The sequence below is a fragment of the Parasteatoda tepidariorum genome, chromosome 2 (genome assembly GCF_982258835.1).
Source record: "Parasteatoda tepidariorum strain Cologne lab strain chromosome 2, Ptep-v5.0, whole genome shotgun sequence".
Taxonomy (NCBI): Eukaryota; Metazoa; Arthropoda; class Arachnida; order Araneae; family Theridiidae; genus Parasteatoda; species Parasteatoda tepidariorum.
In genome coordinates this window covers 17,865,662-18,126,770 of record NC_141756.1, presented here as the reverse complement: position 1 = coordinate 18,126,770, position 261,109 = coordinate 17,865,662, and the positions used below count along the sequence as shown (strand labels likewise).

Sequence of the window (261,109 nt, the reverse complement as noted above, 5' to 3'; positions counted from 1 at the left end):
TTTCTTTCAAAAATGGGACGTGAGACAAATTACAGTATGAAACACTTGGTTTGCGCTAAAATAGCGTTGTGAAAGTGTGAAAGCGCCGATTTCGAATCAAGTGACGCAGATCACTGATTTGAATCCTGTGATTTTGATTTGTGTATCAAGTCAAGGGATTCAAATCAGTCAAACAATTCAGATCAGTGGTGCGAATCAAGTGATTCAAATCATGTGATTCGGAATATTATTAAGAAAAAAGTAATTCGGATCACTATCCGAAGCCATTGATTTCAGATCAGTGATTAAAATCATGCAATTCGGATTAGTATTCGAATCAAGAGATTCAAATCATGAGATTCGAATCCCTCATTCTTAATGAGTGAATTAGATCACTATTCAAGTCAAGTGATTTCAGATCAGTGATACAAATGATGCGATTTGGATCACAATTTGAATGAAGTGATTCGGATCACTATTCGAATGAAGCGAGTTCAGATAATTGATACTAATTATGTGATTCCGATCACTGATTCGAATCAAGTGACTCAACCCAGCGATTTGGATTCGATTATATTCGAATCAAGTAAATTAGATTACTGATTCGAATGATGTGATTCTGATCAATGATTCGAAATAAGTTATTCAAATCCTGTGATTCGGATCACTGATTCGAACCATGCGATTCAGATCACTATTCGAATCAAGTGATCCAAATCAGTGTTTCTAATCACGTTATTCAGATTTCTGATTCAAACCATACGATTAGGGTCGATGATTCGAATCCCTGATTCTTATCAAGTTATTCGGATCATTGATTCGAATAAGGCGATTTGGATCACTACTTGAATCAAGTGATTAAGATCAGTCATTCGAATGAAGTGATTCGGATCACTATTCGAATGAAGCGAGTTCAGATAATTGATACAAATTATGTGATTCCGATCATTGATTCGAATCACGTGACTCAAACCAGCGATTCGGATTCGATTATATTCGAATCAAGTAAATTAGATTACTGATTCGAATGATGTGATTCTGATCAATGATTCGAAATAAGTTATTCAAATCCTGTGATTCGGATCACTGATTCGAACCATGCGATTCAGATCACTATTCGAATCAAGTGATCCAAATCAGTGTTTCTAATCATGTTATTCAGATTTCTGATTCAAACCATACGATTAGGGTCGATGATTCGAATCCCTGATTCATATCAAGTTATTCGGATCATTGATTCGAATAAGGCGATTTGGATCACTACTTGAATCAAGTGATTAAGATCAGTCATTCGAATGAAGTGATTCGGATCACTATTCGAATGAAGCGAGTTCAGATAATTGATACAAATTATGTGATTCCGATAACTGATTCGAATCAAGTGACTCAAACCAGCGATTTGGATTCGATTATATTCGAATCAAGTAAATTAGATTACTGATTCGAATCATGTGATTCTGATCAATGATTCGAAATAAGTTATTCAAATCCTGTGATTCGGATCACTGATTCGAACCATGCGATTCAGATCACTATTCGAATCAAGTGATCCAAATCAGTGTTTCTAATCATGTTATTCAGATTTCTGATTCAAACCATACGATTAGGGTCGATGATTCGAATCCCTGATTCTTATCAAGTTATTCGGATCATTGATTCGAATAAGGCGATTTGGATCACTACTTGAATCAAGTGATTAAGATCAGTCATTCGAATGAAGTGATTCGGATCACTATTCGAATGAAGCGAGTTCAGATAATTGATACAAATTATGTGATTCCGATCACTGATTCGAATCACGTGACTCAAACCAGCGATTTGGATTCGATTATATTCGAATCAAGTAAATTAGATTACTGATTCGAATGATGTGATTCTGATCAATGATTCGAAATAAGTTATTCAAATCCTGTGATTCGGATCACTGATTCGAACCATGCGATTCAGATCACTATTCGAATCAAGTGATCCAAATCAGTGTTTCTAATCATGTTATTCAGATTTCTGATTCAAACCATACGATTAGGGTCGATGATTCGAATCCCTGATTCATATCAAGTTATTCGGATCATTGATTCGAATAAGGCGATTTGGATCACTACTTGAATCAAGTGATTAAGATCAGTCATTCGAATGAAGTGATTCGGATCACTATTCGAATGAAGCGAGTTCAGATAATTGATACAAATTATGTGATTCCGATAACTGATTCGAATCAAGTGACTCAAACCAGCGATTTGGATTCGATTATATTCGAATCAAGTAAATTAGATTACTGATTCGAATGATGTGATTCTGATCAATGATTCGAAATAAGTTATTCAAATCCTGTGATTCGGATCACTGATTCGAACCATGCGATTCAGATCACTATTCGAATCAAGTGATCCAAATCAGTGTTTCTAATCATGTTATTCAGATTTCTGATTCAAACCATACGATTAGGGTCGATGATTCGAATCCCTGATTCTTATCAAGTTATTCGGATCATTGATTCGAATAAGGCGATTTGGATCACTACTTGAATCAAGTGATTAAGATCAGTCATTCGAATCATGTGTTTCGGATCACTGCTTTAAATGTCTGATTCTTGTAAAGTTATTCGATTTATGCGTTTCGGATCACAATTCGAATCAATTGATTCATATCCTGTGATTAGAATCAATGATTCAAATCACCGATTCTTTTAAAAGTGATTCGGATTACTGATTCGATTCATGCGTTTTGGTTCACTATTTGAATCAAGTGATTCAGATCAGTGATTCGAATACTGCGATTTGGATCACTATTTGAATCAAGTGCTTAAGATCAGTAATTCGAATTAATGATTCAAATCATGTGTTTCGGATCATTGCTTCAAATGTCTGATTCTTGTAAAGTGATTTGATTCATGCGCTTCGGATTACAATTCGAATCAATGGTTCAAATCACCGATTCTTATGAAGTGATTCGGATCATTGATTCGATTCATGCGTTTGGGTTCACAATTTGAATCAAGTGATTCGGGATTTATATTAAGTGACTCAGATCAGTGATTCGAATCAAGTGATTCAGATCTCAATTCGAATAGAGTATTTTAGATCACTAATTTTAATAACATGATAATGCGAATCACTTGATTCGAATGGAATGCTCACAACACTATTCACTTAGATTCTAAGTAAAGTTGACTTACCTAACACTATATTTCCCTTTATCATATGTCGATAGAAAAAAAATTATTAAATTTTTTATTAATGAATTCTTTCAAGTAAAAAAATATACTTATACCTTTCCAATAATTGTTTTATATATGTTTTTAAAGGGCTGGGATAGCCTGGTTGGCAGAACACCGGACTCACGTTCGTGAGAACGGAAATTCGAATTCAGCCAACATGAAGGACTTTTTTACCCCGACAGATTTAACGTGCACCAGCCACCATTTACTACACTGGGTGTCTTCGACTGGCTGGATTCGAACTCCTGTTCTCAAAACTAATTATACGCCTGGGATTACTGAATTGGACACTGATCATTCTCTGGTTCAAGTAAAAATTACGATCTCTAGATAAATGAATGGGTCTGCCCTATAAACGGGTGTGGCGTGTTTGTGGCAGAAGTCGAATTCTTTACCATAGATGGCACCACTGGAAAAACAAGAACAATCGCACCTCCTCTGCCTTAATAGGCGACGACAACAACAACATATGTGGTTAAATGCTATAAATACTTTTAAATCTGGAATTATTTTTCTTCCCTTTTTTGAAGTGACTACAGATTTCTTACTTAGGATAGATTGAGAAAACTATCAGTACCAGAAAAAAACTAACGGGTGTGTTGCTCATACATTTTTTGTCTGATTATTATATATAATCACTAACACTTCTTTTGGTACATATGAGAAAACCACATTACTCGGTATACTTGACTTGTATTATCTACACTAACTTTTTCTCAAAAAGTTACGGGATAATGCACAGTATCAACTTACACTGTTGTTTTTCAAAGGTAAAGGGCCATTGTTTGGTATTATATATTTAGATATACTTTTAAGATTATGATTCATTGTCTGATCTTTGCTAACATATATTAAAAGGGAAATTCCTACATAAAAGCTTTAGAGTAATAATAATTAAAAAGAAAATAAATGGTTTAACTAAAATTGATGTAAGTACAGAACGCAAAAAAAAAAAAAAAAAAACGGACTACCCAGAATAACTTTTGATCTAGTTATCGGGTTCTTCACGCTCTAAGACTTAATAGTATTATACATAACCTATATACAATAACAAATTCGTCATAATAAAATCAAGAAAAAAAATATGAGAAGTTTTAAAAAGATAAAAAAAATATGAAAACGTTTTTTTTTCTATAAGTTAACAGTGAAAAACTTCCATTTGTATACCATATCACTAAGCGATTCTATTGGTTTTTTTAAAAATTTCCTCATTTTTTTTCTAGTGTCCCAAAAACATTTCAAACCTCGTTATTGTTCCTTCACACTTACATATTGATATATACCACCTTATATGCATAATTTTTTACAAAAAGAATTAAAAATGTATATTAAGGGTGGTCATTTATAGTCTGATATTAAGAAAATATATTTAGTTCTAATATATTTTCCCTCATCATCGTGTATTAAGAATTAGAAATTACTGTAACAAAATTTTAAAGGGAAAAAAAAAAAAAGAGAGAACAAGAAACTTCTTAGTTTTTAATTAGAGTTATTTAATAAATAACTCAAACTATCTTAATTGTTAGAAATCTAAACAATCTTGTAGCTTTTGATTAAAGATATTGCAATTTAAAATGTTCGAGCTGATAAATCATTTAGATCAAAAGTTAAACTTTTTAGTAGTGTAGATCATCAATGTTGAAAAAAAAAAAAAAGAAACTTTGATGCTTATGAATTATAACAAGTAACAACAATTTTGATTTAAAAAGAAAAAAAACTTTGTTACATTCACTCTTAGCTCAAAAACAAATGATAAAAGTTTTAAAAAATATTAAAAGTATTTTTAGCACTGTCTCTCCTACACCAAAGAGTCAGTATCTGTACTGAAAATAAATAGCTTTAGTCTCAAGAGTCAACCCCGAGTACTATGCAGCACACAACAGCCCACTTTCAGGCAACGGTCTATGGGTTGGGAATGTTGATTTAGATAATCAGTTAAATAATAATAACTTTTTATTGAGAAAAAGTGAAAATTAAACTAACATAGCACTGAGGAATAAATTTTTTATTTTCAATAACCAAAAACATAAATAATCATTTTTATAATATAACACTTTCCAATAATTTAGAACTTTATTTAGCATTACTAATTAATAATTCAAATATTTAGCAACAAGTTCTAATAATAATATAAAAACAAGTAATATAGTCTTAACAAGGTATAGAAAAACATACAAGATGTAGAAAAAATAGAAGACGCAAGGAAAATATAGCTGCTACAAATATGTTTAAATTCATACATAATTATATATTTGCCAAAAATATTTACGCTGGTAAAAAAGTGTAAATTAATAGACCCATTGCTAATGTAATAACATTTCACAATTAAATCAGTTGTGCGTAAAGTACTTTGGCATCGGCTAGGATCAACCCAAGGACACTTGTCTGCGGTATGTTTTATACACTAAGGAAAAAGCTACACATTAAAGTGTGTCTAACGTTTTAAATCTTTCAGTAGTTATGTAAAAAAGGGTCACCTACCATCATTAAACAGTAAGTGAAAATTTATAACTGAATTGATATTCTCTGTTGCCTTAATGCACCAAAAATTGCAGTAATTAAACTACACACGCTTTAAATTAAAAATATATATACATATATATACATTTCGTTGGAAGTACTTAAAAGTTACTATCTCTTACAATGAAATTCTGTACAAAATTTTATATTTGTAACTTAATATCTCTCAGCGTCATCGAAGCTTTGATTGGCTCAATAAGATAGCAGAATTGAATCTTATGAATAATTTGAATATTCAGTGGACAAAATGGATGGATTGTTACTGAGATACAAATGTTTTTCAATGAAAATTAAACTTTTTTTCCCCATAGAAATTGCAAATAAATAAATAAAAGAAAAATAAAAAAATTATTCTAACAATTTCAGGGGTGAGTAATATTCTTCACTCTTTTGATAGATATTAGGGGAAATAGGTGCCAGGTGCATTTCATTATAATTCGATTGAGAGACTTGTGCATCTAGAAAACTCATTTCTCACTATCAGTCTCATTATTCTTTTTAAATTTTTTAACAGCTGAGTGAGCACCAGCAACTACTGCACTGCCAGCTGTGATGGCAGCTTGTGAACTTGCAGACCAGCCAGCAGCTCCAGCACTTTTTAAAAGCGCAAAAGCACTCCCAGATGCACTTGATTCTTGTGAAGTATGTCCACTATCAGCTTCATTATTTTTCCTCAATATTTTCATAGCTGAGTGAGCACCAGCAACTACAGCACTGCCAGCTACAATAGCAGCTTGTGAACTTGCAGCCAATCCAGCACTTTTTAAAAGTGTTAAAGCACTCCCAGATGCACTTGATTCTTGTGAAGTATGTCCACTATCAGCTTCATTATTTTTCCTCAATATTTTCACAGCTGAGTGAGCACCAGCAACTACAGCACTGCCAGCTGCAATAGCAGCTTGTGAACTTGCAGCCAATCCAGCACTTTTCAAAAGTGTTAAAGCATTCCCAGATACACTTGATTCTTCTGAAGTATGTCCGCTATCAATTTCATCATTTTTCTTCAATTTTTTCACAACTGAGTGAGCACCAGCAACTACAGCACTGGCAGCTATGCCAGCAGCTTGAGAGCTTGCAGCCAATCCAGCAGCACCAGCACTTCGTAAAAGTGCATAAGTACTCTTAGATGCACTTGATTCTAATGAAGTATGTTGACTATCAGTTTCATCATTTGTCATAAATTTTTTCACAATTGAGTTAGTACCAGTAAGTACAGCATTGGTAGCCATGCCAGCAGCTTGTGAACTTGCAGCTAATCCAGCAGAACCAGCACTTTGTAAACGTGCAAAAGTACTCTTAGATACCCTTGATTCTTCTGAAGTATGTTGACTATTAGTTTCATCATTTGTCATAAATTTTTTCACAGCCGAGTGAGTACCAACAACACTGGCACTGCCAGCTATGGCTGCAGCTTTTGTAGTAGCAGCCAATCCAACAGCTCCAGCACTTTGTAGAAGTGCAAAACCACTCCCAGATGCTATAGTGCCACCAAGATATGCACTCTGAAAACTAGCAGCCCAGGAACCTGCTGCAACACCACCAGCAGTAAAACCAATAGCAGGAAGAGCTAAGGCAGTGCCACCAACAACAACAGCAGATACGGCAGTAGTTTTTAAGGTGAACCCTAAAAATATAATTTTATATATAAACTGAACTAAATGTGGGATTTAATGATACTAGCTCCAAGTAGGACTTGCAGCATTATATAACCTGAATTAGACAATTCCTGAATTAGATTAGACAGAAATAGATGATTTCTTTATCGAAAGATTTACTATTTAGGGATAAAAATTAATATTTAAGTCAGATAAATTGCTTACAAATGGCGAGATAAGTCAGATCATAAGAGAACTAAGGATCATGGGCCTTGTGTTTACCTTAAGATGGCAAACCTCTAAAGAGATTTTTATGCATAAAATTTTTTTGACTGAACTAGTTTTATATAATTTATAAACTGTCAAGATTTTATTAAATGAAAATTATTTAGAAAACTAAACTATAAGTTCACTTAACTCTGTTACATCCGGATGTTACAAATATTTGGCCACAATTCGGTACTTGACCTTTTTGCTGAATATTTGGTTTGCTGAACGTTTGGCCAAGTATTCTGCCAAATATTTTGCAAAGTATTTATTGTCAATTTTTTTTTGGGGGGGGGGGAATGTGTATAGATTCAATAAATAACAATCTAAAATTGTTTTTTTTTTACACTATACATATACATTATTAGAAATAGTTTCTAAACGTATTTGTTAAGTTCTAAATCTTATCAGTTTATGATCTGAAAAACAGATGGAAATTTGAAGTTTTGAAACTAAGTTACTTTATACTGAACCACGCGTTAGTAAATGTACTTCTGATCTTTTTAAAATTATATCAAGACAAGTCAATTATGTCGTTTTTTCAATACTTTCTTTTTAAGAATTGAGAACTTTTATTTTCGTTTTTGCTATTTTATTGTCACTTTTTCCTAGTGCAGAAAAACAGATAACCTATGACACAGAAAACTGTGATTCTAAACGTTAAAGTTATACTTCAAAACTAAGCACAAATTTTTTTTTCTCCTGTTTCTTTTTTTGCATTTTTTTATATTAACTTTTCATTTTATTAGTATTTTTTATACAACACAAAATATTTAAAGAGTGTTTCAAATGAACGTTATTCATGGACACTTTTTTTCTAAAAATATGGCAATGTGAATAAATGAAATTGATTCAAATTAAATTGATTAGATTTTTAGCGTTACATTTTTTATTTAAACATTAAGATTTTTAAAAACGATTTTTGTTTTAGTTTCTATTCAACTTTTGCTTTTTTAAAATTTTTTTTTTTCAATAGAGTTTTTTATTATGATGTGGAAATTAAAATGGTTTTTATTAGACTCTATTATTTTTCTTCACTTTTACTTGAAATTAGAGTAATTGAAAAACTGAGATGTTTAGCTTTTAAATTTTTTTCTCTCCAAAATTAAGATGGATTATTATTTTTTTGACTTTGTTTTTGTTAATAATTTTTTTAATGGGAAATATTTTAATAGCGTGGAAATTTTAAAAGCCTTTATGATAGACTTTATCCCTTTTAACGTTTTATGGGTATTTTTTCCCAGAATTAATTTTACCATTGAAGTTTTGTCTTAAGAATTAAAATACATTTTTTTTCACTTCTCTTTTTTTCAATTTTGCAGTTTTTTTTAAAAAATCGCTGTTAGTTTTTTATTTATCTCAAATATTTCTAATTATCTTAATATATAATTATTTTTATTACTTTAAATGTTTCTATTACATACCTGCCAACATTGAAGAAATAACATAACAGAGATTCTACTAGCAATATTTTTTGGGCTACATTTACAGTTTTGATATACATCATATATTAACATATAATTGAAAAAGAGAAAAGTAAAATTGGAAATAATATAACCATTTACACTTATCGCAGGTAAAACATAATATAGCTATACAGTATTTTATATTAATTAGCTTTATTGTACAGAATTTTTGCATATTTCTATTTTGAACATAAGTAGCTAGTAGTTGATTTGGCTTTGCACAGGAAATTTTTATAAAAGTTCTGTTCATACCAGAAAAATTACTTTTAGTCAAAAGCAAGCTTTCAAGCTTTTCATAAAAAAGTGAAGAGTGAAATTCAGCTCATATTTTTTTTTTTTTACTTTAGAGAAAATTATCATGCACTTTGTGTTGCTATGCAAAATTCCCTAACATAACAACTGTAATAAAATTTTGAACTGTCTTTCATATAGTTCATTTTCTAGTTGCCTAATTGACATCCACAATGAATGATACTGAAAACAGAATACATTTTTGTTCTGACCCCAGTGGCAGAATTTTATCGAGCTTTCTGCGTCAAAATTCTCTAGCACTAATATCTTTCTGCAAAACACTTTCAATAATAACAAAGATGTATGTTACTTATTTAAGGTAACAAAAACGCTGTGTTTACAAAAACAAAAAAACAATGTAATTTTTTTAATATGTTAATTGAATAGGTAATACTTTTTGATTCAAATATTATGGGCGATATTCTCGCATTTTTCTGGAGGAGAGGGGTGCACTAATTATTTCCTTTTTCGCATTTTGTAAGTCATCATCACATTAAAAAAAAATTAAATATCATGAAATCCGTAGCAGTAATTACTGTAAAACAGATCGACGAGGAAATCGCGAGAATTAGTCTCTTCAGAAAGAAGTTACTCAAATGCATGTTTCGTTTTAGGATTTGACTGTTGCAATAAACAATATCGTATAAAAAATATTGGGTTTCAAAAAAAATAAATAAGTGAAAATTAAAAGCAATAACTGACAAAAAAAATAATAAAAAGTAAATGATCAAAAGCATGATTCCAACTTCCCGTATCGCCTGAAATATATCGGGATATCTAAAAGCTACGTGAAAATCAATGTAAATAACTGCTAAAAATACAATTAAAATAGATTTACTATATTAGCATAAATTGAGCACTTCAAAAAGTAATTATTTAAATGAGCGATTCAAATTTTAAGTGTAAATTTCTGCAAAAAGCGAAGCAAATTATTTTACTTCCAAAAAGAAAAATCTTTCTGCAAGAACTCTATTAAGTTCTGCGACAATGTCGCCGCGATTCTGCCACGGGGGTTCTTACGATTGGTAACAATACAGTGCAAACAAACAAACTTATTGCTGTTAGTAAATAACATACTTGTTATCAGAGAAAAAATTATTCACTGCATAAACAACTCCCAGCAGCATTCACATTAGATCTTGTTTGGTCAGCATAGCAGCGCACAAGAACTACGAAACTGGCCAAATTTGTTGAGGAATAGAAGTATTTTTGCTATTAGAGGATATTTAATCTTTAAAAAAAAAATTTTTTTTTAAATTTCTCCAGAAAATAAGCAGAAATTTGAGTAAACAGGAGATAAGTGTAAAATATAGGAGTCTTCGTTAAAAAACAGGAATTTTGGCAGGTATGCATTGTGCCCCATATAAATAACATAGCTATGTTTTGGTTATTTTTCAATAAGGACTAAACTTATTTTTCTATAAAAAATAATCATTAATGCTTTTTTTTTTTAAATGCTGCTATTTGTCAGATTTTTTTAACCTAATATTCGGTATCTAGCCGTTCAGCCAAATCACTATTTGTTACATCGCTAGTTAAATATATACTCTATTCTATAATTTGATGACATGTTGGAAGGACAACAATTTACAAGATTTGTATTTATTTATAACCAATCTATTATATATAATTCTCTTACGTGGCTCCCAAATTTTGGCTGTATTTCTTTTCTGCCGGTGGCAACGTTTGCTTTGTTTTGTTTACGTTTTGAAAACACCAAAGCAGTCTGCCTTTTAATGATGTGTTTCTGATCTAATCTATTATACATAATTCTCTTACGTGGCTCCCAAATTTTGGCTGAAGTAATTTGTACAACTAAATAAGATTCTTTTCACAACACTTAAATATTTACTTTATTTTCTTCATATATCAGTCGGCAAGGAATTCTGTTAGGTTAAAAAACATTTTTCTAAAAAAATAACGAATTCTGAAAGAAATAAAAATAAACAACTTAAAAAATAAAAATGCTGTTGCCAGCCATAGAATTTTTTGAAAGTTAACTTAGCAACATAAATCAAAATGACATAGAAGCGCAACTATATCAAAATTATGACACCTGAGAGCTTGACGTAACAAATCCTTCAGTTCTATAAGTGTTGTATCGCCAAATGCCCTAATTAACAATTGTGTTTTTAAAGAAATTCTATAAAAAGTTTTAAATAAGCAACCTACTTCTACAACTGCTTCTTGAAAAACTTGGCTCATTGATTAAAAATATTGTTTAAATTTTACGATACTAACTTTACTTCTACTTTCATTATTGCTATGACCCTCTTTAATTACATTTTACAACTTCAAGCTAAATTTGAGGACTTTAAGTTGTTTTGTGGTTGAATACTGACATTTAGAAATGTGTACATAAAAAAAATAATATTTAGAGGTTAAGAGTTGCCTCAGAAAAATTTGAATTGTTGACATTGAATTTAACAATGGAAACAATTTAACAATTTTTTCTATGACTATACTCATTTTCTTTGTTTTTTATGCATTTTATATTTAAAAAACTTATAGTTGTTCTGCTTCTGAACACTGATGAAAACACAAAATGATGGGCTTCATCAACAATCAAAAATATCTACATTTATTTTACAAATTCCATATTATTAGGGTGGCGCCCTTCAGAGAATTAAAAATACAAAATTATCTTCATCAAAGCCGATGCTTTACATCCGGCGTTCAGTGGCAGACTACTATTTCATATTGTTTTACAACACATGGCTTTAGCCCTCTGGTGGGAAAGACTTTAAAACAAAACTTACAACAGTTACTTTTCTCAACAACTGAAATTTAGGATAGTGTGATTAAGAAAAATATGAGAACTGCTTGCATTTTCAAATTAATATTGAAATGTACAGGTTTAGAATTTTTTACAGTGAAAAGTTTTCGGAAAAGTATGCAAAAGCTGGTATTCAAAAAAATATGCAAAAGCTAGACATTAAGAACGTATCCAATGAGCGAGCAAGGCGAGCATTGGATTGCGAAGCAATCCGAAATGAACTGCGAAAGCAGTTCCGGGGATTGGCGAGCGCCAGGGAGCAGGGGGCGAAGCCTCCTAGTATTTATAAATTTCTATAATGAAAACTCTTCTCATTGACCACGCTGAAGTAAGTCATATTATGAAGAATTATTATTTAAATTGTTTCATAAACAACTAAACACATAAAAGCAATCATTTATAATATACATACTTAACTTTAAATAAATAGTAATATATCATAAAAATTTAGTTTATACAGTGATTCTTACAAAAAAAAAAAATCAAAACTGAAAATGCTATCACATTTAAATATGAGGAAATTAACTCCTTGTAATGAATAAAAACATTCAGCCAAAAAGCAAGCTAATCAGATATTACACCAATAAAAGAGGTTTTCAACTAGCTTCTTCCATGTTGTTACGTAAAGCTAGTGCACATTGTTTGAAATTTTTTAAAATCCGTTTACAAGTTTTTTAATCCGTTTACAACAGACATTTTTGCGAAAAAGGAAAGGTCTACAGAACTGTTAGGTCTGAGCAAAAATAAAATGAAGAGGAATGTGATACAAACTAGAAAAATATGAATTCAATGAACTCTTTTAAAAGAAATGTACAAAGGTTATGATATTTCGCTATCTTTTTGAAGATTGAATACGCCCAGGATTCTCTAAATTAAAAATCGAGGTTTTGTTAATCTTACTTCAATCATAGAGAATTTAGGATGTTTTACGTTTATTGAGCGGTAACAGCAAAAGGAATAATGATTTGAGTAACTTCTTCCAGACTTATGTTAACCATTGACTCACTGTCAATGGGGAAAAAAAAGTTTTTTTTTTTTTTTTCAAAGCATAAAAATGTGTGGCTGCAGTTTTAGGAGTGATTTTGGTGAATTAAAAAAAAGAAACAAAACTTCAGTCACTATATCAATATTGGAAGGAATGGTTCAATTTGGTGTTAAAGCAGTCTTAATGGGTGCTGAAATAACATGGGGTCTATGGAACAGCAAACAAGACTCCATTATAAAGGAATGGTTGCAGTAATGGGACATCATATTAAAAAGCGTATACTGTATATATAATAATAATTGTAAATTTTACTGAGTAAATTTACAGTGGAACCCGCTTAAAAAGTTCCCTTTTAAGAAGTTTTCCCGCATAAGAAGTTATTTTTTAAAAAAACCAATTACCATAATGTTAAATTTACTTTTATAAGAAGTTTTTTTCCTGTTTAAGAAGTTTCCACTCCTAATTTCAATTTTTTAAAATTTTATTTAAAATGTCTTATTTAGTTTTAACTTGCCCTTACAAACACATGTATGGGTACTGACCACTGACCTTCATCACTCCTTTGTTACAAAGAAAGGTGACTTATCAGGAACAGGTGTGAGCAAAGGAATGTGAACCTTTAGATGAACTATGAAACTGATAAGAATGTAGGGAATAGCTTTGTCATTGTGTCCACCTTAAATGAATAGCCTGGTGAGTCACGAACTTCACTGCTGTCCACACCCATTCAATAACTGAAGAGAAAGATACATCTAAACATTTAGCATCATTTCGGTGAAAATTTTCTTAGTGTAGGCGCTTATGTTATCTTAAAAATCATCGTAAAAAGTTTGATTTTTGTGGAAAATGTCCTGTAAAGGCATTAAGCGTAAAGCTCTATCTATTGATGACAAAGTAAAAATTTTAAAAGCTGTTGACAGCTATCCTCAATTAACACTAGTTCAAATAGCAAAAAATTTAGATCTTCCTGTTACTACGTTAAATGGCATTATTGCTAAGAAAGACATCATCTTAAACTCTTCTTGTTCCGGTGCATCCCAGAAAGTAAAAAAAGTGAAGAAAGGAAAATACGAAAATATTGAAGAGAAACTGATGATATGGTTTAAACAAGCAAGATCCGCCAACATACCTGTCAACGGAACTCTTCTTAGAGGAAAAGCATTAGAGATTGCGGAGAAATTGAATGTTGATTTTACGCCTTCCAATGGATGGATTGATCGGATGAAAAAAAGAGCTGGTCTAGTTTATAAAACAATTAAAGGAGATTGTAACAGCGTTGATTTACAAGAAGCTGAAGAATGGAAAGCTAAATTACCTGAAATTATTTCAGGGTATCAACCAAAGAACATTTTTAACATGGATGAATGTGGACTGTTTTTCAATCTTTTACCAGATAAAACTTTTGCCTTTAAAGGTGAACCCTGTCATGGCGGAAAAAACAGTAAAGAACGTTTGACAATTTTAGTTGGGGCCAGTATGAATGGTATAGAAAAATTACCGATTTTAGTTATCGGTAAATCGAAAAAACCAAGATGCTTTCGAAATGTTAAGTCACTGCCTTGTGATTATGACAGTAATCAAAAATCCTGGATGACAATTAAAATTTTTGAAACGTATTTGAAAAAATTAGACAGTAAGATGCGAAAAGAAAAACGAAACATCATAATCTTCGTAGACAACTGCGCTGCTCATTCCAAGGAGAATAAGTACACTAACATCAAGTTGCAGTTCTTACCACCAAATTCTACTTCTGTTCTACAACCAATGGATCAGGGAGTTATTAAGGTATTTAAGCAGCATTATAAAATGCGACTTGTGAAACGGATGCTGGAAGGACTTGAAAATACTGGAGACCTAAAAAAAGTCAATATGTTAGAAGCGATTGAGTTAATTGTATCAGCATGGGAATTAATAACACCATCTGCCATTGCTAACTGTTTTCGGAAAGCTGGATTCTCTGACGGAGATACAACTGAAGAATATCTCTTAGAAGCTGAATATGAAATATCAGATGAAGACGAAGAAACAAACGTAAATTTTGTTAACGATTGGAAGTCATTCAAAAATAAACTTAATTTCACAGCATCGTTTGAAGAATATGTATCCGTTGACGACGAAATTTTACCTTGTGATATGCTGACATTAGAGGATATTTGTGATGTTACAAATGATACAGAAGAATTCAGTGAAACTGAAGAAGATATTGCTAAACCACCTAGCTTTTCTGATGCCAGGAAAGGGCTGGATACTTTTAGGAAATTTATTTACACTGTTGAAAATGTAACCCCGGAAATGTTTAAATTTTTACAGCAGTTGGACAATTTTTACTTAAAGGTAGGTGAGAAAAGACAAAAACAAACCACTTTACACGATTTTTTCTCACAGAAATCTAGTCAATTATTGTAACAACGTATATTACATTGTAAGAAACAAAAAATAAAGTAGGTTACTTTGTTTTTATTTATTAGCAATTTTTTTTCTAAATGAATATTAAAATTCAATATTTATTTCATTAGGCTGAGAATTTAATATAAGTTACACAATTTCAAATTTTTTAGTTTTTTATTAATGTGTTTTTAAGTTTCACCGTTTAATAAGTTTTCCCGTTTAATAAGTCGTTTCTTTCCACTCCCTTGAAAAACTTCTTAAACGGGTTCTACTGTATATTGTAAATTAACATGTACAACAAAGAACAGAAGGACAAAAAATAAACACAGACTATTGTTAAGTTCTACACCTCCATCTACAAAATTAGATTTGAATTTGCATACCTAAACAAAGAAGAATAAATTAACTAAACTTCATAATTAACTGAAACATGTAATAATTAAAATCTGTGGAAAATATCCAAGCTGATCGTAACGAGTTAAGTAAGTTAAAAGCTGATGTTTCAGTTTTTTCTCCTTCCAGATTTTGTATAATTTTTTTTTTTTTAAAATTAAAAGGGTAAAAATTTTACAACATGTTGTTTCCATAGCATCTAATTTTGGAATACTAAAAAAGAAAAAAAAAACTTTTTTTTTTCTTCCAAAATTGCATATAAAAATTTTAATGAAGTGGAATGAAAAAAATTTATAAAAATATTAAATTGTAGTAACTTGTGGCAAAAATATCATGCCAATCAATGAAGCCAAAAATATAAGTTGAATTTGTAACATTGAGTTAAAAACATTAGATTTTGTTTCTTGCTCAACTGTACCTCCTGGGCAAGTAGAAATTGTACTAAAAACCACCCCACACATGCTGGCAAAAAAGCAGAATAAACTGTGATCAAAATCGGTGGACCTATTTTTGAGTTAAAAAAGTACACATAGATTTTCTATTTTATATATATAGAGAGATGTTCAAATCAATACTTACATCCTACATCTTCCCAGGTTATGCTTTCACCATCCTGAAACAAATAGAATTTTAAATAAAAATAACAAAAAAGAATGATTTGTTTGGATCATAATTCAATGCACATTGTAATTTCGTAAGTTGTTATGTTGTTTAAAATTAAACACAGTAATGTATATTAAAAGTACGCACTAATCCAATTCAAGAAGTCATAAAAAACTTCCCAATTACAGAAGCCTAGGGATGCTAACTTTCAAATTATCTATCCATAATCATAAGCACATAAAACATTAACAAAATTAAAGTTAGAGTAATTTCAATTTGATTTTAGATACCCTCTTGATAGTTAAGGGGGAAAAAATACTTTTAACAGATTACTACAAATATGCTCAAAAATCACAATTTTTATAGCTTAACTGTAATCTTGACTAAAAAACCATGATAATTACAAACAAATCGTAACAGTTGGTACCACTGGATCTCAAAGTACACTGATAAAAAAAATTAAAGGAAGAAAATTTTTTAAAAGAAAAAAATAATAAGTAATGCCTATATGCAAAAAAGGTATCAGATGACAGCCAAGCTAGCACTTTGCTGACATCTCTGCCTGTGACGTCGTAAGGCATAGGCCCGTTTGTGTAGAGGTAACTCATATGCTAGTCTAAGCTTGTAACATATGGGCATTTTGAAACATCATAGCTTAGCCCAATCCTTGTTTATTGAATTTCTTTGTTAGTATAGCTAGTTGTCATTGCTTAGACCAGTGGTGCGCAAACTTTTTTCGACTGCGACCCCTTTTTGGAGAGAGAAAATTTTTGGCGACCCCTAGAGAAAAATGTTCACAAATACGATGTATATTTCGCGCATTTCTTTCGTTTCATCGAATAAAAACATCATCATATTTGACTCATATTAATTTTATTTATGATTTTAAGAAAATACTTTTTGTATAACACAAAAATCAGTAATTGCCCTTTAATGAGATGTATGTGGCTGCAAGTTTCTAATTATCTTATCGATGTTTGGACGTATGTTGCTAATTGCAATTCCCATATCATCCTCAGGGTTTAAGCGCGAGTGGTATTTAGTTTTTATTGAAACTAGTTTGCTAAATCCAGTTTCACATAAATACGTTGATGCAAATTGTATTAACACTCTGATGGCATTTTTGCATAAAACGGAATATTGTTTTTCCACAGATAGCCAGATGGAGAATACATTACGCATTACGGTCAAAGAAAGAGTGGACAGCATGAAATTGCAATTAAACAGTGAGTGACGGCCCTTCACTCTTTATATGTACACTGTATATTATGCAGCATGCAGGGATAATGTATTTCAAAAAAACTTGGCGACCCCTAGTTTGCGCACCACTGGCTTAGACGATGCCACAAGATAGCAGATAGTTGGAAGTCTAAAGGTAGATCAATCACAGGCAAACTGATGTAGGGACTTTGGGGTTTCTGTGAAATCTGGTGTTTATTCAGTGAAAACAGTTCAGAGATAGAAACCTGGTCAAGGCCACAAAAGAGTAACAACACCTACTCAAGACAGTTATTTAAGACTTTTAAGAAAAAAAAAGAGATAGGTCCACAGCAGTGACCTAACTGTCTCACAACCTGTATATTGCAACAAGAACATTTATTTCACAGAAAACAGTCATCCAGAGACTTAATGCAGGTGGCCTGTATGCCAGGTGAAATGTAGTCTGCATCCAGCATTGACTGTGAACCACAAAAAGGACTGACGCCTTTTAATAATACACATAATTATTAGAAAGACATTAAGTGTTTTTTTTTATAGATATCAAATATTTTATTTATTTTTCTTTTTTTGATATTGGAACACCTTGTTCTTCTGCCTTCAGAATTAAATCACGAATTTTAAATATTTTAAGCAAAATGTAAGCAAAGTTCAGACTTCGGAATATCTTTAAGCAATTTCGGATTTTAATGTCATTCTTCTCTTTACTTTTCTCAAAATTTTAAAATTCTATTCTAAGGGCATATGCTTAATTTGTTTACGAGCATTCAGTTTTGCAAAAATTTGCCAACTGTTAAGTCTAAAAAAATAAAATGAAGGAAAATATTATTACAACATGTTATACCTATAAAATAAACCACCTCTCATGTCACTTCACAAAAATTTTTAAGCAAGAAAAGTGTATTTGATGAATTTATGGAACCCTTTGAAAGGAAATTTACGAAGGTTTTGAGAGCATAACGAGGCAATCAGGGCTGGCAAGTTTTTGACACATGACGGTTTTTACCGGTTTATACCATGGTTTTTACCGTCATGTCAAAAACCCCTCTGTCAAAAACACATAGTTTTGGTAAAACTGTATTTTTATTTGAGTTTAACTGCTTATAATTTAAAATTAATTCATTTTTAGGCAATAAAATTAGAAAAAAAGTTGTTAAAAGATATTTAAGAACATATTCTTGCATTTTCCCAACATGATTATATCAAAACATACTATTTGAAGTAAAATATTAGGATACTAAACAAAATTTTTAACATTTCCAAGCATCATTTCGTTTGGCATATTACATTACTGAAGAATGTCAAGTCATTCTTGACTTAGAGTTTGTTAGTAGTTACAAGTTTTGTTTAGCTTATTTCTAATATTTAAGAAATGCCAAATTTTAAATTCTTCTTTTTAGTTCTTGAATTTATTAATAGTTCCAAGCTTTTTTGTTTATTTCTAACAATTAAGAAGTGCAAAATTTTGAATCCTTTGCAAATCAAGCTATAATAATAAAAGTAAGTATCACTATTTTCAATAAGTATATTGCAATATTTCTATATGAATGTATATCCTTCTAAAGAATACGTGTATATAGTTGCAAAATCAACAGCAATCATTTACAACATTCATTTATAAAGGCAATTATGTGAAAATAATATATTGTCCGCTATATGCCATAAATTAACGAAAACAGTAGGTTTTTGACGGTTTTTACCGGAGTGAGATTCAGCAAACACAAAAAGGGAAAATGATTCAACTTTTTCCCTAAGAGGGAAAACATACAGAACTGTTTTTATTTCTTCTTACAGTAGTGGTATTTTTTAGGTGTGCCCAAGGTGGTGTGGACATGAAAATATCATGTCTGATATGTTTACTTTGTTACTTTATTATTTAATTAAATTTTATTGTTAATATTACTCACACGTTTAATTATTAGTATACCAAAACCCTCATTCACACATTTTAAAAACCTTATTGGCGTAGTCTGCATCATCGTTAATTTATTTTGTTAGCGGGAAAAGTAATCTGATGACATTTTGTTTTGTTTTGAAAATACGGTAAGAGCACCATTTTGTGTTATATGACTCCTAATTTGTTTAAGTTTCAATTTATGAGAAAATGTTTTTTGAAAAAATACATACTATCTAACTGATAATTAAAAAATTGTTTTATATGTTGTCAGAACTATTTGTTCCGACCGGAACAGATCGTAGAATATGTCATTGTTATTTTTTTTTTAGTATTGCTAGAATATATATGTTTAATGGTGTATAAAATAAGAACATATTAAAGATTTTTATTTTATTTTATTTGTTCCATCAGGAAAAATTTTAAGTAATGTGTTGTTTTATGTAGAAGTGATTTGAAATGGTTAGCCCATTTCTGTGTTTTAAATAAGAAGCATATAAATGCGAAATCGAATGTCCGTTATTGCGTTAGCACATCAGTGCAGTTAAATTAATATATGTTTGTACGTCAGTACATTCAATTAGCTTTAACTAAGTATTAAAGTACGCCAGTACTTTTGATTTCATACATGCCAATGTATGTAAAGTTAATTATTGGTACATCAGTGTAGTTAAATTAATGTATGTATGCTGTACGCCAGTACATTCAATTAGCTTTAACTAAGTATTAAAGTACGCCAGTACTTTTGATTTCATACATGCCAATGTATGTGAAGTTAATTATTGCTCCATCAGTGAAGTTAAATTAATGTATATATGTTGTAGGTCAGTACATTCAATTAGCTTTGACAAAGTATTTAAGTACGCCAGTATTTTTGATTTCATACATGCTAATGTATGTAAAGTTAATTATTGGTACATCATTGCAGTTTAATTAATATATGTTTGTGCGTCAGTGCAATTAGTTAGTTGTAACAAAGTATTTAGGTACGCCAGTACTTTTGATTTCATACATGCCAATGTAGTAAAGTAAGAAATGTTTCTTAAAATAAGATAATTTATGCACATCAGTGTATTAAGTTTAAAGTGTATCCGGTAATAAATTTATGTACATTAGTATGTTAAGTGAAATTGATTTTTTTTTATCATTGTGGAATTATACAACTACATCAGTAGTTTTGTTTGCATCTAACATTGTTCATAAAAATGTTATTCTATTAGTGTTCTAAATGCTTTTGATTATTGTGAAATTGTTGTTGATAGTAATAATAACCTATAACAATTGAAGTTTTAAGAAGATATAGATTAATTATATGAGTGTTCTGTTTCAAGTGAAAGAATTTGTTGATTGTTTTGAAATCGAAACAACCTTGAATTTAACAGTGATTCATGTCATTTTCTTCTCTGATGACATTTATAATTGTTGTGTATTCTAAAAGATTATTCTGCGTGTGGGATTATTTGGAATGATATTTTATTACGTATTCGTAAATTTATTATCAGATGAATTATATTCTGATATTAATTTATTTTAGATGAGATTTTTCTCTAGTAAAAGAACTATTCCTAGTAATTCTAAATGGTAGATTTGTGTCAATGTATCTTTTACTGATATAAGAATATTTTTTTATATACATATAAGAATAAATTTTGCTTGTTTTAGAAATGTTTGAAATTTATTAAAGAAAAAAAAAAGTTTTTTTTATGAAACTTTGATATTGATATTCGTTGTTGATTTTTGAAAAATAAGAAATTGTTATTAGTTTTGATAAAGCTTATTCTTATTGAAGTTTTATCATATTAATTTGCCTATTATTATTTGGTTTAATTTGCATATTTTAATAGCATAAGTGGGAATTTAATTAATTATCACTTATTATTTAGTAGACTATTGTATTTTTTGTTTTATTTAACGAAATTTGGGTGAAATTGTTTTTTTTGTTTTTTTTTTTTGAATATGGCTTATTTGGGGCGTGCACGTAAGGAGGATCTTAAGGCTTTAGCCATTGAGTTGGGTCATGATATTTCGGATGACATGAAAATTACCGATTTGTGTAAATCGATAACGACAGGTGAAGGATACGATGAAGAGTTCACTAAAAATCAGTTGTTGGTTATTACTGAAGACAGAAAGCTCCGTGAACAGCAAGAGCTCGAGGATAAACGTCAACAATTTGAAATCGAGAAGCTTCGACAGCAACAAGATGCAGAAAATCAAAGGCTTGAACATGAATTTCAGCTTGAAAAACTGCGTTTAGAAAATGAGAGATTGAAGGCATCTCCTCAGTCTATCGAAACTAAAGTTAGCGCATATGAACTAACAAAGCTCGTTCCCAAATTTGAAATTAAGGATGGAGATATAGTGTTGTTTCTAACATTGTTCGAGCGCCAAGCAAAAAGAGTTGGAATTGATAAATGTAATTGGGTGTCAGCCCTAATAGCTCTTATGCCATCTGAAATTACTCAACTAATTGCTCGAGAGGCTGAAGATAAGTTTGAAGATTATGATTATACAAAAGGCATCCTACTTAAGAGGTTTAAGATGAATCCAGAACATTTCAGGCAGAAATTTGTTAAACATCAGAGGAACCCTTCTAATTCATGGCGTGATTTTGTTTTCGAAATTACGAGTTATTTCGACGAATGGCTAGTAGGTATAGAGGTAACTGATTTCACAGGATTGAGAAACTTGATGATCACTGATCAACTGAAAAGACGGATTCCTGGAGAAATAAGAGATCATTTCGTGGACAGCTGGTGCAAGTTTAAAACCCCTGGTGATTTGGCTGACAAACTTGATGAGTATGAAAATGTGAGAACAAGTTCAAAGAAAGTAACTACAGCTGACATAAAACCCAGACCAACAAACCATTTTAAGCCAGATATTAGAGAAACTAATTTCAAATTTAGAGCTGAATCTGATCAAACTGGCGCAAGATTTAGAACACCAAATACTCTAAGAGATTCTGGAACTAAATTTCATAGACCCACTTGCTTTTCCTGTGGAGAAATAGGACATACTTCTAGATTTTGCCCCAAAAATACAAAAAAGCAACTTAGACCTGGCGCTAGGGCCAATCTTGTGAAAACTGACGAAGCAGAAAAGAACTCATCGAAAGAAGTCGTGACAGCCAAAGTATCAGTCCCAGTTTCAACTCCAATAGAACTCAAGGAAGAAGTAGATGACTTGAAGGTTGTGAATATTAAGTGTGGAAGCAAAACTCTGAGAGCAATTGTAGACACTGGAGCCCAGATTTCAGTGATACGCAAAGACTTGATTGATTTAGACTGTGGGGAAGGTGAAGGTACTATTCAAATCGTTTCTGCTTTTGGTGAAAGCGAGATAGCTGCATTGAAATTGTTCAGCCTGAAAATAGATGATAATATTCACAGTTCTATGCCTATTACTTGTGCAGTATCTAAGAAACTCGTCAACGACATGTTGATTTGTAGTAGCGCCTATGAACTTTTATTGCGAAATATCCAATTGTATAATTTCCATCAGGGGATTTCTGAAATTGGACACTCTGTCGATAAGAAGGATGAATCAACTCAAGAAAATTCTGAAAAGTACGAAGTTGGACTTATTACCCATAGATCTATGTCTTGTCAGACTCAGGAAACGGAAAATAATGATCAAGTCGAGGATTATGATTTAGGCGACAATCTTAGTAATCGTAATGAAAATCGGAAAGATTTCATCCATCTACAACAAGAAGACAGCAGCCTTAAAGAAGCATGGGAATTTGGAAAGAAAAAGAAAAATTCATATAGTATTGAGAATGGAATTTTGACACATTCTGAATGGGTTTGTGGAGAACTCATCACACAAGTAGTATTGCCTGAAAACAAGCGCAGAGAGGTATTGCGAATGGCCCATGATGTCTCTTTATCAGGTCATCTAGGGGAAAAGAAAACAAAACAGAGGATTAAATATTCCTTTCATTGGCCCACTTTGAAAACTGATGTAAAAAACTATTGCGAGAGCTGTAAGGAATGTCAAGTAAGACGGACTGTAACATATAGAGATCGTGTACCTATACAGCCAATTGTTCGCCCTGAAAATCCTTTCGATGTTTGGAGTGTTGATTGTATAGGACCTCTGGAGCCAAAATCCAAAAGAGGTCACACTTATATTATTTGTGCGGTTGATCTTTGCACAAGATGGGCCGAGGCAATTCCTGTCAAAAACATCAAAGCGAAAACAACGTGTGAAGTTCTCATGAAAATATTCACAAAAACAGGGTTTCCAAAAACCATTTGTACAGACCAAGGGACAAATTTTACTGCCGAGTTAACAGAAGCGTTTGTTAACATTTTGGGAATATCTCCAAGGTTTGCTACTCCAGGACATCCTGAAAGTATGGGAGCCGTGGAACGTTGGAATCGAACTCTTAAAGACATGTTAAATAAGAACATTCAGGAAAATGGCAGTGATTGGGACTTACACCTCCAATATCTGATGTTTGTTTATAGAGAAGTACCACACAGTACCACTGGTGTTTCACCATATCAGCTAGTGTATGGAAGATTACCCAATGGTCCCTTGAAAGTTATGAAGGATGTTTGGACAGGTGAAGCAGAAATTCCAACTGGTGCTTCAAAATCTGTTGAAAAATACCTTGAAGATTTAACAGAAAAATTAAGTCAAGCACATGATTTTGCGAAAGAAAAATCTGGGAAAACTCAAGCTGAATATTGTAATAGATATAATTTGAGATCAAAGGAAAAACAGTTTAAAATTGGAGATCAGTTCTTGAACCTCATTCCCTCATCATCTCATAAACTGTTGAAAACGTGGATGGGTCCAGCAACGATTGTTGAGTTGCCAAGGCAACACACTGCACGGGTAAAAATGGAAGACGGAAGCACCAGAGAACTACATTTTAATAAACTCCGGCCGTATGTAACGAGAGTTGGTCAAATTGGTTTAATTTTTGACCAAGATCAAGAATTTGGAGATTTGCATTATGCACCTACAGACGCTATAAAATTAACTAAAGATGATATTAGGAAACATGTACTTAAAAATTCCGTAAATTTAAATTATTTGCAAAAACAGAAGCTAGTTAACGTGCTGCAATCTTTTGCAGACGTTTTTGATTCCATCCCGGGATTAGCAAATGTGAATGGAAATTCAGTGTCTTTAACTCCGGATTTAATTCCAAAGAAAATGAAGCCATATCGAATACCCATTGCTCTACAAGAGGAGGTGGATCGGCAAATTCAAGAACTACTTCGGCTAGGACTGATAGAACCGAGTGAAAGTGAATGGGCTCATCCCATCGTATGCGTATCTAAGAAAGATGGTAGCGTTAGACTGTGCGTTGATTACAGATTGCTAAATAGTTATACAGTTACTGATGCCTATCCTATGCAAAATGCCAGAGATCTTTTGTTTGAAATTAATAAGGCAATTACATAAGCGTACTAGACTTGACTAAGGGTTACTGGCAAATCCCTATGAAGAAGGAAGCTAAACATCTTACTGCATTTGTAACTCATTCTGGACATTACGAATGGAAGGTGCTACCCTTCGGTATGAAAAACGCTGGAAGTACTTTTCAAAAATCGATGGACAAAGCCCTGATGCCTCATCGGAAATACTGTAGATCATATATTGACGATGTTGCAATATTTTCCGACTCTTGGGAGGATCACCTCTATCATATTGACCAAGTGTTCAGAACCTTGAACGAAGTAGGGCTAAAAGTGAATCTTAAAAAATGTGACTTTGGAAAAAGTTCTGTGAAATTTTTAGGTCATATTATCGGATCCGGACAACATTCCCCAGATCCCGAAAAGGTTGAAGCAATACGAAAATTAAGCCGACCATCCACTAAGAAGGAAGTCAAAAGTCTTCTGGGTTTAGCTAGCTACTATAGAGATTATATTCCGAACTTTTCAGATATAATGCTACCTTTGACCAACCTTACAAAGAAAAACGTTCCAAACAACATTCCTTGGGACGACTCAGTTGAACAGTCGTTTTCTAAGCTCAAAGAGCTATTAATTGAAACGCCCTCCTTGTACACTCCCAATATGGAACGACCGTTCCAACTTTTTACTGACGCCAGTGCGACTGCAGTAGGAGCCTGTTTATCACAAACTGATGAACATGGGAAAGAAATGCCAATTGCATTCTTTAGCAAAAAATTATCGGAAAGCGAAAAGAAATGGTCCACTATAGAAAGAGAGGCGTTTTCAGTGTTGGAAGCACTAAAACGCTTCGACACTTGGATTTTTAATTCGCAAATCGAGGTCATCTCTGATCATGACCCACTCACCTATTTAACAAGTAGTGCCCCACATAGTGCGAAGCTGACAAGGTGGGCTCTAGCTCTCCAAAGGTATAATATCAAAATTACTTATAGGAGAGGTAGTGCACATGGAAATGCAGACGCCTTGTCAAGATTGCATATCACCTGAATGAATATAAATAGAATGCATATAGTTGTCTAATGTTTAGTTAATAAATTGTTTATAATGTTATCCTTAATTATGTAAATCTATGTTGAAAATTTAATTTTTTTTTAGTATTTTCGGAGTCATATTTCACTGGGCTCTTAAATTTTTATATGTAAAATAATTAAAATTTTTTCAACGTATATTTCTGTATGTTTTTTTTTTTTTTTGTTTTTTGTTGTTGTTTGTTTCTTTGCAGCATTTCAGTTAGACGCATCGTCTTCTTCTGAAGCCAGATGCTTCTCCAAAGGACGGAGGAGTGAGATTCAGCAAACACAAAAAGGGAAAATGATTCAACTTTTCCCCTAAGAGGGAAAACATACAGAACTGTTTTTATTTCTTCTTACAGTAGTGGTATTTTTTAGGTGTGCCCAAGGTGGTGTGGACATGAAAATATCATGTCTGATATGTTTACTTTGTTACTTTATTATTTAATTAAATTTTATTGTTGATATTACTCACACGTTTAATTATTAGTATACCAAAACCCTCATTCACACATTTTAAAAACCTTATTACCGGTAAAAACACAGTTTTTACCACTGTCATGTCAAAAACCAGTTTTTGACGGCAAAAACCCAACCCTGGAGGCAATATACAAATAAAATTTTCAATAATCAAAAGTAATAGATATTTCACACACTTTTTAACCATTATATACAGGCCCCCTTAAGTTAAGAACAATTGGTGGTCTTGTCATTCTTTCTTTATTCATAAAATAAAATTTTCCATAAATGCTTACTTTCTTAACTTTTTCATCATGAGGCATCCTTGTTAAGCTCTGTTTTTCGGCTAAAAATATAATCAGAATGAGGTTATAGAGAGTCTGTAATATATAACTAAATAAAAAATTATTTTAAAAGAAATTAAACTGCACTTCATTAAACATATGAATATATAACACAAAAAATTAGTCGGATGATGCATTAATAAGTACCCTTGCAAATTTCCGAACTCTTTAATATTTTATGTATTTTTTCTACCTATTACAGTTTGCCATGAATAAATTACATTACTCCTACAAACTAGTTTCTTTATCAAAATTTACATTTAAGAGTTGTTTCTAAATGTAGAAGAAAATTTTGTACCCAGACCAATTTCAACTTTTCATTACTTTTATGCAAGAAAATATAATTTAAAAATTTGGACTTTTAGAGGGAAATACATTGTTCATCTGATGATATAATTTTTTTTTTTAAACGAGTTTGGTAATACACTTCAGAAAAAATGTACTTTCATATTTTAAGAAAAATAGGTTAGTCTAAGCTACGTAATTTATAGAAAGACATTCAGTTTTTTTTAATAAATATACATTGAAATTTTCTTTTACGAGAATAATGGCATGATATTGGAACACTTTGTTCTTCACTCTTAAGAATTACCTCACAATTTTTAATTATTTTAAGTAAAGTGCAAATGAAGACCAGAATTTTGAATAATTTAAGCAGATTGGAATTTCGATGGTCTACATTTTACTTTTCTCAAAATTTTAAATTCTATTCTAAACAATATGCTTAATCTGTTTACGAGCAGTAATTTTCATTAAAAATCACCACACCTAGAGAGAACTGTTATGTCTAAGAAAAAAGAAAACAAAAAATATCAAGAAAAATATGATTACAACTCAAAAATGAACCACCTCTTATGACACTTCAAAAAATTTTTAAGCAAGAAAAATGTAATTGATGAATCTATGGAACCCTTTGAAAGGATATTTACAAAGGTTTTGAGAGCATGCTGGAATCTCCTCTGTGGTTCGAACATGAGGATTCAATATATAAATCAAACTTTCAATAATTAAAAGCAATAGATATTTCATAATCTTTTTTACCATTATATACAGGCCCCCTTATGTTAAGTACAATTGGTAGTTTTGTCACTCTTTCTTTATTCATAGGGAATCCAAGATTTTTATTGAGCAGAAAATCCAAAAGAAATGGTTTGAATAATTTCCTCGACACTTTTGTAAACAATTGATTCACAGTCAATGAAAAATTATTAGCTTTTAAAGTGCAACACTTATTTTAAGAGTGATTTTTTTAGAAATTTCGAAAAAAAAAAAAAAAAAAAGAAACACAATTTTTGGTTGTTGCATTGAAATGACAATTTGTTCTGACGTTCTAATGGGAGTTAAAACAACATGATGTCTATGGAACAGCGAACAAGATTTCATGTACCTATTGGTCATTGTAATGGAAGGGCCATAGTTAGGGTGTAGAATGTATTACTACTCAAAATTTTAGTTATTATTTTAACATCAAGTAATTTTAAGAAAATAAAAAAAGGAACAATTTTAACATTTCAATTAAATATAAAATTTAATTAAAAAAAATATTACTAAAATATGAATTCAATTTTTAAGCAAGTATTAAGTGCTGCCATCAACTGGTTCAAAATGAAAATTCCAAGTACATAATGAAGACACATAAAAAGTATAAAGGAATGATAAATTTGAAATAAATGATTTTCAGAAAGCTGAATAGATTATGATCCAAATTGGTACTCCAATTCTTGAATAATTATAGTACACATAGACAGAATTTCCATTTTATATCTAAAAAAGATATTTTCAAGTGAATACTTACATCCAACATCCTTCCAGGTATCACTTCCACCATCCTGAAACAAAGAACATCATTTATGAAAGTAATAATACAGAATCAATGATTATCTACAATTTATCTACCATAATGATTATCAACAATTCAATGCATATTATAATACATATAAGTTTTTATGCTGTTTCAAATTAAATTTGGCAATGTATATTAAAAATAAGGACTTTTTAATTTTTTATTAAAAGTGTTGGCAAAATCACTTGTCAATGCAAGTATTGTTTACTAAACTGTGGTAATAGATACTAATGGTAATGTGGTAATTGGGTACATAAACTATTAAAATTGGTAACATCATAATAAATTTTTCACTGTTTCTGAAACAGTTTAGTACATAAATTTATGATACTTATTGATACCTAGTGATATTATAGAAATCAGGATGATGCTAGAAATTACAGGTGAAAAATATTACAGAAAGTTCAGAAACAATAGTAAGACTTCAACTAAGAAATTTATTTGAGAATCAATATTAAAATCTTTGTAGTAAGCAGTATTTTTTTAATAGAACAAAATAGAAATTAATGATAAACTGAGCAATAAAATTCAGAATATAGGGTTTTCTAGCAGATCTAATTATATTCTTTTAATCAGGGTGCATAGCCAAATTAATCAACAAAAAAAAAGCCCCTTTTAAGCACTCAAAAAATATTATTAAGCACTTTGAAAAAATATCATAATTAGGCAGGGTTAGAAAGTTTTTGACAATTGATAGTTTAATCTTGTTTTAACCGTCATGTCATATAAAAAAATTAAAAAAAACCTTTGGCATGGCTTTTGACAATTGTCAAAAATCATGAAATTTTGAATCATGTAAAACGAAAGTCGTTTTCATACGCTACTGACTGACTATTTGTCGAAATAGATTGGGGTTGAGTTTATTATGAAATTGTTGAATAGAACAATGTGAACTGTGTCTTTTTGCATAATTTGAAGCGAAAATCAACATAGTTAAGGAAAAATCTCATCTTGAAAAAGGGAAAATTAAGCACTTTTTAAAAACACCCAATGAAAAAAGCACCTTTTAGGGCTTTTAAAAAACAAAAATAGAAAATAAGCACTTTTTAAAAAAGCTACGCACTCTGTTAATGTTATTTAATCTAAAAAAAACTGTTGGGAAGAACAATTTTGCCTAAATAGCTTGATATTTAAATAACATACTAAACTATGATATATCAATGATTTGTAAACACTCTTTGAAAGAAATTTGAAAATTAATAGTGAGAATATATAATTGCGAAATTATTCATTTATGTAATCATTCATAAGCTAAAATAGTACTATTAAACACTATAAATAGCAATACAAATAATTTCTGATGAAATGAATTTCAACAAAAATCTTACTTTCGCATCCTTCCTATCTCCACACATCCTTGTCAAGTTCCCTTATTCCAGCTAAAAAAAATAATTAAAATGATATCATAGTAAGTAAGTCTGTAATATACATCAACATGAACAATTCAAGACCATGGGGAAGGATTTCAGAATCACCAAGGCAGATAGTGGATCACAAGAAACTAAACAAGAAAAAAATGGGAGGTGTCCAACTGGAAGGGTATAGCTCATATCCCCCTCAGAAAAATCTCAGCATGATTTTTTTTTTGAAATTTGCAATTCATTTGGAGTCTTAGCATTTGTAGTTGGAGCAACAGATCTTGATACAAAAATACTCATAAAAACCACTTCAAAAAAAAGCTGATTTTGCATGCAAAAAAAAAAAAAAAAAAAAACAGTTTTCTACAGAACAACACACTTTCACTGTGTAATAACTCTAGAGGAGTACCAATTTTTAAACTAAGTAATCCTTAAATTACAAAAAATGTCGATTCAATCCTCAATTTTGCGAAAAGATAAACTGTTAAACAGTTTAGTTCGGTTAAACTTTTGATCATTTCACATATGAGTAGATGTCAAAAAAATAAGTAGCCTGATGATGTATTAATATGAAGCTAAGCAAATTTCTGAAATGGAATGCAATTCTGAAACCTTTACCCACTTATTTTTACATATGTAAGTATAAAATGAATCAGTAACGATATTTATTTTAATTAATACCATCAAAAAGTTGAGGTAAAATATAGTTTAAAGTAAGAGGAAAAAGAAGGTAATACTTTTTAAAAATCTTTTCTCTTTTTAGAATGATTTGCAAGTTTAAAATCTAATTTGCACATTGGCGATTGTTGTTAAAACACGAAAACAACGTTTTATTAAACATAAACAGTTAATATACAGTCACAGTTAACCTAGCTGATGCGTCAGAAACACGAGCGATTAATCCTCACTTCGGACAGATCACGCTATTGGTCGAAAATGACATCCCTGCTTGTGGGAAGGGAGATGGTATTGGCTGATGTTTGTATGATTTTGGCAATAAATTTCGTACTCACATGTGTACGGGTGTTGCATGTGCTCGCTTGGAATTTATTTCTTCCTTGTAAATGTTTACGTAATATTATGTCGTCGTTAGGGTGGGGGAGTTAAGGTAAATGTCCTTTTCAGTATTTCAGACAATATTTATGTTTTAATTGATTTAAATTCATCAAAGCTAAAAACAAGAAAAATAATGACTGTTTTTGCAAATATAAGATGGTATTGTAATATTACAAATATGTTTTTTTGGTGTTGTTTTTCCTTAGAATTATCTTTTACAGTTATAAAGTAACAAAAATTGAAATAAATATAAGCTCCAATTTACTAATACATCGTAATTTAGTTGTGTTATGAATAATTTTAAAAACTTTATAATCAAACAACATGTAAATTTAGTTTAAAGTAATGACCAAAATTCGCGATCGCAGCACTCGAATACGCCATCTGAGGAGAGACCGGTTTCATGCCTTTTGCCCTTCTCCCTTCCCTCTCCTCCTCTTTTCAGTTGCATAGGAATGTACTACGATAATTTTCCTTTTCTTAATATTTTTCCCTTTTATTTGATAAAAATATTTTTAAAATTTCTATGATACTTTTCTTTAGAACTATGTTCAATGTAGTTTACAGTTCCATATAGTTTTTTAAGTTAAAAGATTTTAATCTATGTGAAAATCAAGAGAGAAACTAACGTACTTCCTTCATCTATGACTTTCCACACACTAATGATCATTAGCGTGTGGAAAGCAAGGAAAGCAAGTGAAGTGTTGCCATAGGAAAAGAGATCTGCTGCTCTACGCCACCTGCAGTCCATTTCGATCGCCAATTCTGTGCTTAGCCCCCCCCCCCCCCCCCAGCATTTCCAGATCTGTTTAAATATTTTTTCGCAATATTCGCAAATCACCTGATTCATAATTAATTATAACAAAAAGCATTAATAAATAAAAACAAGAAAACATTAATAGATAAAAGTAAGAAACATTAATACCACGTGTAAACAGAGCGCTACTGAAAACTAAATTTAAAATCTGTCGCCAAATCAAGATCTGTCGCCAAAATACTATGCCATACACAGCATGTCACTTCCCCCCAAACAGTGATGTCATTTTCGACCAATAGCGTGATCCGGCCGAAGTGAGGATTAATCGCTCAATAGTTACGAAACATATTTTGTTGATAACATGAATGGATGGTGTTTTACCGCTTATACTTCCGGGTTACTGTTCCCGATGTATTTCAAAGCCATTTGGCTCACAACGTGTCAATAATATATGCCAACTTTCAAATTTAAACCTAAATTATAATGTATAAATTAATCTTGCTCCTCGAACAATATGCTAACACTAACATAAGATGGTGCACAGCTTGCAACGCGAACTAACAGTAATAAACAAATGGAAAGATGGCCATCTTATCAAGACTGCCGAAAAAGCGAATTATTCAAAATCTAGCAACCATGTCACCTTTTTTAACAATATATAATATATTTTAACAAAATAACTAAAGCGAATTTTCACTTCATATTCACCAGAATTCAGAAATTATCTAATTTATTTCTTTTATTGAAAACAAAATTATCCGTTTTAAAATATCGCTTCGCAGAATAACATGTAGTAAGCATCTGCAAACCTTCTAACCGGAACTAGAGTAAGCATACAGCTCGAGATTGTTATTGTTTACATTTCTACTGAAAACACCATCCATATTTTTTTCCCTTCATACTAATGCAAATATTTACTTCGGTTGCTTGTTGTATCTCGAATTATGTAGATGGCGGCACTGAAGTTCAAATTTAAAAAAATGGCATACGAGAAAAAATATTTTAAGCATGAAAAATGCCAAAACACACTTTGCGTACCTAAGTTGTATTATCATTTTTAATTTTTACACAATCACGTCAGAACTGAATTATATGTAGTTTCATAGTTGATATTGTTTTGGAAGCATTCACGTTGATAAAATCATGTAAATCTCAACTCTATGTTTTATATGTATCTGAAAAGTAATAGGAGTAAATAATTAGAATAGCAGATATTCGAGTTTATGGCATAACTCACATTACTCAAGCTTACAAATGATACTAAATACATTATGCAGGCAATAAACAGTTTTGAAAATCCCCTAAAATTTCTAATTTTAAAAGAAAAGAAACTGTTTTATATAAAATTACATTAAGACACAAAACAGATAGTTTCTTTTGCTCAATTAAAAAATCACGATCTTTAAAAAAATTATTTAAAATTATATTATTAATAATATAATTATTAAAATTATATAATTAAGTATTTTTTTTAATATTTTTCGTATTTAAATCGTATTTTTTTTAATTACATTTAAGATTTATTTTTCATTTATGAAATAATAATTTAAATCAGTTAATCCATTTTTTTGGTTTAAATCTATGTTGAACTCATTGTTAAAAAAAAAAAAATTCAAATCATTTATTTGAAAAAAATTTTTTTTTATTTCCTTTTGAAAAAGTTATAAAAATTATCATTTCATTTCAATCAGCTTTTTATTGACCTTATTCATTAGTTTTAAAATTATTTAATTTATAAATTAAAACAGTTTGTAATGGAAAAATGGTGTGGTTGTTCGTGTAGATGGTCTAATTGAAGCAGATAATGAACACAGGATAAAACTGAAAATAACATTTTTATTTCGTTGCAGACCTCGAGGTACAAAATAAAAAGAATGTTATCCAAGTGACATATTAAGTAAAATAACAAATTTGGTGTAACATGAATAAGGAAGATCTATGGGAAATAAATCTCCATTAACCTGCCGAACCAAAAGCTTAATTAAAACTCGTATTTAATCAACGTTTTGTAGTACAGGGGAAATCAATTATAGTTTATAACAGTCGTTGAACAGCCGATCCAATTTTGAGTTTAGGTCATCAACACCCTAGCCTTCTAACTTTGAAAACAATCCAGTAGACAAGGAACTCCTGGATCAAGTATTGGAAGTTTTTAAACATTGTGGAGGTTTTTTATGGAACTAATCTGCATTTGCGTTACATGGAGAGGAAAACCTCCCACCGTTTGACTGATGGCAAGGAGACTCTAACCCATGATCCGTCTACCACTAAGTATATTTTACATCAGCACTGTGGTCTGTGCTTGCAGAATTCGTATCGACAAGACATCGTTAGGATTCAAACCCGATTCATCTGATCGGGAGGCTAGCACTCCAATCTTTAAGCCATCACGGCTCGTTATATTATAGGCGCATTATCGAAAATGGACACTGCCGTGGTCGGGATAGTTTGGTTGGTAGGGTGTTGGGCCCATGTTCAAGAGGTCGTGAGTTCGATTTTCACTCCCCTTGTAGTAAATGGTGTCTGGTGAGCGTCGAATCTGATGGGTCACAAAGTTTATAGCAGATCATACCTCTGGGGTTACTGAATTAAAGATTGATCGTTCTCTGGTTCTGGTCAAAAATACGATCTGTTGATGAATAAATGGATGTATGAATACGTCCGCCTTTTAATACGAGCTGTGACGTGTGTGTGGTTGATGTTGTATTCTTGGTCATAGATGGCACCATTTAAAAACAAGAAAAGCACCCTCTACCTTAAATACGCTTGCAGTAAGCAGGCTTGCTGGATTGGCAAGTGGCATTAGAAACAGAACACTGCCAAAAAGATGAGTCAATTCAGCCAACCACACGATATCTCTTATTAATATTTAAATAATTTAGGCTGAAAATTTAAGACCAAAAAGTTTGTTGAAATTTAAAGTAAACCTAATAACGTAAATTTCAATGCTCAATGTGGTTTAAGAAAGAGAGGTTAAAAATAGATTGAGATGCTCACTTGTCGCGACATTGAATAATAATTAGTTATACATTTGCATTGAAATGAAAAGTGAACCCTTACATTTAATGATTAACAATATTTGCATTCGCTCTTTATAAAATTCAATAAAAATTAATTAAATTATTTATTATATAAAGAGCGATTGGGAATGATTAAATTTATGAAATAAAGGAAATTTAAAAGTTATATAATACGTAATGGCATCACACAGCTAATTGAGCTGGTGTGCAAAAATTAAGGATGAAGTGGTTCTTCGAATGTAAGATTGAGCAGCAGTGTTGAAAATCGATAAAAATCATACCACAGGATCTTCAAAATGTAAGAATATGAGAAAGTAAGCAACTTGCAAAAAAAAAAAAAAAAAAAAAAAAAAAAAATAATCCACAAGTGCACAAATAACCAAAACATCAATGATACACGGAATTGGCGAGGAAATTCCAGATTTTTTTCGTGGGATAAGATCACCTCTGACTGCTATGCAGGATTGACATAGTTTGCCCAGGCTGAGGACCAGGTAGTTACGAAGTTCTTGAGGAATTGCTGCCCATTCCTGCTGTAGTGCTAATCACAGCTGCGGAATTGCTGCTGACGGCTGGGGACATACTGTCAAGCGTCTACCTAGAGTGTCCTACAAGTGTTCAGTCGGATTAAAATCCGGGGAATACACCGGCCATTCTATTCGGACTGGGCGATACATCGATTCACCGGAAAACATTGATGTTGTGTAATCATCGCCGATCCGATTTTTAGGTTGGCGTCTTTTACGAAACATCGAAAATTCCGATGTACGCACGATGAGTGCGATGTTTCCCAATGCATCGATATTTCCCGATGCCGCAAAGAGCGATTCTTCAGATTCAACATCGATGTTCGCAAGCGCGCGCGGAGAGCATTTCCCCCGATCACGAGGTGACATCGATTGCCGTGACGATCTTTTCCCGTGTGTTTCTTCCTTTGCGAATTATCAAGTAACGATGTGCTGATACGATGAATTCCGATGTGACGAGGAGTGAAACTAACTCATCGCCAATGAAAGATGAAAAAATGCTTTCTTCAATTCGTGCAAATCCAAGAAAAGAAAGTGATTCTCTGAGGATTATTTATGTTTTGTTATTTGATAATACTTTGAGATCATTTTTGCCCTGTTGAAGAAAAGATCGTTTTTGATCTGTTCCGATAAGACTTTTTGTTTATTTATTTTTTTACCTATTTATTTTTATTTGTTAAATCTAAAGAATTGCATTCCTTCAATATGGATAAAATGTTTTCCTCAATAATTTTGTATAAAGCTGTAATTTTGCATATTGATAATTGCATATTGATATAAATAATAATTATTATTATTGTTAGAAAATATAAAAGAATCTAATATTTTTGCAAAAAGTTTTGACAAACGAATTTTTAAACCGACAACTTATCAAACGCAAATTTTCTTTTTAAGACAGTCGTTTCGTTTTTATTTCTTTAGCATTTTCTTTTTCGACTTGATAGCTTTTCGATCTTTCTCGATCTTCCTTATTTATAATGATTTTTATAAGAGTGTGCAGTTAAATTTTATTTTTACGAAATATAGTTTAGCAATATAATAATACATTAGGCCGGCAATAATTTTGAAAATAAATTTTTAAGCAATTGATTTTTACAATATTGAAGCCATAATAATTTCCATCGCATCCTTTTCCAGGAAATTTTGTTTTTATTCTAGTTTTTCGCTATTTCCTCAAAAATATTGAAGGTGTTTATAAATATTGAAATATTCCTTCAATATTTCTACTGCCTTCAATAAATTATTGAAGGATATTCTTCAAGAAATTATGGAGAATGAAAGGTCAAGAGGTAATACGCATCGGCTGTTCTAAGCTTTCTATCTTTCTCAATCCATAATTTCTTTTAAAAAATCTTTTTCTGTTATGTTTTTTATTTTTCTGTTTATAAAGATTTGTAAATTGTTGGCTCAATGCGCATTTTAAATTTCATTTTATTTTTATAATTGTATCTATTTTATTTTTACAGTTGGTTGACATACTTTGCGGCAGGCTAATACTTTTGGTCTATTGATCTGATTTTTACGTATTAGGACTTAATCTTGTGTGGTTTAAGGGAGAGACCTCAAATATGCTAATTAGTTTAAGCAGACAATGTTTTAAATGACAAAGTTAGGCACAGAAACGTACTTATCTGAATAAATTTTTTGACTGATTATGATTCCTGACCCTCAAAATATAAGGCGTAGCCGTAATTTGAAAAATATAGTCCTAATAATTTGGTCAGGAGAGCGATCAAAAGTTAGGATCTCTTGATGCTAAAGCTACTTTTTGCGTATTTTGTCATATCTCGAGAACTTTTTACTCGAATTGAAAATTTTTAGCTCAAAATTATAAAATTATCTAACCCAAAGATAATTTTATGCAAAAATGATTTTAATTATTTTTTTTATTAGTAATAGTCGAAAAAAGTCTGAATTTTAAAGATATAAATTTTTTTAGAAAAGAATATAATTTTTTATTTTAAAATAAAAAAGTTAAAAGAAAATAGTTGAATAGTTTCTGAAAAATAAATTTTAAAAAATCAGACTTTTTGAAATCCGATTACTGAGTCAAAAGAAATTTTTTTCCATGCACTACACTCTATCCACAAATATAAAATATTAATTGCTAAAATATTCATGTTAAGATAAATTTATTACAATATAAAAGCTGAAAAAATACACCAATTTCTTCTAATTTTATTTTCTAGAAAAATTATTTCTTAATGTAATTTTTTAATGTGTTTTTGTCTAAGAAACCCAACGATCTTTAAGAATGTTGAAAATTAACAATAATTTTTGTTGGTCAAGGTTGAAATACTATTCTTTTATTTTTACCCTTCTTAATCCCTCCTTGAAAATAATTTACTCATTTTTTTCAAAGCTGCATGTAAAATTTTAATGAATTATTCATTTCGATCACTAGTTAACTATTTATTCAATACCCTCTTTCTTTAATTTAAAAACTTCCGATTTTTTTCAACAAAATCTGAAGGTTGAACAGATGTGCTTTGTTTAAATTGAAAAAGACAGTCCATTGAATTATTTTAATCCAAAAGAAGAAAATAATCAAAATAAAAATAATAAATAAAAAAATAGAAAAAATCCATCACAATAAATCTTTTTTACTAAACATTGATATACCAGGCTTTAATTTACTCCTATCTTTACTTTTTTCCCTATTGATTATATTTTTTATAAAACTTTATTGAAATTAAATACAACATTCAATTATAAATCACTTAGTTGTTTATATATACCTATACAATGAATATAATTCGTATAATGTTAGTTTGATGAATTTTGACAGATTTTCACTTTTTATAAATTTTATCTGAATATCCCTCTCTTGAAATCTTACTCTCTTTTTTCCCCAAACACACGAAGTTTAAATTCTGAAAATCTAATATATATATTTAAAATTTCAGTTTTAGTCTTACTTTACAGTAGCATCAAGTAAATAAAAAGCAAAGTTGCCCAAGAATACAAAATCTGGCAAAACCAAATGTGAAACAGTAACGTGACATCGCGATGTATCGAAACATCGCGATGTTTGAGTGGCGATGCATCACGATGCTGAAATCTTAACATCTCCCAGTCTTAATGCGTCCAATATCTTCACTCTCCAACAGGTCTGTGACAGCCACAGTACGATTAGGTACAGCATTATCGTCCATGAAGATGAATTTTAAAACCACGGTACTTCTAAGAGAGGCACATATAAGGAACCTCGTTTCAATACCGAGCACCAGTGACTGAACCACCTTGGTAGATATCTAGATAAGTACGGGTACCAAGCATGATACCTCTCCACATCCTCCTAATCGGTCTGTTTCGATGATGTTAGAGGGATGATTGCATGTTCCTCGCTCTCTCCAGATGTGCATGCGTCCAGAATCACTAGTCAGATTTAATCTACTCTCTTCCATAAAGAGTACTCGGCCCAGTTGAGTATCTGTCCGGAATTTGTGTTACCGGCATCACATTAAACGGCGTTCCGGTGAACTGGCTTTATGGGAGCACACCGTATTGGCCATCGTGTAAACCAGTGTTTCCCAAACTTATGACTTTTGCGTACCCTTTCTAATTTTTTTGTAACGCTGTGTACCACTAATTAAAAAATGAATGTATTTTTTTACTATAAAAAGTTGCACAAAAGTTAAAAATCGCAACTGGCTGTTGACACCACTAATTATTAACTGTTAACTCTGCTGAAAATAGCCATTAGAAAAATACGTAATCGTAAATTTATATGGCTAGCTTTGCTTTTAAATGATTTTTTTTGAAATTTTCGTTTGTTGCAAGATATTTCGCATAAGAACGCGTACCCCCGCTAAACTGTTCCCGTACCCCTGGGGCTACGCGTACCACACTTTGGGAAACACTGGTGTAAACAGACCACCCTTGTTCAGTCTCCTGGCAATGGTAAAACGCGATATCGGTCGTCCAATACTTTTCTGTGTGTATCGAGCAATTTCTCTTTCATTCAGCAGTCCAGCCAGTAGAATTATAAACCGGTCGTCTGTTGTCATGGTTGTGCGAGAATGACTTCTACTAAACCTCCGGACAGCTATTTTTGTCCTTTGAAATGTGCTCCTAGCTCGTGAAACGATACTGTTTACGACCCCGAATTCCGCAGTCGCACTGGTGACCATTTCGACCATCTTCCAACTTCCCAATGATTCGATCTCGCGTAAACTCATCCAGACGACGTCTTCTGCGTCATCTGTTGGCCATATGACACCGTGACAACAAATTCACTTCGTTTAAACTAATGTATATCGCGTAATACCTTTCCCATAAATGATTAGCTTCAACCACAAGCTCGTTTTATTTTTTAACGACACGCCCCTCGGTACCTCATTCTGCATATATGCAAATTTTCTACTTACCGTTTAGTCTTTTAAATAATCTTTCCCTCTGCCTGTTTTGTTTTTATACCAGTTTTTCCAATTTGTCCTTAAATTTAGTACACAAGTGTAGTTTTAAGAAGAAGAGAAATTAAAATAACAGATAGGGTAAAGAAAAACATGTTCAACGAAATAAAATAATTTAATCTAATATCGTAATGTAATAAAATTAAATAAAATGTTAGGCAATAGAAATAAATAAAAAGATCTCATATAAAAATATCGTCTTATATTGAGCACCTGGCAATATTTACTGCATAAAATGAAAAGAAGCAACATCTTTGGGAATTTTTTATACCTTTTTTTAGCGTTTTATCATTTCTTTAATGGAGTCTAATGAAAAGGTGTTTTTCATTTTTCCTTTATTTTTCTTTAAAGCCATTCTTTTCGCTAATAAGAACCTAAAATAAACATTTTAACTGTTTATTTTAGTTTGTTATCGCCCCTTTAGATTTTTTACGATATTTGTATTATCAGTAATTGGTACAAAGTGTTTATAAGACAACTACAATATTATAAGACAACTTTTTGAAGCCTAGTTTTAGTTTTTGAAATTCAGTTTTTCTATCTGTAGCAGTCCCACTTAGAAAATGAATAAGTGAGTGCTGATTTACTGTTTTTTATAAAATCGAAAAAATAAAAATTTAGCAATTTTGAATCCACAGTTCTTTGTTATTATGTTTTTTTCTTCCTTTAAGTGAATTCAGAGACAATTTTAGATAAAATATTTCAGTGTAGTTGTTTCTGTCAATATAGTTTATTGCTGTCTATATTAACTAACCCCTTCTCTTTTGGGCGTTGCATCTCATACGTTCGGCGTTTTTCTGCCCTTAATTTTGGCGTCGCATGTCATGCTTCGAGGAGAAAAATCGCGTCATTGAAATTGAATTCCTCACTACTTACAAGCCTCTTTAGTTCCCGTGATTATTTCCGAATATTGCTAAGAGATAGCAGAACCATTCCTACTTCCTTCACAATTTTAGTGGTAAGATTTCCCGCCTTAGCTTGAAATCAAAATCAATTTTGCAATTTCTTTAATTTCGCTTTCTGTTGCATGTCAAAATAGTGATGATGTATTCAGAGAGTGAGTCCAAGGACAGTCAATTTATTATCTCTCAGCGGGAAGAATATTTTTACCTAATATTGTTTAACTAATAAAATATTTCATTTCCGAATTTTAATAATTATTTCATGCAGCTATCTATTCTAAACACCTTACAGCAGTGTTTCCCAAAGTGTGGTACGCGTACCCCCAGGGGTACGGGAACAGTTTAGCGGGGGTACGCGTTCTTATGCGAAATATTTTGCAACAAACGAAAATTTCAAAATAGTTTATTTAAAAACAAAGCTAGCCATGAAAATTTGCAATTACGTATTTTCCTATTGGCTATTTTTTGCAGAGTTAACAGTTAATAATTAGTGGTGTCAACAGCCAGTTGTGATTTTTAACTTATGTGTTATTTTTTTATAGTAAAAAATAGATTCATTTTTTATTAGTGGTACACAGCGTTGCGAAAAATTTAGAAAGGGTACACAAAAGACATAAGTTTGCGAAACACTGCCTTACAGCAATAGATTTAATAAATGTGTTTGTACTTTTCTTAAATGAAACTCGGGTGCATTGCAAAGAAAATTAGAGACCAGTGAACGAGACATCAAATATTTTACCACCAATAGATCAAGCAAAAAACTGATTGCTAACAAAAATATTTCGTTAGTTATATTCAGATAGTATTTAAGCAGATGACAGTTTGCCTTCGAGAGAGGTTGTTGTGCAGCGTCCGAGACTTCGTCCCGCTATCCCAATTCTTCCCGTTGACGCCCACCTGTAGTATGCGACATTTACAATCAGAAGTTTAAGTTTTTAATTGTTCTTTTAATAACAACTTTTAATGTTTTTAAAGAATAACTTGTTAATTGGAGTTTGTGAAGTTCCGTAGATGGTTTGTTATCTTTCAATATTAAAGAGGATGTTTCTTTGCCATATTGTTTCATTTTTGAAAGTCTTACATCTCCATCACCGAACCATATACAATTGGTGACCTGTAAACGAATGCGTATATTTCTGTTTCTGCAAACTGCTTTTGAGAAATTCTACTAGTTGATGGATTACGGGGAAATGCTGGTACGTGTCAAGTTTTAAAGTTTTTTGGCAAGCCGTGAGTACAAATTACTTCTATTGTTGGACTTATAAATTTTGGATTAATGCGAAAAATGCCCGAATCTACTGAAACTGCTGATCAACAAATTGCTCGTGTCACTGTAAAGCCGCCACCTTTTTGGAGAGCTAATCCAGAATTGTGGTTCAGACAAATTGAAAGTCAGTTCACTCTTGCGGGAGTAAGTACAGAATCAACGAAATTCCACCATGTAGTTGCTGCTCTACAACCGGAGGAACTGGCGATTATCAGCGACATTGTTATCAGTCTACCTGTGGATAAGCCTTTCGCCGCACTTAAGAAAAGATTGTGCTCTCAATATGCTGAATCTGAAGCTCAACGCTTAAGGGATTTGATTTCGGGGATGCAACTTGGCGACCGCCGTCCTTCAAGACTGCTTCTGGAGATGCGGAATAAAGCCGGAGCGAGAATCAACGATGAAATTCTTAAATCTTTATTTTTGCAGAGATTGCCTACTAACGTTCAACAGATTTTGGCGATTTCCAACGATAACCTGGACAAGCTGGCAGAGATGGCGGATGGTATCATGGCTACAACAACTAACGCACAGTCAGTCAGCGTAGTTGCTGATTCGACGGATCAGACGGATTTACGGTCTTTATTGACAGAGATCACAGCTCGTCTCGCACGGTTGGAAGCCCGTACAAGTGACCGGTCGAGAAGTACTAGTCAGAAACGCTCTACAAGCCGAAGCCGACAGTCTGCAAATTCACAGTATTGCTGGTATCATAAAATATTTAAACAACGAGCCACAAAATGCCGACCTCCATGTTCGTTCCTGCCGGAAAACTGCTGAGGCCGTCATCTAGTCATAAGGATGACGGCGAAGTGATGATTCAGCGACTTTATCTGACGGACAAGTCTACATCCTCACGTTATCTCATCGATACGGGAGCTGACGTCTCTGTGATACCTTGTGCTGCTTATGCATCCAGTGACCATTCCTCTCAGATGAAGTTGTTCGCCGCAAACGGTACGACCATTCCAACGTTTGGCCAACGCCTGTTGAAATTAGACCTCGGACTCAGAAGAGAGTTCAACTGGCCTTTTTATCATCGCTGCCGTGCCTCATCCAATTATCGGAGCTGACTTCTTACGCAATTTTGGTTTATTAATAGACATCAAAAATGCTACAGTAATTGATCCTTTGACCAAGTTGCAAACAAGAGGTACCCGGTATACTGGGAATGCTTCAGCAGTAAAGGTAATTTTAGAGAACTCCAAATTCCACAATTTGTTGTCTGAATTTCCTGCTCTGATTAGATCAGGTGTCACGCCAAGAAAAGTTAAGCATGGAGTAGAACATTGGATACAGACAAAAGGACCTCCTGTTTTTTCGAAACCTCGATGTTTATCGCCAGATAAGTTGAAAGCTGCAAAACAAGAGTTTGAATTTATGGTAGCATCAGGGGTTTGTCAGCCTTCCAAAAGCTGTTGGGCAAGTCCGTTACACATGGTGTTAAAGAAGAACGGCGACTGGCGACCATGTGGTGATTTTCGTCGTTTTAATGGTGTGACCGTGCCAGATAGGTACCCTGTTCCCAACATGCAAGACTGTTTTCAGGTTTTGGAAGGTAAAAGGATATTTTCTACCTTGGACCTGGAAAAAGCGTATTATCAGATTCCGGTGCGCAGCGAAGACGTACCAAAGACTGCGGTAACAACCCCGTTTGGATTGTATGAGTTTTTGTATATGCCGTTTGGATTATCAAAGGCTGCCGCAACTTTCCAACGCTTCATTCATCAAGTCTTAGGTGAGTTTGAATTTTGTGTACCTTATTTTGATGACGTATTGGTAGCTTCGAAGAACGAAGAAGAACATTTAACGCATTTAAAACGAGTTTTTCAACGTTTTGCTGAATATGGTGTAACACTCAACGTAAGCAAGTGTGTCCTGGGACAGTTTTCAGTAGAATTCCTAGGGCATTGTGTAACGGAAAAGGGTATTACTCCGCTTCCTGATAAAGTTTCTGCAATTGCTAATTTTCCTCAACCAGTTACAATAAGAGAGCTGCGTCGATTTCTTGCGGTCTTGAATTTTTATAGAAGATTCATACCTAGAGCTGCCCACACTCAAGCAATTTTAAACGAATATTTAAAAGGTGCTAAGAAAAATGATAAAAGCGCGATCAAGTGGTCGGAGGAAGCAGTTACTGCCTTTGAGAAGAGCAAGAAAAAATTGGCGAATTCAACCACGCTGTACCATCCTGTCATGAATGCACAGTTGGCGATGGTGGTAGACGCTTCAGATACTGCGATGGGTGCTGCTTTGCATCAGCAGATCGAGAAAGAGTGGCAACCACTTGGTTTTTATTCAAAGAAGCTTGCACCATCTTAAAAAAAGTATAGTGCTTACGACAGAGAACTCTTGGCTGCGTACATGGCCGTCAAATACTTTCGTCATATGGTAGAGGGTCGGCCGTTCACTATCTACACTGACCACAAGCCGCTTATATATGCCTTTAAACAAAAGGAAGATAAGTGTTCGCCAAGACAATCGCGTCATTTGGATTTTATTGGCCAATTCACTACGGATATTCAGCACGTGAAGGGAATAGATAACGTGGTTGCAGATGCGCTGTCCAGAGTAAACATTGCTACCATAGAAACACCTTCCCATATCAATTTTCAAGAAATGGCTAACAACCAAAAAGGTGACCAGGAACTAGCCGAAATTTTAGCTCAAGCCGGTAACTCGTCTTTAGTACTTCAACCATTCGTAATAGGTGATCCTGGTGTGGAACTGTTTTGTGATGTATCTACCAAACGGATTCGACCATTCGTACCGAAAGTGGACAGAAAAAACGACTTTTCCAAACTGCATGCGATTTCACATCCAGGTATTAAGGCTACTATAAGGTTGGTGGAAGAGCGATATGTATGGCCGGATATAAAGAAAGATGTTAGAACATGGGCTCAGCAATGCTTAGCTTGCCAACGTTCTAAGGTAACACGTCACACACAGAGCAAGCTTGGTACATTTGTTCCACCAAATGCCAGGTTCGAGCACGTGCACATCGACATCGTAGGTCCCTTGCCGCCATCAGAAGGTTTTCGCTACTGTCTAACTTGTGTCGACCGTTTTTCCAAGTGGCCAGAAGCTTACCCGCTCGTAGATATAACAGCCAAATCGGTTGCTGAGACTTTCTATGCTGGATGGATTGCTAGATTTGGAATACCTCTACGAATCACAACAGACCAGGGAACACAGTTCGAAGCCTCACTCTTTGATGCCCTGACTAAGTTCCTGGGTTCGGCCCGTCATCGAACAAGCCCTTATCATCCCGCAGGAAATGGTCAAGTGGAGAGATTTCATAGACAGATGAAGAGAGCGATTAGAGCCTACAGTACAAGTCAGTGGACCAGAGTTTTACCTACCATTCTTTCAGGTTTTAGAGCTGCATGGAAGGAGGACTTGCAGGCAACGACAGCGGAAATGGTTTATGGAACTCCGATACGACTGCCTGGAGAATTTTTATGTCCTTCTACTGGTACAGCGGATCCCGCAAACTTTGTTGGAAAACTAAAAGAGACCATGCAGGAGTTGCTGCCAGTAAAGTCCAGACATCAGGGCCATAGAGGAGTTTTTGTAAGTAAAGACCTTTCGTCGTGCAGTCATGTTTTCCTGAGGACCGAGGTCATAAAGAAAGGCCTGCAGCCACCATACGAGGGTCCATTTCAAGTGCTGAGTCGAGGGGAGAAGGTTTTTTAGGATTCTTATTCATGGCCGGGAAAGTACGGTAAACGTGGATCGTCTAAAACCTGCATATGTATCCCGAGATGAACAGGACATGTTTCCTAAAAGCGAATCAACAGCTATGAGTGAATCTACAGAGGAATCTACTATCCCAGAGCCTAGTGACATGCCAAGAGAGGTTAAGACACGACCAGGCCGTCGAGTTAAGTTTCAGGGAAAGTATCAGCAATGAGCTGGTAAAGTCCAGCTAGCGCTGGTAGGGGGCTACTGTAGAGGCTGTTGGTTGCGTCAGTTCAGATTGCATGAAAAACTGAGGTAGAAGGATCGAGGATTGGAACGAAGACCGAAGGTAGGAGGACGAGCCGAAATAGTTCCTGCGCGGAGGAATACCGGCGGAGGAGCATCAACCGGCGGCCAAGGCAGGGAGTGAAAAGGCTGAAGTCCAGTATTTAAGCAGATGACAGTTTGCCTTCGAGAGAGGTTGTTGTGCAGCGTCCGAGACTTCGTCCCGCTATCCCAATTCTTCCCGGTGACGCCCACCTGTAGTATGCGACATTTACAATCAGAAGTTTAAGTTTTTAATTGTTCTTTTAATAACAACTTTTAATGTTTTTAAAGAATAACTTGTTAATTGGAGTTTGTGAAGTTTCGTAGATGGTTTGTTATCTTTCAATATTAAAGAGGATGTTTCTTTGCCATATTGTTTCATTTTTGAAAGTCTTACATTCCCATCACCGAAGCATATACACCAGTTTTTCCAATTTGTCCTTAAATTTAGTACACAAGTGTAGTTTTAAGAAGAAGAAAAATTAAAATAACAGATAGGGTAAAAAAAAACATGTTCAACGAAATAAAATAATTTAATGTAATATCGTAATGTAATAAAATTAAATAAAATGTTAGGCAATAGAAATAAATAAAAAGATCTCATATAAAAATATCGTCTTATATTGAGCACCTGGCAGTATTTACTGCATAAAATGAAAAGAAGCAACATCTTTGGGAATTTTTTATACCTTTTTTTAGCGTTTTATCACTTCTTTAATGGAGTCTAATGAAAAGGTGTTTTTCATTTTTCCTTTATTTTTCTTTAAAGCCATTCTTTTCGCTAATAAGAACCTAAAATAAACATTTTAACTGTTTATTTTAGTTTTGTTATCGCCCCTTTAGATTTTTTACGATATTTGTATTATCAGTAATTGGTACAAAGTGTTTATAAGACAACTACAATATTATAAGACAACTTTTTGAAGCCTAGTTTTAGTTTTTGAAATTCAGTTTTTCTATCTGTAGCAGTCCCACTTAGAAAATGAATAAGTGAGTGCTGATTTACTGTTTTTTATAAAATCAAAAAAATAAAAATTTAGCAATTTTGAATCCACAGTTCTTTGTTATTATGTTTTTTTCTTCCTTTAAGTGAATTCAGAGACAATTTTAGATAAAATATTTCAGTGTAGTTGTTTCTGTCAATATAGTTTATTGCTGTCTATATTAACTAACCCCTTCTCTTTTGGGCGTTGCATCTCATACGTTCGGCGTTTTTCTGCCCTTAATTTTGGCATCGCATGTCATGCTTCGAGGAGAAAAATCGCGTCATTGAAATTGAATTCCTCACTACTTACAAGTCTCTTTAGTTCCCGTGATTATTTCCGAATATTGCTAAGAGATAGCAGAACCATTCCTACTTCCTTCACAATTTTAGTGGTGAGATTTCCCGCCTTAGCTTGAAATCAAAATCAATTTTGCAATTTCTTTAATTTCGCTTTCTGTTGCATGTCAAAATAGTGATGATGTATTCAGAGAGTGAGTCCAAGGACAGTCAATTTATTATCTCTCAGCGGGAAGAATATTTTTACCTAATATTGTTTAACTAATAAAATATTTCATTTCCGAATTTTAATAATTATTTCCTGCAGCTATCTATTCTAAACACCTTACAGCAGTGTTTCCCAAAGTGTGGTACGCGTACCCCCAGGGGTACGGGAACAGTTTAGCGGGGGTACGCGCTCTTATGCGAAATATCTTGCAACAAACGAAAATTTCAAAATAGTATATTTAAAAACAAAGCTAGCCATGAAAATTTGAGATTGCGTATTTTCCTATTGGCTATTTTTTGCAGAGTTAACAGTTAATAATTAGTGGTGTCAACAGCCAGTTGTGATTTTTAACTTATGTGTACTTTATTTTTTATTAGTGGTACACAGCGTTGCGAAAAATTTAGAAAGGCTACACAAAAGACATAAGTTTGCGAAACACTGCCTTACAGCAATAGATTTAATAAATGTGTTTATATTTTTCTTAAATGAAACTCGGGTGCATTGCAAAGAAAATTAGAGACCAGTGAACGAGACATCAAATATTTTACCTCCAATAGATCAAGCAAAAAACTGATTGCTAATAAAAATATTTCGCATTTTGGAATAAAGGATAGAACATATATTAATTTTCAGCAAAGCTTCTTTTAGGTAGTAAATTCGAAAAAAAATCAGACAAGGAGATGAAGACCCAACAAAATATGGAAATTTTTATTCATATTAACTAAAAAAAAATATTATATATTACGAATATTTTGCATTTGTATCAAAGTTTAAAAACCAAATCAGTTAACATTTGAAATAGTTTTAAATATAACATGGGAAAGTTTTGAGCAGTTTTAGTACACTACATAAATGATGGAATAGCATAAAAAATTCTAAAAAATGCATGAAATGCATAAAAAATGAAAATGTTTGCTGCTTTCCAGCCTTTAAAGAAAACATAAATTTCAAAATATGTTTAGTTTGCAGTTGAGAGAGACAATCTGAAAAATAATATTTGTCATATAAGAGTAATATGAAAGTATATATATATGATATGTATATATATAATATATATGGGTCATTCTCACAAAAACAGTCATTTTCATGTCCCCAGTATATTTTATGTTTGTTTTACAGCTTACGAAGAAAAAAAATTCAGGGAAAGTGAATGCAAGCTAACAGAAGAATAAAAATAAAATTATCAATTTTTATTTTTTATTTATTTTAGGTAATTAAAATATACCAATATGTCATTCCCTCACTTGTCCCCACTGCTGATTTAAAAAAAAGAAAAAAATTGTTTCTGAAATACAAAATTTTTTTTTACAAATTCGTGTTTTTTATTTCAGAATACTGAAATATAGAATTTAGAAAATCAATTTTAAATTTAATTTCTGATAAAAATATTAACACAGCACTATTTTAAACTTTGTCCCCAGTGTTTCGCGTCATTCCCTCACAACAATGTTCTTATCACCTGCAATCTTCTTAGAATAAAAATATTTTAATAAAAACTTCAGAAGTTAACAACTGGCATCATAGAACAAAATTGCAGTATGTTTCCATCTTCAACTTAAAGAAGCTTTGCTGTGTAATAAATTTGAATGAATCAAACCAGGTAAAATTTTTTACATTTGTCATTCCCTCATGTCATTTTCTAGAGTAAAATAAAATACAACTTCATCGAGAAAGTGGATAATTATATGTTGCTTTCTTGTATGAATATAATTGTATGTGATTGACTTCAGAAATTCATTAGGCCTAACTGTTATTTTTAAATTTTATTGAATTCGTCATTCCCTCACTTGTGTATAAAGTGAGGGAATGACGCTGAAGTGAGGGAATGATTCAAGATGAGTATATTATTAAATTTTTTTTGTTCAATCGTGCCAGCCAATTTTATTTCCCAAACCTGTAAAAACTATTAAATATATAAGATTAAATTACAATAAATATTAGATATACTTAGTATGTTATCATTTTCAAACTTTAGGTAGATGTAACTTAGATAAAAACATGTATTAAAATAAAATATCATTCCCTCACTATTAGTGTCATTCCCTCACTTTTTAAATAGTGAAAATAATTAATTTACTTATTAATTAATTTGAAAAATAAATTAAAAAATTAATAAATTAATTTATTAAATTAATTAATTTATTTATTAAATTAATTAATTTATTTATTAAATTAATTTACTTATTTATTAAATTAATTAATTAATTATTAATTATTATAAATTAATTTATAAATTAATTATTTAAAAAATTAATTAATTTAAATATTAAGTATAATTTATAGGATATATACTTTCTTTATAATGTCATTACATATTTCTATTAATATAAAAAGTTTCAGAGCTTTTTATTCACTTTACTTTTTTGGGATTTTATGAACTGAAAAATGACAGTTTACGTGAGAATGACCCATATATAGTATATATATATATAGTATATAGTATATATATGCATAGTATATATATATATATATATATATATATAGTATATATATGCATAGTATATATATATATGATATATATATAGTATATGATATTTGAGTAACATGGAATCTCAGCCCATACATATTTCGCCTAAATTATCAAGTAAGTAAATAAATAAAAATAAATAAAAATTTATATTTCCTTGATACAAGTAATCAAACTCACTGCTGCAAGTTTCACACAAGGGAAAGTTTTCTCGTTTTATTTCGTTACGTTTACAACTTTCTTACTCTCGTATTATTATCCGATGAAATTTTTCTGCTATCGTGAAAGACAAGATCTTGAAAAATAAATCTTGATTCTAATAAAATCTAGAAACTTTGACTAATATCGAATTGAGACTAGCCAAGTCGGGAGGATATATTTTTATTTAATAAGAATGGGTTTATCGCGTTTGAATTTTGATCATGAAGAGAAATATGAAATGTAGGTTTATTTGAAAAAAGTTGATAACAATTCTTTGAAGGAATCCCAAAATTATTAAAAGAACAATTAATACTATCATGGAGTAATATAAAAAAATATTTATATGCATGTGACAACTGCACCAAACATTTCAAATTGCTACCCCCCCCCCCACATTCCGAATCCTAAGTACTACTAGAAATTTTCTTTTTTTAGGACTATCTAGATTCGAAGCAAGTTTAATGTTTTGCGCCATGCTCATCAAAATTATGCAAATAATTATTTATTACATAGTTTTATCAGTATTGCAATGTATATTGCCTTTTCCTGATATTATATAAATGGCCTTTTCTAATGAGTTTTTTTGAAGAAAACAAAACTTATTAAGTTATAGCAAAGTGAACATTTTGTATGAAATATTTCCCTGGATGAATATAATTTCGATTATAATTTAACTAATGTAAAAAAAATGTCAGTTTTTAAAATTGAGATTATTTTCAACATTGTACTTAGAATAACATTATGTATATTTTGCCATCATGTACTTTTTAGCAGAGTTAATTTTTTTCAGAATGTGTTTCATTAACAATGTAAACTCTTTACTAAACAAAGCTTGATTTATTCGAGTTACGTTTTATTTATTTATTTATTGTTATAGTTACATTTCACATGGTAGTAACAGTAATGAAACATTTTCGTTAATGCAAAAGCACGCTTCATAGAACAGTTTATTTTGTTTATTTTATTTATTTTGTTTATTTTATTTATTTCGTTTATTTTATTTATTTTGTTCATTTTATTTATTTCGTTTATTTCATTTATTTTGTTTATTTTATTTATTTATTTATGTTGTGTTTTTTCGCTGCTTTTTCAGACTTTTTCCTCTAAATTTTTCGTATCATACATTTGAATCAGCTGATGGGACAGATGGAAGTTTAAATCCAGTAATTTTCCTTCATGGTTTTTGGGCCACTAAAGAAATGTGGGAAGATATTCCCCAAATTATAGCAGACAAAACAAAGAGAAAGGTACAAACAATATTCATCTCAATGTAATTTTCCTTTATTTACTTGAAATTATTATTTTCTGTTTACTTATTATATGCTAGAAAGTTAGACCTGCCACGTATGCCTATTTTATAAAAAAAAATTTCCATTTCTCCAGCACAAGCAAATTAAGCGATTTTATTAGTTTACTAGCCGCCTAAGGCGGCCAGCTGTCCGCCACACGAAATACTTCTTGGGCTCTAGAATTGCTTGTCGAAATTCGGTCATGTTCCATCTTTCTTTAACGTTCCACAAACGTTTCTTGGGCCCTTCTTCTCTGAGAATCTCTTAATATCTTTTTCTTTGACAAAATACAAAGTTTTTTGGAAGGCGGTTCTGCCATGTCAGTAATCGGGTTTTTAAGAAGTCAACGAATACTTTAGAACAACAATTACTATGAAAGCAAATCATGAAACTTCAATATTAAAATCTAAGTGCTTACCTGCAAACTGAAACTTTCTGAAAATAACTAATTGAATTTAATAAAATCTGTTAAAATAAAGAATAGAAAAACCAAAGAGATCCAAGGTAAGTGTGATCGTTCCTTCAAAAAAAATTAAATTCCTATTTTATATGTTATATAGCTACAACGCTTAAGAAAAAAAAAACTAAAATGCTAAATACATGAAAAGAACACGAAAACGAATTAATTTTTTATGGTATCAATTTCTATTTCTATATCGCTACAAAAATTATCGTCTTCGCTTAAGAAAAAAAAAATAGAGCGTGGAAAGAAGAAGAAAAACTTATTATAACAATTATGAACAGCGACAAATATATCAAAGCGAAGAGTTCCATTTACGTATCGAAAATGTTGCCACATTTTTAATACAAAAGTTAAACTTTTCTACACTTTGATAAATGTAAACTAATGCGAACCTTACAATTAAACTATTAATTCCTTCGCATATTATTGGTTTAAGTTGTCGAAAATTAATATTTCAATTGCAAGGTTCGCATTAGCATACATTTATAAGAGTGGAGAAAAGTATATGCATTTTTGAATATGGCTCTTTGAAGACGAAAAAGCATAGATTTTCTTACAAAATGACTGATAACTAAAAAACTAATCCAAATTTTTGATAAAGAAAAAAAATACTTCTTCATTATGTCAAAACACAATTATGTGCCGAGTTTCGTGCCTGGGCGAGGCTTCTGGGGCGATATATTGTGATTACAGACACACATACAGCCGCGTTTATTATTATGTATAGATGTATAGATTTATGTTTTTTAAAAAAGAAAAGTCGTCACCTAAATAAAATAAATTATAAGAAAAAACTAGTTAAATTTATTAGCTCCCGGTAACCTCGAATTGGCGACTTAATCGCTTGCGGCGGCGAAATAGAAAAGTGCTTTTTTTTATTAAATAAATAAATTTTTTAAAAGTGATCTCGATAGCCAGTATTTTTTAAATTTTTTTTTCAGTTTTTTTTTATAAAACTCTTTGAAAAAACCGGAATACCGTTTGTTTAAAAAAATATCCATGGATTCCTGTTATAGTCGTTGTGTTCATAGATAATAAATGTTTTAAATCAGCTTTACTCATAAGTCATTCATCAAAACACATATAAAAAATTTATATGCCTCTTTCATCAATTTTAGATACATTTACATGCATTGTTAATATTAGAAGAGTATCAGAGAATTTTTATTCTCTTTTTTGTTTTCTTACTAAACGTTGATCGCTTTTATATAATTAATTAAAAAAAATAGTGCAATACACTTCAAAAAAAAGAGAACATGACTTTTCCTCACATTTTCCATTGTTGTAGTTGGTCGTCATTATAAACGTGCAATATTAATACTAATGTACATCTCTTATTCAAGGTGCTCTGTGACCAACGCTTTTGATGTATTTCTAGATTTGTGAAAGATGATGTAAAAAAATAGGTGATTAGGGATCACAAATGCTTATTTAAGCGAGGGAAAACAAAAGTGCTAACGGAATCTGGTGAATTATTGTTTAGATATTTTATTTAAACAAAAAAAAAACGCTGTTTAATTGCAGGAAGAGAAAATGAAGTTGAAAGGCGATTATTAGAAAACACCTTCAAGTTCCATGCTAAAACTAAATAAGTTAACGATTTTATTCCTGCTTTCCTATTTTGCCAGACATCGATATTAATTTTCGTTTTTTTCTCTCTTAAATATAAAATGCACTTTTTGAAAGTGGAATAGGCGGTACAAGGTTGCTCGATTTTTCCCTCTCTTCACGCTTTTTTCCTTTCCAAAATCATGGTTTCAGTGACCATGATAACCTTTTTTCCCTGCAGCAAAACGTTTCATTAAGGAAGTTGGAATATAATGACTGTGGTGAGAATACGCAAGGTTTGCCGAAACCATGGTAACAGAGAAGAGAAAAAAGAGGAGAAAAAAAGAAACCGAGTGACTTTATAGCGCAAATAACGATCAAGGTAGCGCTAATTATAATTACAGCAATCTCATATGTGAACATTTTCAATTTAGGAAAAGTTTCTGAAAAAATATTGAAAAGAGGATGATTCAGTATCATTATAAGAATTTGGCATAAGTTATATTTAATTTAAAAGAAATACTTTCTTTCATTGAGCCAATAAATTTATTACATAATCGTTATTATGAAAACAGAAACATGAGTAATTGATCTTTTATTATACTGTGTTTCAGACATATGCATATGATGCCAGGAATTTCGGCGGCAGCGATTACGGCAATATCATGAATTCCGAAATAAATATCGATGACCTCTTCTACTTTATGGATACCATGAATGTTTCGAAAGCAATAATAGTTGGTCACAGTATGGGAGGTATTACAGCGTGCAGAGCAGCTTTAAAGAAAGTAAGAGTACTGCTAGTGAAAATAAAAAGAAAAACAGCAGCGGTCGTCATAGCAACGCATGCAATGACGACGCATGCGCACTGTTTACTATTCTATAACTCTTGAACACAGTTGAAAAATGTGTGCACTTTATCAAATCCAAACTAAGATCCATTTGCAAATGGGCAATAAAATAAATCAATCAAACTTAAAATAAATTATTTAATTGTTTTAAATCTCAATCGATGTTCAAAGGAAGAGAAAACAAGGAGAATTGTTCTAGTACCCGTTTGTGTTGTCTTTATATTATTCAAACATAAATAAAATAAAAAACTAATGAAACTTAGGAAAATCAATATTTTAATTTATTTAGAAAATGAAAATTCCTAGAATTAAACAGTTAACAACAATTTTGTAAAAGTTTTACTAAATATGAAACTAAGGCTTTTTTAAAATCTGAAAAATAAACCCGCCATAAAATTATATCCATTCCATTATCTTTTTCAGTAAATGGCTGTAATGATGGATATATATCACAGAATATCAATCAAATAATTTTAGATTTATACTCGTTGGAAAAGTAACGTTTAGCCCTAAAAATTATTAAAGCGTTTTGCTCTAAAAATAATGTTTTTTGTTTGGTCCATTCAGTTGCGAGTTATAGGGTGCTAAAAATGGAACAAAGAGAAAATTCGGTACATGTTACAGATTTTCTTTGAAGGCGAAAAATGCAAGTTAGGTGGCTGAGATTGTGAATGGTGTTTATGTAACAGTCGAGATTACGTGCAAATTTGGTTTCGATGATTCAATCCAGAAATTTTTGCTGTTGAAGATGCAGTTCAGCAGAAGATGTAGAGTGTTTTGATAAAATCACAGAAATGTTCGAAGTTGACCGGCATGTTAGCAGTTAATAAGTTTCAACCATAAAACAGTTTTAAATCATTTGCACAAAGCTGGATTCAAAAATAAGGCAGAAGGTTTAAGTTCTATACCAATTGATGGATTAACATGATGGTTCGAATTTTCATCTGCGAAGTCTTAGCTAAACAAAATGAAACCGACCTATTTTTTAAACGGGTGGTGACTAGGGATGAGAAATGGGGCAATAACATGCAATAACATTCGGTTGAAGCGACCGTGGTCAGAGCTCGGTGAAGCAACTCACGTTGGCCAAACCTGGAAGCTTCTACTGTGCATTTGATGGGACTGGGGAAAAATAATTTATTATGAGTTGCTCCCATATGGCCAAACACTAAATTCAGATCTTTATTGTCAACAGCCGATCCGTTTAAGGCTAGTGATTGACCAGAAATGGCCAGAATAGGGCTACAGGAGAGGTTTTGTATTTCATCAAGACAACGCTAGGCCACACACGTCTATAGTGATTAGTCAGAAACTCAGGGAGCTTGGTTGGGAAGTTTTGATGCATCCACTATATAATTCAGACTTGGCAACAAGCAATTGACATCTTTTTCTTGCATTGAAAAACTTCCTCAGTGATAAGAAATTGTCGTCAAGATGGGAGTGTGAAAATCGATGACTAGAGTTTTTTGCCAATAGGAACAAAGACCTCCATGGGGTAGTGGTAGCGTCATGTCCATGGAAGATCAAATATAACCATGTGCTTAAAGCACACAGGCAGCAATCTCGGCGATCTTGTTCGAGTAGAGACACCACGAGAGGGTATTCCCCAAGGAGAGCCAGGGGGCATGAAATTGCAGGGCAGTCAAGCACACGGAGAAGAGTTAGTGGTGTATCTTTTGCAGTTGTTGCAAGATCAAAAGCTCTTACTCCATCTGTGCTGATTTTTATACACCTGAAGTGCTCGGATCTTAAACAATTGATGGATTGTATAAGATCACTCTTGACATTGATTTCGTAGATTTCTTCACTGGTAAATTTTAAGGCAATGTGACCAGATTTCTGCAAAGATTATGGTTGTGCCGTTCGGCAGGTCAAAGTGTACGCCTGCTCTTCGATTTTGGATGGTATTGTAAGAAACAACTTTTAAAAGAAAAACAAAGCAATACTTTTATTAAAATTTACACACACCGTTATTCCTAAAAACTCAAAATCTAAATCGTACACAAGAACTGCTGTTGCCAAAACATGGAATACTAAATATGCAATAAGAATATAATTAATGTTCACGTGCACACTTTTACACTCGACCATGCTGACTTTTGGACGACCTCGTCCCTTCAAAACAAGTTATAATCCTTCAAGTAATGCGGCACTTTTTTACATCTCTTTGGTCTACTGTTATCTTGGCTTAAATTTTTATTTGGATCGTCGTTGCATTGATTTGTACTGTTGCTGTCGTTTATGGGTTCACAAGCAATGAAGTTTTCCTTACTTCCAGTAATATTGTCCCCATCATCAGACAGATCTTCGTCGTTGACCAGATGAAATAGTTTCATTTGCGAAGCGTGGGCGGTAGTCATATAATTATGTTGCCTTCTTCTTCCTTGTCCAACTACGCGTAAATCAGTAACTTGATAAGTGTCGGATGGTAATATTTTGATGACTGTTAAAGGACCTCTGTACTTAACTTGGGTTTTAGTGTTAGATAAGGCAGTTTGTTCAGGTAATCGTCTTACGACCACAACGTCACCTATATTGTACTTAAATGCATCACATCGATGTTTGTCATAATTCCTTTTCATCTTTTCCTGTGCAATGATAATACGTTCCTAGGCATCTCTTTGCAGTTTTGTTGGATTTACGTAGTCATTTGATGTTGGTAGTAGATCTTGAGGAAAATATCCAGGCTTTACTGGCGTGTATCCATACAAGAGTTCAAAAGGAGGTTTTCCAGTCGACTTACTCGGAGACCAGTTAATACACCGTTGTACTTCTGGTAATATTTTATCCCAATCCTTGTGAGATTCCGTTTGGACATTGGAAGATATCATTGGAATAAGTATACGATTGATGCGTTCAACTTGTCCATTAGCTTGTGGTCTTTGACTGGAATTTAATGTATGCTTGATTCCTAATTGCTTACAATAGCCTTCAAACGCCGAGGACGTGAAGCAGCTCCCTCTGTCTGTAATGATTCGCCTCGGAGAACCAAAATCATCAGTAAATTCATCGAGGTACTTCAAAACGCTTTTAGTTGAGCAACTAGGACATGGACGAAGGCGCACAAACTTAGTCAGATTGTCGACAAAAACCAAAAGCTCCTTGTTGCGAGCTGAACTTGTTACAAATGGGCCAAGGAAATCCATATGCACAACTTCAAATGGGCGACTACCAGGTGGAATGGCATTAAGTTTACCTTGAGCTTTCCCACCTAGTACTTTCGTAAATGCACATACGACGCACTGTCGTATATGCTGCCTGATATAACTTGCCATACGAGGAAACCAAAACTGTTGACATATCATTTGAATTACTTTCTCAACTCCAAAATGACCAGAAAAGTCGTGGAAACGAACAGCAAGATACTTTTTCATTGATTTTGGCATTACAAACAACTTTCGTGTCTTGTTTCTATCACCTGATTCATAATGGAGGCGATAAAGTATTCCGTTAATCAACTCGAAATTATCGGCTAGTTGTTTTTCTTCTAGTGATCTATTTGTCTTTATTTTTCTTAAAGAAAATACAATTTTTTGCAAATCTTGATCTTGAGCTTGTATGAGGGCTACCCTGTCTTCTTCAGTAGAGATGTAAAATACCGTAGGCTCTCTTGTTAGTTCTACAGGACTCGTAATGTCTATTTCATGCAATGGTGTGCAAATTCTTTCTTCGACTGGTGAACGACTAAGGGCATCTACATGAGCCATTTTAGTACCATCTCGGTGTTTAACATTATAATTAAATTCGCTCAACAGTTCAGTCCATCTCGCTACCTGGGGTTTAATGTTCTTTTGCGTATTCAAGTATGTTATTGCTGAACAATCGGTGACTAATGTAAATTGCAAACCCAACAACAAAGGACGAAGTCTAGTCATTGACCATACCACAGCTATCAGTTCTAAACGACTTGAATGATACTTTTCTTCTTCAGGAGTTGTTCGGCGACTTACGGAATAAACTAACTGAAAAGCACTAGACTTATTTCGTTGCAAGAGCATTCCAGCTAATCCAACAGAGCTTGCATCAGTGTGTAATTCAGTTTCATCGCGTGGATCAAATAGTTTCAACACTGGTCTCGATACTAATTTAGAACGTAAGTTTTCAAAAGCATAATTTTGATCATCAGTCCATGTGAACGATGAATTTTTCTTTAGCATCTTGTGAGGGGTTCAGCAATTGAAGCATATCGTGTTATAAATCGGCGAAAGAAACTTGTTAAGCCAAGAAAACGACGCAATTCATCTTTGGTCTTAGGAGCGGGGTATTCAGCAATGGCAGCAAGTTTTCTTGGACCTGGTCGTATTCCATTTTTATCAATTACAAATCCCAAATACTCAATATCTGACATTCCGAATTCACATTTAGATAGCTTCAGTGTTACCCCAGCTTTTAGCAACTTTTCAAGTACTTGTCGAAGCTTCACTATCATATCATCAAAGCCGATCGAACCGAAGAATATATCGTCAATATAACATGATACATCGTTCCAGAGCAAATCACCCAAAGCTAATAACATCGCTCGCTGAAAAACAGGTGGTCCATTCGATAAGCCAAAAAACAAACGTGTAGGCTCATAATGTCCATCAGGAGTTGTAAAAGCTGCCTTTCGTGAGGATTCTTCATCCATTGCTATCTGATTAAATCCTTGACATGCATCAAGGATGCAAAATAAACTAAAACCAGACAGTCTTTCAAGCAAATCATCGATGCAGGGTAATGGAAATTTATCCTTAATAGTTTGTGAATTTAAATGTCTGTAATCAATTACCATACGATGATCACCAGTTTTCTTAGATACAAGCAAAACAGGGCTACTGTATTCAGAAGAACTGTCACGAATAACACCCTGATATTTTAATTCTTGAACGATTTCTCTTAAAACTTGTCTCTCGTAGTTCGAAGCTCGGTAGGGTGAACGAGAAACAGGTTTACTACCTGGTGTCTCAATGATACGCATTATAGTATTATTAATGCATCCTAGTTCATCTTGTTTTAAAGCAAAACACGGCCTAAATTCATTTAACAAATCGCATAAAATTTGCTGCTGTTCCTTATTTATTGATGGTCCAATTTTAACACATTCTCTATCGATAGGATTTCGCACAATTTCTTTTGCTAATAAAACGGCTGGGGTTGAATCCGCATCTTCCTTAACCATTGAATTGCAACTATTTTCAGATACCAAATTTCCTCGCAAGATGACACGATTTTTCTTTAATTGTAATTTTACGCTACTAGGATTCACGACGGGCACTTGGGATTTACCATCGTGGATAACAAACGTAACATCCTTGCTTAGACCATCTCGATCACTGCAGGAAATAAATCCGTTTTGAGATTTGCATGCACTGAAGACAGTTACCAATTGAACTGTACGTGGTTCAATCGCGCATCTTTCGAGGGTCTTCAACACAACCCTATCAGGCATTTCATTAATCTGGAAATCATGCAAAAAATCCAGCTTTTCCACGTGAACTAACTTGGACCTGCCTTGATTTCTAACCATTATTATCTCGGGTGAGTCAATGATGTCGTTTCCGATGAGAACATCCGGGCCTTCAAATGTATCATCAGTTACTACATAAAACAGAACTTCTTTCAGCTTTACCCTGTCTATAGTCACATTAAGTATGATAATTCCTAGTGACTCCCTTACACCTCCAATACCTCGAATTCTTGTAACTATATTTTTATGAATATTTTTATTAAGCGTTTGTGCAAAACTATATTTTAACATAGATATATCAGCAGCGGTATCCATAAGAGCATTAGTATTTACTTCCTCTATGATAATATTCTTCGTTGTACTATTACTGGAACTGGGTAAAAACGAAACTGCATTGACTAATGGGAAAGACGCTCTCTTTGGACATTCCTTTGTACCATGTCCTTCTGTTTTGCAGGCAGTACAAAACTTTGGACGTTTTGGCTTTACACAATCACGGGCAAAATGGCCGGTATCATAACAATTGTAGCAAACAGTTTGATTATTAGTTGTACTTCGACTTGGCTCTGTTTGTTTGCCCTTGGCGATATTTTCTTCTTTCAAAAACTTATTGTTACTATATTTATTATTATACTGAATATGATTCTTAAAAACATCTTTGAGTTCAATACCTTTTCAGCTAATGTATAGGGTGAAATTATATGGGTCCACTGATCCAAGTAACGTTCTCGTATATCTGGCGGCACCCGAGCTTTCATTCGATCTGTGATGATCAGGTCTTTTAAACTCTCAAAACTACTTATTTTAAGTCCTGCAGTCCACCCATTAAAATACGTTTCAAGCTCGTGGTAATATTCTTTCCATGACTTTCCATCAGTATTCTCATGAGAATAAAAAAGTTGTCTAAATTTTTCAGGACTTAGTCTGTAGCACTTAAGCAAAAGAGATTTAACATAGTCATAATTTTCTGACTGTTCTTCTGGTTCTCTCATTATCATTTGGACAATTTCACTTGGTAACTGGTTAATTAAACATGCCATCCACAATGTACTTAGCATTTGTACTCTTTTCATTACTCTCTCGAAATGTACTAAATAAAGGCTGATATCTTCATTACTCGTAGAAAACTTTCTCAGTTGTGACTGCCAATCAACTTTTGGCGACGATGTTATTACTTCAGTTTCGACTACTTCTGAAGTTTTAGCAGCAATATCTAACTTCTTGAGTTCCAATTCATGTTCCCGATCGGCTTTTTCTTTTTTCAATGCATGTTGGTGATCGGCTTTTTCTTTTTCCAATGCATGTTGGCGATCGGCTTTTTCTTTTTCCAATGCATGTTGGCGATCGGCTTTTTCTTTCTCTTCTTGACGAAAGCGCTCGGCTTTTTCTTTTTCTTCTTGACGAAGGCGCTCAGCTTTTTCTTTCTCTTCCTGACGAAGGCGCTCGGCGTCTTCAACTAAATTTTCTACCATTCCTCGAACCATTTCTTCATTGTATTTCTCGCTATTCAATATTAACTTTCTCAAGTCAGGGATTTTCAAAGTAGTAGACGAAACATCTTCAGAAAACTCATTAGCTACGTAACGTAACTGATCTTTACGAAGTCGCGATAAAAATGCCATTTCAAACTCAAAACTCAAAATTAATTACAGTTGCCTGTTTATCCCACTTCTGATAATGTAAGAAACAACTTTTAAAAGAAAAACAAAACAATACTTTTATTAAAATTTACACACACCGTTATTCCTAAAAACTCAAAATCTAAATCGTACACAAGAACTGCTGTTGCCAAAACATGGAATACTAAATATGCAATAAGAATATAATTAATGTTCACGTGCACACTTTTACAGTATTATTAGAAGAGACATCTATATACGCACGGACTATGTCACTTTCTGACCACGTGTTGATAGTCTGCATGTCCTTTTCAAGGATAGTAGCAGTTAACTCGTTTTTTAGCACAGGATAAGGAGATTGGTATTGACGGTAACAGTTATAGGCCGTAAACTCTAGATTGATCCTATGTGGAAAAATTGCTGCCAAAGCCGTAAGAGGTTGGACTTCTACCTATGGGTCCATGAGAGGTTTTCTATTTCCCTCCCACCATCCAATGGAAGCATTCTCCGATGCTCTTTCTAGGGATTACAAGCTCCTCCGAGAACAAGATTTTTATTAGAGGAGCATTATGAGGCTACCTTTTAAATGGCAACAAATTACAAAACAAAATGGTGCATTATTTAACAAATTGGCAATTTAAAATATGTTAAGTCTTAAATTTTATGTAAAAATAATTTATTTTTCCTGAACCAAATATATTAGCAAGGCCTGTACATAACGAGCCGCTCCTGTGGCTCGTCAAGTACATAGTACTCGTTAAATACTTAGTACATAATAGATACGTGAGTATTACCATGTGTAAAAATATTGTGTAACTGTGCAAAGACGAGTATTTTGGATATGGGCATGAAAGCTACCCTATATCTCCTTTTCATTAAAAAAAAAAATTATATCAAAAATGTAGAAAATAAGTTAAAATTTTTCCGAAGTTTAGTTGAAACGTAAATTATTTTGAAATTCAATGTCTGCATAGAATCTTCAATTTCTTCTAGTAAAATGAAATAATTATATTGCACAAAATAGAAATCGAACAACCGTAAATAACTTTTGTTCTATAGATCGGATCTTCACGTTCTAGGATTCAATGTTACAAAAACGATTTTTTTTAAAAATTCGATTTCTCAGGAACGTTTCGACCGATTTCATTCAGATTTTGTATTGTGCCATGAAAAAGATACATAAAAAATTACGTCATAAAATTCTAAATTTTTCGACTATTACTAAATTAGATAATGAGAAATAATAAAAATTTTTCTTTCGTGTGGAATTATCTTTGAATAAACAAATTTTATAATTGAGCGAAAAAAAAATTCAAATTTCTTAAGAAGTTCTCGAGATATGGGGAAATGCTAAAAAATTAAAATTAACATTAAGGTGCCCAAGGTTTGGACCGCTCTCCTGACCGAACTATTTAGACTATATTTTCCAACCTATATTTCGGGGGTCAGAAATCCATGTCTGTTGAAACAAATATGTTTATTCAGAGAAAGTACGTTTTATGTCTAATTTTGTAACTCAATATATTGTTTGCAATAATTCATTATCATATTTAAGGTTAGCCTCTCGAACCATTAAGATTGAATCCTTGAACGAAAAAATCCGATCATTTGATTAAAAGTTATTTAGGGAGGTCCGTTTATTTTTCTGCGCACTGTACTTTGTTGTATCTAATTATTGTATCCAATATTATATTTAAAGCCAGAAAGAGTAGAGATGTTTTTCTCGGAAGATATGTATGTAAAGAAATTAACTGAAAAATTCGTTGATCTGTTGGCTTGTGCTACAGATTTGCTGATAAGAGCTGTTAAAAGTATTCCAGATTCAATGAATGAAATAGAAGCGAGGAAATTTGTATTTACTCAGCTGTTCAGTCAGGCTCAAATTAAAGATCTTTCAGTAAGTATAAAATTAATTTTTGTTTAATATAATTTCGGGGAATTCAAATTCATTTCTATAAAAAATAAAATTTATTTTAATTTTAACAAATTATTTTTCTCGAAGAAAAAAGATTTTTCGACTAAAGTTCTTTATTTTCATTTTTTGAAACACGAATAAACACATCCTAATTTTTTCGACATATTCTTAACGTGCTGAGAAAACTTTTCAATTACTAATTTGATGGATATTATTGTATATTTATTAACCATTACTAAACATCTATATATATATTTCTCTTACACGGCGACAAAAAAAAGTCTCATTACAACTCTCCGAATGGCAACGCTAGAAAATCGACCAATGATTACCGCTAAAAATGTCACATGTAAAATCTAGCTGTGATGGCTCAACATATAGCGCTTTTAAAAACGGAAACTGAAATAATCAGAGAGAGCATAAGCTAGGCAGAAGTGAGTAGTCTTTGTAGATAGATCTCTATTTTAGTATTCGCAAACGCAATGAACTATAGGGGGCGTTGTTGTATGAGACTAATACCTGCGATTTCTATATGAACAGTCATTCATTTACTCTAGAGACGTCTTTAATGTAGCGTGTAGCATTGCAACGTTCCTTTTTTATCGTGGCTAATTAAATTTAAAAAAGAAATATGTTTAATATCCTTTCTTATGCAAACGAAAACAAAATGGTATCTCTTTTTTTTTTTTAGAGAAGGAACATCCAAAACACATCGGAAAAATATTTGCACATAAACAGAAAAAAATATGCAAATTCTTATAAGAGTTAAAACCTAATGCCCGAAAAATAGTTTTACTAAATTTAATGATATAACATGAAAGGCCTATTTAAACTTTACATTCTATAATTTTAAGAATCATATTAGTTCAAAAATTAAAATGAACTAAAAGTATACATAAGCCTCATAATTTTATGAAATTTAATTTTGTAAAAAAAGTATTTTGACAACAATTTTCATCAAAAAATTTCAAGTTTCAATAAAAATCTTTATTTAGAAACTAAGAAACGTAAAATAAAGATTGCTTACGATACAAAGCAAAAAAGAAAAACCCAATTCTAAAAATTCCTTACATTAAAATAAACAACTTTCATGTTTTTTCTTTTTTGATTCATAATCGGACGCAGAAAACCATTCTATAGAAAACTATCATCAAATAAGAAAAAAATTACTTAAAAGTAAAATTTTTTATTTTATAAAATTAACACTTACCTGCTTTATAAATCAGAAGAATTCCAAAATGATTTGTTCTTCGATTTTTGTTACCATTTTTTTAGTGCTACGAAAATGCGTCTTTGGGATTTGCCGAAAATAGAACAAGATGCAATTTTATTTTTTCGGGAGCGAAATATTTTGCCCATTGTCCACCGAAATCCGATAAACTACTTTGATTTTAAATAAAGTGTTTTATTTTATGATTTGTCGCAAAAATTTTGGTGTAGATTGGTGGCACTTAAAAACCGTCAAATCTGTAGTTGCGGTGGCGTTATTACGCAAGTACCGAATTTTTATTCCATACTTTTTTGAATCATATTACTTCAAACATTAGAATATGCAAGAAGTATACATTAGCACATAATTTTATACCATTTTATTTTTCAAAACAATTATTTTAACAACAATTTTTATCAAAAAATTATAAACTAAAAAACGTAAAATAAAGAATTCTTAGGATAAAAAAAAAACGATTTTAAAAATTCCTCATATTGAAATAAAAAAATTCCATATTGTTTCTCTTTTTATTCTTATAGTTCTTGATCAGACGTAAAAAAGCATTCTGTAGAGAACTATCATCAAATAAGAAGAAAAAAATTTTACAAGCTAATTTTTTATTATAAAAATCATGACACTTACCTTCTTCATAAATCCGCAGAATTCCAAATGAAATGTTCTTCGTTTGAAAGTTTTATTTTCAAATAATATGTACATAGATTATCCCTTTATTACTTTTAGATAACATACCACACATCAAAATTTTATAATTGTAAGATCTCGATATGAATTTGAATATGTAGCTTAAAAACAGAACAGCTGAATTCTAGTTGAAATTATCTATTCCTTCAAAACTAAAAAATACTTACCAAGAAAGCGATAAAAAATTTATTAATCATCAGCACAAATGACACTATTTCAAGTAATTTGGATGATTCTTTATTGTTGTTTTCCGACTTCTATAGATACAGAAATATATACTGTTTTATAACAAAGAAGAATATTCTATAACAATTGCTGTTCTTGACGTTCTGAATTCACATTTATTTATCGGAATGATGAAAGCAGTGTTGACTTCAGTTTAATTTGTTATGAATTGAAGACAGAAGAAATGCATTTTACCTTAAAACACACATCTGTAACAGTATGCGATAGCGAAATCGGAAGTTATCAGTTGCAAGTTTGTTGATAATAGAAGTTGAAAATTATTGAGGAATTCTCTTCAAATGTTTGGCGTGTTCTGTTTCTGAAAGATTTAACAATGTTCTGCAGAGTTTTTTCAAGTTTTTCGGCTTTTTCCTTTGGGAAATTTTGCTTCTTATTTCGTGCAAAGAAAATGGCGACCGACTCTGCCAGTGATTCTGATGGAACTGAATGAAAGCGTGATAAATTAATGTCTGATATTTACAGGCTCCCGCTAGAGGGCGTTCTCGAGCGTTGCGATCGCGAATTTTGTCGAAAGCGCTTTTTTTCACTAATTGATATATTACGAATTTATTTGGCGATTTTTGATTTGTATCACGAATTTATTTGTTTTATTATTGTTATTAGTTATTCATTGAAAAATGAGTCTCAGTCGTGCTGTTACGTTTTAAGATTTTATACTATAGCACATTTCTAATAGGTTTAACGAATTACGTGTCATTTATTTGAATTCAAATTTATTTTAACGACTTAGTATTTATAATAAGGAGTAATTTAAAAAGAAAAGTTGTTATATGGGTTTGAATGATTGTTTTGAATTCTTAGAATTTTGTGCATTTGCAATGTAGCTAAGTTAGTAGCGAACGAAGCGAGCTTGGTTTAGGTTGGCGAGAGTTAGCGAGCAGGGGGCGTGGTCCACTCGTTTCTATTATTAATTAAGACTTAAGTGCTGATATTTGTGGACTAGAACTGGAATACGACCTTAGTAAAAAAAAAGGTTCAAGTGGTTCCTCCATTTCATTACTTCAGGTTTGTAGCCAACAACACCTTACATTATGAACTAATTTCCGTTAAGTTTTTAAATACCTTCTTATTGTCCCTTTTATAGTAAATTAATCATGATTCTTATCGTTAATTTTATAGTGCTATTTCTATCATAGGTGAACAAAATTCAGGGCGTCTTATCAATGGACGCATGCCACATTCAAGCAGCGTGACCATTCCACAAATATTTGAACTATTACTATTGGAGTTTATGCTTTGGGCGTTCTCTACTTTGTTTAGTTTGATCTTTAGGGCATTTTTCGATTAAAAAAAATTCAGTTTTTTGTACTAAGGTCATTGATTTTTGTATTAAGGTCAACTGATCATGGTTTAGAGTCCCATTCCATCCGTCTAACCAAGGGAGCTCTTCGTAATTTACCTCTCCAAGTAATGCAAATGAGGGTTAGTTCATCACGAAGGCATATTTCTCCCAATACTTGATCCCCGACTTTCCTTGTCTTTTATATTGGGTTTAAAATTACAGGGCCACAGAGTTGATCATTAGTAGTCCTAAACCTAAAAAAATGGGTCGGCTGTTCAACGACGTTTATAATAATATTTCTAATTCTCATTTATTAAATTCTTCTTTGAACAAATGTCTGGAGAATGTTAAGTTTTTATATACATTTAAATGTACCTTTATTTTATAGAGTAGTCTTTACGTGTGCCATCTTATTTTACTATTTTTATTTTATTAATCTTAAACCTTGTCTTAAATACTTTTAATGTAATAATTTCCAGGAGATGTTAAACACATACTTATATTTTTTTCTCTTACATCTAAATGAAATTGTAACAGCAGTATGACGTCAGTCAATAGTATTTTTTAATAGTTTTACACGGTTAAGGTGCTCGTAATACGTTGTTCTCTTTAAGCACCTCTATTTCCGAGCATTTTTTTTTATATCGAATGCATGATTTCATTTTAGTTAGTCAAAAAGGAATTAGTCATTGAGTTTTGAACACCTAGTAATATAAATGGATTTATTAATTAAAAATAACAAATTTAAGCTAAAAGTAAATTGATACAAAAAAGCCATCTGAAATTAATGAAACTGATCTGGAAACTTACGATGAATCAGTAACCTTCATCGCTATACCTTCTCTTCCAGATTATTCTGAAGGTCAAAGCATTTTTAAAAGCTCATAATATGAAACAGTGGAAATTTAAATTGGGAGAGTTCTGATTGAGGCCCGCAGACGTTTATATTTTTCCAGGACCCTTCAATAAAACCCCTGCAGGCGGACTTTTATTTAAATCAATTTTTAACTGGCCACAGGGTGTTTGGGGTACACCAACACAATTTATTTAACAAAACTCCTAACTATAATTATTGCCAAATTGAATAGTTAATGGACCACCTCGTATTTGACAGCGCCCACTTCCAGACACTCCGTGGAGATCAATTTGAAGGTAAAAACCGACACCAGTGTTATGCAGAGTTGGCCTGCAGGAATAAAATCAAAACAATCATCAAAACCACGCTAGAATAGGTACTGGCGAATATAATCACCTAGCATCAGAGCCTGCCTGCTCCAGACACTTAATCACTTATCTTGTCCACTTAGGTTTTACCAATTTCTCATTTTATTCGGGATTGTCATTGTTTGTATCATGCTTTATCACCTTTTATCCTACTGAATTTTAATTGTCTACTCCGTTTTTGTTTTGATTGTTTTTACTCGACTTTTGTACTTTTTAGGCTGATTTAACTTTGAATTTTAGCCAATTTTCTTGTTCTTAGCATCCGTTTTTTGATTTTAATTGTTTTTATCTTGGCCTTATGGCTTTCCTTATTTTTAACTACTTCTCTAATTGATTTGAACTATATTAGATTTTAAAGCCCTTTTGATTTTAACTTTTTCTGATTTAACGAGCTCTTTTGGCTTTTGATTTTACAATTTACTTGATTTTTTCGACTTATCAATCTCAACCCCTTTCAACTATTTTTTTTCTTCTCGTTTTTAAAATCAACTTTTACACTTGGTTTGCCTTATACTGGTGATTTATCTCCTTGCATGATTTTACTTTTCTATGGTTCATTTACTATTGATTTAATTTTGCAGTTGCCACCAACCCACTTGCAGTGGTGAATTATTGTGTAACTTGCTTGTTTGTAGCATTGGCTATTTGTTGTAATTTGTTTGTATCATTGCCCATTATATTGGGAAACTTAATCTTTCTTAAATTGCGAATTTAAAAAATTACTCCGTGTGCCCAATTTATGGCAGTTCGGTTACTTTATTTTATTATTCTGAAGATAAGAAATTAATATCACCTCCAGATTTAATCTGGTAAATAAAGGATGGTGACTTTAATTCGACTTTTCCATTCTAAGACATTGGCAAACTAGATATCCAGTTCTCCGAATGTTTTCCCCTTTATTTAAATAATCATATTCGATTTCAAAAATGCATGCTCTAATGACTTCAGATGCTGAAAACATTAAAATAGTACTTAAGAAATACACGGTATTTTATTGTTCACATGGACGCTTATCTGACCCACACTCTGCAGCAGACTTAATAAAACGGTGGAGACTTAAAACATGCAAAACTCTGTTTAATTTTGTTCAACTTTTTAAGTTTTACCATGAGTTAGTTTGAACAAATATGGATTCTAAACATTCATTTGAATTACACCGACGAAAATTTTGTTTATTAATTTTTTCTGCTGCCGAAGATTTTTTAGCGGATCTTGGATATTTTCTAGACGCTGATTTCAAATTGGAAATCAGTTTTTCTCTCCAAGCTACAGTTTGTTTTTTCAATGACAATTTTATTCTATTTTTTGTCGAAAAGTTGAAGTCTAAAAACGTTATGTATAACAAAGAGGTCGCATAAATGTGGCGACTAACTCCTAGGGGATGTAGACCGGCAAATACCTGAACCTGAAAGTATCTCCAACCTTAACCTAGACAAGGTTAAGTATTTGCATAAATGCAACAAAAAATTTGGTTTTCCAGTGTTATCTGAATGTACTGAATACCAAAATCGTTTATAATCAAATTTAACAAATCAAGAATCAAACATTAAAAATTAATTGTATTATTGCAATATAAAATTTACCCTGAAAACGAATTCAGCTGGCATTTTTACGTTCGATTTAAATGTGTATAACCTACATTCAATTTTATAGTTCTGCTTTCAATAAAAATACTAAGTTTTAAGAGTTATCTTATGTCGCATTGTTGGCAAATGTCTCGAAAAAATGGTTAAATAACAATTTATTTAATTGTTATTTTACCATATTCAAACAAAACAGTCAAGTAACCATAAATGAGATGGTATTCAAATTGTTAACTGTGAGAAAAATCGTTTATTAACTGCTTTTACCTAATACGGTTGAACAACTAGAATTTTATCGCACCAACAAGGCCCACCTGATGAAGTCACTTTTTTGATTGCAGATGGGTACACATTATAGCCGAGGGGGCTAATCAGTGATTCGCATGACTGGCAGAACAGAGATTCGAGTCCCTGCCAGAATTTCTCCTCAGCAATATTTGTTTCATTCCCTTCAACATGTGAAGAATTTCCAGTGTTCTGAACTCTCCTATTTAAGACTCTATACTATTAGAAAATGGTTCTCTCATTCACACATAGATGGCAGCACCATAAAGCTGCTAAATTACCTCGAATTTCCAGTAAAATTTCTTCCTTACAGTTTTGAAATTATGATAGTTCCAAATGGTTAAAAAACCAAATAGTTTTATATTCATGGTTTTTAACCATACTAGATGTAAACAGTTTCAAACCTATAAGGGTTAAAAAAAAGTTCTTCACCTTAAATTATGCTGTAAATTGGATGGACAGACTGATACCGGTTATTTTACCAAAATTTTGAAATAAAAATTTCACCAGTATGGATGGGTGATCGTGTAAAGCTAAGGGTGGTGGCGCTAGTGGTAAAATTGCTCTTTCAAGACTTCCGGGTTACTGCTTCCGATATATTTTTACGCCGCAGAATGAAAAAACGCGCCATCATATTATTGCATCATATCTTTTGCAGTATTTCACATGTAACGAGTTCTTTCTTTCAGCCTTTAAACTTCAGCATTATCATATTAATATTATAATCATTAGAATATTTTCTAATTAGGCTATCTTAAAAAGATATTTTTAAAGATATTTTTGGTGACATTTCATTCATATGTAGCCAAATTAGGGATAAAATACAAAACATGGCAAACTTTAAGAATTATTCACAATGAGATATTAACTTTCCAAAATTTTTCTTGGCCTTACGACCTCTGAAAATCAATACATTTCTGAAAGCTCTAATGAATGGTACAATTATGTTTAGATTTGAACCCAAATTACAATAACAAAAACTGCATAGAATATTAGGCTTGTTCACACATCGCCTCGTAGTCATAACATAAGCGGAGGGATACATCTGAAATTTTCTAAATTTCTTCCGGTTTAAGGACGCTTGTTATTGTTTACATTGGACCACCCATCCATACAAAGTGCATTTCCATGCTTATTTGAGATTTTTGTTTTCAAGGTTCACTTTGATGAAAAGGGTAGTAATTTCCACACTGATTATGTTCTTAAGCGTAAGCCAGATGGAAGTTACGATGTCAGTTTCAACAAAGATGTAATTCTTAAAGCACTTAAAAACTACGATACACTAATGCCGGATCCCAGCGGTGTGTTTTCTGGACCGGCTTATTTCTTGTATGGGAATCGTTCTTTCATGAACGTGTAAGTACATTGTGTTTACTTTGACTGTTCATTGTTTTGTTTTTGCTTGCGTCAGTGTGGAAAATAAATCCTGACGCATACAAGTAACATTTACAGGAATATTGTATGGATCAAAACGGTGTCTAGGTACAATAAAATAACTGTAAATAATAATTATTCTATAGCAACTCTGAACACTTTACAGCTGTAACATTCAGTAGTTGGTTTTGGTATGTATTCCAAGTCAGCATCGCTGTTTTGCAATCGAAAGAAATTCATAAACGTTATATTTCAAAATATAATATGGATATCTTATTGGCTCTTGGCACTTCCGGCAAAATTAAATTCCTAGTGCACTTTAGCATCCAAATAGAGTCTCGGTGCTGCCATCTAGTGTGGCAGAAACTAGACGTTCAAATCAACATGACCAACGGTATCTCATCCATTGTGGTGGTCCTGAAAGAGTGGATACCACCTCTGGAGAACGCACTAGGTCTGCTCATCGGCAAGACCGATTTTGTAGCTCATTCGAAATAAAAAAATAATATGGATACGTTTAACGTACAAACATGGAGGCAAAACATTTGGCGACAAAACATACGTGACAAAAATTAGTAAAAACCAATTTAAAATGACTTAGAAAATCCATGAAACATGCTTGTTTCTCCTTCTTCGAAATATTCTTTCAATTCTAAAAATTTACAAGTTGTGAACACTATTTCGGAAATTAAAAGCTAAATAATTTGGTAATTGGGAATTTGTTCAGAAGTTATTAACGTGTTCCCTACCGTTAACGTGACCAGCAATGCATTTATTATGTAGGCATTTTATACAATTACAAAAAAGCATTGAAAAATTATGATTGCATGAATAAAGCGAAAATCGAAGTGAATAAAGCACAAAAAAAGTTCTGTATTTTGTCTGTGCTGTGCTATATTAAAATTGCTATTTTGTGCTTTAGTATGCGCAACACAAACCATACTCATTTTGTATATGATAGTATGTTTTGACTTACATAAATTACAGAGAAAAAATAGTGATTTATTTTATTTAATTTTTTATTTTATTTTTAATGTTACTACTTTGACAATCATGCTATAAAATTTTCTTTAAACCGTAAAACATTTTTATGAAACACCCATTCTTCTCTCATTGGCTTTTTGGATCATCATTAATAATGTTCACTGATTAATTTTAAAAATATGCTATGGAGCAATCGCTCGTGGATTAGAAATAAATATTTACATTACATTAGTTCGCGATGACTCTTTATTTGAAATTTAAAAAAAATCAGTATATGGCATCAGTAGTAGGCGCCCCTCTTCGTGCGGCGGAAGTGACGCCATCATGGAAAGTCAATTGACTTTCCATGATGACGTCACTTCCGCCGCACGAAGAGGGGCGCTTACTACTGACATCAATACCATACCGGCCAAGCAAAAAATTCGCTCCATAATTAAAAAAATATGGTCAGGGAGAATATGGTCAGGGAATACCGAGAAAGTGTATACCCGGGCTATGGTCCACCCATCCCTGCCGATGCTGATTTATTAATTGTTTAAAAAATAGTTATTAAAGAGAAGAAAGAGGAAACATTAAAATCCTTCTGGTGGCTAGAGGAAAAAGAGAGAAATTGAAAGGTTACTATGGGAAACGCCTGCAAGTCTCGTCCGAAAATAAAATAAGATTTGATGTTTTTAATCCCAACTTCCTACCTAGTAATTCATTATATATCAGAAGCAATTTCTCTTTTGCTTAAATATTAACTTTGAAAGTCTATACTGTATTTAACGCAATCGTTTTCCGTAAGGACAATAAGCAGGTTTTACATCTACATGACTATGGAGAAGGAATTATCAGGGTGCCATTTTATGTTGAGATGATATTATTTCCAGTGTGGATGGAGGTTGTATTGGTATAGTGGGCCAGTTGAATAATACATGAAAACAGAAGGGTGATGAAAATAATAGTTGAGCTGGATCAGAATTAATAAAAAAAAGCTTTTATTTTATTATTTGCAGAGCTCGAGTTACAAAATATAAAAATCATTCATAAGAATTTCAGTTGAATCAATTTTGCATAATAATATTAAAATAGGTCAGGCCATGGGAGATGAATCCCCCACAACCTGCCTAGTCAAAAGCCAAATTAAAAAGTACATGTAATTTTGTTCTCAACGGAGACAGAAGCATGGGTAAGAGATCGAAAATTGGCGAATTATCAAAATATAGCATAGCCAAAACAAAGCCAACCAGCATAACAATATTGGGTTTAAAATAATACCTTGGCGATCACGAGTCGCCAACAAATTTATGAGAATTATTACAACCATGCAACCGAAACATTTAGCCGTTAGAAATTAGAATAAAAAGTTATAAATAGATTTTTGTTTTCGATTAGAGGCGACAGTGAATATATAAGTCTGCATAAGTAATGAAATAAAAAGTATCCCTTACATTGATCTGGAAGAGAAGAAATAAATATTTTATGTTCGTTTTAAAAAGATTAAGTTTGTGCTTTATTTTAAATATAATTCTATTAATAAAAAAAATCAGCTTAAGAAAGCAAAGATATTTTAAAAGATAGAAAATAAATATGTGTATGCCAATTGTGGCATCACATATATCCCCGCTGAACACAGAAAAAAATATGTATATATAGTATATATATACATATATATATATTTTTTAAATTAATGGATCTCCCCCATGTTGCAAAAAGATTTTATGCATTAAAACATAATATATCCATGGAACTTATAATATACACTTACGTATAGCTAAATATCAAAGCAAAACTATAAAAAAATTTATGACATAAAGTTATACTTCAAATATATCTTTTCAATACTCATGTTATTAAATCTTATGTTGATGTGAAATTAGCTGGGCATTGTCATCACCAGGACAGGATATTCTAATTTCCCTCGAATTTGAGAAAACTTTATCAGTTACAAACAATATAATTTTCAAAATCATTTCATTTACCAAATATTTTTTTTTATTGTCATTAATACTTTTCCACATTGACATACCTATACAATTCAAAATATTTAAACATATAAGTGCAATTTATCTTATCATATTCTATATTTCTTATTATAAGTTAATGAAATGTTTATTACTATCAAATATTCAAATAATTATAAGTGTCAATACAATTCTTTAGTTTATTGTTTATTATTAAAAAAACATACTGAGCAGAGCATATCATTCAAAAAAAAATATGAGCTTTTATTTTAGCTCTAAACAAACAGTTGATCAGACTGTTATTTTATTTACCTAGGTTTAGTCATCCCTTTTTCATAAGGGGCAAAATTATCATCTCTTATATTATCATCTCTTATATTTCAAGAGGCAAAATTATCATCTCTTATATTTCAAGAGGTAAAATCATCTCTATTATTTCAGAGGCAAAATTATCTAAAAATGCAGCATATATATATATTTATATTTATTTAATATTTTTTTTTTTTTAACCTTTGAACTAACTATGATCTAGAAAACATGTGATCAGGATTCCAACCTGAATCTTTGTGACACAATGTATTAACAGTTATACTATCACAGCTATCTAGTATTAAATTCAAGGTAAAGTCATTTTATAGTTTTTTTTAATTTTTTTTTAACCCTATCAACTTCTGAATTAATGTTATAGCATGCCTATGATCAGGATTCAAACCTGAATTTTTGCATACATGATGCATTGTATTAACATTTATACTATCATGGCTGTATATTATATTCAAGAAGATAAAAGTTATTTATTTATTTATTTTTTTTTACTGCATCTGTAAAAATTCACTTCATTTAAGTGAAGGAAAATATTATCACATTATATATGAATGCTCAATTTTTCTTCTTTTGAATTTCATTTTATTTTTAGCTCAGTTGGACACTTATTTAATATAAATTAGAATACCTAAAAATATTCGACAATTGCATTGTTCAAATCAATAGAGTATTTGTTTTTTAATATATAATAAAATTTCTGAATTTATTTATGTTTTGATAAAACAAAATATTCATGAGTAACTATTTGGATCAACCCTATTGAATATGCACTTGCATTGAATGAAATTTATTTATTATTATGTTCATTTTATTATAAAAATATCTCTTTGTCACTTAATGAATTTTAATTACCTGGCACCTAAGTAAAGAAAATCACCATAAATCATTCCGCACAGATGCCTCCATGCAAAACAACAGCAACAATGAGACAGTAAATAAAACTTTTAATTAAAGAAAAAAATATAGATTCTGAAATCTTTAGTTCTCAAATTTGCAAACACTCATACCAATCTAATTTCTAAAGGATTGGAATATCAGACTAACATGGTTTCATAAGATAACAAAAGTGTGTAATTGTGTGTTTATTATTTTACTTCTTAAAAAAAAATGTTGGGTGAAATTATGTTACACTACTATAAGTACTGATTAAGAATCACTTTGGGATAGCTTAATCCTTATAATACATTTTAATAACATGTTATTCCCTATTGTGCTTTTGTGTAGATGTCTACATTTCATATTTATGTATTGTTATCTTATTTGAAATTTGCAACATTTCAAAAAATTAGAGAGATAATTATTGATATTTATGATTACTTTAAAGTAACTTAATTAGCTTGAAGCTAATTTAAATTGCAAAATTTAAGTGTGCATAAGGGTTTATAAAGTATATCATTATTATTATCAGTATTATTTAAAATACAGTTCTGGTTTAGTTTAAGAACATTTGTAAATGAACTACAATAATTTTAAAAATGCACTTCAAATATATATAAATAGTATATCAATTTATGGCAAACAGTATAAAATCAAAATATTTCTTTTTATTGTAACATAGCAATGCTTGATAATGATCAACCTAAAATATTAACGGTAACATAAATAATGTTAAAATGACCATTTAAATCATACAAAATTGAATTTCTTTTTATGAACCAACATATGATATGAATATTTTAAGTTCTGCTATTCTTAATTAGATTGCAGAAATTAATTTTTGAAAATAAATTTATAAATAAGTAGAATGTCAAAAACACCCAACGAACTGTAAATACAAGATACCTAAAGAAAGACATGCAAATTACACCCAACCAACACTATAATCATTTCTAGTTACGTTTTGAAGAAATTGTCTGTAATAAGAATTACAAGAGTTGAAGATATTTTTCAAATTAACAAAGTTTGCTTACTGGTCAAATCAGGTGCAAAAATACTAAAGCTCTCATGACATCCACAAAAACAAAACGTAAGAAAGTCGGAAAACACTCTTTCTAATTTACCAAAAACATTTTCTTTGAAAACAAAAGTAGATTTGCATCATTCTGTTCAGACATTAAAATAATTTAATTCAAGAGTTAGCAATTTGAATCTTAACTCAAATATCATTTAATAGAATAATCAATGTGGATAATAAAAACTCTTAAATGTTATTGCTATTCTTTAAAATCACTGAAAACATCGTTAATGTTCATTTTTAAAAAAAAAAAAAAAACGTAACACTCGAATAAAATATATAACACTCGATTTTTTTTTATATAGAAAATAAAATATGGAAAAATTTGATTTTACACATCACTTCTTTTGTATATTAATTAATTAAATCCTTATCACTGAAATAAAAATATAAACTAAATTATTCAAATCCTGTGAAAATATATAAAGTTTCAGAATTCAAGTTAGTTCCAACAATAATTCAATTATCAATAAATTCTTCACCTGTATAAACATTACCAAAAGGCTAATAATAAGATCAGATATGACACTTAACTGGATAAATTACAAAATTTCAGGTTGTAATTAAATAAAATTAAAAAATTTCTATTATATTTTTAACTTCTAAAAAAATTTTTAAGTCAAATGCTCTATCAATTTGCCATACAAAAATTAAAATTCAATTAAATGTTGTAAACATAAAATATAATGAATTATAAAAAATACCAAAAAGGATACGAAACTGAAGAACGTTCGATGAAGTTCCATGTAAACGAAATCAGAAGCAAGACGAGAGTTGAAGGAAAAACAAATTTAGTTTCTTCTTTATGATGAATCATAAACTAATAGATATTTCTTTCGAGTAGCGTAGGAGGGGGGAATGTCGAACATCTAAAGCAGTGGTTCCCAACCTGGGGGTGATCGCCCCAAAGGGGGCGATAGAGCTTCTCAAGGGGGCGATAATCCTCAGGGGGCGGCGAGTACTCAAAAGATAAAAATTGCTAATAATATTAATAATAAAAGCTATTTGAGATTGAAAATATATATGAAACCTATGGTTCTGGTGTAGACAAAGAATTATGATAGTTAAAAATTTAAAAAAATTCAAGAGCAAGATCGTCTTCGTCATACGTTTTGGTATCGCAGGCGGAAATCTAATAAGTCACTCTGTTCCTCTGAGCAATAATATTGTTTCCAGGCGTATTGATGAGATGGTCGCCGACGTTGATTCAAAACTCATCAAATTTCTGAAAGAAGGTAAATTTGCGCTGTAGATTGATGAATCAACTGTGATAGATAACAAAGCTGTTTTAGCTTACGTGAGATTCATAAATGAGAGAAAGGAGATTAACGAGGAAATGTTGTTTACAAGAACCTTGAAAACAGATATAAAAGGATCGTCGATTTTTAAATTGGTCAAAGATTATTTTGAGGTAAAAGAAATTCCCCTCACAAATGGAAGTGCTTGTGCAACAGATGGTGCTCCAACCATGTCTGGTTGTCCTTAACCCTTTTGAAGGCCGTGGTAAGTATACTTACCACCACGTTTTACCACATTTAATTTAGGTTTCCATTTTTTAATAACTTCAGCTTTCTTGAAGTGAGTTTGAATAAAATTGGTAACCATTTGTCACTTTTAAAAAACGTATAAAGGTTATAAAATACATAATTCCTTTTGAAGTTTGTAGCATTTAAGGAATTTATTTTATAAATAAAGAAAAATAAAAGTCAGTACGTTCCTAATAGGTCATGTTTACCACCAAAAAAATGGCATTTTTATAAACTAAATGAGTTTTTTTTAATATCAATTACTGTTCTTAAAACAATTTCAATTCCAAAAATACTTTAATTTACCTTTGCTAGAAATAAAGGGCCCGTTAAAGGGTTAAAAAAAGAAGTACCGGAAGTTATCTTTCCATTCATTATGTCATTCATCGTCAACTTTTGGCTGCGAAAAATTGGTTATTTCTGGCATCAATAAAATAAAAGCTAATTCTCCTAATAACCGTTTGTTCCGAGAACTTTGCCATGAAAATGATGAAGATTTCGAATACCTGCTCCTACATACAGCTGTGAGATGGCTTTCACAAGGAAACTGAGCAGTTTCTTCGAATTGCTGGATTCGGTTACTGAGTTTCTCGACACCACTGATCCTGTTTTAAGTGAGAGTTTGCAACGCAAGTTGGAAACTGCGTACCTCACTCATAGTCTTGAAAAAAATGAAGGAAATCAACGTAAAACTTCAAGGAAAATTAAATGAACATTATCAAGGCTAAGGGAATCATATCTTCATTCATCGCCAAGTTTGATACCTACAAGTCAAACATTGGTCGCAAAGAGCTAATGCAACTTCCAACTCTTAAAAAGTGTTCAATGGCAGATATCGAGATTCTCGAAAATAAAATCTTAATTTTTACTCATCACCTTGATCAGTTATGAAATCAAGATTTAAAGATTTGATGAAATTAGAAATTCCGGATTGGATTTTCGATCCTTTCTCATTTGAAGTTGTGGATAAGCTCACTTCCTCTTTGTAGACTGAGATTTTAGATTTGAAGTTTGACTGTGAGGCTAAAGTCGTATTTAAAAAATACGGTTACGAGTTAGCTTGGGTAAAGCTTATGGACACTTATCCACAATTGTGGAAACAAACTGAGCTGCTTCTCATCTCGTTCCTGTCAACATATTTAGTAGAGACAGGATTTAGTTCTGTCTTCCAGCTGCTCACAATGCAAAGAGAAAGGTTGGGCATTTGCTTCAAAGGAGACCCACGTTTAAATCTGAGGAGCATAAAACCTGACATTCAAGCTTTAACTTGAAATACACCAAGCACAGGGCAGTCATTGAAGTGGTAAAAATGTACTTTCTCAATCTTCATTTTTTTCCCTCAAATTTTAGTTGCTAACGTTTTAACTTTTTCTTGATTACATTAAAATATGAATTTAAAAAAATATACTTTTGTTTCGATTATTTCGTTTTAAATATCATTTCTTTTTGAAAAAAAAGATGCACAATTTTTTTTTAATTAATAAAAATGACAGGATAAATGTGACTCCTTATTTGCATTACAATTTAAATTAAAATCAAATAATATTGCATATTTTAAGTGTTTGGTTGCTCACAATCAACAATGAACGGTTTTTTTTTAGCAAAAAGAGAAAGGGGCGATATGTTTCAATCAACCCCAAGATGGTCCACAAAAGGTTGGGAACCACTGATCTAAAGAAACCATTCCAGGGTCAAGGTTCATTCAGTTCCATAAGTTTTCGCAGCATTGCAAATTCACCGCTAAGCATTTTCCTCCAGTATGAAGTATAAAGTAGCCGCGAAGATAAAAAATTATGGATTTGAAGATCAGTAGATGCTTTTAAAGACTTGCGTTGATAACCCCATTTCGTTCCTTGTAACTAGGCACCATTTTATGGAGAAGGATGATTCAGTGTGCCATATTTATTGAGATGATGATAGGCAGGTGAGGTTGGAGGGTGTGTATTGGTATAGTGGGCCAGTTGAAGAATACATGAAAACAGAAGGGTGATGAAAATAATAGTTGAGCTGGATCAGAATTAATAAAAAAAAGCTTTTATTTTATTATTTGCAGAGCTCGAGTTACAAAATATAAAAATCATTCATAAGAATTTCAGATGAATCAATTTTGCATAATAATATTAAAATAGGTCAGGCCATGGGAGACGAATCCCCCACAACCTGCCTAGTCAAAAGCCAAATTAAAAAGTACATGTAATTTTGTTCTCAACGGAGACAGAAGCATGGGTAGGAGATCCAAAATTGGCGAATTATCAAAATATAGCATAGCCAAAACAAAGCCAACCAGCATAACAATATTGGGTTTAAAATAATACCTTGGCGATCACGAGTCGCCAAGAAATTTATGAGAATTATTACAACCATGCAACCGAAACATTTAGCCGTTAGAAATTAGAATAAAAAGTTATAAATAGATTTTTGTTTTCGATTAGAGGCGACAGTGAATATATAAGTCTGCATAAGTAATGAAATAAAAAGTATCCCTTACATTGATCTGGAAGAGAAGAAATAAATATTTTATGTTCGTTTTAAAAAGATTAAGTTTGTGCTTTATTTTAAATATAATTCTATTAATAAAAAAAATCAGCTTAAGAAATCAAAGATATTTTAAAAGATAGAAAATAAATATGTGTATGCCAATTGTGGCATCACAATGACTTTGAAAAAAAAAGAAAAAAAACTACTTTTTGTTATTTTATATTTAATTTGAAAAACAAATTGTTATATTGAAAATTTGTAAATTTTTTTTTGTCTAAATAAGTACCTTATTGTATTCTTATTTAGTGAAGCTGATGAAGAGAATATCAAAAAACATTTTCCGAGTGCTGAACTCATAAAATTTGAAGGAGTTTCTCACAACATTCATATAGAAGATCGAGAAAAGTTTTTAAGTATTATTTTGGATCGTTTGACACAACGAAAATGTTGATTAATATCACGAAGCTATTTTAATGTATTCATAAGAAATAAATTTCAATAAAAAATATTCTTACTTTCACACAGAGAACAAAAGTATGCTTACAATTACCAGAATATGTTAAAATTTACCGTGTTTCTGGCTTTAGGGGAACACCAGTATGTACACCAGTAAGTGTTACCGAAGGACTTAGTTAATGATTTTAGCAAAATTGACAGTATAAATATGATTTTAGATTTTTTAATATGTGAAAAAATTTCTTAACTGAGGCAAAATTTAAAAATTTTTTCATGATATCTTTGAGCGTGGCATACGAACCATTTATTTGGTTTAATTTACTTCTCGGTTTTGTATTTTCTATTTATTAACCAAAAATATGTTGTTGTTCTTTTTTTCTTTTTTTTTTCTTTACATGATAAGTTTTTGCGAGTTAGTACGATAATTTTACCAGAATTTTTTTCTCCGTGCGGTAAGGTAAAATCATTTCAGTAAAAAATGTCTCATTATTATTTTGTGAATAATTTTAAAATTTATTTTTTGGGCAGTTTGAATTCCAAAATTTTTTTCATATCGTTTTTAAAATTGTATTCTTCCACACAAAACTTAAATCCTCGCGTAAAATTCCGTCATCTATTTTGCAAAATTTAAAAATTGTGCCTATCAACTCGATTTTTTACCAACAATGATAAATATCGTCTAAGGTTTCTCACTAAAATAGTCTCTTTTTTGTTACTAAAATTATATACATTTAAAGTGAAGTGAAAAAATTTTTAAGTGAAATTTTTTTTTAATTACATGTTCTAAAATATTAATCTCAAAAATTTTTTCCCCAAAAAAATTTACTTTTTTTAAAATTTTTCATTAAATAAGCCCTGGTTACAATATGAAACGATTTGATTTCACCTCGATGGAATTTGAGCCAACTTTCCTGGTCGACATGATTTTACACTTGCACCAAAATTTGTTGCCTGAAATCTATGCTATTGAATAAAATGAGCAAGTGAATTTTTATTTTTTATTAGGCGAATCAAATAATATGTTAATTTACAGGTTTGTTTTGAGCATAAAAATTGATTCTTTATGAATCAAAAGGGTAGATTTATCCAGAAAAATTTGAGATTTCCTAGTTTATATGCTGTTTATAACATAAAACAGTATTATTTCTGTGAAAGTAATGAGTACTAGTGTTGTTACATCTTAGGAAAACACTTCTTAAAGTTGAAATAAAATATCCACCTAAGGACACATTACCAGGAAACGCTTTTTAATCTTTTCTCAAAGTCATTCTGCAAAGTGTGTCATCATTTTTGAACAACTGAAGTATCATTCATATAAATATTTATTGCGAGTTAAATAAAGAATAATTTCTTTATTTATGTATTTTTTCAGTGTTTTAACAGTATAAGAATTAAATAAATAATGTCTAAAATGACGTGGGAGAACAGGATATCCACAAAATATGGAATTAATCGATCTGAGTAAGAAAACATTTGTATAAATTTAGCCATGGAATATCAAGAATTAAAATTTTGCTAAAATCTTAATACATCTAGCTAATGATGATACACTTTTGTTATATTTCATATTTTCAATTATAAAGAAATTGAAAAAAAGTTAGTTTTTTTTTTTTTTTAAATTAAAAAAAAAAGAAAACTTCGTTCAATTCTTTTAAGAATTTAGTAAATGTTCCAGAAATGTTTAATATTTTGTTTTTGATGTAACAAATGTAATAATGTTTTGATGTAATAATGTATGTAGTTTCTCTTGTTGTTATTTAACCTATACTCTAGAGCAGTGTTCCTCAACCTTTTTATCACCGCGGACCTGTCAACGTTTGATAATTTTACCGCGCCCCACTAGGGAGGGGGGATGTTGATTGTTTACATTTTAGATCATTTTGATTTATTAATTTTAATTTAATTGTATTTAAACATGCCTTCAAAACAAAATACAGTTACACCAAGAAATTAATATAAAGTGATTTAGCATTTTAACTTACTAGAATGTTAAATCAATGAGAATCCTGACCTTGTTTCTTTGCAATGAGACGGTTCCATCTGGGGGTAATCGGAGACAATGATGCATTACAAACATTACAAAAATTTATGTCACTACCTTCGGGGCCCCCTTTTTTTAAATAAATAAAATTGTAATGGAACAAAGATGTTTTTAATTTGGGGTTCAAATTCAGTTTCAATGAAATGGGTGGCCCGGTACCATTTCATCCACGGACCGGTACTGGTCCGCGGACCGGGGGTTGGGGAACATTGCTCTAGAGGATAAGCTTTTATTTAGCAATAATTGTTTTAAATAGTTTGAGAGACAATGCATTAAACAAAATGAAGAATCTTTTTCGATTTTGCTTCTTTTTAAATATTTGTCGACATATTGGTGACAATGTATTAAACAAAATAAAGAGTTTCCTTTCAATATTGTTTCTTATTAAATTTCTATCCATTTTCGTGTGATAATGTATTAAATAAAATGAAGAATTTCTTTTGAATACGGCTACTTATATTTTCTGAAAATAAATTGTAGAATAATTTTATGTCACACTACCAAAGGTTTTCACAAACGTTACTTTTTTAGTATCATAATCTAAATATTGAACATTTAGAAGGGCAACACCTTTGCATTGTTATTTATTTTCCTTGGAACTTAATGGAATAAAAATTAAAATTGAATAAAAACCGCTGAAATCGAATAAAATTTTTAAAATCATTTCATTAAACAAAATGAAGAATCTTTTTTGATTTTGCTTCTTTTCAAATATATGTCGATATTTTGGTGACAATGTATTAAACAAAATAAGGAGTTTCCTTTCAATATAGTTTTTTATTAAATTTCTATCCATTTTCGTGTGACAATGTATTAAATAAAATGAAGAATTTCTTTTGAATACTGCTACTTATATTTTATAAAAATAAATTGTAGAATAATTTTATGTTACACTACCAAAGGTTTTCACAAACGTTACTTTTTTAGTATCATAATTAAAATATTGAACATTTAGAAGGGCAACACCTTTGCATTGTTATTTATTTTCCTTGGAACTTAATGGAATAAAAATTAAAATTGAATAAAAACCGCTGAAATCGAATAAAATTTTTAAAATCATTTCATTAAACAAAATGAAGAATCTTTTTTGATTTTGCTTCTTTTCAAATATATGTCGATATTTTGGTGACAATGTATTAAACAAAATAAGGAGTTTCCTTTCAATATTGTTTCTTATTAAATTTCTATCCATTTTCGTGTGACAATGTATTAAATAAAATGAAGAATTTCTTTTGAATACTGCTACTTATATTTTTCAAAAATAAATTGTAGAATAATTTTATGCTACACTACCAAAGGCGTGACAATGTATTTATATATTGTTTGTAAAAATAAAAAATAACAGTTCCGTAATACAAAAAGTTCTATGTAATTTAAGGTATTCAAAAGAAATTGATTATTCTGATGATATAAATATTTAATTACTCCAAATTTTCTTTTAATTTACAGGAATAGTTTCTATTTGAAAATTAATTTCAACCGAAATATTTGTGAAATCAACTGAAATAATTGTGCGTATGTAGTGTCGTTATACTATATTTCGGCAAATATTTCTTCCTCTTTCCTTATAGAAGGACTTATAGAATTTTTTCTCGTTATTTGAATTTTTTTAGTCTTAAGCGAGGATAAAATCTTATGGCAACTTTTGAACAAGTAACTTATGAAAATATCCTTGAGCGCGAAGATTTGTTTACGATTTTTGCAAGTGCTGTATTGAGGCTGTAAAAAATAATTGAAAGGGTACGAGAATATTTGATTAAAAATAGCTTAAAGGTTACAAGCTCATTTCCTTAGGTCAACAAAATCAAAACCTTCAACTTCAACTCACATGGCTTTCCAAGATTCCAACTCCAATTTTTGAAGCCAAACTTTCATCACCAAACCCCTTACAGTGCGCATGCGTGAGCTGATGACAATAGGAGCCGTTTTTCAATCGACTCTACATCGAAAAACTAGTTTGTCAGAATCTACCCTACAAAAAACAAATAAACCCCACCGGAAAACTTTTGACTTTCCATGACGACATAGCAAAACATGGCTATTTCTTTCTCTTTACTTCTCGAATTTGCTTGTTATTTAAAATTTGTATTTCGCGATCACAATTCGCAACGCTCGGATACGCCGTAGAAGAAGACCGGTTCCATGTCTCGCCCCTCCAACATTTCTCCTGGACGTCTAAACTCGCAGCCTTCGAACGCCGACGGAATGTTTGTACTAAAAACCTTTTTCCAATGAAGCAAAAATATTGCAGTTTCAAACCTTTCATCCTAAAAGGAGTAAAAATTACTTTTTAAAGCTTTTTTAAAGAGTATTGTCACTTTTTAGGTCCCTAATGACGTTTAACTGATGTCACACTAGCGATAGGATCAAATTGCAATGTCCATTAAAATTTCATGACAAGGTGGATTTTAGCTGAGAATACAAGACTTTGCAGAAAGAAACCTTATAATTACCTAGATTAAAAATTATTATCACCTTTATTAAAGGATTTTTTTTTCACGCTTGAAAACCCTAAGTCTACCTCGATTTAAGGTTTTTATATAGAAGGTGGTTTTCCAAGGTTTTGGATTAGGATAATGTGCGTAGAATAGAGCAGATTGTCACAGATCTCGTTTTAAGGTTAGAAGGTTTACACGTAAACTGTATTACAAACCTTTTTAGGTTTACATTAAAAGGCTTTTGTTGAGTGAAAATAAATCTTATTTTTGCTATCTGTAATAAAGTTGACAGGAAGAAAATGATAAATGCTTTTGCTGAGCTAAAAATACCAAAAAATTAGACAAACTAATTGAATTAACCCTAAAGGCCTGGTTTCTTAGGACAGGACGCCGTCAGCTGGAAATCAGCGCTAACCTCTGATTGGTCCATTTGTGAGTTTGATAGTATACGTCATCGAACGCTCATCTTGAACTATAATTTCCGTCCAACTCAATTGCAGTTGGATTATAACGTGACGTTAACCACAGATGCAATGGCGGACAACATCCAACAGCACATTGAAATCAGCCAAGATTTTGATTTTGACATTAAACATAGCTCCTTCATTAAACAGAGTAGGGGAGAGTGGGGTCAATTGTAACATTTTTTACTTAACTATTTTTAACTGACAAAAATTCCAATATATTATTAGTATTAATTGACAGACGAGTAAAGTAGAATATCCTCTACTAGAAAATAAAATAAATGCCTTATTTTAAATGTTATTATATCAGTTATTAACAATTTTTGACAGTCGTGCACTTGTTACAATTGTCCCCACTTACGGGGTCAATTGTAACAGTTCATAAATTCAACTAAAACATAGTTAATTATACATATTATCATAGTTGTGATATATTTTTTATTGATCAAAATAGTAATGATATTTTAGGAGTCGAAATAATGATGAGCAGAGACCTAAAGGGTTAAACTTTAAGGGGTTAAAAATTTTAATTTATGCTGATAAAGGTGACAAATGAAATAATGCACATGCGACATAATATAAATGATATAGGAAACTATTGGTGGTTCTTAAAGAGTTAAGTAATGGTTTGTAAACATAAAATTATTTATTTTCAGCTGTTACAATCGTCCCTTTACTTATTGTTACAATTGTCCCCAAGACGCCATTTCAGCTTCATTTGTTAAAAACAATGCTAGTTAATTAACAAAACTAATCTTTTTTTTCTTCAAAATGTTAATTAAGGTGTCCACTTACATATTCGGTTAATAATTTTTATTTGTTTAAACAAAATTACTTTGTTACAATATAATATTCTAATACCAAAAAAAGTACTTACGTAGCGTGAAAATATCTTTTGTGATGTAACTCTTTCAAAAGTACATAAAAATGGCTGCCAGCAGGGGTGTACATGTAGATTTATTAAATACACCTTGTTCGCCACCTAGGTACCAAATCTGGAACCCGACACTCGAAATATTTGCTCTGTTACAATCGTACCCTGTTACAATTGACCCCACTCTCCCCTACTCTTCATTTAGCTCAGCTATAATGTGTTTTTTCTTGGACAAAGTCATTATTTGTTGTCTAAAACACTGGTCGACAATAACAAAATCAATACAAATTCAAAATAAATATTTGTTTACGTTATTAACGCATGCGCAATGAGAGATAATGTGTGCGTTGGACTGACTGCTCACGCTGAGCTAACAAAAAAGTATTTTTTTGGCGTCAGCTCTACGTCAACTTTACGCTGACGCCCAGATAAGGCGCTAGTCCTAAGATACCAGACCTTAAGTGACATCAAAGCAGCATCCATAGAGCATAAAATCATCCATTGTATACCCACTGTACGTCCTCGCAAACATCCACGAAGGTTCATGAGGTCGCCAGGTAGACGTTCACAAGACATCCACATTTGATCCAGGGAAGATCCAGTCGAAGTCTAAAAGTTGTCCATTAGATATATTTTACACTATAACTTTTACGTGGATGAGATCCATAGCCTATCCGGGGATGATGGAAGTCTCATAGACAGCCCGAGGAATTATTCCTGATTTTCCGGAAGACGTGTAACGAACTTGCTCTTTGTATATCCTTCGAACATGAGTTCTGTAATTTAGTATTTCGCATTTTTATGTCCTCAATAAATGTAAGACTGTATGAACCAAATTAAAATTTTTTAATTTGGTTTTTTCACTCTTACATCGATTTTGCAACTTTAAGGGCATAGAAATGCGAAATACTAAATTGCAGAGTTTTATATGAACGGTATACAAAGGACATGTTTGTTACACGTCTTCACTTAAAATTTTTTTTAAAAAGACTCTTCAGTCATACCTAAACAAATGCGCTGGGATTTTTTTTAATACGAAACTTTAAGTAAATAGAACGTTTAAGATGATTTATAAAATTTTTCAGCCTCCTAACTGCACAGCAAATGGAGGAAAAAAATCGTCTCAATTATTAGATTTTTGAAATTAAAATGGCCTTTCAAAGCATAAGCGTGATGCAATTGGCTTTTACATTTTTTTAAAGTCTTGAATTCTATTTTAGATAATATAATATGAACATAAAAAAAATTATTTAAGGTTTAAGTTAAATCAGTAAAAAACGCCTGTATGATGATATTTACTATATGATTAATGACTATATGTTTATTTATTGACTATTTAATTTAATGAATAATTACATTAACTGATAAAAAAAATCATATTTGGCCAATTATCTAGACTAATTTCAATACAATTAGTGAGTATAATTAACTTAATGTAATCATACTTTGAGAATTAATGTGTTTAAAAATTAAATTACAAATCAGAAGCATACAAAAATTCCTGATTTTTAATTCTAAATATTGTTCGAAATAAAACTGGATACAACATAAAATATTTTATAATAAAAAATTCACATTGAGCACATGGAGCGTTCATAGATTCTTTTTTCTCATTATAATGGGAAACAACGTGGATGCATTACTTATCTCTAGTAACGTTTAAGATCTCCAACACGGGTAATTTAGTCTCTAACAAATCATAGAGCCCTCTCAGTGATTTTCTTTGTTTGCAAGCTTTTTGGAGGACAAGAGAAAGTAGATCTCTTACATAAGCTTGAATGCATAGCTCCCCTATTCCTAATCTACTTTTAAGTTGGCCTATAGGTTTATGGCTATCTCCAGTGGCATGCCAACTTTTCTTTGACTGGGGAAGGGGGGGGGAGCCAACGAAAACTGCGCGAATCATAAGCTTGGCTCATTTTACTATTTTAAAATTAGTTTTGTTATTTAAATATTATTATTTTACAGAAAATATTTATTTTTCACGGAAAATAATTAATAACAGTTGTAATTTCATTGAAAATAGTTATTATTTAATAGTTATTGTTCGGTCTTAGGCGAAGCGCCATCTGTAGCAATTGTTGTGAACTGCTCAGTTTCTCTTGAACTCTTGTTTGAGCCAGTCGTGGCTTCCATTGTAATAGTGCAATGATTTTGGTTATTTACAATTGTTAAAATAAAATATTGTTTGTTGAAATTACAGTATTTAATGAACCAGCGCACTGTGTACAATCGTGTACATAATAAAGTGGTCCGTCGAGCCGGAGAAATCGTACTTTCGGCTTGTTGTGGAATGCATAGTTTAATTTCGTTTTCTTCATAATGAGCAGTAGTAGTGAAGAAGACAAAAAATCAGAAAAGACTGTGCTTAGTCGCAGAAAAGGTTATTTGAAAGGTCGAATAACCAAATTAGAGACATTTGCTCGTGAGAAAGCCGAAACAGCTGGACTATTATTGCTTCAATGCAAATTAGAAAACGTTTTGGATACTTGTGATAAACTAGAGAAATTAAAACTAGATTATTATGCCACCCTCGATGAAAAAGATTTGCCCAATTTTGAAGCTGAAATGGACAATTTAGAAGAGTCTATAGAACATATAAAGGTAAGCTTGCAAACCTTTATAATTAAGTTTCAACATAGTAAAGTTAGAGGCAATGATTCTATTGTAACTAAAGTGAATTTGAAGTTACCAGATATTAATTTGCCTACATTTAATGGACAAGTTGAGCATTGGTCAAGCTTTAAACAACAATTCGATAGTTTAATATCTAATAATTCTTCATTGTCTGATTTACAAAAGTTGATTTATTTGAGATCATCGCTTAAGGGCGATGCTAAATATATAGAAACTAGTGAAGATTCATTTGAATCTTTAATGAAAGTTTTAATTGATAGATATGAGAATAAGCGTATTGTGGTAAATAGTTATATTTCTAATATTTTAAACTTAGAAAAGTTATGGTATGATTCTTTTAAAGACATAAGAAATCTTATTGATGTGTTAAACCGTAATTTAAGAGGTTTAAAACTTTTGAAATTAGAAAGTAACGATTTATGTTATCAATTGCTAATGAATATTATTCTACAAAAAGTAGATAAAAATACACGTCGGGAATTCGAAATGTCTCTAACAACTTCTGATTTACCCGAATGGGATAAGTTTTTGGACTTTCTTCATAAAAGAGCTCAGTTATTAGAGAATTTACAAGGTGTGCAGCCAAATAAATCGAAACTTCATCCCGTAAATAAAAGTAAATCTTTTATTCTAAAATCTAGCTTGAAATGTTTGTTGTGTAAAGTACCGCATGAACTGCATAATTGTCCATTATTTTTAGATTTTTCCCCTTTAAAAAGGTTTGAAGAAGTTAAAAAATTAAGGCTTTGCATTAATTGTTTTGGTAATAATCATGAACTTTCCAATTGTTTTTCGAAAGTTTGTTGTAAAATTTGTAACTGTAAACATCACGATTTACTTCCTAGAGATAATTCTCGCCCGCTTGAAACTATTAAATCAAGTTCAGATATGCCAAAACAATCCCCCACCCTGGCGCCAAATGTATTGAGTAATATTTCTGAAGCCGGTGAAATTGCTGACTCAGAGAAATCGAAAGAGAGTAGCGTCTCCCACGCATTCTCAACTCGTAGTCTAAATAGTAATAAATTAGTTCTTCTATCTACTGCCTTAATTAACATCTGGAGTCCGCTTAAAAATAAGTATGTTTTAATAAGAGCATTGTTGGACAATGGCAGTCAGTCGAATTATTTAAATTCTGATACTTGTTTTGATTTGGGGTTGAAGCGAGAAAAAATAAACATTTCTGTTAGTGGATTGGGAGAGAATAAATTGAATGTTAAGTGGAAGGCGACTTCCTTGATTTGAAATAAGGATTTATCTTTTTCTTCGCAGGTTGAATTATTAATAGTTCCTAGAATTACGGGCTTGATTCCATCGACTCCCATAAAAATTAGTGAGCATTTAATTCCTGATCGTGCGTTATTAGCTGATCCAAATTTTGAGATACAGAGTAAAATAAACATGATTATAGGAGCTGAGCTCATTTATGATATTTTAAAGGAAGGAAAAACCAGAGTTTCTCCTAATTTGTTATTCAAAAATTCTGCCTTTGGTTTGATAGCAACGGGTAAGGTTCATGAGAACAATTTAAATTCCTTTTGCGGTTTAACACATACCTCTGAAAATATTGAAGATTCTGTTCAGAAATTTTGGGAAATCGAAAGTGTTTCGTCAGATATGCTTACTGGTGAGGAGGAATATTGTGAAAATCATTTTTTAAAAACTCATTATCGCAACGAATGTGGTAGATATGTGGTTCAAATGCCACTCAAAAAGGATCCCCAATGTTTAGGTGATTCAAAGAAACTAGCTTTAAAGAGATTGAATAATATATATAGAAAGTTAGACTCTAATCCTGAACTTTGTAACTTATATAAAGACTTTATGCTTGAATATCAAAATTCAGGACACATGCAACTAGTTGACACCGATATTAATGTAAACGCTAGTTATTATATTCCCCATCTTGGCGTACATCGCCCTGACAAAACTACCACAAAATTGCGTGTCGTTTTTGATGCTAGTGCGCAAACATCGAGTGGTGAATCACTTAACTCTATACAAATGAAGGGGCGCGTGCTTCAGGATGATTTATTTTCAATTATGTGTAGATTTAGGAAACATCCTGTAGCCTTTACGGCTGATATTAGAGGTATGTTTCGTACTATCTTAATTGATGAAAATCAACGAGACTTACAAAGAATATTGTGGAAATTGAATAAAGATGAAGAAGCTAAAATTTACAAGCTCTGTACTGTTACCTATGGTACTACCTCTGCTCCATTTTTGGCAACGCGTGTCTTAAGACAAATTTCGATTGATGAAGGGAAGGATTTTCCCATTGCAGCTCGTGTCGTCCAAAATGATTGTTACATGGACGATGTAGTCTCGGGGGCTAATGATATTTCTTCTGCCTTAGAGTTAAAAAATCAGTTAATAAACCTTCTTCATCGGGGTGGCATGGATTTACACAAATGGTCATCTAATGAACAGTCCTTGTTAGAAAACTTACCGTATGAAGACCAGGAGTACCATTTCGATATTAAAAACAACGTTAAGACTCTCGGTGTGATATGGAACCCAAATGCAGACTTGTTTGAATTTTTAATTTCAGATATCACTAATCTGACGAACTGTACTAAAAGAACTGTTTTATCGTGCATTTCAAGACTGTTTGATCCATTAGGCCTCTTGGGGCCGGTGATAGTGAAGGCCAAAATTTTTATGCAAAAGCTCTGGCTACAAAAACTGGACTGGGACCAGGCACTGCCAGATTGCAAAGTTAAGGAGTGGGAGAAATATGCTTCCTCTCTTCTCTGTGTGAAAGACATTAAAATAGACCGCTGTGTAGCGAATGGAACTGTTTCCTCCTTTGAAATCCATGGCTTCTGCGATGCTTCGCAAGATGCATACGGTGCAGCGATTTATTTACGATGTAAGAATGAATTGAATCAAGTGACTATTAACTTACTGTGCAGCAAGTCACGCGTAGCGCCGATAAAAAAGTTGACGATTCCTCGTTTAGAATTATTGGCGGCTGAACTAATGTCCAAACTTCTACAGAAACTGTTAAAAGCTCTTCAAATGGATATACAAAGTGTCTACTTGTGGTCGGATTCAACCATAACTTTGGCGTGGATACGAACTGATCCATGTTTGTTGAAAACTTTCGAATCGAATAGAGTGTCCAAGATTCAAGAAATCACTAGATTATTTAAAAGGGGACATGTGCCTTCCGAAAGCAACCCTGCTGACCTTATTTCGCGTGGTGTTACTGCAGACAAAATCTCAAACTCTGAACTTTGGTGGCATGGCACTACCTTTCTAAAGACTGAGGACTATAAGCAATTCGAACGTTCTCCTTCTTCCAGCGATGAATATATGGTTGAACTCAAGAAAAATTCTGATCTTAATTTTACTGTCTTTGAGAAAAACACTTTTATAATTGATTTTTTGAACAAAAGCAATAGTTATATGAAACTAATCAGAATCTTAAGTTTTATTTTCAGGTTTGTAAGAAATGCTAAAATCTCAGCAAAGAAAACTACGGGACCGATTTCGAGGGAAGAGTTAAAATTATCCGAATTGTTTTTGATTAGAGAAGTACAGAGGGATGAATTTTCTTCTGATATTGCAGATATTCAGAAAGGTGCAATTTCTTCTAAGAGTAAGATTAAATCACTTAACGCTTTTTTAGATGCAGATGGTATATTGAGGGTGGGTGGTCGTTTGGCCCACTCGCAGGTAAGTTTCGATGCTAAGTTTCCCATTATTTTGCCTGCGGGTCATAAGCTTACATATTTAATTATGTTGTATTTCCATTTAAAAGATTTGCATCTTGGTCCCCAGGCATTACTTAATTCTGTTCGCCAAAGGTTTTGGCCAATTCACGGAAGAAATCTTGCCAGAAAAATAGTGCACGAGTGTGTTACTTGTTTTAAATTTAGACCGGTAGCTATTGATCAATTAATGGGTAACCTTCCATCTTATCGATTAAATCTTGAGTTCACCTTTAATAAATCAGTGCAGTTTTAGTGCGAACTCCTAAAGGTTTATTTAAAAGACCAATTCATAAATTGAGTATTTTACCTATTGAGGACAATAAATAGTTTGGTAATAATTGTAACCTCATTGAATTATTTTTTGTTTATAATTGTATTGTATCATTGTATTTTAATAATTTCCTTTAAATTTGGAATTGTGCATTCATTTAATATTGGAACAAATATTTTTCTACAGTCCATAATTTTATTCTATTAATTGAAATCAAATATTTCTAATAATTTTATTGTGATTCTTATAGTTTCAATGCATATTAGTTATTGTTGAAATATGTTAAATATTTCAAGGGGCCGGCTTGTTCGGTCTTAGGCGAAGCGCCATCTGTAGCAATTGTTGTGAACTGCTCAGTTTCTCTTGAACTCTTGTTTGAGCCAGTCGTGGCTTCCATTGTAATAGTGCAATGATTTTGGTTATTTACAATTGTTAAAATAAAATATTGTTTGTTGAAATTACAGTATTTAATGAACCAGCGCACTGTGTACAATCGTGTACAGTTATTGTTAAGAATAGTTATTTTTTAATTTAAAATAGTTATTATTTAATAAATTTCATTGAAAATAGTTATTATTTAATAAATTTCATTGAAAATAGTTATTATTTAATAATTATTGTTAAAAATAGTTATTTTTTTAATTTAAAATAGTTATTATTTAATAGAGTTCTTATTAAAAATAGTTATTTCATCTTATTTATATGTTATAAATGCATAAACTATTTCCGGTGATTATGATTTAATTATTTCATTCGAACTATCAAAACAGTGAACAAAAGAAATTCTAAACTACTATTCCTTGTACAGATTTTGAATATATTCTAAACTACTAATCTTTTATGGTATTTTCTGTGAATGAGTGAAAATATCAAATTTAACTTATATTATTCTACTTTTAGCGTAATATAAGTAGAATGCGATAATTATAAGCATAGAAACTAGCTTATTTTTTCCCATTAAAGTAATTAAGAATTTTTTAAATAAAGGTACTTATATCAAATATTGAAAATACGGCAACAAATAAATATTAATAACATACATTTAGAGCCCCTTCAGACAATGTGCCCAAGCACGTGAGACAAAAAGGCCTCTGCCACCAACAAAGCCGAATGATATTGAATGGGAAAGAGTTGGGGTTAGACAAAGACTTTTTAGCTCGAGTAACTGCTGCCATTAATCAGAAGTCACGTGAAACAATTACAGACATGTGAATAGTTAAAGATAACTCAACGAAAATGTTTTAATTTTAATTCCATCGATTTAGTTTCGAATTGATTTATTTCAGGAAAATTCAACGTCTGGTATCTTCAATATTTGGTCAATAACCATTAATCCATCGAACTGTTTCAAATATTCTGCTATTAATAGTTTATATAATCTTTTATTAGATAATTATTATTATTTTTTTAAATATTTTAAGAAGCGTGTCCCAGATAGTTTTCATAAACGATGCCATAACTGCTTGTAATTCAATTATTGTTTTGTTTTTTCAATAACTTAATTCATATTTTTCCAAAGAAAAATATTTTTTTAGCACAACACAATATTAAAATTTTTAAATAAAAAAAAAGTAAAGCCTGCTTTTTATTGAATTTTTTTGCATTAAATATTGGGCAAGAGCAAAAGTGTTCGTACAGTGAATGAATTATCTGTTCACTTTTAGTTTTCGATTAAATAATTAATTTGAAATAATTTTTCGAATTAGTAATCTGTAACTAGTTAATGATAGTATTAGATTTAAAAATATAACGTCTCAGAATGGAGAATATGACACGCAAAATTTTTTTTAGAAATAGTTTAAAATAAAAAAATTTAAGCATTTAAAAGTAAAACATAATTTGTGTGGTTTTTCAAGCACCCATTGTAGATGCCCGGTTACAAATGCAAAATTACTCTTGTGTTTCTTTGACTCCCTGTCTATTTATCAGTGTTGAAAACCCTTCTTAAATTAATAACCCTACGCTGTAAAGGATTATCTCAGTAGGATTTTAATAGTTTCAATACATACCCGGTTTTATTCATAAAACCGGGTGCAAGCATGCTCCTAAAAAATAATTAATTTACCAATTAAAATATAGTTTTTTTTGCATGAAATATTATTTTTCATTTGTTCTCGGAACTAAAAATCTAATTTATCATTCAAATAAAAATTGAATCCATTTTTGTAAAGTATGCGCCTGCGCATAGCAGGAGGAGGAAAAAAAAAGTAGAAAGGGAAGAAAGTATAAGGAACCGGTTTTGTCCAAATTCTCCCACAAAATTTTTATTGATCTGATAATGTAAAGTATCCAGGAAAGGCAGCAGACCATAACAATTAAAAAAAATTGTTGCATTGGTACATACCTTCATGCTTACTACATGGATGCGTAAATTAATATCAATTCATTAATTCATTGCAATTTTTTTAAAACGTTTTGCAGGAAAAACGGGCATTCAGCTAGTTTCAAAGTAAAATTGTAGCAAAAAATTCTCTTCGTAATTATTTTTGGATAAACGAATTTTCTTTCTGGACAGATCAAATGAAAAAAACTTTTTATCTTAAAACACGTGCCTGAAATGTTAACGTTTTATGAAAAAGTTATATTTAAAGAAATATGACCCAGGCTACTTAAATAGTGTTTTTTTCCTTCTTTTAAGAAGTATTTATGCTTATGGTTTCATAATCGATAAGAATCTATCGTCTGATATTATCATATTTACGTTGATAAGATGCTTCTAGATTTAACAGCGCGTCTATCAATGATCAATTGCCTCATCCACTTAGAACATTTTGGTGGCAACTTCGCTGTCCTTCAGGGATTCCTTCTTGCGTCCCTAGGTAAGTTTTTATTAAAGGATGATATTTATACCAAAATCCGCATTTTTGTCAGAAAAATTAATACCCAAGATATTTTTTGACTGCAAAATTTTGTTATGTTATTATAAATGATATTCTCCTCTGTTTGCTCCCCCTCTTTTTTGGAGGGGGAAGAATTGAACTTTTTCTTGACGGATGCATATTTTTCACGCTGCATTGAATGAGACTAATCTCGGGACACTTAGACTTAAAGTTTTTAACTAATAAGTGTCTTGCGTACTAAAAATACACATTTGTACTTGTGCCCATTACAAGGGAGACATTGTCTCCTAAATTCATCTCTCCGTTACTTCGAATGAGAATAGTTTAAATGCTCTTAGTATTTTTAAGTACAAAAAGAACTGTTTTTGACATATGTCCACGTTTCACTTGTTATTTTAGGGCTATATGAATATGTAAGATGTTACATGTTCATGAAAGTGTTAAGTTTCGATAAAATTTTTTACGTTGTACTGAATGAGATAAAATTTAAGTGGACAGGGTAAATAGTTTTGTAGTTATAAGGGTTTTCTTCCTAATAAGTGCTATTCAAAAATAGTACTTTTCATGAAGAAAAAAAACATTTCAACTTTTAAAATGTCAGTCTTTTTGATTTTTGTTTGGTTTCATTCAATTCTGCGGGAAAAAATGCAATCTTCATTCGCGTGCTAAAATAACAAATCACTTCATCAAATATACTCCCTTAAAAAGGAAAAGGAATCATAGCAAAGCTTTTTTCGAGGAAAAAAAATTAAAAAACCTAAGTATCAATTTTTCCGATGAAGAAGTCTAATTTTACTGGTCAGTGATAAAAAAAATATATGGGTTCGGTTACCAGCATTGTTTTGATTTTAAATATAGATAATAAGAATTTTGAACTAATTATTTAAAAACTATTATTTCAGTTCCAAGCTTCAAAGTTTAATTTTTTTAAAAATTGTTTTTAGTTACAAAAACTTTAAAACATTTATTTTTATTTCAATACTGAAGTCACCGTTTGGCTCCGTTACTATGACCAAACGTTTGGATTTATTAATTTAACGAAGTTCTTTGTTTTTCTGAAATGAACAATTTTTGGATGAAAAAACGATTTCAAGTATTACATCTTTCGAAAGAAATTTTTTTGCTTTTATATTTTTTCTGTCCCATTTTAAATCCCACTACATTATTTCGCTGCATCATTTTTGGACTATCTCATGGCCTAGAGTTCGTGCTATTACAATTAGACCTTAAATTCGCGCTTTTAGCTATCATCGTTCTTGCCATAGTTTGGTGCATTTTCAAGTAAAATTACTCATGAAATTTCTGGAGCTATCTCGGAAAATGTGTTTGTTCCTCAACTTTTAGGTGTAATAGTGTATTCAAAACCACAATTCTTAGGTGGTCCAAAATGTAGCGAAATAAAACATAACTGATTATTAAAAGAAAACCGTTGTACGAAAACTAACAACTACCCTTCTTTTGGAGTCTTTACTTATGATCCAATGTCTGAGAAATCGAGCATCATGGAAATGAAAGCATATTGTTCCCCGTGTCTTTGAAACGTGTGCTGTTACGAGTATGAGTATAGAGATATATTCTCGGAGTCCTACGTTTCCTTTTGTATGGAGTTAGTTGGTTCTGTTGCCATTTTAATGGATCGAGCATCATGCCAGAATTTTCTGGAATGTGAAGATATTAGCCGAATGGATTGGCCAGACCTGAATTCAATAGAGAATGTTTGGGGGCTATTTTGGCATACTAGTTGCTGCTTTGAATCATCATCCACGGTGCAAGACTACAAGAATTGGCTACAAGAACTGGAAGAAGATTTACCTGTGTCCCCATTTGGTGGCCCGACAACTTCATTTGGCAGCATGGAAAGTCGATGCCCCCAATGCATTGCGTCTTAACGTTACAGGGGACTATTTAAAAATTAATTTCACAAATTTTCCAAACGTAACCTAGATTTTTTGTTGTTGTTGCCGGAATTAGAGTGTCATTTCTTAAAATGGTGCCATACATATCATATTTAGGTTGTAAATTATTGCAAATCGGGAGTAGATAATCAAATCGTATGTACCAACTATGATTACAATTAGAGCTAAACATTATAAACTAGTTGTAGGAAATAAAAATATTGTTGTTAAGTTTCATATGTATTACTGATTTAAACTTATAGTTTGTTATCCATATTTTTGATAAATGTGATCATTATTCCTTTTAAACTTTGATAAGAATGATTACGATGATTTAATATTAGCACAAATTAAAACTTGAACCTTTCCCTTAAGAACCATTCACTAAAAAAAGTGAAATTTATTGGCTATTACGGCAGTTTTGCTCTAAAACAAAAGCGTGTTTTTTTCAATGATTTTTAGGATCGCGTAATAAGCAAACGCATGCATTGATTTTAATATTATTATGAACAGATTATATAATTAATGTGTGTATACTAAACTAAACTCAGTGACTCAACAGCCCATTGAGGGCCAATGCCTACTGTGCCCATTTCAGTTTTCTTGACCTTTGGGCTCTGGGGTGCAAGAGCAGATGTTTTGGTTGGGTAGTCAGATTTACGGGGAACCCCCAGTGTTTAGCCCCCAAGTATGCTTGGTACTCATTTTGTCGATCCACTGAAGGGATGAAAGGCTGAGTCAACCTTGCTCGGTCGGAGTATCGAACCAAGGACCTGTGGCACAACATCGCGAAGGGTTACCACTCATTCACCGGGCGTCGTATATGCAGTAAAGTCATATTATAAATTCTTGGACAAACTTAATTTTTTTACTTTTCTTGCGGAACTCACAATCAAGATACAAATTAAATGGTTCTTAAAAATTACTATAAATCCTCACACACTGGAAATTTTTAAGTGCTTTAACCAATAATAAAAAAGAAAAACAATTTTATTTCCGTGAGTCACGGAGTCAAAGAGAGAACTGATACCGAATCTAATATCATAAGTAAAATAGCCGACCAGCTAATCCGCCTATATCAGTGTTTCCCAAAGTGTGGTACGCGTACCCCCAGGGGTACAGGAGCAGTTTAGCGGGGGTACGCGTTCTTAAGCGAAATATCTTGCAACAAACGAAAATTTAAAAAAAAAAATATTTAAAAACAATGCTAGCCATGAAAATTTACGATTACGTATTTTTCTATTGGCTTTTTTTGCAGAGTTAACAGTTAATATTTAGTGGTGTCAACAGTCAGTTGTGATTTTTAACTTTATTCTCTACTCTAAATAAACATATTTGTCAAAAAATACGTTAATTTTTTTATTAGTGGTACACAGCGTTACGAAAAATTTTGAAAGGGTACACAAAAGTCATAAGTTTGGGAAACACTGGCCTATATGAACTAACCATATTTCCCATCACCTGCACGAATTCACGGTTTAATAGTACAAGAGACGGAATCGGCTATGCTACGTCAAGCAAATTACCGTCAAATTACCCCGATAATTACAAATTGGTAAAAGGAAATAGTTTTTACATTTTATATTTATCTCATAAAAAACACATGGTCCAAATTTTAACTTTCTAACTTCAAAGGGATAGGGGAATTATTAATGTAAATGAGTAAGGACATTTTAGAAATTTTTTAGCCTCATGAAAATTTATTCCTGAAAGAGAAGAAAGCTTAATTAGAGTAAAATGTAAACTAGATCACTGTAGAACAGGGTTTCTTAACCTGTGGTTTATGGACCCCTAAGGGGTCCATGAGTCATATTTTGGAGGTCCGCTGACTGCTCCTAATTTTTAAAATGTTTGGAAGCCTACCCATTGCTTGTGAAGTGAGCTATGGCAGCTATAATTCCATTTGCTACAGTGAATCTTTGCGAAGAGGGATTTTCCACACTTGTGACAATAAAATCAAAATATCAAAATCGATTGAATGTTGAACATGATATGCGCGTTGCTTTGTCGAATACCATCCCCCAATCCAATTTATTAATTAAGGAAAAGCAGCAGCAACCTTCACATTAAAAATTTAAATTTTAAAAATTTTGTATACTATTAAAATAATAAAATTAAATGTTTTTTAATAATTGATGTTTTTTGTTATAATTTTTTTCACAGGGGGTGGTCCGTGACTTCTTAAAAATTTTTAAAAGGGGTCCATTATACCAAAAAGGTTAAGAAAGACTGCTGTAGAATATTGAATCGAAATTTGTTAGGGGTTATAAGCCAATTCTCCTTCACGAAATAAAGATCATTGAACTGTAAGTCATTTTACACCAATAAGTATACAGGATGTTTCGTTATTACGTAAAAAATATGCGCATTGAAATTCCGATAATAATAATTCAATTAAAAAGGTGTTGTAACATTCTGGCCATTTTTCATTACAATTTTAGAAAAGGCGGTGTACAAAACATCAAATTTAATTTTTTTGTGTGTGTGTCAGTTAAGAAAGATTTAAGGTCGTGTTTTTTTCACACCCAGATGAATTCTGTGTAATTTAATGGTTAATGTACGCTATAAATAGGTGATCAAGTTACAAAGAGTTTATTTTTCGAAAATTGATCCATACTTAATTATAGAGATCAACTTGGTCAGTGGTAAACTTAATGTAGTTATCTTGATAGGTTTGATCATGAATCTTACGAATGGTCAACGAATCTGGCTAAAAATTGTTAGCAGTTTTATGATAATTATTTAATAATTACAAAAACCAGTTAAGTAAAGGTACATACTTATTTTTAAAAGCGCATTGGTTCTTAAAAACAATGACGTGCGAGAGAAATATATCTCGCTTTTCCACGCCCTCGAGACACAAATGACCCTTGATGATTTTAAAGATAAGCAATCATTTCATGTGTCTTACAACGAACCGATTTGTTTATTCGAGAAAAATCACGGTCTTCCTCTTATATCGTAATATTTTTTCTTTCTTTATCGAAACTGATGACAAGACATTTTAAAAGAGTTGCATTTCAGATTTCGTTGAGATTGTCGGAAAATATTAAGAAACAGCCCGTGACTTGAAGGTCACACATACATGAAAAGTATGCAAATTCAGTAACAGTGATAAAGGCAGGGAGTGATGCCTTAATTGGTTTTAATTTTTTTTGTGATCAAATTTTAACGCACTAGGATTCAATCCTTACGGTTTGAAGACCTTATGTTAAATTAGAGCAGAAGATATTTTAACTTACGAAATCAGTCAAACACGTACTTTCTCTGATCATTTTTTTCCCCGGCGGATTTTTATTCTCTACCCTCAAAATATGGAGGTAGCCGATGTCTGGAAAACAAAGTCCCAAGAGTTTAGTTGTTGTTGTTGTTGTCGTTGGTCATGAAGGCAAAAGGAATTGCGATTGTTCTTGTGTTCCAGTGGCGCCATCTATAACCAAGAATTCGACTTTTACCCCAGACGTACGTCACACCCGTTTTATAATGCAGGCCCATTCACTCATCCATTCGGTTAAAGTTTGAGCCCGAAGGGGCAAAAATTGGATACTAATTTTCTTTCTTGTTTATTTCACCATAAAGAAGTATTTATTCATTTTTATTTCTAACAATTCGACTGATTATATTCAAATTTTGACTTTGGTTTTTTAAAATTACATAGACTAAATCAGTTAAAAAAATTTTAAGCCACACAATTTAAATTTTTTTTGACCATTAGTAAATGAAATGATGAAATATAATAAATTAATATAAAGCTAATTTCTCACATTGAATCATCTTAGGAAAAATTAATTTTACAATTACGTGCTAAATTTTTTATTTAACTCATTAGTTCTGAAAATATAGTAAAATACGGAAGTGAAAAAAGAAGATGAAATTAACATGAAGGGCATGACTTCATTCTTGCCTAAACTACAAGGACAATATTTATCAAAATGAGGATAACCCTCTTATTTTAAGGATAAAAAACCCAAATCCGTCGAAGAAATGTTTATTTCAGTAAAATTATGTTTTGTGTCTTATTTGTAACTTTAAAAATCATTTGCACAAATTATTTGGAATATTTAAGGTTGGGAACTTTGAAATATAATCCTGAAACTGTATATAAAATTATTTACATTCGAGAAAAATAATTTTCTTCCAATAATGAATTTTGTTAAAAACTTAGGAAAACTTTTCCCCCCCGATATTATAAAGCACCTACAGAATTAATTTACAAACAAACCTTACCATATTTACAAACCAGACCAGACCAGACCTTATTTACAAACAAAAATAATAAAAAAATTTTTTCATTCGTTAAAAATGTTATTAACTACATTTAAAATTTCGAGTTTACATCTTCGCCTTTTTGCTCTGGCTTAAAATGATTGAGAAACAGACATTTAAAAAAAAAAAGGCAAACACATCAGTATCTTCTTCTGTTTTAAAATAGCTTTTCATTACATCTTCCATGCTATCCTCTATTTTCCCTTTTTTAGAGGCTGGTTAACTGTAATATTGACTGATTCCTCAGTAGTGGTGGTCATAGACATGTCTGTGTCATTAAATGACACATGCGTGCCAAATCTCTGAGTGCCACAGTCATTTTTTTCCTGTGGTAGAGCCATCACTTCCTCCATTACCGCCACAGAAGCTGTTGTTAAATTACTTTTCAATCTTAAGTGAGAAAAAAAAGCAATAATTAAACATTTATAGCATTACAAATTTTTGTAACCATTTGTAGACAAAGATTGTTGAAGATGAAATACTCTGTAGTTAACTATCCCTAACTTATCCGTTTAATATTTTTACTAACACTTAAAAATTTTAAATATTTAGTTGCATGCTTGATTAAATTTGTTTAAATAATGTTGAATACAAAATGATATATTAATGTTTAATACACCTACGTTTAATGCATACGCTTAATACATACATACATACATGAGCCGCGATGGCTCAGGAGATAAAGCGTTCGCCTTCCAATGAAGCGTACCGGGTTTGAATCCCAGTCGATACGAATTCCGCATCCGACTTGCACCGACCACATTGCTGACGGAAAATATCCTCAGTGGTAGACGGATCGTGGGTTAGAGTCCCCTTGCCGTTAGGTTAACCATGGGAGGTTCTCGTGGTCTTGTTCCCCATATAACGCAAATACGAGTTAGCTCCACCAAAAAGTCCTCCACGAAGGCAAATTTCTCCCAATACTTGATCCAGGAGTTCCCTTGTTTTCTGGATAGGGTTCAAAATTACAAGGTTACGGAGTTGAACATTAGTATTTGTGAACCTATAAAATTAGGTTGGCTGTTCAACGACGGTTATAAAATATAATACATACATACATACATACTAACGTTTAATATTATTAACACATATTACTAACGTTTAATACATACGTATGATTTCACAAATTTTAAAAATTGTAGACATTAGACATAGACTGTTGAAAAAAATTTACAGTGCTTATTAGTTTTGCAGGAGCAAACATTGCTAACCAGACTTTATCATCAATAATCTTTTTATTGTTAGAACTTTTCTGTTAACTATTAATAAATAAAAGATACCAAAAATATAATTAAATTAAATTATAAACGCGTATCGTATTCAGTTGTATTACTTTTGGCAAATTTATAGTTTTTATCAGTGAACTGAACAATTTACAAGTATACTTAAAACGGAACCTATTAAATATTAAAACCTTTTAAAAATTAAAAAAGTTTTTAAATTAGACAAGAAAATTACACTACTGTATTACATTTTAGAACCTATATTAAATTTGAAATGTATCAATCATTTTTTGGTCAAATGGTCTCTAAAAGAAACAAATTACAAATATTTTTATAGTAAGACTTGGTGAGATACCATTTTTTAAATTTTTTTTTATTGAACTTACCTGTCATTTGTTTTGATGTATGGCAATACAAACTCCAGATAGGGGCTCAGATAAAATGGATTTCTTTGCTTAGCTGCAGAACCACTTGGTTTATTGCTGCAACTGAGTTGTTTCCTATAAACTTCCTCTGATATTTCTCCATTTACTTCTGCAATCATCTTCTAGTTTCAAAGGAAAAATAGGTGGGTTATTTCCGAAATTTAACACACCAAAAAATTACTTAAATTAGTTTAGTTTAAATTAAAATTTGAATTTCTGCTTGATAAGGTGTTTCACATTTTTTCCACCTGTAGTTAATTCAATCACACTCAATAAGCACTTAAATTTTAAAATATGGCGATAAAAGTTTTTTTAAATTTATATTTCAAAAAGCCTTTTTGATATTAGTCATTACATGAGCTTTGCTAATACTATTATGATATCCTATAAGAAAATAATAACTCCAAATTTATTTGATCAATTAGTAAAAGAATACAAAATATTAAATTCTAAATTGACAAAACTGTCTTTGAAAGAAACGCGCTTAAAAGCAGCAGAATTTTCAAAAGAATGAATAATTGAAGCAATAAAGAAAACAATGGAAATAAAAATTTTTTGATCAACAGCTCAGATTAGCCATGTTGTGGTCGAGTCCTTGCGTGTGAAAATCGTATAACTAGATCAAAAGTTATTAAGGTGTACAATACAGATATCTATATCAGGAATATTAAAATAATGAAAAAGACAAACTTTTTAATTATTTGATCCTTGTTTTATTATTTAAGTTGCATTTAATGTTTATATGCATACATCATGGAACAATTATTTGTTAACCTGTGTGGAACTTTTGCAAGTAATTCCGCCTGATAAGTTCCTTTGGTAATGCAACACACTTATTTATTTTCATTTCTTCTTAAGTTTCTTCAACTGAATTACGTATTGCGCATTATTGCAGATCTAAAATTACGGTATTTATACATTTTAACTTCTTTCTCATTTAAATTCTGTAAAAGAGAAAAATTCTGTAAATTCTTTCTCTTTTAAATGATCATGAACCACGTACTATAGTGATTACGGATGGTTTTAAATTAGGAAAACTTTTTCGTCAGAGTAAAATAAGTCTTTAAAAGGAAAAAAAAAGTTTAATTATAAACTACGACGAAAGAATAAGCATGTGCTATTTAAATGAAACTAAAGCTTTTGGTTCATGATCATTCAGATATTACATTAGTAATATGGTTCTAGAAAGCAATTAAAAGTAGGCAATGAAAGGTTTATTAAAGTTTTTGAAATCAGCCTTTTTAATAATAAATTTAAGTTAGACATTTTTTTTTCCATTTCGTATTTAGAAATTTATTTTTGAAGAATTAGAATGAGCCCTTCATTATATCTGGGCTTCATTCTCATTCTTAATTTTTTGAATAAATTAGAATCTGGATTAATTTTTGCCCCATAGTATAAAACCTACTTTCTGACCTTAGGTACTACAATATCTATATAGCAGTCTGTGTCTAATAGTACGAAACATATAGTTTTTGTCCGTTGTCGCAAAATCTATGCCTAGTCTTCGTCTAAAGGTATACAATCAGCATAAAGATATATAATCTATGTAAAATCTTTAAAGGATATTTATTAATAACTCCATATTTGTTAATAACTTTTTGCACTGGGATTACTTTCGATAGTTAAAACAGTGGCTTTAAAATCTACAAAATAGAGCTCAGCGTGTATTCCCTTTCCTTGGGACGATTAAATATTAATTTTAATAACTCCTCATTATACCAGGACATCAACCATCCTAAAATTTTCAAACGAATAAGGATCTGGATAATCTTGCCCGAGGGTGTATAACTTGTATATATCATTTGATTAAAAATCTATTGATAGTATTTTTCCATTAATACAAAACTTGCAGATAGTCTGCATTCGACGGTGCAAATTCTGAGTAGTGTTTGTCTAGTAATCTAAGTAAAATGTTTTAAGGATTTAAGCTCTTTCTTTGAAAATAACTTTTCGCTCCAAAAGTAGTTGCAACAGTTAATTAAAAATGGTTAAAATCAACGAAAATTTAAGAAAGTATAACTGGATGTTTAATCCTGGAGTTCCCTCGTCTTCTGGATTGGGTTCAAAATGACAAGGCTACTGCGTTGAACATTGGTAGCTTTAAACTCAAAATTGGGTCGGCTGTTCAAAGACTGTTATAAAATAAAATAACCCATCTTTATACACTTGGCATTTCTCTTTCAAAATTTTTAAATGAATTAGATACTGGATAATCTTTGCCTGATGGTACTAAATCTGCAGCAGTCTTTTTCCCCGATGGTACGGGAACTTAAAGATAATTTTTGTTCGATGGTATATCACTTCTATAATAGTCTTTGCCGAATGGCATAAAATCTGTATAGTATTTGTCGGGTAATTTTTTTAAATTTATTTTTTATTATTTATTTTTTTTTCCTTGGGAGGGGGAGAATGAATTTTTTGTGCAATAATTTTTATCCAAAATCAGACAACTACAATGCGCATGTTATAGGAAATCTATAACGTGTCTTTATCTGATGCTACAAAATCTAGAAGTCTTTGTTTGATGATCTGAAATCTAGATAGTCGTTGTCTGGTAGTCTATATTAAATTCGTTGGTACAAAATTTGAATAATCTTCATCTTATGATAAAAAATCTAGATAGTCTTTGTCCTGTAGTTTGCATTAAATTTTCAAAGGATTTACTTCTTTTTTTTAAAGGATTAATTTAATTTTTCACAGCGGACACACTCTCAGTGGTTAATTAAATGTCTGCAACCACTCAAAATTTGCAAGAGAAAATTCAGTAATTGCTCCCTTTCTGTACAATTTCTAGGGGTAGAGCCGTGATGGCTCAGGGGATAGAGTGTTCGCCTTCCAATGAGGTGAACCGCATTCGATTCCCAGTCGATACGAATTCCGCATCCGGCTTGCACCGACCACAGTGCTGACGTTAAATAACCTCAGTGGTAAACGGATCATGGGTTAGAGTCCCCTTGCCATCAGGCAAACCGTGGGAGGTTCTCCATGTAACGCAAATGCGGGTTAGCTACATCGAAAAGTCCTCTACGAAAGCAAATTTCCCCCAATACTCGATCCAGGAGTTCCCTTGTCTTCTGAATTGGGTTCAAAATTTCAAGGCTACGGAGTTGAACATTACTAGTCATAAACCCATAAAAATTGGTTCGGTTGTTTAACGACGGTTATAAAATTATAAAAAAGTATAAAATATCTAGGGGAAAGGTCGAGATAGCCTGGTTGGTAGAGCACTGGGCCCATGTCCAAGAGTTCGTGGGTTTGATCTCCGCGCCGAAGTGTAGTAAATAGAAACTAATGCATGCTAAATCTGTCCTAAATCTGTCGAGTCACAAAGTCCTCTCTGTTCCCAAAAGAAATCAATACCCCTGTGGGTACTGATCCAGAAGTTTCCTTGTCTTCAGGATTGGTTCAAAATTACAAGGCTACGAAGTTGAACATTGGTAGTCGTAAATCCAAAATTGGGTCGGCTCTTCAACGACGGATATAAAATTAAATATCTAGGGGTAACCAAATATTTGGGTGTAACAATGCTGACATTTAGAGTGATGAATTCATGGTCTTGAGGATTCATCTTTCGAGCACAAAGCGTTAATAATTACCGTTTCGCTTAAGGAGAATTGTTTTTTTTTTAAATTTAATTTATGGAGTCGTTGTTGAAACAAAAAATAATAACGGAAAATATGAAACAAAATTAGGAATATTTATGTACCAGTGTATTCGAGAGAATAACGTATACGCATGCCTATAGCATTTTAAAATAGATAAAATAAATTTTAAATAAATCTAATAAACAATGCGCTTGAGATACGAGTTGGTAATGTAAACAATTTTAAGTGTACATGAGCAAAAAAGGCGCTTTTCCTATAATTTTCCAGTCAATCAACAATATTATGAAACTAATTAAATAAATCTAGTTTGAACTTCATACATTGTCTGAACTAAATCTAGTTTGAACTAAAGTACATTGGCTATTTACTAAATTCTTTAAAAAAAATTTACATCATAAAACGAAATACTTCATCTAAACAATTGTATAACACCTCTGTACAACACCTCATTATCAGATAATACCCCCATTATTGTATATCACCATTATTGTATTATTCTCAGATAATAGACCAGACATAACAGAATGTTTATTGTAGTTGTCTATTGGTATAAAAACATAATTTTTAAAAAGCATCCTTTTAAGAACTATAACTGCAATTCGTTACCACCAACTTACCTTTGAAATTCTCAGACTTGTTTCTACAAACTTGATTTAAATTTACAATAATTTGTATATTTGTTCTTAAAAACCGACAGTTTACGAGAAAAAAAAACCTATTTTAGTCCAAAATTATCTCGAAACGCAATGGCTCTTTCAACATTTGTTTTCTTTCTTCTATAATATGCAACGCCAAATAAAATTTAATGATGCGCAAAACATGACACTTGCTTCATTCTTTCTCTTTTTTGGGATCATACTTCACATCGATATATTTATAAACTACGCAGCTAAAAAAAGGAGTTAAAAGAGCGTTGAACGTCACAAATTGCTCGCAAACTTAGTTCGAAGTTCTATCAAGATTATTCCATTTATTCTAATTATACATCACGAAGAGCCGTTATGAACGTGAATGGCCAGAAAGGTTTTTATAAACTTTCTAAGATTAAAGTAATGTTTTTCTGGAGTTTGAATCACGCGAAGATCAAGGACATTGGTCTTATGATCCTCATAACTATAGTTACTTACATGTTGATGAAACATTTTTCATTGATTCACTTTCATTGATTTTTGTATATTTAAACTCTAGATATAGAATAAATGCTTCGTTGTTATGCAGCTTTTTACTGCGTTTTTATTAATCTTGTAACTACGTTTTAGAGAAGGGGATCTCACATGCGAAACTCAAATTTCTACTGTATGTCTAAAGATTCAATCGTTTCCTGTCCGTTACATTCAGAATTGGTAGCCATAGCGTTGATGAAGGAAATTTTTCGTTAATCAAACTAGTTTCGTTAATCTAACTAGAACACTTAAGTCTTAACTGGAGCTCTGTGTTGGATAAGCGGTTAAAAACGGAATCGTGGCAAACAGAACTTCGCACTAAAGAATTTATTATTATTATTTCACATTGCTAAAATGCTCAAATTTCAAAAGAAATCGGTACCCGATGGCAACATAAGTTACAATTGCTTTCTAATTGATAAAAATTTGATTTTTAGCTAATTGCAATTTCGATATATCTCCCGCATAAACTAAGAACCCAATAAATAAATAATTAAGTAAATAAAAAGAAGAAAATTATGAAATAAAAAGTTTTGAGAACTATGTTTTTCAAATAGACTAAAAAGAAGAAAAATAACAATAGTCTACTTTTATTTAATTCTTTTCGCTTAAAAAATTCGTTATTTCAAATGATCTGAATAAAATGAATAAATTGAACTGTACTGAAAATAGTTTTACACCAAAGAGTAAATTTTTTCGTTATAATTTAGTTTTCTATTTTCAAAGAAGAAATGTAGTAATTAATCTTAAAGTTTACGGAATCCTTACAATTTTTTCTTAAATTTTACAGTAAGCAACAACATTAGGCAAAAACATGTTGAATCAAACCAATGTAATAAAGATTTTTCCTGTAATGAAAATGTACTATAAACGCTGAACTCGTTGAAATTTGGAGGGTCTTATTTTCCAGAAATCTATTATTTTTGAAAATAAAATTTTTCAAATAACAATGAAAAACCATAAAAAGCATTAAATTTAATATAAAGTGTACATTAAAGGCAATATAAAGTTTTAAATTAAATAATATGAATCCATATAGTCATTTAAATGCTAACATTAATTTTTTCTTGAGATAATTTTAATTTCTCCGGTGAGTGGTACCTTCACAATTTCGATACATAAACTATTTCGGTATTTTTCTTTATTAAGAATATTTTTTTATTGATTTCATAACTAACATCAGAAATTTTTTCAAGAATTATGAAAGGTCCAGCAGAAGTAGGGGTGAGTTTCCAAGTATTAGAGTATTTAAAAATCTTCATACATTACCATATCGTTGGGAGAAATTTTATATTAGTGAATCATGGTAGATTTTTTTTTCATGATTGTTTTGTTTTATAAACAGCAATTTTTCCAGCCTCTTCCCTTAGGGGATAAATTTCTTCTGATGAAGGGTGTGTAAATGGGATAGTGCCAAACATTAATTAATTAAATTGAGGGAAATTTAGTTACTGAGTGTGGAATCAAATTATATTCTTCAGTTACTTCTTTTAATTCTTTGGGCTGAGGAATTTGTTTTTTGTAAGAATCATTAATTTTGTATTTTAAGCGCGTTACAATAGTTTGTCCAAATTGTTCAACTTTCCCATTATTTTCAGATATATGGGCTGCAGTTAATAATTGTTCGAATTTTTCGATGTTCAGGAAATTTTTTAAAATGAGAAGAAATAAATTCTGCGCCTTGATATCTCAGAATTCTTTCAGGAGTTTGAATTTAAAAAAATGGCAAAAAAAGTTTATGTAAATTTCTGTTATTATATATTTTGATGGAAAAGGCCATATATATCGAGTGATCTGATCGATTATTAAAGTTAAATATTTATTAGAAGAATCATAATAATTAAAATCACCTAAGCTATCTATTGCAATTATTTCATAAGGCTGACAACTGGTGACAGTGCCTGAAGTAGCCCGAATAATTTTTCTTTTAGGCTTTTTATTTATTTGACAAGCATGCAATGTTTGTTAAAATTTGTAATAAAGGTAATGTTTTCCCTATAATAAACAGAAACAAGTAGATTTAATTGATTTTTGAATCCCAGGATGACTGAATTTTTCATGAGTAATTTTAAATAATTTATGTCTAAAGGAGAATTTGGTTAAATTATCATTTTGTTGGACCATTACCATTTTGTGGACAATTACCATTTTGCTGGATTTCATCGAATTACAACAGATATGAAAAATAGTTTCCACAATTTATTTCAATATTGTTATTGCTATTATTATTAACTTGTTCAGGAATGTCCATAGAGAGCATATCAGCTTCTAAGTTGTGGTGCCTTTTGTGTGTCATAATCATACATACTTAATTGTAAAGACCAACCATCGGAACACTCTTCCTTTTAAAATTTTTTACGTTTTTTAGCCAAACTAATACCACACGATCTTTATACATGATGAATTTATCGCCAAATAAATAGCGATGAAATTTATTTAGTGCATCAGCAATAGCAAGACATTTCAATTCGGTGATAATTTTTTCATAGTCTCTCAAAGAACGAGAAAGAAATGCTATTGGATGCAGACACCTGAAACAAATGACTGTTTCAAAAATGCTCCAACATCATATTGGCAAGCAACAGGTTTAAGTTAATAGTAAGTAACTCAACTTAAGCCTTTATGTTAGATGGACCATAAATAGCTTAAATTAATTTATATGTACTGATATGTACAGAATAAAATTGTGCATAATAATCAATCATTAAATAAATAAATAACTTTGCATCCAAGCATATTACAATCATACATAAACTTGGTATTAGGTTAATATTTGCTTTCCCTTTTTACAGTATTAGCAGTTAAAAAGAATTTCTGGTAACACTTCAATGCCCTGGCATTCATAAGCTAGGAAAATAACAGCCAGGATAATGACAAATTCGCCATTTTATAGCATATAACTTTATTTTAATTTAATATTTTGGCCGAAGACGTTTAAATTCTGCAGAAAACAACAGTATTTCTTAAAATGACTCAGATAAATCTATGTAGTTTTTGTTATTAATGATTTTAAGAAGCCAGGAAAATGACAGCATAAAAACCTACTCCCCTTGAAAAAATTTTTGAAATAGATTTTGAGCCAGAAAATTGGTTCTTTATTCATGCAACTAGACATGTTCATATAGGAGGGTATCTAATCAATCTATTAACATAAGATATTGATTCTTGGAGCAATCTATTTGGTTATAAATCACTAAATAAAAGTAGCCAGGAAAATGACAGATTTTCGTGGGACAAACAAATTATTGACAGAAAAAATTATACAATACCCTCTGCGTACATTCTAGAAATGCTTACACAGGATAGGATAAAAGACAATTAGATTTTGAAAAATGTATAGGAAGTTTTGAAGTTAGTTATTATTGGAAGTATTGTTTGGGACATGCCAGGAAAATGACATTTTGATATTCAATTAAATTTTTAAGTATACAAAACAGTCAATGCTAGTGCAAAGTCATTTTAAAATGCTAACAGCAATGCTATTTATTAATTTTAATTAAAAAAAATTTCTTTTAGAATTATAGCACTAGATCTTGGAGTAAGGGACAGTGAATTGTCATGTTTCGTGAGAATCACCCTTATTCATAATTATTTTGCGATTTTTACTACTCTTTAAAGGATATCAAAATCTAAAAATAATAACAATAATAAAATATTAAATTTAAGAGAAAGAGAGTCCCAATATTTCAATTGATAACTACTTTATAACTTTAACCGCAATACTTGCGTAACAAAAATTTAATTTTAACTATTTTAATAATAATAAATTTTTGCCTCTGAATATATTATTTAAAAATGCTATAACATATTTATAAATATCAAAAATACTTTTGAAGGTGAAATAAACTTCTCAATTTTTATAATATATAATCTCAATTTTAATAATGCATATTATTGAATGAAGAGAGAAAAAAAATTCAAAAATAACTTGTAGTAAATTTTAGAAACTATTTCCAAAAACGTAAAACCCACATGAAAATAAAGAAAACCGTTAATCATCAATATAATTATTCATTGATATAAATATTTAGTAAATCTTTGTTAAAAATACATCCATGGATAACGAAATAAAACTTAATATCAAGCACAATTATAACACAGTTTATGAAATAAAAACACTGAAATTATTTTGAAAATTTAAAAACGTATAAAAATTATGCTAAAAGAAATTTATCTTTCAGGCAAAAACATTGAGTAAAATACATGAAGTATTATTATCGGGAAAGACATACTATTTTACTAGATTAAAAGCTTCATTCGCCTCAAAAATATACAAATGGGTAACAACAGACATGTTTCAAGCACTTAAAAACAGGTGCCCATTTTCAAGACTTGTCAGACGTGAATACGAAGAAACAAAAGTGATTTGAAGTTTTATTTCCTTTAATTACTTTTTTCCCCAAGTTTCGAGACAATTATTTTGGTTTCGTCGGGAAGGGAAAGAAATTTTAAATGGTAATAAAAAATATTTTGGTTAAATTTTGCATGAAAATTTTAGGAATCAGTTGTAGCATGTATGACAAAAAAGTTCCGTTTAAAATTTGAGTAAAACGGTCGAAATTGCGATAGATGATAAACTTACTGAGGCGATAACATGATGATAAACTCTACTCGTAGAGGTCTGAAAAATAAAATAAAATTTGCTTTTCTCAATTAGGCATATAGCTTTATCAGGGAAGTTACGCTTTCTAGTCATTCAGAAAGTGAGAGAAGACATTCTATATTTAGTAGAGTTTTGAGAGAAGACATTCTATATTTTAGGATAAAAATTATGATAAATTCTGCTAGTAAAGTGTAAGAAATGATTAAAACTTACATGGTAATCTGGCTCCAGTAAACATTTGAATGCTCTAGCTTGTCAAAATTTAGATTTCAAGATTCTGCCAATTATGGAGCAAGACATTTTTAATATTAAAAAAATAAATATTTTGGATAAAAAAAACCCAGTTAAATAACACAAACTTACCAGATTTGCCTGCTCTTATGTTTTTAGTTAAATTTAAGTAATGAATTTTCAAAGAAATGCAGGAATTATTATTTCTGGGACCTATAGCGTAAATTGTTATTTAGTAAAAAGCATTCCCGCTTGTTATGGGGATCATGTAGGTTCATAATCAACGACATGATTGTGGCAACATGGTTAGCATTGTGTTTCCCCCTTACTTCCTAGACCAGCTGAATTGTTGTTTAGATATCCTTTTTTCAGGAAAATAATCTAAACACAATTTGACTCTATATTTCATGTTACTCTTGTATTTTTTGCTGTATTACATTTTAATTACGTAAGTGTTATATGAAAAAAAAAACATTTTATCAAGGAAGTTGATGTAGCTGTTATCAATTTCATTCCTTTGCATTAACTATATAATATCAGATGTTGTGATAGAGAACAAATTTCATGGTCAGCCTATTGACCGCAAATTTGGGAACAGTTTTCTGTTTATCTCAAAGAAACACGTGCTCCACTCGTGGACAATCCATAATCGCGATTTATATTCTCAAGTTTTTCACAATCTCACTTACTACTCGCTTGATGTTCTTTACGTTCCTTTTCAGTTCTGGACAGTCCTTCAACTCTTTGTAAAAATTCCTCGATGTATCTGTATATGAGTGTGTGTTTCAATAGTTTGTGCGGATGCTGGATTGGAAGCTCTAACGGACTCATCATTTTTATGCTCGAATTGTCAAATCGTAGGTGATTATTATTATTATTTTAAATCGAGGGAATCAAAAGTATCAACATGGCCCTGGACTTTTATGCTGGATGTCTTGGAGGTAAGTTTCATTTACTTTGCATCAGGTAAAAATTCGCAGATTAATTTTACCTGCTTGTTGTGTGAATGCTATAAAATGCGAATGCTTAGTTCTTTTTATATTATATGTCACTTTATGTGGATAATCAGTTATCAACTTTGGTTCCCGAATAACTTGTTTTGAATAACTTGATCTGAATAACTTGTACTGAATAACCGTTCATGAATAAACTCAATTGATAAATAAACTTGAGAGATAAAATTTAATTGTCTAAAATTAATAACGCACGTACTCTAAACATAATCTTTTAGATTAATTTAATTAATATCTAGATTAAGTACAATTATCAGAAATGGCTTATTTGATGGGGATGAGGGTGGTTAACTGTTAAGTGATCTGCCGTTAGTTTCAACTGTGAATGCACAATGAATAAAAAAATTTTTTGTTCATATTATTTATAAGCATTGTGAATTTAATAGTGAACACTTAATTTTTTTTTTTGGAATTATGCTCTAAATTATGAGCAATACAAAAGATATAAAAGGGTGAAACATAAGAGATTCTCAAAGAACTAAAGGGCGGTCCTCACGAAACACAGTATATTTTAATTTATTATAAAAAAATTTTTGTTAAAAAAATCTATATTTATTTCAAATTTTTTTTTGAATACACAAAGCTAGGTGTCATTGTTAATAGTTAAAAAAAGTTATGATTCAATATTAAAATTTTGATCAACATTTCGAAAATTACTTAATTCGCATAAGATTTCAAAATATTAATTATTTACTTATAAATTTTAATCGAATAAATTTGAATTATCTTGAATATGAAAGGAAATAGAATTCATTCAATATATATGTCAATCAATACTATTTTATTTAAATTAACTCATTTTGTAAGTTTTGCTGCAACTTTTTAAAAAAAGACGTGCAAAATATCTTTCATTCACTTTTTAGTAACAACAGTTATAATAAGAAAAAATATTTTACAGAGTGAATTGTAAAAATAATAAAAGAAATATAAGGAAAAAAATTTAAAATATAAAAATTTATAGTAACATAAAATGTTTTTTAAATAAAAAATACAGAATGAGCTAAACATATATTACAATCAAAGAAATTCTATAATAAACAAATATATAGTGGTTGAATCAACCTTAAATTTTAAACAGATTTTGTACAGATATGAAGTCTAATCTCGTGAATGAAGTCTAAATCTTGTATTACAAATCAATTTAGAAAAAAAAATATTTTAATTATGAGTCATGTAACTAATAAGCTAAAAATAAGCGAAGTACGTTTAATATTACTAAAATTATAAACTCATTAATCATATTGACAATAATGATTTTTGATCATAGTATTTCAATAAATAATTTTTACAGAAGATTATAATGGGGAAAAATGTTTAAAACAACGTTTTTCCACTTGGAATATTAAAAATAGGTATATACTTCTAGTAAATCATACTAATGCATGTACTTAAATAATGAAAGAAAAGTATTAATAAATATAATATTGTTACTAACAGTTTATTGTTAATTGTAATTTAAAATAAGCAATAAATTCCAGTTTTTTGTTGGAAACTTTTAAAAATAATTTTTATAAGAAAACAAGTCGTAATTTAAAAGCCTGTAGTATAGATTTTATTTTACCAAGATAAGATAACAAATTGAAAAGAATTTTTCCCACAATTCAGAAGTACGAAAACTCTGGTTTATCATTAACTATACATATTATTATCAGTTAAAGTGATTCTTAATGATTGTCTTTTAGCTATCTTATCTTACAATTAGTCAAACACGAATGCCCGAACCTTATTGAGTGCGTAAATATTTAACATTCATTCACGTGTCAAAAAGTAAATACTGAAACTTAATATAAATACTTAATACTTAAATAAAAACTATAAAGCTGCTATAATAAATTTGATAAAGTTTAACAAAGTTTTTAAGAAATGTTTAAAATCTTGAAAATTAAAATTCGACTGCTAAGATTCAAAAACTACATTTGAGTGAATAAGATCAAATGAGAAATATTCTTAAATGATGAGTTTGTGACATAAATAGGGATTTTGTTAAGTCTTCAGAGGTTAACATGGAAGGGGGGGGGTTGCGTAATTGAAATTTAACTCCAGGATACTATTAACAGTTTCAGGGCAACTAAATTAGTTTTTAGGATTGACGTGTGTAGAGAAATATTTAGCTTATTTTCGATTTTTTTTTTACTTAGCTTATCTAGTATGTCATGATTCTCCTTTCCCAATCTGTTTATCTGATTGATTTTTGATAATTTAGAAACATGCTTAACATTTGTTTAAGGAAAAAAAAAGAAATATTTGGCTCATAGCTTTAACTCTTTCAGCAGGTAACTAAAAAAAAACTTATCATTTCGTCATAATATTTTTTATGTTCATAATCAAGAACAGTTGAGGAATTTGTTGAATTTTCTAACTAATGAATGGAAAAACAGTTTGGTTCGAATCGAAACGCTTGTTTGCTCCTGTGTCCTTTAAATAAATTTAAAAATGAACAAAAAACTGAAATCAACATCTTTGAAGGCATGTTTTAAATTTAATTACTAACTACAATTTACCCAATAAAGCAGTGGATCTCGGAACGTGCATCGCATAGCCCTGAGAAACCTCGTGTGTTCAAAGTAAATGGTCTTATATATATATTGTTAGGATGCTTGACAAAAATGAAATAAATTATGCACTCACAGTAGGGATAGTAAATTAATTGTAAAACAAGGAAAAAGAGAAAACAAATAAACGCCATCGTAACCTGGGCAATCGCAATTTAAGCAGGCGGTTTCAGTTGAGGAAGGCTTAAACCCATTTGATTGCTATTTGAAATTTGGAAGTGTTCGTTTCCAACCATTTATGTCTTCTCTAGTATTCAAAGAAATTTGTTGTTTTAGTTTTATACAACCTCCTTCCTTAATTGTAATTGACCAGATTTCTGTATCATTTTTTGTTTTTCCTAGCTTTTCTATTCGTGGGTATGTTTTTTTCTCTTTTTTTTCTTACAGGAATTCTAAAAGTGCATACTAAGGGTGGTCATATATCACTGTGAATGTTTATAGAAATTATATACTTGATTTGCTGATTTCGTGCTATTCCAAATCGACATATCAGATTTATTCATTTCATACAGATTTTGTAACACTGTAGTTGTCTCGTTAATACTTTTTATTTTATTTTATACATTATTATGTGCACTATAATGTTCCAGTTTCATCAAATTCTATGTGTATCACTTTTTGAGTTATAGTCATTTTCATGATTTTTCTTTAATTTACGATAATCAGAAAAGTAAGAATTAGATACATAGCGCATCTTCATCCCGATAGGGCATCACCATTTGAAAAAGTCAGAGAAGTATTGCAATAAAGAATAGGCGCAGTTTTTATAATGTTATTATTTTTATCATCATAGAGAAATCTCCAGAGGAAGGCATCGGCTCACATTGGGCTGTCTGGCCAACTGTGATGATGATGATTATTATTTTTATCTCTCTATATATAAAAAAATTTTAAATGGCTGTCAACAGTCGACCCGTCTTTTTTTTAAATGTTCCTCTTAACATTCTACTTCGCTTTATTGCGAAATAAATATGAAACTTGAAACTAAGCTGTATAGAAGAGTTTACATGAATTAAAATGGAATAAAAAATAAACATTCAAACAAATAGAATTCGAGATTTATTAACTGTTCGAGAATTATTAACTGTTGAACTTGAGTGATAAAATACCATGCAGGCTGCTCTACAGACAGTAGGAATGCAACTATAGGGTTAAATTTTGGCATACTAAAAGGATGATAATAACTTTTCTTTTTTAGCTAAACATAACAAAAATAAACTAACATTTTTAACAAAAAAAAAAGCTTTACTCTTTACTATCTCTCCATCGTTTTAGTCATTTTTCTCCAGGTTAAAAGATTTTCAAATTGCATTGCAATTTTAAATGTTAACTCAAGGAATACCTACTTTTAGACAGAGGCTAATTTAAATAATTCATGAATTGACTCATGAATTAGGTAAGAAAGGAATTTTTAAAAGAACCAGAATGAAATCTGACGGGGTGTGCTACTTTATATAATTGAATGTAGTTTTTAATATCTAATTGCATTTATTATGTATTTCAAAATGATTTAGAAAGATATCGTTTAAGTATGGTAAATTATTAACATTCTACGTCGAAAGTAAATAAATATTTGTTTTGCAAGTTACATGACTGACTTATTTTTATTTCATTTTTTTTCTGGATATAACTTAAAACAATGTAAATCTCTTTAAAATACTAAAAGAAACTGGACAAAATAAAAATGATGTCTTCCTAAAATTAACTTATGTGTTCCGATTATATATATATATTTTTTTAAATCTTTATATTTAAACTTTCTATTCTTGGTGACCAGCTTGGTCACCTTTTAAAGTTATTGCCTTTTCATATTTTAGTAAAATATCATCTTACTTTTCAGGTTGTGCTGGAGTATTAGTTGGACACCCATTCGACACTGTTAAGGTAATTTTATATCCGATACATTTTGACGCTTTTAAATAATTAAGTTCTCCAAAAAAATATGAACTTAGCTTAACATTTCTACAATTTTAGCAACAATTGTAATTTGACGAAAGCACAGAACACATTTAAATTCTCCGTTGATGGGTATTTTGAATATCATTCACCCATTGTGAGTAATTAGATATGACGCTAAAATTTGGATAGCCGAAGACAACCATAAACGATTTTTCCCACAGTTATCAGCCTGAATACCATCTTTTTCATGATTGTTTGACATTTTTGGCTGAATATGGCAAAATGGCAATTAAATAAATTGTTATTTAACCATTTTTTTTCCGGAAATTTCTAGCAGTGTATGCAACATTTTATGATTAAATATTTAGCTATCATTTTACAATTATTAAACTGTAACTAAATTTTATACTGACTTCTATAATAAATTTTATACGAAGCAGTGTCCAGTCAATGTATGTAGTTTAAATAATAAATGCAAAACTGCAATTCAAAACTACTTAATAATATTAAGAATTAACTTATTTGACAGTCACTAAATAATAGCTTCAGCAAAAACTAATTAGCGACGAGGTTTTAGAGTATTCTAAAATAGAACAAGAATTTTAAAAACAAGTTAAAAAATGATGGTAACTAATCGGAATGATAAGGTTTAAATTTTATCGCAATAAAATCAGAAACTGAATCTGTGTAATAATAAAATATGTGTAACTGAATAAAAATTTAAGATATTTTTTATTGAATAATTTTTAATGTTGTTATTACAATTTGTTAAAAGTCAAGAAACATAAGTTCGCGAGCAGGTCGTCGGGCTACCGAAGCGGGGGTGCCATCCCCTCCGCAGAGGATCAAAATTGTGATGGCATGTCTTCGGATCATCCTCCGGGATGTTTCCCAGACCGTCGCCAATAGCCCATTGTGCAGCTCTAGTGCGACGTAAATTAACAACAACAACAAGAAACATAAGGCGATTACTAAGAACGCGATGAAATGAGCGACTTGGCGGAAGTAGCAATAAAAATAAAATTGAGCGAAATATCTTTCTTTATTATCTATGTTTATTTGATATATATTATTTATTTATTATTTATTTATTATGTATGTCTCATAGAATATTCATTATATCAGCTAGGTAGTTTAAATTTTTCAGGTCCGGCTTCAAACGCAGGACAGCAAGAACAAAATTTATCGAGGAACTTTCCATTGCATATCAACTATTATCAAACAGGAATCCGTAAGTATACACATTCATCTCTTAAAGGTGTATTCCCATTTTCTACGCATAAAAGTTTGAGAAAATGTATATATTCGCATATATTGATGGTGTTTTCTACACTAGGGAACGCTGCAGGCTCGGTACCGCTTAAATTTTCGGGTTACTGTTTCCGTTGTACTTTAAAGCCATTTGGCATCATCATCATTGTGTTTTGAGATTCTTGCAAACAATGTATTTGATTACTTATTACTTGTGTTTACAATGCTAACAATACTTGTGTTTACAATGTTAAAAGTGCTAACACTAACGTAAGATGGTGCGCAGCTTGCAACAAGAACAAACAGTAATAAACTTATGGAAAGAGGCCAAATCAAGACTGCCAAAAAAGCGAGTTATTCAAAATCTAGCAAATTAACCTAGGCATAGAAAGAGTTCAACTTTAATTAATAGATGTCATAAAACAGAGAAACATGCAAGAAAAAAAATTTTTTTTTTTCGAATTTGAATTTTTTTAAATTTTTTTTTTTGAAAATGATATTATGTGATTTTAATTGAAAACAGCGAAATTTCTGTCTATACATTTTAAAAATCGAAATAACCACAAAAACTATAAAACTTAGAAACTTGCAATTATACAGGTGTTTAGAAAAACACCGTCTTACACAAATTTTGTAATTGAAAAAATATGTATTCCGTAGAAATAGAACTATACTTTTTGATAAAAATAATTTTCACAAAATTCCACATTAAACTAATTTTTACGAAATTCCGCAAACAGGATACCATGTAGCAAGAAATTCTGGTTTTTTCCAAAGAAATTTTATATCTTTATATAAATATGTGTCAGTCTCCCAAATTCACATATTAGCATAAAACAAAAGTTTGAGACTAGCTTATTCTTACAAAGTTTTCGATATTGAGCACTGAATTTAGATCATAATAATCATTGTTAAGACCCAATCTGATCTAATCCTGTGACATCAAAATAGTTTTATTTTCCGGAAAACGCTCCTATTTATCTAAATTTCTTTTTCCTGTATTACGGACCTTTCACTATAAAAAATTATATTGCGGTGCAAACTGTTTTTCTTATTTGATATTGAGAAAATTTTTTGACGAAAATGTTTGACCATGGCTTTACAAAAAAAATGTCCACACACAGTACAAATGTAAAAGTTAAAAAAGAAAAAAACTTTAAATAGAATTCAAAAATTTATTTTAGGAAAAATCTTCATATCGATGTCCCATTTTGCTTTGTTCCAAAGTCAAATACATAAACTACTTTTTTTTTTCGTTGAGTAAAAGAAAAAATGTGAAATCTTTATTACTCAGAAATTAACAAATAAATTTGCTCTTTCCCTTTCTGTAATAATTAGTATTTTTGAGGAATGGCTAAAAATAGGTTCTCTTTTAGCAGAATTCTTCTGTTCAAAACAAAATAATTATAAATACTCTATTTTTTGTAAGGCGTTTAACAATATGCTCTCTTTTTTTGGAGATTTTCCTCTTTGTTGTTGGTCTTAATAAAAATGTAAGTTTTAATTTGTTTTAAAATTTTAAATAAGAAAAACGAAACAAGGATTAAATTTTGATTTTATTTTAGAAAATGCCAAACAGAAGAGCTAATCGTTAAAAGCCGCTGGTTTGGAAAACTGGGAACAAAAATAATTGTCCCCCTCTCCTTGTATACGGCTTTGACTAAATCACATTTAAATTACATTGTCATAAATAAATAGTCAAAAAAATATAAATGTCTGCTACTTATTCAATGAAATTCTAGTATTTCTAAATTTCCCATAGATTAATAATGTGTGTATCCGATTTTACCCCACTAGTGGGGTAAAGCCGCTTTATTTTACAAATTCTTTGCAATAAAAAAGTACTACATCATGGATTTTTTAGGAATGATACACAACTAAACATTATATATCTTGAATAAATCTGACAGTGTCTAGGTCGAACAGTTTAGCTCCAAAAGATCCTCGAATCTTAGGTATTTTGTCTTACCCCACTTTCCCCTATATTGGCATCACAGGGATCCAATTTTTGAGGGAGATGAAATTAAAATATACAGTCAAAATCATGTTCGAAATTTCACGCACATAAAAAAAAATTATAAATCTATTTAATATCTGCAAAAGTATTAATTATTTTCTTGTTTTTAACTTTGATAAATTGAAACTCATGAAAAAAATTTTTTTCCTCAGAAATACTGAGAGGGAGTTTTAGCGGTTACTAATAATTGAAGGGGACCCACCGTCTCCCCCGCCAACGTGCTATAAGTGCGTCGTGAACAGTTGCGAAACGAAGTAATATAGTTTAGTGCCGAGGAATAAGGTACATGAAAAGATCTCTTCTCTTACACCAATGAAGCAAATTCCATGTCAAAATTTTTCGCCCACATTGTATGAACTGCTTTTATCACGGGAAATTCCGATTAGACGCAGATTTTAAATATTCCGAAAAGGGGTCAATGTGAGGTCTTGAAATGAAATTGTTGAAAACAGACATGTAGATTGTATATCTGTATTTAAATTAATTTTGCAATGAAATTTCCCTGCATTTAAATTTGTTTAATTTTTATATTGAAAATATACTAAACATTGATTAAAGCTAATTCTGGGTTTTTCTTACAGTATCAGGGTTTATATAAAGGGATGTCTTCACCCATGGCTGGACTGGCCGCGGTCAATGCTATTGTTTTTGGAGTGTATGGAAACTTAGTCAGAGCCTCAACATCAGATAATCTTCTTTTAAATCAATTTTTGGCTGGAAGTACTGCCGGTGTTGTGCAAAGTCTTGTGACAAGTCCAATGGAGCTTGCTAAAACTAGAATGCAACTTCAGGGGCAAGAGAACCGTCTCGTTCGGACAGCCTACTGGACAAGAAACAGTGTGACATATAAAAATCCAGTGGATTGCTTAGTGAAAGCATTCAAGATGGAAGGCACTCGTGGTCTTTACAGAGGATTGTGGTGCACCATTCTCAGAGATGCTCCAGGATTCGGAGTATACTTTTCAAGCTATGAGTACCTAACTAGTAAAGTGACCAAGGGGAATACTCTATCTTTACTATCTGTTGGCGGGTTAGCTGGCGTTATTTCTTGGATAGTCATATATCCTTTCGATGTGATCAAATCTCGTTTGCAAGTTGATGGAATGGATGGTAAACCGAGAAAGTACAATAATTTATTCGACTGTGTGCGAAAGAGTTATAAAGAAGAAGGACTACAAGTGTTCACAAGAGGACTGAATTCCACAATAATTCGTGCTTTTCCCACGAATGCTGCCACCTTTGCTGTGTTCACTTGGGTGTTCATGATTTTCGAATCTCCTTCTGCCCCAAAAATAAGTGTGGAACAAGCAAAAGGTGTTTTAATGCTAGAAAAAGAAATGCAAAATTACGCCTAGTGCAACGTTCTGAACACACCTTCGAGATTCGGTTTTGTATATATATAGCGTGACTTATGTGTTATAGATGATATAATGTAAACTACTTTTGTACATATATTTATATTAAAGCTTTTATTTTACTTTTGCTTGCAATTTACAAAAGTTGTTTGATCTCTCTAAACATATGTAATTAAAAGCTATCTGCGTTTATGATTGCAAACTAGTGTTTACTCTAACCCCATATAGGTAAAGCAAGGGCTAAAACAAATATATATATAAAAAAAAAGAATTATCAAAAAATATATCTTCAAATGAGCTTTTACACTATTCACAATTAAGATTAAATTTGAATGTATAACAAAACAAAAGAACATAAATTTAAAATTATGCCTAGAATGCGGTTTTGCCAAGCTTAAAAAAAGTACTATTAAAAAATAAACTCGTTTTGAAATATCTCTTTAAACGAGTTGAACTTAAAAAAAAAGAGGAATAAATAATTTTATTTGTAAGGAAGTCATGAGTAAAAAAATGAGCTTTTTTTATTGCATATTAGCTGTACCCTGCAACGCCTCCATTATGAATTGTATTTAACACTAAGTTTACGGACGTTTCTTATATACCTATCTCTACGGACACACGTCAATTTGACGTATGAAAGAATTGTGATTCTTAATTTAAAAAATTCAATTTAGTAGATTTTTATCCACTACTATTTCTAAATAATTCGTAGGCATATATAATTCTCCACTTCATATTTCAAAATTTACTTTGTTGTTATTTACCATTTTTTTAAATTATTTTCGCGTGTCCGGAGCAGTTGGCATCTCTGCACTTAGAAACCAATGTATATGTATACTATAAGAAAAAAAAATGAAGATATGAGATATATATTTATGAAATATTCTAGTATTTTATGTTTCAATACTCGAACTAATAAGCAACTGAAACCTTCAAAATCTGACACTCTGATATAAATTGACATTCTGCGTTTGTTCTTTCTATTATTGATTATTGACAACAGTTGTTTATCACTTGTTTTATTTGAGATAACGAATCGAAGTATTGTCGGTACATTCCTATTTATTATTGATGTGATAATTTGCTTGTTTACTTAAACTTTTGTCTAAATTATGATCGCATCAAATTGACGCATATCCGTAGAAATAGGTATACCACATAGAGAATTTCAATATTTCAGCGCTTTTGAGGTAAATAGTATTTAATATATATTTACTTCGATCCATGGTTAAAAGTCATTACAAGAGATAAATAAAAATTCAAACGGGTTTCATAATTTTCCCTACAAAAGTCGAAATCCGTCAAAATGACGTGTCCCGTAAACCTAGTGTTAAGGGAAACAACGTATATCACAATGAAAATAATTTACATTACATCATTTTAATTAGGTTTTCCGTTAAGAAAAATTTTTTAAAAGTGAGGACATCTTTAAATGAGATTGACTTGAATGAACATCATTGAGGCTCCACAACAAAAGACCCAACAAGAGACGGAAAGTGAAGATCTCGAAATCAATTTTTGGGGCAGATTGAAAAAAGCTTCCAGGGCCCCGAGTCACTGCTGCTGCTGAAAATTTTAAAGAACAAAATTTAAGCGAAGTTGATCAAATAGTTATTGAGAATTTAACGTTTAAAATATTATGACTTCTTTGAGATGGAGAAGTACGCAAAGAATTGAAATTAGCATTTACAGAAGTATTTCCACTGTATGTCATTGCCCTAGATACGTAAGGGAATGTTTAGAAATTACAAGTATGACGAATTGCTCGCGTGTCCCACAGTGGACTGATCGTAAAGACACGGTTCCCAGTAGAACACTGAAGTCAAGCATCACTAGCTGCGGTCAGTAAGCGGGTGGGTGACCACTTTGATCAGCCTACGTAGGGACCGAGGGTGCTCGGTATCGGTCCTCGTAAGCTGTTTGGTAAGCCGGCGTACGCAGGTCGTCGGGCTACCACAGCGGAGGAGTCATATAACCCTCTGCAGAGGATCAAAATTGTGATGACTTGCCTTCGGATTATCCTCGGAGTATGTTTCCCAGACGGTGGTGTCCCGCAGTGGACTGATCGTTAAGACACGGTTCCCAGCAGATCACCGAAGTCAAGCATCACTGGCTGCTGTCAGTGTGCGGGTGGGTGACCCACTTGGATCAGTCTGCGTAGGGACCGAGGGTGTGCGATATTGGTTCTCGTTAAACTGTGCTACCGTAAAGTGCTCGACTTCGCGTGCAGGTCGTTGGGCCACCGAAGCAGGGGTGCCATCCCTTCGGCAGAGGATCAAAATTGTGATGGCATGTCTTCGGATCATCCTCAGGGATGTTTCCCAGACCGTCGCCAATAGCCCATTGTGTTGCTCTAGTGCGACGTAAATGAACTACAACAACAACAACCCAGACGGTGGTCAATAGCCCATTGTGCAGCTCTAGTGCGACGTAAATGAAATACCTACCTACCTAGCTAGCCTGAGTGTGAACGAATCGTATTGACGTACTATCACCATAACATATGCGAATCGCATGCAGTGAGAATGTTCCATTAAAAGGCTAACTTTTGGTTGATTTCCAAATTGCAGCTACCCGGTCAAAGTTCGGTTTGTTTATGGATAGCGTTTTCAATATAAATGTAAACAACAACAATATCGAGCTCTTGACCTACTTTACTTCTAGTTAGAAAGTATACAGCTGCTTTTTACAGCTTATTCTACTTGGCGATATTTTCAAACATATAATTTTGTTTTTAATAAAAGTAATAAATTAAATAATTCCGGGCTCGAATCAGTGGTATTTTATAAGATATTAATGATATTAAGTAATTCCAATGAGTTCAAACTCATTGGAATTACTTCACTCGTTTATTTCACTTTTATTCTTCACACTTAACACGGGTCTTTTCTATCATTTAATGCCGAATCGGACATTAGCTTATAAAGGCAAATGGAAAATTATTTCAGTTATTTAGAGATGTATTGTTAAAAAAGGTGACATAGTTTATAGATTTAGCAAGAACTCGCTTTTCTGGCATTTTCGATTTGGCCTCTTTTTATTTGTTTATTACCGTTGCAAGCCGTGTACCAACATATGTTAGTGTTAACATATTATTCAAGCAGCGAGATTAAATTCATTTTGCAAATTATTATTCAGATTTAAATTTCCAAATTGGTCAGTGGAGCATCATTTATACGACGATCGTTTATGCGACGTTTACATTTATACGACGTATTAGTGTGGTCCCAATTCATTCCTATTCATTTTAATGTAAAAATATATCGTTTAACCGACGCACAGAATCGGTTATACATCTGTTTTTAGATTTTGTTTACGTTTATTTCACTTTTATTCTTCACACTAAACACGGGTCTTTTCCATCATTTAATGCCGAATCGGACATTAGCTCATAAAGGCAAAAATGTAAAGGAGGTATAAAAGAAAAAGATCGCCTTACTGTGCTGCTTTGTGTAAACTCTGGTGGAAGTGAAAAGATCATTCATTTAGTGGTAGGAAAATCAAAAAATTCCAGATGTCTAAAGCATATCAAAACGCTTCTGCTGAATTATGACGCCAATAAGAATGCGTGGAAGACGACCGAAATTTTTACTAGTTATCTGAAAAAACTAGAGAATGTTATGCAGAGGCAAAAACTAAAAATTTTGCTATTTATCGACCAATGTCCAGCTCACCCACCGGTTACTAATTTTTGGGAAAATGTAAAAGTTCACTTTTTTTGCAAACTGCACAAGTGTGCTTCAGCCATTAGATTTGGCCGTGATTAGGAATCTAAAATTTTGCAGTATGGAGAGTAGTTAGTTGAACTCACTATTCGAAGCATTGCAGAGCCTAATCCCAATGAAATAAGTGTTCTCCAAACAATGAATATGATTTCGTTGGCATGGTCTCAGGTAACAACGACAACAATAAAGTTCAACGTCAATCCTCACATCAAACAACCGTCAATAATTTTTTCTGTAAACGTAACGTGAAATGATAAAGTGAAAAAAAACAAACAAATTTGGAGTATTAAAGAAAAAAAATAGTAATAAATAAATAAAATAAATGTAACGTACATTCAACTTGCTTACTGTAATTTTTTAAAATTTTTTTTTAACGGTTATTTGTTTGTTTTGCTTTGTCTAATTTAGAAATTTATGTAAATCAATACGCTAAACATTAAAATTAACTAAAAACAGAGTTAGTTACGAGTTTTGAAAGAAAAAATCGATTATACGACGTTTTTCAGTGGTCCCTTCGGCGTCGTATAAGCGATGCTCCACTATAACGCTATAATGTTATATATACGGCTATAACGTTATTTACCCGATCATAACCCGTTCTATTATTTAAACGATAGTATTCAAGAAATACTATTCAAGAGAGTCTCAAAACACAACTATCTCGTTGTGAGCCAAATGGATTCGAAACGCACTTAAAACAGTAACTGGGACGTATAAACAGTCAACAGCTTGCAGCGATCTCTAGTGTAGAAAATATCATCCATTGGTGATTGAAATGAACCACAGGTGGCGCAGAGCAGAACTCTCTAAATATGGCAACATTTCACATGATCTCCCCATTAGCGTGGGGGGGGGGGAGGATAGTCATTGGAGAAGGAAGTACGTTTGTTTCTCTTTTGATTTTTAAATAGATTAAAAACTTTTAAGTTACTAAACTATATTGAACAGAAAACTGCATTAAACATAGTTCTAAAAGAAAAGCATCTTGGAAATTTTAGAAAACATATTTGACAGTTAAATACGAAAAATATCATGGAATGGAAAAATATCAAAGTACAGTCCATCGAAAGAAAAGAGAGAGAAAAAACTCACCCTGAATAACTTTTGATCGAATAATCAGATTTTTACGTTCTCAATCTTAATGGTTTGAAGGGGTGACCTTTTTAGCAAGAAATGATACGAAAAAATATATAAAAGAAGGTGACCTGATAATTATTTAGTGCAGACGATATTGTAAGTTACCAAATTAGACGCAAAAGCGCACTTTCTCTGAATAAACGTAATTTTTCCCCCATGGACTCAGATTACAGATCCCCAAAATATAGGGGGTAGCCACAATCTGAGAATCCCGTAGTTCAGTCAGGAGAGCAGGTGAGTGGCTCTAGTAGCGGTCAGGGAAGGCAGTACTGTCCCCTATCAGGCATCGTTTGCTCCCTCTGGGGCATCGTTTACCCCCTATCTGGGCGAACATAAATATCATCGGGAAAATGCTTCTGTCTTGCAAAGAAATATAATTATGTTCTTAAAATATTCGTTTTTTTTTTGTAACTGAGAATAACTTAAAAACATAAAGACGAGAATGTGTTCTTTTTACTTACATTTTAACACCGACTTCCTGCTAGGCATCTTTTTCTCAGAAAATTCTGTGGGTCTAGTCTTGTTTGTGTCCACTCGGTAAGTTATTCTACACCCCTGAGGGATTGTTCGAGACAAGAACCTACCTCATCGTCCTTCTGTGACCACAACTTCTGAGACAAACTATAATACGTGCACATATTCTCCGCATTCAATAAAATAAAAATACGAATTATGTAAAACGTCGCATCGTTTAACTTGAAGAATTCCATTTTTAAATTATTTGTAAGAAATGGAGAAGTAAGTAGATTAGTAGATTGATGATTAATACTTATTCAAATTAATGTGTTTTAAAACGCATTAAACTGAAAATACACAAAAAATTAAACAATGTAATTTTTTTCCTAGAAATTTTTGCAACACAAATAATTATTTTAGTATACTTTTATTACACTTTCCACAGATGCAAATATGTATTCCTTAAATCAAAACTTCAATTCGTCTTTTTGCAATATATATATATATATATATATATATATATATATATATATGAGGATAACCACCAGCCAAATTATTCTCTTATATAAAAATTAAAAAGATTTTTGCTGGTACCAGCAATATTATCATATACTTCAAATGGATGTACAGTGCGCAAAAAAATAAACGGACCCACCGGAATAACTTTTGATCTAATGATCGGATCTTTATGCTCAATGATCATTCTTAATGGTTCGAGAGAGAGACGTCAAATATATTAATTAATTAGAGCAAAGGATATTTTAAGGTAGGAAATCAAACACAAAATGTACTTTTTCTGACTAAACATACTTTTTTCGACCGAATCGAATTTCTGATCCCCAAAATATACGAAGTAGCCGCTATCCGGAAAAAATGGTGCTAATAGTTAGGTCAGATGCGCGATTTAAAGTTTGGACCCCTTAATATTGACTTAACTTTTTATATATTTCACTATATCCCAAATTTTGTTTTAAGCGAATTGAAAAATTTCTGCATACATATGTAAAATTCGTTTTTCTAAAGATAATTTCATGCAAAATATAACTTTTAGTAAATGTTTATTATTTTATTTAATTATGATCGAAGAACTTTTGTATTGTACGGTACAAAATTTTTACATCATTTGAAATAATTCAAATTTACATGACAAAATACAAAATTTGAGCAAAATTGGCAGAATAGTTCTTGAGAAAAGAAAAAAAAAAAAAGATTTTTCGATAATTAGTCCCCCACCTCAATTTTTTGTGTCTTAAAATTCATAACTATAAAAGCAAAAGTAAGTGTAAATCGTACAGGAAAGAAAGTTTAGCGTAATGTGTGGTAAACAATAATTTATTACCGTTGTCAAAGGTAATTCGCTGCAGGCGCATGGAGGCGTTCTGCAGAGCAAAACATTGATCTTGGTGGAGAGTCAGCTTTCAGCTCCGCAGAGAAAGGAAGACACAGGCAGAGAAATAACTGCTATACGTGACAAATTTTTCAAAATGTAAGTTGGTTGATATTTTCTCCGATGTCATTTCTATGAAATATTTTAGATTGAAAAATTATTATAAATTTTAGCAATATTGTTTAAATATTCTCAAATGGTGAAATTACCATTTGGTCAAACACAGGTGTTCTTCGCTTTAATAGCATCTTAAAAAAAAAAAAATATTGGCGAGAAAACTACAAAAGTCTCTCTATATTTATTTACCTATATATATTAACATCGAACCTCCTGATTAAAATAATCCTTTGTTTTGTCTGTAAAATTGTAATATGTAACAATTTTAAAAAACAAATTTCGCAGTTTGATGGGCAAAATCATTTCGAAGTTTGTACAAAACGTTGCATGTTATATTTTGATAGAATAGTGGTTGCAAAAAATGAACTTAAAACTTTATTTGAAAAACTGAACTTTTCCTCTGTGTAGAAGAAAAAATGCAAAAGGATACATTAATAACATTTTCATTTCAAAATGTTCTTTAAACTTTTCGTAAATGTAGGTAAAATTTCAAATTTTTATTATCGAATAATTTTTGCGCTGTAAGAGTGAGTAGCGAGAAAATTTTCTGAAAGAGTGGTGTCTGCGACAATAATTTTTCTTTATTTTAGAAGTAATTTTTAAGCTTACAATGTGTTATAAATTGCACCATACAGCTCAAAACACATCGATAACAAAAAAAAAAAAAAAAAAAAAAATCGATTTAGATTTATATTAAAATGAATCTGATCATCACGATAATAAAATTAGCGATTTCAACTTCTTAGAAACACACGTCTGAAATAATCAATGTGAGAATAGTATAAAGTATAAAATATGTTTTAATTTAAATATTTAGAATTAATTTCTTTGAGCCATCCTGTAGGGGGAGACTTGATCTCCTGTCGGGCAAAGTCTGGCTCCATTCTTGGGAGAGCTATCCAAAGTTTGGAGCCCCTAATGTTAATTATATTTTTTGCGTATTTCGCCATAACTTGAGAATTTTTTAAGCAAATTGAAAACTCAATTCTAAAATTTGTTTCTCCAAAGAAAATTTTATGCAAAAAAAATTTAGTAAATATTTATTGTTTTTTTTATTTTTTTATTTAATAATAGTCGGAAAAATTTTGACTGTAATATATAAAAATTTTTACATAATTTTAAAGTACCTAATTTTAAATGGCGAAGTACGAAACGTGAGTAAAATTGATTAAATAGTTCCTGAGAAATCAAATTTTAAAATAGTATATTTAAAATTGAATGAAAAAAAGGTATGTTTATACAAGAGAAAATATGTTTTAGTGTCTGATTTCGAAACTTAAAATACCGTTTGCACTAACTAGCATATTTGAGGTCACTCCTCAAATCATTCCGATTGAGTTCTAGAAGGTAAAGATCCGATCTTTAGATCAAAAGTTATTTAGGGTGATTCCTTTTTTTATTTTCCGCTCTTTACATTCCCTTACAACTGAGAAGAGAAAGGTCAAGACATGGATCTGGTTTTCTCCCCTAAGGCATATTCCCCACAGATGGCGAATCGCATATGCGATTGGATGCGAATCACGCATGTGTTACTAATCTATCCAAGGGAGCATTCACACTACATGAGTTAACCATAACTCTCCAAGAAAAAGTATTTTTTAAATGACTGCAAATGGAAATAAGAGTGTTTTCGAGTGTTCTTTTACTAGATTTGGATCAAAATTTATTCCGTTTGTTTGATTTTTTTGACTAAATTTTTCATTTTTTGTCTGAGGCATGCATTACGAATGCTAGTCGGAATGTTAAATGTGAATGTTATGAATTAGAAAAGGCTATTAAATATTGAAATAACCAGTTTATTTTCCCAGAATATCATGCTTTTTTTGCCTATAAAGCTTTATTTTTCTTAAAAATTAAACAATTAAAATTAAAATAGCGTAAAAAACGTGTGAAGAAGACGTTTTTTTCAGACGCAAAATAATTTTATTTTTATTCTATGATGTCATCGAATGACTCATCCAGTGATCTCTCCAGAAACGAACTATGACCATAAACGTGATGATGTAATTTTTCTGTTTGTTTTTGTGAAAACAAGAATCTAAATTTTAATTAAAAACATTATAATCTTATGTATTCTCGAATTAATGAAAAGAATTTATCAGCTGATCGTTTAAACGTAGCTGATATTTTATCATCTATGGCGAATGGCGCAGAAGATTCTTCTCCTTCTGTTAATGTAAGTTTTGAAATTAAAATTAGCTGATCAGTTGTTAAAAATTAAATATTTATTACTCATTAAAATAAATCATTTGTGTCAGAAATCTATGATAATAATTTGTCTTGCTTGCTTAAATATTTTCTTAATTATTTTTTCAGTAGGCATAAATAGTTTTAATTCATTTATCTGTGTGTTTACTCTTTTATTGTTTTAATTAGTGTTATTTCTGGCATTCTCTACTTTTGTTCGTTCTTTTTTGATATTAGTTTATTTACTGTGATTGAAATAATAAAAATATTCATGTTTGCTTATAATGCTGAGCTATATTTTCACTAAGCATAATTTATTCCAGCTCAGTTATGAAATGAAAATTCAAGTTAGTTTTATTAGTAAATAAAATGTGTACTCATTACACTTTTCTTTATTATTAATCTTTTTTCTTTTAGTTTATAACATGTAGATTTTTTCATACAGCTTCAAAATCAATGATTAATTCAATCTTAAGTTGTTTGTTTATCGCAAAATTTGTGAACAATAACCATCTAGTGGGTTAATATAAAATATAGATTTCATCGAGCCTATAGAGTCTTAGATTTGTAAATTATGAAAATTTTATGTTGTGAATTATTATAAATTTTTACTATATTGTTGTTACACTTTGTTGTTCAATGTAGATATTTTTATAGCTCTTAATAAATTATATATTCTTGCATTATTTGGTGCTGGTCTTAAATTAAATTGAAAATAAAAAGAGATAAATTAACAAAAAAGCAGAATGAGTCAAAGTTGACATAAAAGCTTCAGCACTCGATCTGATTTCCGTGGTCCAAATGAAAACAGATGATATAACGTGAGGTCACTATATAGTTACTACATAAATTTTGCGCATAAATTTACTTCGAAAATACAGGGTTAATCTTTCTAAGCTTTAAATAGAATTATGAAACTGAATAATACTTTATTTTTAATGTCAATAAAGTGCGAGTATTATATACCTAATATAGTTCATAACGGCTAAAAATAGATTTAAATTTTCTCCTATGACATCTTTTAAAATTGCTCTTAAATTTTAGTCTATCATTCAATGCTTTTTTTAGATCTTAAAATTTTGCTTCCGAAGAACAATGTCAAGAAGTTAGATCACTTTATATTTCTGCTTTTAGAATTACATTATGAATTTTGATTATTGTAAACAAATTGCTGCACAGCTGCCCTCGGCTGAATAAATTGCGAGTTCGAGAGGTGAAACTTTTTGAGCTTGATGTGGCACTTCATCAATATTTTTTATTCATATAACCTCAAAGTTATTTTTTTTTTAAGCTTGTGTTACTTTTCTTGCTTGGGTGTGATATGTCAAGAGAACTGAACAAAACTGATAATGCTAATTATGCCACATGTTTTAAACTCCAAAATAAACTAAACCTTATAAAACACTTCATGAAAGCAGTAAATATAAATATGAAAAATATGATAGAGGAGTGTCTTGAACCCTATGAAAATTTTTTTTTGAATGGTTATGAGTGTGCAGAAAACTCAAGGTACAGAAAATGAAGGTGCAATACACAGTAAGATTAAAAAATAAAGTATCTGCACACAATTCAAAAGTATCTGTAAGTTCGTAATATTTTTGATACCACAATAATTTTATTGCATTGCAAAAACAGTTAATTATTTAACATTTTAATTTATTACCGACAAAAATAAAATAGATATGTATCAGCATGCACATTAACATTAAGAACATTAGTTGAGGCGGGCACAACCTTTTTGAGTGAAGGGCCACTTGCATAGCAGGTTGACTAACGAAGGGCCACACGCATATTTAGTCATCTTGGCAGCAAATATGATAGGTACTATTTATGTAAAGGTTAGTGTGCCAAGCACAAAAATTTTATCAAAAAAATCAGCAGCTAATATGTTTGTATAAAGTTATATACTTATATATATAAATATAAATAGGGGAAGAAATATATATTCTAAAAAAGAACTGTAATACTCAGATTGAAAGTGTAAAAAAACTACATGCATATTTTAAAGTGTAATATATATTTGAACTAAATATTTTAATTAAGGAAAATTTATAGGGTTTAAGCAAAAACCAAAAATTAAAGCAAATCCATTATATTACAAAAAAGGATTCAATATTTATTTACAATTATACTTCAGGCATTATTTCTATTCCTTGAATTAGAGATTTTGTGAATTTTTGAAAGGGAAATGTTTTTTTCCTTAAGAAGGCACACCAAAGCTAAAAAAAATTTTGAATAAAATATAAAAGCTTGTGTGTTATAATAACTTTGTAGTTAAAGTGATAAAATTGTCAAAATCACAAGGAAAAGCATTGTAATAATTGCCCAAAAAAAGGCTTACATTTATGATAAAATCAGCATGAATAAAGCACATAATGATTTAAATGCTTGATTTAAAATTTGCATGTCATAATAAAAATTGGAATTTTTAAAACCTTGGGGTAATGCATCACAAAGATTGCCAAAAAACTGATTGAAAAATAACTTGGATTTATGTTAAAATTGGGAAAAACAAAGCGTGTCAAAAAGTTATTGTTCAAATATGGGATTCAATCAGGGTTGGCAGGTTTTTGACATGTGACAGTTTTTGACGGTTTAAACCATGGTTTAAACCGTCACGTCAAAAACTTCACTAGTCGAAAATGTCAAAAACCTATATTCATATGTGAAATTTAATTTATATATTAAATTTATATATTTTTTATAAAGGATAGTGTTTCTAAATATGTTCTAGAAAAAATAAATTTAAAATTTTGAAGAAACACTTATATTTTAAATAGTAACCAAAATCTTGTACTTTTGAAAGCTCACATCTTTTGTAATATTATGTATTCATTTTCATGTGTTATTGAAAATCTGCAGTGATTTTATTAAGAAATTTATTTATAACCAAATTTAGTGTATAGTATAAATTATACTAAAAATTAGACATTTTTAAAGATAAACATTAGCAGTTTTGTACATTAGACATCTTTTAAAGAAAAATCTTTTTAATATTCTTTTAAATCTTCTTAATAATCTTTTTAACATAAGACAATACAAATTTAAGTGCTTTCTGTTAAATACACAGAGTAGTTAGTGTCGATTTACAGTATATTCAGCCTATTCATTTACTATGCTGAAAATTTAGTTTATCCAAATACTTGTGAATTTCATTTTGCTGAATACTATATAGTTTTGCTGAATATCTAAATATTCAGCTGTTGAATAATTACTTCTTGCTTTCAAGGTATGCATTATTTGTATTCTTAATACAAGTGGGGAAAAAAAAATTAAGAGGTAAAAATTGTTTTAAAATTATAAGTGTAATAATCATAAATAAATATAATAAACAATAGGAATTATATTTATCATTATTCACAAATATAACTACTTTTAAATTCAAATTAACATACTGGATAATAAAGATATTCGGTATAACATTAAAATTTTTTTTTATTCACTTGTATCAAGTTTGTATTTATACAACATAACTTGTAAGTTCCTTATAAATATTAGTTATATGTTCCTTATATGTCAAAAATGCATAGTAATAAACTTTTAATTTTCTTAAGTATCAAAAAAAATTTTTTTTTTTCAAAATACGAATATTTAAAAACATTTTCTGCACATGCATTTGAATATAAATTTCTGAGATTTTAAATCTATTATTTTACCTTAATTTTAATTAAAAAATATTTTAAAACCTGCTGATTACCTATAGTGTAATTAAATTTCAATATAATGCATGGCAACTGTTGGTAGTTTTGAAGTTTATATATTTTTTTTGCAAACTTCAGTTTTTGACATTTTTGACGGTTTAAACCAGTATTATACCCTTGTCATGTCAAAAACCACTTTTTGACGTCAAAAACCCAACCCTGGATTCAATAGAGTGTTGTAATGATATCGTAGTAAGAATACCAGATTTTCGAAATCATGTGAATAAGCGTTAGCAATAACTGTCAAAAAAAGTCATGATTTACGATGAAATCTCAGAAGTTGTAATTTCGTCATAAACATATTGGGATTTTAGAAACCGTATCGAAATTAGTTGTTATAAATTTTAAAATAAAACACAATTGAAGCGTCACTTGGATTTATGATGAAATCTGAAAAAATAAAGACAGTTGAAAAGTTATTATTCAAATTTGAAATTCGCTCGTGATAATATTGTATTAAAAATATTAAGTCGGAAAAGCAATATAGATTTTCAATAGAATCTGTGCAAATTGAGTGGATTAAAAAGTGATGACTGATTACGATTAAAAGTTTTTGAAAATTTTTTATTTTTCAAAGAAGTTATTGTGTTCAAAAGCTTTTATGGGTCGCATGTGGGTCGTAGGTTGTGCACCCCTACATTAGTGGCAGATTAATGTGTGTTTCAAATTTGGGCTGCAGCGTTAATAAACGAAATTGCATAGCACTAATGATGGAATAGCTACTCTTTGGGCTAAAGAAATAGTTTTATATTTTCAATTCGGAAACATTTGCATGTAACTAGATATTGATTTTCATAAATACTTTTTTTATATTACAATAAACATCAAAAAAGTATCTGAGAAATAGAAGAATCCCGCTGATATGTCCGCACGCGACATGCATGCTTTTATATTATTCAACTATGTTGCAATATACATTTCAAATTCTCAATAATACTTTATCCATATTCATTTGACCATAGATTGCGCTCAGGACCTCCAAAATTGAGAATAGGTGGTCCCTCTCTGTCATTCATAGAGATGTATCATGTTTATTGAGTGGTAGAGTCAAAAGAAATAGTGGTTCAATAGTTTTCTGGGAGCATCGAATGACTCATTGTCAATAGTTACTTTTTGGAGAATTTTAAAAAAGAAAACAATTAAACAAAATTTCAGTTGCTATATTGGAATGAGGAGATCAGTTACGATGCACGTTAAAATAACATTGTCTATGAAACAGCAAACGGGACTTCACATTGCAGTCGTTAGAATGGAAGGGTTGCATTAATGGGAAGTCGTGCTAAAGAGTAGAGACTGTATGTATATTTTTTTTATTTGTTAAACATTCTAATTTCTCTTTCAAATATTTTCTTATAAATTTTTTAAGGGTAGTTTATGTATGTTTGATGAAAGAATTTACCTAAGCTTTTTGGGAGAGGCTGCCTGGGAGAAAATATTTTAGTATTCAATTAGCAACTTGGTTAGTCAATTATTAACTTGGAATTAACATTAGTAACTAGATTAGTCCATTAGTAACCTGAGTCGTCTACTAGTAATTATTCTATTTTTCATTGGTGTGAAAGAAATGTAAAATTAATTGGTATTTATTTTGATGCAATTTATTTTAGTTCCATAAATCTAAAAAATATAAGGTCCTGATTTTGAGTGAAATGCATTATTTTGGGAAAAATAAAATTCTTATTCATTAAATATGTGATCAAAACAAAATTTCAATCGCTCTTGTACAGGCTCTCTTGAAATTAAATGTAACAAGTTTTTTAAAGCATTACTTTAGCTCTTAAATTTTTGAAAATTTATTTTTTAAACAAAATTATGATTGAAATTACATTTTAAAAGTCTCCCAAGATTTTTTAAAAGTCTTAGTATATATTGTTATATGAAATGGTGTGAGGTGACCATCTCTCAGAAGTATAACATTAATTTTTAATTACTTTAATTGATGCTATTCAAAAATAGGGTGTATAGCATTTAATTTTCGATTTCATTTTTTATTTGTTATAAATGCTAATTAAAATAAATCTGTTACGTTCTCATTTTTTTCTGCAGCATCTATTACTGCTTTTATATTTAAAAAAAAATTTAAACTGCAACACATGTGTCTTTAAATTTAAAACGACTGGAGTCAGTCGTTTTAAATACCGACTGCATAAGACTGGTTCTTGGAAAATATTTGGTACTGCTGGGAATTTTCTGCACCACTTTTCAAAATTATTGAAAAGAGTTTAACTACATTTTAATAAACACATTATGATGCATAATATTTTTTAAGATTCTAGGATGTTTATTTTCTTTAAATGTACATGAAAATATCTGGCAATTATCTTTTTATAAACTCACAATTTACTTAATATTATCCATTTTAAAACACCAATATCACTAATGTTAAAACACATCAGAGTATCTGCTTAGAATTTCTGAGAAATGCTTATGATTTTCGTTTCTTTGATAAAATGTATGTTTAAGATTGTCAGATCTGTTCTAAACTATTTCCTCGTATTTGTAGTGTTCCACAATTGAGGGGCTAACATGTGGAATTACTCGAACAACCCCTACTTTAACTCCTACCACCTTAAAAAACATTGAAGAATCTTTTATGGAGTATAGTTCTATACCTCCTGCTCCATTAGAACATCAACATCAAGCTGGTTTTGCCCCTCCTGTAGTTTCTTTTGCAAATTTACCCAAACAAGAGGATAATAGATGGGTCGATGACTGCTTACAATCTTCTGACAGATCTTTAGATTCTCCTCGTCCACCATCTGAAGCATCTTCAAGCTCTCGTGCATCTAAGTCTGGTAGGAGTGGTGGAAGGCGTCCGATAAGAGATGATAAGGTAAAATGAAAGTTTTTCTGAATATTAAATATGGATTAAGAAACTTTTTTCTTTCAGTGCCAAAGAATCTGATTGAATTCAATCATATTTTCTTAACCAAATTGATTAAGGACCATGCACAATATTCCCATCTTCAATTTATTTCTTAATTTATTATTTTTACTGTCTGAGAAAATGACTAACTTATTGATCTCTTTTAATGTCTTTAGAAAGATGTACCCATGTGCACTTTCTGAGGATGGAAAGTAGAGAGAACCAATGTCTCCATCAAAGGAGCAAACTTCTAAATATTAAGATTTTCGTTTGCTTTTGAAACCTGTACACGTAGTATTTTTTTCTAATAATGTTTGCATCTTAAAGAAGTTTTTTCAAACAAAAGTGGAAAAGTTCTGTTGTTACATCAAAAAATTGAGATTGAAAAAAATCTAAGATGGAAATACTTAACTTTTGGTACTTTTTGTACTTGGACATGTTACTAGACAAAAGTTAGGGCCGTTTACAAAATGATGTTAGAACAAAATATACAAATGATTCAAAGAATTATGATGGATATGTATCGAGGTAGACAGTCATACTATATCAGAATATGTATGCTTTTGTAACTCTTTCATAATATAGTAAGTTACTTCAATAATGTTGGGTGCAAGAGACGGAAATGGCATTTTTCCAGTATCTTATTTATTTAAAAATATTTTTTAAATGTGTTTGGTGCGTATTTTAAGCTTTTTGTGAGTACTTGAAGCAAAATGTTCCATTACACAATGAGAATAGATTTTTTAATGAGAAATATTGCTTAAAGACACAAAAGAGAAGAAAAAAAACCTAATTTTTTTTTTTAAACATTTTATATTTACAATCTAGTTTAAACAATATTAATTTCTAAATGAGTGAAAAAAGCAACAAATTAAAAGAAAAATTATATCAATTTATTAAGAGATTAAAGGTACAGTTTCTTTTAATATTTTAAGTAGAGAAATATGAGGTAGAGTCAAGCAGTTCCTGGAATAGGTCTATTACAAATTATTAATAAATGAAAACGATTTTATTTTATTAGCCTTCAAAGTACTTTATTCACCCATCCACACACTTCTGTCAACATGAGTATAACTATTCAAAGCACTCCTGGGCCTCCATTTTGTGAGAGGTCCTACAGTTGCTTTGTTGCATTTTTGATCACCTCATCTGAATCCATAAAATGGTGTCTCTTCAATTTCATTTTCTGTTAAGGTACTTTTTCACAATCAGAGTGCGATGAGGTAGAGCACAGTCATGTAAAAGATACCAAGCGTTTGTTGTTCACTTTTCAGGTCGTTTTTGTTCGATTGCACCCCTTTGCATAGTCATGTAAGGTTCTTTATTAAAAGTTTGGCCTTCGGGAATAAATTCGTATTGAATGACTCCCTCTTCATCGAAAAACACCTCCAACATCACTTTCCATCGGCTTTCGTCGTAACGAAAATTTCCCTTCCTTGGTGATGATTTTGCTTTCCACTCACTGAAAGCAAACTGACATTTTGTGTGAGGGTCGTAGATAAAAGCACCATGTCTTATCACCTGTTAAGATTTTCTTCAAGAAGCCGCCATCTTCATCAGCCATGTCAATCAAATCCCTGCACATGTTCATTCTCATTTCTTTTTGTTCAAGTGATAACATTTTTGGAACTAACAAACACAATGCTTGTTCAAATTATCATGAAAAATTTTGTAAACACTCTATGTAGAATTCCTAGTTCAGAGGCAATATCATCAATGGACATTTGCCTATCTGTACTCACTATTTCACGACTACACTCAACGTTTTCATCTGCTGTGGAAGAGCAGAGGATCATCTTTGATGTTTGTGCGACCTTCACGAAAATCTTATTCCACTCAAACACAGCGGTTTATTTTTTCGTGGCATCGTTTCCGTATGCTTTCTTCGGCATTTCGAGTGCGTCAGGAGAAGATTTCCCGAGCAAAATACAGAATTTAATATTTGCTCTAACCCATTACAAAACCCAATGAATGAAAAATTTGCTTTGTCAGAAATGACCTGCAGCGGACACCATCGGTACCAGAAATGAATTTCAGATGGCTGTGTCTTTTCGTAATGAGTGCTGATAGAACCTCTAAAAAAATATTTCCCCTCTAATGAACACCTGCGTGAATGTAGACGACCATTTTGGTAATTTATTGACTCTACCTTGTATAGTAAAAGTTTATTTTAGAATTAAATGAAGAACTGCTATATTGAATCACATACTAAACATGTTTACTACTGCCAACCTTGCATAGAATTAACACTTATAAATAGCATACTAATTTTTATAATTACATGTGAAGTGTGAATGCTCAAATTGAGTCTTAAATTGTCTGATATATAAATTTTAAAATTCTGAATAAAGCTAAAATAAATAAGTACTCTGAAAATAATATTTTTTAAGTGTAGATATTAAAACTTTTTGATTTTATGTTAAATATACTATATTAAAGTTAAAATTGTTCTTATATTACTTATTGCTAATTAAGTCTATATGTCAGTTTTAATTTCTTCTATTTCATTGAATATTTTCCATTTTGCCCAGTTTTTTGTTTTTTCAAGTGTCCAAGAAAAAATTTATTTCTTTCAGACAAAATTCCATCCCTGGTTTAAAGTAATTTTTCAATAAAAGATAAATAAATATTTTAAATATTTTGTTTATTAAAATGCTCAATATTAATTTAATATTTCAGCTAAGTCCAGAAGAAGAAGAGAGACGAAGAATTAGAAGAGAACGTAACAAATTGGCAGCAGCACGATGCCGAAAAAGACGCATGGAACTTACCAGCAATCTGATGAATGTAAATATATCTCATTAAAAATATTCTGAAAACACTTATCTTTATTATATACTCTTCTTTCAGAATAATTTATGTCATCTAAAATTTTTAGAGGTAAAACATTTTAACTGGTAGTTCTTGAAAAGAGTGGTGCTGGAAGTTTTTACTGCAAATTTTCAGCATTTGAATATAATCTTTTCTTCACAATTAGTTACTTTTTTTTTTTTTTACTTTCTGCAAACTGCAGTAGATTTAAATATTTATAATATTTATATATATTTAAATATTTATATTATATTATAATCATTTATTCCAAAATAAAAACTTATTTAGGAATTGCCTTATCCACGGTCATTTTCAAAATTTCATATAATTTGAAATTAAAAGTAGAAAAAAATTGTGATATTAAATTATGTAATTTCTAGAAGTAATTAAGCATCATGTAAAATTCTAGAACCATTTGAAAGTTCCTCTTTCAGTTCTTTTTTTTTTTAAATTAATTTTAGTTGTTACTTTATTTGGCTAGATATGATGAAAATTGCTATGTCTGTTACCATAATCTGTATTATTTTTTAATGTTCCAGACAAAGATATTTTATTTTTTAATTTGTGAATTTAAATTTACCAAATAAGTGAGTCTTTTTGTTACAATATAGTTTAATTGATCAGGACAGAGATGTTATTTTAGAAAAAAAGTTTAGGAAGCTGAATAATTCTAATATATATATATATATATATATATATATTAATTTCTTTCTGATTTAGACTAAAAACTTAATATGCTAAACTAGCTAGTTAAGAAATAATTATTTTTTATATATTTAATTATGGTTACAGGCATGAACCTAGTAAGAAGCATTAACACCAAAAAACTTCTGCTTTATCAATCGAACATTGAAAATAGATACTTATATTTCTCAACTAAACATTCATCACTGGTTTACCAGTGATGAATGTCATACATTGATTGTCATACATGAATTTTAAATATAATTATTTAGTTTAAAAAATGTAAATAAGTATTTGGTAACAGATATGGCATCAATTTGTTGACAGCAATATTTAATTATCCAAAAAATTTTATTTTATTAATAATTTTCATTTTAATCTTATTTTTTTTTCTGACCTGGAAATATTAAGAGGACAATTTTAATAATATTACCTAATGTGTTCAAGAATTACTAATATTAAAAAAAATAAAATAAAAATTAAAGTTTTAAATAGTAGAATAAAAACCATATTACATGATATTTCAAGAGCATTTCTGAGAGAAAGTGGAAAGAAAGTAATTCATGTAACTATTTGATTTATGTCCAATGTTAAACTACAAGAAAATTTTTTTCTTTAAGAGCCTATAAAAGTACCATTTCAAAATATGGTTTAAATGTTGCTAGATGAAAAAAGTTAAATGAAATATTTTTTTTCTAAAAAATAAAAATTTAGAGTTTTTAAATTAATTTTTTAAGTTTTTATTATAACTTTGTTATATTATCTATTTTATAAGATGATATAAGAAACTGAATGAAATGATAGATCAAATCTTTTTCTAGATCAAATTTTTCTTAAGTTACACAATTGGGGAAAGAATGTTAAGCTGAAGTGAAATATAAATTTTTAAAAATTCAAAAATTTACAATTTCGAAACAAATTGAGGTAAAAAATATAAAATTGGTATTTTTCACATTGTAGCAGGTTTAACAAAATCCTAAAAAGTCCTTGAAATTTAAATTGCTGACATAATTTTCTTTTTACTGGTTGATTTGTTATGGAATTACCCATTTGCCAAATAATATTTTATTTGTTGATAATATATTTTCTATTTCATTTTAGCAAACCCAATGACCAGTTTTATTTTAAAATTTAATAGTTTAAAATGAAGCTTGAATTTTTAAGATTCATCTGCAGTAGTTTCTTTTTTTAGCTTTCATATAGCTTTCAAAGTTTTTTTTTTCCCATAGAGATGTAAGAATACATATGTTTACTTTTTGTTGTAATAATTTTTTTTTTGTATTTTTTTTTGTAATGAAAAGTTGTTTTGAGCCATGTGCTTACAAATCATCATACAACAGAGAATAACATGTATCTTATGTAGATAAATCATCCTCAATTTCATTTTATTTTGAAATCTTATGAATGCTGAGAAACATTTACTCTTTTTCCTCTAGGAAACGGATGGTTTGGAAGAGAGACGTTCTCTTCTTCAAAATGAAATTCACATGCTTACTCTTCAGAAAGAAGAATTAGAATTTATACTTGAAGCTCATAAATCCACGTGCAAGTTACACTTGCATTCTTCAAAAAACAACAAATCTGTTGATGTGAAACCTAATGTTAACAGGTTGAAGCCATACAATCGTCCCAACTCCCTCCCACTCTCTTCAAGCTTTAATAGTAACAACGAAAATAAGTCACCTTCAGATGCTCTCAATTCTGTTTTAAACACTCCATCCAATGGGCTTTTCCAATTCGAGTCTTTAATGGACAACAGTGCCACCTCATGTGTCATATCATCTTGTAGTGGTCAACAACGTAGTTCAAGTAGTGACCTATCTAGTCCAGATACAATTGCACCTCCTAAGCTTGTTTCCTTGTGAACATGAAATTTAGATAAGCTTTTTTTTTATTATTGTAAATGGATCATTTTTACTCCACCTAAAATCGAGTAACCTCCTATCACGGCATCTTATTCATTGGAGTAATCGAGTCAATTTATTTAAATAAGTTCTGTTAAAATATAAACTTTTTACGAGATTTTTGTTCTTTATGCTTTCTTAGTGTGAGTTAATTTCTAACGAATGCTTCAGGCATCAGATAAAAAAATATTTATGATAAAATTTAACTAAATCATTACTCTCTCTGGTGTCTTATTTTTTGAATTCTTCAAAATGAACACATAATTTTCATGCATTTTGTTGCACATCTACCACTTATGTTAAGTGTTGCAACATGACGATGAAAATTATTTGCGAAATTTAAAAGAGAAAATTATAAAAGCATACAAGTTGTTTCTTTTGTTTGAAACCTTGACATTTTAAGGAAAAATTTAATGAAAAACTGTTTTAGATTATGTGTGATGTTTTTTTTAATTTTTTTTTTATCAAATCTGTAAGATATTGTATTGGAAGTTACTGTGTCAGTTTCCTATTGTTTTATAATGCTGTGTTCTTACTAAATTAAGAGTTCAATTTTTCTGAATTTTTTTTCTTCATTCAGTATTTTTAAAACATGATCTTTCAAATAAGAAAATTTTATTGTAACTGTATGCTTCCAGGGGTCTGTCCAGACCAAATTTACTACCGTTTAGCGGTACCTTCACAAATTCAAACATGGAAAAACGGTAGTTTCACAAAATACTTTTTCATAAAAATATTTTTTTGTATCGCATAAGAAATGATAATACCATATTCTCGTGTTGATTTTTTATTATAATTTTTAATTTTCACAAATTATGTCTAAATTTTCACAAAATAGGTACCTCTCAGAAAAACCTAGACAGACCCCTGGCCTTCCAACGAATTTATTTGTGCTATTTTTTTTTAATTGATGATATTTTTAGAATTTTTTTTATTAGTATTATAATTATAAACTTGAAAATTACAACAAGAGAAAAACATACTTTAGAGTTGGAATTGTTTTTGTCATTTTAAGCATGTTTGCAACGCAGTAAATGTGGTTAATTTAAATATATTGAAATAATAATAAAAATTTTCAGTTAATATACATTTGTTCATTTGCTTTTCATTTTCCTCATTTTATTTGCAAGTCTTAAAAGAGTATTGTTAATGTTACTGGTTAAGTCGAATGATTTAAAAATTTTATTATGGAGGCCGTTTACATGAATATCTTTAAAACCAGAAATGTTTTCTGTGTTTCCTTCTGTGTGGTAAATGTTAAAATTGTCTTTGATTTTGTTAAAAACATTTAAGTTTAACTGTTTGTATTTTAACAAAAAATTAACACATTTTAATTTGCAAAAAGAAATTCAAATAGAAATTTTTTTATTATTACTCTCTTTATTTTATTTCTTGAAGACCAATGGCTTAAAATTCTGTATTTACTATTTTGAAATTGATTTTTATTGCTTTGTCTTACACTTTTACCTAATCAAATGCTTTCTTTAGGCAAGCAAGATTTACTAGTCAACTATTATAGACATTTCTTTTCACCTATAAATAAAAGATTAGGTTATTGAACATGAGCATGAATTTGCTAAATTTCTAAAAACTAGTATTATAGAAAATTGGATGCCTGAATGCCTCTGTTATTTTTATGTGATTTAAATTTCTATTCTATTTAACTAACATTTCACGCTTTTGATTTAAATTTGCTAATGAACTTATTTTGCTTTAAAATATTTCTGATTGCCTAGTTATTCAAGTATTAAATGAATCTTTTTATTACTTTATCTTAAGGAGAAAAAAGTTGTGAAATAAGTTGTTTTATATAAAAATTTGTATAAGTCAGTACGCTTTTTCGCATCCGTTTTTGATTTTATTAAGTTTATGTCATTATTTGAAATATTTTATGCGTATTTTTAATTAAAATATTTTGATTTTATCACAGCTTTTTGTTGTACTTTTATTATTATGAATCCTTCTTTTAAATTTACTGTTTTTTTTCTTCCTCTTAATGTATTTATTTTGGAATTATTCGGAAATTAAGTTGCATATTATTTCAAATTATTTTGTAGCATGATTAGTATTCATTGAGGAGATTTTATATTAATATTTGATCTCAAAAAATGTAAATAAATATACTGAATGCATACATGTGTTTTATCCATTACTTACATGTAAACTCATGATTGCTCACACAACTGTTGCCTTATTAAGCAGAAAATCATTAGCCTTTTTGCTCGCTCACATCTTAAAATTCATGAGTCATGAAATGTGTTGACCCTTTTACCATCTCGGCAAAACTTTTTCTCTCCAGTTTGCTATTGAATAACATTTCCCCACATCAATATTGGATGAAACTTTATTGTTTGCAACTATTTTTCATAATTAAGTAATAGAAATGGAAACATCTGAAATGATATGTTTTAATCCAAAAACTACTATTATATATAAAAGAAAAGAGTTATTTCACTAAAAGTATTGTTGGGTTATCTCTATTGATAATCAAAGGGTTTCTCTTATCCTGTTAAAAAACTGTGGTGCCAAAGTAAGCCCTGGAGGGAATAAAGAAAAAGGTTTAAAGGGTTAAACCATAACAAAATATATAACAATATTTTGTAATCGCAAATATAGTAATATAATTTTCTTACTAATTTATTTTCGATACAAAATTTATGAAATTCTTTTTAATATTTTTATATCTTTACAAGAGGTGCTTTTTCTAAAATGTGTGCTAGTCAAATATATTCTTTAGTGTCTTTTTAATGTGTAAATTTTATAGGTGATAAGCTTAAAACGATATATTCTTATGTAATAGTCAATCTTATAGTGATATAAATTTGTAAGAAACTTCCAATAGGATTAAGCTTTCTGTTATATGTATTGAAACTATTGCTGATATTAGAACTATCCAATATATATGATGCAATCTCATCTTTATACTAACAGCTGCATTTTTTGTTTGTTTAATTTACGTATGTGCTTTATTCATATTTTATAAACTCAATAAACGTAAAATTTTTTTTGTATTATTGAAACTGTGTTTTATTTTAGTTATTTTAAATTTCCAAAAGTGATACAAAACATACCTGTTATATATTAGTATTCTATTCTATGTGTGTTTAATTTAGTAGTAATTCTGTGTGATATTGATATTTAAACCTCATTTGTTATTTATGTTTCATTAAACATATTCTCATTTTATCGTTTACATAAGAATATTTCATAAAATTTTGTTCATGTATAATGGACAGATAATTGTGTGTATATGACAAATTTTTTTATCATGCCATTTGCTTGGTTTCGTATATAATCACATGCATGAAATAAAAATTTTCTGTTGTGAATTCTGTATTTTCATTCTTTTCACTTCATAAATTTTTTATTAGAATTTTATTGTGGAAAAAGAAATTTTTTTTATATGTAAATATAACTTAAATAAAAGCATCGACTTTCCAACTTAGGGTTCCACCAAAGATTAGGCTATATTTTTTTAAAGTTGTAATATCTTATTTAGTTTTTTTTTTTATTTTAAATCTTTATTTCATTCTTTCTTTTTAAATTATATTTTTATTTAAAAAAAATATATAAAATTTTTATTTACTTATAAATTAGAACATGCAATTTCCTTTAATCTAAACTTTGTATCTTACATATCTCACAAAAATATATTTCCATTCCAACTCAAAGCTACATTAAATTTGTTATCTGCAACTTTTATTTATGGCGATATGTGGAAAAAAAGTAGTTCGTATCCATAGATTAATTTCTCAGTTTAAAAATCACAAGGCAAAAAATAAATGAATAAAAATGAAGTGGATTCTTCAAATTTGCAAAATTTATGCTTTAGTAAAAAAAATAATATTGAAAATTATATTAAACAATGTTGCATTAAATCTATCAATAAATAGTTGTATTTTACTTATTCTTGTGAGGTTTGTGCTGCGAAAAAAAGGGGGTGTTTTGAAATTTGATCGAAAAGGAAACATTTTTAATAATAGCATTTATTACAGTTATATATTATTATTTGGTAATTACAAACACTGCAGATGTTTACTACCAGGTATTAAATTATATTTTAATTACAAATGCGTTATGTATTTCAATGTCTGAAAATAAGTTTTTATGGCAAAATGAACCCATTTTCAGCCAAAGGTGCGTAAATCAATAAATATTTTTTTATTAACGCTGCGACCCATATTTTTCACTAATTTTATTTTTCAGCTATTGTCAAGGGTTCTGAAGACATCTATAAAATATTATAGTAGCTTAATTGGAGTAAACACTTTCTGTTGCAAAATTTTATGCTAGTTTCTAACTTGAGACTATTATTGACAAATTCGACTTTTTGAAAATTTATAATTTATCCATTTGAGATTAATCATATGTTTATAATGATTGGTTAAAGTTGTAAGTTCTGTTCTAATACAATGAAAAACAAACTTTATATATAAAAAAAAAAACTAATGTTAAACTAAATGGTTTGTGTATTGATTTGAACAATGGTGCATTCACCCACCTTTTTATTTCTTAAATAAAATATTTATAACTTTTTTTTGTATCTTAGTGAATGCATTTTAAGCATATTTCAATGAAAATTATTCAACATTTTATAAAATTTTTATGCTTCGCCTAAAATGGGTTGAGTAATTTGATTTTTTTCTTCATATTTTCGAGTCTCAAAAAATTCAGTAAATTATTGTTGGTATTGGGTTTTATTAAAAAGAATCTAGACTATAATGTTTTTTTTTTTTTCAGTATTGTCATTGAAAGTGGAATGCATTTATCGAGTTTGCGTAGAAACGCTAAAAAAATTGCCCATTATATTTTTTTTTGTTGTAGCAAATGTACGATCTACGTAAAATGTATTGGATTGATATGAGAAAAATGCTTACTTTTTTGATGTTATGGCAAAAATTTCTGAAATCTGTAATGATGTATGTTTTGTTTTTGAGGAGGCAGTATTTTGCTGTGGGAGAAAATGACTCGTGAGCGATCCCAAATTATATGGCATATATATTTTATATGAAGCTCTTATAGAGATGCCAGTTTCAACCGCTGAACTTGATTAGTGTTCCTTTGTCATTCAACCATTTTCCGTTTAGCACGATTCCTATTGGACGATACGTATTCCTATCCCAATCGAAACGTATCACTATTGGTTGCATTTGTAACTGATTGATCATTGATGAATTTCCAGTGGACAGGTAAGCTAGTCACGAAAGCTGTTGAAATTTTTTTCTTGCACTGGCAAATTTTTTTTGTTGTATACTTTTGCATATATACAATGCGAAAAAAAAGGAGCCACATTAGAATAATTTTTGATCCTAATGGTCGGATTTTAGCGTACTAGGACTCAAACTTAATTGCTCGAGGAGTTCACCACAAAAATGCTAATTAATTAGATCAGACAGTCAAAATCAGTCACAGAAACGTACTTTACCTGAATAAAAACACCCTTTTTTTCGTAGATTCGGATTTCTGACCTTCAAAGTATTCACACTGGGAAATATCGTCCCAATAGTTTCCTCAGGAGAATGCTCCAAACTTTTAGATTCATTTACCATATTAATAAATCCTCCATAAATGTTATTTTGGTACATCCTTTCTGGATTATTTTACTGTGATGCCCTTTAACTCATTTTATTCAGTTCATATTTTTACTTTTTAATTATAAACGATTTTGTTAAACTTTGATATATTTTTACATAAAATTTCACTCGATTTGGTTTTCTATTTCTTCAGTTGTCTGTAAATATGAGTTTTTTACTCTATGTTTGGACATTTGTGTATTTTTAAGAAGCAAATGTATGCCTAATTTTTGTTAAGAATTTTGTTAGGTATTTTTGTTTGTTAGGAATTTTGTTAGGTTGTATTGTCTGTTGGTTGTTAGGAAAGCTGTTGTGTTAGATTAAATTTTAAGGACGTAAACAATGCTAAAAAAATACACAACTTTAATAAATATAAATAAACACATATGATTTACAATTCAGCAGCGCCTGTAACATTTATGTAACAAGGTGGCTTGAAAGTATCTGGTTGTATAATGTCATCCAAAGCAGAGTAAGTTGACAAGGCGCCGCCTACGACACCACTCGCAATGATAATGATCAAAACGCATTTTTCAAGAGTGGAAATATTCCTGCAAGAATAAGAATTATCATATACAGCTTGCTCTGTATCCTTAATCTGTATTTTTAGAATCCTTGAACATGTTAGAGATCGCAAATTTATATTTAAATGTCAAAGGAAAAAAATGCCTAAATCTGTGAAATTACTTAGTGAAGAAGGCGTCATAAAAACGTCAAAGTAGTTTAACTGCCTTATGTAGGGTAAACTAACCAGTGAAGGAACATTTCATATATATTGATTAAAAATAAGAATATTAAAGTTTTTCTTTAGATTGATTGGTAACAATGGCTTACTGCCAAACAATAAGAAGTCATCTAGCAATGTTTTGGATTACCTAGTCACAGAGATTTCTCTGGAAAATTTTTTAACTTTGTTATTATCTCTGCAACACCTTGTTTCCTTGAAAAAATTATAAGGTGAGTGTTTGTATTTATATGTTTGAACTGGAATTGATTGCATGTAATAGTTTTATTTTTCTCACTGTGAGAATAAGAATTCAAAATATAGTTATAGAAATTACGTTTTTATTTTTTTAAAGCATCATAGCATAATCAAGTACTGAGATAAGGGGATGTTTATTCACTGGATCACCAAACGATGAAAAACCAGTGAAGGAACAAGTTTTCCTTTACTGGTTTTTTTCTAAGTTAATGAAAATGAAAGAAAAACTTTAATTTTCTTGTACCTTTAGTGATGTTTTGCATCAAAAGTATGTATGTTAAAAATGCAAAAAGCAACTTCTAATCAGTGAAGGAACAGGTATGTTCCTTTACTGGGCATAGATTTCCCAGTGAATGAACAGTATGTGTTAATATGTTGACACTTTGCTTTTCAATTCATGATTACAAAAAAAAGTTAACATTTTCCAAGTATTTGTATGTTATAATTTCAAGAATAGGCTTGTTTTTAGATATTTGTATGGCATATAAATTCTTAAAGAGCATTAAAAAATAACCAAAATTAAGTGTTCCTTTACTAGGAAATTTTGTGTTCCTTCTCTGGTAAGAGCTGTTCCTTCACTTGGTCTTCTTACTACTTGTTATTTGCATCCCCAAAACTTTAAAACAATATTATGTAAATTCTCTAAAATTTTTTTTACATAATTTGCAATTGGTAGCAAATATGTTGACACTGTCATTTAACTAAAATTACGAATTTTGAAATTAATATGATTTTTTAAAAGGCAAGCGAAGCTTAAGTGTTCCTTCACTTTTTAGTTTACCTACCCTATATAAGAAAATAAAAATAATCATAGTTCCTTCACTGGTTAGTTTACCCTAGTTTGGAGTTGTTAATAAGAATCGCCTTTCAACTCTTCTCTGTTTCTTCCGGCAGTCAAACATGCTTTGATTTTTTCAATTTCGCCATCCTCAGCAGTTAATTAGATTCTGATGAATATTTTACTCGCTCAAATATTAATGGGTGACACCTATTTTGCAGCCTTTTTTTCCTTCTTCATTTTGACAAGGATTCTAAAGATATATATTAAGAGTAATCAAGTCTAATTCATAACAACTTTAGTTTTAAAAATAACCACTCATGAAGTAGTTTTTCTTAATAAAAAAATAAGTTCGAAGTAAAATAATTAAATAAAATAAAAGGTACTTTTTAGTTAGCCTAGTGCAGGGAAATTAAACTACTTTTAATTTTATTTAATTTTTATGTGTTTAAAAAATATTTAAAAAACTTGCGGAGATCTACATTTTGTTGGCGATCTTCTCGCTTGTTCCCTGCTAACCGAAAAGTACCAAATAAAATAAAGCTGTAATAAGTGAAATATAGAATAAATAATTTTAGATTGTTAAGTTTTATGTATATATATAAAGAAACTCCGTAAGAAATTTTAGTAGTGAATAACTTACAAATATTATTCCTTAATTATGACACGATATTTTGGCAATTATGCCAACTATTCCTTATAGTTGGCATACTTATCAAAAACTTTTTGTGCACCTTTCGCCTCAAGATCTCTAATGTACTTAATTACTGTATAAAAATGAGACTGAAGTAACACGTAATTTATCATTTACAAAAGACCAAAAATGAGCTCATTAATTTTGAGTTATTTTGTAATATTTAACGTTATGAGAACATTTTGTTTTTTGTCCTCTGTTCTCGTCATGTTCATGTTATTTCAGTGCTTACCACTTCAAAGATGTTATAAAATATAGTTTTTGTCTTTTAAACTTTACAGATATTTACTTCTAGCATTATGATCTTAAGAAACTTTCTAACTTATCCTAACTGAACAATAAAATAGATTAAGAAAGTCAAAACTTCTTAAAAATTTTTATAGCTTCTTTATTTCGAGCAATTTATGACTGATTTTATAACTCGATACTCTAATTCAGTTTTTTCCCCACAAAAAAAAAAAAAAAAAAAAAAAAAAACTGTGAGCAGCGATGGGAAGAGAAAATACTACCATTTGTTCAGTCCTACTGACTTCGTGTTCCTAGCACAGAGAAGAGAAGTGATAACCTTGGAAAATTAATGTGCGAAATTTCTGTCGTAAATACTGGTATTTTTATTTGCACTCTGTTATAAAAGATGCGAACGTAAATTAAATATTTTTAGTTTTCATTTCAATGTAAAAATCAATACCTAGTCTCGTTTTACCCTTTCATCAGTATTAATTATCGTTATGTGATATTTAGTTCCGATAAGACTTCAGATTAGACTATAAAAAAAGGACAATCACTTATACATAATGAAAACACTAGGATTTTCACATTTTTAATAAATAGAAAATTTTTTTCTTTAATCCTCTACTCTAATAGAACACGTTATTTTTTAATTGGGGAAATGTAACTTTTTATATTAAAAAAATTGCATTTATTTAAATGTAATATTCATTACATTTAAATAAATGTAATTTTTCAGTTCGATTTAATGCAACTGAATTAAAAATGGTACAAAAAAAAAAAAAAACGAAAAAACTCTGTTTGAATATAAATATAAAGGGAATAACATAATTTTTAAAAAAATAGATTCACAATGGTTTTTCTTTTTTTTTTTTAATTCATAAAATTACTTTTTAAATTAAAATAAATTTTTAGTGTTCATATTAAACTTTAATGAAAAAGTCGATAAATTATTGAAGGGAAAAATGAACTATTATAGAACGCTGCTGTGAAATTAGTGGTTATCAATGTTTAATTTAGTTTATTAATAAACTATGACTTATCTGTTGCTACCTGATTGGCCATGCTGGATCCATCTGAGAGCAAAGTCGGTAATAAAGGAAACAGGGAAGTACGGTTGAGGTCAATGCTGTAAAGGATCCCCCAACCAAATTCAAAACCTTTCCAAACCTTGGGATAGTTTGACCAACAAATAGAATACCAATCATCATTGTTGTTCGAAGAGCAATTCTTTTCCATCCAAAGTCTAGGAGAGAAAAACAAATTATTGATGGTTTAATCTATCGATGTTATCGTGAATGACCGAATGTCGACTTTCACCGGTGAATGTCAACAATCACGTAGTCGCTTTGGTGAATGTCGGAAATATTTGTTATATCCAATTTGAAATTAATTTATTCGTTGATATTATTATATTTATTCGATATTTTAATATCTGCTGAGGATAGATTAGGAGAAACATCAGTGTTCGGTGTACCGGTTAAATGCATACTGGACAGTGGCTCTTGATCTTAAATAAACATTGATGTGGGGCATACCGGGCAAATGTGTACCGGGCAGTGGGACTTCACTAGACCTAATATATATTTCGGACATGAACCGAAGTGATTATGTGATTGTCAACATTCACCGGTGGAAGTCAACAATCACCCATTTCGGTCACTTACAGTAACATCGATACTATTTTTTTCCCTTCTAACTATCAACACAATCGGCAGCATACATTAACTACCTATAGTCTAAAGTTCTAATGTGTGTTGTTGGCGATCAGCAAAGCTAAATCAAAGTTCATCCTACGAAAGTCAAAGTAGGGTCTCGAAAAAAGCTGTTAAGAATATTCTCAGTTTGATGCTTGAGCGAAAGCATGTCTCGAAGCACTTCTGCAATGGGTGATATTTTCGATACAAATGTAAACAAAAAACAAGTTTTAACCTTCATGATTTCCGGTTAGAAAGTTTACAACTGATTACTACAGCTTATTTTCAAACAAATAATTTTGTTTTGAGTGAAATAAATAAATAATACAATATCTGAGCTCAAATCTTCTGCATTTCAAATCTTCTGCAAGATGTTAAGAATGTTAAGTAATCCGGGCGGATTTGAAGAGGAAATTTGTGTAATATATTTACATATATATTGTTAAAAAAGGCCACATGGTTGCTATATTTAGGAAGAGCTCGCTTTTTTAGCAGTCTTGATTTGGCTTCTTGAGACTTGTTTATTACTATTTGGTCTTGTTGCAAGCAGTGCACCGTGCAGATTTAGTGTTAATATTTAGTTAGAGTAATTTATTTTGAAAACTACCATTTAGATTTAAATTTCGAAGTTAATATGCATTGTTGGAAAGGTATCAAGTGTCTTATAACGGTTCTTATTCTAATATTAATTTTAAGTTTTATTACCTATCAAACCACATGTTTACTATCTTTTCACCGTTTATGTTTATTATTACATACCTACATGAAACTGCCTTCATTATTTACTGTCTTTTCATTGTTTTCTGTGTTCACTGTTATTACAGAGAACACATTGAACAAAATGGCCTTAAAATATACCGGATACAGTAAACCGGAAATATGGGACGTAAAGAGCGGGCAGCAACCGTTGTCTTCTATTTTGGCCGAAATTATTAATCATTTCTCTGTGGATACCATCAGGGGCAGGAGAGTTGTTGATATTCGAGATAGCAGCTTCAAGTTCTTGGGGGAGAAAGTCCTTGTCGGATTATGTCCATAAGAGCTACTACGGCAATCGTGTGCAATATTTCTGGCTTTTATTTAAATCCGCCGGTCATCTCTAGTGAAGTTTAAGTTGCTAATAGTCTGATTGTGCCAACCCCAAGTGTTAGCTGCTTGTTTGTCATCATGAGTCAAATAAACAATCCTTGATCTCATCCTCTCATTGATCTTGACATATCATCATCTCATTGAGAGGGTCATACTTTTAACAAAGTACTTCTAATGTTCTTCAAGGAAGTTATTTCTCATTTAATTGAAAGTCATAGGAAATCCTATAGGATAGTCCTATAGAATAGTCTTATTTAAGTTGCCAAAGAACACGTTTACTAAAACTAATTATAGTCTTGTGTCTTTTAAAAATATTGTTACTATATTGTTATATACTGTTGACTCTCGTTCATAAAGTTGCTGTAAAATTATTGCCAAAAAAAAAACATGTTTTCAAAAACTAATTTTTTGTCTAATGTCCTCTGCATCCTCTTTAAAATTTATTTTTAAATTGTGGACAAAGGCTCTATAACTCTGGTTATTTTAATTTTCTTATTTTTTTATATTCTTACTAAATTAAGACTTTTTGGAATATGTCCTATTTAGGACAGCTATTATTTACTTAAAGAATAAATTTTGTTAATAAGTGACTATGAATAACGAGAAAGATATTAAGTTAGGGATTGTTTATGTATTTATGATCATTGTTGTATAAACGTTTGTTCTATTCTTTGTAACCTAAGCACAATTTAGTTGTGGTTAATTTAATTTTCTGCTTGGAAGAAGGGCTGGAAGTTCATGGAAAACTGAAATAACTAACAGTGCGTTAATAGACTTCACATTTTTATTTGAAAAAAATAAAAATTAATAAAACTTAGCAGATAAATGTATGAAAATATTAGGAATCCCATACTTTGTATTGTCATCAGATGCACGCAATGCTTTCGTACTCTTATGCGAAAGATTCGTCATTATGGTAGATTCCTCGTTGTGCTTTTAAACATTAACCGCAACCATGAATTATTTTTTTTTAAAACATTAAGTACAAAAGAAGTTTGTAAACATATGTCCTTCCAACTAAGGTGACTTTCTAAAAAGTTCATGGCTTCCTCTTTTTAATACGTTTTCATGTTTTCGAATAGTTTTATTAGAAATCTATTTTTCCAATAGCATTATCCATGTGAGTAATCCAAAATATGATTTAAAATAAAAGTTCAAAAGTTCAAAATTAGTATGAAAATAATTTTACTCTTTGGAATGTTCAGGAACTCTTCGAAATCTTGAGCAGGCGCATTGCAGACTAAAAGAAAAGCGAAGAAGACGTGCAATGCTAATAATACTTCAACTATTGTTTTGAAGACAGATCTGGGAAGAGACTGAATGACGTTGTCAGATAAAGAACTTCCGTAGACGTGGTAGCCAAGTGAAGCAACAGGCAAATACATGAGCACTAAAGCTGTAATAGAATTATTGATTTTAATATTTTTACTATGAAAAAAAGTAGTGTAGTAAATGTGGCAGTGGCGTTCGTGGGATTCTTCTTTAAGGATTTTAGATGTGTCTCTTTGTAAGAGAGAATTATTATTTTTTAAATACTATACCGAAGACATGGAAAAGGATTTGCTTTTTAGACAGTTAGCAGATTGTTAGAAATGATTCTTTCTGGTGATTTCAGTAAAAGCAACATCTCGAGCAATAACTAAGTGTCAATTCATAGCCTAACGATGTTTTGTTCAACTGGCAAAAATTAAGTTTTTTGACGAAGGAGGGTGCATGTGCTTTACAAACTTTAAGCTCCCTCAGTGACAATCGTTAAGACACACCGGGCATCACTTTGCTGTGGTCGTCAGCCTACAAAAGAACCAAGTTTGTGCTCGTTAAACTTACTGTTCTACTATAAAGTTTTCGGCTGTTTACGCGCTGTTCGTGGGGAATAATCCCTTCTGCTAAGAATAAAAATTGTGATGGAATGCCCACAGATCATCCTCAGGTATGAGCCTCAGACTGTCACCAATAGCCCACTGTGTAGCTCTAGTGCGACGTAAATTAAGTACTACTACTGCAATAAATTTTAAGTTTACTAATTAAGTAGGATAACTTAAATCGGTAACTTTGTTTGTCCCAAAGAATTTTTTTAAAAGTCCTATAAAATTCATGAATTAATGCCATTTTTGTTATTTAAACAAAAACGTGCTTGAAAAGAAAAAGCACAAATGCCTTATAGAAACTCATGGAAGACGATTAACTTTAAACTCTTTCACGGTCTCAAAACTCTTTGTTTTAAACCAACACTGGTTTCTATAGAGGAGTGGGGTGTAGTAGTTTTCGACAATGTCAACCTTCATCTATAAAGAGGTACCCCAACATAGAATCGAGTTAATATATCTTATAGACTAGTGAATTAGAATTGAATTTTTGTAGTGGTAGACACACAACAGTACTTCCCCACCAAAATTTTATCTGCGACAGAATTCGATGCACGGATACCACTAGTTGATTCAATGCTGTTTTGAGAGAAGCCAGGAGAGCTGTATTAAGATCACCGGACTTTGAGTGATGGTCGTGAGAGCTGTATTAAGTTCACGGTCGTGGTCGCTCCTGTGTTGTCATCAGCTGTCGAGTGTATACAGGTCAACGTTGTGTGTGATCGAAACGTGAGGAGATGGATAATGTCGCAGTCGCAAGTAGTGAGTCAACTATTCAATGTGGACCATCCATCAAAATAGGCGTGTTCAAATCAAAGTGGGAGTTTCTGTCAAGGAAGTCGTGTTCACATCACGACCGGGTCACCAATGTGGGAAGCGTCATATCGTCAACAACATCCATCTATGAAAAGGTACCCCAACCTAGAATCGAGTTAACATGTCTTATATACTAGTGAATTGGAATTGTACTTTTGAAGTGGTAGATACACTACAGTACTGTTGCGAGTAGTGTCTCTGATTTTTGACTTCTCAGCCCCATTTGTTAGACTCTGCTATTTTCCTTGCATTGGGAGAGCAATCTGAAAATCTTTAGATTTTTTCGTCGAAAACAAGAATTATTATTAAAGGCTCGATGGGAGCACGTATATTAAAAATCATAGTGAAAATTTCGCATTCGGAATAGTTGGAATGAGAATTTGTCGATTTTTCCCTCATTCGAAAGTACATACATTTCGGAGACAATTTTATATCTTCTTCTCAGAACAGGAAAGTATTAATAACCATATTATTTGGAATATAAATATGTATGGCAAATAAACACTTACATTCATATTATTGTGGATGGTTAATTGAATGTTAGCAATAACAAGTTTCCTAAAACCCGGAGAAATTTAGAAAACGTCTGGTGTATCGCTTTTGTTATGCTTACGGGACGATGTGTAAACAGGCTGACTATTCTAGTAAGTTTCATTATTATGATTTGTGTTTAAATGTACGCATAAAATTTTACTATTGATAAGAGCTTTCCGTAATTTATAAATTCTAACAGGTCGTGAGCATAAAACAAATTTAACAAAATTAATATCTCATCCTAAAAAAGTGTTAGGTTAGCCATATTTTGAATGTTATCCCTGATTTGGCTATATTTGTAACAAATTTGTGGAGTCTTCCGAATTCATTTGTTGTTTGTTTCGTTGAAAGTTAAAATGAAAGAATGCATTATATTGCAAACACTACAAGTATAATATTATTGGATGGCACGCTTTTTCAGACTTAGGGGTAAAAATCAATCTATAAGCTATAAACCGGAAGTCTTACTACGAATTTTGACCTCTAGCGCCATCTGTATTTAGCTTCACACGGTCTACCATCCATTCATTCTTTTAATTTTATTACAAATTACTTGCCAAAATTTTTGATATTTTTAAGCTTCGAGAGAGGAGTAAATGATCCCTTTCGGCAGCGGCACAGACAGACAAGAAATGATATTTAACGAAATAAGATGGAGGAAAGTGTGTTACCTATAAATCCAATGGATACAGCTGTCGGAAACTTGTGTTTGTTCTTCATATCATTCTGGAATGTGGGAAAGGAAGCAGCTCCACCAAAGGCAAATAAAATGGTGCCATAAGAGAGGAAGAACGAGAGAATTGTCGGGGGTTTGTACTCCGGGAGAGGAGCACTCACAGACTCTTTGGATATCATGATGATTAGAAGGACGCATGCAGTGAGTGTAGTGCCGAGAGCAACAATCGCTGCTGGCCTTCAAAAAACAAAACAAAGAATACTCTAAGTATATTTTGTTCTTAATCAAATGTTTACAGTGTAACAAAATCAAATTAAAAGTAAAATATAATAAGTAGATAAAATAGAATTAAAACACTTGACAAAAAATTTGCCATCATAGACTGTGGTATTACTCATTGGATTTAAATTTCATTCACAAACTTATGTGTCGATCAGGGGCGGATTAAGCGCACGCGGGGCCCTAGGCCATTCAAATTTTTGGGGTCCTTAGATTAAATTTTTTTCTCGTATATTTTTTATTTATTCAAATATAAAAGTATTTATGTATCTTTTCATTTAAGAAAGCATATTTAAAATTAAAATAAATAATAAATTAAATTTTACTTTATTTTATCAAATTAGAACTAAAAAATAATCATAAAATTTTGAAAAAATTTGAAAAATCATTGTTTTTCTTAATTTTTCTTAATTTGTTTTCAAAAAATTCATTTTAAGGGGACCCAGGCCATGGTCTAGTGGGTAATCCAGTACTGGTTTCGATTCACTGATTTGCCTTTTCTCAGATTTGCGTCTTGAATTCAGTCACTCATTCACTAACTACCTCATTTATTCATTAACTATTTTAACTCAATTAATACCTTAATTGAAAAATATTGAATGGCGCGCGTTGAATTGTATAATAATAAACTTTTCTGTTTCACTGCATAGAAAAATATGAGATGTTTCCACGGAAATGTGAGGGGATTTGAAAGTTTTTAATCACAACAATTGAAGTTCGAAGGTGGGCAGGTTTGAGAACAGCTGGTCAACTTAGCTTCAGCGATGATCAAAACTGAACTCTCTGCTTTCTGCTTAGCAAGAGTATTCAAATTTAAATTGGAATTCTGTACCAGCTTCCAATACAGCTTATAATTGCTTCGTAAATAAAGCGATCAAAATGATTCGATTTTTTACATCGAATCAAAATTTCAACCACTTTTTGACATAAAGGAACTAACAAAATGAGTAAAAGAAAGTAATTTTAATTTTGTCAGATTTAAAAACGAAATAACTTTTGGGCGGTATTTTCGTTGGTAGTTACTTCGAAGGATATTTGAAAAGATAGGCACGTTTTTCTTATTAATTCCGACAAAAATAAAATTACTTTATCCTTTTTTTGTCTACATGAAATACGTATTTTCATAATTTTTATTTCATTTTATTACTTTTTTAATGTAGTGGGGAATGAGCTTTCGACTACCCCAACCTTCCTCAATCAAAAGGTACCTCGAATCGAGTTAGCATGTCTTATATGCTAGTGAATTGATGTTTGATAATCGTAGTGGTAGTTACGCCACAATACTCCACCACCAGAATTTTATGAGGTATAGAATTCGATGAATGGATATCACTAGTTACTGCATTTGCGAAAGACTGGGAGAACTGTATTAAGTTCACGGGATTTTGAGTTCTGGGGGGTGAGAGCTGTATTAAGTTCACAGTTATGTATGTGGTCTTTCGTGTGTTGCTATTAGCAGTCGAGTATGTTGCAGGATCTCGTTGTGTATAAATGAGACTGAGAAGCAACTGCGCAAGGAGGACGATATCGTAGTGACAAATAGCAGGTCAACTGTTCAATGTGGGCCATCCATCGAAGTAGGCGGGGTCATATCGCGTCCGAAGGTCACCAATAGTGTGACGTAACTGCCACTACGATTATTAAACATCAATTCATTATTATATAAGACACGTTAACTCGATTCAATCTTGAGGTATCTTTTAATAGATGAAGGCTGGCATAGTCGAAAGCTCTTTCACCAAACTAAGTTGTAAATACAGTTTTCAAAAAAATTAACATAGGATAAGAAAAAAAAAATGAATAAACAGTTATAATCACATCACATGTAAAAAAAATAATAAACTCCTTAAAATAAGATAAAAATATATGTAATCTATTTATCTATTCTACATGTGCTTGCTTTTAGGAGTTTATATATATTTTTATCTCAAGATAAAAATGTATGCAATCTACTTATCTATTCTACACGTGCTTGCTTTTAGGAGTTTACATATATTTTTATCTTAAAATAAGATGAAAATATATGTAAACTACTAAAAGCAAGCACATGTAGAATAGAAAAACATGAGATCAAATTTCAAGTACAACTTAGAAAGTGAGTTTTAAGAATACAATTCACTAATTTCGTCTGTCTCATTCTATGGAATTAATTTCTGAAGAAGTTGTAAGATTTTCTCCACCTGTGTTTTAATGCATTCTATTTTATTCGAGGTGAATGCATAATAAAAGATTGATTTAAAGAGTCTTTGGACTGAGTTATCTAAATGCAATTTAACAGCAATTAATTCGTAATAATATTAATTTAAAATCACTAATTGTAACACTTTTAATGAACATCACAACTATTGTTACTAGTTTCCATAATAAAGAGTGGCTTTCGTTTTTACATTTGTTAAAAATCTTGATTTAAAGCCACTGTCAACGAACGGATGTATATTTTAAATAAAGGTTTTGCATTCATCAACTTTGTGCATGAAGAAGTTCTAAATCATTTAACAAACCTCTTTAACTGTAATTCATAATAGTAATGTAATTGGGTATAATATAGCCTACGTCACAGGTTGTGTTGTTCCTACTAAATTTAACCCATGAACGGCATTTTCTGCGAGCCTAACTTCAAGCCACAAATAAACAAACGAAGTGTTCGATCGTTTAAATAGCTGCTCGCCAGATTTTATTGCATTATAAAGAAAAGTTATTGAAACAAAATACAACTAAATAAACAACAACAACTAAAACAAATAACAATAACTAAATAAACAACAACTAAATTCCATTCGTTTAGCATTGCGTCATATGTTGTTCCTACTAAATCGAAGTAGTTGTGTTTTTTTCATATTATACCCAATTTGCAACAAAGAATAATAATTGCAAAACGGTTAATTCACCTTATTCTCGACAGCGTTTCATGTTTTTCACGGTAGGGGGCAGTATTTGTAGAGGTTGTTTCAACTTCCGGTTTAAGATTCAGGTATAAGAATTTCTGCTGGTGCAAACCAAATTGCGTAAATTCGCATATTAACTATCTTGTAATTGCAAATAAATTTAAGATAATTTCCTAAAGTACTTTTTTTATATCTTTATATGATATTTTAAAATATGAAGAACACATTTTTTCACAAAATCACGGCACAAAAATTAAATTAAGGAAACTAAGTATTCCGAGTATATACAAACAAATCCAGAGCGTCAAAAAAAGAAATAGTCACTTTAATGTTATGACGTCGGAAGAGGACCTCAAGACTTCCGGTAGCGTTTTTTTTTTATTTTTTTTTTTAGGACAGATGGTGAAACGATTTAAATAACTTTGTCTTCAAAATTAGCTGTAGAATTACGTTATTCTAACAATAATAATAATAAAAACAATCCTCTTAAACTCTAAATTTAGAAAAGAAACAAATTAAAAACGTAATAATAACAGCACAGGTAAATACCTTTAAATTAGGGATGCAAAAGTATTTATAGGAAAACAATTATTTCATGACTTCTATCAATTTTATGCTGATGACAACCAAACCAATATGAAAATAAATGTGGGAATACTGGATCCCACCATGTGATTTTCCGGCTAATAAAATGTATCAACAACAATGGAAAACTGCTACACTATTATAAGATTTTTATCTATAGAAAGATTTTTATAGGTAATGGATATTTTTTTTTTGTTGAAGGAATAAATAAATAAAATATCCGAATTTCACCTGCGAAATGGAAAAATACATTTTAGACTTGTAATTTATTCGTTATCCTGCGTCAAGTGAACTAAAGTTCAAATTACCTTACCTAATCATTTCAAATTTCAATAAATTCGATGAAAATTTGCCAATACTATTATTATGATGCGAGTGTAAATTGAAAAAGAAAATTACACCCAAATTTAAGATAGTATAATTTTGTGACGAGTAGTGTTTTTTTCCCTTTAGAGTTGCTTAAAGAGGTAAAGGAGATTGAAAAAATTTTATAACTTATGAGTTATCTTTACACCTTTCACTTTTCTTTTTTAATTATTTTTTTAGTTATAATTAATTCTATTATTTTCGTATATCAATTGGAATTTCGATCGCTGAATCTTTGCACTATCATTTTTACAGTCAATGATGTTCCTTCAGTTACTCGGTTTAAACATTGGCAGAACCACTTGATTGCACTTTTTTAAAATTGATCTTTAATGTATAAGGTCACAAAAAACGTAACTAATTTAAAAAAAAAAGTATAGCCTCAATTTCAAAATATTTTTAAAAAAATGCTTACAAAAGAGCGTTGATTCTTTAAAGAACTATTTCAACAAAAAAACTTTAACTGAACTGAATCTTAAAATGTTGGAATAATTTTCGTACATTTAACATCATTATTTTTTTTAAATATATATATAAAAAACAACCTATTTAAGTTAACTGAAATTTACCTCACCAAAAGTCTTCAGGTGTTCCGAGCCACATGAGAGGACATAAGATAGCACCCAATATCAAGACCCAGTAACAGAATGATATGCCCCAATTGGAGGCGAGGCTGCTTATGAGTTGGGCTGACAAAAGGAGGAAAACGATTCCAACACCAAGAAGATTGACATCTATACAGAATGACACAAAGTAACTGAAAAGAAGAATTTCGAAAATAAAATCAAAATGTTTAGGAACTACGTTTTTTAAACGTGCTAAATTCTATTTTTGTCACACCTAAAATGAGAAACATAGAGCGCATCATTTTCAAAAGACTTATGGGTAATTTTTAAAGATGATAAAAGGGGTAGACTATATTTGAGGGTGCCCCTTGATTCTCGCCAAGTTGTGATCACGGTTGATCGCCAAGCTGGGCGATGTTGAAACCCTATCGTGATTCTGATTGGTTTAGATTTTAGCGTTATTTTTAAGTGTTCAACGATATATGTAATATCAGAGGTCCGTTAGTTCTACGTTGAAGGTTACTTTTCCTTCTTGTCAATAAGATCGAAGGTATGTGGGCTGTCATGAAAAGGGATTTTGGAAAAGAAATTTCGCCTTCAGTCTGGTGCCACAGACGCCATTTTCGATTCGTATTTCGCCGAATTTATGTGGCGATGGAAGTACACAGATTCTATTCATGGTAAATTTAGACAGTATCAAACTGCTATTTGAGAATTCTGTGCACCTAAATCGGAGGATATTCAAGCTGAATGAAGAAGTTAGTTTTTTTTCCTTTTCTTTCTGCGCTTTACTCCATTAATTTTTGTTTCGATTCAAAATGCATTTTGTTGGGTTTATTAGTTTTGCTTATATTGGGTTCATTGCAATTTTATAAAGTTTTGGCCGATGTTTTGTTTTTTTTTATTTTATTTTATAACCGTCGTTGAACAGCCGACCCAAATTCATGGGTTTACGACTACTTACGTTCAACTCCGTAGCCTTGTAATTTTGAACCAATCCAGAAGACAAGGAAACTCCTGGATCAGTACCCCCAGAGGTATTGATTTGCTGTGGGAACATGGAGGACTTTGAGACGCGACAGATTTAACGTGCATCAGTCACCATTTACTACACGGGGAGTCTTCGGCCGGCCTGGATCGAACCCACGACCTCTTGGATATGGGCCCAGCGCCCTACCGACCAGGCTATCCCGGCCCCCGATGTTCTGTTGAAGTTTTCCAATGTTTTATTGAAATATAATTATGCTTTGGTCACCATTCCTGTTACTATGGAGTTTCGCGCAAACAGGAATGGCGCCAAACATAAGTCGCCAATTTCACCAAGGGGCACACTCAAGTATATTTTTTTATCGATATAAGTTTTCAGAGAAGGGTTGGGCATACTTTATGATATATAGACTAAAGCAAAAGAAAAAAAATCACACATAAAGTGCAGAAATGAGCTTCCTAAAACCGGAAGAAATTTAGAAAACTTCCGGTGTATCCCTCCACTTATTTTATGCTTACGAGGCGACGTGTGAACAGGCTTGATATTCTAGTACCTGTTTTCTTATTGTGATTTGTGTTTACATTTACGCATCATTTTACCATTCATAAGAGTTTTCCGTAATTTATAAATCTTGACACTAAAAGAAATTTAACAAACTTAATATCACAGCATAAATAAAGTATAAGGTTTGCCATGCTTTGAGTGTTATCCCTTATTTGGCTATATTTGTGTAAAATAGCACCGTTTCTTATTTTTTGGGTAGCATCACAACAAGCTTGCGGAGTCTTCCGAATTCATTTGTTGTTGGTTTCGTTGAAGGTTAAATTGAAAGAATGCGTTATATTGAAAGTACTACAAGTATAATAATATTGGATGGCGCGTTCTTTCAAGCTTATGAGTAAAATTCAGTCGGAAATAGCAACCCCGAAGTCTTACGGTGAATTTTGTCCACCAGCGCCATCTGCATTTTTACTGTTTACCCGAAACCATTTGCGGGTTTTTCCCCCCTGTTATAAACTTTCATCCTATTCCCTGAACCAAAACATCGTTGTGCACTTATTTACCATGCTTCTAAAATTTGCTCAAGTAGTTCACTCTTCAACGAACAGCTCCTTTGCTTTAAATCTACTCTGCAGATTATGGTTTACCTTCTAATATTATTTTTCCATCTATTGATCCACCGAACTTTCAAATTCCAAATTTATTACAATTTGATTGTTTTGCTTTATCATACGAAAATCAGTTTCAGAATTGATAAGTTAGGTATTTAATTTACGTCACACTAGCTACACGATGGGCTAATGGTGATGGTCTGGGAAACATCCCTGAGGACATCCTGGTCCGCAGACATGCCATCGCAATTTTGATCCTCGGCAGAGGGGATGGCTCCCCTGCTTCCATAACGCTTATAAATTATGACGTAATTTCCTGAATAGAGTGATGAGAAAAAAATATGTTATTAGCCACGCAAGAGTTCTGAACACTCAATCGCTTAAAAATTGGGAACAATGAATAATTTATTTTAAACCACGTTTGTTCCGTCGATATCAAATATCAAACAATAATATATAGTTCAATCGATTGTCATGAAGCTAATTCGTCTTACCTATCGTAAGAAGGTTTGATCAGTATTTATCGATTACACTTTCCTGTTGCCATACATTCGATTTTATGTCATTCCAAAGTAAAAAGGAATGATTTGAAATTCTTGATCAGTAAGTAGCAATATAGGAATCGAAGATACTCAAATTATTAATAAGTTTATGATTGTTATAAATCAATATAAACTATCATCATTGCTTAAATGATGATAGTGATCATTTCTATATCAGGAACTTCAAGCGAAACATCAAAAGTTCTCATTATATGTTCTTAATAGTCTTTAATATTCGTAATTAATAATATAAATTTGTTTATTAAGTGTGCTTCGTAAATTAAACGTACAATTGGAATCTTCTGAAAGAAAAACTCAAAGATTGCCACCTTCATTTCCTGAGATCTATGAAATTAAAAAACTCGGTAAAACAAATTATTACTAAAGGAGATTAAAATCAAGTCTTATACTAAGAAATAGATTTTTTGCTGTTGAAAATATCGTTTGGATCCATTATCGTCTGAGCTTTTCAAATACGTTTACATGTGTTACACTTAATGCACTGACGGATTGTTTTTAATAAAACCATGTCCAAAATTTCAGACTCTAAATTTCACGAGTAAAAGCATAACAAAAAGCAAAGAAAAGTTCAGACTATAGCTATGAAATAGTATATGAAATAGTATATATGGCTATGAAATAGTATACAATCCATTTAATAAAAAATATATTTTTTTTGTATACCTCATTTTAAGCCCTACGGCTCTGTAGGCAATTGCTGCATAGGGATGCCTATTCTTAACCGCATATTCTTCATATCTTTCTTCTAAAATAGACCAACTCCTTCCTAAGCAGATTCCCGCGTATAGTGATATAGCACAACAAAATATGATGAGAAATATTCCACTCCAACCTGTAAAATTCACGCGACATGAAGGTCAGAAAATAAGAGTTAACCTGACATCAAAGTTAGACTTTTAAAAAAATTGACACATATATAGATAGGGGAGAATTGGATAAAACGGGATAGTCGGACAAAACGGGATACGTCGCCTAGGGATCAGACAATTGCAGCTATCTAGTGGAAAACGACAGAAACGTGTTATTTGACCGTGATTATATCATTCTCGGTGAGTTCCGCCTCGAGATCACTATTTGATAGAAAGTTGTAGGTTTCAGAACTTTTTTACTCTATTTTTTTGCCATTTTCTACATTTAAGTGCGTTGTTTTTTACATTGTACTGCCTATATATATGGGAATAAAATTCCGGTGAGTATTGAATTTAATTAACCATTTATTTACCAATATTTTTATGTGCAGTCTATCTAATTTTCTTTTCACATTTAGGCAGCAGCCATGTTTGTCTCAAAAAGTGTCGGAGTCGGACAAAACGGGACACTTGTGAGTTGGATAAAACGGGATAGAGTTTTTTATGTCCCGTTTTATCCACCTATTTGTTGGATTATTACATTTTAAAATAGCCATATATTAATGTAGGCCTAGGCTTTTTAAACAACTTATTTATATTAGCTATACATATTTTTGAAAAATTTAGTCTCCTTATATAGTAATGCAAAATTTGTTTATTAACGTTCATTATTAAGCTTTTTATTTTCGACTCTAGGATTTCACATCTTTCTTTAGAACTAATTGTAATGTATTTCTTTGATGAAGACTTGAGCTTTTTTATATATAAACAATATTATTTATATATTTGCATTATTTATAATTTTAGATTTATATATATGCAAAAAATTAAACATTGTAAACCCTATCCCGTTTTATCCAACCCAGGTATGCTAAAACGGGATATGTAAGAGTTTGGAAATTAATTTTTTTTTCTATTTCACAGTCATTAAAATTAGTTTAAAATACGTTTTTTGTGTGCTTCAATAAATGTTGTAGCTACAAAAAAAATAATGTATGGTTTTCTTTAACAGATATTCCGTAGTAAATAAAAACAATAATGGTATCCCGTTTTATCCAACTCTCCCCTATATAACAAAAGTTTTTGAAGAAAATAATTTTTTCACCACCATAGTTTTTTTTGTGTCGAATTTTTCACAACAGAAGTTGAAATTTTAAATAGAATTGTTTTGAAATAATTTTTTTTTATTTCCAATGAGCTGCACAATCGGTCTTGCCGATGAGCAGACCTAGTGCGTTCTCCAGAGGTGGTATCCACTCTTTCAGGACCACCACAATGGGTGAGATACCGTTGGTCATGTTAGTTTGGACGTCTAGTTTCTGCCACACTAGATGGCAGCACCGAGACTCTATTTAGATGCTAAAGTGCACTATGAATTTAATTTTGCCTGAAACGCCAAGAGTCAATAAGGCACTCCAGGGATCTTTTACAGGCCGCATAATCATACGACATGGCCGTTGAGGATTTTCTGCATCCCAAAAATCCGGTGTCTGGGCCGGGGATTGAACCCGCAGATTTGGGCTCAGAAGGCCGACGAGAAACAACTGCGCCACCCAGCCACTTCGAAATAAAATACAACTATTTATTTTTGTAGGTCCATCTCTTATCAGTTGTTCACCATGTCCTTGAGAAGACATTGACTCTTGCTCAACGATGAGGTGAAGACGAGCTGAATGACGTTTGAGAGAGCGTCATTCGCATTCAATTTACTTTTCTGCAAGATATGTTTACCAAGTTACTTATATATTTTATACTAAAACGTCATACAGTTATTTAGCAGACACTGTAAATAGCAACTTTACGTATAAAATTATGGAAATAGAATACAATTTGAAAATGCAGACAACCATTTCACTGCTATATAAAAAAAGCTCATTGACAAAAATAGAAAGTAGATATTTTGGCTCTGATGAACGAGTTTCAAAATAGCTCTGTGCTCAAATTATTCTTTTTAGCTTAATCATATAGAAATATTAAAAATTACTTATGGTAAAACCTGTTTACAATGGGGAGATTTCGCAATTTTACGTTACTTTTACGCACGCTCCCGTACGTAAGATTGAAACAACTGCGCATGTTTGGGTTTATTTTAGATACTACGTACTTTGACGTTAGTACTTTGACTTTGGTTTTAGTACTTTGACGTTATGTTGACGTGGACTAAGGCTCTAGCGCGAACAAAGACAAAGCTACAAGCGCGCTGTTTATAACTGTTAAATGTTGTTTTCAGTTTAAGCCTGCCTTCGAACTAAAAACATGGACATGGAATGCGCATTTGAAGAAATGCATTGATGAAGTTTATAATTGATCTTACAACCATTGGATCATTCAATAAAAAAATAATTTTATTAGTTTTCGTTAAACATTATGGTTGTCTAATTGCACTAGCTCCATAAGAAACTAGATATATTTTCGCTATTTTAAAATTATATTTACTTCACATAATTTAGTTAAATAAGTTAAATAATCAATAAAAGTTCAATAATATTCTTTTAAAATCATAATAAGCTGCATTCCTTATCGCTGAATTCATTAAAATCTTTAATCTACCAAATTTTTCTGCTCTCAGATCCGCAGTTTTACGTAAAGCAAAGCATCTTGAATCGTATGCACACAGCTTTAAAGAAATAGCCTACATCCCTTGTAAATGGGTGCAGGTCGTTGGGCTACCGAAGCGGAGGCGCCATCCCCTCTGCAGAGGATCAAAATTGTGATGGCATGTCTTCGGATCATCCTCCGGGATGTTTCCCAGACCGTCGCCAATAGCCCATTGTGCAGCTCTAGTGCGACGTAAATTAACAACAACCATAACAACAACCCTTCTAAATGTGTCTTTTGATTTTGTGGTCAAAGTTAAAATGGCATTCCACTACGTTCGCCTTTTTAACTTACGGATTTTTGCAAAATCTCTCATTTTCACTTACGCAAGTTTGATATTTTTTCACGGGCGAATGCGCATTTCACTAGATCTGACGCATGTGCACCAGAAGTGCGCATGCCCAATTACTTGAAATCTAACGTGCGGGAGGGTACGGAAGCTAATGGCGAAATCTCCCTAGTGAATTAAACTTACCAGCATCCGCAACTGCTCTTGGCAATGCAAGTACTCCGCTTCCGGCCATTTCACCGACTATGAAAACAGATGCCAAACATAGTGATAAACCTTTTTTCTTCTCTAAAATTGGTTTTGTAATGTCAATTTCGGATTTGCTGATAATTGTACTGTCCTACAAAGGCAAGTATTAATAATTATTAGAAACGTTGGATCACAGCATAACAAGTACGCATGCATTTTTTTTTATTTGTTTGCATTTTACACTTTTTTTTCGGTGTTGTTATAATACAGCAAAAGGATAACTTTCTTTTTTATGGAATATCATATGCATTCTTAGAAATAAAACTATCGTTTTCGACGATTCAGCAATTTCTAAGGTGCCGGGATAGCCTGGTCGGTAGGGCGCTGGGCCCATGTCCGAGAGTTCGTGGGTTCGAACCCCGACGGCCGAAGATTCCCCGTGTAGTAAAGTGACTGATGCACGTTAAATCTGTCCGAGTCGCAAAAGTCCTCCATGTTCCCATAACAAATCAATACCTCTGGGGGTACTGGATTGGAGATCAATCGTTCTCTGATTCAGGTCAAAATTACGATTTGTGGAGGAATGAATAGATGTGTGAATGGGTCCGCTCTATAAACGGGTGCGACGTATGGTGTGGCAGAAGTCGAATTCTTGGCCATAGATGGCACCCCCTCTGCCTGAACAGGCATACGTCAACAACAACAGCAATTTCTAAGCAGTATTTGCAATTTTTCAATGCGTGATTCTCAAAGAACAGCATACACATAAATCTTAGATGAAATTATTCCTCACTTGTGTGCAGTCTGCGTGAATTCTAGAAGTTTTCCGGTAATTTTTTTAAATCTGATCTTGGTGCGGTGGTACAGGGGTTGGTACTCTCACTTGCGGGCTTCGGTGAGCTTCCAGGGGTTCGATTTTTGCCAATGATTTAATACTCATTCACTCACAAACTTTTTATTTAAATTAATGAATTGCGCTAATCGATATGTTTCATTAATCATAATGCTTTTGACGAAATCACTGTTCTCAATTGAATGAAGATAGTAATTTTTTTAATTTGGTGATTTGTTCAGTTCCAAAATGTAGTAAAATGTACCATGATTTTTGGCTCAATAAGAACACCAAAAATCTTGCTAATTTTTACCGAACCGCTTTGGTAATGCTTTTGCTAAAATTAGAAATAAAATATGGTTTTATAATGAGGGATAAAGTTTGGTAAATGTGATAAAATGTTATAAAACTTGGTAATTTTATCCTGATACCTTAGAGCAGGTGTTCCCCAACCCCCGGTCCGCGGACCGGTGCCGGTCCGTGGATCAAGTGGTACCGGACCGCCCATTCCATTGAAACTGAATTTAAATTTCTAGGTTTATACCCCAAATTAAAATTATCTGTGCTCCATTAAAATTTTATTTATTTAAAAAAAGTGACCCCCCGAAGGTAGTGACATAAATTTTTTAATGTTTGAAATATATCATTGTCTTCGATTACCCCCAGATGGAACCGTCTCATTGCAAGGAAACAAGCTCAGGGTTCTCATCGATTTAACGTTCTAGTAAGTTAAAATGTTAAATCACTTTGTATTTATATTTTGGTACAACTGTGTTTTATTTCGATGGCATGTTTAAATACAGTTAAATTAAAATTAATAAATTAAAATAATCTAAAATGTAAACAATCAACGCCCCCCTCAGCGGGCCGTGGTAAAATTATTAAACGTTGACAGGTCCGCGATGATAAAAAGGTTGGGAAACACTGCCTTAGAGTAATGCATAAAAACCATTTTTATGGTCATATTTGCTTTTCGATTTTTTTTCTTCTAAATGTGTGATAATAAGAACTATAATTTTATAAACCGGAATTTCCGGTAAACTATTACCATATGAAAAATTACCAAATACCTTACATTTCAGTTTTATTAGCCAGAATTATGCACATTTTTCTTAAAATTAGAAATGTCATTACAATACGGTAATCATACCAGAATTCTTTTTCTTCTCCGTGGATCTTTTTCTATCTAAGGGATTCGTACTAAACGTAAATCTATTTTAATTATTGTAAAACGAAATTGTAATCTATTGTAATCTAATTGTACATCTATTTTAATTATTGTAAAACGAATATTATTGCGTATGTCTGTAATCTGTTCACTTCTGAGATGCGAAGTGTATTAAAAACCATTTTCTTACAAGAATGGTTTTAAAACTCACTCTGAAACTCACCCAAAACTTACTCATTTCTAACATAGATTGACTTTAAAACTAGGAAACAATTTCGAGGTAGTTTAAACTCTAAGTCCTTTCAGTTTTAAGCCCAAATATTAGGCTTGTTTCTATATGTGAGCAATATTATGAAAAGTGATGGTTGTAAAAAAGTTACATGAATTTGAGTATATATATATTTTTTGTGATTTTACTACCGCATGCATTTAAAATCAGTCTTTAAGTTTAACGCATCTTACAAACTTTCGCTATAACATAATTTTTAACCAATAAAAGTACCTATTTGAAATAATATCTAACGACAACGAATGGACAAATTAAATAATAGTTTTAGATGAATATATTTCTGATTAAAATATAAAGAAATTTAATGAGTTTAAACTAGTATCAGTAAAGAAATATTTAAATTATAAGTACGTCAATCACTATTTTGAAATAGTTAATTTCTCTTCGTTGACGTTTGAATAACTTCAAAAACTTATACTAAACAATTATTTCACTCTTAGAAATGAAATTCACTTTTTATGACCGTTCCTATTCAGGATTGTCATTTTTGAGAATCATTTCGTCATGAAATCACCCAATTTTTTAACTCTCTCTTTAATGATTCCTCACTTGCGGATCTTCTCTGTGCTTTCTTGGAGCATTTTTCTTTTTAAATTTTAAAATTACTCTCACGGCATAACGGGATGGTACAGAGAATAGTGCTGTCACCTGTCAAGCAGATTTCCCGTGTTCGATTTCCGGCAATAAATCAGTACTCATTATCTTTTTTATTTTACGTAGTATTTCTAAATCTTTTATTAGTATTTAGCTATTGTATTGATGACTAATGTTCTTGACGAAATTCGTAACCCTAAACAAACGAATTCATTATTAATTCCCACCATTTACCAAAATTTTAACGCGAGACAATTTTTAAGAAATGGTTTCGTGAAATACGTAGAAAAATTTCTTGAATTTTGAGTATTTCTTTTATACAATGGGAGAAAACTCGACATCACCGTAATATCTTAAAGTTTGAAGTTTTCCAGAAAAGTGTTATAATAAAAATTGATTATATTACCGCAAATTTTAAAACTTTAGCTGGATTGGCTGTTGCAGTGGTCGGAAAAAACTGCATTTTATTTGTCATTAACTACAACTACTTTATTACAAGTGTAGTAAACTACAATTACTTTTTTAAAATGTAGCAACTACGAACTACTTTCGAAATGTAATCACACTTTGCAACTTTTAGAAGACAAACTTAACTGGAGAACTCAATTTTGACCAATATTCAAAATGATTTGGAATAAAAAATTGACTTGGTTAAATATAAGGAGATATTAAGAAGTTTTAATTCATGTTTACGTAACTTTCAAGCTCAATGTTTTTCTCGACAGTGTTTTAAGAAATGCTAGAAAATTATCAAATATTTGTGATTTAAGTGATCAATGCTTTTTTATATCCTTCAAGAAATGAAGTCAGTGTGGAAAGGAAAAAAAAATGAACCACTCTGAATAACTTTTGATCTAATAATCGGATGTTTACGATCTAGGACTCAATCTTAATGGTTTGAGGGGGGTGATCGTAAATATGCTAATTAATTAATGCAGGCGATGTTTCAAGTTTCAAAATCAGACACAAAAACGTACTTTATAGTTCCTGAGAAATTTTAAAAAATTAAAAAAAGTCGAAAAGTCGAATCGTTGAATTTAAAAAAAGTCGGATATTTGAAATTCGATTTTTCATTAACAGCTCGAATGATTTCACACCAATTTTTCCGAAAAACAGACGTAGATCTTATTAACACTCGGCTACAGAGGCATTCTCATTGCTTACGTTGACGGGCTCGCGACGGATTTATATCACTCAGATTCGATTTTTTTTTTTTTTTTTTCGTTTGTACTTTTTTTTTAATTAACGTTGAAAGCAGTTTCCTGGAATCGCTACAAACTACAGTTTTTTGTATCACACTATTCACTACACTACTTCTTGTAAAAAGTAGCTCACTACATTACAAACTACGGAAAAAAGTAAGGACTACAGCAGTTTCTCTATTTGTAACGCACTACTTCTGACCACTGGGCTGTTGATAGCAAGTCAGCAGGTTCATATTATTTTTTGGATATGGAACCTTAAATGATCAATCATCGTTTGGATAAACCCCGATTTCATAAAGTTCATTAGTAATTGTGAATATAAAGAGAAAAAAAAATTATTCAATATATTGCTTTTTTTTCTTCTTTAGCAATTAACTTAAACAATTTCATGAAAATAATTAAAATATTTTAGAAAAAAGATCGGATTATTGATGAGAAATAAATACAACTAGTGGGCTGCACCCCCTGCTCACCAACCCCAGAAAATTGCTGCGCAATCTTATATGGTTTGCTTCGCAAACCAAGCTCGCTTCGTTCGCTACTAGCTTACGTACATTGCAAATGCACAAAATTCTAAGAATTCAAAACAATCATTCAAATCCATATTACAACTTCAAAAAAAAAAATTCATCTTTTTAGTAAATACTTAGTCATTAAAATAAATGACATGTAATTCGTTAAACCTATTAGAAATGTGCTATAGTATAAAATCTTAAAGCGTAACAGCATGACTGATACTCATTTTTCACTGAATAACTACTAACAATAATAAAACAAATAAATTCGTGATATAAATCAAAAATCGTCAAATAAATTCGTAATATATAAATTCGTGAAAAAAAGCGCTTTCGACAAAATACTAAAATAGAGATCTATCGACAAAGACTACTTACTTCTGCCTAACTTAATAGTATGAGATTGCCGCAGCTAATAGGGTGAATTTCGGAAGAGATCACATTTGGTGAGAATGCTCTCTTCTGGTTATTTCAGTTTCCGTTTTTAAAAGTGCTATATGTTGAGCCACCTCAGCTAGATTTGGCATGTGACATATATAGCGGCAATCATTGGTCGATTTTCTAGCGTTGCCATTCAGAGAGTTCTAATGAGGCTTTTTTTTGTCGCCGTGTAACAGAAATATATATATAGATTGCACGTTTTAAAAATCACAATGGGTTAGATAAAATGTTATCGGAACACTCGCAATCTTTCTGTAGAACCTTTTTGTGATTGCACAAATAATTCCACAGTTAGCATTAATATATTTTTAATGTAAAAATAATTCATTAATTTGGCGCACACGATTAAGTGGTTTGAATCTAAGTAATCAGTTTTTTGATAGTCTGTCTACAAACAAGAATTCATAATAGTGATTTTTAGAAATGGTCAATATTGTTCAATTGAAAGTTTTAAAAATATTTATTTTCAAAAAATGTCAATTATTTCATTTAATCACTTTATTTTATTTTAAGTTTCATCAAAGATGTACTGAACATCAGTAACTGTTCAATGACAAATTAGTTAAGTTCGTTAAAATTTGAATCATCATTTTATGTAAATACTCACTAAACAATTTTATTGAAGATATTAATTTAATAGTTTAAGTAATTTGCAGCTTTTACGCCAATAATTAAATAGCATTTACACCGGAAATATTCAATATGATGCATCGAAATAATTATTAAAACTTTCAACAATATAATTTCTTAAAAGATAATTTAAATTATTCAACGAACAAGTTTTAAACATTATTATTTTTATTATTCAGTTTTATTATTTTTATTATTAAGTTTAAACATTATTATTTTTATGAATTTTAAATCTATTTTAATTACAGAAAATTAAAAAATTTTCTGAAATTAACATCATTTAATAATATATCTTTTAATGATTCGAATTGCATATCTATAACAATAAGTGATGCAACTTAACTGCGATTTACATAATTTTTTTAATTCAAATCAAGTAGTAGTACTTTTTCCGATAAAGTTTAGCTAAAATTGTCTGAAGATACAGCTTCTTATTTTGATAGGGAGTACATTGAGGAAAAAAGTACTTTTTTCTACATGCAATATTCTTAAATAAAATCAAACATCACACTATTTAAATTCTCCTATATTAAATAATAAAAATTATGTGTGAAATTATTTCAATTCCTATACATTTTATAAGCACAAATTACATATTTTTTTAATCTACTTTCATTAGCACAAAGGCACCAACAACTTCAGTGCTTTTAATCAAGAAGGAGGCTTAAGAAAAAATATTATTATAACCAGTGCAAAGCCTATTGATAAAAATAGTTATTCTGCCGAAATTACCAGAATTGCAGAAGGTTACAAACAGTTTTTTTAAACTTCAAAAGTACTAGTTTCAAGAATAGCTTACATACAAGGAATGTGTGTAGTTTCAAGTTTTGAGAATGAAGAACCTGTGCTTGGAAAAATAATTATTATTTGGAGAAAAGACTCCAAAGTTTTATTTGTGTGCAATCTTTTTTACTCTTGTTATGTTTACTCTTGTTACTCTTGTTATGTATGAAAATAATACATTTATTCTTAAAAAAATATGCTTTAAATCTAAAAATAAATGTTTTTAATAAAACAAAGAAGCCAGATTTCATAGAAGTAAAATAGAATAAGTTTTTGATTAGAAAGAAAAATAAAAGCGGCAGATGATTTTTATATTTTGCTCACTCATCTACAGATAGGGCATTATTAATAGACTAAATCATATGTTATCAACAATGAAAAATTATCAATTCGAAAATCTAATCTGTCATTCCTATCATTCCTATAATTAAATTTTCCCTCGAATTTCTTCCACTCAATACTGAATCTTTTTTAGTACATTTTCATTAACTAAATATCGTTCCTTTGGGGATATTGTTATCGGGGATATTGCTATCAAATTGCTATTGGAGATATTGCTATCGAAATTCAAAGAGAAACTCAAAGCGTGTGCACAACTTGATCACAAACAACGCAACTTGAAGAGTTTATTGACATTTTATCACCAAATAGAATTTATCCTTAAACTAAATTCCCACCACTTTCTGACAAACTCGAGTACTCACATCTCACCCGGCTCTGTCTTTGATTAAAATACAAATGTAAACCGTTTTTTTCCCTTTGTTTTAAAAAAAAAAAGTCTACAACGAGCGACGCCACAAGGACTTTGTCGTTAGTCGAAATTCCGACATTTGTCGATTAATGAGATTCTAAATGATATTCTGCTTCAATCGTTTCCTAATTAACCACCGACAACAGAAATAGTCACCAAAAGTAATCTATAGTCGATCATAATTTTGATGACTTTCCGATAAGGTTAAATTTTAATTGGAATTCTGTGTTGGATGACAGTACTGGTTTCAACCGTTCTTGGACCACCAAAGCAGCAATTTATTCCCAAAAAGAAATTCTATCACTTCCGGATTAGTTAATGCACTTAAAACTAAACTGGAGTTCTGTACCGGATAACAATAACCACAGCAAGCAGATTTTATATCGTTATTTTATCACAAATCGAAACTTCAACCACTCTGAACCAAAAAAGAAAAAAAAACTTAAAACTAAAAGGAAGAAAATATAACAATAAAATAAAATTTCTTTATACTCATCGTGATCTTCCATCACCCACTCCTCTTCTCTTTCGAAATTGATATGAATTTTATTTGTTCGATAAAAATAAAATTATTTAAAGTTCGATAAAAATAACATTATTTTTTCCCTTCTTAAAAAGGTAGGCATTAAAATTATTTTTATTACTTTATTTTCTTTTGTTTTTTATTTAAATGTAAAATATAAACTACGTATTCAAATCTTAATTTTTAAAAAGCTCTTTGATATCTTTTTGATTTTTTACACCATCCTTTAGAGCAACCAGAACTATTATCTCGGTTTTGATTCCATAAATTTTAAAAGGAAACTTCAGTAGCTACGGTACGAATTTTGTCCCTGCATATTTATCTTGCAAGCGTCAATACTAAAATTCATTTTACAATATCGCTTAAAATATTTGCGATAAGTAATTTTCATAATTTACAACTAAAACTAATTTATAACTATTGCCGAACAATAAGTTAAATCTTATATTCTTTTATATCTTAAACTTTAATATGATATTTTATGATAAAAATGCTACCTAAGTATTTTTAAAACTAATTCGAATGTCTTTGGTTAAAACTTCATTTTAAAATAATTCTCTAATTCAACACGTTTATTCTATTTAAAAAAAATCCACGAGAACACTAAAGAAGGGATAATCAATTGCGTGTACTGAAGCAAATCAGCAGTTTATTAAAACTGTGATGAAATTGTTTTTTTTTCATTTGAAAATCTCATCTGAAGTTTAAGTTACATAATTGTAACAAAATAAAAAAATACCACTCTTGTCGCTTTGCCTCCTTTATTTCAATTTAAAAGGCTTCTTTTCTGTGAGATTTATTTCTTTAAAAGATTTTTTCAGAGCACATGAGTTTTTGTATTTCTGGTTGTAGCATTTGAATAAATTTGTTGAAATTGTAAGTTGTTGAATAAAGTTAAAATTCCTTACGCGTAGAATTTATGTAAAGTAAATTGAATTTACTGCTACAAAATATATTCACGATATATATACAGATCGAAATAAATGAAATTCCCAAGTAAGAAACTTAAATTGAATTAGATATAGTTGAAATCTTTCGATAACGGATATGATGATTGCGACTAAATGCAATTTAGAATACTAAAATATAATGTAGTTCATAAAATGAAGTAAAAATATTATTTGCGAACGTGTCTAAAAGCGAGAAGTGGTTGCACTAGAGTGGATTGATTAGTTTTGTCGAGAAAGTTGTAGAAAGTGCATTAATTTCAATACATAATTTACTCGTTATTATTTGAAATTTTAAACATTTTGATTAGGAACTGAAATGCATACTATATTAATAGTTTTGTTTTTTCGCGTTATATACTTGGAAATAGTAACTTGATTATAAGAATCAGTTAAAAATAATAAACACGTTATCTGTTCATAAAGTCAAATTTATAGGTATATTTCAATGCAGATTTTAATATCATACTTTTTATCTGAATATAATTTTTTTGTGAAAATAAGCTTGAATATATGATTTAGATTGTTAAAATTTATTTCATACTAAAAAAATTATTTTATGTAATTTTAAGTACAAAATTTAAATTTAAAGTTAAAATTTTTATTGTTGAAACTTACTTTATATAATTTTAAGTACAAAATTCTTAAACATTTTATTGATTCTGACCATTCAATAAATATTTTACTAAAAATGTTAAAATTTACTTTATACTAAAAAAAATTATTTTACGTAATTTTAAGTACAAAATTTAAATTTAAAATTAAATTTTTTATTGTTAAAACTTATTTATATAATTTTAAGTACAAAAGTCTTGATTATTTCATTGATTCTGACCATTGAATAAGTTTTAAGCAGTTCCACCTGATTGACACTCGTCATTCAGGTATCACTAGGACAAATTTGTTGGATACTCTTCTGAGGGCGCCATATTTGGCGGGCCAACGTTGCTCCCACAGTAAGGACATATAGTGCAGGGAAGAAACGAACATCCATGCCTTGTTCGGGATTCGAACCCAGGACCTTTCTGTTCTGAGAATGGCTCTTTGACCACTACACAATCCGGTCGGTGGATTTTACACACTAAAAGCTAATGACGGATTTATCATGTTTAATCGATCTATTTTAAAAGTCTGGAAAAAAGTATCCTAAAACCGTCATTGTAAGAATTAATTGCCTTGAATATAAGTTTCTAAAAACTTATTTGAAAATATTTTTAAATGTTTAATCATGAACGGATCAATTTTATCAAGTACAGAAACCAATAGTTAATAAATGCTTGCGCTTTTCGTGTAGCTTTCCGGGAAACAGCTATTTGAATTCATAAATGAGTTAAAATTCAATTATAAATAATGCTGTAAAATTTATTGATATGTTTTAAAAACAGAATTTTACAAGGTAGTTTCATGGGTCAAAATTCAAATATTTTGTGAATGTATCGATGCATATTAAATTGATTTAGTTTTTTTTTAAGAAAAAGAATTATTAAAAATCTTATTAAGTATAAGATTTTTAAATGTAAATCTTAAAAATCTATATATAAAGCATTTGGAGGTTTTTAAACAGTGAGCACCTGTGATGAACTTATTGTGATAAAAAAATTCCCCCATAATTATTTCAAAAAAATTATGTCTGTGAAATTTAGGTCTAAAAAATATCGGGTGTTCCATAATTATCGCCTTTAATTATGTCGTTTTAAAGTTCTTGCCACAAATAGAGTAAAAAAAATAAGGCATCACTATTATATTGCGCAACTTAATATCTAGGGACTCTTAATATTTTATTTTATAACCGTCGTTGAACAGCCGACCCAATTTTATGGGTTTATGACTACGAATGTTCAACTCCGTAACCTTGTAATTTTGAACCCAATCCAGAAAACAAGAGAACTCCTGGATCGAGTATTGGGAGAAATTTACCTTCGTGGAGTACTTTTTAATGGAGCTAACCCGCATTTGCGTTACATGGAGAGGAAGACCACGTGAACCTCCCACGGTTAGACTGACGGCAAGAGGACTCTAACCCATGAACCATCTACCACTCAGAATATTTTACGTCATCCCTGTGGTCGGTGTAATCCGGATGCGGATTCGAATCCGGTTCGCCTCATTGGAAGGCGAACGCTTAATCCCCTGAGCCATCGTGGCTCGGGGATTTTTTATATCTAAGGAAAGAACAAAACTATTATTAAAACTTAAAGAATCAAAACTTGTTTGATTGTCTAATGAAAATGAGAGGAGGTGAAAAGCGCTTTTTGGAAGCACTTTCACTGTAATTAAATTGGTTTTTATGTCTTTGAACTTTTTTTTTCTTCTATATCAGTTATTCGAGCGTTGATCACGTTTTTAAATTTCCCTATCTTAACGATTATTTTTTTTCAAACAATTAACCTTGCAGTAAATCCTATTGGTTGGAGGAATCAAATTGAGAAAGCCTTGGCCTGCACTGGGCTGTGAAACTGTTGAAAGAGAAGAATGTGCATATATTCTTTGCTTAAATTTTGACAAGGAAGCTTAAAATATGCAATATATTGTTAGTGTTATTTGTTATTGTGTTGAGTGTTATTATTTATTCATTTATTTGTAGCGATTTTAATCTTGAACACAAGAGTAATTTAAACTTTATATATTAATTCTTAGTTATGTATTGTACAATTTATAAAGTATATTTCATTGAAGAATTGGTGTGATGGATAGGAGGAGGTGGGGGATCAGGCTCAATTATTTCAATGATATTCCATCGTTTTGATTATTTTTTTCCATTACTAGGCTTTACTTACAGTACTTTAAATTCTTTGAAAGAATCATTTGGCGCAGTTAATGTGTGTCCACTTAAAATTGAGATACGTAGGGTCGTAAAAAATATTCTGAGTAACTTTATTACAAACTTCAAGTTACACAAATCTAAAATGAAAAATAAACGAATTTTTGGAAATAAAATCTGACAAATATTTTATAAAAAGCTCTTAAAAAATTACTTTAATTTTTTTCTTGCAAATATGCATTTTATTATTATATTTTAAAAATAACACTGATCTAGTTTTATTCAGATTAAATAATAAAATTTGTCATAAATATTGCTTTTTACATTATGTTAAACGTGAACAAAATTTAGAATATAGTTCATTAAAATAAATGAGCAAACAAAATAAACGAGATATCTTGTACCTATACCAACCAAAATATTAAACAAAAAATGTGCTGTTCATTTAAATTTTTTAAAAAAATAAATGATTTTACTGAAGATTACATTACTTTTTGAGCAATTATGACTAAGAACAAAATTCGAACAAGCATATCATATTAAAATGTTATCTTTTACAGCGAATTAAATTTGTGCAATGCAATGGTGATAAAAAGATTTTTGTGTCCAGAAAATGGTGATAATGTATGAAGAGTATAATTTTTCATGAATCAGTAAATATCAGGCTTTTCATAACACAACTTAATACATAAATTAAAGCATGTATTCATTACATAATTTAATTTGGTATAAAATATATACATAATTCACAATGCAGAAACAATTAGTATAAATGAAAAAAAAATAACCGATCAATTTCGTGTTGTTTGAGTAGTTGTCTTTTATTTATTATTATTTTTTTTTTACAACTAAAGACTCGTTTTGCTAACTTTCAAAGATAAAATTTTAAATTTTCACACTAAAAAAATAATAATAGCATTACTGAATTTGATATCATTTACCGGTCAATATTCTTTGCTTCTGGATAGATTTTTTTAAGTGCTCAAGCTTGCCACATAAGGTGAACAGAAGTTAAGATTTCTTTTAGAATTTAAAATGGGAATGACGCAAAAAACTTAAATAAATGAACATAAATTTTAAATTAAATTATTATATCTTTAAAAAAAATTTATATATTACTACAAACAAAACTACCGGCTATTTTATTGATTTATATTTTTATTTAAATAAAGCAAATTTTATGAAAACATGCACCGAAAATCATATTATTCAACCTCGGGAAGATATACGAACTATCTTTTTTTATCAATTAATAGCAACTTTCTTTTAAATATTTACCTTAATGATCTGACTAATTTAACTTTAAATTTTATCAAAGTTTAATTATGATTTCGAAAATAGGTTGGAAAACAAAAAGTTATTAGTATAAAGTAGGAACAATTAATTGTCCTTACCTTTTTATATCCTTCAAATGTTTCGTATGACATTTTCTGAAAAAATGATTTCTTTGGCGTGCCGAGATACGTTATTCAAAATCGTGGCATGACTCAACCGCTTTTATTCGCCAATAAATAAGCTGAATTTTTTCCTTCAAACTCTTATAGGTATGTGTACAGCTGTATGAAATGAAGTGTATCCAGTCAAAACAAAAATGTACTTAAAAACAAAAATGTTTTTAAGAATTTTGGGAAGAATGCCTCGCGTGATGTGTGAGGTAGATGTTAAAAAAAGGATTAAAATTTAGCGAAATAATCATTTCTGACAAACACTTTTTTTAATCATTTTGATTGATAACGAAATGACAAACTGTAAGTGATAACATTAAATATATCAAATTAATTGCATGTTTAAAAGAAAGAAGTAAAAAACTCGAATAATTTCGGTTAAAAAACAAACAAACATATAAGACTGTTTTTCGAAGGCTTCATCTTTTATATGAAATGATGCTTTTTTGTGAAAATATGCTGTTTTTATAACTGTTGGGAGTTTGCAACTGTTACTCATGACTGTTAGGTAAAGTTTAGCCTGTCTAAAACCAGCGCAGTCTATGTTTATTTTGCAAATGGTGCAAAACGTCAATGCGGAGAAAGGCTTCAGTTTTGTGAAAATGAAAAGCGTTTGTAGTACGTAAAACCCTACTCCAATGCTGCATTACTTGAACTCATAAAAATTTTCAAAAACTGAGAATAAGGTAGTGATTTTGATGATTTTAATCCAGGTGGAAAAATTTCACCAAATTGGCGATTTTTAAAAAAGTTTAATAATTTTTAAAATATTTACCTGTTCTGAAGACTATATAATTCTTCAAGGCAAGATTATATATATAGTTTAAAATCATCGCATTGCTCCAAGTCTAAATCACTTAAATTGCTTTATTTTATTTATTTTTTTTAAATTTTCCTTTCCGACAAAGTTTTAAGAAACAGAGTCAAAAAGAAGTAAAATATTGTTGATCCTGAATAATTTTAAGCAACTAAGGAATTTACTTTGAATTAAAAGAAATTTATTGTTGGATTAGACGTTAAACCCAACAAACTAGCGATATACTTCGGAGGAAAAATTCAAAAACCTCTTAAATATAATAACCGGGGGCAAATGTGGCTAAGCTTTACTCAAAAAGTTTTCCTCGAAGATAAAATTGTTATAATGCGGGGTATTGGATTATGTGTTGGATTAAAATTCACGGAGTGTTGGTTGTTCTGTGTTGGATTAAAATTTACAGGGCTTTGGAGTTTGATATAAGCCGAAATCCGATACGGATTGGCTGCTCAATGTCAGTGATAAAATAAGATAAACGAAAGTGGACTTGCTTTACTGCCGGTAATGCTATGCTGCAACATTTCAAAACCAACTTTGCAGTGCAGTATTATGTCCTTTATAGATGTTGTTCTCGTAGGAGGTGATTAAGGCACTGGGGTTGCGATTGTTCTTATTTTCCAGTGGCGCCATTTATGGCCAAGAATTCGACTTCTGCCGCATCCATACGTCACACCTGCTTATAGGGCGAACCCATTCATACATTCATCCAAAGATCGTTATTTTGACCTGAAATAGATCAATCTCCAATCCAGTACCCTCAGAGGTATAATTTGCTATGGGAACATAGAGGACTTTGTGACCCGACAGATTTAACACCAGTTAACATTCCCTACACGGGAGTCTTCGGCCGGCCGGATTAGGCTATCTCGACCCCAGTATTTATAGTTATAACATCATTTGTGATAAATCTACTTGGAGAAACAAATTGTGGTAAAATTACAATATTGTGCATGTGGTAAAATTGTATGTGGTAAAATTAATGTGGTAAAATTACAATATTGTATGGGAAGGGCATATCTGGTAAAAAAAATAAAAATAAATTCTGGTAATCTATATGCTATACATAAATGAATGTCTGTGTGTGTGTGTGCGTGCGCGTGTCCTTTACAGACTCCTAAACCATCCAACAGAAAGCGATGAAATTTGGCATACAGATAGTTTCAAGCACTAGGAAGGTCACGGTCAACATTAGAACATTCTGCGAAAAATCGTTTTAACAGGATGAGTGAAAATCGAAATGGAATATTTTGATTGTTAAGCGTTAACCATTGTTTTAAATTTAACGAATCAATTTTCACATATTTTAAATATACATCAGTGATAATTGCTAGCGTATGCTAGCATCAGTGATAATCGCTAGCGTATTGCTATCGTAGCTGTTTGATCAAAAAATAGTCTATTGCACGTATTTAAATATTTAATTATTTCATATTCGCTATGTCAAATTAATTCAATGAACACATTACGAGGTAGCACGTGTGGGCTACGTCAACAAGTTTATACTTTGTCTGATACCATGTGGTTTTATTTTATTTATATTAATTCTTTTAAGCTTGTTTCTAAAAAATTACTTCTTTAAAACCAACGGTAATTGAATAGAAATAAAATATTTATGTAATCAAAAGCAACAATTAATGGGAAAATGGTACTATTTCGTTTAGGAGAAACATAAACAATTGGCGCCAATGAGTCTTAATTACACCAATTATGCTTAATTAACTATATTAATACATGCATATTGAAATAAAATAATAAGCAATATTCTAGAAAGCTAAAGAAATGGAGTAAAGGTATTTATTTGTTCAGAAGAACCGCAAAAAACCGTCAATGGTATGAATTACGAACAACGGGCTTTGCTTACTTCAATAACATAAAGCCACCAAGGATTAGAGCATACAACATAAAGTTAAAAAAAAATTGAGATTATTTTAGCTATATTAATTGAAAAATTTAGTGGAAGAACAAGATAAGGAACATTTTCAGAACGAAAAAAGAGCACATGCATCCGAATTATTTTATTACCAATTTATTAGAAGGTGGGACTAATAATTGTTTGCTTTATTTTATTTACCACTGCCTAATCTATACATATGAAAATAAATATCCGTGTGTGGGTATCCTCTATAGGTTACTAAAAAATCCAACAGAAAGCAATGAAATTTGGCATACGGATAGTTTGAAGTACGAGGAAAGTTACTGTCAACATTAGAACATTCTACGACGAACTGTTAAAGCGAGATGAGTGAAAAACAAAATGAGTGTATTATCTAATTGGTTAAGCGTTAAGCATTGCTTTAAATTTTACTATAAGCGATTCAGTTTTCATATATTTTAAAGATAAAATTAGTGATAATTTCTAGCTTATAGCTCTATTTGATAAAAAAAAGTTTATTACATGGATTTAAATATTTAATTATTTTATATTCACTGTGTCAGATAAATTAAATAAACAACACTACGTGGCCCCAAATTTATACTTTTTAAGTAGTCTGATAGCACTCGCTTTTTTCAATTGGGTATACTATAGCCTACGTCACAGGTTGTGTTATTCCTACTAAATTTAACCCACGAACGGCATTTTCTGCGAGTCTAACTTCAAGCCACAAATAAACAAACGAAGTGTTTGATCGTTTAAATAGCTGCTCGCCAGATTTTATGGCATTATAAAGAAAAGTAATTGATATTCGATTTTTGATTAATAATTGATTTATGTGGATAGTGGCATTTATGTGGATAGTGGCATAGAATTTAGCATTGCGTCATGGTAAATGTTATTCCTACTAAGTGGAAGTAGTTGTGTTTTTTTAATATTATACCCAATTGACATTAATTCTCTTAAAACGTGTTTCTAAAAAATAATGACCTAAAATCAACGGTAATTGAATAAGGCAAAATTAATGGAAAATTGTTACTAATTCGCTTAGAAGAAACGTAAAAGAAAATGCCATATCATTATTGACGACAATGACGCTTAATTTAGGTAGTATATGCATATTGAAATAAAATAAATTTACTGTGTATTAGAACGCAGAAGTAATGGAGTGAAGATATTTATCTAGAATAACCATTAGATATCATCATACTATCATTGACGACAATATGCTTAACTAATGTTAGCAATGTATTATGTGATAGAAATGTTGAAGGGTTATGTAATATGTTCCAAATATACTAATATAGGTATAAAATATTAAATTTATATATTTGGTGATTATTAAGACCGCAGCAATACTTAGCAGTTTTAATACTCATACTTTGGAAATAAGCGTTTTACGGTCCTTGAAAGGGATATGTACCTTAGAAAATTAGTTGATAGTGCAATAGCATCATGCGAAGTGATACTAAATATATTTAATATTTGTTCTAATGGGATAAACTACAAAAAACGGCTTTTACTAACTTCAATAGCGCAAAGTCACGATAAAGAGCAGCAAATAGTATTAAATAAAAAAATTGTAATTATTTTAACTGCATTAATTAAAAAACTTAGAGGAAGAACCAGGTAAGTAACATTTTCAGAACAAAAAAAAAGTTGCATCCGAACTATTTTATTACCAATTTATTAGAACGATGGGAAAATATTTGTCTGTTTTAATTTATTTACCCCTGCCTAATTTGAAATAAATTGATGCAACCACTTTTTTAATTCACTCTGATTCAGTAATTCCCCCAAAAATTTCACTTACCTGGTTCTTCCACTAAGTTCTTTAATTGTGTCGTTATATGATTTTCAGTTTTAAGTATGATTTCGTAGTGTTTCTCAATACTGATTTATTTATTTTTTATTTATTTTTTACTCTCCCCGTGCGAAGAAAGGGTATTCAGCTAGTACGTAATAAAAAGCAAAATATAAAGGGAATTGAAACCATTTTTTTGGTTATTTTTCTGTTCATATGATAACGGCTTAGAGGTAAATTCTGGTTCAAAATTATAGTTCTTACCACCACATGTTTAGGAAAAAAAAACATAACTGAAGAGTAAATTTAACCGAATAAATGGTTTTTTTTATGCCATGCTCTAAGATATCATGATAAAATTACCACATTTTACCACATTTTCCTAATTTTATAATATTTTATAAAATTATACTTTATTGTTAATTTTACCAAAATTATTACCAAAGTGCTTCGGTAAAAATTATCGAGTTTTTTGGGGTTCCCATAGAGCTAGAAACGTGGTCCGTGTTACCATATTCTGGTAGTTTTAACATAGTTTTAACCGAGCTTTCGAACAGAGAATTTCGAATTCAGCAAAACCTACACTGAGAAGTGTAGGTTTTGTTGAATTTGAAATTCTCTGTTCGAATAATACAATAAAAAATGAATTGCTTTAAACAATTTAAAGCATTCAAATATAAAAAATAAATACGACAAAAAATTGCAGTTCCTTGACAAGCTGAAAAAAAAAGCGAAGATAAGCGTGAAGATCAGTTGAAGAGCTTACCTAAGTTTTTTTTTTTTATCAAACTATTGGCGTCAATTAAATTAATTCTCACATATGTAATTAGTGAAAAGAGAAATATTAGATAATTAGCAACGAATTTGAAAGAAAAATGGTTTTCTATCACCTTAAGAATTATGATAGTCGATATAGTGTCAATTTAATGTTTTTGATGAGCATGGATTTTTTTCATTAGAAGTTCTATTACGTCAAAGGATTCGATTAACACGAACGATTAATTTTCTCAGCTTGTGTTCCTCTTTTTTAATGATGCCAACAAATAAATGCAGATAAAAATTTCCGATTAATTATCATCACTTAAGTTATAATTACACAACGCTACCATTTTTTAAATGTTAAAGCAAGCAGTAAAATACGCATGAAATAAGTTTCTTTTTTGATTGTATATTAGGAAGACTACATGTAACGACAATAGGATATTAATCGTAACAATTAGATTGTTTGTCTTAGCAAAAAAACTATGTTCCTTTTTCATTAAAGAAGAAAAGAAATTGGTTTTTCTTTTGATTTACTTTTTTAGAATATTTGTGAAACATTCCACATCAAACTAGGCAAATTGTTTTATGTTGGGAGCTAAAATATAAATACATTTTGTTTTCAAAACTGAGTCATTTCGATATCAGTCATTAAGGAAAGAGGCACTAACGATTACAGTTTGAAAAAGCTTGAGAAATTTTTTTTTGAAAATCTTATGAAATATAATTCTAATGCAAATTGAACCTTATAGCAGAAAATTACAGCCTTATTTTTATAGCTTATTATGGTTGTTTTTTTATAGTACCGTAAATATGATTATAAAATGACTTTGCTTTTGTAAGTCCATGCTACACAAAGCATTGCATTTACATTTCAAAAAAGTGTCAACAAGGTGTTTGTTTGTACAAATTCAGTCATACTTTGTGATTGACTTTTTCCTTTCATCAAGTATAGAGATAGTATTGCTAATAACAGCAGTATATATGTGATTTTATCGTGCAATTTTTAGTCACTTTACTATATTTAGACACCACTTTTATATCTATAGCTCTAGGGTGGGTACGGCCTATAGTTATTACCCTGTGTTTAGTTGTTATAAATATTTGAATTGGATTGCTAATACATTTATTTAAAACAATAGCTTTCACTAAACCAATGAGAAATTTCCTTTTCTATATGTATTTGAATTAAAAATAACTTGATATATATTTATATTTGAATGAATTGGACTTCGTAATTTGCTTACATTTGTGCTTAATTAACTTCATGTTGAATATCATACTTTTATAGCCTTCGGTATACCCCCTATGCAGTATGCAGACACACAGACGGACACATTCTTTATTTTATTATATGTATGCATACTGGAGCAATATACAGTATAAATTTAATAATATTAAAATTTCATTCTACACAAAAAAAATAATAAAGCAAAGTTTTTTAAGTATATTCTTTAAGTACATTTCTCTTAACAAGATATCAGGACAGAATGGAAATACTGAGGTTTGTTAAAAAGTAAAGTGAAATAAAAATAAATGCTGTTATAGAATATATAATGTTATAGAATATATAGAATATATATAATTATGCGAAGAACTATGAAGAATAAATCGTTTTGTTCATCTCACGAACAACCAGATAAACGGTGCATAGTTTATAACACTTCTGCCACTTTTCAAGGACATTCACTCTTCGAAAGCTCTTTCAAGGACGACAGTTTCTTATATATGCTAGAATGTTTAGTATATTGAATAATTTTGATTTTAATTTCATTAAAAAGAAGAAATACTGACCAAGTTAGATTTTGTCTTTATCTTATTCTACATGTTTTGCACATTTCCGTGCGATGAGAAAATGATATTTATTAGAGAAAATGTAATTTATAGAGAGTTGCTTTTAGTTTCAACAATTAGCTTTTGAATAAGTTGTGATACAGAAGGTCTTTTAAATAATGGTCATCTTCCCATTTATTCACAGTAATGAGATATAACTTTGTTTTTTGATGGAACGGAGAGAAAAAGCCCATTACGTAAGAAAAAAATATATAAAAAGATTAAACTATTTTAGGAATTTTAAAATAAATTATACATTCGACTAAGTTAACGTTCATAAAAGTAAACAAGTCGATTATAAAAGGTTGAAATTAACGAGCGAAAAAAAAATATGATATGAAGGAATGGATGGAAACAATGTCTTTCACAAATGAATCAAATCTGATATTAGAAAGTGATTATATTTAATTTTTCGAAAAGCTGGGAAATTTAAATCATAGTATGGTATTAAATTTTTCATTCCAAAAAACAAACAACTAGATTGTAAAAGACTAATAAACATCTCAGACAGTTATGATGAAATGATATTAATTGCCATCATGAAAAATATAATATGAATGAATTCATGGTTAATATTTTTTTTTGAAAATTGCGCAAATATGTGATAATAATTACGCAGCACCTTTCGTAACACTGTGATTACTATTGATGATATTACTATAAATGCATTAAATCCTAATCTATGCTAATTTATTGAAGATGAGACAGACATTGTACGCAACTAACCTAAGTTCGGAAAAACAACCTAAGTTAGTTGTTTGTCCGATTCGAATTTAAAATTACTTTGCAGGAATATTTGGCAATTTTGACATTATTTATTGTGTCTGGATTACTCATATTATTCATTCTTTCTTACATTAAAGCTTGTCTTTTAAGCTTAAATTGAATTATTATTCAAATCACAAACAATGCGTTGGCTAACTTTGTAATGTTTTCATCGAAAAGTTTCGTAATAAATTTGGTAAAAGTTTCATGGATTGTGTGAGAAAAAAGTATTATATTACTTTCATAAATTTCTCAGAGATTGAAAAAAAAATAGTTTCTTAATTTTACGAATTATACGATAAATTACTATCTTTCCAAAAATTTGCATTTTTAAATTGTGTTTATCGTGTTATTTTCGTTACATGATATTAAAATTGTTATTCTTAACGAAAATCATCAGAATAGAATATGCACTTTCCAAATCTCAAAAAACTCAAGTAACTCAAAAGAGCTCGTAAGAATTATATTTTTGTAACATTGTGTCCTCTACCTTCGACGTACAGAAATGAAAAAGCCGATAAACTGATTTCAAGCAAAATGTGATGACAGCGCGTAAAGAATAATTTTATTTTACAGATAAAAAAATTATGAAGAAAAGAAATTAAAATGTGTTTGTATATTGAAGTTTGTTCAGATAATATTTAAGTTGTTTCGTAACGACCACAAAATACTTTCCAGGATGGAAAAAAACGAGGGTTTACTACTTAATGAAGGAAATATTATTAAAAAAAACACAATAGATGGAGAGAAGTTTATTAAATAGAAAAACCTCCAAATGTCATCCGTCGATCAAGCTGGTTTAAACTTTTTGCACCCGAAAGGCAGTAGTGTTTTCGTTTTTCTCTCGCTTAAATATTATTTTGTGACCCTTAATGAGAGTATATTTTCTTTAACTGTGTATTTGATAAGAATTCAAGAAATATAAATTAAAAATATTCATTACAGAACACATTAAAAATTACATCTAAATAATTAATATCTCATTGACTTAATTAATTAATTGATCTCATCGACTTAATTAATTGGCTTAATTAATTAAGCATAATTGGCGAAATTAAGCCTCATTGGCTCAAATTTTTTATGTTTCTCCTAAACGAATTCGTACCACTTTCCCATTAATTGTTGCTTTTGATTACATAAATATTTTGTTTCGATTCAATTACCGTTGATTTTAAATAAGTAATTTTTTTTAGAAACACGTTTAAAAGAATTAATATAAATAAAATAAAAGCACGTGGTATCAGACAAAGTATAAACTTGGTGATGTAGACCACACGTGCTACCACGTTATGTTAATTGAATTCATCTGACATTCGCGATCGCAACGCTCGGGTACGCCCTCTAGCAGGAGCCTGTAAATATCAAACATTAATTTATCACGTTTTCATTTAGTTCCATCAAAATCATTGATAGAATTAGCCGCCATTTTTTAGCAGCAAATAAGAAACAAAATTTCCCTAAGGAAAAGGCCGAAGAACTTGAAAAAAATCTCCAGAATATTAGTAAATCTTTCAGGAACAGAACACGCCAAACATTTGAAGAAAAATTCCTCAATAATTTTTAATTTCTATTATCAACAAACTTGCAACTGATGACTTCCGATTTCGGATACTGTTACAGATGTGTGTATTAAGGTAAAATGCATTTCTTCTGTCTTCAATTCATTACGAATTAAAGCGAAGTCAACATTGCTTTCGTCATTCCAGTGAATAAATATGAATTTAGAACATACAGAATTGTAATAGTTATAGAATATTCTTCTTCGTTATAGAATAGTATATATTTCTGTATCCATATAATTCGGAAAACAATAATAAAAAATTATCCAAGTTATTTGAAATAGTGCCATTTGTGCTGATTCTTGATTAATTTTAATCGTTTTCTTGGTAAGTATTTTTTAGTTTTGAAAGAATAAGTTCAACTAGAATTCAGCTATTCTGTTTTTAGCTACATATTCAAATTCATATCAATTATAAAATTTTGCTGTGTAGTATGTTATCTAAAAGTAATGAAGGGATAAACTATGTATCTATTATTTGAGAATAAAGTTTTCAAACAAGAAACATATCATTTTGGAATTCTCCGGGAATTATAAATCAGGTAAGTGCAATGATTTTTACTATAAAAAATTTGCTTGTAAATATTTCTTTTTCATTTGATGATAGTTCTCTACAGAATGCTTTTTTACGTCTGATTAAGAACTATAAGAACAAAAAGAGAAACAATATGGAAGTTTTTTATTTCAATATGATGAATTTTTAAAATCGTTTTTTTATCCTAAGAGTACTTTATTTTACGTTTTTTAGTTTATAATTTTTTGATAAAAATTGTTAAAATAATCGTTTCGAAAAATTAAATGGTATAACATTATGTGTTAATGTATACTTCTTGCATATTCTACTGTTTGAAGTAATATGATTCAAAAAAGTATGGAATAAAAATTCGGTACTTACGTAATAACGGCACCGCAACTACAGATTTGGCGGTTTTTAAGTGCCACCAATCTACACAAAAATTTTTGCGACAAATCATAAAATGAAACACTTTATTTAAAATCAGAGTAGTTTATCGGATTTCGGTGGACAACGGGCAAAATATTTCGCTCCTGAAAAAATAAAATTGCATCTTGTTCTATTTTTGGCAAATCCCAAAGACGCATTTTCGTAGCACTAAAAAATGGTAACAAAAATCGAAGAACAAATCATTTTGGAATTCTTCTGATTTATAAAGCAGGTAAGTGTTAATTTTTATAAAATAAAAAATTTTACTTTTAAGTAATTTTTTTCTTATTTGATAGTTTTCTATAGAATGGCTTTCTGCGTTCGATTATGAATCAAAAAGAAAAAAACATGAAAGTTGTTTATCTTAATGTAAGGGATTTTTAGAATTGGTTTTTTCTTTTTTGCTTTGTATCGTAAGCATTCTTTATTTTACGTTTTTTAGTTTCTAAATAATGATTTTTATTAAAACTTAAAATTTTTTGATAAAAATTGTTGTCAAAGAACTTTTTTTACAAAATTAAATTAAATAAAATTATGAAGCTTATGTATACTTCTCGCTTATTTAAATGCTTGAAGTAATATGATTCTTAAAACTATGGAATGTAAAGTTTAAATAGGCCTTTCATGTTATATCATAAAATTTAGTAAAACTATTTCTCAGGCATTAGGTTTAACTCTAATAAGAAGATACATATTTTTTTCTGTTTATTTACAAATATTTTTCAGATGTGTTTTGGATGTTCCTTCTTTAAAAAAAGCGATGCCATCTTGTTTTTGGTTGCATAAGAAAGGATATCAAACATTTTTCTTTTTTAAATTTAATAAGCTATGATAAAGAAGGAACGTTACAATGTTACACGCTACATTAAAGACGTCTCTAGAGTAACTGAATGACTGTTCATATAGAAATCGCAGGTATTAGTCTCATACAACAACGCCCCCTATAGTTCGTTGCGATCGCGAATAGCGAATATAAAATAATTAAATATTTAAATGAGTGCAATAAACTATTTTTGATCAAACAGAGCTATGCGCTAGCAATTATCACTGATGCATCTTTAAAGCATGTGAAAATTGATTCCTTAAATTTAAAACAATGGCTAAAGCTTAACCAATCAAAATATTCCATTTCGTTTTTCGCTCATCCTGTTGGAATGATTTGTCGTAGAATGTTCTAATGTTGACAGTGACCTTTCTCGTGTTTGAAACTATCTGTATGCCAAATTTCATCGCTTTCTGTTTGATGGTTTAGAAGTCTATAAAGAACATACATATCCACAGATATTCATTTTTATATGTATAGAGTTTTTCAAATTCGGCTTTAGTATCAATACTCTATGTATTGAAAAGAAATATTAATTTTATTTATGCGATTTTTTAGAAATAAAGCATGAAGATTTAAGGAAAAAAGTATTTTTAGAATAGCAATTTAGATTTCTATTTTTGTAGAGGTTATCCATATATTTTTTCTGACGTGTTTTGTTTTGAGCTATAAAAATTGCACCTTCCTCCTGACTTCGAAACTGCCTTGAAATAAACATAAAAAACTAGATTTATGTTTGGAGATAAATGTCGTAATCTCTGAAGTTTGCTTTGCTTTTTTAAATTATTTTATTAAGTTTAGGACAAGTGTGTCATACATTTTAAATTAAAATTATTCTATTTCTTTTTTTCTTTTTTTTTGCTTTACTGTTGCAAGATAGTTTTAAAAATTTCATTTTTGAACTAAAATAAAAACTAAGCTTTTTTCTAAGAAAGCTAAGCTTTTCAAGCATAGTAAAAAGTGACAAATAATTTATTTAGCTATGAATTTCTTTTGAGATTTGATGAGAATAAAATTATTTTCTCTGTATTAGTAAAACTATTTTTTTCCACTTGAACAACGTAATTTGTAAATTATTTTACTTTATTTTTATATTTTCTCTTTTTTAGTTTAGTGTGTTCTTTCTCTACATACAAAACTTTTAAAAAAAAAAGAGAACTTTGTTTTTGTAGTACACATGGAAAATAGTTGTTATCTCGACTGACAATAAATTCTGTTTGCATCATTTAAGAAGTAATAGTAAAAAGTATTAGAATAAAGAACAGAATTGTTGTTAAAATTTCAGCTACTCAAAAAATGGTCTATATTTAAATTGTCAATAAATTCATTTTGGCAAAAATGCTGACAGTGAAAAAGAAACGTTAGAAACTTATATTTTCCACCTACTTTTGATTTGAACTGAGACTCAACACAGAAAAAAACATGGTCAAAACTTCTAGAATACGATAATATTTAATGTCCTATGCAAAAAGTGTTTTTACTTTTTTTATTATTTTTTATTTACTTAAAAATAGAAGAAAAAATTTTAAACTGTAAGTTATACAAAATTTTACATAATTTTTAATCATGTAATTTTAAATAAACTGCAAAATTTGAATAAAAATGATCTAAAAATTTTTAAGAAATAGAACTTTAAGAGTATGGGTTCTTTCAAATTCTATAACTCAAAAACTAGTAATTAATTTTGCTGAAGTTTCCAGTTTTGCCTCTTAAGGTTACATAGTTTTAAATGAAAAGACGTAAAAAATATTGGATAATTTTCAAATTTTTTCACCATTATTAATTTAAGTAATGAAATATAATTAAAAGTAATAAAAATTGGGTTAACTGGCTTTATAAGTGTGTGAAACAACTTTTTGATTACCTTTAAGACTTTGGCTAAATGCGCAGAAAGTGAAATGATTAAAATCGGCCCAATATTTCACGAGCTCTTTTGCCGAAACCATTAGGACACTATTTTCCAGACTCAATAATTACCTCCAATATTTCCAGAATAATTTCCTCCAATATTTCAATGTTTCGAAATCCGTTGGAAAAAAAAGACATGATTATTCGGAGAAAGTCTGTTTTTGTGTTTTTTTCTGCAAGCCCAACTAAATTAGAATATTTGTGGTCACCCTTATAAACGATTGCAGTTTGTGAAAATCAGATCATTAGAACAAATGTTATGTATCGTTCTTGAAAACCTGTATTAAAATTGTAGACTGTAGAAAATGTTTCTTTTCAGAATTGAGCAAAAATATGCCAGAAATTTCAGAGCTATTCTGACACATGTATTTAAAATTGAAACCTCATTTCTGTGCGGAATTCATAGTCTCAAAATTGATGTGGAGGAACAATCGCGCATGTTCGTTGGCTGCTGATAGGATTTGAACCAAAGACCTTCGGTTTCGCAGCAAGATGTTTCAACCGCCATAATTGTACACCCCAGTCCAGGGAGAGTTAGAAGCTATATCTACAGCAATGACACACCATGACATACATTCTATTCGCTTAAAATTTTTTAAGTAAAGCAAAAAAAAAAAATAATTAAAGCAACCTATCTCCTGATTAAGCTATTGGGACCATTAAATTTCAAAATTGCAACCCTTTGTAAATTGGAAATTAGCATGTCATGACGTGTCATTGCGATGGTCACTAAATAGAGCTTCATAACTCTTCTTAGACTAGGGTGTTCAGCTATGATAGCTGGAACATCCTGCTACGAAACCGGAAGTCTCGGTTCGAATCATGCTAGCGAACATCTCTTTCGCACATTTTTCCCTTTATAACATATTTAAGAATTCGCTCAAAAATGAGTATATGATGTTTTAATTTTGAGTACACGTGGTTTTAAGTTCAATTATTCTTCGTTTCGAATATAATTTGGCACATTTTTACTCAATTTTGAGAAACACTTTTTTTCAGTGTACTTATGAAATTTGTTTACCCTAAATTAATCTGTTTTGAATTTATTTTAATTTTTTTCCTATAAATCATGCTTTTTATCAAAAATTGTAATGAATTCTATTCAGTACGTAAGAGTTCCTTCCTTTGTAAGAAAAGGTGGTTTTATTACATCATCTTTAAAGAGCACCTAAAATTTATCATTTCTGAAATCGATAGTTGATGAAGCGAAACTAATAAATTTGAACAAAGCTAAGAATATAGTTTAAGTAAAAAGTTATTTCTATACTTGGATCTTGGTTTCAAATTTAATGAATTTTATACTGTAATTTCTAACGCAAAAAAATAGATGGAAGAAAAGCCAGTAAACTAAAGATTCCATATATAAAATTCTTGATTTTGATAGAACTTTTAAAATTCATAGCTGTAATAATTTCCACATCTTCCAAAAAATTTTCTGAAACCTTTTATAAACATATTAAAATTTTCATATGTAAAATTTTCATTTCATATATAAATTTTTCATGTTACTATTGCTAATTTGTTTTAGATTAATGCATATGCTTATAGCTCAGCAAAAAAGAGTTTTTCTGACACTATTTTTGCTTATTCTCTTATAAAATGCTCTCCTGAAACCAAATAGGACTTCTTTCAACAGGAACCGTTTCCTAAACGACGCCTTTTCTTCGTTTATCGCTTTATGTATGACTGAGAATTCAGTGGTAAGAATTGTTTTGATCATCAAATTTAAAAATGGTACATGAATCTAATATTATTTAAAATTTTTGATAGCGAAATCATCATGCAATGAATATTCAAAACTTAGAAGTTAACCCTTTTAAGTTTTGACCCTTCGTAGTCTAAGGGACATTTCCCCTCTTCATCTTTGTTATTTAGGGACGTTTGGAGGTAGGGAAATATGAAATATATTAATTTCAAGCGAAAAAAAATATGAGAGAACGTTTATTACGATTTAAGTGGGTAAATCCATCCAAAATCTTCCTCTTTTCTGGAAATTGTCATGTTTCGGAACTTCTCTAGCTCCTCAGACGTTTAAAATTATTTCTCACATGAAATCAAATCCATAGCCTTAAAATATCGGGAAGAAGAGGGGGTGATAAGGGGAGGTCATATTTGACTAAAGATGTAGGGATAACAATGACAATAAGCAGGAATGGTATCGGAGTTGATTTTTACGAAGATCAGCTAAATCACTACACAATCAGCTTAAAACGTAGAAATTACTTTCCAGACATACGTTTTGGGACGCGCTTTTGTAAGTTTCGTGACGAGCTTTAAATTGAAAACCGTTTCTACAAGTCCCATGAATGTTTTAATGCTAACCAGCTTCCATTAGATCCGAATATTTGATCAGAAAAATTTACTATTGTTATTCGTTATTATTATCTATACTATTGTTTTACGGGCAATAGTTCTCTTTATAAATTATATGAGACGAAATTACAGACACTTTTAGTATTTATCAATTTATCATTTCATTATAAAAAATACTCTTTATTTAGTATTTTTCATATAACTTTGATTAAGAAATGAACTTACACAGAATCCCGAAATTTTTATAACCCTTTATTTCAAATTCATGCTATAATTTTACTATCTATATATATATTTCTCGTACACGGCGACAAAAAAAGTCTCATTACGACTCCCCGAATGGCAACGCTAGAAAATCGACCAATGATTGCCGCTAAAAATGTCACATGCCAAATCTAGCTGAGGTGGCTCAACATGCAGCACTTTTAAAAACGGAAACTAAAAAAAACCTTAAGCTAGGCAGAAGTGTGTAGTCCTTGTCGATAGATCTCTATTTTAGTATTTTGTCGAAAGCGCTTTTTTTTCACGAATTTAGGCTCCCAAATTTTGGCCTTTTTTTCTTTTCCGTCGGTGGCAACGTTTGCTTTGTTTTGTTTACATTACTATTTCTCTTACACGGTGAATCGACCAATGATTGCCGCTAAAAATGTCACATGCCAAATCTAGCTGAGGTGGCTCAACATATAGCGCTTTTGAAAACGGAAACGGAAGTAACCAGAGGGAGCATTCTCACCAAATGTGATCTCTTCCGAAATTCACCCTATCAGCTGCGGCAATCTCATACTATTAAACTAGGCAGAAGTGAGTAGTCTTTGTCGATAGATCTCTATTTTAGTATTTTGTCGAAAGCGCTTTTTTTCACGAATTTATATATTACGAATTTATTTGACGATTTTTGATTTATATCACGAATTTATTTGTTTTATTATTGTTAATACTTATTCATTGAAAAATGAATCTCAGTCGTGCTGTTACGCTTTAAGATTTTATATTATAGCACATTTCTAATAGGTTTAACGAATTACATGTCATTTATTTGAATTCAGATTTATTTTAATGACTTAGTATTTACTAAAAAGATGTAATTTTTTCAGAAAAAAAGTTGTTATATGGATTTGAATGATTGCTTTGAATTCTTAGAATTTTGTGTATTTGAAATGTACCTAAGTTAGTAGCGAGCGATGCGAGCTTGGTTTGCGACGCAAACCATATAAGATTGAGTAGCAATTTTTGGGGGTTGACGAGCGTTAGCGAGCAGGGGAGCTGTCCACCAGTATATAGAAATCTAATAATGGTGTCGAAGTTTTCCATTGTCGTTCGTGTATTGACCGAATAATCACGTGGTGGGGTCACAGTTTTTCCTAATTTATTTCCATATTGTCATCTGAATAAAATTTATAAATCAGAATAAAATTGGTTGTCATCAGAATAAAATTTATAAAAGCCATAAAGGTATTGTTTTTCTACAAATATTTTTGTATCCCTAATTTAAAGTTATTTTCCTGTCTTGCCATTATTACGCTAATAATTCAAAAGTTTAAAACCTAAGAGAATTGTTGTTTTTTTTATTATTATTATAATGCAATTCTGTGCTACATTTTAAGATAAAATAATTTAGAAAGGTGGTCTAAAATTATTAACTGTTTTACAATTATTAACTTTGTGCAAATAACATTAATACACTGTTATAAATTATAGTTAAAGAGATCTGTTAAATGATTTTGAACTTAACGATCAGCTTCATGCACAATGAGACGCAAGCAAAAATAGTATTTATTATATCCGCCAGTTCGGTAAGCAAAAATATTAAGTTACAGTCGTGAACGCAATGTAATGCTAGATAGTGTTATAATAATATAAATGCTATTTCAAAAAATGATTACTTATAAGAATTACTTCTGTTCACCAATAGATCTAAATATTTATAATACTGAGAGATAATAATATTTGGACGTAGGAAATGGAGGTAAAAGCGTAATCAAACCGAATTCCTTTTAGTACGCGCATGTTAAAAGAATAGTTTTTACTTTAGTAGAAAAACTGTTATCTGCTAAAAAACAATTATTGCGAAACAATCATCGGGGTTGGCGAGGGGCAGAGAACAGCTGGCTTAGCCTAAGGCTCCTATACTTTAATTCAGGGGCTCTAGCTTAGCCCCCTAGTACATAAATTTTTTAAACGAATCTGAAAGTTAGAAATTCTGATTGTTTTTCTTAAAAAAAAAGTTATAATTTGCAGAATTACCGAAAGAAATTCTTGTTAGATATTATCGACAGCGGTAAACACAATGCAAGAAGTTTAAAAGCAATAATAATTTAATTAATGCTTGCGTGCATATGTAAGTAAAATCTTTATCTAGCAAAACTTAGTATGCACTTTTTTATCACAACAGATAGTGTATTTGTCGCGTGATTTGATAAACAGACATAAAAATATTTCCTATTTAATGTTGCATAAGAGATGATCAATGTATAGATTCGTCTTTCAGATTTGATAAAGACTAATTGTTAATCATTTTAACCAGACGAACTTGTTTTTATATAACTTGTTTTGAAAAAAAATCTAAATTTTTTTTATACAAAATGTAAATTTTTTATGAAAATGCATACTTTTTGTGGCATACTCATTATTTTAGAAGTCCAGAAGGTTATCAACGCCTTTTACGAAATTTACGACAGGAAAATTTTTAAACAAATAGAGTGTTCGTGATCATCATTATCTATTTTTAGAAATCTATTTTTAGAAAATTAGAGTAAAGTTGAAACACGTGTGCTTATAGTTATCAAATATAAATTTTTAAGCGAATGAAAATTAAAAATGTTATCAAAACTGAAGAGTCACGTTGAAAAAGACAAAATTAAAAGTATCAAAATGTAGTTTGATTGCAACAAAAGCACTTTTTATATTCCATCTGTCCACCTTCTGTCAGTTTCTACGGGCAATTAAATGAGTTTTTCACGTTTTCGACCTCGGTCGCTTTTCTCGTTAATGTATCACCCTATTTTAATAGCATTTTATTTTTTATTTTTTAACTCAACATTTTAAATCTTTTTAAAGTGCAATTTGATTTAACTTGGAATTAAAAATATTACATTTCAGTGGACCATTTTAAAATTAATCATTTATTAATTTCAGTTGTAGATATTCTTGTTTTTTTTTCATATTAATAATCTTGTAAATTTTAAATTGCAGTTGAAGGAAAGTTTTCCTTTCATGGATGCCTCTAAGAAAGGTTTATGATGATTCAATGATTTATCTTTTATTTCCCTTGTTCTAGATTTTAGGACTAGCGTTTGTTTTCCGCATCTTATGCAATATGGTTCAGTTTGATGCCATATAATCGCTTATGTTTCATTGATTTCTATACTAATTCAATCCTTCAATCTATTAATCTTTCTCACAGACGCTGAATTTAAACATGTTATTTAAACATGTTATAGAACTATGTTTAAAACTCTAATGATAGAGTCGCAGTTTTCCATTGTTGTAGTAGCATTTCTATTAGCCGGAAAATCACATGGTAGGATCCAGTTTTTCCCTATTCATTTTTATATTGGTTTGGTTGTCATCAGCATAAAATTGATATTTACGTTTTTGATTTTGTTTGTTTTCTAAATTAAGAGTTTAAGAGAATTGTTTTTTTTTTAATTATTATTATTATAATCTAATTCAGGTGGATCTTAGAATAGCCCACTCAGTGGCAATTTTCTTAAAGAATCTCGCCAAATAAGTTATTGAAATCTCGCTAAACTATGTTTCCGGAAAATATTTATTGGAGATTATTTTGAACTTCCGATCACACCACCAAAATTATTAAACCTGATTGGTTATTCGAAATGTATACCTACGCAAAAGTTGGATTTCGTTAGAAAAGAGGTCAAAGGTTTGATTTTTTGTCCATTTATGCTTCTGATCTTTTGCTGTTAGAATCATCGTTATTATCTCATTTTTTAACCGTTATTTCATTTATTACCGTTATTATTTCATTTTTTAATATTTTTTTGCGCGGTACCAATTGAAAATAATTTAAATTGTTTTTTTTTTCTTTAATTATCTAAAAACAACGTTGATCCCATTAATAATCGCCAACTTGGCGAGATTTTAAAAAGTTGCCAAGAAGTGGGCTACTCTATGATTTCACCCCTAATTCGACATTACATTTTAAAATAAAGTTATTTAAATCGGTATCTAATCTTATTTACCGTTTTGCAATTATTATTCTTTGGTGCAAATTACATTAATATACTATTATGAATTACGATTAAAGAGATTCGTTGAATAATTTAGAACTTAACTTTCAGGTTCATGCACAAAGTGATGAATGCAAAAATTGTAATTTTTTTTTTTTATAGAGTTAAATTTACGTCAGTATAATATAGAAAGAAAAATGCCTAAAATAGAGACTAAAATAACATGGCATTAGTCGTAAAATTAACTAGTCTACGATGCACAATTTCTCCAAATGATCACCTCAGAAGAACGTGGTAAATAATACATTTTGACTGATTCAAAAATTAATTATAAAATAACATGTCCATTAATTAGGTATTCGACTTATAATTTTACAGCAAGAATTCAATGCAAAGTTATAAACAATTGATATGATATTAAAAAGAGATGGAATTAAAAAGGGTTATTAAAACAACTTAAAAGTTTATACCTACCAAAGGCAGCGAACATACTGTCAACAAAATAATGTAATTTAAAGTATAGACCAGTTTCTAAATCTAAACAGTAAAGTTCCGTTAATTTACGTCATTAAAGTACAACTGCTGCTTTTTACATTATTTTTACAGGTCGAGTCCATTTTTTCACGCAGAATGTTCAAATTCACAACTGAGTCGTTTTTATACTGCCAAATACCGTTAATTGAAAGCTTGTCAGTGACGTTATGAGAGAACGCTTTATTTTTTGTGTTAAAATCATGATTATTAGGGAGCTCTTCCCCTGCTCTCTGAGGATCGCCAACCCCTAAAGATTGCTAAGTGATTGCTCTGTATTAAGACGGGAAATAATATTAAATCTTAATTAGTCAGATCATCTATAAGAATATAATTCTTTTGTTCTATTTTATCACTAAAATTGAATGCAACAAAAGGGAGAAAAAAATAATTTCGTCAACTCCTCCTTAAAATATTTACATTGAATGCATACCACAGAAATAATTGTAGAAGCTTAGCAACAAAAATAATTGCAGAAACTGTGTTTCAAGAGAAATATTTGCAAAAATAATTGTGAACTTAAAAATGTCCATAAACAAAACCTCTTACTTAACATTCAATAATTATATAACATATAATATTATATATAAATAGATAATTTTTTTAGGCGGGCACTTGGGATGCAGTGTCCCATTGGCCAGGAGTGCCGGAACTGCTACTCTCTTCTCGTTTCCCAGTGGGTACCCGTGGCGAAGCCACGGCGGTGGAGCAGCGTCGCCCACGTCATGCAACCACAAACCCGTTTATAAATAAATATATATTCATATAAACCCTGAATATAAATAAATATATATTCAGGGATTTAAACTGGCTTTTCCAGGGTACTTTTTGTATTATATGTAAATAGCGTAGGAACACGACATTCATTTTTATTTGTAATTTAATGTGAAATTTTAGTTGAATTTAAAGACCCAATCTTATATGGTACAATAGTGAGTTTTTGAAAGTCATTATAGAAACATCAGGAGACTGCTTACAAAACATGCCTCGTCCATACCAGAGTTGGCCAAAAATGTATTCGATTACATTTTTTGATTACAGTAATCAATTACTTGTAATCATGATTACAATTTTCAAAAATTTTGATTACAGCTGTAATCATGATTAGAATATTGATTACAGTAATCAATTACTTGTAATCGTGATTACAAAGTTTGATTACAGCTGTAATCATGATTACATAGTCGATTACAGTAATCAACTACTTGTAATCATGATTACAACTTTCAAAAAATTTTGATTACGGCTGTAATCATGATTACAATTTTGATTACAGTAATCAATTACTTGTAATCATGATTCCAAGTAATTGCGATTACAAGTAATCACAACAAAAACGATTACAAGTAATTATGATTACAAGTAATCAAAATATATGATTACATGTAATCATGATTACATGTAATTTGATTACATGTAATTATGATTACATGTAATCTAATTACACGATTACAAGACTATTGTATTCTTATAAATGATTATATTTTACAGTAGATAGTAGAATGTATTTTATAATAATACATTTTGAACGTATTAACATGTACTGCATTTTGTACGTATTTGTATACGTACAAATGAATGTAACTAAAATGTATGTACATATGATTTTATCTACTGCATATGTTCAGACATTTTAGTTTCAAACACATGTACATACACTTATATTGTAGGTATAAAATATATGTACGTATGTATATAGATAATAATTACGTATGTATGTGCAAACAATGTAGACATGTACATTTATACACAATGAATATATGCATTTTATGCAAATATTTGTGTATGTAAAATGTATATCTATGTTCATGAACGCATGTATATACAAGTACTTGTGTTTGTACGAACATACATACATTGTCTGTACAATGTATGTCCCATGCATGTATGTGCAATTTATTTATGAACAGTACAATATATGTATGCATGTACAATATAGGTATATCTGTAGGATGTACAATATATGTATGTATACATGTACATGATATGCATGTCCAGTGTATTTATGTACATGTACATAATATGTTCATGCTCAATGTAAGTATCCAAATATGCATAATACATTTGTGTACGATTGTACGTACATTGGGCGTATTTATATTTCACATATATTCATACATGCATTCGACATGCATAACGTACGTACATACACATATTTGAGATGCATATATTGTACAGATGTATATACATATAGCGTACAGATGTATATACATATAGCGTACAGATGTATATTCATATAATGTACAGTCCGCAAAAAAAAAGATATCACCCTGAATAACTTTCGTTCTAATGATCCGATTTTCACGAACTAAGTGTCAATCTTAATGGTTCCTGGGGGTGACCTCAAATATGCTAATTAATTAGTGCTAACTATTAATTACGTTACGAAATTAGACACAAAAACGTACTTTCTCTGAATAAACATATATTTTTTTTACATATTTGGAATCTAGACACTTGAATTAGGGGGGGTAGACAAAATTTTAAAACAATTGGGACGTAAATTGGGTTGCAATAAAGGTTTATATATTTGGCGATAGTCCAGAAAACCGCCAAAAAAAGTCGCCTGCGCAAATAAATATTTTAAGATTACCCATTGACTGATTCAAAAGAGAAACGCTTAATTTTACTAGGTTGCTAGGCAACCAATTTCTGACTGTAAAAAAATTGAAATAATGTTTTGTGATTGCTCTGAGAGGTTTAATTAATAGTTAATAGAAAACATCTCGAAGTTTCTAGGCAATAGACAATTTTTAAGTTCATTTATGTCCAAAAAGCAAAAAAAAAAAAAAAAAAAAAAAAAAAAAAAAAAAAAAAAAAATTATTTTATTTTCCTTTGAAAAGAAAATTTGAATCGATTTATAAGTTTTTAGAATTTAAATACATGAACTTTTTATCTGATATTATTTAGATTATGCTATTTTTGCTATGTTTATTCGAGGATTTCATACTGAAATCAAATTAACATAACTTATACAAAATTTTAGCTATATACAAAATTAGCTATATACAAAATTTTAGGGATAATGATTTTTACAGCTTTAATCGAGTCATCTAGGCATGAAAGTTTGAAGGAAAAAAAGTGCTTGAAAAATAAAATGTAGATTGTATAGTAATTCTAATGCACATTCACAAGGTTTTCTATAATTTAGGATATTTCTTTTTTCTATAACTCAATGAATTGCTGAATGTTTAGTGACATTTTAAAAACATTGAAATATTTTATGTTTAAGAATAAGATATTGAAATAATATGTTGCATATTGCATGATTCATTGTTTAAAAAATTGCTTCATTTTGCTAGATATTTACGTTACATGGTTTTCTTTGGATAAAGATGATTAGCAAATAGCATCCACATGTTTCGATACATTCTGAAACTTACGTTCGCAAATTCACCATAAAATGTCGCACAGCATATTCTTCAAATACGATAAGCTACATTTACCACCAAATACTGCTACTATGATTATTTTTGTTTTCTTATATATATATATATATATATATATATATATATATATATATATATATATATATATATATATATATATATATATATATATATATATATATATATATATATATATATATATATATATATATATATATATATATATATATATATATATATATATATATATATATCTGATATGATACTCTCTTTTTAAACAGAGCTCGTAAGGCCCTTAAGATACTGAAACGGGGGCACGAAAACTTAAAAGATTTTTTTTTTCTAATGCCCGCCTGTGTTAACATCCGTCAATTCAGGCATCTACAGGGCGACAGATATCTGTGTGGCCTAAGGATTCCTAACGAGCATCAAACATTCTCAAAATTAAGTGTTCATTCACTGGAAAATTTAGTGTGTTATTCAATTTAAGAACTGTTCCTTCACTTGGTTATCTTACTACTTATTATTTAAACCACCAAAAGCTTAAAACAATATTATGTAAGTTATCTAAATTTTTTTACATAATTTGCATTTATTAGCAAATATGTCGACATGCAGTTAATAACAAATACGTCATTTAGCTAAAATTACAAATTTTGAAATTTTTATGATTTTTTTTTAAAGACAAGCTAAGTTTAAGTATTCCATCACTGGTTAGTTTACCCTATAAGATTTTGAGAAATTTGCGATGTTGTGAGAGATGCTTAAAAATGTTGACTACGTATTTTTATTAATATTTATAAAATATATATTCAAGAAATTGGTGAATATTTTATTCCAAATTTATTCATTCGTATGTATATTATTGAAATTTTATCAGTTATTGAGAAAAAAAAACTAAAAACTAAAAAATAATCACATTAAAGAAGCACAATCTGTTGTATAATCATATTCTATCAGAAGCCTGGTTTTATAAAACTCCACATTCTCTGAATAAAATGTATTTTATTCAATAAAATGTTTTATTCAAATTTCTTTACTAAATTGCAAATAGAATTTTAGACGACTAAAAAAGAAACATCGTATTTTATAGCTTAAAAAAATAAAAATGAAAAGATAAGCAAACGATTATTAGCGAAAAAAATATGAATGAAATTTTATGCTAAGCGCGCGAAGTCAAGTTCCTCGCAAGTTTATCACATTTTAATATTAATCGCCCCATTTAATCATTTCTTCATTGTCGCCAAATTATTTTTTTAAAAATAATTAATTTTAATTTTTCTCAGCTTCTAATAAATAAAAACAGTTGAAACTTTAGATTTTTTAATTGAAAAATATGTAGATTAATATGGTATAAAAAAATTCATACCTTGTAATTCAAAAATTTTTCATCCTTAATTTAATTAAATAATAAAAAATAATTAACAATTATTAAAAATTATTTTTTTCGTGAAATTATCTTTGGGTAAATGAGCTTTATGACTGGGTGAAATTTTCTTCGAATTTCTTTATTAGTTTTTAAAATATGACTAAAAACGTAAAAAGTGAAATTAACATTAAGGGGTACGAACTTTGGATCGCTCTCCTGACCAAACTATGGGGACCATATTTCCCAGATTGCGGCTACCCCATATATTTTGAAGGTTAAAAATCCAAATATGTAAGAAAAAATATATGTTTATTCAGAGAAAGTACGTTTTTGTGTCTGATTTCGTAACTTAATTAATAGTTAGCACTAATTAATTAGCATATTTGAGGTCACCCCCAATAACCATTAAGATTAACACTTAGTTCGTGAAAATCCGATCATTAGAACGAAAGTTATTCAGGGTGATATCTTTTTTTTTGCGGACTGTACATTATATGAATATACATCTGTACACTATATGTATATACATCTGTACGCTATATGCATATACATCTGTACAATATATGCATCTCAAATATGTGTATGTACGTACGTTATGCATGTCGAATGCATGTATGAATATATGTGAAATATAAATACGCCCAATGTACGTACAATCGTACACAAATGTATTATGCATATTTGGATACTTACATTGAGCATGAACATATTATGTACATGTACATAAATACACTGGACATGCATATCATGTACATGTATGCATACATATATTGTACATCCTACAGATATACCTATATTGTACATGCATACATATATTGTACTGTTCATAAATAAATTGCACATACATGCATGGGACATACATTGTACAGACAATGTATGTATGTTCGTACAAACACAAGTACTTGTATATACATGCGTTCATGAACATAGATATACATTTTACATACACAAATATTTGCATAAAATGCATATGTTCATTGTGTATAAATGTACAGTCGGCAAAAAAAAAAAGATATCACCCTGAATAACTTTCGTTCTAATGATCGGATTTTCACGAACTAAGTGTTAATCTTAATGGTTCCTGGGGGTGACCTCAAATATGCTAATTAATTAGTGCTAACTATTAATTAAGTTACGAAATCAGACACAAAAACGTACTTTCTCTGAATAAACATATATTTTTTCTTACATATTTGGATTTTTAACCTTCAAAATATAGGGGGTAGCCGCAATCTGGGAAATATGGTCCCCATAGTTTGGTCAGGAGAGCGATCCAAAGTTCGTTCCCCTTAATGTTAATTTCACTTTTTACGTTTTTAGTCATATTTTAAAAACTAATAAAGCAATTCGAAGAAAATTTCACCCAGTCATAAAACTCATTTACCCAAAGATAATTTCACGAAAAAAATAATTTTTAATAATTGTTAATTATTTTTTATTATTTAATTAAATTAAGGATGAAAAATTTTTGAATTATAAGGTATGAATTTTTTTATGCCATATTAATCTACATATTTTTCAATTGAAAAATCTAAAGTTTCAACTGTTTTTATTTATTAGAAGCTGAGAAAAATTAAAATTAATTATTTTTAAAAAAATAATTTGGCGACAATGAAGAAATGATTAAATGGAGCGATTAATATTAAAATGTGATAAACTTGCGAGGAACTTGACTTCGCGCGCCTAGCATAAAATTTCATTCATATTTTTTTCGCTAATAATCGTTTGCTTATCTTTTAATTTTTATTTTTTTAAGCTATAAAATACGATGTTTCTTCTTTAGTCGTCTAAAATTCTATTTGCAATTTAGTAAAGAAATTTGAATAAAACATTTTATTGAATAAAATACATTTTATTCAGAGAATGTGGAGTTTTATAAAAGCATGCTTCTGATAGAATATGATTATACAACAGATTGTGCTTCTTTAATGTGATTATTTTTCATTTATTTTTTCTCAATAACTGATAAAATTTCAATAATATACATACGATTGAATAAATTTGGAATAAAATATTCATCAATTTCCTGAATATATATTTTATAAATATTAATAAAAATACGCAGTCAACATTTTTAAGCATCTCTCACAACATCGCAAATTTCTCAAAATCTTATAGGGTAAACTAACCAGTGAAGGAATACTTAAGCTTAGCTTGTCTTTAAAAAAAAATCATAAAAATTTCAAAATTTGTAATTTTAGCTAAATGACGTATTTGTTATTAAATGCATGTCGACATATTTGTTATTAAATGCAAATTATGTAAAAAAAATTTAGATAACTTACATAATATTGTTTTAAGCTTTTGGTGGTTTAAATAATAAGTAGTAAGATAACCAAGTGAAGGAACAGTTCTTAAATTGAATAAACACTAAATTTTCCAGTGAATGAACACTTAATTTAGAGAATGTTTGATGCTCGTTAGGAATCCTTAGGCCACACAGATATCTGCCGCCCTGTAGATGCCTGAATTGACTGATGTTAAATCAGGCGGGCATTAGGAAAAAAAAAATCTTTTAAGTTTTCGTGCTCCCATTTCAGTATCTTAAGGGTCTTACGAGCTCTGTTTAAAAAGAGAGTATCATATCAGATATATATATATATATATATATATATATATATATATATATATATATATATATATATATATATATATATATATATATATATATATATATATATATATATATCTGATATATATATAACAAAAATAATCATAGTAGCAGTATTTGGTGGTAAATGTAGCTTATCGTAATTGAAGAATATGCTGTGCGACATTTTATGGTGAATTTGTGAACGTAAGTTTCAGAATGTATCGAAACATGTGGATGCTATTTGCTAATCATCTTTATCCAAAGAAAACCATGTAACGTAATGAAGCAATTTTTTAAACAATGAATCATACAATATGCAACATATTATTTCAATATCTTATTCTCAAACATAACATATTTCAATGTTTTTAAAATGCCACTAAACATTCAGCAATTCATTGAGTTATAGAAAAAAGAAATCGTAAATTACAGAAAACCTTGTGAATGTGCATTAGAATTACTATACAATCTACATTTTATTTTTCATGCACTTTTTTTTTCTTCAAACTTTCATGCCTAGAAGACTCGATTAAAGCTGTAAAAATCATTATCCCTAAAATTTTGTATATAGCTATTATAAGTTATGTTAATTTGATTTTAGTATGAAATCCTCGAATAAACATAGCAAAAATAGCATAATCTAAACAATATCAAATAAAAAGTTCATGTATTTAAATTCTGAAAACTTATAAATCGATTCAAATTTTCTTTTCCAAAGAGATTAAAATAATTTTTTATTTTATTTATTTATTTATTTTTTTTTTTTTGCATTTTGGACATAAATGAACTTAAAAATTGTCTATTGCCTAGAAACTTCGAGGTGTTTTCTATTAACTATTAATTAAACCTCTCAGAGCAATCACAAAACATTATTTCAATTTTTTTACAGTCAGAAATTTGTTGCCTAGCAACCTAGTAAAATTAAGCGTTTCTCTTTTGAATCAGTCAAGGGTTATCTTAAAATATTTATTTGCGCAGGCGACTTTTTTTGGCGGTTTTCTGGACTATCGCCAAATATATAAACCTTTATTGCAACCCAATTTACGACCCAATTGTTTTAAAATTTTGTCTACCCCCCCTAATTCAAGTGTCTAGATTCCAAATATGTAAAAAAAAATATATGTTTATTCTGAGAAAGTACGTTTTTGTGTCTGATTTCGTAACTTAATTAATAGTTAGCACTAATTAATTAGCATATTTGAGGTCACCCCCAGGAACCATTAAGATTGACACTTAGTTCGTGAAAATCGGATCATTAGAACGAAAGTTATTCAGGGTGATATCTTTTTTTTTTTGCGGACTGTACATGTCTACATTGTTTGCACATACATACGTAATTATTATCTATATACATACGTACATATATTTTATACCTACAATATAAGTGTATGTACATGTGTTTGAAACTAAAATGTCTGAACATATGCAGTAGATAAAATCATATGTACATACATTTTAGTTACATTCATTTGTACGTATACAAATACGTACAAAATGCAGTACATGTTAATACGTGCAAAATGTATCATTATAAAATACATTCTACTATCTACTGTAAAATATAATCATTTATAAGAATACAATAGTCTTGTAATCGTGTAATTAGATTACATGTAATCATAATTACATGTAATCAAATTACATGTAATCATGATTACATGTAATCATATATTTTGATTACTTGTAATCATAATTACTTGTAATCGTTTTTGTTGTGATTACTTGTAATCGCAATTACTTGGAATCATGATTACAAGTAATTGATTACTGTAATCAAAATTGTAATCATGATTACAGCCGTAATCAAAATTTTTTGAAAGTTGTAATCATGATTACAAGTAGTTGATTACTGTAATCGACTATGTAATCATGATTACAGCTGTAATCAAACTTTGTTATCACGATTACAAGTAATTGATTACTGTAATCAATATTGTAATCATGATTACAGCTGTAATCAAAATTTTTGAAAATTGTAATCATGATTACAAGTAATTGATTACTGTAATCAAAAAATGTAATCGATTACATTTTTGGGCAACTCTGGTTCATACTATGGTAACAATCGCCAAACGTGTTTCCAAACATGTTGAAACCAAGAAAACGAATGTTAATTATAAATTAACGTAACTAATTTAAATGGTCACTAAGAGATCTAACACTAATGTTGTTAAAAAAATGACCTTAATGAAAATACTAGGCTCAGTGACGTCACGATAGCAACACCATCAGTACTGAATAACACTACGAAATCCTGCACAAAACTGAAGGACATATATATTAACACAACTAATTTAGTAATTCATTAGATTCTATAAATTTCTCCACAACGAATTAGTGCTATTTCTTTATTAATTTCGCTTTATAGTAGTTAGAGAATCGAGCTCATTTTTTTAATTTCAGTTAGTACTTATTAACAAAATAAATGGAGCATCATGGGCGTCAATCATAGTTTAGCTCCTTTTTACGCTTATCTTAAACGTACAATTTCTCAATTAATATTGCTCTTAGTATAACTAATTTTTTTAATTTCAGTTAGTAATTATTACCAAAATGAATTACGTATCAATAGCGTCAAAAATAACATGGTGGTTCAAAAATTCTTAAGCAAATTCAGTACCATTTTTCTATTAATTTTCCTTTAATAAAGCTATTATAAAAAAAGGAAAATAAGCTTTTCGTGGTGTGAGGAAGGGGCCCGCAATGAGTTTCAATTATTCTGTCTCTCCTTTTTTATTTATTTATTTTATTTTTTTTGCACGATGAACTTGTTATTAGCAAAAAAGAAGTTAAAATAAGTTCTACTCCAGGGACGGTTTTAAATAAAATCAATAATATTTATTTTTGTTAAATTTTTACGGAAAAAAAAATTGTAAATGAGGTTTAATTTGAAGGTTTATGAAAACTACCTTAATGTAAACAAATGGGAAAGAAGACGAGATGTTTTAATGAAGCACTTTAAATCGAAAAATACTTACTAAATATCTAAAAGCTTTGTAGTTTTTATTATTTGTTCAGAAAATGCCATGTTTGATTTTATGAGTATAAGTGTTTTTTTTAACTGTTTAATTTACATTAAATAAATTTGAAACACAAAAAGATATTAATTATTTTAAGCATTTTTCAAAAGTGCTCTTTTCTCTCTACCAGAAGTACCTACATTTTTACTTTGATTTGCTTCATTCTAATTTCTTTCATTTATATCAGTATTTTGAAAAATAAAATTTAATAAAAATAATTTGATATTATACATATAAAAAATGAAATAAGCATTTATATTATATAATTTTCACGTGATAAGTAAAAATAAATAGATTTCTTTTTAAAAATGAGAGCGGGAAAATTCTGGAATTTTTTTTATTTTTAAATATAACCCACATAAATTTTTTTGTATAATTACTGTCCCATTTTAAGAAACAAACAAATTTTAACTTACCCGGAACTATAATCTAATCAATAGTTTTATTTTAATAAATCACGTTTTGAGGATTATAAAATTATTTCTGAGAGTCCATAAACTTACCTGAGAAATTATTTCATATCCAGAATATCCAATGAAAGGTAAATATTGAAAAATTGGATGACTCCCATACATTTTTAAAAAAGAACAAATATTTTAACAAAACTTATTTTTTGACATCGTTCAAATAAAAACTTATATGTACCTGTATACTACCATAAGATTCGCAATTTTCCATGTTTCAAGCTTTTTATAATAAACGTTCCTCCTTAAAATTTTCTCCCCTCCTCCCTTTTGAAATCCAGTTTTTAGTGTGACACAATTAATATCCTGATCACGCAGCACTCTTTGGAAGAAATGGTTTCTCTTCTTGTTTTGAGTTTATTCTTTTTTACATCTCGTGGGGTAAGATAAGAGAAACATTAGAATGATTTTCAATTACAGGGAATAAACAAAAGGCTTGATTATCACATGGACAATTTCGTCACAGATATTAGTCCCTTTTCTTTTCTTTACTGGGAATTGTAAAATAATAATTCATTGTGACACTTGCTGATAAAGATTCGTCATTACATCATGGCACAATTTGTCGTGACATATCATTTTTAATGAGTTTTATTATCTCATCAGTTTACACTTCTGAAAGGATATAAATGGTTTTGCTAAATCAAAAGAATTTGATAAAAAAAATATATCATGGGTTTGAGATAAAAATTTATTGGCTCACATATTTATTTTCTGATGAAATCAATAAAGACTTTCTACTTCAGGTTAAAAGGGTGTCAAGGTAAATAATATACATTGATATTAGATTTAAAACAATCTTCATATTAGAAAAGTGTTGCAGGCGAAAAATAGATATGAGATTTGCATGAAGCAAAACTTCTTATTGGAAGACTGTTACGGTCGAATGTTCGAAAATTCCCTCAAAATTCCCTTACTTGTATGATAAAAAACATAATTCTGGTAAATGAAACCGAAACATACGGTATTTATATCTTTCCTTTCGTTTTAGTAATGGTTTACCGGAAATTCTGATTTTCAAAATTATAGTTCTTATTACCTCTGATTTAGTAAAAATACAAAACTGAAAAGTAAATTTAACCCGATAAATGAATTTTATGCCATGCTCTAAAGCAGTGTTCCCCAACCCCCGGTCCGTGGATCAATACCGGGCCGCCCATTTCATTAAAAATGAATTTAAATTCCCAAGTTTATACCTCAAATTAAAAATATCTGTGTTCCAATAAAATTTAATTTATTTAAAAAAAGGGTCCCCGAAGGTAGTGACATAAATTTTTTAATTTTTGTAATGTGTCATTGTCTCCGATTACCCCAAATGGAACCGTCTCATTGCAAGGAAACAAGCTCAGGGTTCTCATTGATTTAACGTTCAAGTAAGTTAAAATGTTAAATCACTTTATATTTATTTTTTGGTGTAACTGTATTTTATTTTGAAGGCATGTTTAAATACAATTAAATTAAAATTAATAAATCAAAATAATATAAAATCTTAACAATTAATGTGGTAAAATTATCAAACGCTGACAGGTCCGCGGTGATAAAAAGGTTGGGGAACACTGCGCTAAAGCATAGGTTCCCGTCCAATCTTAGATCACTGTCCACTTTGCAAGTCAAAAAGTATTCAACGTCTCCTTACATGGTACTTAGTACTTTTATTTAAGTCGCGCTTGAGCTGCACAATGGGCTATAGGCGACGGTCTGGGAAACATCCTTGAAGATGATCTAGAGACAACACACATACGCGTCATCCCGTTTTACAGAGAGGATACATTCACATACTATCCATCCAACCACAGATCGTAATTTTGACATGAACCAGAGCATGGTCAATCTCCGGTCTAGTATCCTCAAAGGTATTGATTTGTTAGGGGAACTTGGGGGACTTTGTAACCCCGACAGATTTAGCGTGCACCAGTCACCATTTTGTCTACGATAGGGAGGATGGGTCTCATGACCTCTCGGACATGGGCCTAACGCCCTATCCACCGGGCTATCCCGGCCAACGTCTCCTTGCAAAAAAATTGCCAATATTTAGAAATAAGTTATTAATATTTTTGTCCCCTTTTTAAGTCACTTTATATTTTGGTCATGATACACACTTCTATAAGACACTATTTAAGCCATTAAAAAATTGCATAATGACCGAAGCATTCATATTGGAATTATATATTACTGGTATTTATATTATTTCATGCCAATTTTGATAAAATAACTCATGCGTAAAATTTTTAAGTATTTGTATAAAAATTAATTCAACATATAACTTTTCAGTTTAAATTAAATACTTAATTAAATATTATTTTTCCTACGCTTAAAAAAATTAAATATGAAATGTTCACATGATTGCCATCGGGTCGTCTCTATATTTTAGTACAGCTTATAGCGAGAGAAGCATATTTCAGAATCAAATATTAAAGTTATATGTCATCCTTTGTTTGTAAACGACTTTTAAGAAATTTCTAATACCCCTCAAATACTAATAATCTTGCCTGCTCTTCCCTGAAGTCTCCATTAGAGGGGGGGGGGTTGATAGTGTCCACGCTGGGAGCTTATTCTCTAAAGTATCCCGATGAAATTACCAAAATGTTGTTCAGGACTATCATTAATTTAATCATTTATTTGGTAATTTTGACCTTTTGAAGTCTATGCTATTTACTAAATAGTAACAGTAATACTAAATAGTAATACTAGTATAATAGTAATGCTAAATAGTAATAGTCCCTTCTATGGTTCATTTTAAAAGGCGGTTTGTTTAAAGAATATTAATTATTTCTTTTCCTAATATATATAACAAGTGGGGAAGGAAACATGAATGATGACTCCAAATGTTTAATTAAAGTATTTTAAGAATACTTTACATCCGAAAATTTTGTCTGTTGTATGCATCATTGGATTTATTTATTTATTCACTTGCATATGTAGGTTCCATTATAAATATAAATAATGGTTAAGAAACGCTTTTCAATTTCAGAAACAGATAGCACAAGTTTGCGAAATAAGCAATAATATGCATCCAGTGTTATAGCGGGATTCGATCCCACTCTATCTATGCTTTAGAGTGGTTAGCGAACAACGATATAGCACGACAAAGATGGTCCCTAGAATTTATTATAAGTAAAATAGCCATACTTTATTGGGGTATTGTCCTTTCATGTGTTTTGAAGCGTAATGGTTTAATATCTTTGAGCTGTTCTTTGTTATTACGGTACAATCTGGTTTTCAATTTAAAAAGAGGTCTTCTATTCTTTGCATTCATCCTGCATAAGTATTTTTAATTATTGATTGTACTCGTCCTGCATATTGAGTACTTATCCTGCATATTGAACTTATCCTGCATATGTTTATTTATTGTTACATGTCCAGGGTTACGGTAGTATTCAAGCCCACTTCGCCACTTTTTGATAGCTTTTGGTGGAAAGGTGATGTTGTTCGGCCAAGAAAGCCCGTTAAAAACAATATCTAAAAGGACATTCCAGTCTTTTTTTATTTATATATTGTGAACCTTACATGTGCAGGCTCACTATAAAGTACATATAGATTTGGGCTATATAGATTTATTGTCAAGTCAGAGAAGGACATTACTATGAAGCAACAATAGTAAGGCGGAGGGAGTGGGTACGAATCCAGCCCTTTAAATGTATATTTCGTTGTGATACCCTTCTGTATCTTTTGCTATTTGTTCTCAAATTTGACTAGTACTTTGTAAAGAACACACAAGCCCTGAAACAATGAGCAATAAATGTGTAACAGTAAATAAATAAATTTAGGGTAGAAGTGGGATTCTAACCTGCTACCTTCATGCTTCCATTTCACGGTGTTAGGACAGACTGATTTGAACATTTAAGTGACTGATTTAGTACAGTCTTGTACAGACGTTTGCATAGCTACAAATATGAATTTTTATAGTAGTAAAAATGGGTAGATTGTTATCCTATAGTTTAAAAATTTCTGAAAACTACTAACTGACCAAAAACAAAGTTAACAAGCGTTTACTAAGCAAATTAGAGGTTATCAAATTGAACATATTCACGATATCTCAAATTTTACGAGTGCTGTTAAAATGACCAAACTTTACTACATTTACTACCAAACAGCATGGTAATAAAACCATTTTGCTAATTTTACCTAAAGTCATTACCAAAGCGCTTCGGAAAAAATTATCTTACTTTTTAATGTTCCCATAGAGCCGGTTAATTTTAACAAATTCTGGTAGTTTTCCCAGACTCAGTGTAGACTTAAGATTTTCATAGTGGAGGAATGTAGCGAGACATATAATGAGCTAAAAAATGTTTAAAAAAAATAAAATAAATAAACTTTAGAAAATAATTTGTTAAAAAAAAAGGCGAATAAGTTTTGGGGTATATAAATGTGATTCAAATTTGTTGTAACTTAAGTTGAACCTCGTTATCGTATTTTTGAGGCTATGGATTTATTTCAACACTGTAATTTAGGTTACAGTAAAATTTGAACCATATTGGTTCAACGCACAGTTAGTACTGCTTAACGTCGAACTAATTTTTAAAGAGCAATAGTTTATAAGGTATGGAAAATGAATTTCAATGACACTAAAAATGTTTTAAACATTGCAAAATTTCTTTTTTTTCTTCAAAAGCCCTTTTTTTTCCTTTTATCTTTAGTAAACTGCTGGAGAAAGTGATTAGGTGTTAAAAATAAATTTCACTTGAATTATATAATTTTGAATATTGTGAAAAATTAGCTATAAACGCAAAAGTAAATTGTTGCTATGGACGCAAGAGTAAATTGCTGCTATACACGTAGCAGTACATTATTTCTGTAGACGTAAGAGTAAATTGTTGCATGAAACGCAGAAATAAATTATTTTCCCCTTTTTCTAAAGTTGTTCCATCTTTTTGTAAAGTTGTATCTTAATGCATCCAATGACAACGTTAACATTTTATTTATACTATTTTTTAAAAGAATTAACTTCAAAGGGTAAACCATTGTTTTAAATCTAAAAAATTCACACGAATTAAAATTCAACTATAGTTGTTTTTTTCATTATACTCTCGATTTACTTTATCATCACTAAGCATTTAAATTTCTGAAATAAAGGGGGAAAAATGCATTGCGATTTTAGGTTAAATTGAACAAAATAATGTAGGGGAGAGTGGGATCAATTGTAACATTTTTTACTTAACTATTTTTAACTAACAAAAATCCAATATATTATTAGTATTAATTGACAGACGAGTAAAGTAGACTATCCTCTACTAGAAAAAAAAACTTATTTTAACTGTTATTATATTAGTTATTAACAATTTTTGACAGTCGTGCACTTGTTACAATTGTCCCCACTTACGGAGTCAATTGTAACAGTTCATAAATTCAACTAAAACATAGTTAATTATACATATTATCATAGTTGTGATATATTTTTTTATTGATCACAATAATAGTGATATTTTAGGAGTAAAAATAATAATGAGCTGAGACCTAAAGGGTTAAACTTTTAACTTTAAGGGGCTAAACATTTTAGTTTATGCTGTGAAAGGTGACAAATAAAATAATGCACATGCAACATAATATAAATGATATAGGAAACTATTGGTGGTTCTTAAAGAGTTAAGTAATGGTTTGTAAACATAAGATTACTATTTATTTTCAGCTGTTACAATCGTCCCTTTACTTATTGTTACAATCGTCCCCAAGACGCCATTTCAGCTTCATTTGTTAAAAACAATACTAGTTAATTAACAAAACTAATCTTTTTTTTGAAATGTTAATTAAGGTGTCCACTTACATATTCGGTTAATAATTTTTATTTGTTTAAACAAAATTACTTTGTTACAATATAATATTCTAATACCAAAAAAAAAATTACGTAGCGTGAAAATATCTTTTGGGATGAAACTCTTTCAAAAGTACATAAAAATGGTTGCCAGCAGGGGTGTACATGTAGATTTATTAAATACACCTTGTGCGCCACCTAGGAACCAAATCTAGAACCCGACACTCGAAATTTTTGCTCTGTTACAATCATACCCTGTTACAATTGACCCCACTCTCCCCTACTCATTTTTCACATAAGTTTTGAGAGAAAAAGAAGCGAATCTTTTAAAAGTGAACTTTTCGATTCTATGTTTTGCTTGTTCCAGCCATGTTTAACCTCCGTCTCAAAAAAAAAGCAAACATGTAACTGGATTTTGGGAAAAACGATTCAAAAACTTAAAAAATTATTTTGTGTAAGTAACATTTTTTTACGAATATTATGACCCCCCGCCTTTCTATACTCGGGAAGTAGTTTCTTTTTTTTTCCTTCTGAAAATGAAAGACGATTTTCTTATAGCCAATAAATATTTTATTGAATTTAATATATATATATATTGTTCATTCTGGTCCAGAACTTTTTGCCATATCTCTGTTAGTAGTATGATTCCTAGCTCATCATTTTTATTACTGGCAAAAAACTGTCATTTTTGGCCTCTTTGTTTGAACTAAAGGTATTACCATTTAAAAAATTTTGTAGAGAACAGAACATATTTTGTAGTCTCCGGCATTTATTTCTTCACAGGAGGAACCTACATGTCGAGAATAAACCTAGGAGTTTCAAATCAGCATGAACGGTTTCTCAATAATCTCTCGAGTTTACCATTTTGCGTAAATTAATGCTTTATTCATATGTCGTAGTACATTTTCGTGCATCTTAATTAAAAATTTGCAAACCAGTTTCAGCAATGACACATTCATCTAGTCTTTCATGCTTTCAGGTTATATGTTTAATTAGATGTTGATTTATGTTCAATGTTTATTTTCCGTGTATTCTTGTGTGAAATGTTTGCTCCAGTGAATGATTTATGTATCAAATGCTGCTGCTGCTAAGTTTTTTTTTTCTTTCTTTCTTGAACAGCATTTGGAACATTTCGATAGTGAAATAAGCCGAAACTGTTGCTTTTCACTTTCCATGTTTGAATTCCACACACGGAAATACATTCTAATAAAATTACCATACTGGTGAGAAAAAAAATCCTAATTCTGGTTAATAAAACCAGTTGTTAGGCAATTTTTCCGCTCATATGGTAGCAGTTCACCGGAAATCCTACAATTCTTATTACGACACATTTAGTAAAAAATACGAAATTGAAAAGTAAATTTAACTGAATAAATAGTTATAGCAACTTCTCCTTAAAACATTCACATTGAATGCGTATTACAGAAATAATTGTTGAAGCTTAGCTACAAAAATAATTGCAGAAACTGCGTTTCAACAGAAATATTCTCAAAAATGATTGCAAACTTACAAATGTCCATAAACAAAACCTCTAACATAATATTCAATAATTATATAACATATAATATTATATATAAATAAATATATATTCAGGGATTTGAACTGGCTTTTCCAGGGTACTTTTTGTGTTATATGTAAATAGCGTAGGAACACGACATTCATTTTTATTTGTAATTTAATATGAAACTTTAGTTGAAATTAAAGACCCTATCTTAAATGGTACAATAGTGAGTTTTTGAAAGTCATTATAGAAACAGCAGGAGGCTGCTTACAAAACATGCTTTGGCCATACTATGGTAACAATTGCCAAACGTGTTTCCAAGCATGTTGAAACCAAAAAAAAAACGAATGTTAATCAGAAATTTACATAACTAATTTAAATGGTCACTAAGAGATCTAACGTTAATGTTGTTAAAAAATAACTTTAATGAAAATACTAAGATAAAATTTAAGGAAATCAAGCTACTGCTTTTATTTATTTACTTTGATTTTTTTTATCTGTTTATTATTTGTTGATATTTTTGCTTCTTATCTAGACTTTTAAACTATTCCTGTTTCTTGACTTGGACGCTGAAATTTTTACTTATACTTTGTCTTTGACCTTGATTCTCAATTGTATCTTTTATGTCCTTGAGACACTATACTCATTATCTAATCACGTGAAAAATTCCATTTCTTGATTCAAATCACGTACAAAAGAAAAAAATTTACCAAGCCTCTTCAATCATTTTTCATTGCTCCTTAATGGCAAACAAATTGTTGCCTCCAAATTAAATAAGTATTAAATAATTAGATTAACCCTAGAATGTTTTATTGCATTTTACACTTATCATGTTTCATAGATTCAGGTCCTGATATTTTTGGTATAAACTATCATTTCACACAGTTTACCATTGAAATTTTATCTTTGCTATTTAATCTTTGGTTACTTAAGAAACTTGATAAATTTTCTTTTTTTTCTCAAAAATATTTACAGGAAATAGTGCGAAAGGTTTATTCTTTATAATATGCACACGTTATACTTATGATCTAAACATGTTTCATAATTTTATAATTATTTTAATTGCATTTGCTTACTGGACACAGCTTTACTCAAAGTTTATAATAAATAGAAACATAAGTTAGTTATTATTAGTAATTGAAAAATGCTTAATGATTTTAGATACGAAATTATATATATTTATCATAAAATGTGTTGCAATAAGATCATGTCAGGGAACTTTTTTTTATAATAAAAAATCGCTTTTGGTTGCAAGCTTTTAATTTGGAATACTAATCGAAGTAAAAAAGTAGTAATAATAGAGAATACTGAGAAAGGATGATAATTATATGCAGGTAAATTGTACTTTTAAATTAAAGTTAAAGAACTATTGTACAGGAAAAACATTACCTTAATAGTTTTCCTTAATTTTATGTTGATAACAACTAAAGAGTTCCTACCAGAAAAAAACTGTATCATATCATGTGATTTATCTGTCCAATGAGAATGCGCGGGCTGGTCATAATTTTATTTAATTTTTAAGTTAGTTAATACTATTTCACTCGGATAAACTGAAAAAAAATTTTTTTTGTCCAAATTATTCTTTAATGTCTACAAAAAAGAGAAACGTTTTTTAGGGAAAAGCTTTTTAATTTAAATTTCTTATATGAGACATTGTAAGAGTTCGTAAAGCAGAAATCGAAAACAATAATTTAATTGTCGCTTTTTTGTTTGCAACTTCTATATTATACATAAGTGGATTCTTATCGAAATGTATTGTCCGGAAATTTTTATATTTCCTGATTTATTACAATAATTTTTACTTTGATCAATATTTTCGTTTTCCAAATGAAATTTATCTATACTCAGTTCATTATAGTGTTTTCTAATTAACATTACCTCGCGATTCCATACTTTTGTTCGACGGTATTTTTGACCCTTTTAATATGGGGAATACCCGTAGTCTGGGATATATAGTCCAAATAGTTTGGTCGAGAGAGTGGTTGAAAGTTTGGACCCCCTTAGCGTTAATTTCACTGTTTGCATCTTTCCATATATCTTGAGAGCATTTTAAGCGAATAATAAAACACTTTTACCTTTTATGAACAATTAATAAATTTGTTTATTCAAAAAATAATTCCATGTAAAAAGTAATTTTTAATAATTGTTTATAATTTTTATAAATCTGTTTAAATATAGTAGAAAAAAATTTTGCATTGTAGAATATGCAAAGATCGCATTCAAAAGTATGTAATTTCAAGTCGCAAAATATGAAATTTTAATAGACTCAGTTGAATAGGATTCGAGAAATAAAATTTTGAAAAAATTTTCACGTTTCCATATTTTTAATTTTTTATTTGAAAAAAATCGATGTGGTTGTTTGCCTTCGAAAACGAAATACAATTGATTGGAATCATAAATGTTATTATCTATTATTATTATTATTTTGTTGTTACGTTATTATAAATGTTATTATTTATGAAATAAAATTCCAGAGAAACTTTTTTTCTTGCTAGGCTAAAAAGTGAATGCTTGCTGTACCAGTGTCAGAATCATACTTTTGACTTGTTTGTGTAAAAGGTATTTCTGAAAACTGATGAACTTGAAGCTACTTACAAAGATTTTTTATGTTCTTAGTAAATCTATACAAATTTAAAGCATTATATTAAAACATCATTTCTTTATTGTATTTCAGCTAAACGTTTTAAACTATTATCAATCGCATTATTCCATCCAACATTCACGTTTAGAACTCCAAATAAAAGCTTTCTAAAGTTGTAATTTCACATTCTCTTTCTTTTTATTTCTTTACTGAAATAAATGACAGTATTCGTTCACAAAAAAAGTAATATTAATAGACATGTGAATTTCTTCAAAAATTTCCAAGGGATTCAAAATAATATTTTCTATATAAAAATATAAATAAACAAAACGTCTAGGACAACACTCTATCCTGTCACTCGATATCTTCTAATATTATCCTATTCTATATTTAGAAACATTATCGTATTCGATATCATTATGACATAAGGATATCTTGATCACTATCGTAGCCGATAATGATCATGATATTACTGTGGTAGGTTATTAACTCTATCAATATTACTAAATTCTTGTATCCGATATTTATCGTTGTCAATATATATGGATTCGATAATAATTTTTTAATAATTTATCGATTATTTTATAAACCCATAAATGTATTTTTGTTTTTACTTGCAATAAACGTTAGGGAACTTCCTTGCAAGTAATACTTCATTGCACTCTTCCAAACGAGTTTTGTTTTGAAAACTAGTGAATATACCATTTTAAATAAATGGTTGTTACTTTATGTTGTTACTTATTTTAATATAATTATAAATTTTTGTGCTACTGCAAAAAAAAGGGGGGGGGCTACTTTATACCAATTACTGTAATAAATTGGTCAGTGGAACAGCACTTAGGTCTATAACAGTTGCCATCCTTTTGGTGACAAGATGCGCAAAAATATTTACTGTAAATAATTGCATTTTTATACACGAAATTCTTATGACATATTGATAATTGATTTTTGTTTTGTACAATTCAATTTAGCATGAAACATTACATCGGAAAATACATGTTCGGATAATCCCTGGATAGCAATGCAGAGTGATATCGTGCAAAAAGAAGTAATTTTTATTCATAAGAACTTTTGAAAATTTTGAACTATTTGACGTTTTGCTTTATTAACTTCTATAGTCTCGTTAAATTCAGATTGAAAAAATATAGAATAAGATATGCGCAAATAAGTTAAAAGTACAAAATTATTATTTCTTGCATATAAAATGCTTGTAACTTTTAAACTATTAGTTCGATCGTATAGAAATTGATCTCATACCATTCAGTGAGAAAAATACAACGCAAATAATGCCTTAATTAAATGTGTAGATTTCTTCCCTCAAATCATCCCTATTACCCTAGTTTTATACTTTTAGCTAGTAGAATAAATTAGGTTATCATTTATAATAGCATAATAAAACTTTTTATGAAAAAAAACTTGAGTATTACTTTTTTTCGTTTAAAAAGTCTAATCTTACAGGACATAATTGGTAAATTTAGTTTTTCAAAAGAAAAATCTTGTAAATAATATCATAACTTTTACAATGTTTGCTAAACCAGATTAACTATACTATTCATAGGAATAAATAAATCATTAAATATTTTTTACACCACCAATTTTATTTTATTCTATAACCGTCATTGAACAGCCGACCCAATTTTTTGGGTTTACGACTATTGATGTCTAGCTCTGTAGCTTTGTAATTTTGAACCCAATCCAGAAGACAAGGGAACTCTTTGATCAAGTATTGTGAGAAATTTGCCATCGTGGAGGGGTTTTTGTTGCAACTATCCCGCATATGCGCTACATGGAGAGGAAAATCATGAAAATTTCCCACGGTTAGCCTGACGCCAAGGGGACTTTAACCCATGATCCGTACACCACTGAGGATATTTTACATCAGCACAGTGGTTAGTGCACGCTGGATGCAGAATTCAATTTAGAAACTTTAACATAATTTTGAAATATGACAGAGTAGAATTTGTCGTTTCTGTTAAATAATTCTGACAAAAATCATTTTAGGCTTTGTACTTTGCTCAAATACATTTTCAGTTCCAGTTCAATTGGTTTCTCTAAAATGCCATTTTATCTAAGATAATGTCTTAAAATGGTATATTTGTTGTACTTGAAAGCAATTATTATTTATCTTTGTAACTTTTATTAATTGTTATGTCCTTTTCAGAATATGCTTTAGTCCTTAACATAATTTTAAAATATGACAGAGTAGAATTTTTCGCTTCTGTCAAATAATTCTGACAAAAATCATTTTAGGCTTTGTACTTTGCTCAAATACATTTTCAGTTCCAGTTCAATTAATTTCTCTAAAATGCCATTTTATCTAAGATAGTGTCTTAAAATGGTATATTTGTTGTACTTGAAAGCAATTATTATTTATCGTTGTAACTTTTATTAATTGTTATGTCCTTTTTAGAATATGCTTTAATCCTTAACATAATTTTAAAATATGACAGAGTAGAATTTTTCGTTTCTGTCAAATAATTCTGACAAAAATCATTTTAGGCTTTGTACTTTGCTCAAATACATTATCAGTTCCAGTTCAAATAATTTCTCTAAAATGCCATTTTATTTAAAATGATGTCTTAAAATTTAATATTTTTTGTTCTAGGAAGTATCTAGGAATGATAATGTTATATTAAAAATCATGTAATGACATGAACATAAGCGACCCAGCATTTTTTTCTGACGGAAAACAAAAGGTATATCGGATTATGAAATTGACCTACAATATGGTATTCACCACATATAAGGAAAATGTATTTTAAAATATCGCTATCTAAATTTTCAAAAATATCGGTAGTTAATGATATATCGTCATTTTAACCAGCGCAGATCTTTAATACCAAAAATGAAATTTCTTAAAGCAGTAAAAAGAATCATATTTTCTAGTTACATTCATTTTACAACCACTTTACAAAGATTTATTTATTTATTTATATTTTAACCTCGATAGCGCGATGTTCGGCAGCACTAATTATTTGACACTGCAAAAAAATCTGAATTTCTTACGTGTTTGCTAAGCTGCTAATAGGACAAAGAAACACTTTTTAGCCGAATAAATTTCTAAGTGACCCTCGACATCAAGATTTTTGATCACCAAAAAGTGCTTCTTTCATTATACCAAAAACAATTCAAATTGGTTTTTGAATTCCGATTCTTAAACACTTTTCATGAGCAATTTCATAAGCAACTTTCGAATAAAAAGATTAAAGAAATTTTAAGAAACTATCCAATTTTAAAGTAGACATACTTGTATAGATGAAGATATCTTCACTTAAAACAAAGGGGTGTAAAATACAAGTTTACAAGGGGGTCGTTTAAGAGAGGCCCATAAAATATATGAAGAGGGCTTAAATAGGAAAGAATTTTCTAATTGAGGTTAAAAAGTCGGGAGATATACAATGAAACCTCCAGGAAAGTAACTCCCTCCTCTATGTGACGACTTCCTCAATTTACGACCACTTCTGGAAGGCACGGAATTTTTTCCATAGACTTTGTGCTGAAGAAAACCTTTAGGAGAGACCATCAAAACCTCTCCCAGCGTCCGGCAAACTTGAGCACCAAATGCGGAAAAGGTTAATTAAGGAACCAAAAATTTTAATAAAATGTATTCAAAATATTTGTGTGATGCTCTTATTTAGAGAACTCAATTTGACGATCTCTGAAAGATATTTACAACCTCATGCAGCAGTCAGAGTACACTAAAAGCGATGCTACCAATGATTTATTTTTAGAGTTGCAAGTTAAATTAGGAAAAAAAGTTATTTTAGGAAAAACTAGGCATTCCGAACAAACAAGCTTTAAAGCTAACTAATTTTTTCTACATAAAATTAAATGCATACTTAAACAAAAAATAAAATTGTTTATTTATTTAAAATGGTTCTATCTTTCATATTTGGTAAATTTGTTTTTACACATAATTATATCAGTAGGGATAATTTTTATTGAAGTTTATATATCGATCCAATTTTCACGACGCCATCACAAGTTGCCTTTCCACATCCAGAAAATGACACTGACTAAAATTAAAATGGCTGTACCTTCGATAAAATTTTGAAGTCAATGGAGGTGATTCCTAAGAACGACCCACCTCCATTTACGACCATTTTACTGTGGAACGGAGAGTGGTCGCTCCTGGGAGGTTTCACTTGTAGAGTTCCCTAGATCAGACCGGCGGATCGGAATACCGAACTTGCGACCTCTCATCCTGATATTCTTTCTGCTGTGAGAAATTAACTGCAACTGACTGCAGGATACTAATGTCATAATTATTCATCGCACATTTTCTCCAGTATATATATGCATCTGTTAAACCACAAAACCACTACTACTCTGTTATACACTATTTTGAATTTTAATTTGTTTTTAAGTTAGTCACGCAGCTTTTGTGACTCTATCATTTTCCAGGAAAATAAAAGTGTTTATTTTTATCTTGTGATTGTTCTGATGTTGTCTTTGGTTCCGTAAAAATGTAGGAACGCTATTCTTCGTTCCCACACACTGTACTAGAAAAGGAAGATACCGTGGCAGAGGAACTTCGGCAAGCGGTGAAATAAGCAAAGATATTAACATCATTTGAAATAAATGTCTTTTCCCCTAAGTAAATACATGTTATATAACCATTAAAATATCGGTAAATTTGTTATTTTGGTTGGTACCGAATAATACAGAAAATAATTGATATTCAATTAAAATATCATTTTTCAATATGACGAAATTTTCAGTGCCATTCGCTTTGAGTTCGAAATATTGAGGTTTAACTGAAAGAAATATATATTTTTTTAATTTTTTGAAATCTGATAACCTTGGAAAACAGTTACAGGATGGTCTCGACTTCTGCTTTTCTACCTGTGTTAATTATCTATGCAATCAGCACTTTATTTTGAAAATGTATCACGTCAACGCAATTTATGTACTTTGTCGAAAACTAAGTAAAGAGGAACGAAATGAAACGAAGAGTTCATTAAATCACACACTTTTTATCTCTACTATCGACTCAATAATTCATTTTTATGAATTTCCATTCATGTTTTTCAACAAGATAATATTAAATATGTGTGACATTTTTAATGGAAAAATCATGCAGATTTGCTTAAGGCGGAACAAAATTGGAAATAGGAATTCAAAAAAATTGTGTGTGGCTTTGAAGATCAAATTTAGAGCTTTATCACTCATATAACGTACCTGGCATTATCAACTTTATTAAACGACAAAGAATAAAATGGGCAGGCCACGTTATCAGAATGGACGAAGACCGTACCGCAAAAAGAGTTTTCAATGCCAGACCAGATGGCACACGAAAAAATGGCAGGCCGAATTTGAGATGGATAGACTGCCTTGAAAAAGACCTTTTGGTCTTAAAAACTAAAAATTGGAAAACACTACCAAAAAAAGGTTAACCTGGAAAAAACTTCTTGAGAAGGTCAAGGCCCACCTTGGGCTGTCGAGATTGATTATGATGATGGAACAAAATTGCTTATCGAAAGCAACATTTGACTCCTTCTATTCATTATTATTTTTTATGAAATGTTTGAATCCTCACTAACAAAATTCAATCTTTAACAGTATAAATGACTTACGCTTGACTGAGTCCCTATCTAGTTCTGAAAAGAATTACTCTGTCCGTGAGCTTTAAGCAAGGTTTTCCGTATTCTATAATAATAATAACGATAAATTCATTCTATAATAATCATAAAGATAATGATAAATACATCTTGAGCTGTGATGGTTCAGGGGATAGAGCGTTCGCCTTCCATTGAGATAAACCGAGTTCGAATCCCAGCGTTGGTCGGTCGATGTGAATTCTGCACCCGGCTTGCGTTGTCCACAGTATTGACGTAAAATATCCTCAGTGATAGACGGATCATGCGTTCCCTAGCCATCAGGCAAACCGTGCGAGGTTTTCATGGTTTCCTTCTCCATGTAACGCTAACACCGATTAGTTCCATCAAAAAGTCCTCCACGAAAGCAACATTTCCCCCTATACTTCATCCAGGAGTTCCCTTGTCTTCTGGATTGGATTCAAAATCACGAGACTACGGAGTTGAACATTAGTAACCGTAAACCCAAAATTGGATAGGCTTCTCAACGACGATTGCAAAATAAAATTAAATATAAATTACATTTCTTAATTATATGAAATTCAATTGAACAAGTTAATATCTTAAATAAAAGGCGTTTGTTTTTTCCCGAAGAAATAATTAATGTTTATGTATATAAATCAATAACATAAAATTTACTCTTTCAATTTGTTTGAAATATTTTGGTCATTAGTATGCTAAATAATTAATGATAGTAGGGAAAATAATGAGTTGTTTTTCAATAAAGTATTCTTTATAATTTTTATAAGAGAAAAGATTAAATAAATTTTAGTTGGAATTTTTTTTAAAAATTGATATTCTGTTTCAAAGAAAATATCTCCATAGCCTGGTTTCTGAAGAAAAAAAAATGAATCAATAGTATTTCAATCAATAGCAAATTTAATTTTTTTTTATTTTAGATATTTATGAAGCTGACAATTTTATATTTAATTGAAAAAGCTATTTATTTTCTGAAAAACTTAATAATATTTCAATATCATTAACTATGAGACGGTTTTGTTAAATAAATTAAGTACAGAAATGTTTCAATTTTTGTAGTGTTCACTTATAGAAAATTTCTGTTATCATTATATTAGTTTTATTCCAAATAGAAATTTCGAAATTAAAGCTTTATATAAAAGTCCTTATTTTAAAAATACGAGAACAACTGATTGAAAAGAATGTAATATAGTTTTAAAAAAAATAATAAATTTCATTGTAACCTTCATTATAATAAAATTTCTTTTATCACTTAGAATCAAAATATTTTAAAGAAACTAAACTATACTACAGAGGCATGTATTTTTCCATGTATTGAAACTTAATCCGCATTTTATCATACACTTTATGGGTCCTTTTTATAAGAATTTTTTTTGTAAAGAATAAGTATTATTTTTAAAAAAAAATTTATATTTTGCTCAAAATATTATTTGTTTACATACTTAGCAGAAGTTAAAGCCCTTGAAAGAAGTAATTAATGCAGAGACTGATTCCACGTCAAGATGATGTGGACACAAAATATTGTAACGGATAAAAACATATTAATTATGTTACGACATTGAATCTTTTAATAAATAATAATAATTTGTCTTCCATTAAATTTTTAAGGAAAGTCGAAGTATCACATATTTAGAAAGAAAAGAAGTTTATTATGATGAAATTTAACTCTAACTTTTTAATGTTATTTAATTTGTAAGTGTAATTTTCTTCTCGTGCACTGAGCATTTCTAACTATATATAAAAATCTAATGATGTCGTCATATTTTTCCATTATTGTCGGTAAGGCTCTTATACTATCAGAGCTGACCTATCAAGCAATATTGGAGCAAAAAAGTTCGCAAGTTAGCGTTATGTTAGTATTGTGCTTATGTTAGCTCTTTGGAGCAAAAATAGATGATGAGTTGGCCTATTGTCGGTGCATTTTTGTCTTACGGGAAATCACATGGTAGGATCCAGTTTTCCCTAGTTAATTTTCATATTGGTTTGGTTGTCATCAGCATAAAATTGATATGAGTCATAAATATGTTGTTTACCTATAAATATTTTTGCATTCCTAATTTAAAGGTATTTGCCTGTACTGTTATTACGTATTTTGACTTTGTTTTCTATATTGAGAGTTTAGGAGAATTGTTTTTATTATTGTTATTGTTAGAATAACGTAATTCTACGCTACATTTAAAGACAAAGTTATTTAAATAGATGTCAGTCTTATTAACCGTTTAGCAATTATTATTATTTGGTGCAAATTGCATTAATATACTGTTATGAATTACGATAAAAGAGATTCGTTAAATGATTTAGAACTTAACTTTCAGCTTCAAGCACAATGTGATGAATACAAAAATTACATTTAAAATATAAATGCATTCGTTTGGTAAGCAAAAATATTAAATTACAGTTGTGAACTCACCTAATTTGTTATAATAATATAATTTTAATTTTAAATGTTATTTCAAAAAATGATTACTTAAAAAAATGATTTCTGTTCATTGATAGACCTTATTAGTATCATAAGGGGGGGGGGAATATTTTGTATGGAAAGTGGTGGAGCAAGTGCTCTTTTTAGTACATATATTTTTAGCTGAATAATTTCAAGTTTTTCATGCCAAGAAACAGAAATTACAGAGACGCAGTCATCGGGGTTGGTGAACATCAGCGAACAAGGGGCATAGTCCCCTAGTAAAAACTATAAAAATCATTTGCAAAATAAAACTGTAAACATTTAAAAGTATACGTAATATGAAGGAACTATAAAATAAATCCAATAAAAAATCAGTTTAAATTTATTAAAAAAAACATTCTGGTAAAATTACTGTACTGCAGAGTAGGAACAATTTAGTAAAAAAAAAAAGAAAAAAAAACCATAATTTTGGAAAGCAAAACCAAAATATACGTCATTTAAGCCATTCATCTGCTAATTTTTCCGTTCATATGCTTTACCGGAAATTTCGGCTTTTAAAGTTATAGTTCTCGTTATCACGCATTTAGTAAAACATGTAAAATTAAAAAGTAAATTTTACCGAATAAATGGTTTTTATGCCTTGCTCTAAAGTATCATGATAAAAATTTAACCAATTTACCAAATTTTTTCACACATTATGAATGTATATTCTATTGTTAATTTTACCAACAACGTCTCAAGCGAAGCACTTCGGTAAAAATTACCGATCCTTTTGGTGTTATTATAGTGACTCAGATACATTGCCTTAATTTTCTAATTTTGACCTTACTTTTTTCTGAAGGTTGAAACTCACTCATTTATTTTTCTTTTTTTCAAAAAATTTCATATCTTGTAAAATTTTGAATTTCATTACACGACTGATTGTTGTAATGTTTGTGAATAAATAAATATTCGAAGTGTCAACTGTAAGCATATTTTTTAGACTAGTGCTGCAGACGACAATATTTTATTGCATACAGAAGAGATACATACATTTCTAGGAAACGTATGTATAGACATACGCTTTCTAGGAAATCATGAGCTGAATCTATTGAAGCAAATTTATTATTTGAACCAGAATTGATCTAGACCACATGGAATAGATTTAGAATAATTGACTGAAATAATTTAATTTAGTCGCAATCCTAACCGGTTTGACTAGAAAAAAAAGATGCATTGTAAATAATTAAAAACGTTTAAAATAATACCGATGTCTTTAATTCGTAAAAGTTTAGTTTCCTCTTTGATAATTTTTTTTTTTTAAATTTATTAATAAAACTAATTTTGAAATGCAAAAGTTTTATTTGAAACTGAAAAGAAAAGACCTTTCTCTATAGGAAAAATTTGTAGAGCTTTCATAATAAATTAATAAGAAAATATTAGCGATAAAAATTGTTTCGAAACTTGCAACAGTATTTTTTTGATATATTCTAAAATTCACATATTGTTTTACGTCAAATGATTACGTAAGCTTTAAACATTGATTTCGTACTTGTTAAGCTTTGCAATTGGACGAAATCACAGAGAAGCTAGAACATTCCGATGCTAGAGCGTGGAACAATGACAACACTTTCGTGTTAAATGCCTGTAGTGCCCCATTGTGGTAAAATGCTAGAATAATAATTAGACAATCAGTCAATTGTTTTCAGCTTGCACCGACCACAATGCTGACATGAAATTTCTTCAGTGGTATACGGATCATGGGTTAGAGTCCCCTTGCCGTCAGGCTAACCATGGAAGGTTCTCGTGGTCTTCCTCTCCATGTAACGCAAATGCGGGATAGTTCCATCAAAAAGTCCTCCACGAATAAAAAATTTCTTCCAGGACTTGATCAAGGAGTTCCCTTGTCTTCTGGATAGGGTTCAAAATTACAAGGCTACGGAGTTGAACATTAGTAGTCATAAACCCGAAATTTGGGTCGGTTGTTCAAGGACGGTTACAAAATTTTAAAAAATGAAATTGTTTTCAATTATTATTTTTAATTGAATTTTAAATTTTTTTTTTTACTTTTGAAATTTTCAAATTAGTAAGAAAATTTTACACACATTTACACAATTACTTCTTTTCTTTCTTATTTGTTTCTAAAATTTTTTACTTTTTAATGAATTATGACTTGAATAATATTCTGTTAATTATCATAGTTCTGTTAATTATCACATTATTATATCGTGGAAAAGTAATTATTGCTATTTTACTATTCTAGAATAAAAACAAGGACATACATTCAGTAAATTTTCAATATAGTTTCGCATTGATAAGAACGAGGAATGTTACAGAAATTCAATTTATATTTTTGAAAACAAATTTTTAATTTAATTACAAAAACTACCAAACCAATTTTAATTCATTTTTTCCGTATCCCTTGAAATATAAATTGGGGATACTTAATAACTTAGCTGATTTCTAATTAATGATATTTAATTACTGTTTTTAAAATATTATTGTGCTGGTAAAATTTTTGTTAATAATAGATAACTTGTAAAATCCAGTAAGATCTGTTAATACACTACCCTAAAATAATAGAAGAAACACAGCGTTACAAATTTTTTTAAATGTCTCAAGAAATAACTTAGATGATTATTTTTTAAAGAGGTGCTTAGATCATCGACTTATCAGACTTATTCATAATAGTAAAGCCTTCAAAGGTTTGAAGACCGGGAATAAATCACGCACAAAAAAAAAGTATTTTTGATCACCTTATCTCAAAAAATGCAGCAATAATCTATTAAATGGTATCGATATAAAATTTCGAAACCTTGGCATAAATATTTACGGAGATTCGGACATTTTCATACTTAGCTTTTTTTGTTACAGCTTAAAAACATTCAACAAAATTAAATAAAACATTTGGAACAATTTTTAATTAATAACAAAATTATCATCTTAAAATTAGAAAGAAAAAACGTTAAAAATTGTGCTAAATATGGACATTCGAAGTAATTCTTTCATGAGCGAGAAAAAACTATTATCTATACATTTTTTTAAAAATTTTATAGTGGATTATGTTTAGTAACAAAAGAACAAAGATCGATTTAAATATATTTAAAATTTGAAACGTTTTTAGTGATTTTCTAAGTAGTTTTTATACTTCTTAAAAGAAAGCTTTAAATGACAAGAGATTTTCCTCGAGTTTTATTTTGTATTATTACGCAAAATTGATTAAAAAGACACCGACTAGGTGGGGGATCAACCCAAATAAAATATTCTCTTTCCTATATTTTAATTCCTTATACCATCTCATTTTGTTGTACGGATTATTATTATTAGGCATTATAATTCGTTATTAAATTTTGCCTTATCATACGAAATAAAATAAGTGGAACATTTAGAGTTTTTTTAAGTACAAAAACTACTTAAATTAGAATCCTTTTTAAATTTTAAAGATATTCAAATCAGATTTTTTCATTTGTTACTAAGTACAATTTCCAACAAAATTCTGAATTTTTTAAAATCATTTTTGCCACGCATGCGCATTATGAGCGAACTATTTTAAATGCTCATATCTCAAATTTAACGAATTGTTTTGATATTTTAAAATAATAATTTTGTAATATAGTAAAAGTTGCTCCAAAAATTTTGTTTAATTTTATTGAAAATTTCTAATTTTATAAGAAATAAACATCAAACGAAAAAATTAACTTTTCATACAAGTGTTCATATCACCCTTAATATTTAAGCTAGATTTACGAAATTTATGCAATTATCGCACATAACAACTAAATGTAATCGATACAAGTTACAAGCTTGTTCTTATATTTTCTGGCATATGGTGTTGTAAAATATTTGTTTTCGTTCGAGATTTATTCCCGGTTTGTCAAACGACTGAAAGCTTTAAAATTTACTGATAAGTATGAGAAATCCCTGTTCTAAACACCCACCTCTAAAGTAACAAAATTTTCCTCTAAGAATTACCTGAGAAATTTGAGGCAAAACTTATATTCAATAAGTTAAACTTACTTTCAAATTAATTGTACTGTGGGGAAAAAAATATGCCTCCCTGAATAACTTTTGATCTAATGATTTGTTTCTTGCATACACTGTTAGAAATTTCTCGGAAAAAATGGTGAAATAAGAATATAATTAATTGTTATTTTACCAAATTCAAACAAAACAGTCAAATAGCCATAAATAAAAGGTTATTCAAACTGTTAATTGTGAGAAAAAAAATCGTTTATTAACTGCTTTCACCTAATACGGTTAAACAACCAGAATTTTATGACATAAACTAGGACCATCCAATTAAACCACTTTGTTCCTTGAAGATGGGGACACGTTATAGTCGAGAGTGCTATTTTGTCAGTCTAATTACCGACAAAATGGGGGCTTGAATCCCAGCGTTGATGGCACAATATTTAATCCATTCCTTTCAACACACGAAGAGTTTCCAGTGTCCCGCACTTCCCAATTTGTGTCCTACACTATCTACACTATCGTACTATCTATTATTACGGAACAAAAAGCCTAGCTGTTTATGTCATAATGTTTAATAACCAGTTAAATTTCTGTTTTATGGTTTTGAAACCATGCCAGTTGTAAAGGGTTTCAAAACCGTAAAGAAAAAAAGGCCCTTTATCGTAAACTTTACCGACAGGTAAAGTTTACGATAAGGTACCGATAAGGTAAGTTACCGAGGGGTAAAGACTGGTAGCAGCTGTTACAGACTGCTACCAGTTATTTTGCCATAATTTTTAGAATAAAAATTTTAACAGCCAATTTCGAAGGCACAAGGGATTGCAATCTGAAAAATATGGTTCTAATATAGCTTAGTCAGGATACCGGTAATGTTAATTTCACTTTTTGCTTATTTTGATGCATCTTAAAAATGCTTAAGCTAATGGGAAAAAAAATTGCACAGAAAAATTATTTATCCGAAGATAATTAATGTAAGTAATTTTTATTCATTATTTAAAAACTAATTTTTAATAATTGTTCTTTTTTTTATTTCATAAATAACATTTTTATTTAATTGAAAACTTCAAAATGTTATGGAAACAAATTTTCGCAGTTTTAAATTATGTAATTTAAGTGACAAAAACCAAAATTGAAACGAAATTGAGATACAAAACTTAAATTTTAATTTCTCAAAAATTATTCGATTTCTTTTATTCAAATTGTGAACTTTGCCATTGAAAATCAAATCGCATAGCTCAAAACGATGTAAAAACTTAAACATATTAAAATTCAAAATTTCTACAACACGTATTAAATGAAATAATAAATAATTAAAATTTATTTTTTATAATTATACTCAGTTAAGACAGTAAATTATTAAAAAATGAGTACAGGACTTTTCATTTTAGAGACTATTATCTTTATTATTAAATCAAAAAATTTTCAAAACGAAAACAAAACTTTAGACTTGCCTCGACAAAAATTAGAAAAATTTAAAACGTTTTAGTCAAAAATTTAGAAAATTTTTTCAAAAATTTAGACTTGCATATTTGAAAGTCTTTAATGTCATGTGATCTTCAAAAGAAAAAAATTTCGCTCGCGTATTCTGTATTAAAAAAACTGAACTACATATTTTTAGATCTGAAATTTTTTTTCTTGGTCGTTGGTCATGACACTGTACATTCGGTCATTAAAATTTCGATAAGAAAACTAATGCTTTTTTTTCTGATTCTTATGGATGTGATGGCCAACACTCGTATACGGAAATCAGAACTGAGCAACAACAATGCATCTAATTGATGAACTTATGCACGTTTGAAGAAAAAATTACGTTTATGTTGTTGCGTGATTTGAAAATTTAAGCATAAGAAAGAAGGTTATGTTTATCTCAGAATTTTTAATTATGTTTGTTTTATCCAAACAAGGACATGTTTTAAAATGCTTTAGCTTCCTATTTTTTGTTACGAAAGTGAAATTTAAAATTTAAAATAAGTTTTTAAAGGATGCAAATGCTTGTAGGATGTTTCAAAGTTGTGATTCATTTAGTTTTGCATATTATCGCATTTATTTTCAAATGAAACTTGAATAACTTTTCTCAACAAAATTTATTTTTTTTAGATTTTTTTTATTGTTCTATTCAACTGAAGAAAACAATTCAGCTCATTAAAATGCTTAAAATAAGCATAATTTAATATTTAAAACTGTTTTAAAATTAATTTTTCAAAACATTTTTAAAAATGTTGATATTTTATTTTTTTTTTAAAAAACAGCAAAATTTTTTATTAGATATTTATTTTTTATTTCTCAATTTACGGCTAACACAAAATAGGATATGATTAGGGAGGTGCGACTAACTCACTTCCATATTTAATGAATAGTAAGAAAAATTTAACACAGAAAGAAAAAGTTTCAATTTTGCAAAGCCATTTTCAGACATTTATGGTAGTAGCACATAGACATTTACAGTTATAGCACAAGGAATTATTTTATTCTTCAACAAATGGCATTCGACATTAATCATTGTCACACATACATATACAAGTATGCGTGGTCATTAAAAAGTTCGGCTTATAAGCTTTTATCATGTCAATACAGATGACACAAGATAAAGAAAGACATCAAAAACAATATCCAGGAATACGATGGGATTCGAACTCGCTACCTCCATGCTACCAAAGATGCATCTTCGTAATGTCATTCTCTAACTTGTACTATCTGTTCTTCAACTGCACAAAGGATTGTAATAAACTGTACTTTGTCTTGAATACACGAGGCTGCATATTTATGTCTAACAATAAACAAATAAGTGCTTAAAAAAATGTTATTTGTTTTAGTTATTTGCTTTACATTAACCTTCTTGGTCAAGCAGTCTTATCCTCTCGCCAAACATTATGTAAAATGGAGTTAGCAGGTTTGAAACCTACTTTCACCCTGGATGTGTATTAATAAATAAATAAATAAATTTGGTTTAGATACATGTACAGGTTCATGTGCCTAATGTCAAGAATGACTGTTTGTCTCTTGTACAATTGAAGAACAGATAGGACGAAAACGAGAAAAACAACTCACCCACTACCACTACGTTTTAGAATGTTTAGTAGAAGAACAATATCTCTCGGCATCACTAATGTATGATTATTTCACTTATAATAAATGAAAGGGGGCCTTCGTGCAGTATCGCTGTTCTGCTCTGAAGCGTGGTTGTTGCATTTTATTTACGTCACTTATTATCACTAGAGCTACACAATGTGTTAAGCGTGGATGTAGCATTAGATGGATATTATACACTGGATGTATATTCATCATCATAGTTGACCAGACAACCCAATGTGAGTCAATGCCTTCTTCTGAAGATTTCCTTATAACGACTTCCGATTTATTTCTGAGCTCCAATTCTTTTCATTAATTGCAAGAAAATCAGACTCCACCGAGTCAGTCTATCTCAACCACGGCCTTTCCCGCTTGCTTGTTCCAGTAGGTCTAAAAAGCAGTTTCTTATTTATTGTATTGTCATTCATTCGAATCATTCGGGCGATTTATTCGAATCACGTGGGACATCCAATTCCTTCTATTTATTTTCATGTATTTATGTATTTCATGTATTTTCATGTATCGGGTTGTTTATAAATCTTGCACAGTTCAAAAATGAACCTCCTTCTCCAGTTATTGTTTTCATTTACACCACCAAGCATACGCCGCAAAATCTTTCTCTCAAATATTGTGATACAATTTTCTTCCAGTTGTGTCATTGACCAAACTTCAAAAACATATGTCAAGACTGGCCTGACAAGAGTTTTTTGTAAATTAGGAACTTTGTTTTTCTTGAAGGAAACCTAGATTTAATAAACTTTCCCAGCCCTATAGGCAGCCTTATTTGCCAGATAGAGTTGGTTTACTATTTCAGGAGACATTCTGTTATCAATAGTAATAATAGATCCTAAGTAAGTAAAACTCCTTACAGTTTCAAATCTATAAGACTCTATTTCAAGATAGGAGTCTGAGACTCTGCTTCTTGAGAATAACATATATTTTGTTCTCTCTACATTTATGACTAAGACCATTTGTCTCGCAGCCACCTCAAGGGCAAGAAATGCCTCTTTCAGGGCAGGAAGGGAACGAGCAATTACAACAACATCATCAGCATATGCAAGTAGTTGTACTGATCTGGCAAAAATATGACCACTTGTATTGATTTTTGAATCACGAATAACTCTCTCAAGTGCAATATTAAAAAGAAAAGACTATATGTATATTATTGCGGCATTTTTCAAACTTAAACTATCTGTTTTTCAAATTAAAAAGACTTTTTAAGCTATTCTTTGTATTTACAAAACAACACGCATGTATGTGAAAAAATAAATGTATCCCACGACCCTCGTAACAGATCCTGACATCACTCAGCGTAACTTGATATATCCGAGTAGAGTATTTTGTAAAACACTTGAAAGGGTTATTTAGGGCCCTTTTTCCTCTGATCGAGAAATATATTAGAAAAATAAAATAATTAATCACAACCTAACTCCTATTTGTCATTTAAATAAACCACCATTTTAAATAAACCATAGTAGTGGAAACAATCTATCACTATTCTATTTAATAAAAGGCATACATAAAAAGGTTAAAATTGCCAAATAAATGGTAAAATGAATGGCAGTTCAGAAAAATATTTTCGTAATTTTATCGTTGCATCATGAATGACATAAAAATGATTTATTCGGTTAAATTTACTTTTTAGTTTTGTATTTTTACTGAATGAATGCTAATGAGAACTATAATTTTGAAAACAAGAATGTTCGGTGAACAGTTACAATATAAACATTACCAAATGAATGATCCGTATAGTTGGTTGTAATAGCAGAATTATGTTTGTTCCCCCAGAAATGTTATTACCATACAAGTACAGTAATTTTATTAGAATTTTTTCACCAGTGTAGTAGTACATGAAAGTCAGTTCACTAGACCAAAAGTTATTCAAGGGGCTCACTTTTTTGCGTACTGGGCATTGAAAAATATGTACTCGATGCTTCGAGTAAATATTTACTGTATATTGTTGTTTTAAATTATTTTAATGGCGTTAAAGTATAATTAAAGTTTACAAAACATTAATAGCGTCAATGTGATGCTAAAATTTATAGCGCTGGGAATTAGTCTAACGAAGCAATTAATTTATTCATATCTAATGATATAAATATTTTAAAGTAATACCCGTTGCTTTCAGTATCATTATTTCAATTTTTTTCGTAATAATGCTTTAATTGGTAATTGTACTAAAGTTAGCACTTACTAAAAGTGAGCCAGGAAAAAATATCGTAGATTTTATGTGAAACTTAAGGAATTTTATACTATTCATAGCAATGTTTAATAAATTCTAACCAAAATCATACCTATGATCAAGGAATTTGATCAGAATGATGAATTCTAAAAAAAATTATAATGAAAATAAGTGATTATTAAACTTTTTATACCAAAGTTCAATGAATTTTAGAGAATCAATTAAACACATTGCAAAAAAGAACATTAGAAAAAAGTAATTCAGTTTTATAAAAATATTTTTTCTTTGATAAAAAAATACAGAAGATTAATTTTCAAATGATAACAGAATAAATGGGAAACTGTTATAAATCTAAAATATATTTAAAAGCTTTAGTTATAAGGTCAGAAAAGTACTTTAAAACTATAATAACTTAGATTCAGTTCTGAATAGATCTTAAAATTTAGAAGTTTTTCTTTTTCAATGATTTTTATGAACCAAACGAAATTCTTTACCTGTTTTATGAAAAATGTCAGATTTTTGTTCATAAGTATGTGTGTCATCCACCTGAAATTTGAACTTTCCTCAAAAAATATAGATATTTGATCTAAGAAAAGAATAAAAAGTCAACTTCCGTTGTTTTTCTTTACTTTTGACGACTTATGTCGCTGCAAACGACGTTCACATGACATTCTTTTAAGAAATAGTGTGACGTCCTTTCAATTTTATATTCAAATTTTGAACGCTTTCATTGTTTATGACATAAGTGTTTTTTCTTTATAAAAAAAGCATTTTCTTTACAATCTTTCTTATCAAATTTTTCTTTAATTTTATCTGATTTATTTTACAAGGGATCAATAATGAAAAGTAATTAGAATTTTGCATTGCGCTAAGTAATAATTATTATTCTCTTACTAAACAAAGAAAATTCACGCCTTTTTAAAATATTAACTTTTTAATATTAAGATTCCCAAAAGTATTTTTAATGTTTTATCTTTCTTTATTTCTTGAATTCTTAAATATGAGTTTCAAAACAAGTAAGAAAAGTGGAACGAAATACATAAAAACTAGTTTGATTGCCTGAGAAAACTTTGAGATGTTCCTCTCTGTTCTCTCCTGAAATCAAACAGTCTATCAATTCGCGATCGCAACGCTCGCGAACGCCCTCTAGCGAGAGCCTGTAAATATCAGACATTAATTTATCACGTTTTCATTCAGTTCCATCAGAATCACTGGCAGAGTCGGTCGCCATTTTCTTTGCACGAAATAAGAAGCAAAATTTCCCTAAGGAAAAAGTCGAAAAACTTAAAAAACTCTCCAAAACATTGTTTAATCTTTCAGAAACAGAACACGCCAAACATTTGAAGAAAATTCCTCAATAATTTTCAACTTCTATTATCAACAAACTTGCAAATGATAACTTCCGATTTCGCTATCGCATACTGTTACAGATGTGTGTTTTAAGGTAAAATGCATTTCTTCTGTCTTCAATTCATTACAAATTAAACTGAAGTCAACATTGCTTTCGTCATTCCAATAAATAAATATGAATTCAGAACGTCAAGAACAGCAATTGTTATAGAATATTCTTCTTTGTTATAGAACGGTATATATTTCTGTATCTATATAATTCGGAAAACAACAATAAAGAAGCATCCAAATTACTTGAAATAGTGTCATTTGTGCTGATGATTAATAAATTTTTTATCGTTTTCTTGGTAAGTATTTTTTAGTTTTGAAAGAATAGATAATTTCAACTAGAATTCAGCTGTTCTGTTTTTAAGCTACATATTCGAATTCATATCGAGATCTTACAATTATAAAATTTTGATGTGTGGTATGTTATCTAAAAGTAATAAAGGGATGATCTATGTACATATTATTTGAAAATAAAAATTTTCAAACGAAGAACATTTCATTTGGAATTCTGCGGATTTATAAAGAAGGTAAGTGTCATGATTTTTATAATAAAAAATTAGCTTGTAATTTTTTTCCTTCTTATTTGATGATAGTTCTCTACAAAATGTTTTTTTACGTCTGATTAAGAATTATGAAAATAAAAACAGAAACAATGTGGAAGCTTTTTATTTCAATATGAGGAATTTTTAAAATCGTATTTTTTTTTTGTCCCAAGAATTCTTTATTTTACGTTTTTTAGTTTATAATTTTTTGATAAAAATTGTTGTTAAAATAATTGTTTTGAAAAATTAAATGGCATAAAATTATGTGCTAATGTATACTTTTTGCATATTCTAATGTTTGAAGTAAAATGATTCAAAAAAGTATGGAATAAAAATTCGGTACTTACGTAATAACGCCACCACAACTACAGATTTGGCGGTTCTTAAGTGCCACCAATCTACACCAAAATTTTTGCGAAAAATCATAAAATAAAACACTTTATTTAAAATCAAAGTAGTTTATCGGATTTCGGTGGACAATGGGTAAAATATTTCGCTCCTGAAAAATTAAAATTGCATCTTGTTCTATTTTTGGCAAATCCCAAAGGCGCATTTTCGTAGAACTAAGAAATGGTAATAAAAATGGAAGAACAAATCATTTTGGAATTCTTCTGATTTATAAAGCAGGTAAGTGTTAAGTTTTATAAAATAAAAAATTTTACTTTTAAGTACCTTTTTTTCTTATTTGATGATAGTTTTCTATGGATTGGTTTTCTGCGTCCGATTATGAATCAAAAAAAAGAAAAGATATGAAAGTTGCTTATTTTAATGAAAGGAATTTTTAGAATAGGGTTTTTCTTTTTTGCTTTGTATCGTAAGCATTCTTGATTTTACGTTTTTTAGTTTCTAAATAATAATTTTTATTGAAACTTGAAAATTTTTAATAAAAATTGTTGTCTAAAAACCTTTTTCACTAAATTAAATTTCATAAAATTATGAGGCTTATGTATACTTTTTGTTCATTTTAATTTTTGAACTAATATGATTCTTAAAACTATGGAATTTAAAGTTTAAATAGGCCTTTCATGTTATATCATTAAATTTAGTAAAACTATTTTTCGGGCATTAGGTTTTAACTCTTATAAGAATATACATATTTTTTTCTGTTTATGTGCAAATGTTGTTCCGATGTGTTTTGGATGTTCCTTTTCTAAAAAAAAAGAGATACCATTTTGTTTTCGTTTGCATAAGAAGGGATATTAAACATTTTTCTTTTTTAAATTTAATTAGCCACGATAAAAAAGGAACGTTGTAATGCTACACGCTACATTAAAGACGTCTCTAGAGTAAATGAATGACTGTTCATATAGAAATCGCAGGTATTAGTCTCATACAACAACGCCCCCTATAGTTCGTTGCGATCGCGAATAATATACCATTGATATCAGAGAGGTAATATTTCGTTTTTTAAAATCAATATCAAAATTTGCTCTTGCTTAAAAAACCAGGGTTCATGCAAGCATTTCTTAAAATGGTATTCCGATACATTTTGAGATGCAGAAATCTTTGATGCTTCACTGATTGTAACTTTATTGTTAATAGTAAATATTTATACTCTAATGAGAGTAAAATAATATTGTTTTAATGCCATTTTTATTCCACAAGTTGACTACATATGTTTTTTTTTATATCGAAATTGTGCTCTAAATATGACTCATTTGACAGAATGCTAGATCTCTGTATATTTTTCTTATTTATGGTTGAAAATAATTATTATATTACAGGATGAATAAAAGGAAATTATTTTGACATAGTGGGACACCATTTTGGAAGCATTCTACCATTCTTAAAATATGCACTTTTAGACTCTTGAAGTTTCAATGAAGAACTTTTTAAAAAATTCGTGCAAACTTACTTTTTATTTTATATAAAATTTGTTCGCCACATAATTTTCTACAAATGTTTTCCACCAAATGCACATAGTATTTCATATTATAGGGTGTGGTGTTTAAGAGACCCATAAAAATTATAATTTTTTATAAGCAAAATTATTACTGCGATGAACTTGTGCATTCTTACAAATCCATTATAGGATGTTTTAAATTCTTGAATTCTAAAAACATTACGTAATGTCATAATATTATGTTGCAATCATTAAGATCACGAAACACTCGTCGTGAACCCACGTTATGTTGGCCAGAAAGAGATAATTGTAATTTGGAATTCGCATTTGCGATTTTTGTGGAGGACTTTTTCATGGAACTAATCGGCAGAACGAACGGATCGAACCCACGAGCTCTTGGATATGGGCCCAGTACCCTACCAACCAGGCTATCCCGGCCCACTGTAAGTAGTTTTTTTTTATAAACGTCGTTGAACAGCAGACCCAATTTTATGGGTATGCGACTACTAATGTTCAACTTCGTAACAATGTAATTTTGAATCCAATCCAAAAGACAAGGAAACAGCTGTACGAAGTATTGGAAGAAATGGGTCGGCTGTTAGCAAGGTTTAGTAAGCGAGGTTATTTATAATTTTTTCTACTGCTTTTTTCTGTAACTAGTGTTTGATTTTTTTAATTAGCAATTTTCTATTTACTAGTTGGCGAAATCACGCCCTGGATATCAATAATGCTCCAAAATGCTGCCGATATATAGATATTCATTGAAAATAAATAACATTTTTTTAATTTTCCCCCATATTAATGACTTTATGACTTTATTCCTCTTATTAATGATATTTTTGACAAGATTTCACATGCAGAATGACATTTTGACAAGATTATTAATGACATTTTTGACAAGATTTCCAAAAAAAAATATAATAATGGGGTCGTCATTACAGAAAGGCGTCTGCATTTTAGAATGCCTATTCATTCTGCTTGATTAAACCTTAATTTTATCTTAAAGCTGCTATCATTTCTAAAGTCCCCCAAATAAAGCTAATGAAAACTAATTTCAACTTTCATTAAAAGAAATCTTTTTTACAATTTTGTCAAAAGTCCTTCATTTTGTAACTATATATTTTAAAGCCCAAAACGCTTCTGTTGGGTTTTTTGAAAATCAACTACTCCCACTTTTTATAATTCCAAGATATATTGGTGAAACATTTCTAAAAATGCGTAATTTTTTTAACATGCAAAATTTGTTCACAATTCTTTTAGAGCACTTCATGAATGAATTTTAATTACATTACAATAACGATGTTTTTTTTTCTCATTATTATAGCTATAATACTGTGCTTCAATCGTGAGAAATTTTGATTCGAATTATTAAAGTTATCGAAAGTTTAACTTACCTTCAGCCCATTTTGTAATTAAGATTTTCAAAATATTTCCAAAATTTCCAACCTTGAAATGGTTTTTTTAAACAATTTATTTACCAAGTCTAAAAACAAAAGTTTTGATTTCCCAATAAGAAATTGAAAAATAATATCTAAAACTCAAGTATTGTGGGTTATCAGCTTTAAAGTTGGAAAAAAAATTCTCATAGAATAAAAAAGGCAGCATTACTTGAAGTTCAATCGGTGATGAAAACGAAATTATTTATTATTATAATGAAATAAAAAAAAATTTCCCCTCCATATTAAAGAGAACTAACAGTATCATTAATAGCATAATTTATCATGGTATCATTATTTAGTATCTTTTATAATAGTAATATTTTTTTTAAATAATAAATGAATCCTTAAATTTTAGAGACTTTCGTGACCCGGATAAGGTATATGCTCCATAGGCCCCATTCAGGAGAAAAAGAAATGAACCTCTAGGATAGGAAGTGAGTGTGTATTTTTGCACCCACATTTCAAACAGAACTTCCGGTCGTAACTATTAATTTCACTAAATTGTGTAATTAGGTCGTTAAGTATTTTTTCTTCTTTATAAAAGCCTATAATGATTTTCAAATTACAACTTATTTAAAAGCGAGAACGTCTTTTTTTTTCTTCTCTCCAAATTCACTCTTCAATTCGATGTAAGAGTGATAGATTCCAAAGTGATCATACAACTTCTAAACCTTTTAATGTAAGTAAAATAGAATTATATTCATAGCGAGAGAAAGAGAGATTTCTTAATTTAAAGAATATGAGGTATGTATATGCATATATATATGTATATAATTTCTAATTGCTTTCTATAACAAGCTTATATTGAAAGAAAACCTTCTATTATAGAATACGTTATGCTTCATTCGTGAAGAAAGTTATTTATTTATCAAACTGAATCTACCATATTAAAAACTATAAAAGAACCACATAGCTGTTAATACGTTTAGCTTATAAAATAATAGCTATGTCATTGAAGGAATAAACTTCAAGTTATCCTTCTAAATTTTAGTAAAAGTTCCAAATTTTTCAAATTTTGTTTTTAGGACGATATTTAACCTCATTTGGATTTTCAAAGCTAGCAGAAATATTAAATAATCAATTTTAAAATTTATAATATATAATATGCTTCAAATGTATGTTACTTAGGAAAAATTTGTTTTTAGAACTATAACATCTATTAAAACAATAAAGCAAATAGTTTCTCTATTACTATTAGGAATTCATTGATAATAAAAATTTGATGAAATGCATTTAAAAGTACTTTCCAACAATTAGTTGCTTGATTGTATTTAATTTATAAAAAAGTAAATTCGTTAATCTTCGCTTAACACATGCTCGCATGTTAATACACTTAAATTATCTATTAGATGTTTAAAGAAATATAAATGAATTTTCATTTCCTATTGTACCTTATATCATTTGATAAATACTGTTAGCAAAATCAGAAATCCTTGAGCTTTTTTTAAAAGAAAATAAAGAGTGGATAGCCTTTTTTTAAAAATAATATATCTTACAAGAATATAGAGAGATATGGAGCAATATAGAGAAGGTTAACAGTTTTTCTTGTCAGCTCTGTATTTGATTAAGGAATATTTCTAGATAGTTTTAAGTTTTCGAAATAGTTATTGCTGTATGATTCAAATAAATTATTGCTTGTATAAAGTGTAGATTTAAAATTATTTTTGATATTTGTTTCGGGTATTTGAAATAGAATATCCTATTTTTAATATAAAAAGTTTACTTTATCTCATGAAAAAAAATTATTAGAGTTATGGAAGCAGTAATTTCATAAAAAAACTATTGCAAAATATTAAATATAGTGTCTATTGCGAAAATCTGTTTTTGTTTAAAAACTATTTTAGAACAATACACAATTAAATACCTATAAAAAATATTACTTCAATTGATTTTTTCAATGAATAGAATTGTTTTTAATATTTATATAGAACCTTCTTCCTAAGAGCTATTAAAAATGGGAAAATATTACTTATTAATTATGATATTATTTATAACAGGATATTAATTGCAGCGTCTGACTAAAATATAACAGCACATGACATTTTCAGAAGTGAAATGAAACTCTAATATTGGAAATCGATGCTTTATACTTTACTTCACATTTACAAGTTTAGGGCTGCTGTAATTCAATGTAGTTTTTACAAACTTTTACATTAGTATCGAAAATATACATATAAATAACTTGTCAAAAGTCTTATAACTTTCAAGCTTTTTTGTAACTATAAGCGTATTTCAAAATATCTTCCTTTATTCAAAAATGAAAGAATCAAATGAATAACTAAAAAATGATTAAGAAAATGCGTTGCTTGCTCAAAATTGTTCTTTTTACTATTTGTTTGCAATTTATATATGATATATTTCAAAATTACCAATTTTAAACTACTTTCAAGTTAATATTGTTTGAGAATTTCATAAGTCATTAAAGTATTCCAAGATATCATCGATTTCTTAAAAAAAAATGTTAAAAAGTATGAACTAGAAAAGAATTCCAAAAATACTTTATTTGTTCAAATTGTTGTTTACTATGAATTTGCAGTTTAAATGAGACATGGATTAAAATTGTATATCAAATTTTAATAACTTTGTCAAATTCTTTTTTATATAAGAGAATTTTATCGATCAAAAAGTATCTAAATCTATCACCTTTTTCATTAAAAAATGTTTTGAAAATCAAATCTAGTACTCTGAAAATACGTTGTTGACTCAAAACTGTTCAAGTTACTACTGATGCAACTTTTGAATAAAACTCATTTAAAATGTTAGCTTTCAAACTATTACTTTACGAAAATTTTATTACCCAAAACATATTTTAACATACCATTTTTTTTTCAAAAATAAAACTTTAAAAGTATTGGATATTATTTTAGTACGTTGGAAATGTGTTGTTCGCACAAATTTTTTTCCTTTTACTAATTACTTATCAGGTTTTAATCAATATTCAAAATAACACATAATTTTTACTATCCTAAAAGTTCCTTAATACTTCAAATGAAAGTTTAAATAAAAAACTAAAAACAATTTTAAAAATGCGTTATTTGTTCAAAAAGATTTCTTTTATTAAAGACTTTTCACTTGTGGAGATAATTATTTAAAAAAAATTAAATTCGATAATCTGTGTCAGAAATTATTGTTTGATCTTCTTAATTTAGCAATAATTTATAACCTACTAAACTTACACTAAATTTTAACAGAAGAAGGGTTAACTAATTAATATATATAATTCATTACCTCGCTATTAACACTAAAATTTAATTTTGAAACAAATCAGATTGTTAGGTTTATGTAACTTTAAAAGAGATTTTATATTTTTCTCTTCTTATATTAATATAATGCTTTTTATTAAAATGTAAAGAAAACTAAATATTTGAAGCCATTTGAAACGAGAAGCAAACAAAGTTCTTTAGCATTGCAGGAAGAAGAAGATAAAGAATTAATTAAATTCTTTAAAATAGAATGAATCTTTTGAAAATCATATCAATATATCATATCAATAGTTCTCACTGCAATTTCATTTCCTTAAAAATATTGTTATTTATTGAAACCCTATTTTGGAAGTGAAAGAAAGGTTGGATGAGGCTTATAGAAATTTTTAACTATTTTAGAAATTTAGAAATTATTGCTTTAGAAAAATAGTTAACTCCCGGATTTAATTCATTTTTAATGAAAAAATAAATTATGATTATTTTCATTATCTTATTATATTATATTTAAATTATATTATTTTTAAGAAGTGTTTCTAGAACTTAGGAAACTTATAATTAAAAGATCATTGCATTATTTTTTTATGAATATTTGATGTTTTATACAGTATTTCCAATGAGTATATTATGATAAACAAGGAAATTGAGCAAGTATTTAAAACAAAGTAGCATCTGTCATTTTTCTGGAACATTCATTCATTTTTTTAATGCAATCATACAGTCATTTTTAATAATTTTCTTTAGAAAACAGAATTTGAAATTATAATGCAGTCATCATGAAAGTATCACTTTATTTTATTTAAAGATTTTGACTTTAGTGTATGCTTAAATATAAATTGAAAAAGGAACATAAAAAACAAATATTAGTTTAGCGTTTTTTACATTTTAAATCCTGATTTTTAAAACTGGGATAACTATCGAGCTTTACAAATCCACTCGAAACTTCTTTTATTTGTTAAAATTAGGTTTTATTTCAATATAAGCAAGACATACTTTAGTGGTAAGTTACTCTGAAAATAGTTTTTATTAAAATCAATGTTTTTTTTTATTTATTCTACTTATCGATTTGGGAGATTGAGAAAAAACAGTAAGAAATATGATTTAAAAAGAAAATATGGAATAATTACGGTATTACCCTCAAATTGCGTACAAAAAAACATTTAAAGAATTCTGCACTATCTACTGTACTTATATACAAAATCCTTAAAATATTTAAATTTTGCACTCGAGGTTAATATTGAAAGTAAATTAAATTGTAAAAAGTTTCTGAGATTTTTGATAGTAATAATGAATAAAAATAATCATGGTAAAACATCGGATATTTCTTTATTATAGGCAACGAATACTATGCAGGCATTTTATGGCAATATCCTCTAATATGCGATGTATATGGGTCATTCTCACGAAAACTGTCATTTTTCAGTTCATAAAATCCCAAAAAAGTTAAGTGAATAAAAAGCTCTGAAACATTTTGTATTAATAGAAATATGTAATGGCATTATAAAGAAAGTATATATCCTATAAATTATACTTAATATTTAAATTAATTAATTTTTTAAATAATTGATTTGGAATTAATTAATTTATACTAATTAATAATTAATTAATTAATTTAATAAATAAATAAATTAATTTAATAAATTAATTTATTAATTTTTTAATTTATTTTTCAAATTAATTAATAAGTAAATTAATTATTTTCACTATTTAAAAGTGAAGGAATGACACTAATAGTGAGGGAATGATATTTTATTTTAATACATGTTTTTATCTAAGTTACATCTACCTAAAGTTTGAAAATGATAACATACTAAGTATATCTAATATTTATTATAATTTAGTCTTATATATTTAATAGTTTTTACAGGTTTGGGAAATAAAATTGGCTGGCACGATTGAACAAAAAAATTTTTTATAATATACTCATCTTGAATCATTCCCTCACTTCAACGTCATTCCCTCACTTTATACACTAGTGAGGGAATGACGAATTCAATGAAATTTAAAAATAACTGTTAGGCCTAATTAATTTCTGAAGTCAATCACATACAATTATATTCATACAAGAAAGCAACATCTAATTATCCACTTTCTCGATGAAGTTGTATTTTATTTTACTCTAAAAAATGACATGAGGGAATGACAAATGTAAAAAATTTTACCTGGTTTGATTTATTTAAATTTATTCCACAGCAAAGCTTCTTTAAGTTGAAGATGGAAACATACTGCAATTTTGTTCTATGATGCCAGTTGTTAACTTCTGAAGTTTTTATTAAAATATTTTTATTCTAAGAAGATTGCAGGTGATAAGAACATTGTTGTGAGGGAATGACACGAAACACTGGGGACAAAGTTTAAAATAGTGCTGTGTTAATATTTTTATCTGAAATTAAATATGAAATTGATTTTCTGAATTCTATATTTCAGTATTCTGAAATAAAAAACACGAATTTGTAAAAAAAAATTTTTTATTTCAGAAACAATTTTTTTCTTTTTTTAAATCAGCAGTGGGGACAAGTGAGGGAATGACATATTAGTATATTTTAATTATCTAAAATGAATAAAAAATAAAAATTGATAATTTTATTTTTATTCTTTTGTTAGCTTGCATTCTGAAGGACACTTTCCCTGAATTTTTTTTTTCGTAAGCTGTAAAACAAACATAAAATATACTGGGGACATGAAAATGACTGTTTTTGTGAGAATGACCCATATATATATATATATATATATATATATATATATATATATACATATATATATATATACATATATATATATATATATATATATATATATATATACATCGCAAATTTAGGGGATTTAAGGTGCTTCATAATAACCTCTCTTAATTGTTTACCTCTAATAACCTTTTCAGAAATTATTTAAAAGAAATATACTCCATTGTGGGTAACAAACAAATATCTAATCCACGAATAAATACTTAATCCCCTAAAACGTAATTTTTTTAAAAATCGAAATCGGGTGAATCACTACCGCGGAAGGTGAAGCCAAAAACGTGGAAAACTATTTTATTGTAGGAAAAAGCAAAGAGGAAATAAGAGGCAAGTTTTAGAAACAGTTCCCAGTTTACCTAGGTAATCAAGATAATTTGTATGATATCACATTAAAATATATTTTAATCATTATCACATTAAAATATCTTTTAAATAAACTAAAATGCTTTTTAAATATTACTTAAAACCAGATTTATGTTTGTTTCACGAGAACATCATTGCTTTTATTTTTTATTTAACTAAGTAATAGCGATCGATTTTTTGAAACTTTGATTTATTATATATCTTGTTAAACATATGAATTATATTTCTAGGATTGGAATGTTTAGGAATTTGGAGATAGTAGTTTTTTTAATATTAACGGATGCTGTCTTCTGCATATTAAGTATAAAATCAGGTGAGAAAATCTTTTTAGTAATATATACATTTTAAATGGAAAAATATATTTAGTATAGAAAATAAAAAATGTAGTTTTTTTAATATTAACGGATGCTGTCTTCTACATATTAAGTATAAAATCAGGTGAGAAAATTTTTTTTAGTAATATATCCATTTTAAGTAGAAAAATATATTTAGTATAGAAATTAAAAAATGTAGTTTTTTTAATATTAACGGATACTGTCTTCTACATATTAAGTATAAGATCAGGTGAGAAAAAAATTTTTAGTAATATATCCATTTTAAGTAGAAAAATATATTTAGTATAGAAATTAAAAAATGTAGTTTTTTTAATATTAACGGATACTGTCTTCTACATATTAAGTATAAGATCAGGTGAGAAAAATTTTTTCTAGTAATATATACATTTTAAGTAGAAAAATATATTTATTACAGAAATTAAAAAATGTAGCTTTTTTAGTATTAACGGATACTGTCTTCTACATATTAAGTATAAAATCAAGTGAGGAAAATTTTTCGAGTAATATATACATTTTAAGTAGAACAATATATTTAGTGTAGAAATTAAAAAATGTAGTTTTTTTTAATATTAACGGATACTGTCTTCTGCATATTAAGTATAAAATCAGGTGAGAAAATCTTTTTAGTAATATATACATTTTAAATGGAAAAATATATTTAGTATAGAAAATAAAAAATGTAGTTTTTTTAATATTAACGGATGCTGTCTTCTACATATTAAGTATAAAATCAGGTGAGAAAATTTTTTTTAGTAATCTATCCATTTTAAGTAGAAAAATATATTTAGTATAGAAATTAAAAAAAAAAAAAACATTTTTTTTTACTCAACTGTAATAGGTTTTTAAATTAATTTAAAAACAGACCTGAAGCATGCTTTCGTTCCATTATAGCCTCATAAATGAAAGCTACAGGGAAAAATTAGAGGTTTTTTTGTTCTTATAATTTTATGTTTCTTGGAGTGCTGTGCATAAATTTGCATTATGTGACTAGAACTTTTCCAGGTAATTTTTTTTCAGGAAAAAACTGGAAAAATCTATTTTTCTGTTCATAACTTTTTCTTTTTGGCTTAAGATAAAAAATAACTGAAGGCATATGTGAAAGTTAGAGAAATTTTTCCCATACATTCTGTACCTATAATGTGTTGTGATAAATCAACGAATTACGAGTGCGTGAATAAAAACTAAATCATTAGAATGATGTCTCTTTCAGTATTTCAACGGAGAAGAGAATAATTAGTAGAGGTTTATAAAAAAATTCTCTGATGGGAACTAGTTATAGATAAGAAAAATATTTTCATTTCCTAAACTCTCTTATTAAGTATTAATGCGACTCTTACACTCTCCCAATAACTATTATCTTTTCAAAACCTTTTCCAAAATCAAAATTTTTAGGGTCTTTTCCATTTTGAACTTTCGAATATCTTCTTAAATTTTTATTCAATTTAGACTTCTAACAACACTCATAAGAGATTTCTTCTTTAACCCTTCACCCCTCACACCTTACGACTAAACATAACTTTCTTAAAAAGTTTCCTGAAACCATGATTTTTGGTTTCTCATTTTTAATTTCTAAGCGAATAAGTTTTTAAATGCTTTTTCCCCCAATTTCGTAATTGCTATAAGCTACAAAAAAGCCAAATTACCAAAATTATACAAATACCAAAATATAAAAAATGGTAAAGACCAAAAAATGTTATATGAAAAAAAAAAACATTGTTTCACGAAGCAATTTTAATCGCAAAATGTGGATTCTTATTTAGCACCTCAAAAAATGTACAAAAAATAAAATCTCCCGCTAATTTTTTCAGAAAAAATCCTGTATTGCTCGGACTGTTATTAAATAACTCGCAACTGTTCAATAAATTGTACATATTAATATTAAATATCAAGAAATAAATTTAAAATTTACTAGAATTCCGCAACAAATTATGTTTACTGGTAGAAATTTAGACAGATGATTCATGAAGTAAGTTTAATATTCTGATTAAAACATTGAATTTTATGAATCGTTTACCTAAGCTTTTATTTGAAAGAGACGAAAATATTTCTTACGCTTGTAATGCGTTTTTTCAGGTAAACGCTATTATTTTTAATCAAAGAATTCAGCTTTACTACTTATTTTAAAATTAATAATTTTTAAAAAGTACGAATAATTTTTTTTTCGTAATTTATAATTTTCAAGGAATTTGCGATTAGCATATTAGTTCAACTGAGGTTGTTTTGCTACATATCAAGGTAATAAATTACGTAATTATTATGTAAAGTATTACCTAACCTCGTTTTGAAGGTAGATAGTTGGTGGGATCAAGTTATTCTCCGCTCAGCAGACGAAAAGCAAACCGAGGAAATGTTATTGCTTTTTAAAATGAATAATTTGATATTTTTTTATCTGAAATTCACAATGATCATCCTTAAAATGATCGAGTCAATTCATATTTAGATCATGGTCATATTACAGCCTATTTTCATTTAGAAAAATCTTTCTCTGCGGAATAGTTAATATTATTTAGTGTAGATCCATCATTGGCATTGGTTCTTGTTCCACATAAATGTTTGGCTCCAAGTTTCGAATTTTTCAATTCTATCGATAATTACATTTTGCATTTTATAATGCAATTTTTTTTCTATGAAGATGTCAAACTTTGCGACTCATGTATTGGTCTTAAAATTGACTTTAAAAATATAAATAGGTAGTTTTATTTAAAACAGAGGCTGAATAATGTTTTCTAGATTTTTTCTTCTTATTTTTTTAATCTTTCTTTTTCTTCCTTCTTCTTTTTTTTTCTTCTTTCTATCAAGGTGAAAAATAGTCTTACTAGCAGAAATTTAATCGTCAACTGTATAATATATATAAGCACACATTTTCAGTTTTTCGTCAGTCAGACATGTATAATGCGCTAGATTAAGCAAGTTTTTATTTATAAATAATTAAGTAACTAATTAAAAAGTTTCTGAGATCATTTCGTTTTCTCATAAACAGATGAAGTTGGTTGAATTCACTTAGTTTTGAAAGTACCATACGAACTTTTTTTTCATTCATTCGCTATTTTATTTATTACTTAAGTAATAATTTATTACTTTTTGATTATTAGCTCCGTATGTATCAAGGAATAACGTTGACGTTCACAGCTTGAATCCACAGCATCGACAAAAGCGTGACTATGCTCCAGCCTATGATTATCCCGATACAGGAGACCATTACAACCAATATCATGTATCTGATTACTATTACCAGCATCCCACAAGTCATTATAACCAATACTCTGGTCACGGGACAAGTGTCTTAGCACCCATCGGAATAGTGGGTGGAGCTGCCTTAAAAGCGGTTAAAGTTAAGAAAGTAGTGAAAGGTCTCAAGTATCTCTCTATTCCACTAGGATTGGCAACGATAGGAGGAATTGCTGCTTTAGCAAGTGGAGCAATACCACCAGCCCTTGTTGGAGGCATTAATTTACCCTTCCAGGTACGACAGAGTTTCGAAAATTTTTTTAATCATCTAACCATGTTATCATTAACCAAATTTTTTAATCTTATAATTCTTTGTTTATTCTATTAATTTCATTGCAAGATTTAAGTAAGGTATCCATGGCAAAAATAATAGTATATTTATGTTGGTTGATTCAATAGAAAGTTGACCAGCTTGATAACGTCACAAATGTAGCAGCGTTACTCTCCAGGGTTATAAATTAAAGTAAGAACAGTGCACTGTAGATTAGGCATAACCGAATAACCAGTTCACATGAGAGTATTGACAGTGATTGTAAAGTCGTGTTAAGATGATTGAACGAACAGAAAGCGAGTTTTTAGTAGCTGAAGGTCAAGGCAAGCGTAAAACAGCCATTAATCATCGAATGGTTGCTGTTAATGGTAAACAATGTCCAGAACAAACAGTTATGAACGAATGGTGTAAAAATAGCGTACATCAATATTGGAAATGCGAACACCATCATCTTAAATGAATGCATAATCACCATTAGTGAAATGTTCAGTGGTAATTGAAGCTTTACGGAAGAAACTGAAGAGTTATTTATAGTGTCATGCAGCATTTTTCCTGAATAAAAGGACGGAACAGTCACCTTCTGACAATAAATAAATAAATGAAATAGAAATAAACCCAGTTACACTTCATGTTGTTTCGTTTTGAACGCATTCTTCTTAGTCTGACTTAACATTCACTTAAAATGCTCTCATGAAAATTGATTAAGCAAGCTGCTATCATTACCATATTTCTGACACTATTACATTTTCCGCTTTTCATCCTATCAACCATTATACACTTGAATTGAATGGTTATTTTACTGTTTTAAATCCCAGTAAGTCTGTAAGATTATATTCCTTATTTCGGTTACAAATCAATATTTCTGATCAATTTTTGACTCATTTTATTTATTGAAATATGCCTCTTGAACTTCGTTACCGAATTTGAATTTTAAGGTAATAGTTGTTCTCAAAACTAGTTTTAAAAATGCTTATAACTTAAAAAGTTTAAAATTTTATAATTGAAACAAAAATTATTTCAAAATATTGATTAGTAACTGAAATCATAATCATTAATTTTTCTGTCTGACGCTTACAAATACCAATTTTTAAATACTAACGGACTTGATCATTATGTAGGCAATAATAAGTTTTTGTGTTTTTTGTTGTTGTTGTCGTTGACCAGTAAGGCAAGGAGTGCGATTGGTCTTGCTTTCCAATGACGCCATTTATGGCCAAGAATTTGACTTCTGCCACTCCCATACGTCACATCTGTTTACAAGTCTGACCCATTCGTTAGGTTATAGGGCTAATCCATTCTTTCATCCACCGATCGTAATTTTGATCTGAACCAGAGAACAATCAATCTCCAATTGTGCCCTGCAAACCAGGCTATCCCGGCCTTTTTGTGTTTTCTATTGCTTTCTAATTAAAACTTTAAAAAAATTTTAAATTTATCAGGAAAGAATATTATGGTTTGGTGTAAAATTATCCTCTTCGAAAAATTGTAGCTTATCAATGTAACCTGAAGACTTTAAGATATTACCAGCAATAAGTACAATCATTATTTAATATATTTTATGTGACAGTTCAACTTCAGATTTATGATTCAAGTTCAAATGTCAAAAAATATTAAAAAAGTATTTTTTAGATATTTTTTAAAACAAATATTATTGTTTTTAAAGAAATATTATTGTTCTTAAAAAATATTATTGTTTTTATAAAAATATTATTGTTTTAGGGTTGAGAAGTATTTTCAAGAGAAGAATCCGTTTCTGAGAGTTGAGATGTCTTTAATTCAAAATACTACTTTAGTATGAAGCATTCTTAGAAGAGATGAAACTCGCTATGATATTTATATGTATCAAATTGATTTCGTGTAGCTGTGTTATTGTGAAATGTCATAGTCAGAAAAAGGATTTTTAAGTTGCCTGTTTTATTATGAGTATGTTTTCATCATTGTATCGATTGCATTTTATTTTATAATTATGATAGAAAATGTATTTTAAGTGGTGTTTCGAGTATCAAGTATATTTTGCAAAAAAAAAAATGCGAATTTTTTTTAACAATGTTACTGAGAACATTGTTCTTAAAAACAATCTATATTTTTATTTATAAATTTTATAATTTCAAAACTGTGTATCTCTACTGAAAACTGGAACAACTATGCCTCTATGAGGTAATCATATTCACACTTTTTAATATTGTTTTTTTTTTCATCTGCATTTATTTTGAATTTTCTTAACTAAAACAATTTAATGAAATTGTAGTCTTAAAACATACATTAGTTTCAATTTGCATCTCAAATAATTCAAACCATCCATTGTATATTAAGTTATACGTAATATTTCATGTTGTATATTTCATTAAGTAATAATTGTTACAATAAATTTTTCGGTTTTCTTTATACGTATTATTCAGGTACTATTAAATATATTTTAACTATGAAGTGTTCAGACATCTCATTATTTAAAATACGTAACCATTTTATTATTCAAATATGCTAATTAATATTTTTAAAATATAATCTACACTGAATGAATCATGTTAAATTTTTAAGGAAAAAACCCATTGAGATTCAAGGCTTAATGATCCTATTTATTTTAGAAGATATTTTGTCTCGAAAAACAATCTTTCTGATTTTTAATTATTTAAAATTGATGAAAATACATTATACTAGTAAAAATTGTGCTTCTAAAACCAGGTTTTCAGATTGTATGCTAGAGTGGTTTCGTTAACACGGAGAAATATTTTGTGTTGAATCTTTCATGGAGTCCTCTACAAGGATGCATTTGATATAAAAAAAATATTTAGAAAAATTCGGCACAATAAAGTTGTATTTAGACTCCGCCTGGAGTGTAAAAGTCGGGGGGAAAACGGTTTTCTCAAAAAAAATTGCTTAGTTTTTGCTATAAAATTCGAACGAGTGTTAGTATGAATACAAATTTGATGAAATAGACAATGTTTCTAATTATATTCTTAAAAATTACTAAAGGGTTAAGCTCCCTTTTCGCTTCCACTCACCAATCCCGATCGTTGCTTCGCAGCAATTGTTGTTTCTTGGCGTAAAACAGTTTTTTTTTCTACTAAAGTTGAAATTATTCACTTAGCATATATGTATAAAAAAATAAAATGATACCCAATGTCTACTTCAGTCATCATTTCACATTACATATGCCTAGTTTTGACGTTTGAAAGATATTAAGCGTTTAAATTTCTGTGTGGAAATACCGTTTGTTAAATTAAAATATTATGTTGCTTTAAAATCTACAAAGCCAGTACATCATAATTGTATTATGTTTTATACCTAATGACAGCAATACTGCTGTGCAATTGAAAAATCAACGTAAGTGGCAAAAAAATCGAAATTGAGATTTTAAGATACTAAGTTACATACTGCAAAAGAACTTTTTTTAAAAATAAATTTTGTTTTATCAGGTTTTTGAAATTCTATTTTAGCGCTCATAGGCATTAGCAATAAAGAGAAAATAGTTTTCATGGCACTTTTCTCGGAATCAAAAGCTAAGCACTTACGTTGTTTTTTGAATTGCACCACAGAATACTTGTGCTATGCAGACAAAAATGCGTGTTATTATTTTAATAATAAATGCTTTATCTTTTATCTGCTTAATCTTTTGCTTTATAAAAAGTATCATTTCAAATTAGATAAAAAATAAAGCATGCATATTTATTTTAAACAAAAGGTTTAAATTGTTTCTGTTTCAACGGTAATTTAAAGTCCGAAAGATTAGATTTACCTGATTCTGTTTATGGCCTAGCAAATAATGGTAAGCAATTACTTCGCTATGGGAAAGGGTGCCTAATAAAATTGGAAACCAAGAGGTGCGAGAAGGTTCACAATCAAAGAAATTTTGATTTAGGGGGGGGGGAGAAAACAAAGATACCTACATTTTCATTATAATATTGAAATCACTTTTTTAAACTTTTCGAGGACTATATGAGCCTTGCATATTACATTCTGATTCTGCAGATCTAACAGATTATTCGACAGAACCTACTGTCCCTAAAAATTCTCCTACTCAACACACTCAGAATATTTTATGAATATCAGTGCAGTGGATGTAGAATACAATACTAAAAAGGA

The 261,109-nt window shown here is 30.0% G+C and overlaps 7 protein-coding genes across 18 annotated transcripts; 5 read left to right on the top strand and 2 right to left on the bottom strand.

The window, feature by feature from the left end:
- Positions 1-5,186: 5,186 nt before the first annotated feature.
- On the bottom strand, positions 5,187-30,929 carry LOC107454831 (uncharacterized). Of its 6 annotated transcripts, none has more exons than XM_016072146.5 (6): positions 30,785-30,929; positions 30,018-30,068; positions 28,642-28,675; positions 26,799-26,848; positions 16,457-16,490; positions 5,187-7,340 (listed from the first exon to the last, which is right to left on the bottom strand). In XM_016072146.5, the coding sequence occupies exons 2-6, from the start codon at positions 30,042-30,044 to the stop codon at positions 6,184-6,186; spliced, it is 1,302 nt and encodes a 433-aa protein (XP_015927632.3). In that variant the 5' UTR covers positions 30,045-30,068; positions 30,785-30,929; the 3' UTR covers positions 5,187-6,183. The 6 variants fall into 6 exon arrangements, with proteins under 6 accessions (XP_015927632.3, XP_015927631.3, XP_042907219.2 ...); XM_016072145.5 differs by having other exon boundaries at positions 26,799-26,882; positions 30,785-30,916; XM_043051285.3 differs by having other exon boundaries at positions 30,717-30,914.
- An 11,080-nt stretch (positions 30,930-42,009) lies between these two features.
- Positions 42,010-42,771, top strand: LOC147814562 (uncharacterized). Its single transcript, XM_087156483.1, has one exon. It carries the CDS (start codon positions 42,010-42,012, stop codon positions 42,769-42,771), a length of 762 nt encoding a protein of 253 aa, XP_087012609.1.
- Positions 42,772-46,863: 4,092 nt separating this feature from the next.
- On the top strand, positions 46,864-81,488 carry LOC107454825 (sn-1-specific diacylglycerol lipase ABHD11-like). 2 transcript variants are annotated; one of them, XM_071177201.2, is made up of 6 exons: positions 46,864-46,989; positions 51,251-51,404; positions 54,072-54,245; positions 63,073-63,270; positions 70,977-71,176; positions 80,713-81,488. In XM_071177201.2, the coding sequence occupies exons 1-6, from the start codon at positions 46,982-46,984 to the stop codon at positions 80,855-80,857; spliced, it is 879 nt and encodes a 292-aa protein (XP_071033302.2). In that variant the 5' UTR covers positions 46,864-46,981; the 3' UTR covers positions 80,858-81,488. The 2 variants fall into 2 exon arrangements, with proteins under 2 accessions (XP_071033302.2, XP_042907216.3); XM_043051282.3 differs by lacking the exon at positions 54,072-54,245 and having other exon boundaries at positions 46,878-46,989.
- Positions 81,489-96,001: 14,513 nt separating this feature from the next.
- LOC107454840 (mitochondrial basic amino acids transporter) lies at positions 96,002-123,785 on the top strand. 3 transcript variants are annotated; one of them, XM_016072160.4, is made up of 5 exons: positions 96,002-96,128; positions 114,286-114,504; positions 118,969-119,012; positions 120,175-120,258; positions 122,877-123,785. In XM_016072160.4, the coding sequence occupies exons 2-5, from the start codon at positions 114,471-114,473 to the stop codon at positions 123,648-123,650; spliced, it is 936 nt and encodes a 311-aa protein (XP_015927646.1). In that variant the 5' UTR covers positions 96,002-96,128; positions 114,286-114,470; the 3' UTR covers positions 123,651-123,785. The 3 variants fall into 3 exon arrangements, with proteins under 3 accessions (XP_015927646.1, XP_087013039.1, XP_015927648.1); XM_087156913.1 differs by having other exon boundaries at positions 120,161-120,258; XM_016072162.4 differs by lacking the exon at positions 96,002-96,128 and having other exon boundaries at positions 114,239-114,504; positions 120,161-120,258.
- Positions 123,786-131,987: 8,202 nt separating this feature from the next.
- kay (transcription factor kayak) lies at positions 131,988-147,954 on the top strand. The gene is made up of 4 exons (XM_016072154.5): positions 131,988-132,648; positions 138,864-139,193; positions 141,906-142,013; positions 144,158-147,954. Exons 1-4 carry the CDS (start codon positions 132,541-132,543, stop codon positions 144,584-144,586), a joined length of 975 nt encoding a protein of 324 aa, XP_015927640.1. The 5' UTR covers positions 131,988-132,540; the 3' UTR covers positions 144,587-147,954.
- Positions 147,955-150,544: 2,590 nt separating this feature from the next.
- Positions 150,545-215,275, bottom strand: LOC107454839 (uncharacterized). 3 transcript variants are annotated; one of them, XM_016072158.4, is made up of 8 exons: positions 214,841-215,275; positions 170,823-170,976; positions 167,565-167,733; positions 164,247-164,429; positions 159,553-159,794; positions 156,856-157,062; positions 153,934-154,126; positions 150,545-150,749 (listed from the first exon to the last, which is right to left on the bottom strand). In XM_016072158.4, exons 1-8 carry the CDS (start codon positions 214,871-214,873, stop codon positions 150,590-150,592), a joined length of 1,341 nt encoding a protein of 446 aa, XP_015927644.1. In that variant the 5' UTR covers positions 214,874-215,275; the 3' UTR covers positions 150,545-150,589. The 3 variants fall into 3 exon arrangements, with proteins under 3 accessions (XP_015927644.1, XP_015927643.1, XP_015927645.1); XM_016072157.3 differs by having other exon boundaries at positions 214,699-214,951; XM_016072159.5 differs by lacking the exon at positions 214,841-215,275 and adding an exon at positions 183,659-183,939.
- Positions 215,276-215,406: 131 nt separating this feature from the next.
- Positions 215,407-259,457, top strand: LOC147814561 (uncharacterized). 2 transcript variants are annotated; one of them, XM_087155600.1, is made up of 4 exons: positions 215,407-215,601; positions 253,423-253,505; positions 256,620-256,990; positions 258,746-259,457. In XM_087155600.1, exons 2-4 carry the CDS (start codon positions 253,430-253,432, stop codon positions 258,749-258,751), a joined length of 453 nt encoding a protein of 150 aa, XP_087011726.1. In that variant the 5' UTR covers positions 215,407-215,601; positions 253,423-253,429; the 3' UTR covers positions 258,752-259,457. The 2 variants fall into 2 exon arrangements, with proteins under 2 accessions (XP_087011726.1, XP_087011727.1); XM_087155601.1 differs by lacking the exon at positions 215,407-215,601 and adding an exon at positions 247,245-247,325.
- Positions 259,458-261,109: the final 1,652 nt, after the last annotated feature.

Excerpts from the sequence above, each read along its gene's own strand:
- LOC107454831 (XM_016072145.5), bottom strand. Across the intron at positions 26,883-28,641 it reads TACCTGGAAGGATGTTGGAT|ACTCTCTATAACCTCATTCT; the intron begins GTAAGTATTCAC and ends TATATATTACAG. Across the intron at positions 7,341-16,456 it reads AACCTGGGAAGATGTAGGAT|GGTTCACCTTAAAAACTACT; the intron begins GTAAGTATTGAT and ends TTATATTTTTAG.
- LOC147814562 (XM_087156483.1), top strand. The coding sequence starts at position 42,010 with ATGCCCGAATCTACTGAAACTGCTGATCAACAAATTGCTCGTGTCACT.
- LOC107454825 (XM_071177201.2), top strand. Across the intron at positions 63,271-70,976 it reads CTCAAATTAAAGATCTTTCA|GTTCACTTTGATGAAAAGGG; the intron begins GTAAGTATAAAA and ends TTTGTTTTCAAG. Across the intron at positions 71,177-80,712 it reads AATCGTTCTTTCATGAACGT|TGAAGCTGATGAAGAGAATA; the intron begins GTAAGTACATTG and ends ATTCTTATTTAG.
- LOC107454840 (XM_016072160.4), top strand. The coding sequence starts at position 114,471 with ATGGCCCTGGACTTTTATGCTGGATGTCTTGGAG. Across the intron at positions 114,505-118,968 it reads TTATGCTGGATGTCTTGGAG|GTTGTGCTGGAGTATTAGTT; the intron begins GTAAGTTTCATT and ends CTTACTTTTCAG. Across the intron at positions 120,259-122,876 it reads CTATTATCAAACAGGAATCC|TATCAGGGTTTATATAAAGG; the intron begins GTAAGTATACAC and ends TTTTTCTTACAG.
- kay (XM_016072154.5), top strand. The coding sequence starts at position 132,541 with ATGTATTCTCGAATTAATGAAAAGAATTTATCAGCTGATCGTTTAAAC. Across the intron at positions 132,649-138,863 it reads ATTCTTCTCCTTCTGTTAAT|TGTTCCACAATTGAGGGGCT; the intron begins GTAAGTTTTGAA and ends TCGTATTTGTAG. Across the intron at positions 139,194-141,905 it reads GTCCGATAAGAGATGATAAG|CTAAGTCCAGAAGAAGAAGA; the intron begins GTAAAATGAAAG and ends TTAATATTTCAG.
- LOC107454839 (XM_016072157.3), bottom strand. The coding sequence starts at position 214,770 with ATGTATGGGAGTCATCCAATTTTTCAATATTTACCTTTCATTGGATAT. Across the intron at positions 167,734-170,822 it reads AAGAGCAGTTGCGGATGCTG|GTTGGAGTGGAATATTTCTC; the intron begins GTAAGTTTAATT and ends TGAATTTTACAG. Across the intron at positions 157,063-159,552 it reads TGTATCCATTGGATTTATAG|CTTTAGTGCTCATGTATTTG; the intron begins GTAACACACTTT and ends ATTCTATTACAG.
- LOC147814561 (XM_087155600.1), top strand. The coding sequence starts at position 253,430 with ATGTTTAGGAATTTGGAGATAGTAGTTTTTTTAATATTAACGGATGCT. Across the intron at positions 253,506-256,619 it reads CATATTAAGTATAAAATCAG|CTCCGTATGTATCAAGGAAT; the intron begins GTGAGAAAATCT and ends TTTGATTATTAG.